Genomic DNA, 288,358 nt, shown 5'->3' with positions numbered 1-288,358 from the left:
TTCAAAGAAATTCAAGTCAGAAAAGTTTGAGAGCACATATTTGCTCACTGAACTTTCAGCAAAAAAAAGCTGGTGCTTTTAGTCTCCCATATGTTTAAAATAAAAGGCTTTTATTAAAGCAGGTCATTCAACTAAGATGCAAATTTTTTAAAAAAGAAGAAAGACCCTCGTAAAAATGACCCAGAGCCATTATCTTGGAAGAAAATGATAACTAGGAACACAGATATAAACAGCTTTTAAAATCTCAAGTTTGGGGTTTTAGTTTGGATATTTTTTACATCTACCTTTAATCAACAAGGATGGTCATTAGCATTTAGAAGCATTTCCTCCAATAAGCATTAATATTTCTAATTACAACCACATTGCTTACATAATTTAGCTCCTAGATTATGAGTGGGTTGTTTTTGTTTTTGAGGACAGTACTGGAGGATTTTTGTGCCTTATAAATAGCCCTCAAAGTGTTAGGGAAAAGCAATGGTATTAATGTGTCAAAAGAAACTACCTATAACACCAAAAAGGCAAAAAGTTCCACCAAGACATTAGCTCCGATTCAACAATAAGTCCACATTTAACATGATTTAGGTTCTACTGTTTCTCATCCAGACTGAACATCTGTAGCACAAGAACAATTTGCCAGGCAAATAGCTAGATGCTAGTTTCTAAAACAAACAAGATCCCATCAAGTAAGAGTTTTGAGACCACGAAAATGAAGGAAAGAAATTAACTGTTAGAAAAATCCAAGTCTTAAACTTTTACCCCAGTTTTTGACCCTGTCATCAAAGATTCACTTTCATTTGATCATTTCCTTTCTTGAGTTTTCTTGAATGGGTTTGGTACAATACAACTACTACCAGAACACAGATTAATGAACTTATTTAAAGCATCTCAAGATACTTGCTGAATTGGAATAGAAAAAAAAAAAAGAGGTCAATACGGTCTGAAATCTCCCTGTGGAATGCCTAATGTGTGAGACATTCATAGAAAAGATTGGGGCATCTGCTTCTCCTTGTCTGTCTCCCAGTATAGATGGCATGATCTTTGTCACCTGTGACCCATGTGATTCAGATAAATGTATGCGACAGCATGGGCTTGCAACTCTGAGTGATACGATGTAACCCTATGGTTCCTAACCCTGGCTCCTTGTTAGAAAGCAGGGTAGGTTTCTTAAAAATACTGATGACCTGGCTCCAGCCCACTCCCATTTCTTCAGAATCTCTGGGTGTGGAACAGGGGCAGAGGTAGGGATATTATCACTCCCAGAGGATAGGACTGAAGCACCCAGTGAGAACCCACACAGGATTCTCTTGGGCCAGCTAGCGCTGGCTGGACATAGAGATGGAATCTGCCCCTCATTAACTGCAAACTTGAATCTTGCTTTCTTGTCTGGAAAAGGGGATGATAGGACCTACTTTAAAAAGCCACTGTAACTATTAGATGAGAAGCTATGTGGGAAATGCTTGGTAAATAGCAGATACTCATTAATGCCAGGTTTCCTCCCAATTTATCTTCATATTTTGTCCTCCTCTGAAACAAATCCAATTTTGCTCAATTATTTCAAGAAAGCAGTTCACGTAGCCAATGTCTTTTCATTCTGTCTCAAGGAACTGACTTTTTGAAGCTGTGGAGTCTTCTCTCGCTCAGAAGCTTGTCTGGTTCTTGATTGTTCAAGAACAAGCCAAGTGTGAATGCCATATCCATAGCCAATAAATCTGTCCCATGCCACACCATAAGAGGAACAGAAAGGGCTGCTATTGTCTGTATCTGAGCGGATATAATGTGCAGATTCTTCCCCCACTTAGGAACTGACTCCTCAAAGCAGCCTGGAGGCTCCCTGTTGGATGACTTGTTGAATTGTAAGGGTTCGTGTGTCCATTTCTGAAGATACCCTATAAACATGCAGAGCAAAGGGAATCTGACCCAAGGCATTTCCTTTAACCCAAAATACATAGGGACTTATCTTGTGCTCCAGTGGTTAAGAATCCGTCTTCCAATGCAGCCGACATGGGGTTTGATCCTTGATCAGGGAGCCAAGATCTCACATGCTGAAGGGCAACTAAGGCAGCATGCCACAACGAGAGAAGCCCGTCCACTTCAACTTAGATCCACATGATGCAACAAAGATGTTGCATGCTGCAGCTAATACCCAATGCAGCCAAAGAATTAAACAAATAAAGTAAGATACATAATGTGGTCTTCAGACTACAACAGACCCCATCTTAAGGACCTTGAAATGCCCCCTTGAGCTCTGTAAAGAGGCACAGAGGGAGTGAAGGTTTGCAAGACAGTGCTACTGGATAAGTCTGTGGCTGTCTTTACAGGCTGTGGGCCTGAGCAGCAGCCTCATTCTCTTGGCAGTCTGACCCAGGGCTGTGTGAGGAGGAAAAAAAGTGATGAGCCCTTCTCCTTAGAACTGCTCTTTTTCCATCTTCAAGTCTTCAACTGATTTTGGCCCACTCAACTCTCCAGAAAGGACCAGGAATTATGCTGACTTCTGTGTTCACCTCAGAGAGAGAGGAAGAATTATTTCCATTTTTATTATCATATTTCATTGGTCTAAATTAAATACTCTTCCTTGAAAGTGAAAGTGTTAATCACTCAGTCATGTCCAGCTCTTTGTGACCCCATGGACTGTAGCCCGCCAGGCTCCTCTGTCCATGGAATTCTCCAGGCAAGAGTACTGGAGTGGGTTGCTGTTTCCTCCTCCAGGGCATCTTCCCAACCCAGGGACTGAACCTGCATCTTCTGCATTGCACCAGATTCTTTACCACTGAGCCACCAGGGAAGTCCATTTCTTCCTTAGTGTTCATTATTTTGCCATGAAACAGTATACGTTTCGGGGTTAAAGTCTGGATTTTCACCAGTTAGAAAAAGCTCAGAATGTATCCTTGAGGCAAAGACAGGAAACTTCAGCACAGTCATGGCAACTGCATCAAAAGAAGACCATTGGATTCTATTTCAAATAAGTCCGCGTTTCTCATTACATCTGTGGTGCATTGCGGGACTGAAATCTGTAGCTTTTCAACATAATATGTGTCTAGATCAAACAGTATCAAATAATCATTAAAATCTGCTTTGTCCTTCTTGAAGAGCTGCTCATAGCCTCACATCGTGCTGTGTGTATTAATGGAACTTTGGATATAATATAAAATGTGAATTGCAACTGTCTTGGGTGGTAGACAGTTTACTAAAGTATTATCCAGAACACATGCTATCTGATTTACTAACTTATTATCCATTAAAAAAATCCCTGGGTAAATAAATGTGTAACTAAAAGAATTGTTACTCTGTATAATCAGATGAATAGATACAAACAGGGAAGATTGCTGTCATTATGTTGTATATTGTGCTAAACAGATGCACATGGTTTTTCAAACAGTGTGCTCTATCAAACCACTTCCTTCCGTCTAGGCTTTGCTTTTATCAATAAGAGGTTTCATATTTCAAATCAATCGCTGTTTTCTGAGGAGGCCATTCCTCCCTGCTCCTCCTTCTCTCACCCTCCTGCCGTTCCACCCTGCCCCAACCAACAGGCTTGACACAGAGAGGAAATGACTGGCAACAGCGGATCTATAATGTGCTGTTAGTGTTGGGTCTGCCCTCACCCAGTAGGAGCGAATCATGCCCCAGAAGATGTCAGAAACTCAACACAAATCAGAGTGAGGGGAAACCGAGTCCCTGCAAGTTTGCCAGTTGCCCCAGATAACTGCTCTGACAGTAATGAGCTATGCTGCATCAGCACTGTCCGTGTTTTGGATTCTTCGGTAGATGACAGTGGTGGAGAGCACACCCTACCCATCCCGCTGCCACTCTCCCAAGGCACACGTATCTTAGGTGATTGCTAGGATTGGTAAGGCAGTGATCCGGGGCAGAGACAGTAACTGGCACTTGCCCTCATTCCATCCCATCCATCTATCTCATCCACACAAGAAACCTTCTTAGGTACCTAGTGCATCAGGCAGTACGCTAGGAATGGAGGTGAAAGACCCTCAGAGACTTGCTTGCAAGTCTACTTGTACCAAGTAGAATATGGAATAATAAAGGAGATGCCCAATTATGAGATGCCTCTGGAACACCGAGAAGGAGCACTTGACCCAAACTGAGGCCCAACTCCTGTTCTAAGAATTGGGATCAGAGAAGGAGGGAACCCCTGAACTGAAAGAGATGGAGATGTCAGGATAAATTCCAGAGCTTGATTTGGCAAAATGGGTAAAGAGTGCTGGGGCTTCCCTGGTGGTTCCGCGGTAAAGAATCTGCCTGTGATGCAGAAGACGCAGGAAACCCAAGTTCAATCCCTGGGTGGAGAAGATCCCCTGGAGGAGGGCATGGCAACCCTCTCCAGTATTCTTGCCTGGAGGATCCCATGGACAGAGGAGTTTGGCAGGCCACGGGCCATAGGGTCGCAAAGAGTCAGACAAGACGGAAGTAACTGAGCACACACCCACCCATGCATGCATGTAAAGAGTGGTGGCGTTTCTTAAGACAAACAATTAAAGAGGATATGGTGTCTGTTGTGTTTTCAGCTCTTCCTACAGAAAACTGTCCTACCAAACACTCTATTTCAAACCACCTTTATTCAGATATAATTCGCTCACCATGCAGTCTACCCATTTAAAGTGTGCAGGTCCAACGGTGGCTATCACGGCAATCATTTTGAAATGCACAGAAATATTGAATCAGTATTTTGTGAACCAGGAACACTACAACATAGTGTTATAGGTAAATTACAATTAAAATACAAACTCTGAGAAAAAGAGACCAGGTTTGGCTACCAGAGGAAGAGGACAGGGAGAAGGGTGAATTGGATGAAGGCAGTCAAAATGTACAAACTTCCAGTTATAAGATAAACAAGTAATAAGTATGAGGGATACAATATACTGAGTATAATTAACACTGCTGCATGCTAAATATAAAAGTCATTAAGAGTATATCATGAGTTCTCATTATAAGGAAAAATTTTTTTCTATTTATTTTATATCTATACAAGAATGTTCACTTAGAAAAAAAAAGACACATGGACTTCCTTGGTGGTCCACTGGTTAAGAATCCGCCTGCCAATGCAGGGGACACAGGTTCGATCCCTGGTCCAGGAAGATTCCACAGGCTTTGGGGCAACTAAGCCCATGTGCCACAGCTACTGAAGCTGGGGCTAACTAGAGCCCGCACTCTGTAATAAGAGAAGCCTCACATACCACAGCTAGAGAGTAGCCTCCATGTAGCAACCCAGCACAGCCAAAAATAAGTAAACAAAAAATGTTTCAAAAGGACTCATAAACAACTACCATAAAGGTACTAAATGAAATCTCTGAGCTAAAAAGAAGTAAGATATATACAAATAAATGTACACGTCAATGGCTTTTAGTCCATTCACAGAATTTTGTAATCATCACCACAATCGCTTTTAAAACATTTTCATCACCCCAGAAGAAACACCACACCCCTTGGCTGTCATCTTCCCATTTCCTAACCACCCTCAGTGCTAGGCAAGCACTCATCTGCTTTCTGTCTCTACAGATTTGTCTGGTTTTGAACATTTCATATAAGTGCAATCATACAACAGGTGATCCTTTACAACTGCCCTTTTCACTTAGTATAAGAGATCTGGGTTGTAAAAACAGACTTGAAGAAAGGCAGCCCAGGAGTCCTACCCTTGACCACAGCTGATGGATCAGATCTGACCCAAGCGTCTCCTGCATTGCAGGTGGACTCTTTACCAGCTGAGCCACAAGGGAAGCCCAAGAATACTGGAGCGGGTAGCCTACCCCTTCTCCAGTGGACCATCCCGACCCAGGAATCGAACCGGGGTCTCCTGCATTGCAGGCAGATTCTTAACCAGCTGAGCAATCAAAGAAGCCCCATCCATATATGCTGGGAGTCTTTATGTGCTTGGCAATCAGATTCTCTCCATCCTGAACTGCAAAAATACTGAGACAATGATTCAATGGTGGCAACACTCAGGAGGAGGAACTTCCCCAGTGGTCCGGTGGTTAAGAATCTGTCTAGCAATGCAGGAGATGCAGGTTTGATTCCTGGTTGGGAAGACACCATGTACTGCAAAGAAGACTCCATGCAGCTAAATTTTTTTTTTTTTTAAATCAAGGGGAGCTAAAGATGCCAGAATGCCCAGTGATTCCATGAGCTAGAACTGGGCCATGAGGGATCAAGGCAAGGAGAGAAAAATGAAAGTGAACATTGTTAATCGCTCAGTTGTATCAGACTCTTTGGGACCCCATGGACTGCCAGGCTCCTCTGTCCATGAGATTTTCCAGGCAAGAATACTGGAGTGGGTAACTATTCCCTTCTTCAGGCGATCTTCTTGACCCAGAGATCAAACCTGGGTCTCCTGCATTGCAGGTAGATTCTTTACCCTCTGAACCACCAAGGAAACCACAAGATGAGAAACTGGAAAGTAAACTGAAGCGATGAAATACAAAGAAAAAGATGCACAGCCTGGAGGGTGGACCAGCCACTCAGTAACAAGTCCCAAGTCCAGCAGATCCTGAAGGAAAGCTGAGTAAGGTTAGCAATGGGGCCCAGACTAAAAGCATCCCAGCTCCCGCTATTCACCTCCCAGAGCTGCTCTGGGAGTCTGCTTTTCCTGATCCACTGTGCTTTCTCTTCCCACAAAGCCTGGTTTTGGCTTTGATTTTTTCAGCTTTAACAGGTTCTCTCACATATGTATTTTTTTTTTCCAGTAAAATCTTCATTACCTGAAATGATACCAATAAGATTAAAACGAAAAGCAGTTAAGTGGGATGAGGGAACAATTAACTCAGTAGAAGATGTATGAGGTGTGGGGCTCCAAGCTGAGTAGGTGCTGGGGATGTAACTGCCTGCAGGAAGGGAGTCAGAATTATAAAAGGAAATTGAAAGTTAACAATGTAGAGGGGACTCTGAGATACAGAATCCTGAAGGTGAACAGAGAAAGAGAAGCCTGAAAAGCAAATAAGAAGGGGCAGCTGGAGAGATGGATGAAGGACCAGAGATGGTGTTTAGGGACCAAAGTCACAACTCTGGTGTCATTATGTTCCAACACAGATGCCAGCAACCTTTGCAACATGGTTACTTGGGTCTGCATATATTTCCTCCACCCGCTTAGAAAAGCAAAGTGACTTCCTCATTCTTAGCTTTGATTTCCATTTAACTCAATAAACCTTTACTGAGAATCACCTTATACAAAGGACCAGGCATGTGACAGACGTGGGGGGGCGGATTAGGCCCCTAGACTCAAGGGAAAGGAGAGAAACACCTAGTGTTTATTGTGAGTTTTCTGTGGGTCAGGCTGGCACCATGCAACTTATCAGATTTACACCTCTCAGCAACCAATGCAGAAACTGATCATGGGCTAAAAACACACAAAACATCGCTTTCAATCCGAGCAGAATCAGTTAGTGACTGAACCCTTGCTCTAAGCTCCACGTAGAGCAAGGATAAGAATATATGCCTTGGGAACTCCCTGGTGGTCCAATAGTTGGGACTCTGTGCTTTCACTGCCAAGGGTCCAGGTTCAAAGTCAGGATCCCACAGGCCCAGGCATGCCCCAAAAACGAACAAAAAAAGAATATATGCTTCTCAAGCTGTCATAAGTATTAAATGAATGCTCTAGAATGAATGTTTACCCACTCCAGTGTTCTTGCCTGGAGAATCCCAGGGACGGGGGAGCCTGGTGGGCTGCCATCTATCGGGTCGCAACAGAGTCGGACATGACTGAAGCGACTTAGCAGCAGCAGCAGCAGCAGACTGAATGTTTAGTGAAAGTATTAATCGCTCAGTCATGGCTGACTCTTTGTGCACCACGCACTGCAAAGAAGACTCCGTGCAGCTAAAATTTAAAAAAAAAAAAAATCAAGGGGAGCTAAAGATGGCAGCATGCACAGTGATTCCATGAGCTAGAACTGGCCCATAAGGGATCAAGGCAAGGTGAGAAAAATGAAAGTGAACATTGTTAACTGCTCAGTCATATCCGACTCTTTGCAACCCCATGGATTGATGCTGCCAGGCTTCTTTGTCCATTGAATTCTCCAGGCAAGAATACTGAAGTGGGTTGCCATTCCCTTCTCCTGGGCATTTCCCAACCCAGTGAAGAAATCAGGTCTCCAGCTTGGCAGGAAGATTCTTTACCATCTGAGTCACCAGGGAAGCCCAGACTGAAAGTTTGTTTCCTCTCTAAATTTACATGTTAAATCGTAACTTTCAATATGATGGTATTTGGAAGTGGGGCCTTTGATGTTATTAGGTCATGAGGGTGGAGCCTCATGAATGGGCTTATTGTTGTTGTCAGTAAGATGCTAAGTCGTGTCCAACTCTTTTGCGAACCCATGGACTGTAGCCACCAGGCTTCTCTGACCATGGGATTTCCCATGGACAAGAATACTGGAGTGGGTTGCCATTTCCTTCTCTAGGGGATCTTACCAACCCAGGGATTGAGCCTAAGTTTCCTGCATTGGCAGGTGGACTCTTTACAACTGGGCCACATGGGAAGCCCCATAAACCAGATTCAGTTCAGTTCAGTTCAGTCGCTCAGTCGTGTCCGACTCTTTGCGACCCCATGAATCAGCACGCCAGGCCTCCCTGTCCATCACCAACTCCCGAAGTTCACTCAAACTTATGTCCGTCGAGTCAGTGATGCCATCCAGCCATCTCATTCTCTGTTGTCCCCATCTCCTCCCGCCCCCAATCCCTCCCAGCATCAGAGTCTTTTGCAGTGAGTCAACTCTTCGCATGAGGTGGCCAAAGTATTGGAGTTTCAGCTTTAGCAACAGTCCTTCCAATGAACACCCAGGATTGATCTCCTTTAGAATGGACTGGTTGGATCTCCTTGCAGTCCAAGGGACTCTCGCACCGCCGGGGCCCATAAATCAGATTAGTGCCCTTGAAAAGGGACCCCAGACAGCTCTCCTCCCCCTGGTGCCATGTGAGCACACAGAGAGAAGGTAGCCTTTACAAACCAGGGAGCATTCTCTCACTAGACACTGAATCTGCTAGTGCCTTGATCTTGGACTTGCCAGCCTCAAGAACCATGAGGAATGAATGTTTGTTGTTGATGCACCAACTTGGTATTAGCAGAGTATTAGCAAGTCTCTGGCATTAGCAGCCCAAGCGGACTAAGACAAGGGAAACTGTGTACAGTTCCTCGTACACCGTGAGCACTGGATCCCAGGAGCTGCTATCACCATCATCACTTCTGTCCACTTGTATGTGATGGGCAGACTGACTTTCAGTCCCAGGTTTTCAGACTGAATACTTGCCCTCTACATCTCACTACAGGCTCTGGCGATAAGGGACATACCTGCCAATAACCACAATACAAGGCAAAACACAGGGCAAGGGCAGGTGAGAGAGACACGGGTCCAGGCCTGCCACCCCTTCCTCCCTCTTGGGGCCAGTCACCTGCCCTCAGCCTCTCTACCATGCCCTTCACTTCACCTGGATGTTCCACAGCTCAGCCGACACTGTGCATGGAAGCATTCTGTGGACACTAAAACTGTGCCTGGTGCATGGACTCTCCTGGCAATCCAGCAGCTAAGACTCTGTGTTCTCAGTGCAGGGAGCCCAGGTTCGATTCCTGGTCTGCGAACTAGATCCCACATGCTGCAACTAAGAGTTCTCATCACACAACTGGAAGATCCTGCATGCCACAATGAAGACCTGGAGCAGCCAAATAAAGAAAATAAAATGAAATAAAAATACACAAATAAAACTTTTGTGCAAAGGTTACAAATTGGGATATATGGGAAAGACCAGACATGTTAGGCTTTGCGAAGGACTGCTGGATATTCCAGATCTATTTTTCATGCAAGGACACACTTGGAAGGGACCCCTCTGTAAAGGCTCATCAGCCCCCACCCTAAATTAAGCAATAACTTTGCAGAAGGGAACACCTAAGATGGGTTCCAGAATAGTGGGGGGTAGCGGCTCCAGAAGGTGGGCAACGATGCCAGGAGGAGAGCCATGAGAAAGGCAGAGACCATGTGACTAATTTCCTCGAGGGTCTCTCTGAAGAGGCCCAGACCCCACAGCTCCACAAATCCTCTTCTGGGCCACCTGGGGTGGTGGTGCCATCTGTGGCTTCATCAAACTGACCGAAACCCTCCTAATTAGCCACAAACTAGTAAACCAGAAAGCCAGGGAAAAGACCACATCAGTGGAAGTTGCCTTAGGAGAGTGAATTCAGACCACCCAGAAAGGCACTTAATTCTTTGGAGTTCAACAAGCCTTAGTGCACAACATTATCAACAACCAATGGTGAGAATAAACCCCAAATCAGACTCTCTAATTCTCAAACTAACGAAAACCCACTGAAACAAAGACACATAACAGATAGTTATGAGCACTGAACACACAAAACAACATACACCCCTGGCTCTAAAACATGGCTTAATACTCTGAGGAGCAGAGACCTGTTGTCTGAAGGAGTCCCCAGATTCTGCTGTGATGTGCTGTGATTGGCTAAGTTGCATTTACAGGCAAGAAGAGTGTGAGGGCGTAGCCCCTGCTCTCAGGAGGCTTACATCCTACCTAGGAATTCACAGAAAACCACAGCAACAAGGCAGGATATAATAAGCGCCAAGTTGTGTGATCCAACTGTAACAGTTTAGCAACTGGCAGCTATCAGTGAAGGCTGCACGAATCAGCAGAGTCTCCAGGGAGCAGCCTGAACTCGAGCCAGAGCTTAGAAGAAAAGACTTTTCACTTGGTAAGAATCAGCGCCTGGCACAGAGTAGGTGCTTAATCAATACCTGCTGGATTTGTTCAACATTGCTGATCAAGGATTTGCAGATGGGCATGCTCAAGATGGATGTCCAATAACACACCACAAAACCCATGTTTCCCTACCTTCCTTCTGATACACCTCAGCTACATTCCCAGGGAAAGGAATCCAAGCTAATGCCATTTCTACTTCTAAGTGAAGGGGGGGCAGGGACTAGCGGAAAGAGCAGAAACGCACTTTTAGCCCAGAGACCCTGACACTCCAACCACTGTTCCTTCCAGCTCTTTTAGCAAAACCTTCGGCTTATGTTTTCCAACTTACACTTTTTCATTAACACCAGTCCCTAACCACCATCAGCAGGCATTCTAGTTCTTGCTGTTGCTCGGAGGAGCCTGTATGTCCTTGCAATCTGTGGAATCCCTGCTAAGATTCTGGATAAATGTCCTAAACAAATAAAATTCATTCATTATGTGAATTAAATCAAAATATAATCCTTGCGGTTTTGCACACGGAAAGTAAAGAGAACAATGCATGCAAGCTATTCCACAGGTTAAGCAAAGCAGATAAACACACAGAAGTAGCCACAGGACTAGTGTGGTTTATAAACCAAACACAAAGAGAAAGGAATACTGCCTCTTAGTGTCGTATGACTTTTGTCAATTTTGTCTGTTCACAGACAAAAGTTCATAACTCTTTCCACATAAACATGTGATCAGTTTCCACAGGTTTTAGGAGCTCTGAGTGTATCTGGATGTCTACGAGTTACATTGCCACCGGGACCATGTGCTTGTGTAGAAATGAAGAAATCATCACTTTACCGAAGAGGAAACTGAGACCCAGAGAGGCTAAGATGACTCATTGAAAATCACAAGTTAGGTTCAAAGCCAACCTGCAGAACACACGTTTCTTCACCCCAGCACGTGGCTCTTTTATCCATACTCAGCATTTCTCAAAGTATGCTCCACAGAAGACAAGGGCCTGGGTTATAGGTACTCTCTGGAGCAGGGAAAAAATATTTCATGGTCAGATCAATTAAGCGGGGCTAAAGAAAATTAAGTGGATTTTTTCACTTCTTCATCTGAACTTGTAACAAATTGTCTTGTCAGGAGAGGTCGTGGAGAGGGGAATGCATGGATGGTGGTACTCATACATAGGCAGAAGATTTTTGTCCCCCTAATACCCAGAAACTCCCTAGGGACAGCAATGTTCCACATGACACAGCTTGGAACAAGGTGCTGGAGTCGGGCTGCTTCTCAGATATTTCCTGGGCTGGAATGGTTTTTATATTATGTGTCTGCATTTAGTGGGGCTGCCTTCCTCTCTCTGCAGAACCTTCTACAAGCACAGAAGACATGCTACCTGGAGACTTGTACAGCTGAAGGCTTTTCTGTACCTTCTGCCTAAAAAAAGTGAGAGCAGCAGGGTCCCGGCGGTGACCCAGAGCTGACGGATGGCCTCCAGAAATCCAGTCCACCCCAACCCCTGGCAGCTTGCCCAACCCGGAAGACTACACCTTTGAAATGTGTCCTGGCAGACCGCGGTCCTGGCCCCGAGAAACAGAGCTGTGCCCAGGGGCAGAGGGAGAGAAAGAAGGACGGAGAGGCTTTTTCTCTGCTGTCTTTGGGAGGCTTTGGTCACTTGCGCTTTAAATGCCTGTTTTAGCTCTGTTGCTGGAAAGGCATTAACTGCTCTCCTCATCCAGGGGCCGTGCGAGGCGAGACCCCCGTTTCTGGTTAAGGGACGTCACCAGTGGGTCTCGTTACCGACCTCTGCGGTCACAGTGCTCAACTCCTAGGAAGGAGCTAGCTGGACTCGGCGAGAAGTCCGGGAACACGGGCGGGTTTCCGGAGCCAGAGCTCCCCCTGCTGGCAGGCAGGGCGTCTCGTAACGCCGCTCGGAATTCTCTCATTCCTGGGAGCGCGAAAGCCCCGATGGAGCAGGGAGCTTTCCGTCAACCACTTCTCTTCTCCTGTAGTGGCTTTTCCCAAGGACTTGAGCTGACGTCGGTGTTCAGCCGTTCGTGATTCTTCCTTTCCCTCGGCTATCTCCCTTTTACTGAAAATGTTCCAGTTTGCCCAGCCCGGATCGAATTGGTCTTTTCCGAACTGGGAATTTAGGTTTGGAGAATCTCTCGAATTGAAGCAAGGTCCTTGTAGGACACATTTCGCACTAATAAGATTACATTTTCAAATATCAGATGCTCATTGACCAACTAGATGGAAGAAGGAAAGAGAAAGGAAGGGAGGGAGGGAGGCAAGACGAGAAAGAAAAAACAGGCTTGCTTTACTATCATGGGGAAAAGACATGTCACAAAAAGATGTTCCCCTTAATTGGGATCCAGGGGATGAAGGGTGAAAAAATACTTCAAGAAAGTTGCCCTTAGGTGTGAAGTCTACTGTACAAACGCTGGGAATCTGGTTTCACTCTGCTCTGATTGCTAAGCCTTTGCTTGCTATAGGACCCCGCGGTTTCTGTCGAGTAGAAGAATGAACAGTAAACCTTCCTTCATTTCTAACTTCGTCTTCAGACATCAGGCTCTCCAGGATCCCTGGTTGCTGAGAAACTTGATGTCCCTATTTGGGGAATGCATCCTAGATAAAGCTTTCATAGATGCCATCCTATTTTAAATTGAGAACTATTTTTATTTTTCAGATAGAAAGATGAAGGGAAGGAATAGAACTGAGACAGTCTGAAATGGATCTCTGGTTTTGTGATGCAGGATAGGGGTAAGGGTTTCTGCTGGCTCTTTTTTTCACTCAGACAATGGCTCATTACGATCCACTGGCACAGACTTTGGAGGCTCCTTACAACCTAAGAATTAGAGAGGATATGTGCTGTTTCCTTCCTCTAAAAGTAGAATGGTGCCCATTTGCGAGCTCACTGAAAATAAGAAATGGAAGGACACCAAATGCAAAAATCTAAATAAAGGCATACCTCCTTCAACCCACTGAATAATTATTCAGATTTATCAAAAATGAATAATAAGGGAGCAAATCTTCATTTTACAGAAGGATGCACCATGGGATTTCTTTACATTTCAAGTTCCCCTGATGCATAAAACATATGATTAGATTTACAAAACTTGATTTACACAGTTTTTTAGGAAAACATCTTTGCGGAAAGATTAGGTGTGATTAGATGCAAGAGCTCTTCTCTCAGGAGGGAAAACAAATGAGCTTAGCTAACAGGAGATGGGAGAGTTAACGACCAAAAACTCTTCATGCCATTTGGGAGGGCTGATTTCAATTCTGTGGCGTTCTTAGAGATTTCTTAGGCAACTCCGAATGACTGCTTACAGAGATGAGAATAGAGCTCCTCTACTGGCCTGCTCCACACACTGGGTGGGGCTCAGTCTTTTCCGAACTCATGTGTTCTAGAAAAGTCTGAACGTGGCAGGTGGGAAATCGTGGTGTGGGGACCCCTGTGAGGCAAAACACTTAGCAAAGAGAGACACGGAGAAACAGACCGAAGACCCATGTGTTCCTGAGAGCATTTGGCTCAAACGAGAAGAAGAAATGTGTTATTCTAAATGAATCGGTTTGTTCCAGGGAGGTCCTAGAAGACTCTCAGAGCCTGCAGAATACAGCTGGATTTTCCAGTTTCAACTTCCATTATTTCCAAAGACCTGTCTTCCCACGAAGTTCGGCCATGTACTGGGCACCCAGTATGGCCAGATAATGACGTGCAGGCTAAGCTCTCATCTAGTTTCCTGGATGGTCAGAACCTACTTCATTTTTAGATTTAGGAAAACTGGCCCTTCTAACCTTAAAGGAAAACCAAGATTCAATTCACATACTCTCTTTTCTGATAAAGAAATACTACCGTGATCCATTGTGAAGTATCGAGGAATTTCTGTCACATTGTGGTCTAATCCCTGATCTGCCTTTAGCCTTCTGATCTGAGGAGCCATGAGAATCAATATCCGAGTTCCTCTCAACAGCTGCACTTTAGGATGGTTAGGAAAGGGAATGTTCTTTCTCTCTTTCTCTCGGACTCAAAACCACAATAACACTGAAAACCGGGGCAGACCTCCACTTGGTTAGCTTCCATCATGCTACAGTATTTGTTTATGATTTTACCCCTGCTCTGGTGATGCAGCACATTTACTGCTCATGAATATTTGATACTGAATTAAACCGTTTGTCACTCGGTTATATAAAGAACACCATTCAGTTCACAGCAAACCATTTGAAAGAGAACTCATGATATCATAATTTTATTTTATTGGAGTGTTTTGATTGTTAAATAGACAATACATGTCTTTCTCTCTCTTAATTTTTCTTGTCTAAAAGATGAAACCCTGCCTTTTACTTTGCAAACTACATTACTTGATTTCCTTTAAATAGAGAAAAGTCATCTTCTATAACATTAAATGGTTTAATTTGGGACAAATGGAATAATAATGTTTTGCTACAAGACAGTTTCAAAAGAGAGGGAACGTTTGCCTCTCCCCACTTAAAAAAAAAAAAAGGCCATGTTAGTATTTCATAACAATTCAGCTAAAAGAACCAGCAACAGCCTGGTTAGAATGAAGAATTTGTAACTGTGTTCTGTGCACATTGTTTTAATGATACAGAGTCATTTAGGCGTGCACAGACACATTATAAATCTTGGGTCATTATCAATATGACTGCCACGAGAATCACTGGCTTGTGCATCTGATCAGGGCACCTACTGGGAGTGATGATGACAACAACTGGGGTTTTGCTAGGCGAGCCGGACAGGCAGCAAATTCTTGCCTGCCCCGCCCTGTTTGGTAGCAGCGTCTCACCAGAGTTCCAGAGCTGACCCAGATGCACGGATGAAAGAATGCCTCAGGGGGCACTGACCCTGCATGCCCTGTTCCCTCAGATAGAAGTTGCTCCTGAGAGTGCCTAGGCAGCCCATTCGACAGTCTGAGAGCCCATCATTGTGAGGGGACACCATCAGCAATTAGTAAATATACAGAGCGGCTCAGAGGAAGAGGTCCATAAACACACAGAGATGGGAAATTGTTCATGAAAGTGGCAAAGTGTTTGTGTTCTACGTGGTCATCGATTCCACTTAACATGGCTATTTTCTTGTTTGATTTTTTTTCTTCTCCCTTTAATTTGACCAAAGCAAAGCAGGAAATGGCTCTACAGCTTAAAAAAAATAGCCAATAAAACAGATTAAACTCCATAAGCCACTCTTTGAAATCATAAAGATCTTCTATTTTTAATAATTGATAAGATCTAGCCATGTAAGAAATTTGTTTTAGAGAAACAGGTTTCAATATACCACATCAGTTGCCACCATCTGCAAATATTTTCCTTTTTATATTTTCCTCCCTTTAAGAATATTTTTTCAGCTTTTATTCCCAAAAAACAAATTGCTTTTTAATGGTCCAGGGTAATTCTACATGCCCAATATTTGCTGACTCATGTTCTAATATCAAACTTTTCTTTTCATCCAAATGCTTCATTGGGTGTATAATTTAGATAAAACCATAGCCAGATACAACTAGGACAAATCTACCGTTGCATGCTCACTGACTGTTAGCATGACCGTCAGACATGACACCAAAAATATTCAGAATTCCTCGTTTTTTTATTACATTTGATGAGTCTACTGTATGACAGTCTTTAAAAACTTCCAAAAACTCACAAGCTACATCTGATATTACTTCTAGAATAGCAAGTTGCTCTCTGTAACTTTCTGAAGATAGTCAGCCCTCTGTATCCTTGGTCCCACATCCAGGGATCCAACCAACAGAAGACTGACAATATTTTGGGGAAAAAAATTCCAGAAAGTTCCCCAAAGCAAAATTCGAGTTTGCTACATACCAGCAACTATTGACATGGCATTTACACTGTATTTACAATATTTACATAGCATTTACATTGTATTAGCTATTACAAGTAATCTAGAGATGATTTAAAATATATGGGAGGATGTGCATGGGTTATATGCAAATACTACAGCATTTTATATGAGACTTGTGCATCCAAGGATTTTGCTCTCCATAGAGGTTCTGGAAACGATCCCCTGCGGGTACAGAGCATTGACTATAAAGGAAAGACAATACTAGTCAAATTATGCTCCCCCTTCAATAATCTGTTTTACGTCAAATGTTACTGCACATGTGTTTGTGATGATTTTTCCTCTTGATTAACTTTCTTCAGCAATCTCCTTTGTGCATCTGCATTGATCAAATATAATGCCCAGACCATCACAATTTATATTTTCATATTAGCTTCCCATTGTTGACCGAAAGGCAATGAAATCTAAGGTAGATTTTATTTTGTGAAAGACGAACAACAACAAAAGCTAAAGTCATATAGCTGGTCAAATGAAGCGCAGTGCTGGCACAATGTATTGCGTTTTTTGTTTGGTTCGTTGGTCCTCCTTGATCATCTGAGGACCCAGTGTCTTTGACTGTAAACTGAGGACACTGGATTACATGGTATCTAGGTTTCTTAAAATTCTGTTTCAACTTAGGGGCTGGTTTAGAGAACAAAGCTTGGCTTTTTAGGGTAAAATCATTTAGGCTAATTCATGTGCAGCCTCGTCAGCCACCTGGTGTCATGGTCAAATTACCTGGTGTGTATTGCTGACCTTAGAAAACTTGGGGGCAGGACTCCATCCTCTGGGTTTTGATGTCATTATTGTTGTTTGGTTTTGGCTATGCCCTTTTTCTGGTGGCGGGGGAGGGGTTCGCTCCAGTAACCTGATATCTTTCCTCGGCCTTCGGGCTTGTTGTCTGTCTCTAACACACAGTCCCCGCTCCTTCCCTTCCAGGTCCTGATCCCCCTTTCCAGTTTGCTTGCCGCCCTTCTGCTCCCCAGTCCTCACAAGGGTTTCCTTTCCTGACTTTCTGCTTACTCACCATGTCTCCCAGCTATTGTTTCTAAATCACTGTAGATCCAGGGCCTCCTGAAAGTTTCCAAGTTTGCCTTGGTATTCCTCGGGGTGAAAGGGTCCCACAACCCGTCGTGGGAACAGGAGGCTGCCTAGGGTAGAAAAAAGAAAGATTTTATTTTTAAAATGTGATCATGAAGAGGAAGAAGATCAAGAATAGACAACAAGATTTAATGGTGATGTGGGTTCTCTAGGGGCTCAGACAGGGCCAAGGGGGCCTTCACAAGATAAAGATCAGCCCAAGGAGAAGGAGTCATTCTATCTCCCACTTGAGTTCAGTTGCTCAGTCGTGTCTGACAGTTTGCAACCCCAAGGACTGCAGCACACCAGGCTTCCCTGTCCACCACTAACTCCCAGAGCTTGCTCAAACTCATGTCCATTGAGTTGATGATGCCATCCAACCATCTCATCCTCTGTCATCCCCTTCTCCTCCTGCCTTCAATCTTTCCCAGCATCAGGGTCTTTTCCAATGAGTCAGTTCTTCCCATCAGGTGGCCAAAGTATTGGAGCTTCAGTTTCAGCATCAGTCCTTTCAGTGAACATTTAGGACTGATATCCTTTAGGATTGACTGGTTTGATCTCCTTGCAGTCCAAGGGACTCTCAAGATTCTTCTCCGCAGCCCCCAACACCACAGTTCAAAAGCATCAATTCTTTAGAACTCAGTTCTTTAGGCCAGAATACTGGAGTGGGTAGCCTTTCCCTTCTCCAGGGGATCTTCCCAACCCAGGGATCAAACCCAGGTCCCCCACATTGCAGGCGGATTCTTTACCAGCTGAGCCACAAGGGAAGCCCAAGAATACTGGAGTGGGTAGCCTATCCCTTCTCCAGTGGATCTTCCCAACCCAGGAATCGAACCAGGGTCTGCTGCATTGCAGGCGGATTCTTTACCAATTGAGATATCAGGGAAGCCCCTCTCTCCCAGAGGTCTCCTAAATGTGGCGAGACCCAGACTTGTATCTGGCCTCCTCTGTGGGCAGGGATTTTCCCAATGCTCTCACCAAATTAGTGATAAGAAGTCACCAAATTAGTGACTGGCATAACCTGAGCATGTCATTCCCATTAACCAAGAAAGATGCATCTTATCATTCATTGTAGCCCCTCCATTGCTGTAAGAAAACACACCACCACAGCCACTCACCCAGTCATTCTTGAAAAGAACAATTTTCAGTGAAATGTAAACCACTCAGGAACCAAATGCTAATCACACCAAGATTCGAGTTGCTTTAAGTCTCAGGATAAAGTATGGCATTTAAAAAATATAGTGAAGTTGGTCATCAAAGTGAAGTGAGAGTTGCTCAGAGTACTGGAGTGGGTAGCCTATCCCTTCTCCAGTGGGACTTTCCCACTCAGGAATTGAACCCGGAATCTCCTGCAATGCAGGAGACCCACTCCAGTACTCTTGGCCTTCCCTTGTGGCTCAGCTGGTAAAGAATCTGGCTGCAGTATGGGATATCTGGGTTCGATCCCTGGGTTGGGAAGATGCCCTGGAGAAGGGAGTGGGTAGCCTTTCCCTTGGTCATCAAAGGAAAGATATAATAGCAGAGAGCAGAACCCACAGAGCAGAAAGAAGCGTTTTCTAAAAAATCAGAAAGCTCTCCGCTCCCATTATTACTGGTATTCGATATTGACCATGTTTTCTCAGTTCAGTTCAGTTCAGTCGCTCAGTCGTATCCGACTCTCCGTGACCCCATGAATCACAGCACACCAGGCCTCCCTGTCCACCACCAACTCCCGGAGTTCACTCATACTCATGTCCACAGAGTCGGTGATGCCATCCAGCCATCTCGTTCTCGGTCGTCCCCTTCTCCTCCCGCCCCCAACCTTTCCCAGCATCAGAGTCTTTTCCAGTGAGTCAACTCGTCGCATGAGGTGGCCAAAGTATTGCAGTTTCAGCTTCAGCATCAGTCCTTCCAATGAACACCCAGGATCGATCTCCCTTAGAATGGACTGGTTGGATCTCTTTGCGGTACAAGGGACTCTCTACTCACACCCAAATGTGGACAGAAAGTGCCATTTTCTACCCTGTCAGTGCTTACATGGCTGACAGTGTGCAGAGCCCAGCCTTTCCTCTCCCCTCTGGTGGCACCTGGCCTTTCAGAGCCTGTCTTGATTCACTGGGTAGCCTCTATCATGAATTCCAAAAGACAGAGCGTATGTATATAGGAAGCTTGAGTGGGAAGAATCGGTGGCAGAGATCCTTGTATTAGCTGGGGTATATAGAGACCCAGGCTCACCACGAACCCTCTTCTTGAGATTCATGCTAAATGAAAACTTCCCAGAGCTCTCAGCAACTCTTGATCAAGCACATGCAGAAAGTATTATTTAAGGACCCACTCCAGTCTCAGACCCTGAGGATACGCAGAGGGACAAGCCTGGCCGAAGGCTGAGCTCCTACAGCAAGACCATGTGATCCAGAACCACCTCTGCTCCCACCTGCCTGGTTTGCCATAGAAGGGGAGACTCCCCCAGGAGAACCCGGGGGCCTGGGAATATTGTAAGAATTCTGGGTCAGTGAGGAGAAAAGTAAACCCTTCCTGCAGGTGCCTGTGGACTGCAACTGCCTGTCAAGGCAATTTCATCTCCAAGTGCAACTTGTTCACTGAGTAGCAACTTCCGCATATTAGCATGGGAAGCAGGTCTGCCAAGATGACCTGGAAACACTTGAAATCGGTGCCATCCCTGCAATTAATGAGGGGTGGGACATCTCTAGGGGTCAATTTCCTATTTGGATACACTCAAGTTCATCCAGTTTGTTTCAGAATCATAAAGGCCCTCAGTGAATCCAATATACAAACCCCTGTTCCTGGGGCTATGCCTGATGTAGATCCCACTCTGGATTTCATGGAGGGAGATCTACCTAATTCCTTTTTGCTTCATGGGACACTGTGTCTTCTCATGCAGGCTATCAGTGGTCCAGGGCTTCCCTGGTGGCTCAGCTGGTAAAGAATCCGCCTGCAATGAGGGAGACCTGGGTTCGATTCCTGGGTTGGGAAGATCCCGTGGAGAAGGGAACGGCTACCCACTCCAGCATTCTGGCCTGGAGAATTCCAGGGACTGTATGGTCCATGGGGTAGCAAAGAGTCAGACACGATTTTCACTTTCACTTTCATCAATGGTCCTCGTGAAGCAACTAGAGAAAACGCACGAAAGGAAAGGCACGTAATATTTAAGATTTCTCTCTTAAAGCTGTTGGCAACACTGGTTAGAGAACTTATGCTAAAATTTTTGCAGACACTTCTGGAGTTCAGACGAACTCACCTTAAAATAAACAAGCCTCATCAACTGTGCGAGTTGAGGTTTTCTTTGCAATTTAGCTACCTTGTGTGTTTTTATGGCAACCTCCCTCCCACCCCCACCCCGCCATTTATCACGTCATCTTATCACAGTCTCTTTCTCAGACACGCAAATAGCACACTAATGTTTCCCTTTGTGAGGGTGAGTTGTCAATCTCTTCAGAAAGGGAACAACTACAGACAGCTCTTTCTTTTGATAATCTTCCTGACACTTGCCTGAGCTCGACTGATCCATCACGGAGAGACTGGCTCCGTGGAGAGGCGCATGCTGACAGTCAATCAGTATGGATGTCACTTTGTGTCCATCAAGAAAATATGTAAAGTGAACCATTGTGTACTTTGAGCTAGTAAATAGCCTTTCTTTTCTCCTAAATCTTGTCTGTTTTTCATTGGCTGACAGTATAAATACAACACAGAGAACTCTGCCCTTTTAACACGCAAGTCTGAAAGCCATCCTCTTCGTGCAGTTTTCAGCTTATTGGTGTACTGTTATTTTCTGTGACGAAGGAGCAGGAGCATGAACTCAAAATGCCTTACGTTGGGATCAAGAGCGCCTTGTTAGAGACTCAGGAATGCGGGACTTGGTGTGAAATTGCTATTGCATTGCATCACCAACCATAAACCTTCCCGTCACCAGAAACCCTCTCAGAGACCATACTTGTCAGTTTGTAAATGTAGAGCAATTTAGAGAACTTGTAGGAGGAGGCTAGGAATATGGAACTATAAAAATATAATGCAGTCATTTCTCCGAAGGAGTCTGATACATCAGCCTAGGTGAAGCCCAAAACTTTCTGTTGGAAACTTTTTTCCCCATCTGATGTGGGGTTGAGGGATGAAAGAGAAGGTATGGTGGGAGGAAGGAGTTGGGGAAAGGCTGGGATGGAAAAAGGAAAAATAGATTTTATATTTACATTGGTATACTGCGTAGGCAGGTCACTCACTGGCTGTAGGTGGCCCTATTCCTTCCTTTCTGGGAATAAAAATGGATAAAAACCACCACCAACCGACCGCCAACTGGGACTGGCTAAGATCTGTAGCTAGAATTATAACTGGACCTGTGAGACATTTAGATTCATTATATACAGTCTTTTAAAAAGAAAAATCTGTAGAAACCTAAATGTCCATTGATCAAAAATGATTAAAAAATTATAGGGATTCATACTATGGAATCTTCTACTGCCATTCTAATGAGGTAGAGCTTTTTGTTCTGCTATAGTGATGTGTCCAGTATGTATGGAGTGAAAATAGCATTTTGCATCATGATATGAATAGTGCAAGTCCATATTTTACTGCTAAACCTTGATACAAATGCCAACAATTAACAATGGTTAATCCTGAGGTAGTGGGATTGTAAGAGACCATATTTTACTTTTTACATTTCAGATGTTTGCTTGAATTTTTTTCAAACAAGTGTATATTTGCTTGGCTATTTCTCTTAAGCCTATAAGAAAATTTTACTTTCATTCATACATAATCTCCAAGGCACCAAGGAGTTTAGGAGAGAAACTTCATGTGCCCTTATTACCTTGGAGAAAAGGATATGTGTACTTTATACATATGTATTATGTATAAATGTGTATATTATATATAAACTAATATTTATATAGTAAATATTTATATATTTATATTTCACCCTGGGGTAAAAATTAGGATGAAAAATACATGTTTAGAAAACTCCCAGGCAGACTTTCCTCTCGTTGGCTGAGAAAAATAAGATTTTGGTGTGCTCTGCCAATGCAACTGAATTGAATTGAATTTGTTTAAAGGAAGAGAAACTGGTTCTTCTAGGCCTCCCGCAAAGATCTAGGGATTCCATGACAAAGAAATAATAATCCCTGTGGCTTCTAGACTAAAAAGAATTCTGTAGCGTTGACATAAACAAACATCCTTATAAAACCCCCTTTTACTTTAAACACATATCTCTGCGAATTATTTTTCCTTGTCCTTTTGACTGAAAATAAAAGATGTCTTCAAAAATAAATTAAATAACTGACCAGGAAAATGAACACCTGATTTGAAAATTCAGGGAGCGTGCCAACCCACAGCACTGGAATTTTGTACAAGACTGTAACTCTTAATAAAAAACATGAAGTATTACACAAAAACCCTGAGGTGAAAGCTGAGAGACCAGGGCAGTGATACTCATGGATTGGAGCAGAAAGAAACGCACCGTGCGTATTCATGAAGGTGCTTTCTAGTCGAGGGGAAAGGGTGATGTTTCATTAAGGATGCAATCAGAGGACTTGAGTCAGATACCTTTTTTTTTTTCTGCCCCTGTCAATAGAATAATCTGTAAAGAAATGAACTGAAATTCGATGAGAATTTTTAAATGACTTTTAAAACCTCATGACATGATGTGTGGTTCCAAACACACTTTTTGTCTCCGGCTCCAAGAGTGGGCTAGACCAGGACTACTGCATGAACAATAATAGAACACACACGCACACAGACTCCTTCAGCATGTCCACGCGCACGAGAGAACAAGAGATGATAATATAAAAATGGAGACGCATTTAAGAAATACTCACCCTTCACGGTAAAATAGTATTACAAAACCTTTGGAATAAGTTTGCTCATAAATGTTAACCTAATAGCAATTCTTAAACGTAATCAAAAGGGAACAATGCTATATGTCCATCAGTGGGAACGTTAGTTTACAAATTATGCTACATCTCATAATGGGATGCAGCCATGACAAATGATGGTTTAATTTTAGATTTAATGACAAAGATAGGAAAGTGATAATTTTGTAAATTATATATTTGTATATTACATAATGTGAGATTTTATTGGTATTATATAAAGTGATGCTATATATCTTATTATATACAGAATTTTAAATTTTTTATTCTATAAAATGGGAAGAGCTGATTGCAATACCCTATGAAGTGGTGGGTTCCTTTTTGTAAAAACACCTGCTATATATAAGCAAGGCTTAAAATGTGTAATACAGAGAAAACAAAGTCTAAAAATGGGATATATATATATATGTATGTCCCCAGGAAGGGAGTTCTGGAGGGATGTGGACTACGAGGGGACACAATAGTTTGCTATGGTACAAGGAATGTTTTGATGTAGGTGGTCATGCTATGGATGTATACTATTTAAAAACAATTTTTTTTTTTAGTATTGAGTCACGCATTTATGATTTGTGTACGTCTCTATGTGTATTTTACATCTCAGTGAGAAAAGAACATAGGACAAAGGTATTAATGATACGATCTTTGGAAAATATGTTTGATGCTGATTTTTCTTAGTCTGTCTTTGTATTACTTAACTTTTTTTTACAACAATCACATACTTCTTTCATAATCTGAAAATAATAATAAAGCACATATCTCAAAAAACAAAGCCACAGAGAACAGGGACGGTAGGGATTTTTCAGAATTGAGGCAGAGCGTGCCTCTGTCAGGCTCATTTCTTTATTTGTGGAAGATACATATTATCCATATCATGTTTTTCATACATTGTACACATTTCCCCCCATCCCAACTAAATCGAGTTTTCACTTCATGGTTAAAAGGTGCAAGTAACATGGAGACCTCATCCTCCTGCCTCATTAGGAAAATATCCAACCAAAAGAGGTCAGCAAGCAGAGCAGTGTCCAGCCCGGGAGGGAAGTGAGTGAGAAAGGAGATGAAGGAAGGCCCGTCTCAGATTCCCGCAGCTCTGGCCTACAAGTTGAAGGGCTCCGTTGAGGTGTGTTGCTGTGTACGTGCCAGGTTATGTTTATTTCATGTTCTGAATGATTCCTTTTTAACCTACCAAGTATTTATAGCCCATAGAAACTCAGAGATGAAAGTTCTTCCAATGTGCAAAAGCCACAAATGACAAAATCTTGTTAGAGTGGCCGAAGCCAGGAGGGCTCTCAAGCCCGCGTGTGTGTCTGTCCGTCTGAAGCCCCGTTCATTACGACTGAGCTTTTCTGGGCTGGTCCTCCGTGGAGAATGGGTGACCCTAGGGGACCATTGCGACCACTGTGTTGTGAGCTGAAGGAGAGCCATTGAACACAACAAAAAGGATGCTTCAAGGACACACGGCAACACAATCAGAACCATGCCACAGGCTCTGATGGCTAGGAGGTGACAGCAGGAGTGACACAATTAGGGACAGGAGTGGTTCAATTTAGGGGGAAAAAAAGCCCACAGAAGTATGCTGTTTTCGGGACAAAGAGGCTGAGTTCTAAAGTACCCCCAATAAGCAGCTTCCACAAAGGGCTGACCATGTGCCTGTAGCAGATGGCCCTTTAAGCCACACTCAGACCTGGCGCTCTAAAAAGAGTTCGGGGCAGCAGGCTTGCAGGCGAGGGAGAGCTGAGCTGCGTGAGGATGTGCGGGTGCCCCGGGTACCAGAGACAGGCCGGGCCAAACAAAGCCGCCCCTGGCAGGACTGGTGAGTCTCCAGCCTGTGTCTGTTCTCCTCCTGCCTCTTTCCTGTCCCCCCCTCCCCACAGCCCCCCGCTTTATGCATTTTGAAGGGATAAGCCAGTTGAGGATGCCCACGACTCATTTGTTCAGCCATTTGGGTTATAAAGCTCAGTCAACCCAGCAGTGAACACTTTTCCTCTAGACAAAAATTCTCAGAAAATAAGAGCTTTATCACCTTCTGGATGTCCAGGTTGGAAAAAGCTATGTCTTCCCTAGCAGGACTGCTAGGATGCATATAATCCCATCAATGGCAATGACTCGTTATCAAGAAGTAAGGGAAGACATAGATGAAGAAGACAAAATGGAATAAAATAGTTTAACCTTATCGTTTTCCAGGACTGTCGGGCCCAGGTTAATCCTTTATAAATATGTTCATAACCCAGTCATGAAAAATGAATCTCAGCCAACCTTTGATGGGCTCTTGGAATAGGAGCAATGGGGAAACCCCAGCGCTTTATCTTTCCCAGGCTACTCTTGAGTCTGGGGACATGGAGTTCAGAAGTGCAAAGATCCAATTAAACACTGACATCCTTAACTTCTGGGAGGGCTCTGGGTACACATTTTTCATTCTCTTGCAGTTCTTGTGGGTAAGTTTCCTTCTTCAACTATGACTGTTGTGTGTGCAGTAACATTAGTGTGGGGAGGAATCTGTGCATATTTTAGAAAAGATAAACCCTGAAAATCCTATCAGTTTTAGGAAACAGACTTTCTCTACTAGTAGGCACAAGAGCAGTCTGCTTTAGAAAAAGACACATGCTTGAAATTGACTACTCTATAGGCACTCAGAGAACGGCACGTGGGACTCAGGGTTTCTGAGTACACTTGTGCAGTTTGTGCACTGAACAAATAATCTCAAACTATGATGTGCAAGCTCATTTACCTTATGTGGAGGCGTTGCTTGATGCTAACAGGTAGATGAACATCTTCTTTGGGATACTGTTGTCCTGTATCAACATAAATTCTGCTCTTGTGTTCCCTTCTATGCCCTGACTCAGGAATGATGGCAGTGCCGTGCCTACATATGCCTTACGTTTGTCTGCCCAACGCCCTGACTGTCCAACGACCATGGAACAAGCACCTGGGTTATCTGCACACCATGTGGTGATAAGATCACCAACCTGCTCCTCAGTAATGCTAATGATTATTTCCACGTACTGAATTTCTACTACATGCCAGGACCCATGCTGGCTTGAGGGCTTTCCAAATGATGTTATTTAGGATCTTTCAAATAACACAGAGAGGTTGACGGGCCCAAATTCAACCTCAGGTCTGTCTGACCCCAGAGGTCATGTTCTTCAAATGGTGACTGTGGGGTCACCTCTTCCCTCCATCCCTCTGACCCTCCGTCAGCTCGCACAGGATCAACGTGATCTCCTGCACAGGAATGCTACTCCCTGCCCCACCATTCCCCTCCTAATTCCTCATCTTTTGAGTTCTCAGCTTCAGAACTGCTTTCTCTAAACAAATTAGGCCTTTCCCTCCCCGGTACTTATAGCCCACAGACAATGCATGTTAGTTTGTACTTATACTTGTTCACTGTCTGCACTGCAGACCTCGCCAGGCAGGCCTGTGCCCGGTACCTATACCGCTGGGTGCCTGATGCCCAGGGCTGGGCACGCAGGACGGCTTATGAACATCTCATGAAGGAATGAATGGCAAAGAAGGCTGTAAGCAAGGCAGAGAACACTCCTCTTTAAATTGCTTCTAGTTTAGCCACAGGATTCTAATTGTGAGAAAAACAGATGACACTGACTCCTTCCTTCAACAATCATTTTCTATTGGTGGCTTCCCTCAGCCTTCCTGAGGAGCCCCCAGCTCCCTTCTGCTCGGGTCTCCCCATATATTCCTCGGCTTGACCCCACTTACTCCTCCCTCTCCAAGGAGGGCTCTTGACCTTCCCTGGATGATGAAATTCTGGCCTCACGTCCTGCAGGATAATATCTTTCCTAGATTCTCTGGTAAGACGCAAGGCTGCTCACCATTTTTAGTGTTAACGTGACTCAGTCCCACCACTAAATACAATATTACTCATTAGTTTCGTGTACCATGATCATATTATGGTGATATAATACACTGTGACAATCTTGATATTGTCGTCTGACGAGCCAACAAACCTGACAATCTCATTTTAAGGCATCTGCAATTTAAAGAAAAAAATGTACACTCTAATGTCACCGCATCCTCCCCGTGAGAGGAGGGGCATGGACCCACTCGGAGGATGACATTCTGAGATGCTGTCAGAATCCTGAAAGTTAAACAAAAATCCTCGTGGCGTTATAAGTGAGAAGACAAAAGCAGCCGCCACCTGAATAGATAGCTGTCACTCCAGACGACAGCCTGCCTGCTATTCAGTCATTGCTTTGGAGGGGGATGCTGTGCTGAGGCTTTGGTGGGCGTTTCCACCAGGTACCTAACTCCAGCAGTTGGTGGTAGGAGGTCCTCACCCGGTATGGCTTGTCCCTCATGGGAAGACCATGGTTCTGTGTCTGGGGAACAAAGGCTATCGTAGGGCCCCAACATAGTAGCCCTGTTGTGAGGTAGAGCAATATCCACCATTTATATTAATCCAGAGAACAGAAGTACAAAGCTGTGTCGAACCATACCTCATTCAGGTTTAATGTGCCCATTTAACTCTGTTGCTGTATTTTTTTTTAATTGTATCTGACCTCGGATCAATATGTTTTCTGACTTTTCCATGTATAGATCTCCTATTAAAATTAATGACTTGCATCTTTAAAGAAAAAAAAATTGACTCCAAATAGAACAAAAATTCTAGGCAGTTCTGAGCCTTCCGAGGAGGAAAGAAACCCCTAGGAGCTTGTAAGAAACTATCAACTGTGTTTGCTTAGAGCAGAGGCTCAGCGGCTGGTTTTGAAAGCACCAGGCAGAACCTTTACCTCCGCGGTCAGAGTCGAGCCCCCAGACTTAAAGGGGGCGGCATGTGTCTGGAATCATTTCCCAGCCTTAATAAGAAAGTCTGTCCTTCCCAGGCATCAGATTAGTGCTCCTCTGTGACCCCAGCACGCCAGTAACTCCAAGCTGCTGAGATGATGCTCACCTTTGGGAAAAGAATGCTCTAATCTTGATCGTGTTCCGACGGCTGCAAGAAATCCTTTCCCCCCGCCGCCCCAGTTGCATGTCCTCGGCCTTTTTTCTTGTTTGCTTTTGTGGTCTGGGTACACTGCTCCTCTTCTGCCTGGGTGAGGGAGCAGCGCAGAGCCTGTGGGGCTCCCCCCACACATCCTCCTGGATAGCAGGCTTTTTCAACCCCCAGTCCTTCACAGGTAGGAAGCACATCACAACTCATTAGTAATTTACTGCTACAGTAATTTTTATAATTACTGCCAGGAGGCCTCATTAAATTTGATCTAATGAATAAATATTGTATTTTTCAACGTGATTACCAGAACAGCTTAAGCTGAGTGCCATAAACAATTATTTTCCTCACTACTCAGGATGTCGGTGACTATTGATTTTTATTTCATAAAGAATTTACTGTAGTAATACTAATATAAATTTATGACTTCGAGAATAGGCAACATCCCTTGTGTCAATTCACAAGCAACAAACAGTCCCAGAGACAGCCAAAGCGGGAGGCTGGGAGTCAGAAGGAAAGAATGGAATAGAGGTCTGCTGAGTGTGGCTGGCCGGGGAAGGACAAGGTAGAAACGGTTTGATGCTGCTGACTTCCGATTGTGAACCGAGATCAAGGAACCCACATGTCATCAATTCCTGACATGTGAGTCTGGAGCTCCCAGGCTGAACAATATTGCCGGCAGCTGATTTTCACATTTTATAAGATGGAGTCAATAAATTCTGCTCAGTTACATATTTCCAGAGTCAGACATGAAAACCAAGCTCTAACAAGGAAAGATGCACACCAAACCCCACTGAATATCTCGTGCTCCCCTACTTTTATTCTGGTTTCTAATGGCATGTAATGGAATTTCCCATCTCAACTAGTGGGATGGATATTCCCCTCCATCTTCTGCTTTCTATCCCACTGGATACCCCAGCCTCTTCGTGCCTAAGCTGCTGTAAAGCACTGGGATTCTCTGTCAGTTTTATTTCCCTTCCAGTAACCAAAGCACCAGCTGGCTGCCCCAGGGGACCCTCCCTTGTCCTGGCTGACTCAGTGCTTCCACCAGACCTCTCTTCCACCCCAGAGCAGTCATCCTCAGCCCTGGCTGCACATTAGAATCAGGGGGAGGAACTTTAAAAACACACCGGTACCCAGGTCTTGCCCCAGAGATTCTGACGGAATTGGTCTGGGGTAGGGCGTGGCTGTAACTCTTCTTGTTTGAACTCAGCAGATGATTCTAACGAGTGGCCAGGTTCTAAAACCACTGCCCTGGAAGGAAAGTAGATGAAGGCAGGGGACAGAGTGAGCTTGGAGCCAGAGCCCCTCACCCTGTGGCTAGATGTCATAGGTGGAGCCATGTCTTCCCTGAACTCACATGTTGACATTCTAACCCCCAGCACCTCAGAATATGACTATAATTGAATAGAGGACTTTTCAAGAGGTAATTAAGGTAAAATGAGGTCATATGTGTGGGTTCTGCCCTTATAAGAAGGGGAGATTGGGACACAAGTGAGTAAAGGGGAAGATCATGTGAAGATTCAGGGGGAAGACGGCACCTGCAAGCCAAGGAAAGAGTCTTCAGAAGGAACCCATGCTGCCAACACCGTGATCTTGCACTCCTAGCCTCCCACATTGTGAAAAGATACATTTCTACTGTTTAAACCACCCAGTCTGTGGTGCTTTGTTATGGCAGCCCTAGCCAACTAACACAGCAGCTTTCACAGATCATGGAGCCTTTAGTGGCTACAAGCAAAGACTCTGGAGGAGAAACGAGTCTCAAACCCAAGGTCCATGACTTACCAGACGTACAGTGTCTTGATGTTCTAGTTATCTATTGCTGTGTATCAAATGACCTCAAAGCTTAGTGGCATAAAACAACTCTTTTTTGTCACATTCACCGACTCTGTGGGTCAGGAATTTAGACAGGGCATTAAGGGGCAACTTGTCTCTCTTCTACACAGTCCAGGGCCCCAGCTGGAAGGCTGGAAGGATGAGAGAGACTCAGGGGCTGGATTCGAGCATCATCTGAAGGCTTGTTTTCCCACATGTCTGGATATAATGCCAGCTCTTGTACTGGCTGGGCCCTCCAGTTGACGCTGTTAACCGGAAAACCTACATATGGCTTCTTCATGAAGCATGGGCTTCCTTACAACATCGTGGTAAGAATCCACAGGATCTGTAGATTGAATTTACAGATCATTTACAAAATGATTTGTAGTATAGTCATTTTGGACACGGTGGGGAGGGGAGGAGAGAGCCGGTGAGATGTATGGAGAGAGTAACAGGGAAACTTACAGTACCATATGTAAAATAGATAGCCAATGGGAATTTGCTGTATGACTCAGGGAAGTCAAACAGGAGCTCTGGATGGGATGGGGAGGTAGATAGGAGGCAAGTTTGGGAGGGAGGGGACAAGGGTGTACCTATGGCTAATTCTTGTCGACATATGACAGAAAACCACAAAATACTGTAAAGCAATTATCCTTCAATTAAAAAAATGAAAGAAAAAAAAAAAAGAATCCATGGGGAGAAAGACAGTAAGAAGCATTCTACCCTGATAAAGCCAGGCTTGTGAGTCATGCAGCAGCAGTGTTTCCACAGCATTCTACTCATTAAGTCAGCCACAAAGGCTAACCCTGGCTTAAGGAGTGAGGAAATACTCCAAGGCAACGGAGTTCTGGGAAAGCAGGGTTCTGGAAAAGCAGGTGGGACCAGAAGCCCTACTGTGACCCTGTTCTGGAAAATACAATCTGCCACACTTGGACAAGTTTCTTACCTCTGTGAATATCTGTTTCCCTACCTTTAAACTAGCATGATGTAAACTAACTCATTTGGCTGTGGTACGGATTAAAATGGCAACATTACAGCAGAGTGCCTGGCATATGTAAGTGCTTACAAAATTCGAGTTGCTTCTAACATCTGGGGCCAATATGCTTATTCTGGTCAGGCCTTGAGGGATGATGAGGCTGTGGGGAAAATGAGGTCAAGAGATCAACAGACAGTGTCACAGGGCACAGAGAAAAGGGCCGGTGAGGACACAGGGAGAAGGCAGCCGTCTGCCACCCAAGTAGAGAAGCCTCAGATCTTGCTAGCACACTAGCCTTGGACTTCCAGCTTCCAGAACTTCAAGAAATAAGTCTATTGTTTAAGCAAAAAAAAGAAAAAAGAGGGAAAATACTACTCGAAATATGGAGGTTACCCCTCAAAAGTTGTAAAAATTGGAGTGAAAGTAGGACTGGGGTTCTGGAGAAGTGGAGAAAGACATTATTGCTTTTCATTAGGAATCCTTCAGAAATATTTGATTTTTTAAGAAAATGCATGTGTAATGGTTTAATTAAAAAAAACAACCGTGTGTGTGTGTGTGTACTTTCCTGGCAGTCCAGTGCTTAAGACTCTGTGCTGCTATTGGGTTACAGGTTCTATCCCCGGTCAGGGAACTAAGATCCTGCATGCCTTCTGGCATGGCCAAAAAAAACCCATGAAGACATGCCAAAAGTGGTTGTCCCTATAATAAATAAATGTAAAGAAATTATTCTTTTTTATAGTGATTAAATTGATGTTTCCTAACAGTGAGTTGCTATTACAGAATTTAGATAAATTATATGCAGTGTATGATCTTAGCAACATTAACAATACTTAAGTTCAACACCCATGTAACCCAATTCTTACCTGTGGCTACCTGTGAGTGGCAGGATGTGAATGATTTAAATTATGAAATTTCAGTTTTATATAAAAGTAATTAAAAATAAGAATAATTTTAAAATATGATGAATGTAAGCTTACTGCCTGTTATCTCCCTTTTTTCTCCACCTCAACATATCAGTCAGCATTTTAAAGTGTAGTGTTAGCTATGGTTAACATTTTTACAATATTTATTTATTTGGCTACTCGGAGATGCAGCATGGAGGATCTAGTTCCCTGACCAATGATCCATGTGAGCCCTCTAATGGGGAGCATGAGTCTTAGCCACCAGACCATAAGGGAAGTCCCTCCATGGTTAAATAAAGAACAGAACTTCTTGGTAACAAGACAGTATTGAAATTCTTATATCAAGATGGATGAGACTAAGGAGGTATTAATATCCTTCAGCAGGTATTAACATCCTTAGAGGTATTAATATCCTCTAAGTCTTTCTATTCTTAGAAAGGCTGCAGGTCTGTTCAACCCAAGAACAAGCATAAGTTCCAAGGATGCATGGGTGAGAAAAGTTCCCTTAAAAACAACAGTAAGCTTCAATATACAAAAATGAATTGTATTTCTATATGTAAGTGATAATCTGAAAATGAAATTAAGAAAATGATTTAAATTTCAATAGCATCAAAAAGAGTAAATTACTTGGGAATAAATTTAACCAGGGAGATGCAAGACTCAGAAACTATACAAGAAACCACAAAACATTGTTGAAAGAAATTAAAGTACACCTAAATAAATGGAAAGACATCCCATGTTCATGGATTGGAAGACTTAATTTTGTTAACATGGCAATACTCCCTAAATCAGCTTACAGACTCAATGTAATTCTTATAAAAATTCCAACTTCCAATTTTGCAGAAATGGATAAACTGATACTAAAACTCACATGAAATTGCAAAGGGCCCAAAATAATAAAAACAATCTTGAAAAAGAAAGTTGGTGGAAAATGTTCCAATTCCACACACAAAACTGTTTACACTTACAGCAAAACTGTAGTAATCGAACAGTGTTGTCATGGCATAAGGACAGACATAAAGATCATGGGAATAGAACTGAGAGTCCAGAAATAAACCCATTCATATCTGGTTAACTGATTTTCAACGAGGGTGCTGAAATCATCCAATGGGGAAAAAATGTCTTTTCGACAAATGGTGCTTGGACAACTGGCTATCCGTATGCAACAGAATGAAACTGGACACTTACCAATCACACACACACAAAAATTAACTCAAAATGGATCACAGATGTAACATTGTAAAAATTAAAAAATGTCAGACTCCTAGAAGAAAAACATAGGTATGGATGTTCATGATGCTGAATATAGCAATGGATTCCTTTTTTTAATTTTAGTTTCGGCAGTGGTGGCTATGAGGGCTTTTCTCTAGTTGAAGACAGGGGGCTACTCTCCAGATGCAGTGCACAGGCCTCTCATTGCAGAGGTTTCTCTTGTTGCAGAGCGCAGGCTTCAGTACTTGTGGCTCACAGGCTCTAGGGCACAAGCTCAATAGTTGTGGCACAGGGGCTTCACTGCTCCCATGGCACAGTGATCTTCCCATGATCCAGGGATCTTCCTGGATCAGGGACACAACCCGTGTCTCCTGCATTGACAGGCAGATTCTTTACCACTGAGCCATCAGGAAAGCCCAGCAATGGATTCTTAGATATAACATCAAAAACAGAAGCAACGAAAGGAAAAAATCAATACAATGGACCCCTTGAAAAGGAGAACTCCAGTGCACCAAAGAGTACAATCAAGTAAGTGAAAAAGATAGTCTGGCAGTTACTCAGTCGAAGAATTATTATTCTTACAGCCTAGCAATTCCACTCCTAGGTTGAAATTGAATGTTGAAATCTTGCAAATGAATGTTCACAGCAGCACTATTCACAAGAGACAAAAGTGAATACAATCAAAATACTCATCCACTGATTGAGAAAATTGTGGCATAACCATAAAATGGAATATAATTAGGCCACAAAAAGAAATAAAGTCCTGATAACTACTATGAGGATGAGCCTTGAAAACATGCTAAGTGAAAAAAATCTAGACACAAAAAGTCACATACTGTCTCTTCCCAAATATCCAAAGCAGGCAAATCCAGGAGACAGGAAGCAGAGTTCCTACGGACTGAGGACAGAAAAAAAGGCGGGTGACTGTTTTAGTGATTGGTTTCTTTCGGGGGTGGTCGATGAAAATCTTCTGGTAATGGTTGTACGACACCACGAATGTGCTGGAAGCCACAGAATTGTACATTTTTTGAAAATGAATTAATTTTATTTTGGGCTATGCAGTGTCTTCCCTGCTGCTCGTGGACTTTTTCTAGTTTCCGCCAAGTGGGGGCTACTCTCTGGTTGCTACGCGTGGACTTCTCATTGCGGCGGCTTCTCTCGTGGAGCGCAGGCTCCAGCGCACACAGGCCTCGGTGGTTACCACACACAGGCTCACAGCTGTGCTGCAAAGGCTGATCTGTCCTATGGCATCTTTGCAAACCAAGGAGGGAACCCGTGTCCCCTGCACTAGCAGGTGGATTCTTGACCACTGGACCACCAGGGAAATCCAGAACTGTACATTTTTCAATCTTTTTAAATTAAGAAAGAAAGTAACAAAAGGCAAACATTAAGCCTTGAGGGCATGCAGCCCAGACCGTCCTCCAGCTTCTAATCCATTTGTCCTGTTTCATTAGTTTTCTAAAATGTCAGTTGACTTCCCTTCCCTGCTCTCGAAGAATTACTTGGAGGGAGGTTTGAGGCATGGGGGCTCGGGCGCCAGCTCTGCAGTTCCCCCAAGTCCTGGAGGTTGTCACAGTTTGTGGTGGCTGGTGGGAGGCCGTTGCCCCTCACCACCCCCATCTGCCCATCCACGGACTGGCCTTTCCAAAGACTCTGGGCATAGGGAGGCCACCCACCCCCACCACCATTTCTCTATTAGTGATTCCACATTTTATAACTGGAGATTCTGCCTTTTCGTAAAAAAGAAACAAATGGACTCCCACCCGCTGCAGGGCGCCATGGCCATTTTCAGGGAAAGCTGAGTTATGAGTTGTTTTTCTTTTTTCCACAGGTGGGACAGTACTTCCTCCCCCATGTCAGAGGGTGCAGCTGTGTCAAGAGGGTGCAGCCAGGAAGGAATGGTAAGAACTATTACTATGAATGAGCAGCCTTGCTTCCAGGCTGTTCCCGCGCTAGGGAAAGGGGTCACAGGATAGTTTCAGTGATGTGTAAAAAAGACAAAAAGAAAAAACTCAAAATTTTTTTGAATTAGGAAGAAAACATCCAAGCCTTTTAATTCCACTATATTAGGCAAACTGATGCAGCTCAGAAATTTTCCTTTATACCAACTGTCTACACCAGAATTTTGTATTCTGTTTTGTAAGCATTTTATAACCAAGTCATAAAAACTAAAAAAATAAAAGTGCTAAACACTAAGCAAGCTTGATATTAGGTTGTTTCTAAAACCTAGTTTCCTGGTAAAGCAAACTAAGTTGAAATCAAACCTCTCTCTTACCAGGGCCTGTCTGTCAGCTCTCTCCAATACTTTAGAAATCCCCCATGTCACTTTGCTGAAATTAATAGTTCTTGGTGTCTGCCCTGATCATCCTTTCCTCCCCCTCCCCAACACTGAAAAAGAAGATAAATAGAATTTATCTCCATAATTTTCCTTAGTCATTTAGTTCAGTAGCATCTGTTTATCATGATTTACAAAAATCTGACTGGCAATCAGAATTGCAAGAATCATTTGCATAAAGGAATTTTATTTACATATTTTTCCTCCTAAAACACTAGGTTACTCAAAATGGTCATGTCTTAAAATTTAGGCAAGCTCCTGTGGTAATTATTACTTTTTAAAAAGCCATACTGGATAGTCTTCAACAAGTGACAAACATTTTTTGTTGTTTAGTTGCTAAGTTGGGTCCGACTCTTGCAATCACCTTGCTCGTCTGTCCGTGGGATTTCCCAGGCAAGAATACTGGAGTCAGTTGCCATTTCCTTCTCCAGGGTATATCTTCTCCACCCAGGGATTGAATCCACGTCTCCTGCATTGACAGGCGGATTCTTTACCATCTGAGCCACCAGGGAAACCCCTGAGAAACATTTACAGCTATTCATTTTAGAAGACACACTTGAGGACTAGTCTATTAAAGAATGTATAATCAAATAAAAATGAAATATTGGTTCCTGCTGATATGACTTGCCTACTAAGCTCAGTGTGAGAAGAGAGAATTTGAGTATCTTAGCACGAGATCACAGAACAGCATGTCCTTCAATGTTGGAGTAGTAGAGGAAACCACTTTCTGCAACATCTTTTTCTGTGAAACTTCATGGCTTATGTTCCATGTTCATGTATGTGAGCATATATCAGAATTCTCTGTATAATAAAATTAAATTATGACTCTCTCCCATACGTATTAAGTAAAAAAAGATTTTTAAAAGTATATAGTGAGTCAGATACTATAATTTATCTGAAAAGGCAAAAAGAGTACAGATATATATACATATTTGTTTATAGTTCTAAAAATCTGAGCGTAAGTCATAAAAAAGTGTAAGATGTTAATTTGGAGAGGGAGAGAAGGATCAGGGTGGAAGGACAGAAATAAAATCTAGACTTCACTAAAAACATCTTATTTTGTAAGCTTGACTTTGGAAATATGTAACTGTTTTACATCATTAGGAGACAAAATTAAATCTTAATTTTTTAAAAAGCTGTCTCTAAAAACAAAAGCAAAGTAACACAAGTAAACTTAATAACCATATAAAGAGTTTAAAATGACTTTAAAAACAGTACCAAAGGACTTACAATAAGGATGAAAAGAGAAAAATCTTTAACAGTTTTCAGTAATAATATCTAAGTAGTAATATTGGTACTATTGTTCTGAAACCATGCTTATGTATAGTGATGCTAATATATTTACATATAATTGCTATAATTTATCTATGAGCTCATTTACGTAAGTTGTGTGCGTATGTAATATACAGATAGATACAAAAGAAACGTGTTATGAAAACAAAATACAATGGAGGAATGAATGGCTGACTGTAGGTTTGAGGTAGAAAATGTACAGGGTGAGCCTGGAACATTCTGTCTTACTAGAAAACAAAGGGAATTATAAAGACCCCTGGGGTCACATCAGGATTCAGGGGCCTACGCGACAGCTCTCTCAATGGGCCCAAATTGGGCATCAACAAGAATAATAACTGCTATGAATTGAAACATATCAAATATTTGAAAACTCCAAGAGTTCAAATGATACTTAAACAAGTAAACAAGAAAACCCTTGTTAGGCACCATTAGAAGATACCTGAGAGTTAATTTTTGGTTCTGAAAACTGGTTAAAAAAAAAATCAAATCCTTAATACATCTGTTATATAAAAACTGTACCTAGTATAACAAAATAGTTGAGGGGAAATTCCCAGTTGATTAATGAAGAGAGAATTTACAGAAAATGTTCGTCAGTGGCTATTAACAGTACAAAAAAGGGAGAGAAGAGGATAGTAAAAGTCTTCTGATGTCAGTTCACAAAATAAAGTACTGTTGCTGCATCCAAACCTGATCAAGCTTCTAGATATAAGAGAAGACAGAGGAACACGCTAAATGACACCATGGGGTTGCAGTTAGTAAAATGCAGAAACTTTTCAGGAAAAAATGACTTTTATCAACAAATAAACAGCAAGGGGAATAAAGGGAGGTAAAACCTAATAATTAAGAGACTTTAAATAAGCATTAGGAGTCCTGAATTCAAATAGGTCAATTGTATAAATGGAAGGTGAGGTGTGGGATAGTGAAAATTTGAAAACTGATTGGATATTTGACATTAAGGAACTCTAACTTTATTTAGGTGTAATATTTTATTATGGTTCTATTATGGTTCTACAAGTCTTTTAGAAATACTGAAGTATGTATGAGTGTCATATGTCCGGGTTTTTCTTCACAATAATTCAGTGGACTGGGGGGAGCAAGAGTATAGATGAAACAGGATGGACCACTGCTGAAGTGAGTGATGGGCACACACAGTAGGGTAGGGTATCTTCTCTCTCACAGTAAGTTTTTAACTTCCATGAACTCAATTTTTGCCACCCCAAATTTTCCCCAAACAAATGGATACCATTTAGAACTGCTGCTGCTGCTGCTGAGTCACTTCATTCGTGTCCGATGTAAAATTATCTTTTTGTAGCTCATTAACCTGAGAAGGCAATGGCAAGCCACTCCAGTTCTCTTGCCTAGAAAATCCCATGGATGGAGGAGCCTGGTAGGCTGCAGTCCATGGGGTCGCTAAGGGTCGGACACGACTGAGCGACTTCACTTTCACTTTTCACTTTCACACACTGGAGAAGGAAATGGCAACCCACTCCAGTGTTCTTGCCTGGAGAATCCCAGGGACGGGGGAGCCTGGTGGGCTTCCGTCTATGGGGTCACACAGAGTCAGACATGACTGAAGTGACTTAGCAGCAGCAGCTCATTAACAGCTCAATACAAATTCTTTAGTTGAATAGCGGTATTCTTTCAAGTTAGTACAACGAACTAAATTCTATTTTCCCATAGAAAAACACATTATTAGAAATACATGATTTTTCATGAATTGACCATTGCAGCTTGGTAGAAAGCTAAGCATTGTATCACAAAGAAAGGTTATACCTCATAGGGGTTAATGCTCAGATTAACAAACGTTAGGTTTGTGGGTTGCCATTTCCTTCTCCAAACAAAACGTTAGGACCTATCCATTATTTCTCCTCCACCATGACTTTAGTTCTTTCTGCTCCAATCTCAGGAACTTTCCTGTCCAGGAGCCTCAGATAAAAGTAAGCTTTTCTTTTTCTTGGCTGTGTGGCTTGTGGCATCTCAGTTCCCCGACCAAGAATTATACCCAGGCCATGGCAGTAAAAACCCAGAATCTTAACCACCAGGAACTCCCTTAATAGCCACTTGCTGAATCCAGAGTACATGAGTATTTGGATCAAAGTGGTCTTGCTCCCAATGACTTCATTCTTATGAGAGAAAGTGAAATAAACATGTTAACTATGGGTGGCTGGTGTTACCTGTTACGATCAATGTATGTAGCCTTATCTATCACATATGTAACCCAGTCTATCAGAAGCCCTCAGAACAGTGTTTGGCTCTATTATCTACCTTCTCAGGCTACAAGAGCAGCCACGGCTCTTGAGTTTTCGTAAGTTACAGTATTTAACCTCACTGAGTCTCATCTCCAAAATGCCTAACATACACCCTATGCTGAGCACTGTGTCTGATACTTAGGAGGTGCTGAACTAACTCTACTGTCCCTTCTTTGGCAAATATTTATAATGTTGGATTGAGAACTGCTGCAATCATGGGTTACCAGCAGGTACTTTCATCTGATAAGCACTTCCAACCAATTTTCAAGGCACAGAATTGTTTTAAAAAGTTTCCTATGTGGCTAGCTATGCCCATTTTCAATCCTACAGGCCACCTCCCCATTTTGGTATCTAACAAAGTAGCTTGCCTCTTCTCTCCTCACCCTTGAGCTACACACCCAAGTTCACCCAGAACTGTGTGCTACAGTTTAGGTCTACAGACTAGCCCCACACTCTTCAAAATTCTCAGTTTCCCATCTTTCTTTGTAACTAAGAGGCTGTAGTGTGCCAACACTAATGGGAAGAATGGGGTATTAGGATTTCCCTGGCAGTCCAGTGGTTAAGACTTCTTTCACACTTCCAATGCAGGGGACCGGGGTTTGCCCCCTGGTTGGGGAACTAAGATCCAACATGCTGCTTGGCATGGCCCAAAAAAATTTTTTTAATTTAAAAAATAAAAGAATGCGATATGAGAACTTTTGAACCATGCCTTTTCTGTCTTTTGATTCTCTCAGTCCTAGAACAGGCCTCAAGGTATAGGGAGTCTAAAATAATATCCAAGAATTGTGAAATTGCTGTTGGTTCTTGTGTTGGCAAATGGCCAAGGGAAAGAAAACAACACTATAAAACTTCATGGGTCCCTACTTTCTAACTGTCGATGTAGCCATCTTAGCTGATTTTGATTCACAGCTATTAATCATATCTGATTCACAGCTATTAATCACATCACCAAATCAGGCCCTGTTCAAAAGAGCTAGCCGTTTGGTCATCAGGAACTTAAGTCAAAAAGGGGGAAGCAGGTCTTGAAAAGGCAGAAATGGTCTTTCGTTTAAATAGGAAAGAAACATCAGGACTCGGTGCAGTAAGATTGAGTATCAAAGATTTTAAAAAAGCAGACAAGCTAAAACAAAATGTTTTATTATTAAAATAAAAAAACTTTGTATAAAAGCATAACAGATCAAAAGCTCTATTTACATTTATTAATTAAAGGTCCAATTATGCACCAAACACTGAACTAAACCGGCATAGCTACAGGCTGCAGATGCAAAGCAAAATGAACACACACACACTGAGTCTACCTCTACCGAAAGATTTGATTCATGCCGAAACAGGGCGAGGGAGAGACAGCACACGACTCTGCCCAGAAACTAAACTGGCAGTGATGGCAAGTTCGCAAACTGTTGAAAGTCACCCTTCTCCAAAAAAGGCACTTCTCAGTTATAAAAGTGCTTCAAACCTGGACATGAATCCTCTATGCCTGGCTTGTAATTTCTTCAAGAAAGCAAAAACTGCAAAGGATTGTAGCTGAGTTTAAGTAGCAATTTTCCATGCAAAATAACCAAGAGTTTATTTGAAACACCTTATGTTATGAACTGAAATAAACTTAGCAAACTCAATTATCCTGAGGTTTTATTCCATGAATTCAAAGACTGGCCTACTCCTGAAGCCTCCCAATCTCAATTTCCTAGGATGGCTTTTCCACAATGACTTCAAGCTTAGTACTGTCCTCGAACCTTCATATTGTGACCGTGTGGGCCAGATGCATATGGCAGAGGAAATCAGCAGCAACTAAGTCTCAACTGTGACAATGCAAATCACACGAAATATTCTCCTCAGAAGCCTCCAAAGTCATATACTCCACTTGCCAACAATCACCTCATTTTTCCACACAGTCTTACGACTTTTGTGCCGTGATTCTGGCTAAAAAGGTTGACAAACACTGTATCATACCCTGCGTTTACATGTGAGCAAGTTACAGGGCCAGTCTCTGAAATTGGATAGAGGTAGTTAATACTACTACTGTGTTTCTAAGTGCTTGGTTTTATGCGTGGATTCCAGGGCTATTTCAACGCCAATTTAATCCAACATGCTTTCATAAGACTTTCGTTCCAAAAGGGTCCGAAACTAAATGATGGAGGAGAAATCACTGGAAACAAGAGAGCGGCATGGGGCGAGGGGTGGGCAGCAAAGCCAAGGAGAAACTGCAGGAGCGCAGAGTGCAGCTGGCACTACACTTCTGTGATGCCCAGACACACGAGCGCATTTAAGGACAACAACTGGATTTGCCTATAACACAGACTGAGCCTCGGAACTCTTAACCCGAGCTTCAGTCACATGACAAAACTGAAGACTAACAAGGAAGATTGGCGAAGTGGAAGGCAGGCAGCGGATCTTCCAATTATTATCCTTGCATTTCAAACTCCTGTTTTAGACTGAAAGAAAAGAGAGAACATGTCAGGATATGGTTTTTGGCCTAAGAATTCTCTTATGAAAACTAATTCCAAAAGACACATGCACCCCAATGTTCACAGAAGCACTATTTACAACAACCAAGACACAGAAACAACCCAAGTGTCCACTGACAGATGAATGGGTAAAGATGTGGTACACATATACAGTGAAATACTACTCAGTCATAAAAAAAGAATTAAATAATGCAATTTGGATGGACCAGTTGGACAGACCTAGAGAGTATCATACTAAATTAGACAAGTATTGTATGGTATCACTTACATGTGGAATCAAAAATGACACAAAAACTTATTTACAAAAAAGAAACAGACTCACAGATCTAGAAAACAAACACGGTTACCAGAGGGGAAGGGAGTTTGGGGGAGGATAAATCAGAAGTTTGGGATTAGCACTTACAAGCTACTATATATAAAACAAATAACCAACAAGGCCCACTGTATAGCACAGGAAACTATAGTCAACAGTTTGTAACAAACTGTAATGGAAAAGATACAAAAAAGAATATACTAACATGCAACTGAGTCACTTTGCTGTATACCTGAAACTAAAACAGCACTGTAAATTAACAATACTTCTATTTTTAAAAAGTTAAAGTAATAATAGTCTTCTGAGGGTCTGATTCACTCCTTCAAAAACGTTTCTATTGAGTTATAACATTCATCTTAAGTGCACAGCTTAAATTTTACACCTGAGGGCCCACAGGGGTCACGACCATCCTGAGGAAGGTCTGCAGTGCTCCCTGAAGCCCCACGTGCCTCTCCTGCTTTCCATGTGACTGCTGTCCTGACTTCCACCTTCTCTTTATGAAGAAAATGAATAGGGGCAGGGTGTTTGGGAGAGAATGGACACACGCACATGTACGGCTCAGTCCCTTCACTGTTCACTGAACACAACCACAACGTTGTTAATCAGCTATACCCCAATACAAAACAGAGTTTAAAGTTTGAGGGGAAAAAATACAAAAGTGCTTAAAGAAAAAGTTTCTCAGATACCTTGAAAAAGAAATGTAAGGAAAAGAAAATTAAGACTGCGGTGCAGAAGAGAGAAAAACCAGCCCTACCTTTTCAAGTAAGCATGCACGTTCCCAAAGCCATGGTACTTGGCTAAGTATACGAGCACCCCAGTCGCACACCGCCCATCTCGCTGCCGACAGAAGCTGCAGTTGCAGATCCCTCGACACGGTGGGCAGTGCCAGTTCTGAAGGAGAAGCGTGAAAAGGCACCATTAAGTCAAACCTCACCACCCCTTAACTTATCTACCCCTGTTTAACCTCCAAGGTGGGTGTCATCAATTGCATTCAGATCTTTTTTATTACTATTAAAAAAAACACAAACATAATGTGGTTAATGCATCACATTCCCTTGGGAAATCCCGCAGAGAAAGTCACATAACCACTACTAGTACAGGGACTAGAGAACAGACTTCCCCTGAATGGCCAGGTCCCGAGCACTCTGCAAGCGCTCACAGCTGTCCAGTACCGACACTACGAATTCATCTGCCTTTCAACACCAAGAGCTCAATCTCTTTCTGCCCCTATCAGCTCACAGCTGAACTTTGGAGCCTACAGGACCACCTCTTCAAGGCACTTACTGGGTCAAGCAGAGCATCCCTGACTTCTTCACCATAACGGTTTCGAAGGCAGGGACCACAGAATTGGCCTCGAACGCCCCAGCACTCTGGGTTTCTGCAGTTTGTCTTGGTATCGAGAGTTTTCTGGCGGCACTGATGACAAGTTGACCCCTGCAAATAAGAAGAAAACAAGAAACACTACTCTTTGTAGAGAAAATCTTAAAAGAATGTCATTCTCTGGGAATCCCCTGGCAGCCGGGTGGTTAGGACTACTCTGGGCTTTTACTGCCGAGGACAAGCCTCACAACCAAGAAAAAAAAGAAAGATAAATTTGACTATAAAAAAATTATTAAAAGAAAAAAAAAAGAACGTCCTTTTTTGTGGGTAGTCTGATCTTTTCTCTTCGAATCCTACATGACATCTATATACACACGTATGCGCCAGGCCATGAAAAGTATTGAGCGTGGCAATTCCCTTCAACTGGCAGATGCGACAGTTCATGCTGTCAAAACTACCTCAAGAAAAGACCTTACGCAAAAAAAGCCTTGCCCAAATCTTGTCTTTAGCACACCACCGTATCCTCAGCACCGATCTATGTAGGCACACGTTAACAGCTACTTATGTTGAATGAAATGAATTTCTAAATTGAGAAAAGACTTAAGATTCACCTAAGCAACTACAACTACTGCAAACTTACTAACCAGGCTAAATTCCCAAGGATGCTACAAAATTCTCTTTTCTTACATGAAAAAAATACCCAGGCACACATCCCATGCGCTGAGACCATTAGAACATGAGCAAAACGTCTCTCACAGACGGGGACATCTACAGACATTATTTAGAGGCTCTGACCAGTGAACGGTTATAGATCTTCTCTCGGGAGTTGTTACAGATGTTCTCCAACTCTTCCTCCGTGATTTCATCCACCGGGCGAACAACATGAGGAAGGGTCATGGATCCAGGGCGACGACTTCGGGGCATGTCATCTTCCTGCAGAACGAGAATCAAGGAACGAGATTCAAGCGTCCTTCCTGGCTCGCTTTCCCCAGCTCTGACTCTCAGATCCTTGTCACTCCTTCAGAGAACTCAACCTGGAAATCGTTTTTGGAACTTACAGAGAAAGGGGCTTTATTAAGGATCCCAGAACAACATCACTGAAACAATTCCTATAATTAAGAAAAGCCCAAGAAAATTTTTTAATTCTCCTGCCTGCTACCCAGAGCCATCAAAACAAGCTGATGTGACCTTAACCATTGCGGACGGTTTGAGAAGGCCATTTAATACAGATCCTTGGGGACCTCCCTGGTGGTCCATTGGCTGAAACTCCACGATCCCAATGCAATGGGCCCAGGTTCCGTCCCTGGTCAGGGAACTAGATCCCACATGCTGCAATTCGGAGTTTGCATGCGGCAGCCAAATTAATTTCTTTTTTAAGTTAAAAATATATATGGATCAGTGGTGTTGAGGTTGTGTGTGCTCCCATCCTGTGTCCATGATCCCTGGACCCACAGAAGATGACAAACAGAAGAGCAGGCACAAAAGCAGAGAACTCACATTCATGTAGCCAACCATGGGCTTCCTCTTCCTCACCAACACATACTTGTCCTCCTCCTCCTCCTCCTCCTCCTCCGTGGGCAGGGCCCTGAGTGACTGAAGACACTGGGATCTAGACCTCGTGAGCGGCCGAGCTCTCCGCTCGGGGTTTCTCCTGCAGGCGACACCTGGAAACGTGCGCCTCCTGGGTGTCTTTGGACGCTGAAGAAAACACAGAGGATGGACCCACTTATTCCAAAATGACAAGTAGCAGCTTCTCCTGAGGCAGGTTTTCCCATAAGTAAAAGGAATGCTCCACTTGCCATTTTCCTTCGTCCTTTCTGTAATGCATGGGAAATGAGCCCAGAAATAATACAGCCACTGAAATTCAGCTTCTGTAACACCAAGCCCAGTTTCTCTCAAACTCAGGGATGACCTATTTATTCTTGACTTGATAAAGATGTAAGAAAAAAATCTTGTTTTCTTAAAAAAAAAAAAAACTTTTCTACAATATCTCTTAAGCCCTGAAACATACTCACTGCCCAAGAGAGAAATGTATGTATGATTTTCCGTGTTGTGTTCTTGCTTAGGGAGAGGTGGGAAAGGAAATCTTTTTTTTTTTTTGGTCCCAGAGCAGATGGGCCAGATCCCGAGAGGCACAAGCTTAGCTCCTCAGGATACAATCATGTATGTTAGGCCATGACTTGGTTAAGAAACTCTTTTTTCTTTTTTTCTCATTCTCAGATTTTAAAAAGATAGATTACCATGCCAGGTAGAAATGTTTCACAGGCTGGAGTTACAAAAAAACAACTTTCAATTTTTCTTCCCTAGCCCTAAGGGGCTTAGTTTATTTGGGTGGGAGGGAGAGAAATAACCAATCAAAAGGCATTTAAGGAACTACTCTGACAGTTCAGTGCTTAAAACTCCATGTTTCTACTACAGGAGTGTGGGTTTGATCCCTCTGGGAGAACTAGGATCTCACATGATATGCAGTGCAGCCCCTCCCCCCAAAAAAGGGGGTAATTTGAGCCCTGTAGGTGCTTGGCATGGGGTAGAGGGACCACACCTGGCCTGGGGTGCAAGGAAGAGGTCCCAGAGATCTTTTAGAAGACTTCCTCTATCACCTCTGTCTACAAGATCACACAAAATAACAAAATCGGACTTTAAACTATCACAGCTCATACCTACCCCAAACACCATTCCACAAACAAATATTTGTACTTACTGAACTGGGGCCCGGCAGGGAACGTCTTCCAGGGAAGGAGCCAGGGAAGCTTTCTAATTCTGACATTAGTTTTGCAAGCTAGAAAGGGAGGAAATTAAACAGAAATTATTGGTTTACAGTAACTGCTGTAAACAAGCAAATTCTAGAAATCACAGCAGCACGACTCAGAGTTTGTTTCCCCTGTACATGTCCCAAAACTTTCACAGACTGAAAAAAACAAAAGTTAGAAAAGGGAAAGAAATACATGTTAAAGCATATGTGATGATGTTTTCAGAGCTATGTGGAAAATAGTTCTTAGGACAGGGATATAAGCAACAAGTGGCTTAGAGAAACACTGGGAAGGTCATCAGTTCTGACACCTTCAAAGCCAGATACCTACCATTGCTTTGTTTTGCTTTATATTTAAAGCCCTTTTCTCCAAGAAATTCATGCCACTTTCATTTTCCGAGTCAGAATTGGAATCGGTCACAGAATTCTCTGGGGGTTCAGGGGGCACTGTTCTTTTGTTGGCTGCTCCCCTGGTGCTTCGAGTGGGAAACTTCATGGCCACGCGGAGAGTTCCAGACCGTGTGTGCTGACTGCGGGTCCGACAGCCCTCACGGACTGCCTGCAGCTTCTGGTCAATCAGAAGAAGTGAGGCGTCAATGACTTGCTTGCTGACTGTCGCACAGTCTGCAAGAGTGTGACTACATAATGCCTTTGGAACAAAAGATACTTGCAAATACATTGGCACTGATCACTTTAATTGTCAAGTTTAACTGATGGCTCTGAGTAACAAAATCAGGAATTACTAATAAACACAACAACCTGAGGGCAAATTAACTAGGACCCTTCCTGGGACACACTGTACTAAGCCACAGTCACAGCTCTAGGACAGTGGTTCTGAGTCATTTTTTAAACTGTGAAAAATCCCAGCTTCTTTTTTCACTTCTTTAAAAATAGAATCTTTATGTATTTTAAAAGAATTCCCCTAGGGACAAATATATGTTCTCTCATAAACATGATTTCCATACTTATGGTAGTATGAAACTATATTAAAGATGTCTCAATGCTCTAATCTACTTTTTAAAAAAACTGTAGCAAAATATACATAACAGAAAATTTACCCCTTTAACCATTTATTTTTTATTGGAGTATACTTAATTTACAATGTTGTTACTCTTCAGCCATTCTTAAATGTACAGCTGAATGACGTTAAATACACTCAGTGTTTTGCAACTATCACTACCATCCATCTCCAGAAATTTTTCATCTTCATAAACTAAAACTCTATACTCATTAAACAATTACTCCCCATTCACCTCCCCCAGAACCCCTGGCAAGCATCTTTCTACTTTCTGTCTCTATGAATCTGACTACCTCTCTTGAAATCTCAAGGACAGAAGAGCCTGGCAGGCTACAGGCCACGGGGTCACAAGAGTCAGACATGACTTAGCAACTAAACAACATTAACAACTCTCTAATCCATTTTGTGTAAGCATAAAAATTTTTAAATTTCAGATTCCAAAAGTAATGTTTCCATCATTTAAAATGTATTAAAGTTGGCCACTGGGGAAAATCAGAATCACGAGATATCACTTCCCACCTACTAACAGAGCCAAATAAACAAGCATGGCAAGGATGTGGAAAAAACAGAACCTGCAAACACTGGGAGGAGCGTAAAATGGGGCAGCCACTTTGGAACAGTCTGGCAGTTCCTCAAAAGGTTAAACAGAGACTGTATGACTCAACAATTCTACTCTCAGGTATATACTCAGGTGTGCATATCCACACAAATACTGGCACATGAATGTTCAGAACAGCATCATTCATAATAGCTAAAAGGTGCCAACAACACAAACATCCATCACCTGATGAATGGATAAATAAAACGTGATATAGTCTGAATATTTATAGCTGAGTATACAAAGTAATGGCACATGAAAGAACCTCAAGAACATCATAAGTGAAAGAAGCCAGTCACAAAAGACCACATATTGTTTGGTTCCATTTATATGAAATGCCCAGAATAGGCAAACCTAGGAAAGAAAATAGATTGGTGGTTGCCAGGAGCTGAGGGTGCTGGGAAAGGATGCAAAGTGACTTGTTGATGGAAACAGGGTTTCTTTTTGGGGAGATAAAAACATTCTGAAAATGATTGTGGTGATTGTTGAAAACAAAAAAGAGAGAAGTAAAAAATACCACCTATAAAGTCCCAAAATGGAAGACCCATTTTTTAACATTTCAACAACCTCAAGGCTTTTTATAACCTTTATGTTATTTTTAGTGTGTGGACTGAGAGAACGTAAAATGACAAAAAAACTTTTACAAATCCTTAAGCTTTTTAATCGATTGGCATTTTCTCAGTCGCAACAAATAGCATCCACAAAGAACTGAAACACTGCCCAGAAATGATTCAGGCTATAGACAATGTTTGAGTCAGACCCAGATCCGCAAAGCAGTGCTGCCAATAACTCCAATACGCACTGATTCAGATCAACATTACCTCTTAAGAGAAAATATTATACTACCATGAAGTTAGGTCATGATAAAACACTCCCTGGCCAGATGTTCTCACTTATGTCAGCGCCACACAACTGTGGTCTCAGGCAGTGGACCCGTGTTAGACCACAATGAGCTGAAGAGCATGCACCTGAAACACATTTCCTTTGTCGAGAAAGTGTTGCTAAGAGGAAAACACATGCAGAAGTAAACAGCATGCTCAGATAAGAGTGGGACTGAGGCGCATCCTCGGCAGCAGTGTCCTGAGCAGGACAATAGAGGTTAAAGGTAAGACAGCAGGCATAAGAAAAGCCAACAAAGCAGCAACAGCGGATGCAGGCAGGGCCCTATACCTGCACTCAAGCTCCTACATGTGAGTCATCACAGGCTTTCCAGATGCAGGTATAAATCCACTATGGGAATCAACATTTACTGAAGGTCTACTCTATGTCAGGCCCTGGGCTGGGCACTTAAATGTGACTGGAGCTCATCACGAGGACATACCTGCTTCTTCTGATTGGGCTTGATTTCTTACAAGTTTCTAAGATTTTCAGAGACTACAAAAATCCTCAAGTCTTACTATTAGAACTATATTAGCAAAAAACTGCTTTAAGACATGAAGAAAATACTCTTAAATTAACTTTCTTAAAAGATCAACAAAACCTTCTGGCATGACTAAAATGAAAATCATAAGGAAAAAAGATTTTTAAGCAAGTATGTCATGCCTCTAAATGTACCTTATTGCTTGATATTGGTGAAATTCTCAAACTCACCATTCCATCCTGTATCTCACTCTCTGAGAAACCGCAAAACGATTCATCATCAGAGTCGGCATGAAAAATACTGGCCAGTTCGTTAGTGACATCTGGCCTTGGTTTCTGTAAAAATCCACAATGGTCTAACACATCTTGCACCTCACTCTCTGAAAAGCCGCAGAAAGATTCATTATCAGAGTCCTCATAAAAAACATTTGCCAGTTCTTCACTGATATCTGACCTGAATTTAGGTTTCTGTAAAATAAATAAATAAATGTGGTTGTGCATTTTTTTTCCTTTTTTCAAGAACCAATTTTCCATAAACCGTGCAGAGAACAAATCACATTTACAAGTGCACTACAAGAGAATAGCTTTTGTTACAAAGAAAAATGGTTCAGAGGTTTACAAATGATTTCTGAGTTGTTATGGCAAATCATCAGGCATGTTAGGTTAGGCGACATTTCAAAAGGATAGAATAAGTAGCTAATCTACCTCCAACAATTACTACCTAGAACCACAGCAAAAAGTGAAATGAAATTACAGTGCATACTGTATTTTTGTAACAGCTGTATAGAAATGTAGGCAAAAAGCAAGCAGTTTTAATCACGCACAAAGCATTTGGGGCATTTTGAGCACTGCAGACTCCATTCTGTTTATTCTCAGGCAGCACTTACTGTGTTTGCAAAATTATCAGAAGCAAAGCTGTCACAACTGTCATCAGAGGATGACGGGGTTTCCATGGAAATCAACTTCACATATTTGAATTTCTTGAAGTTCTTCTTTGCTCTGCAATTCTTTTGCTGCAAACGGAAATGGCCATACTATTAAATGGGATGCTTGCTGCAGAATCTAAAGAAAGGTATCATTTTTGAGTTGAGTAGGTTCAAACAGCGCAGAGGAGGTATGTCCATTTCTTATACCCTACAAAGAAAAAGGAGGGTTTGCAATTGCTACAAAATTTTCCAAAATAAGGTAAAAATCCTAAAAAGAGATCCCTTTGAGGGAACATTAGTATCAATTTATTCAAATACCTGTGGAACTAGCCTTTAACCCACCTTAAAAACTCCCAAACTCTTAACATTATACTGAGCTCCCAAGGTGTTAAAGGCTAAACTGCTAAAATCTGCCCTTTAAAAAAAAAAAATTAGACTGTACTTCAAAAGTGCAAAATGGTAGAGTGACTTCTATTCCTCAGCCAAAATCAAGCTAATGAGGTCTTTCTAAGGAAGCTCTGGGCTCTGTACTGTGATGCTAATTTCTCAAACCACGAAACCTGGGCAGCACCTCTACTTCAAGATGGCAGGCTTTCAAACAGGCCTTGTGCCAATCAGGAGGGGAACAGTGATTTCTGCACAAGTCTTTACAAATCAAATATATCAAACCAGTGAACAAATGTACAAGAACCAAGTTAAAGGTCAAACAGTCCTCCAAACCCAGGTAGAATGCCTGATTCCACTTCAGGGTTCTATTAGGCTGGCCATTCAGCTCTTTCTGTAGTTCCATTGCTGCACAAGTCTTAGATTTTACAAGCCCTTTTATTAGACACATATGACCTATGGATATGAAAAGGCTTCTTTCCATCATAAACAATGAATAGCCTGGCACCAATCATCAGAATATGCAACTGACATCTACTTCATGTAACAAAAATAGTGGTTTCTACCATTTCTTTATATTTAATAATAAGAGATTTCTTAAATGTTGTACAGTTGCTAAGTCGTGTCCAACTCTTTGCAACCCCATCAAATGCAGCATGCCAGGCTTCCCTGTCCTTCACTACCTCCCAGTTTGCTCAAACTCATGTCCATTGAATCAGTGACGTTATCTGTCTCATCCTCTACCGCGCCCTTCTCCTCCTCTTGCCCTGAATTTTTCCCATCATCAGAATCTTTTCCAGTGAGTTGGCTCTTTGCACCAGGTGGCCAAAGTACTGGAGCTTCAGTATCAGTCTTTCCAATAAATATTCATTACTGTTGTATTACTTCCTGTATTTTCCATATCTGACATATGGCCACGGAATAACAGAAGTGACTCCATACACTGAAAACTTTAAGAAGGCAAGTTCTGCTACGAGTCCCACAAAATAATGCCAAGATACGAGGTGTAGGGGGAATATAACTTTCTGACGTTCTTTCTACACCTAACGTTACACATTTCTCTTGCAAATAAAATTATTTTCATGATGGTGGAACCCAACCACCCAGTCAGTGCTTTTCAACAGACTCCATTCAATCATCTTAGGAAGTTTTAGTCTTGTCCTTTTAAAAATCATGAACATGTGATAATAGGCAGAGGTACTACCTATTAACGGAGGTCTCAGGAACTCCCTATTTTCAAGATGAACTAATTAAGAGTACCAGGAAGGTGAAATAAGATTGCCAAGGATCACAGGGCTGGAAGGAGTCTGCAGTCTCCTAAAATAGCTGTGCTTCTCACACTGCTGCAGGAATTATCACCATTTCCAGTGGCTCAATGGAAAAGTATCCTCCTGCAATGCAGGAGCTATGGGTGGAGGTTCAATCCCTGGAGCGGAAAGAGACCCTAGAGGAGGGCATGGCAACCCACTCCAGTATTCTTGCCTGGAGAAACCATGGACAGAGGAGCCTGGTGGGCTACAGTCCACAGGTCGCTAGGAGTCAGACAGGACTGAAGCAACTTAGCACCCCCGCCCGCAATCATCAATCTACCTGCCTGCAGTCAGAGGCACAAAACTGCCTCAAGGGAGGTATTCTATTGGAAGCTCTCAGGGAAATAAATACTTGCTGGGCGTTAACAAGTCAGCACATGCGAAGTTAGTTAACAGGCAAATGTATGCTTGGAGAATAAGACAGAAAGAAGCAACACAAATGGTCACGGACTTTTCCTGGCAGGTAGGTAATAACAAATACCACTCAACAGTTTTGATTTTGTGCCAGGCACTAAGCATGCTTTCACACTAATTCCTTGCAACAAAGATGGAAACTGAGGCTTAGCGTGGTGAAACAGATTATTCAAGTCCCATGATGGCTCAAATTTGAACCCAGGAATGTCAGATTCCAGGTCCTGCTACATGTGGTTTTCTTCATCCTGAAAGCCAATGCCAAAGTCCATTCGGGAAGACGTATCTCTGAAACTACACCCCCAACACGCCCTCTCCAACCCACTCCCGGAGTACCCTAGCCCCCTCACGTGGGCCCCTTACCTCTGCTGTTTATTTTAAGCTTGTCATTTTCTTCCTCTTCACCCAACCCCCCCACCCTCTAACCTCTCCTGGGGCAGACCCTCCGTTCCGGTTTCCGTTAGAGTAAACAGTAACGTTCCATGTTCCATTCAGGGTTGCGTCCTGTTGCTGCAAGAAAGGCTGGGGGGTGGGGAAGGGAATGGGAAACGAGCAAATGGTCGGCGAACCGATCAGACCACCATTGCACTAATCACCTCCTGTGACTGTAAGTGCCCCCTCAAGTGTGCGCAACCCAAGTTCTAAAGAAAGCGGTTTTCAAGACCTTTTACACTCCCAACCCATCAACTCTCATCAGTTACATGCGCCTGCCAGCACGGCCAAGGCAAAAATAAGCAGGAAGCTAGCGCAAGGGTCCCCAGTGCGCCCGGGAGGATGCGTGAGTAGACACTCATCCTCCCCGGGCTGCGAGCGGGAAAGGTCCGGGAGGCTGCAGGGCAGCACCCTCCTCCACGTCCCGCTCCCCTCCGCGCCCCGCGGGCAGGGCTCGTTCCAGCAGACACAATGGGGGACCGGTCCGCCCCTGCTGCCCGCAGCACACGTGTGCCTCGGACGCACGTGGCCTTGAGCTCCCCCAGGCTGCCAAGCATCCTGCAAACCTCACAACTCTCTGAGCGCCCGCGCGCCGGGTGTCACGCCCGCTGGACACAGTCCCTAGTCTCCAAAACACCCCCAAGTGCACAAAATCTGGGGCTTGCCTAAACGGGTGCTGCCCAGAACTGCCACCCGTCGATAAGGGCACTCCGCCGGCGAAGTTGCAGGGGATCGGCCCGCCCCCAGCACCCACCGCGCCCGTCCCGCGTTAGCCCGTCCAGCCTCACCCGCGCGCGGCGAGCGTCCATGCTGGCGGCCGGCGCTGGAGCGGGAGAGCCGAGCAGCCGCGCGCGCCGCCGTCCCACCGCGCAGGAGCCGGAGCCTCAGCCGCGCGGCCCGGCGGGCGGGGTGTGCAGAGCCGGGGCCGAGGGGCGGGGCGCGGCCGACTTTCCCGCGTTGCGGCGCAGGTCCTGCTCGCTTTGGTAACGGCCCACCCGCGCGAGACCCCCTCGGCCCCAAGAAAAAAAGTAGCCCTTCCAGATGCGCTAAAGGCCAGTAATAGCCTTGCAGTCCTCTAAGATCCGCCTTGGAAAAGTAGTGCCTTGGAAGCCCCAGGACCTCTCTCTCTACAGAGCTGCACGGTCCCGAGAGAATGGCGCGAAAATGGGTCGTATTGCCCCGGGGAGAGCAGCCTAATTTGCATGAATTCTGGGGCTGGGAGGGGAAAGCGGGAGATGGGGGGTAATGGAGAGCAGAGCCGGCCTCCGCACTTAGCACTTTCCCTGAGGCGTGCGGTTTACGTTGCTTAAAATAAAAATCAAAGACTGGAGCACGAACTCCCAACAGCCCAGGCACTGTCCCGCGAAAGAGCTAGAACCTCTTATCTGGTAACCACACCACTATCTAAAGTAATAAAATGAGCTAAATCCCTTATCTTTCTTTCCAGAAAGCACGGGAAGTTCTTTTACATGAGACTTGTGATTTTTAAATAAGAAAGGTCTGATGGTAGTTAAGACTTAACTATGGGATAATAAAGTCTAGAGATTTATAAAAGAATAGAAGCTAAAGACTGTAGTAATGTGATTTGGGGCTCCTGTCAAAAATTGTAATCACTTAAATCAGAAAAAACGTTAAGATTTTTTCATTGCCCTTTGAATCGAACCTGACATTACGACGAGATCAAGTGTGACGCTTTAAAACAAATGTTTGTAGAGAGTAGGAAAAAGAGTTGCTTTTAGAAGAAAAGTTAACTAAATTGGATTCCTTTAAAAGACGCTAATTATAATCTTACATTTGAAAACAAATGCTTGAAATGAACATCAGTTTTCTCCTTCACAACTTCTCTTGGGAATACTTCTTTGCAAGAAGAGAATGCGTGAACATCCTGCTTCCTCTCTGGGTGTACTAAAGACAAAAAGTTGTGAACAAGTGACGCAGGAGAATGTGGATTGGAAAAATTGGAGGGGACTTGGTCGGAGTCTTCGAGCCTTTCTAATACACGCCGGCTCCATGGTCACTCTGCCACAGTGCCAAGGACAAAGAACTCCCAGTCTGCAAGGTAGGCGCCAGGGGAGGTTGTTGGTCTGTCCTTCGAAATTCCTTGGCAGTAGTGGGCCCTCAATAAATATTTGTTGAGTAAATAAATGACTGCATGAATGGTGAATGAACTAAAATTGTCTTTAGTGCTGTGTCCTTGGAAAGGCAATCTTGTGCCACTAAAATTAAACATATGAGATTTTGGAATTGCTCAACTACTAAGGAAGGGAAAGATTAAGTCACGTTGCCTACTGGTTCTGATAAGAAGGGCTTTCCTTGTGGTTCAGTGGTAAAGAATCCACTTAGTCCTCTGGGGCACCATAATATAGTTTACATTATTTTTTAAGGTTAAGATTACTGGACTATTCTTTTTAGTAATCAGGAAAATGCAAATTAAAACAGTTTCACTCAGACTGGCAAAAAAATGTAAAGCCTGTTAAGACCATGTGTTGGTAAAGATATGAGGAAATCCCTGCAACAGTGTTATTAGTGCGAATGTTTCACTTTGGAGAGCTATTCAGGAATTTTCAGCAAAACCATTTACAGGTATATACTCTAAAACAAAGTTTTTCACACTGTAAGTTAGAACCCATTGGCTAATTGTGAAATCAATTTAGTGGGTTGCAACTGGCATATTTTCCTCTTTCTTTTTGAAATAGAATTTTAAAAATAAGAGTAGTGTATTGTTTCCTGAAGCTCTTGTGCCTGTCTGTGTGTATGCTGTATAAAATGTGTACTTCTTATTGCGCTTCACCATCAACAAGTTTCCAAGACACTGTCCCAGAGAAGGTGCACTGAGGCTTGTACCCGTGCTCTCTTGTTTGTTTGTTCAGCTGAGGCTTGCCAAGACTTGTAACACCAGGCACTATTCTGAGAACTCGGACATAAAGCCCAGGGAGTTTACATTCTAGTGGAGGAGCAGAAGTAAACAATAAGATAATTTCAGATGTGATCACTTCTGAGAAGAATCTGTTAGTTGCTTAGTGGTGTCCGACTCTTTGTGACCTCATGGACTGTAGCCCACCAGGTTGCTCTGTCCATGGAATTCTCCAGGCAAACATACTGGAGTGGGTTGCCATTTCCTCCTCCAGCGGATCTTCCCAACCCAGGGATCGAACCCAAGTCTTCGCATTGCTGGCAGATTCATTACCGCCTGAGCTATCAGGGAAGCAAAAAGCAGAATAAAGGGATATGAAATGAAAGAGGTACCAATTCAGATAATAGAAACAGGAAATGAGGTGTTATCTGATCAAAAACCCAAATAAAGACAAGGGAGGGGAACTTCCAGTGGCTGAGACCCCGCGCTTGCAAAGCAGAAGGCCCGGGTCTGATCCCTGGTCAGGGAACTAGATCACTCATACCGCAACTAAAGATCCCATATGCCACAACTTAGACTTGGAGCAGCCAAATAAATAAATACATTAAAAAAAAATAGGGAGGAATCCATAGGAAGATGAAGGAAGTGCTGGCATGTGGCAGAGTAAACAGCTAGTTCAAAGGCTCTAAGGCAGTGAATAGAAGCTCAGTAGCAGACCATACTGGACCACAGAAAGCTAGAGAGAGGGCATGGGAGAGATCACATGGGGGCTCCCTGGCCATGGAAGAAGCTTGGACTTTATATCAGGCATGAGGGGAAGGATTCTGATGAAGAAAAGACCCAATCAGACTCCATGAGCTGTGTGAACTATAAACAGGGATGGGGGAGCAAGAGGGAGACGCTTAGGAGCCCCTAAAGGAGAAAATGATGTTTTGGACTAGGCTGATTGTGGGATGAGGGGGAAGTGGTCAGATTTTAAGGTACATCATTTTTTTTGAAGGTAGAGCTAACTGGACCAGAGGAATGGATTTTTCATTCACAGTAGTGTGTATCGTAGTAAGATATTACAAACAATCTAAATGGCCCTCAGAAAGGAAATGGAGACAGGAACAGTGGTATATTCATACACCAGAATTTGAACAGCGTTCAAAAGAATGGCATAGCTTACGTGCATCAATGTAGGTAAATCTTAATGTTGAATGGAAAAGCAAATTGCAAACATTTTGGTAAAGGATACCCCCTATGCAAAATTTGAAAACACAAAACATACATAAACTGTGAAAGTATATAAAGACATGAGCGATAAGGATAGAGGTTAACTCTAAGGAGGGAAAGATGGAGGACACAGGGGAGGATGAGGTTTTCCACTCTTATCACCAATGCTTTCTTTAAAAATAAACGGTATGGGGACTTCCCAGGTGATCCAGTGGCTAAGACTGCGTGCTCAGTGCAGGAGGTCTGGGGTTCGATTCTCGGTCAGGGAGCTATTCCATGTGCCATAACTAAGACCGGTAAAGCCAAATAAATTAATAAATATTAAAAAAAAATAATAAACGGTACGAAGGAAAAATGGCAAAGTGTTCAGTGTGAGTAGTAGATACATGAGTATCTTTATTACTTCACTTTTTGTGGGCTTTTTTGTGTCTGAAACATTTTATGATAAAAAAATGTTTTTTAAAATTTTAAAACAGTTGTCCTGTCAATCAAGACATATTGTAGTGTTGAATATGCAGTCCTGGGATTTCCTTGATGGTCCAGTGGTTAAGAATCCACCTTCCAAGGCAGGGGACCTGGGGGAGGGGTGGTTTTGACCCCTTGTGGGGTAGGGGGAACAAAGATCCCACATGCTGCAGGGCAACTAAGCCCATGCACCACAACTAGAGACGCCAACACAGCAAAGACTCAACACAGCCCCCCCCCCGAAAAAAAAAATATATATACACACATGCAGTTCCATACAGGGTCCTATAAAAGGGAATGCCAGTTAGTCTTGTAATTTTAGCTACTTCATAAAGGTTTTAAGTCACTATGTTAATCATACACTGGTAAAATGTTCATTTTGAATGAAAGACACAAATGAGTAAGAATGGAAATTCATTGAGCAGAGATGACGAGGCCACTGGCCAGAGCAACAGGTAGTAGGCACATACCTGACATTGCATAAGCACATAGCTGACATATACTGACAATATCTGATACAAGGGCTGTAAATACAGCAGGTCCTCAGTAACTACTTATTTATTAGCAACTAGAATGATTGTGGGAGGAATTTTAAATCTGTGTAACATTCTAAAATATCAATCTCCTGTAACAGAGCTTTGAACTCCTCAGGCTATTATGAACTTTCAGGATGGCTGTATGCTGTCTCATCACTTTTATTCACTTTGCACAAAGATTAAGTTTGGTACTTGACCCTGAGGATCTGAGCACTCAGCACCTGTAGAATAACAAGGTGAATTAAGTCAATCTCAACCTTGAGGTGCTTGGTTTTAGGACAAAGTGCAAAAATTAATTGTAAGAGGCATCCCCTTTAGATGGATTTCAAAACAAAGCGAATGCCCCGGTAGGTGTGCTGCTATAGTCCCAACCAGCTTTCCTTCTTTCAAGCAAGGTAACTTGAACCCAAGCTGCTCTGTAAGTGAAAAACCCTCAATAGCCACCATACACGTGGGGACAAAGGGCTGGGAGAGTTGTCACTGTGTTTGTGGATATAGACAGGTTGCAGTCTGTCAGGTGACAAATCTCTATTTTAAATAACCCCCTAATTATTGATTTACTTGCCCAGTGCCTGCTTTCAGGATGCACAAAGGCAAGAAACCAAAAAGCTCTAAAGTTACCCTTCTGTTGCCAGAAGTCACTCTGCATGGGGGCCCAGCCCATGACCACCCTGGCTCACTTAAATTCATAACTCCTATGCCTCCAAACCATATTGGTGTGTTTGCTTTTAATCACGTGTTGACACCATTTTAAGTAGGTCAGTTTACTGACATCTGATGCCTGATGCAAGAATGGAAGATGGAAACGTGAATGCAAAGCCCGCCATTTTTCACAGGAGGAAATGTTTGGTTTTTCATGGATAAGCATTATCTATTGTGAAATACTTGATTGCTAGTGTTAAGGCACCATTAAACGCTGAACGAGATAAAGTCAAGTTTTAATTACTGGATCAGTCAGTTTCAACATTACAGAAGCTGAAGTGCAGCTATGACGCTGCCTACATTTCTATGATCCAAACTCCCTTCTAACTTGCTCTCCTTCCAGAACTGTTAAAAAAAATTTGTACGTAGCAAGGTTTCTGTTTGTTTTTACTCAAGAGTTTTTGGTGTGTTTTTAATTTGATCATCCCACCACCACCACTGGGGGGCTTCCCTGGTGGCTCAGATGGTAAGGAACATGCATGCAGTGTGATACCAGGGTTGGGTTGGGAAGATCCCCTGGAGAAAGGAGTGGCTACCTACTCCAATGTTCTTGCCTGGAGAATTCAATGGACAAAGAAGCCTCGTGGGCTACAGTCCATTGGGTTGCAAAAAGTCAGACACAACTGAACAACTAACACTTTAGCACTTTCTCACCACTGGAAACAACTACAGTACCCCCAAAAAAGGCGTGAAAAGTTTCTTTTCTCTGTTCACTGCATAGACAGCTTATTGTAAACTGTCCCACTTGTGAATTTTCCAGGGCATTGATTTCTTCTTCAGATGGCTTCCTCTGAAGCAACTCTGTGGAAGGAGAATTGTAGAGAGAGGACGTTTGACTGTTAGCTAAAAGGAGACTTGAGGATTAACTATAGATTGGTTAAAAGCTCAAGATACTGGTCAGGACCCCAGGGAAGAGCCTAATCTGCACATTAATCTATACAACTCAAAACCAGTCCACCAACAGACCTCAAAAAGTTAAACAGAATTACCACATGATCCAACAATTCCATTCCTAGGTATATACCCAAAGAACTGAAGCAGGAACTCAAAGATAAACTTGTATACCCATGCTTGCAGCAGTATTATTAACAATAGCCAGAAGGTGTTAAGCACACAAATGTCCATCAACAGATGAATGGATAGAAAAAAAATGTGGTATATACAATGGAATGTTAATTAGCCTTAAAATGAATGAAATTCTAATACATAGATGAACCTAAAAAGCACTGTGTTAATTGAAATAAGCCAGACACACAAAAGGACAAATATTATATAAAGTATGTAGAATAGAAAAATTCAGAAAGTAGAATAGAGTTTACCAGGGACTGAAGGGGAGGAGGGAAATGACTCCTTAACACATACAGAGTCTCTGTTTGGGACAATGAAAAAGTTCTGGAAATGGATACAGCTAATGGTTGCACAACATTTTGAGTGCACTTAATGCCACTGAACTGTACACTTTCAAATGGTGAAGATGATGAATTTCATGTACATTTGACCACATTTTAAAAAAATAACAACAAACAGCTCACCAAAAATCTGGACTCCTAAGGACTCATGGGGTCAGGTTAAAGGTGCTGGAAGTGAGAAGGAAAACCACGTTTCCACCCCATCCTCTCCCAGATTTCTAGAGAAGAAATTACTGTGGAAAATGTGATGGAACTATTAATAGTCCAAAAAGTCTGTGCTTTTTTGCTGTAATAGATGCGTTTGGGGAAATTCCCAGGTGGTTCAGTTGTTAGGACTCAGAGCTAACACTGCAGGGGGCACAGGTTCCATTCTTGGTTGGGGAATTAAGATTCTATAGGGTGTGTGACAGGAAAAAAAAAGTTGCAATTTTTTAAAATAATTTTCATGATCTTGACTCATAATATTCATAACTCACAAACATGTCCTCCCTTCATGGGCCACCAGGAAGAAACAAGGAAAAAGCAGTCAGCATTGTCAGTCTGGCTCAGGTGTACAGAGATCCAGCCTTGGGAGAACCAGCATGCCTTTGATGAGTGTTACTTAGTGCGAAAGAAAATGACTGACAGATACTCAAGCTAGGCTGGGAATCTCCTGGACCACTTAGATTTTTGGTTCAAAGAGACGTTTTGGAGTGGGACACAGTAATTCCACTTAATGGTCTTTAAACAGGCTGATGAAACTTGTGCCTCCTGAGGGTGTTACTCAGAATGGACTGCTCCCTTTGACGTTTAATGAAAGAATTTTCTAAAGGGAGGAAGGGGTGTCTTTTCCTGTTTCCGCAGGACCAGCATCTGCAACTACAAGTGCCATCAAACATCCACATTAATGACTAAGGGGATGATAAGAAGGTGGTGTTAGTAGGACTCGGAAGGAGCTTTGCTACATAGGACTACCAGGCAATGCAGCAACAGGTACCAACAAGTGCAATACAGATGATTAAACAGCAACCACAGGAACCCACTGGGCTAGAATTTGGAAAGGCCTAAGGAGCTGGATGGCATCACCAACTCGATGGACGTGAGTTTGAGTGAACTCCGGGAGTTGGTGATGGACAGGGAGGCCCAGCGTGCTGTGATTCATGGGATCTCAAAGAGTCAGACACGACTGAGCGACTGAACTGAACTGAACTGAAGGAGTTTAGGTTGTATCCTGAAAGCAATAGAGTTTTGAGCAAAAGAACAAACAATACAGTAAAATTTGCACTATAGAAAAATCACTCTGGTCCCAGGATAAAGAATGCACAAGAGGGACTTCCTGGTGGTCCAGTGGCTAAGACTCCACACTCCCAATGCAGGGGATCCTGGTTTGATCCCTGGTTAGGGAACTATATCCCACAGGCCACAACTAAGACCCAGCACAGTCAAATAAATTAATTAATTTTAAAATATATATAAAAAAGTAATGCACAGGAAGGGGCCAAGGAAGCTGTATGCTGGGGAAACAGGAAACTGTTCCAGCTATCCAGGACACAGAATGAGGGCTAAATTAATATTGTTCTGGTGATACAGAGGGAGAGATGAGTATAAAACAGAATGTAGGAGAAGGAAATGGCAACCCACTCCAGTGTTCTTGCCTGGAGAATCCCAGGGACAGGGGAGCCTGGTGGGCTGCTGTCTATGGGGTCGCACAGGGTCAGACATGACTGAAGCGACTTAGCAGCAGCAGCAGCAAGAGATATTTAGAAGGTCAGAGAGAAAGAGAATGTAACCACTGGGATAGAAGCATAAAATGGTAGGATTAAAAAAGAGATTTAGAGTGCAGACATCAAAAGACAGTAATCCCATTGGTGTCCTCAAAAAAACAAGTCAATGAGCTACACCCATAATGCTCTGTAAATTTGGAGATATATTCTGAAAGCTATGTAAAAAGTTAAAAACCATCATTATGACACCAATAATGAAATAGATGCTGCTGCTGCTGCTAAGTCACTTCAGTCGTGTCCGACCCTGTGCGACCTCACAGACAGCAGCCCACCAGGCTCCCCCGTTCCTGGGATTCTCCAGGCAAGAACATTGGAGTGGGTTGCCATTTCCTTCTCCAATGCATGAAAGGGAAAAGGGAAAGTGAAGTCGCTCAGTCGTGTCCGACTCTTCGCAACCCCATGGACTGCAGCCTACCAGGCTCCTCCGTCCACGGGATTTTCCAGGCAAGAGTACTGGAGTGGGGTGCCATTGCCTTTTCCACATGAAATAGCAGTTTAGATGTAAAAGTGCAGGGACTTCTGTGGTGGTCCAGTGGCTAAGACTCTGTGTCCCAATGCAGGGGGCCCAGGTTTGATCCCTGGTCAGAGCACTAGATCCCACATGCCTAACCTTAAGAGTGTGCATGCTGAAACTAAGACCCAGTACAACCAAATAAATGATTTTTTAAAAAAGTAAAAGTGAAGCATTGTTCTCCAGTTGGAATTATATGGTTCCTAGGCTTATAAAAAAAATATAAGAAAGAGCCCTCATTAGTGTCCTCCCCTGTCTATAGGTATCCAGTATGTACCCAGCACTATGCTCATCAGTATTAACTTTAAGGCAGGAAACAGGGGATCTGGTTTTCTTGGAGCAATGGTCATGGTTAATTGAGCTTGTCTCTATAGTTACTTTATTTCTCAGAAATCTATTTTTTTTCATTTCCTCATTAATTAATAGATATGTATATACTTAACATAATTGCATTAATACTTTCATATATTTTAATATGTATGATCAAATTGCCAACATCCATTGGATCATAGAAAAAGCAAGAGAATTACAGAAAAACATCTGCTTCCTTGACTACACTAAAGCCTTTGACTGTGTGGATCACAACAAACTGTGGAAAATTCTTAAAGAGATGGGAATACCAGACCACCTTACCTACCTCCTGAGAAATCTGTATGCAGGTCAAGAAGCAACAGTTAGAAATGGACATGGAACAGAGACTGGTTCCAAATTGGGAAAGGAGTACGTCAAGGCTGTATACTGTTACCCTGCTTACTTAACTTATATGCAGAGTACATCATGAGAAATGCTGGGCTGAATGAAGCACAAGCTGGAATCAAGATTGCCGGGAGAAATATCAATAACCTCAGATATGCAGATGATACCACCCTTTTGGCAGAAAGCAAGGAAGAACTAAAGACCTTCTTGATGAAGGTGAAAGAGGAGAGTGAAAAAACTGGCTTAAAACTTAAGATCATGATATCCAGTCCCATCTGCTGCTGCTGCAAAGTCGCTTCAGGAGTGTCCAACTCTGTGCAACCCCATAGATGGCAGCCCACCAGGCTCCTCTATCCCTGGGGTTCTCCAGGCAAGAATACTGGAGTGAGTTGCCATTTCCTTCTCCAATGCATGCATGCATGCTAAGTCGCTTCAGTCATGTCTGACTTTGTGCGACCCCATGGAAACAGCCCACTAGGCTCCTCCGTCCACAGGATTCTCTCAGAAAGAACACTGGAGTGGGTTGCCATTTCCTTCTCTAATCCAGTCCCATCACTTCATGGTAAATAGATGGGGAAACAATGGAAACAGTGAAACATTTTATTTTCTTGGGCTCCAAAATCAGTGCAGATGGTGACTGCAGCCATGAAATGAAAAGATGCTTGTTCCTTGGAAGAAAAGGTATGACCAACGTAGACAGCATATTGAAAAGCAGAGACATAACTTTGCTGACAAAGGTCCATGTAGTCAAAACTTTGGTTTTTCCAGTAGTCATGTATGGATGTGAGAGTTGAACTGTAAAGAATGAGCGCTGAAGAATTGATGCTTTTGAACTGTGGTGTTGGAGAAGACTCTTGAGAGTCCCTTGAACTGCAAGGAGATCAAACCAGTCAATCGTAAAGGAAATCAGTCCTGAATATTCATTGGAAGGACTGATGCTGAAGCTGGATCTCCGATACTTTGGTCACCTGATGTGAAGAAGTGACTCATAGGAAAATACCCTGATGCTGGGAAAGATTGAAGACAGGAGGAGAAGGGGATGACAGAGAATGAGATGGTTGGATGACATCACCGACTCAATGGACATGAGTTTGAGTAGGCTCTGGGAGCTGGTGATGGACAGGGAAGCCTGGCATGCTTCAGTCCATGGGGTCACAAAGAATCAGACACGATCGAGCAATTGAACTGAACTGATACTTTAATAAGTAGTTAAATAATATCTAAATAGTATCAGCGACACTGATGGTGGTAAAAGGTACCATTCATTCCATGTGCTAACGTGCTACATGCTTAGTCACTTAGTGATCCTTTGTGATCCTGTGGATTGTAGCCCATCAGGCTCCTCTGTCCATGGGATTTTTTTAAGTCAAGACTACTGGAGTGGATTGCCATGCCCTCCCCTCCAGGGGATCTTCCTAACCCAGGGTTGAACCTGTGTCTCTTGCACCTCATGCATTGCAGGTGGATTCTTTACCTTTGAGACACGGGGGGCTGTATTTAATAAAATGGCAGGAAGGGATTGCAGCAGAACTAGAGATGGGATGCTTAGTGCCAGGAGGTTGTGAACTCTTAAGACTGAGAAGCAGCTTTGATACTGCCCCTGATATTGTCTCTAGACACAATAGTTATGATTTTAGGAGCTTTATTTTAGCAATGGGAATATGTGTTTTTGACTAGAAAAGTATTATCTGAATCATGTTGGTCTGGGCATCTTTGGAACTACAGAATGGGAAAAGTTATGCACTTGGCAGGCTCAGTAATAATAAATAAAATGTATTATGCACTGACTATATGCCAGACGTGGACTCATTTAATCCTCACACCAATCGTGGAAGGCAGGCTTGGTTCATTTTCTCTATTTTATAGACAAAAATACAAAAACTGAGAGAGATTAACTTGCCCAAGGTCATAGAACATGTGGCGAGTGGCAGAGCTATTTCAGCTTAGACTCAGTTCCCACTCTGCTGCTGTATTGTATCAGACAACATCTGAATAACCAGCCCCTCGTGGTTAAGCGCCACATTTGATACCAGGTGATAATGTTCCCCTGCTCCCAATCGGATTAGACACTTGAGATAGGGGCCATTGATCCATTAATATCTTAGTGGTCCGATGGTCACTTTCTTTCTCTTAACTTACTTAATCCTTGTTAATACCAGAAGATAACACTGGCTAGTGAGTGGTGAGATAGAAAGCAAATAAATGATGCTCTGAGTCCAAGGCAGACTAAGGTCTACTGTGAGCTAATGTCACAAGGAAGCAGAAGAGACCAAATGGCCAGTAAGAAAACAGGGTTGCAGACTTCCCTCACGGTCCAGTGGTTAAGAATCCACCTGCCATTGCAAGGGGCATGGGTTCGATCCCTGGTCTGGGAGGATTTCACATGCTGTGGGGCAACTGAGCCTGTGTGCTGCAACTGCTTCGCTTGTGCTCTGTGGCACGAGAAGCCAGCACAATGAGAAGCCCGAGTACCTCAGCTGCAGAGCAGGCCCCACTTGCCACAACTAGAGAAAGCCCGTGCAGCAAGGAAGACCCACTGTACCCAGAAAAATAAATACAATTTAAAGAAAAGAAAATAAGATTGCTTAGGGAAAAAATTCCAAATCTTGGAAACTATAAAAACTGGCTGCTATTAGTTCAGTCTGCTACAACAAAGATACCATAGGCTGGATGACTTTAACAACAAACATTTACTTCTCAAAGTTCTGGAGACTGGGAAATGCATAATCAAGGTGCCTGGCAAGAGTGTGCTTCCTGATTTGAGATAGCCTTCTTCTTGCTATCCTAACAGGGGAGAGCCGAGATAGAGAAGCAATTTCTCTCATATCTCTTCTTCTAAGGGCACTAATCCTATTCATGAGGGCTCTACTCCCATGACCTCATTCCTTCCAGAAGGCCCCACCTCCACATACTGTTTCACTGGAGATTGAACATCAAGACATGGAATTTCCCAACATATGAATGTCCCAACATATGGGACACAAACGTTGGCTTTATAAGTTCCTAAGTGGAAACTGGTAAAGACTGGTTATTCTAGTTACTGTCTTTGAGTCCGAAAGATCTAGTCCAGTTTGTTACCAGAGTTGTGACGGTGGTCTAATCTCTAGGGTGAGAGCTTGGTCAAGCTGTGTCTCTTTGGACTCCTGTTTTTCAGATTAGAGCCTGGAAGGCTAGGTATGCTGCTGTATGGGTATCCTGTAGCTGCTGTAAAAAATGATCACAAACTCTGTGGCTTAAAACAATAGAAATGTATTCTTTCAGCTTTGGAGGCCAGAAGTCTGAAATCAAGGTATCAAGAGGACTGTGCTCCCTCCAGAAGCTCTAGGAGAGTCTCTGTTCCCTGCCTCTTGCAGTTTTGGGTTGCTGTGCTCCTTTGGTTTGCGGTTGCTCACACCAGTCTCTGCCTCCATTTTTCCATGACCTTCTCCTCTGTGTCCGTGACTCCTCCTCTCGTGTCTCTTATAAGGACACTTGTCACTGGGATCAGGGCCTATTTGGGTAATCCAGGATGGCCTCATCTCAAGATCCTTAAATTACATCTGTAATTTCCAAATAAGGTAACATTTACAGGGCTTGGGTATCAGGAAAAGGACAGAATTATAGTTGGGAGGTTTCAGCGCTCCTCACTCAGTGAGTGATAGAATTAACCAGAAAATCAGCAAGGGTGTAGAAGAACTCAACGCCACCGACCAACAGAACATAGTCAACATTCATATAACACTTCATCCAACCACAGCATGATACACATTCTTTTAAAGTGTCCAGAGAAACCAAATCATATCCTGGGTCATAAAACAAACTTTGAAATTAAAAAGAATGTGAAATATAGAAAATGTATTATATTAACTATGATGGAGTCAAACTAGAAATAAATAACAGAAGTCTGGGCTTCCCTGGTGGCTCAGTGGTAAAGAATCTGCCTGCCAATGCAGGAGACGTGGGTTCCATCCCTGATCCGGGAAGATCCCAAATGGCCAGCAGCTAAGCCCGTGTACCACAACTGTTGAGCTTCGGATTCTAGCTGCATCTACTGAGCCCAAGTGCTGCAACTGCTGAAACGCACACACCCTAGAGCCCACGCAGTGCAAGAGAAGCTACTGCAATGAGAAGCCAGCGCACCACAACTAGACAGTAGCCGCTAGAGAAAAGCCCGTGCAGCAACAAAGACCCGGCACAGCCAAAAATAAATAAATAAAGTTATTTTTTAAAAAAAGAGTCATAAAGGGGTAGCCTCAAATTCTGCGTGTAAGTTCTGCCCAAATCTTTGGCTAATTCCTAAACTACGTGCGCGTGAGAGATCCAAGAAGTTCACCTATGGCTTTGAAAACTAAATAGAGATTTCAGCTGCTATCAACTGCAGGGGAGTCCGAGTGTGGAGTTTGAGGTAGGCCCAGTTAACCTCCTGTCAAAACAAATAATCAAGACTCTTTGGAAAAACAGAACAGAATCCAGAGTTTCTACAGTGATTATGTTTTGAATAAAACCCCATATCACTAGACAAAGGGGGAAACTCTCATGACTCATACATAATCAATGCAGACTAACTTCAAGATTCTGCAGATACTGAAGTTAGCAAAGAAAGATTATAAAACAGTTATTAGGACTAAGCTTACATTCCTTTATGTCCCTAAACAAATAAGAGCTATCAGTAAAGAAAGCAAAAGTATAAAAATAGAACCAAATGGAAATTCTAGATTTGAAATATAAATAAAATATCTAATGGATAGACTTAAAAGAATATTGGTTATGATGTCATAATAAGTGAACATAAAGAGAGATAATTAGAAATTATCCAGTCTAAAGAACAGAGGATAAAAGATTGGGGGTAAAAAAAAGAACAGAACAGAAGAGACTTTGTGACTTATGGGAACAATATAAAAAGTTCTAATATATGAGTAATTGGAGTCCTAGAAGGAAAGCACAGAGAGAATGAGGCAGGAAAAAAATTAGTTGAAGGAATAATAGCTGAAAATTCCCCGAATTTATAGATTCAAGAAGCTTGGCAAACCCTAAGCAGAACAAATACAAAGAAAACCACACCTGTGATATCCTTTGTAAATTTTCTGAAAACCAAAGATGAAGAGAAAAACAGTTTAAAAATATATATTATATACAAGAAAATACAAATGACCACTGACTTCTAAAGTATTTGTGTTTCCAAACACAGCATAATTGTGTTAGCAGAATTCAATTTTAGCACAGTACCAGCTAGAAAAGACAGGGTAAAGATGTCCATGACACAAGGCCCTTAACAGAATTATCAGGAATTTTTTCTTCAGTCCATCCTTCAAAGTAGATCAAAGAACCAGTTACTCCACAGTGAAATGACTAAAAACCTAGTTAAAAAAATAAAAATTTGCCTTCATTGTATAAATACAAATAAGCACTAGGTAGTCATAACAATCCTTAAAAACCCAGGGTAGAAAACTGGTAGCAGAGAGTTTAGAAAAAGGAGAGCTGATTAAATTGGATTATCATCCTGACAGCCCCCTTTTCTAATCTCTAGTCAATGCTGCCTCCCTGGGGGTTTATTTTCTTTTATTCTTTGGATAACAAAGGTGTTACTTTTCAGATGCTATGGACCTGATCTAGGACTAGAGTTAGACGACTTAAAAGAAAATTTTTTAACTCTCATCAGGATCAAGATCAACATAGGGAAAAAAAAGGAAATAATAGACATTTCTGAAATTGAAGTTTCATCAGAGACATTCAAACAAATCAACTTATAGATGTATTTTAAAACTGCCTTCAAAATGGTTGGAAATAGAAAGCAAAAATCAAATAAAAAACATTTATCAGAAGTGGAATTGAAGAGGTTATACTGATTCATACAAAATTTAATAATGTATCAGGATAAAAACATCTAGAGAACCAAAGATGGAACGTCTTAGAATGGCTGTATTCTCAACAACCTTTTACATTAAAGTTATAAAAACTGGTTCTAGCAATGGCACTGGACTGAAGGTCTTAAGCCTTTGAATTCTCTAATCTCTATTCCCTGTCCTGACTTCTCTTCCTTACTCTAGATTTCCATTCACCACTGTCTCAGGGTCAGAGGAAGTATGTTACTGAAAAGCATCTTCCTAACTTCAGTATTCCCAGCACTATTATTTCATGTTTTGCCATAACTGTATAACCCTTCTACTATTAGTGCTAATTAGTTTTCTTTATATGGACTCACACTTATTTTACTTGGCTACAATTGGAAAAGCGGTATAATTGGCTGTCAATAAAATGATAGATGGATAAAGTATGAAACATGATTATTAAGTTCTAATTAGATTTTATTGTCTTCTAAAGTCTGAGACATGATCTCTCGGACAGAGTAAAAAGTGACGTTAAATAACAATATCAAACTGAGGTGTTCTCATTGATAATAAGAAAGACTTCTAAAGGATTAAGAGAACTGAGAGTTACAGAGTTGATAATGGACCGGAATAACTCACACTGCTAACAGTTATAAACTGTGGACAAACTGTAATCAACTAGTCAAAGATACTGGAGAGAGGCCACAGCAGGCGAAAACTGGAGGGGCCTTCAAGCCTCAAAAAGGGGAACCGCACTCACTAGATGAAATCCGCTCACACAGGATGTTCCCATGTCTAGGCTGCATGGGGCAGCTGGACCTGACGCAGACAGCCAGTTTTATTGGCTTGTGGTGTCAGGGCTAAAAAGCTAATAGAGGAACTAAAATTGAATAGTAAATAATATGATCTCCCAAACAGAAGGATAGAAAGGAGAAATAAAGGAATAAAAAATAGCCAAGACAGAGAGAAAATAGCAAAAACAGTAGAACTGAATTGAACACACCAGGAATTACATCAAATGTAAATGAATCTAACAAACCAACTGATAGACTGGAATTGTCTGACTAAATAAAAAAGGAAGCCCTAACTAGGTGCTATCAACAAGAGACACAAACTGCCCTGGTGGCACAGTGGATGCAAGTCCGCCTGTCAATGTGGGGGACATGGGTCCGATCCCTGGTCTGGGAGGATTCCATGTGCAGTGGAGCAGCTAAGCCCAGGAGCCACAAATGCCAAGCCTGAGTGCTGCAGCCACTGAAGCCCATGCGCCGAGAGCCTGTGCTGCACGAGAGAGGCCCCCACAGGCCATGTACCCCAATGAAAAGTGGACTGCACACGCCACGACTGGAGAAAGCCCGAGTGTAGTCGTGAAGACCCAGCACAACCAAACCAAAAATAAATAAGTAAATATTTAAAAAGACCCACCTTAATACAGAACAAATTAGATTTCAAAACAACATGTATTACCAGAGATAAAGGGGAATATTTTATAATGATAAAGGGATTGTTTCACCAGGAAGACATACAATTCTGAAATATATGAACCTAATAAGCAGAACTTCAAAACATTAAAGAAAAATCTGACAGCTAAAGACAGAAACACAGAAACTCACAATCATAGTTGGAGATTCTAATATCCCATCTCAGAAATGGATACAATTAGACCAACACACAACCACACTCAAAAAACTAGGATATGAAAAATATGAAAAAAACATCATTAAATAACTTCACCTAATTACATAATTAACATTTATAATCGGAGAAGGCAATGGCAAGCCACTCCAGTACTCTTGCCTGGAAAATTCCATGGATGGAGGAGCCTGGTAGGCTGCAGTCCATGGGGTCGCTAAGGGTCGGACACGACTGAGCGTCTTCGCTTTCACTTTTCACTTTCACACATTGGAGAAGGAAATGGCAACCCACTCCAGTGTTCTTGCCTGGAGAATCCCAGGGAAGGGGGAGCCCGGTGGGCTTCCGTCTATGGGGTCACACAGAGTCGGACACGACTGAAGTGGCTTAGCAGCAGCAGCAGCAGCAACTGTGGGATAGCGGAAAACATGTTCTTTCAAGTGAAAATGGAATGTTTATCATGATACACATTATGTGAGGTCATGAATTCATAATTCTCAATGAACTTCAACAGAAATTGCCATTCTAGCTAATCTATTCCCTGACCACAAATAACTCAATTAGAAATCAATGACATTAAGATAACTAGAGAAGTCTCAGATATTTGGAAATTGAACTGTGCACATATAAATAATCCATGAGTCAAAGAAATCACAAAGGAAAAAATGCTTTGGACAATGATGAAGAAAGTACAATGCTTATTGTATTGTTATCCCCTGCTTTTCAAAAGTTTGCTTTATAACCACTTCGCTTTTACCTGTTTTTCACACTGGAAAGAAAGCCAAAAAGGACTTTCACTTTTACCAAAAAAAGATGATAAATGACAATAACATTCAGCACTTATTTTGTAGCCAGCCACCAACCACCATTATAAAGGTGGCGAGCAACTGGAAGCAGCTAAAGTGGCCCCACCAACCTTCTTCCCCAGGAACAACAGTCTGCATCTCAGCAACAAACCTCCAGATTTGAACTGTCTGTGCTGTATCTCAGTTTATTTTGTGCATCAGTTAGCAAGATGTGTCCTAAGGTAATTGCTTCCTCACACCATTTCAGGTTGTGAAACATTTCATGGGAATGCTCTACTTTCAGATAGTGAAGGGAAAACCAGTATTAGAACAGGTGAAATGAAACAATGGCAATAGAAATTAGAATGAATGGTGATCGCCTGTGAAACATGGGGATTACCTGAAACATGGCACTCAGGCATGACTCGTCCTTAAGTTAGGAAAGGTTTGACTTTATTTGTTTTTCGGGAACAGATCATCTGAGCCTATGGACAGTACTGCCATCATCTCCTATGACTCCCAGTATTATATCTTCAGCCAAAACTTTTCCTCTGAACTCGAAACTCATATGTTAAACCATCTACTTATGTCATTTTGAATATAACATATCATAATAGATCTCCGATTCCCTCCTCAAAAGCCACTTATCTCCACATCTTTCCATCTCGGTAAACAGCAGCAGCATCTACTCCATTGCCCAAGCTAAAAATCAAGTGTTATTCCTGATTTCTCTGCTCATTTCTAATGTGTCACCAAATACTGTTGCTTCTACTTCCACACATACGTCACAAGCCCATCCACTTCTGTGCATTGCCACTACCACTCTTCTTGACTAAACTCTTGTCTAAAATCCCTCTGGATACTCCAGTGACTTCCTCAATTATATATCTACACAGAACCAGAGCAGTTTTTTAGAAAATAACTTGGATCATTCTCCAGTTTAAAAATCCTTCCAGAGACTTGCCTGGTGGTTCAGTGGCTAAGACGCTGAGATCCCAAAACAGGGAGTCTGGGCTTGATCCCTGGTCAGGGAAAGTGTTAGTCACTCAGTCTGACTCTTTGAGACCACAGCTGAGCAACTAACATTTTCCCTGACCAAGGATCAAACGAGGACCCCTTGCACTGGGAGCTCAGAGTCTTGGGGAACTAGATCCCAAATGCCGAAACTAAGAGCCGGTGTTAGCCAAAAAAAAAAAAAAAAATCCTTCATTAGCTCTCCCTTCCTCCAGTCCCGCCTACCTCCTCCATCTCATCCTAAACCAGTGACTGCCGTGCTCAAATGTGATCCAGCTACAGGAACCTCAGACTCACAACTATCTCAAAGTCTGTGCACAGGCTATTTCGTCTGCTTGATAGGACCTTTGTACTCTAATTCCTTTTCTGCCTTAAAGTCTAAATTCAAATGTCACCTCCCTTGAGCCTGTATTACATTCAGAGGACTGTCCTCCACCCTATTATATTCTATCTCAGGGCCCTTTTGTCTTCACAGCCCCTCTCAGAATCTCAAGTTTTCATGGTTACTTGTTTACAGTCTGTCTCACTCACTGCTCCCAACATACACACGCACACACTCATGTACACACCCACATCCAAAACCTACCTGGAATGTAAAGTCTAGGAAGATAAAGATCCCATCTGTCTTATTCATGGTCCTCATCTTAGTACCATGGCTGGTACAGCGGTTCAGAACATATCTCCCACTTTGGCATTTATTTTGAATTAAAGGCACTGGAGAAACAGCCAGTACAAGAAGGGCACTCTCACCTTCCTTTGTCCCCCTATTAAGCAGGAGATAAATCTCCCATGTGATAAAAAACAGGAATGAAATAATGCCATTGGCAGCAACATAGATATACTTAGAGATCATCATACTAAGCAAAGTGAGAAAGACAAATACCAAATATCATTTATATGTGGAATCTAAAATAAGACACAAATGAATATATCTATAAAACAGACTCAGACATGGAGAATAGACTTGTGGTTGCCCAAGGGGTGGGGGAGAGAAGGATTGGGAGCTTGAAATTTGCAGATGCAAACTAGTATAGCGAATGGACAAACAAGACCCTACAGTATAGAACAGGGACCTTATATTCAATATCCTGTGATAAACCAGAATGTGAGAGAATAGGAAAAAGAATGTAAATGTAACTGAGTCACTTTGCTGTACAGTTCAGTTAAGTTCAGTCGCTCAGTCGTGTCCTACTCTGCGACCCCATGAACTGTAGCACTCCAGGCCTCCCTGTCCATCACCAACTCCCGGAGTACACTCAAACTCACCTCCATCAAGTTGGTGATGCCATCCAGCCATCTCATTCTCTGTCATCCCCTTCTCCTCCTGCCTCCAATCCCTCCCAGCATCAGAGTCTTTTCCAGTGAGTCAAGTCGTCGCATGAAGTGGCCAAAGTATTGGAGTATCGTTTTAGCATCAGTCCTTCCAGTGAACACCCAGGACTGATCTCCTTTAGAATGGACTGGTTGCATCTCCTTGCAGTACAAGGGACTCTCAAGAGTCTTCTCCAACACCACAGTTCAAAAGCATCAGTTCTTCAGTGCTCAGCTTTCTTCACAGTCCAACTCTCACATCCATACATGACCACTGGAAAAACCATAGCCTTGACTAGACGGACCTTGGTTGGCAAAGTAATGTCTCTGCTTTTTAATATGCTATCTAGGTTGGTCATAACTTTCCTTCCAAGGAGTAAGCATCTTTTAATTTCGTGGCTGCAGTCACCATCTGCAGTGATTTTGGAACCCAGAAAAATAATCTGCCACTGTTGCCACTGTTTGCCCATCTATTTCCCATGAAGTGATGGGACCAGATGCCATCATCTTTGTTTTCTGAATGTTGAGCTTCAAGCCAACCTTTTCACTCTCCTCTTTCACTTTCATCAAGAGGCTTTTTCAAGTTCCTCTTCACTTTCTGCCATAAGGGTGGTGTCATCTGCATATCTGAGGTTATTGATATTTCTCCTGGCAATCTTGATTACAGCTTGTGCTTCTTCCAGCCCAGCATTCCTCATGATGTACTTTGCATAGAAGTTAAATAAGCAGGGTGACAATATACAGCCTTGACGTACCCCTTTTCCTATTTGGAACCAGTCTGTTGTTCCATGTCCAGTTCTAACTGTTGCTTCCTGACCTGCATACAGGTTTCTCAAAAGGCAATTCAGGTGGTCTGGTATTCCCATCTCTTTCAGAATTTTCCAGTTTGTTGTGATCCACACAGTCAAAGGCTTTGGCATAGTCAATAAAGCAGAAATGGATGTTTTCTGGAACTCTATTGCTTTTTCCATGATCCAGCGGATGTTGGCAATTTGATCTCTGGTTCCTCTGCCTTTTCTAAAACCAGCTTGAACATCTGGAAGTTCACGGTTCATGTATTACTGAAGCCTGGCTTGGAGAATTTTGAGCATGACTTTACTAGTGTGTGAGATGAGTGCTATTGTGCAGTAGTTTGAGCATTCTTTGGCATTTCCTTTCTTTTGGAATTGGAATGAAAATGGACCTTTTCCAGTCCTGTGGCTGAATCCTCTCCCTGCCTCTTATCCACTGCCACCAACCCCCCACCCACCCACACAGCTTCTTCCTGGTCAGCGGGCAACTTGAACATACACACACAGCCATGTCGTTCCCCTACTTGCAATTCCTCAATGGCTTTCAATCTACCATTGAATAAATATTCAAGAATTTCACCCCAGCTCAGTTACTGATTGGTTTTTATTTGCTTGTCCTTTCATGTGACAGCCTGTTTTTCACTTCTGAAAACTCCAGCATCCACCATGTACTCTTATCTCTTGGTGTCTTTAATCCCTTTCCCAAGACTGGCTACGGAATGGGGCGTACGTCCCAGGGAACCTACACAGCCCCCTTTACAGGCAGTCTTTCTCACTTCCTCTGCCCAGGCTAAAGATGCCAGTGTCCCTGGGGCTTGTTCGAGGTGCCCCACGTGCTCTCTGTGATCACATCCAACAGGCTTGTCTCTTTTCTCTCCTTTCCTCCTCTACTCACCCCTCTTTGGGCCAAGTCTTCAGAGTAAGGATCTGTCTCTCTTTTTATAAGAAAGCCTTCCTCGGTGGTCCAGTGGTTAGGACTCTGCAGTCTCAATGCAGGGGGCCCAGGTTCAATCCCTAGTCAGGGAACTAGATCCCACATGCCGCAAAGAACACTTCACCTGCTGCAACTAAAGATGCCATATGCTGCGACTAAGACACAGCACAAAGAAATAAATGGGTTGTTTTTTTTTAAGGCAAATAACTTCAGAGGCAGAGTAAAGGTAAATGTCACTTGAGAGCAATGTATTTGTTTATCCCCTTTCTCCCTACAAGCTGGGACACCCTAGAATTGGCCGAGGGTTCTGTCATTGCAGGGCAGCCCAGCTACAAACAACTCCCTCTGCCCCTAGTTTTCTCACTTGGCCCCAGGCTAATTCCTGTTCTCAGAAAGTGTGCCAGAAATAGCAGACAGTGGGAAACAATAGGTACTCTTTGGTCTTAAGTGGTTTATTTGCATTCTGAAAATGCTTCCTTCCTAGGAAATACCAGTCTCAAAGAGCTTTTGTCTTACAAAGAAATATCCTCAGAACGGTCATTTTCTATCTAGCTTTCTAGATTTAGGTGTTACTTTTTCTGAGCCCCCATCAAGACTCGTTTCATTTCCCACTCCCCTCCCTCCAGTCCTTAAGATCCTTGAGAATGGGGCTTTAGTGTTGCCAACGCCTAGCGTGAGAATGGCACGGAGTTTCATTTTTTTGTGCAAATTCTAAAGGGATTGGTAGTGGTTGCCTGGAGCTCAGAGAAGGACTTAATGGTCCTCAGGATAATTCCTGGGGAGATGGAGAACGGCAGCACCCTAGCTTCAGAGCCTCCTAGGAATTATCGGGGCTCAGGGTAGGCTGCCCTCAAATGTGCCTCAAAGGCATATTGATGATTTTAGATTAAAGTTGCTTAAGAAATGGCCAACACAAGAGGGACACTCTGACCCGTCTCTTTCTCCCTGAAAGCGAAAAATAAATCTTTCCATTGAAAGGTAGATTTCCTGCATCTGGAGGTAAAACACCCTTACTGCCAAAGAGTGAATTCAGGCCGAGATACCTGTTTACACAAACCTTGTTACCTCGTTAAGTCCCTACCCCAAGCCCCAATTCTGTGTTGATTCGTCACTAATTGGGCGCCTAAGTTTCTTTGTCCTGCCAGGTCCTCACAAGTTTATTGTTTCTTTCTCTAAAAGGTGTAAAAGCTGCCGGCTTTGGCCGCTCCTTAGGTTCCAGGAGAACTTCATGCACCTGGATTAAAGTGTGCTCCTTTTTCTCCTAACCTGTTTTGTATTAATTTGATCATTAGCCCAGTTATAAAGAACCAAGAGGAGTAGAGGGGGAAATTTCCCCCTCCCCACAGAATGAAATGAATTAATGGTCACAGTGGGGCCACTAACATCCTTCGTCCTGGAGGGGAGATGTCTTGGTTTCTTGGGGACCAACAATCACTCTGTAGACCTCAGACTTTTCTGGGGGACCTCTCACTTCCCTCCAGCCTCTACAGAAATGACTTAGTGAAGCTTTCAACTCTCGGGCCCGGCCCCTCACCACGACCACCTGGCCAACTCCAGTGTTGGCAGATGACACCCACCCGCTTCCCACACCCACCCACCATAAGTGAGGAGAGTTCTGTGAATTTTCCTACCTCTTGGTGGCTTATTTCAGCTCGTTTGTCTCCAACTTTGATCCAAAAGCCTTTGAGACTCCCCCCACCTCAGCCTTCAATTTTACTGTCCCTTTGGGCTACTTATTTCAACCTCCAGGTGACTCAGGGTTTGTCATTATTCCCAGGAATTTTAACACCCCTGCAAATAACAGATTTCCTCAATCAAATATTCCCGATCTCCAAACTCTTCTCACACCTCAGAATAGCTCCATGTGCACAATGGTCTGATAATTTGACTCACCACTTTCCTGTCCTGTCCCTATCTTTCCAGATTTCTCACTCATTTATTTCCACAAGGCCTGCCATATATTTATCAAACCTGCCCTCTGGCAAATTGGTCACACAGAGATCTCATCTCTAGCCTATATCTCATGTTCATTGCTTCACTCTTTCACCACTAATCTCAGCGCTTCACCCACTGGGGCAGCTGCCCTGTACTCTTTAGGCCTCCTCTGGCAGCTGAACAACCCTGTGGAAGATTATAGGATGATGAAGACTGTAATTTTAAATGTATGATGTCTAGCTTAAGCTGGGTTTTCAACGCCCTTGTTGTTCAGTCGCTAAGTCGTGTCTGACTCTTTGCGACCCCATAAACTGCAGCACACCAGGCTTCCCTGTCCTCTACTATCAATGCTCTTGCTGCTGCTGCTGCTGCTAAGTCACTTCAGTCGTGTCTGACTCTGTGCGACCCCATAGACGGCAGCCCACCAGGCTCCCCCGTCCCTGGGATTCTCCAGGCAAGAACACTGGAGTGGGTTGCCCTTTCCTTCTCTAATGCATGCAAGTGAAAAATGAAAGTGAAGTTGCTCAGTCACGTCCGACTCCTAGCGACCCCACGGACTGCAGCCTACCAGGCTCCTCCGTCCATGGGATTTTCCAGGCAAGAGTACTGGAGTGGGGTGCCATTGCCTTCTCCGATCAATGAGCTTAGTTAATGCTTTTTTAGGATTCCAAGTCTGTGCATTCATTAAATCCCACCATGGCTTAAACCTGAATCACTCACTCACTCATACCTTTTGCTCTACACTTACCTTTTATGGCTGAGGATTCCGCCTCCTACTTCAGTCAAAAAAAAGAAGCCGTTTCTTGCCTAGGTCCCACCAACAAACACCTCTGCAGTTTCATCTGTTCTCAATTTACCTCCTTTTCTTGTTCAAGACTATTTTTCCCTGTCTCTGGTTTTGATCAGTGTTCTCAGAGTGTGGTTCCCAGCACTTAGCTTTAGCCAAGGTCTCGGAACAAGTTAAAAATGCAAATGATTGTTGGCCCCACCCCAGACTTGCCGAATCTTTCACTCTAGGGATGGGCCCAGAAGGCTGTTTTAACCAGCCCTCCAGGCTAGTCTGAGGCAACTGAAGGATTGGCTCTTTCTTTTGTCTGCATTCTCTTGTTTGCATTAATATCTCCTCTGGGAATTTATTCTGTTAAAAAAGACGCTACAGGCCCCAAATGGAGTCGTTTGAGCAAACCAGGACTCAGCACCTAACATGATAGCAGTTTTAGCCCTCCCAGGAATGTAATCTTTAACCAGCCTAGAACTACCTGGTCAGCGCTAATGCTGTAACCCACCCAGTGGACCCCTCCATCCCCTCTAAGAAAGTAACCTTGCCTGAAACAATGCACTCTTGAGCAAACCAAGACTCAGCATCTAACCTGATAGCCAGTTTTAGCCCTCCCACGAATGTTATCTTTAACCAGTCTAGAACTACCTGGTCAGCACTAATGCTGTAATCCACCCAGTGGACCCCTTCCGTCCCCTCTAAGAAGGTAACCTTGCCTGAAACAATGCACTCTTGAGCAAACCACAACTCAGCATCTAACCTGATAGCCAGTTTTAGCCCTCCCAGGAATGTTATCTTTAACCAGTCTAGAACTACCTGGTCAGCACTAATGCTGTAACCCACGCAGTGGACCCCTCCGTCCCCTCTAAGAAGGTAACCTTGCCTGAAACAATACACTCTCTCTTTATCTCTCTCCCTTTTCTAGCCTTTTGCACAGCCTTCCATTCTGTACAGCTTCTCAGAGCTCCTCAGTACTTAGCAGTATGCTGCCCGATTCATGACCTGTGAAATAAAGCCAGTTAGATCTTTACATTTGCTCAGTTGAATTTTGTTTCTTAACAGATTATTTCTAAGGAAATAATCTAAAATCAGCTCATGATTTTATACTCAGAGATGTTCATTACAGTAGTATTTTATAATTGGGAAACATTAGAAACATGCCCAAAGTCCATGATGGGATTCCATTCCGTTCTGCCACTCAGTCGTGTCCGACTCTTTGCGACCCCTTTGCGACCCCGTGTCCGACTCTTTGCGACCCCAGGCTTCTCCAGGCAAGAATACTGGAGTGGGTTACCATTTCCTTCTCCAGGGGATCTTCCCGACCCAGGGATCAAACCCGGGTCTCCCACATTGGAGGCAGACGCTTTAACCTCTGAGCCACCAGGGAAGCCCCCATGATGGGATAGTTATTAAGAAAAGACAATGTCATATAATCGACAACTAAATGATATTTATCAAGTCATTTTTTATTACACAGGGAAATGATTATGTTCTAATATGAAATTTTAAAATTGTAAAGGAAATATGAAGTTGTTTAAAGGCTGGTTTACATCCTGACTTCAATACCAGCAATTAGCCACTTCCCCTTCCCCCCACTCCACTAAACCCACAGTAACAAGGGTTTAAATTGTTTGGTTTTTTTTTTTTTTTGATTGAAGGATAATTGCTTTACAATGTGGTGCTGGTTTCAGCCACACAACAATCAGCCATAAGTATATATACATTCCCTCCCTCTTGTGCCTCCCTCCCACCCCACTAGGTCATCACAGAGTGCTGGCTGGGCCCTCTGTGTTAGATGGCAGCTTCCCACTCACTCTATATTTTACACATAGTGGTATATATGTCAATGCTATTTTCTCAGTTTATCCCAACTTCTTCCCCTGCTGTGTCCACAAGTCTGTTCTCTATATCTGCATCTATATTCCTGCCCTGCAAATAGGTTCATCAATACAATTTTTTCTTGATTCCATATATATACATTAATATATGATACTCGTTTTTCTCTAACTTACCCATTCTTTATAGCAGGTTCTAGGTTCATCCACCTCAGTTCAACTGATTCACATTCATTCCCTTTTATGACTGAGTAGGAAATGGCTGGAGAAGGCAATGGCAAGCCTTCTTGCCTAGAAAATCCCATGGATGGAGGAGCCTGGTGGGCTGCAGTCCGTGGGGTCGCTAAGGGTCGGACACGACTGAGCGACTTCACTTTCACTTTTCACTTTCACACATTGGAGAAGGAAATGGCAACCCACTCCAGTGTTCTTGCCTGGAGAATCCCAGGGACGGGGGAGCCTGGTGGGCTTCCGTCTATGGGGTCACACAGAGTCGGACACGACTGAAGTGACTTAGCAGCAGCAGCAGCGGCAGTAAATGGCAAGCCACTCCAGTACTCTTGCCTAGAAAATCCCATGGACGGAGGAGCCTGGTAGGCTGCAGTCCCTGGGGTCGCTATAAGTCGGACACGATTGAGCGACTTCACTTTCACGTTTCACTTTCACACATTGGAGAAGGAAATGGCAACCCACTCCAGAGTTCTTGCCTGGAGAATCCCAGGGACGGGGGAGCCTGGTGGGCTTCCGTCTATGGGGTCACACAGAGTTGGACACGACTGAAGTGACTTAGCAGCAGCAGTAGCAGCAGTATTCCATTGTATATATGTACCACAACTTCTTTATCCATTCATTGGTCAATGGACATCTAAGTTGCTTCCATGTCCTGGCTATTGTACATAGTGCTGCAATGAACACTGGGATACGTATGTCTTTTTTAATTAAAACAGAAAACCACAAGATCAAAGAAATTAGGAGAGGAAAGAAAAGGAACATTTATTTTTTTTATTTTATTATTATTTTTTTAATTTATTTTTTTTTATTTTACAATATTATATTGGTTGGTTTTGCCATACATTGACATGAATTCGCCCCAGGTGTACATGAGTTCCCCCTCCTGAACCCCCCTCTCACCTCCCTCCTCCCTTAATCCTCCCTCTGGGTCATCCCCGCACACCAGCCCCGAGTATCCTGTAACATGCATTGACTCTAAACTGCTGAAAAGGAACATTTTAGAAGCTGGTAAATTATGACCAACCTAGATAGCATATTAAAAAGCAGAGACATTACTTTGCCAACCAAGGTCCGTCTAGTCAAGGCTATGGTTTTTCCCGTGGTCATGTATGGATGTGAGAGTTGGACTGTGAAGAAAGCTGATCGCCGAAGACTTGATGCTTTTGAACTGTGGTGTTGGAGAAGACTCTTGAGAGTCCCTTGAACTGCAAGGAGATCCAACCAGTCCATTCCAAAGGAGATCAACCGTGGGTGTTCATTGGAAGGACTGATGCTAAAGCTGAAACTGCAATACTTTGGCCACCTCATGCGACGAGTTGACTCACTGGAAAAGTCTCTGATGCTGGGAGGGATTGGGGGTGGGAGGAGATGGGGACGACAAAGAATGAGATGGCTGGATGGCATCACCGACTCAATGGACATGAGTTTGAGTGAACTCCGGAAGTTGTTGATGGACAGGGAGGCCTGGTGTGCTGTGATTCATGGGGTCGCAAAGAGTCGGACACGACTGAGTGATTGAACTGAACTGAACTGAACTGAAAAAAGGGTAGGATGATGACCACCTGGAGTAACAGGCAAATTTGGCCTTGGAGCACAGAATGAAGCAGGGCAAAGGCTAATAGAGTTTTGTCAAGAGAACGCACTGGTCATAGCAAACACCCTCTTCCAACAACACAAGAGAAGACTCTACACATGGACATCACCAGATGGTCAACACCGAAATCAAGATTGATTATATTCTTTGCAGCCAAAGATGGAGAAGCTCTATACAGTTAGCAAAAACAAGATCAGAAGCTGACTGTGGCTCAGATCATGAACTCCTTATTGCCAAATTTAGACTTAAATTGAAGAAAGTAGGGAAAACCACTAGACCATTCAGATATGACCTAAATCAAATCCCTTATGATTATACAGTGGAAGTGAGAAATAGATTTAAGGGACTAGATCTGATAGATAGAGTGCCTGATGAACTCTGGACAGAGGTTCGTGACATTGTACAGGAGACAGGGACCAAGACCATCCCCATGGAAAAGAAATGCAAAAAAGCAAAATGGCTGTCTGAGGAGGCCTTACAAATAGCTGTGAAAAGAAGAGAAGCGAAAAGCAAAGGAGAAAAGGAAAGTTATAAGCATCTGAATGCAGAGTTCCAAAGAATAGCAAGGAGAGATAAGAAAGCCTTCCTCAGTGATCAATGCAAAGAAATAGAGGGAAACAACAGAATAGGAAAAACAAGAGATCTCTTCAAGAAAATTAGAGATTCCAAGGGAACATTTCATGCAAAGATGGGCTCAATAAAGGACAGAAATGGTATGGACCTAACAGAAGCAGAAGATATTAAGAAGAGGTGCCAAGAATACACAGAAGAACTGTACAAAAAAGATCTTCACGACCAAGATAGTCACGATAACGTGATTACTGACCCAGAGCCAGACATCTTGGAATGTGAAGTCAAGTGGGCCTTAGAAAGCATCACTACGAACAAAGCTAGTGGAGGTGATGGAATTCCAATTGAGCTATTTCAAATCTTGAAAGATGATGCTGTGAAAGTGCTGCACTCAATATGCCAGCAAATTTGGAAAACTCAGCAGTGGCCACAGGACTGGAAAAGGTCAGTCTTCATTCCAATCGCAAAGAAAGGCAATGCCAAAGAATGCTTAAACTACCGCACAATTGCACTCATCTCACACGCTAGTAAAGTCATGCTCAAAATTCTCCAAGCCAGGCTTCAGCAATATGTGAACCGTGAACTACCAGATGGTCAAGCAAGTTTTAGGAAAGGCAGAGGCACCAGAGATCAAATTGCCAACATCTGCTGGATGATGGAGAAAGCAAGAGAGTTCCAGAAAAACATCTATTTCTGCTTCATTGACTATGCCAAAGCCTTTGACTGTGTGGATCACAATAATCTGTGGAACATTCTGAAAGAGATGGGAATACCAGACCACCTGACCTCCCTCTTGAGAAACCTGTATGCAGGTCAGGAAGCAGCAGTGAGAACTGGATATGGAACAACAGACTGGTTCCAAATAGGAAAGGGAGTACGTCAAGGCTGGATATTGTCACCTTGCTTATTTAACTTATATGCAGAGTACATCATGAGGAACGCTGGGCTGGAAGAAGCACAAGCTGTAATCAAGATTGCCGGGAGAAATATCAATAACCTCAGATATGCAGATGACACCACCCTATGGCAGAAATTGAAGAGGAACTTAAAAGCCTCTTGATGAAAGTGAAAGAGGAGAGTGAAAAGGTTGGCTTGAAGCTCAACATTCAGAAAACAAAGATCATGGCATCTGGTCCCATCACTTCATGGGAAATAGATGGGGAAACAGCGGAAACAGTGTCAGACTTTATTTTTTTGGGCTCCAAAATCACTGCAGATGCTGATTGCAGCCATGAAATTAAAAGATGCTTACTCCTTGGAAGGAAAGTTATGACCAACCTTGATAGTATATTAAAAAGCAGAGACATTACTTTGCCAGCAAAGGTCCGTCTAGTCAAGGCTATGGTTTTTCCAGTGGTCATGTATGGATGTGAGAGTTGAACTGTGAAGAAAGCTGATTGCCGAAGAATTGATGCTTTTGAACTGTGGTGTTGGAGAAGACTCTTGAGAGTCCCTTGGACTGCAAGGAGATCCAACCAGTCCATTCCAAAGGAGATCAACCCTGGGTGTCCCACCTCATGCGACGAGTTGACTCACTGGAAAAGAGTCAGATGCTGGGAGGGATTGGGGATGAGAGGAGAAGGGGACGACAGAGAATGAGATGGCTGGATGGCATCACCGACTCTGTGGACATGAGTTTGAGTGAACTCCGGGAGTTGGTGATGGACAGGGAGGCCTGGCGTGCTGTGATTCATGGGGTCGCGGAGAGTCGGACACGACTGAGCGACTGAACTGAACTGAACTGATAACCATCTTAAGAAAATGGGTTCCTCTTACAGGGAAGGATTCCTGAAAGACTCAGAAACTGGGAACATCGTAATAGCTTTCTGAAAAGGGGTACAAGTGAGCTACAAACAGAAGGAAAGGTTGAAATTCAGTGTAAGAAGCAGTTGGAGCCCCAGGCTTCTCCCCCACTGGTACCCCCAAATGGCTACCTCTCCCCTGAGACAGAGGTTTATCATTTGCAGAGATTAATGTAAAGGGCCATTGAAGTAAGGGACTCTACCCTGAAAACTGGTGATTAATAACCATTCACATGTTGAAGATCAAAGCCCCCTACTTCTATCCTATTTGGCTTCCAGACCAGATAGTCAGAAAATCAAAAGATTACTGTTAATTAAGGAAAACTACATAGCTCAAGTTAAGGAATTTACTGCTTTTCTGTATATGGGAAAATGCAAAGTCTGGATTCTTTGGAATTCTTCCTTTGATATGCACCTCAGCTCTCTGGGGCAGCATGCTGTATTTTCTCACCCTGAGACTCCTCCTGGTGCACTGGGAAGGGTGGTTGCAGCCGCTGACTGTTAGACAGAGGGGCATCCTGCCTCCATTCTGAGTTCCCTCAGCGCTTACCTTCCCAGCAGCTGTACTGTCATGGCTCGATGGCTGCAACACCCTCTGTTTACTGATATGGCAGGCAGTGTTTTTCATTCACAGTCACTTAAAACAGACTCATGCATGTAGGCAGTTGCCATTCTGATGGACTGATGGAGTTGCAAATGTCCGTGGAGTGTATTTCACTTCTACAATATTGATCACATATTAATAGCTACTTACTCCATGCCAGGCTCTCACTGTTTAACTTACGGGATAGGATAGGTATTATTATTCTCTTGTTAAACTGTTGAGGAGGCTGAAACACAGTGAGGTTAAGTAGCTCGTCACACGGCTTGAAAACAGTGAGTTGGAATTTGAGTTGAAGCAGTCTAATTTGAGGGGCCTCTGGCTTTAGCCTGAAAAATTTTAGAGATACAGATTTAGCTGTTAGATTATTTATTTATTTTTAACCCATATCTTCATTTTTAAAAAGGATTTTATTATTCATTTCTGTTTATTTTTGGCTGTGCTGGGTCTTCGCCGCTGCATGTGGGCTTTCTCTAGTTGTGGGAAGTGAGGGCTACTGTCTAGTTGCGGTGCCCAGGCCTCTCATTGAGATGGCTTTTCTTGTTGCAGAGCACAGGCCCTAGGTGCTCAGGCTCAGTAGCTGTGGTGCACGGGCTTAGTTGCTCCATAGCCTGGGGATCTTCCTAGACCAGGGGTTGAACTCATGTCTCCTGCACTAGCTGGCAGATTCTTAACCACTAGATCACCAGGGAAACCCCTATCTTCCCTTTTTTGGTCATTTTTTTTTTAATTGAAGTATAGTTGATTTACAACGTTGTGTTAGTTTCAGGTGTATGGCAAAGTGATTCAGTTAAAATGGCAACCCACTCCAGTACAATTGCCTAGAAAATCCCGTCGACAGAGGAGCCTGGTAGGCTACAGTCCATAGGGTCACAAAGAGTCGGACACGACTGAGTGACTTCACTTTCACTATACTTCCCAAGTGGTATGTATAGTGGTAAAGAACCTGCCTGCTGATGGAGGAAGCATAAGAGACATGGGTTTGATCCCTGGGTAGGGAAAATCCCCTGGAGGAGGGCATGGCAACCCTCTCCAGCATTCCTGCCTGGAGAATCCCATGGACAGAGGAACCTGGCAGGCTACAGCTCATAGAGTCCAACAGAGTTGGACATGACTCAAGTGACGTAGCACATACATATGTATGTGCATGTGTGTGTGCGTGTGTGTGTGTGTTCTTCTTCAAGTTCTTTTTCTGTATGGGTCACTACAAAATATTAAGTACAGTTCCCTGTGCTATACAGTAAGTAGTCCTTATTTGTGTTTTATATTTAGTAATGTGATAAAGCAAGAGAGTTCCAGAAAAACATCTATTTCTGCTTCATTGACTATGCCAAAGCCTTTGACTGTGTGGATCACAACAAACTGTGGAAAATTCTGAAAGAGATGGAAATAGCAGACCACCTGACCTGCCTCTTGAGAAACCTGTATGCAGGTCAGGAAGCAACAGTGAGAACTGGACATGAAACAACAGACTGGTTCCAAATAGGAAAAGGAGTATGTTAAGGTTGTATATTGTCACCCTGCTTATTTAACTTATATGCAGAGTACATCATGAGGAACGCTGGGCTGGAAGAAGCACAAGCGGGAATCAAGATTGCCGGGAGAAATATCAATAACCTCAGGTATGCAGATGACACCACCCTTATGGCAGAAAGTGAAAAGGAACTCAAAGGCCTCTTGATGAAAGTGAAAGAGGAGAGTGAAAAGTTTGGCTTGAAGCTCAACATTCAGAAAACAAAGATCATGGCATCTGGTTCCATCACTTCATGGGAAATAGATGGGGAAACAGTGGAAACAGTGTCAGACTTTTATTTTTTTGGGCTCCAAAATCACTGCAGATGCTGATTGCAGCCAGGAAATTAAAAGGCACTTACTCCTTGGAAGGAAAGTTATGACCAACCTAGATAGCATATTAAAAAGCAGAGACATTACTTTGCCAACAAAGGTCCGTCTAGTCAAGGCTATGGTTTTTCCCGTGGTCATGTATGGATGTGAGAGTTGGACTATGAAGAAGGCTGATCGCCGAAGAATTGATGCTTTTGAACTGTGGTGTTGGAGAAGACTCTTGAGAGTCCCTTGGACTGCAAGGAGATCCACCCAGTCCATTCTAAAGGAGATCAATCCTGGGTGTTCATTGGAAGGACTGATGCTGAAGCTGAAACTCCAATACTTGGGCCACCTCATGTGAAAAGTTGACTCACTGGAAAAGACTCTGATGCTGGGAGGGATTGGGGGCAGGAGGAGAAGGGGACGACAGAGAATGAGATGGCTGGATGCCATCACCGACTCGATGGACATGAGTTTGAGTGAACTCCGGGAGTTGGTGATGGACAGGGAGGCCTGGTGTACTGTGATTCATGGGGTCGCAAAGAGTCGGACACGACTGAGCGACTGAACTGAACTGAATGTGTATATGCTAAAGATACTAGATTATAATAAGTACATTTTCAACTAAAAAAGTACAAGTCATTTTTGAGGTATTGCACACATAAGCAAAACAAAGATAAAATATAAAGCATCTGTTATTGGGGAGAGAGGTAGAAGAGGGGTCAGGATGAGGAACACATGTACACCCATGGCTGATTCCTGTCAATGTATGGCAAAAACCACAATATTGTAATTAGCCTCCAATTAAAATAAATAATTTAAAATAAAAAAGCACCTGCTATCTAATCACCCAGTGACAAAGTTAGTATTTTATTATATATCAGTCCAGACATCTTTTCTCTTTCTCTTTTCTCTCTCTCTCTCACACACACATTTGTTTGTTTGCACCAGGTCTTAGCTGCTGCATGTAGGAACTAGCTCCCTGATCAGGGATCAAATCAGGGTCCCCTGCATTGGAAGAGCAGAGTCTTAGCCACTGCACCACCAAGGAAGTTCCATGTGTTTTTTTTTAGTTGACTTTTTTTACATAATAATATCAATTTGGGATATTGGGGATCTATTACAAATTTACACAGTTTTGTTCAATGTACTGTAGACTAAAAAAAATTCATAAGTTAAAAGTTGTGTTTTATTTAGCAGGAGTTTTTAGGACTTTAAGCCTGGGAGGCAGCATCTCAAATAACCCTGAGATAATTGCTCCAAGGCGGCTGTGAGGGAGGAGCCAGGATATATATAAGTTCTGCTACAAAGGGCAGTAGTCTGAACAACAAAAGATTATTGTTAATTAAAAAAACTCAGATATGTGAAGTTAAGTAATTTAGTGCTTTATATGTATGGAAAGGTGCAAATCTGGGCTCAGTGAAGTCATTCCTTTGATATGCACCTTAGTTATCTGAGGCCAGTAGGCTATGTATTCATATCCTGAGTTTCCTTAGGCTCACCATGGGGAGTGGCTGCAGTCTGATAGCTGTTCAGTTCAGTTCAGTCACTCAGTTGTGTCCGATTCTTTGCGACTCCATGGACTGCAGCACACCAGGCCTCCCTGTCTATCCTGGAGTTTACTCAAACTCATGTCCATTGAGTCAGTGATGCCATCCAACCATCTCATCCTCTGTCATCCCCTTCTCCTCCCACCTTCAATCTTTCCCAACATCAGGGTCTTTCCCAATGAGTCAGCTCTTCGCATCAGGTGGCCAAAGTATTGGAGTTTCAGCTTCAACATCAGTCCTTCCAATGAATATTCAGGACTGATTTCCTTCAGGATTGACTGGTTTGATCTCCTCGCAGTCCAAGGGACTCTCAAGAGTCTTCTCCAACATCAGAATTCAAAAGCATCAATTCTTCGGCACTCAGCTTTCTTTTAGAGAAGGAAATGGCAACCCACTGCAGTATTCTTGCCTACAGAATCCTGTGGACAGAGGAGTCTGGTGGGTTGGTGTCCATAGAGTCGCACAGATTTGTAGCACAACTGTAGCGACTTAGCATGCATGCATGCATTGGAGAAGGAAATGGCAACCCACTCCAGTATTCTTGCCTGGAGAATCCCAGGGACAGAGGAGCCTGATGGGCTGCTGTCTGTGGTGTTACGCAGACTCAGACATGATTCAAGTGACTTAGCAGCAGCAGCAGCTTTCTTTATAGTCCAACTCTCACATCCATACATGACTACTGGAAAAACCATAGCCTCGACTAGACATACCTTTGTTGGCAAAATAAGGTCTCTGCTTTTTAATATGCTGTCTAGGTTGGTCGCAGCTTTTCTTCCAAGGAGCAAGCGTCATTTAATTTCATGGCTGCGGTCACCATCTGCAGTGACTTTGGAACCCAAGAAAGTAAAGTCTGTCACTGTTTCCATTGTTTCTCCATCTATTTGCCATGAAGTGATGGGACTGGATGATAGCTGTTAGCTGGCAGGTATTCTTTCCTTCCTGAATCCCTTCAGGACTCACCAGTTCACCATTGACTGTAGCTGCAACCTCTGAAAAATGCAGACATCCTCTGTTTACTGATATGGCAGGCAATATTCCCTTTATCAGTACTAAGACATTGTGGTATGCAGTATCTATGAACATGAAAACTTGTGCAACCCAATCACAGCTATATAGCCCTTTTAAAATAACCAAGGCCTGGAAGCAGTAAGTACATTTATTTTGAGGGGGAAACTGACTAGATTATAAAATTTTAAGGAATTGAAAAAGTGATCCATTATTAACCCGTCTCCTTAAAGCAATATAAAAATAAAGCACAGAAAAAGGCTAGGGAGAGTGGTTTAAACAAAGACAATTAACAAAAAGAATAAACCAAGGATGTAAGCACTTACCTGGGAAGTAGCTGGAATATATTAATACTTGTAGTGCTTCTTTCTCAGACCTGGCCATTTTAATTTGACTATTAGGCTATAATACAATACTAATAACAACAATGGTAATAGTTATAATCTATTGAGCCCATGGCAGGAGCCATCTATGAACTGAGCACTTTACATACAGGCTTTTTTATCTTTTAAAATCCTACTCTTATTGTGCAGTAATCTTACTGAAATAAGGGCTAAGCAGAACTGGACATGGAACAACAGACTGGTTCCAAATAGAAAAAGGAGTACGTCAAGGTTGTATATTGTCACCCTGCTTATTTAACTTCTATGCAGAGTACATCATGAGGAACGCTGGGCTAGAAGAAGCACAAGCTGGAATCAAGATTGCCAGGAGAAATATCAATAACCTCAGATATGCAAATGACACCACCCTTATGGCAGAAAGTGAAGAGGAACTCAAAAGCCTCTTGATGAAAGTGAAAGAGGAGAGTGAAAATGTTGGCTTGAAGCTCAACATTCAGAAAACAAAGATCATGGCATCTGGTCCCATCACTTCATGGGAAATAGATGGGGAAACAGTGGAAACAGTGTCAGACTTTATTTTTGGGGGCTCCAAAATCACTGTGGATGCTGATTGCAGCCAGGAAATTAAAAGACGCTTGCTCCTTGGAAGGAAAGTTATGACCAACCTAGATAGCATATTAAAAAGCAGAGACATTACTTTGCCAACAAAGGTCCGTCTAGTCAAGGCTATGGTTTTTCCTGTGGTCACGTATGGATGTGAGAGTTGGACTGTGAAGAAGGCTGATCGCCGAAGAATTGATGCTTTTGAACTGTGGTGCTAGAGAAGACTCTCGAGAGTCCCTTGGACTGCAAGGAGATCCAACCAGTCCATCCTAAAGGAGATCAGTCTTGGGTGTTCATTGGAAGGACCGATGCTAAAGCTGAAACTCCAATACTTTGGCCACCTCATGCGACGAGTTGACTCACTGGAAAAGACTCTGATGCTGGGAAGGATTGGGGGCGGGAGGAGAAGGCCACGACAGAGAATGAGATGACTGGATGGCATCACCGACTCAATGGACATGAATTTGGGTGAACTCCGGGAGATGGTGATGGACAGGGAGCCCTGGCGTGCTGTGATTCATGGGGTCGCAGAGAGTTGGACACGACTGAGTGACTGAAATGAACTGAACTGAACTGATTCTGCTTTCTGAAGTAATGTAGGGGTGGTAAAATAATTTCCCCTCTATTCTTCCAAGTTCTTGGCTAAGACCCCTCACCCTCATAATAAAGACAGGTTAACAGGAGAAAAATAAAACAATTTTAATTACATACATTCATACTGGAGCCTGGACTTTCCCAGGTGGCACTAGTGGTAAAGAACCTAACAGGAAGCCAATGCAGGAGACATTGGGATGCGGATTCAGTTCCTGAGTCAGGAAGATCCCCTGGAGGAGGGGGCAATCCACTCCAGTATTCTTGTCTGGAGAATCACATGAAGAACCTGGTGGGCTACAGTCCATAGGCTTGCAAAGAGTTGGACATGACTGAAGCAGCTAAACAGCTGCAGCAGCATACTGGAGCCTAAGATTTGATACTCAAAAGGGAGCCAACATGGACTTCCTTGGCGGTTCCCTGGTAGCTTAGATGATAAAGAATTTGTTGGCTATGTGGGAGAGCAGAGTTCGATCCCTGGGTTGGGAAGGTCCCCTGGAGAAGTGCATGGCAACCCACTCCAGTATTCTTGTCTGGAGAATTCCATGGACAGAGAAGCTTGGTGGGCTACAGTCCATGGGGTTACAAAGAGTTGGACGTGGCTGAATGACTACCTTTTAACTTTTGTGCACTTCCAGTGCAGTGGGCGCGGGTTCAATCCCTGGTGGGAGAACTAAGATCCCACATTTCTTGCTGTGTGATTTTTAAAAAAAGGCAGCCAGACAGTTGAGACTTAAGTACCACCCCAATCTAAGGACAGAGATGGGGGCTGGGACTTCAGAGGGGGAAGCCATTTAGAGGTAGGCGAGAAGAGGAATGTTTGGTAAACTAAGGTTTCCAGCCACTGCAGGTGAGTCCGTCCAGTGAAAAAGTTATGTCTTTCCAGTACAGGCCCCTTTCTAATGTAAATTTCTTTATAAATGTAGATTTCCTTTACCAAAGGGTAACTGCTGTTGTTTTCAGAGCCTCTTTTGCACTTGCAATTTCTTAAAAATAATCCCCTCAAAATAATTCTTATACCAAAGAGACATATTTTAGGGTGGCACATTGACCAACCCTTCAGGAAGGAGAAGAAAAAATATTCCAGAGTGACCTCTTAAACGAAATCAGGGATCTTCATTTTGTTTGATTTCAGTCTGCAGTTCAATTTACTTTCCTAAATGAGCCAGTACTTTCAGTGGTGGATCCAACAACCAGCTGAGCTAAGGTGAATAAATGTGAATGTCTCTCAGTTGCGTTATAATAGGAAGGAATGGGGCAGTGCATAACTTTTGAAAGAATGACATAGCCCAAGGACACAACATAAACGGATTAGAATCAAATGGGACCAAGTTGGCAGACAAGACTAGACCTTGATCCTCAATCAGCAAGTGAAATGACACACCCAGAAGCGCCATGACAGTTCCAAGTGAAGTGAAGTGAAAATTGCTCAGTCGTGTCCGACTCTTTGCGACCCCATGGACTCTGATTAGTCCATGGAATTCTCCAGACCAGAATACTGGAGTGGGTAGCCTTGCCCTTCTCCAGGGGATCTTCCCGACCCAGGGATCGAACCCAGGTCTCCCGCACTGCAGGTGGATTCTTTACCAGCTGAGCCAATAGACCAAGGAGTGGGCGGTGGCCCAATTCCTGGAAATCTCCACCCGCTTCTCCAAAATAGATGGAATAATCCTCCCACTCATTAGCATGTGAAACTACCCAGCCTATAAACACTAACCACACCACATTTCACCCTCTGCACTCACCCTCTGCAGTGGCCCATACTCTGTGTGGAGTGTGCCTCTCTCTGAATCTGAATAAATCCCCAAGTTACCTATCACTTCGTCTCTCACTGAATTCTTTCTGTGATGAGACATCAAGAACCTGAGCTTCGTTAGGTCCTGAAACCAGGTACGGTAGGTTTTGGCTGGATTCTAGTCCTAGCCATGTGGGTTTGAGTCCCAAGCAGGGTTTTGGCTGGGTTCGAGTCCCAAGCAGAGTTTTGACTGGGTTTGAGTCCCAGATACATGGGTTCAAGTCCCAAGCAGGGTTTAGGCTGGGGTCAAGTCCCAATCTGAGGTAAAGGGTTTCAGTGTCTGACTCTGTGACCCCATGGACTGGAGCTTGCCAGGCTCCTCTATTCATGGAACTCTCCAGGCAAGAATTCTGGAGTGGGTAGCTGTTCCCTTCTCCAGGGGATCTTCCCAACCCAGGGATTGAACCCAGGCAAACCCCTAGCTAAATAGGGCTCCTCCTTAACCTCAATCCAGCTTGACTGTGGCAAATTCACCAGTTTGCCCAAATGTTAAACGTCAAATCCTGGAAGTGCAGAAAGTGATGGACTCTATTCTCCTGTTCATGGTAATGGTTTTGGTTACCAGTTTTGGTTTTCAGATGTTGCAGTTAGCAAACTCAGGAATGATGATTTGGAAAAGAGAGTGTATTGATAATCATTGCTTTTTTTTTTATGATTTTGTGTTCTTAATCAGTTATTTTTTCACTAGAATCAGTGTAAAGTCACTCTTCAGTCTTGATATAACATCAGTGCTAAGGAGCTACAGAACAAATATATTTTTTGGGTATGCTTAGATTTTTTTTTTTAGTAAAATAACTTGTTAACAGATTTTGAGATCGCCACCCCCTTGTTGTTATATGTGTGATCAATAGGTGGATGTGGGAGAAACAGCTCTCTTCTGAGAAATTCTCTCAAGATATGCATAAAATTAAAGCGGGGATTTTCCATTATTATGAACTGCTTTTCTTCTGTTAATTTGTATTTATTGGTTTAATTTTCAGACCCAGCCAGGGACCCTATGAGGGTCAAGGGAAGCTTTTTCCTCTCCTGCAGCGTTCATTCTTTTTGTTCTGTAGTTATGATGGCAATCAGTCCTGCAATGACAGTGTTGTGAATGGGAGGAACCACAGTGATCTGAAGTAAAGACTAAACTTAAGCTCTTCTGCATTCTAATTTGGACAGCACTCTAGATTTTTCTGGATTTCTAGGGAAATCTTTTCATCTTTGTATGACAGAGATAAGGGTGTTTAGCACAGTGGTTTCAGCAGCTCTGTGGCGGGTATTTGTGGCTTGGCTGTGAAGCATTGCATAAAGTCAAGTCATTGTTACATTAGATACTTTTCCTGCCTGTGTTTGAGAAACTTGTCTATGTAAAAATGATGCGTTGAGAAGGGGAAGAGAAAGGGTGTTTTCTTTCAAGAAATCTAAAGAAGGCAGTTCATGGCAGAATACTCTAATATACAAAGGTTTCCACCAGCATGGAAGCTGTCTTTTATCGAGAACCATATCACCAAAATCATATCTCAAGCCAGATGAACTGTTCCTCTTTAAGGACAACAAAAAGCTCTCAAGAAAATTACTGGATGAGTGTCATTAATTCATGATTCCCTTACTAGGCACAGTAGCCTGATTGAGGTTGAAAGCAGTCACCCTTCAGGAACACTCAGCAGACTTTCATCCTGAAAAGCTGCCCAGCTAAAGAAACTTATACAGGAAAAAGACATGGAAAAACAAAATGGTAAATGAAACAAAACTAAAGACAATTCAAGATTTGAGGAGTCTAATCAAACATGGAACAACATAATGTTTATTAAGCACTGTGCACATAGCAAGCGATAGTTAAATTGTGGTTATAATTATTGCTACTACTGAGAATGTGAGAGAGAAAAAGACAGGAAAAGGAAGTTGGAAAACTATGGAAAACAATATGGAGGTTTCTCAAAACATTAGTAATAGCCCCACCATGTAATCCAGCATATAACCCATATAATCTATTGAGTATATACCCAAAAGAAATGGAAACAGGCTATTGAAGAGATCTACGCATTCCCGTGTTTATCACAGCACTATTCTCATAACATGGTTGATAGGGACGGAGTAAAGGGACAAAGCAGGTGATTAAACAGTTAATCCCACTAGGGGATTGTAAGTAGAAAAAATACGGGAGACCCCTGTAAGTTAATGATCACTTAAGAGAGCAGGTTTACCTCATCACAAAACCAAGCAGGATCGCTTAGCAACAGAAGCATGAGACATGTCCCAAAACAATGAAACGGTGGTGGAATGAGACCCACGTCCTGCACAGTGAGGTCAGCAAGTTAATGATCCCTAGGACATGCTCTCTGCACACATGAAAAACAGTAATCTGTGGACATAACTTGACCATGTAGGGAAAAGAAAACTCCCCTGCTCTATCTGGAGGAGAAACTGATGATGGAAGCATGGCATCTCGTCAAGAAAGCTAAAGACATTCTCCCTCTCCTCACTTTTCCTTTGATGATAAGTCTGTAGCCCAGTAAGTTCTCAGGGCACAACACGCCCCTCGCCCATTGACTTGTAAGCCTCACAAGCATCCTATCCTAATAAATCATTTCTTATGTATCACTTTGCCTCTTGCTGAATTCTTTTCTGCGCTGAGACATGGAGGACTAGAAATGACACCCAGTTTCACAGCTATGGAAACAACCCAAGTGTCCATCAACAAACGAAAGGATAAGAAGATGTGTATATATATGTGTATATACACACACACACACAGACAATGGAAGATTATTCAGATGAGGAAGGAGGAAATGCTGCCATTTGCAATGACCTTGGATGGACCTTAAGGACATCATGCTCAGTGAGGTTAAGTCAGACAGAGAAAAACAAATGTTGTATATCCCTTATATGTGGATTCTAAAGAGCCAAATTTGTAAAAACAAAAAATAAAATAGTAGTTATCATGGGCTGAGGGGTGGGGAGACAGGAGAGATGTTGCTTAAGAGTACAAACTTATAACAAGTAGTAAAAAAGTCTTACAGATCGAATGCACAAACAGTGAATATAGACAATATTCTACTGTGTTCTAGCTGACTAAGAGACTAGATCTCAACTACTCAACTACTAAAGAGAAATGGTAATTATGTAGCATGATAAAGGTACTAATTATTATCACAATGGAAATCACATAATATGTAAATGTATCAAATCAACATGTTAGACATCTTATATTTACAGTGTTATGTATCAAATATATTTCAGTTAAAAAAGAAAGTCACAGTTAGGTGATCCATGTAAGCAAGGGACTAAAAAGCCTCCGAGGGTGGGGAGTGGGGAAGAAGACAAGTTAAAAAGCTTGTCCTGGCTCCGTCACCATCTTTCTGTGGTCTTTTTTTCCTTTTTTTTAAAAAATTCAGTTACAAGTAATTAGGGATCTAAGTTCTGTGCACTTGGGATGAATAAGTCACTTCCTGTCTTAAGTAGCTCTTAGGTTTCTTTATATTTCAGGACCTTATACCTACCATCTGAAAATTAGGTTGATCTAAATCAGTTTTCCTCAAGCATTAGTAATGTATGGTATCCTTTTAAACAAAAAGAATTATTAAATTCTGCCAGTATCAGTAAATTATTTAGGTTTTAATGTTACTTAAAAATAAACATTACCAAAAACAAACTCCTTACCTCATAGTTGTCATTAAACTAACTGTACAGCCCAAACAGATTTACAAACTAAATATAAATAAAATCAAGATCCACAAACTTAGGAAACAATCTGAGGGTTACCAAAAGGGAAAGGTCAGTGGAAGGGATAAATTAGGAGGTTTCAATTAACATATATACACTACTATATATGAAATAGATAACTACTAAGGACCTACTGTGGAGCACAGGGAACTCTACTCAATAATCTGTAATGACCTATATGGGAAAAGAACCTAAAAGAGAGCAGATGTACAGATGTGTTTAACTGAGTCACTTTGCTGTACACCTGAAACTGATACAACATTGTAAATCAACTCTCAGTTCAGTTCAGTCGCTCAGTCGCGTCCGACTCTCCGCGACCCCATGAATCACAGCACGCCAGGCCTCCCTGTCCATCACCTCTACTCCAATATAAAATAAAAACTTAGAAAAGAGACATTGTGGTGAATTCCCTGGTAGTCCAGTAGTTGGGATGCTGTACGTTCAATGCCAAGGACACAGGTTTGATTCCTCCTTGGGGAACTAAGATCCTGCAAGCCACACAGAGCAGCCAAAGTAAACAAAAAACCCCGATATCCTATACAAATAAATAAAATCAAACTTGGGAACATTTAGTTAGATATGAAGAATAATGGTTTTTGTTTTTGGCCACATGGCTTATGGGATGTTAGTTCCCCAACCGGGCATCAAACCTGTGCCCTTGGCAGTGAAGCATGAAGTCCTAACCACTGGACCACCAGTGAAGTCCCAAGAATGATGTTTTATTAAAGTGAAGCTTCTGTCTCCCTCACAAGTGCAGTGCCCTCAGCTACCCTAATTCCGTCATTCTCCTCCTCTGCTCTAACCACTGGAAAACCAGACAGATAGGGGAACCACTGACTGAAACTGCCTGCCTTAGCCAGGAAAGATATTAATCGTAGCCAACTGCATGAGTTATCTTACAACAGGAGGACACTTGCTCCTTGGAAGAAAGGCTACGACAGGCCTACACAGCCTATTAGGAAGCAAAGACATTACTTTGTGGACAAAGGTCCATCTAGTCAAAGCTGTGGTTTTTCCAGTAGTCATGTACAGATGTGAAGAGTTGGACCATAAAGAAAGATGAGCACTGAAGAATTGATGCTTTTGAACTGTGGTGTTGGAGAAGACTCTTAAGAGTCCCTTGGACTGCAAGGAGATCCAACCATTCCATCCTAAAGGAAATCAGTCCTGAATATTCATTAGAAGGACTGATGATAAAGCTGAAGCTCCAATACTTTGGCCTCCTGATGCAAAGAACTAACTCATTGGAAAAGACCCTGATGCTGGGAAAGATTGAAGGCAGAAGAAGGGGACAACAGAGGGTGAGATGGTTGGATGGCATCACTGACTCGATGGACATGAGTTTGAGCAAGCTCTGGGAGTTGGTGATGGACAGGGAGGCCTGGTATGCTGCAGTCCATGGGGTTGCAAAGAGTCGGACATGACTGAACTGAAGTGAACTGAACTGAACCTGGAAACTAGCCCCATTACTATAAAATCCAAGACTGTGAGCCAAATGGCAGAGTAGAAAGACAAAGTCAAGATTGGAAGGTTTGGTATTTTCAGCCCCACCACAGGTTCTCCAGAGGGGAGAGAGGCTGGAAAAGAAGTTAATATAATAATTGATCATGTCTGTGTGTTGAAGTCTCCATAAAAATCCTGGTAGTATGGAATTTGGAGAACTTCTGGGTTGGTGAAAACATGGAGGTGCTGGGAGAGTGGCACTCCTGGAAAAGGCATGGAAACTCAGAGCCCCTTCCCACATACCACATACATCTCTCCCACCTGGGTGTTCATCTGTGTCACTTATCATATCTTTTTGTAATTAACTGGTAAACAATGAGTAGACTGTTTTCCTGAGCTCTGTGAGCCACTCTAGCAAATGAATCAAGGCCTGAGAGAGGGTCATGGGAACCTCTGATATACAGCCCATTGGTCAGAAGCACAAGTGAGAACCTGGACTTGAAATTGCCATTCAAAGTTGAGGGGTGTGTAGCAGTCCGGCAAGACTGAACCCTTTACCTGGGGTCTGATACTATCTCCAGGTAGATAGTGTCAGAATTGCGTTAAATTGTAGGGCACCCCAGCTGGTATGGCAGGATTGCTTGGTGTGGGGGGAAAAGCCCACCCATGTCATGTCAAAAGTGTTATGAATGTGATAGTAATGTGAAAACAAAGGAGAAACACTGGAGTCGTGTAGGTTTCCTACTCACTAGCCAATCTTTTTAAAAAAGCAGACGTTTTTATTTGTATAGTTTTCTTGGGACAGTTCTTATAAATGACACATTAAAAAATGTATTAAATGCAGCCAATTTGTTTCACTATGCCCTTCTAGCAAATAGTGTAGGTTGGACATTAGAGGATAAAAATGAGCTGGAAGAGTGTGCCTATCCCTGTTCTGAGGGATGCGATGGCGACTACATGGCCTTGCAGCCTAGATGGCTGTGCTTTCTCTTACTTGTCATCCTCATATTTCTCTCTTCCCAGGTGGTGGGAGGGTGCCTGTTCAACCTCGGGTCATCTGAGCCACCTGGGCCTTCTCAAGTCTGTCTCAAAAATATGAGCTGGGCCAAGTCAATTTGCTATCTTTTGGGACTTTGAGACAAGGAATAGAGAAGGATTTAGGGTTGGGAAGATCCTTTGGAGTAGGAAATGGCAACCTGCTCCAGTCCTCTTTCCTGGAAAATTCCATGGACAGAGGAGCCTTGTGGGCTACAGTCCATGGGGTCACAAGAGTTGGACATGACTGAGCACACACACTTACTTAACAGTTACAGGTAGGGGGACTTCCCTGGTGGTCCAGTGGTTAAGACCAGCATCCAATGCAGGGGATGTGGGTTCTATCCCTGGTCTGGGAACTAAATCCCACCTGCCGAGGGACAGCTAAACCCATGTCCTACAATTAGAGAAGCTCTTCACATGCCACAAATTGAGAAAGCTTGTGCACCTCAAAGAAGACCCAGGACAGACCCCCCTCCAAAATAAAGATAAATAAATAAACAACAGTTCCAGGTAGGATTTGCAGCTAAAGTTCATGAAGCAGCATGGCGGCTGGGAGTCCAGTCTGAAATGTGGAAGAACCTCAGACATCACATGCCGGTGACTAGGACAGCAGCAACTGTATGGGGGCAGCCGATGGTGGAGTGAGGCCAGGAACCAGCGACCCCCACCCCCACCCAGGCCCTTAGAACCACTCCCCCTTCAGCACCAGTCTTTGTGGGGTCCTACCCTGTCACAGTGCCACTTCTGCAAGTACCTTGATCAAATAACTAACTTCTATGTCCCAGTTTTCTCAACTGTAAAATGGACATAATAATAGAATCAACCTCATAGGAAGTGGGAAGGGCTTACAACTGGGCTTGGTACATCATGATCTGTCCATAATTAACTCTAATCAAAATGACTTCTTCCGTGACATATTTTATATTGCATGACAACAAATTTGTGTTTGAATCGGCTAGCATGGGACTGTTTCCTTATAGTTAAAACTCAGCAAAACAAGCAGGTGGTGTTGTTATCCTTTGAGTCTCCTTGGAACTTCATCTGTGTGGGTAAGAAGTAGGGGATTTCTGAAAATTGACCATCTATCATTGGCTTTCTCATTTTCAGTAAGCTCATTTGGATTCTTTGATAAAATAAGACAGTGATTTACGATAATGGCTCGAATTTAAGGCATGGTCATTGTTGAGTGTGTTACATCAAATGGAGGAACTAATCATTTTTAGACTCTTGTTAGACAAAGATAAATAATTGGGTAGGCTGAGTCCTGAGAAATTCAAGTTCAGAGTCATAGGTTCCCCAGGCAAGGATGAAATGCATACAGTCAGAGGAAAGTGTGGTATGCAGTAGGAGCCAAAAGAACTGACAAAGGAGAGGGGAAAGAATTATTCCTGTCTCACAAAATAATTTTTTCTCTTTTTCTACTTTATGTTTCTAGCTCTTCTTTCCAAGTTTTAAATTTAGTCAATAGGGAAATAATGCCCCCTGCCTTTGAGACTTATTTCTGAATTGCAGTGAAAATGAGAGAAAACGCAGGGCCAGTGCCTGACACAGAAGGACCCCAGCAAACATTTGCCTCACTGAACCAAGCATTCAGATGTACTCTGCAACTTGATTAGACATACTTATTCCATAAAACAAATACTCTCTCTAAACTACCACAAAATCGAGAGGAAATCAACAGAGGACTGATGAAAGAAAGAGAAAATGTAATTGCCTGAATGTTTTGTTTTTAGAAGCATTTAGTCACACCTACTAAACCACAATGACTCTTCCTGTCTCTACGGAGACCAAAGAGGTTCAAGTACACCAAAATAAAATAAGTGTTAACTTTACAGCCACCGGACCTCACAAACACCAATTTCACACGTGATGAACCATTTCACAAAGCATGGCTTCCATGAGAACAGGGTAGGGAAGAGCTTCGGCTGGGGGCTCTGTGTGCTGCCCTGACATTAACTGGCTAAGTGACAGAGCAGGCACTTCAATTCCAAGCTTTGGGTTTTTCATCTATGAAGTGAGGACACTGAACTTCGGGAGATGGTCTTCAGGATGCCTTCCGGCTGTAACACTCCATTGAAGTCTGCTCAGGTTCAAATTTTAGATTGTGAGACAATATAAAGCAGGCAGAAAAGGCAAAGTTCAGAAGAGGAGACATCCATTTACAAGAGGGGGGCACAGAGGTTTTAGCGATGTCTGAGGCAGCCAGCCTACAAGGCAGCCCTGTGATCTCACCTTCTGGTATTCCCACCCTTGTGTCATCCCTCCAGTATGGTATAGGGCTGACCTGTGTAAACAACAGGATGTATGGAATGTGCCAGACTTCTTTTTCATTTTTATTTTACTTATTTGGCTGTGCTGGGTCTTAGTTTTGGCATGCAGGATCTTTAGTTGTGGCATATAGGATCTAGCTCCCTGACTAGGGATTGAATGTGGACCCGCTGCATTGGGAGTGTGGAGTCTTAGCCACTGGGCCACCAGGGAAGTCTTGGATGTGACTTCAGGAAAGACACTATGGCTTTCACCATACTCTCTTGGATCTCTCTCAGCGGGTGAATCCAAGCATCATGTCATAAAGATACCTAAGCATATAGAGGGGTCCACATGAGGAGCAACTGAGGTCCCATGCCAACAACCAGCTCCATATGGGAGAACTGTCTTGCAAGCAGAGCCTCCAGCCACAGTCAAGCTTTCAGATAAATGCAGCTCCTGTGAACATCCTGAGGGACACTTCATCAGAAACCCATGCCAGAACCAGTCAGCTAAGCTATTCCTAAATTCCTGAACTACAGGAATTACGTGAGATAGCAAATGTTTATTCTTATTTTTAGCTACTAAGTTTTGGGGTGATTTATTTTGTGTGCTGTGCTGTGCTTAGTCACATCTGACTCTTTGCGACCCCATGGACTTCAGCATGCCAGGCTCCTCTGTCCTTGGAATTCTCCAGGCAAGGGTACTGGAGGGGGTTGCCCATGCCCTCCTCCAGGGGATCCTCTTGACCCAGGGATCAAACCCAGGTGTCCCACATTGCAGGTGGATTCTTTAACCAGTTGAGCTACCAGGGAAGTCCAATTTGTTAAATAGCAACACACAACTATTAGAACATCTGTAAGAAAATTACAGTTGTTCTTATAGAGTATTTGTATAACATGCACTGGTTATATACATCGCATCTTTATTCCTTAACTTATTCACTTATCAGAAAATTTATCGAGAGCTTACTCTCTGCCAGATGCTGTGCCAGGTGGTAGAAATTCAGGAAAAAATGAAGTTTCCTATCTTCAAGAAGCTCATAATCTGAAAAGCTGGGGTGGCTGGGGATAGTGGCAAATCATAAATGCGAATAACAGATGCCACTTTGATTTCTCTGCTTTTCTGTTTCTGCCAGCGTTTCGAGTACATAAACTTTGGCTGTGACTTCAGCGGTCGAAGAGAATGCTCATCAGTTACTGCTGCGTGATTGTTTTTGGTTTTAATAAGAGTGATCAATACCATCAGCTCCCCCTTTAAATGCTAATGAATCCTTTAACACAGCAGATGTAGACATACAGTACACTGCAGATTAAAATTAGGCACAAAATTAAATTGCTTACACATAGCAAAGGAGCCGGTTTGGACATCTTGATAATCAGCCACAACCAGCTGACAAATCTTGAATTGTCCCTGCACCAAGGCTAAGCCATCCCCTGTCTCAGCCAGAACAGGCACCATCAGACGTCAGGAGTGCACCTGGTGCCCATGGCTACGAGAAAGGAAAACTGCCAGGTCAGACTTTCAGGAAAACTTTACGTACTTTTAGAAGGAGGGACAACAGGATCATAGAGAGCACCGGGATCAGGAATAACTAATAGTCATTAAAAAAAAAAAGGAAGAACTTTGGGAGGAGTTCCCTGGTGGTCTAGCGGTTAGGGTTTGGCGCTTTCATTGCCCTGGCCTGGGGTTCAGTCCCTGGTTGGGGAACTGAGATCCTCCAAGGCTCAAAGCACAGGCAAAACAAGACAAAATTACAGCAACACACTTTGGGTCTCTGGAAAGAAAAGCTGTATAATGAGATTCTATCGGCGTCTAAAAGGACAATGTCTCCATGTGAATTTCTTGAACATACATAATATTTTTATTCTTTTTCTATTCCTGTGACAAGCATTTCTTGAGATCTTGTATTTATTGTGCTATACTAGGTACAAAAACTCAAAATGGAAAATGAGCATAGTTCACTATGATACAAGGGGTTACTTCTTGGGGAAAACAGGCTGGCCTTTCCTTGGGGGCCTTGGCACACCCAGAATCTGCTCTCACTGATAAGCCCCCCATCCCCCATTTTGTTTTTTGGCAGCACCACATGCTTGCAGGATCTTAGTTCCCCAATCTGGGACTGAACCTGGGCCACAGCAGTGAAACTGCTGAGTCCTAACCACCAGATCACCAAGGAATTCTCAGTAAGTCCCCAAATCTAATCAGTGTCTCAGAGTTGTTCTCAGGGACAAATTCACATTGGCAAAACTCATGAGAGACTGATGTATAAAATCAGAACAGCAATTTTTTTTTTTAGTACTAGAAATGTAACTGTAAAGAGAATTGGCGAATCCTGTTAAGGTCACTTGATGAGCATGAGATTAGAACAAGAATTTAGATGATTTGATGGTTTATTAGTCTGATCAATATATTTGCCAATTAATGTATGCATTCAGTAAACAGACTGAGTACCAATTGTGTGTTGGAAATAACACTGATGATCTATGAAGGAGAACAGAGGAGCAGATTTTGGGATGATTTTAACAAAGGGAGATACATCTGATTAACCACAAGGTCCTGTGTGAACACATGAGGATGAGCCTGATAGGCCTGGGGATCAGGGAGGGCTTCCTGGAGGAAGCAAGGTCTTAGCAGAGAGCTAAAGGCTGACTCAGCCAGACAGTGCAGAGGAAGCAGAATGGAGGGAGTTTTAAGGACAAGGGAGAATATAGCATCGTTCCAGTTTGATTGCTGTGGGGAGAGGCAGACAGTGATGCAGAAAAGGTAAGGAGGAGCCTGATCGAATGACCAGCTCCACAAAAGGTTTACATTTCCCTAACCAAGTAGACTCTCACATCAGTCTGGGAAAGGCTCTGCTGGACAATGCTGTGATGCTTACTGGTCTCTAGGAGTGATTGGGCCCATTATGCCCTGCGTGAAGGCTTGGTGTGGATAGTAGGGCTAACCTTTTCCTTTGTGGACTGCCTTATTCTGGGCTTCTAAGGCTGACCACCTCTGTCTGTCCCCAAACCCACCTCCTGACCCTTCCACCACCTCTACAAGACTCATCGTTTCACGTCTCTGGTCTGATATATATGCATGCTTCTCAGGCCTGGGAGGTATTGTGGTGTTTGTGGCCATTCCATTGATGAATTCTTGGTGGTTAGTTGTATTTCCCCACTGACAGGTTCTTGGGCATCACTGTACTGTCCTCCCAGAGCACCTTCAGGGGAGTGGGAACACAAGGCTTAAGCAATGGTACAAGGGATAAGATGTCCCCAAGAGGAGTTCGGAATGAGCAAAGTGACGGGAACTGTGGACAGAGGGCTTCCAGGATGACAGCTGGAACTTGAGGGCTGAGTGAGACTCACCTAGGTGGTAGGGAAGGAATTTCTTTGGGACAGTTGAGTAAATCGAACATTGATTATGGAGGGTACAGTTTTTAGTTTTGAATGAGCGACAAGGTCACAAGTCCACTTCATTCTCTCACTCTCTTAATTTGCTCTTGCATTGCTTGATCAGCCAGAAAGTCAAAGGGAAAGGGCAATAGAGTGAAGAGTCGCTGGTGCCTGCTACCCTAAAGCCTTGACAAGGTTGACCACTGATCTTGTGCTTTTTTCCGCCTCTACAATTTCATATACCAGTTCCAGGAGTAGCAAATAGAGCTGGGTCCAGGTCTTATGCTCTGACTTCCCCAGGCCATCCTGGCTTAACTGCAGCTTCTCAAACCCGAGTGATGGCAATAGATTTTATAAGCCTCCTCACTACAGTGTCTCTAATTTAGAGTTTCCATGATAAGTTGGCACAACCGAATCACAGCATCTTGTAGCTGAGCCAGTGTTTCAGAAGCATGCCGTGTCTGTACCAATGTGTTGAGGTGAAATGATAAATTATAAAGAGACTTGGGAGACATAAAATATTTGGTATTTCTCAACTTGGAACAGTTGCAATTGAGTCAGAATGCTCTGATCTCTGTGCAGGCTGTTTTGATCCTGCCATTTTGAACCACTGGACATTCTGATCTTGATGTGTTGACCCTTGGACTTTTAAACATTTATGGATAAAATGTGGTCAGAACTATATATAACTACTGAGAAATATTTGTGTTAAGGGAGAATGTCATTCAGTTCAGTTCAGTTCAGTCACTCAGTCGTGTCTGACTCTTTGCAATCCCATGAACCACAGCACGCCAGGCCTCCCTGTCCATCACCAACTCCTGGAGTCCACCCAAGCCCATGTCCATTGAGTCGGTGATGCCATCCAACCATCTCATCCTCTGTTGCCCCTTCTCCTCCTGCCCTCAATCTTTCCCAGCAGCAGGGTCTTTTCAAATGAGTCAGCTCTTCGCATGAGGTGGCCAAAGTATTGGAGTTTCAGCTTCAACATCAGTCCTTCCAATGAACACTCAGGACTGATCTCCTTTAGAATGGACTGGTTGGATCTCCTTGCAGGACAAGGGACTCTCAAGAGTCTTCTCCAACACCACAGTTCAAAAGCATCAATTCTTCGGTGATCAGCTTTCTTCACAGTCCAACTCTCACATCAATACATGACTACTGGAAAAACCATAGCCTTGACTAGACGGACCTTTGTTGACAAAGTAATGTCTCTGCTTTTTAATATGCTGTCTAGGTCGGTCATAACTTTCCTTCCAAGGAGTAAGCATCTTTTAATTTCATGGTTGCAATCACCATCTGCAGTGATTTTGGAGACCAGAAAAATAAAGTCTGACACTGTTTCCACTGTTTTCCCATCTATTTGCCATGAAATGATGGGACCGGATGCCTTGATCTTAGTTTTCTGAATGTTGAGCTTTAAGCCAACTTTTTTACTCTCCTTTTTCACTTTCATCAAGAGGCTCTTTAGTTCTTCTTCACTTTCTGCCATAAGGGTGGTGTAATCTGCATATCTGAGGTTATTGATATTTCTCCCGGCAATCTTGATTCCAGCTTGTGCTTCTTCCAGCCCAGCGTTCCTCATGATGTACTCTGCATGTCATTATGCCATTTCAGTTCCCTGATATTCCATCTAACGGGTTTTCCTGGTGAAGAATCCACCTACCAATGCAGGTGACTCAGGTTTGATTCCTGATTTGGGAAAACCCCCTCGAGAAGGAAATGGCAAACTGCTCCAGTATTCTTGCTTGGAAAATCCCATGGACAGAGGAGCCAGGTGGGCTCCAGTCCATGGGGTCGCAAAGAGTTGGACACGATTGAGCAACTGAGCACACACACATGCATTCTATCCAACATAATAAAATTATTTCCCATTTTTATATTAATTTTTATTGTACTGATTTCCCCCCATGGGATTAGTTCTTTTCAATCTAAGTTTTACAATGAAGATTTTATGTACCATTTTTTCTGTTGTTCATACCAAGTTTTACCCATTATCACTTTCCTATACTGTGAGTCTTCTTTTGTGTTTTCATCCAATTATCCCAGATTTTACTGTTTTAAATTTTACTGTGAATATTTTTAAACATTGCAGTTTAATTTTTATAATTTTTATGAACAATATTCAGAAATTGGTTGAAATCAGTGACCAGGTTATATTTATTTCTAAAGTATCTTTGGTAAGTAATCTCCAATTCTCCTTTACATATGTGGGATTATTCAATTATTCAGGTCAGTGCTGTAGAATTGCTATCTAGTGACTATGCAGAGAGCAAAACATCATGCTTTGCCTGGGCAATGCCTGGAGTAATGCCTGCCTCTTTGGTAGCAACCAGTACAGTTTCAGGAGTTTCAGACTTGATCTGAAGCTTACTGAGGGTCTGCCACACCTCCATGCTTATACGAACCTAACTCAAAATATAGTTTCTTAATTTGTTCCTACTATGATTTTTTCCTCTTAAAATATCCCTGGTGGTTTTTCATTGTTGTTGTTTTTTGTTTTGTTTTGTTTTTGCTGTTGATTGTTGTTGCTATTAATGTCAGCCTCTTGCAACTGATTTAACTTGATGGGGGGAAAAAAATTCTCTTAATCCTTGTTCTGTTCTTCACTTACATTCATCTTGCAACATGGCAAGCAATTTTTGATGAATAAGCATCATTAGGAAAAAAATAATATCCACCCTTATTATATCTTTAATAATAAGAATAATTTCTTTCAACCAAGAAGCAGACCAGAGATGTTTGTATTTTGGTTTTGATTAGGGGCATTGAGGTGACAGGTATTTTTTCATGAGATCTTTTGAGGTGGTCAGTTTTGTACAGTGTTGGAATAACCTCTTTGTGATTAGCTACTGCACTAACTAGGAATGAGGTCATTGAGTCATTTTACTACCAGGTTGGATTCTCCAATGAATAGCCCAAGAAAGCAAGAAGGGAAAAAGCATGAAACAAGCAATTATTGGCATAACACCTTTTAAACTAGAGTCTTAAATAATTCCCCAGAATGAACTGTTTGTTTAATAATTAAATCCATACTCCATGTTCCATCAGAGTGACCTAGTTAAGACTGCATTTAGCTACTTATCCAAAAATCCTAATCAAAGAAAGTATTTTATTGCTTATTTGGAAGCAGCATGCTATGAAGATAGCATACTTTGTATTAGCCCTCTTAAAAAAATTAAACGTGAACAAAGGGCAAAGGGAAAAATAATTGAAAACAGATGTGGTTGATATAAGCTTCATGAGAAATGATCACAGTGGAACTTAAATCCTTGGAGAAATTGGTCATCCACAGTGGAAAAGAGGACCTCAGTGCCTAATGTCTCTATTTGCCATCACTTTTGCTTATAAATGCAGGTGTTAAACAATAAGAGTTATACAGTTGAGTTGTTGGATTGATGGTTAGGTCACAACTTTCCCCACAAGTAAAGTTGTTTCCTATAACCTAGATTTTGTGGTGGTGGTGGTGAAGTTGCTAAGTTGTGTCCAACTCTTGCGACCCCATGGACTGTAACCTGCCAGGCTCCTCTATCCGTGGGATTCTTTAATGCTCCCCAAACCAAACCCAGGCCCAAGGACCATATTAGAGCAAGGCAGTTACTCTGGGAATATATGCATGTACTTGATGACTGGTTTCTATTAAAAGAGAACCACCCCCAACACTGGCAATTCCCTAGAATCAGATTTCTACAGAGCACTGAGAATTCTATGCAGGGCAAAGAACAGTTGATATTCAGAGCTAGTGAATGTTGAATAGAAACTCAGAATATACTGAAAGTAACATTTATTCATTTGACATATAGTATGTTTGTTGCCACCATGCTTTTTTGATTTGTAAAAATATGTAGGATTTCCCAAGCCAGATCCCACAATGCCTGTCCTAAACTGTAGTCAGCTTCCTCCCACCCATACCATTCACCTCTTTACCCCCAGCTGCTTACAGCTTTCTTGCTACAAGGATGGTATTTACTCTCTTGCTCTAACAAGGATGATAGTAATTTTAAATTTCTCTGACTTTTAGCTTGTGATGTTATCATCCTGTTCTGTGTCTGTTTTCTTTTAGATTTTAGAGTTCTGACATCCCAAGAGGACTTTACAGACCTTTGTTTTCTCCTCTTGGCTCCTCCTTTGGCAAAATGTAGAAAATAATATTTGATTACAGTCCCTGGGGGCTGTGGGAAAGAAATAACCACAAATCTCCTAAGCAGTTTAGATTTTTGGTTTCTGATGAGTCTCATGGAATGATATGTGGCATTATGATCAACATTAAGTCCAATAACTTTTTTTATTGCCAAAAAATGACAAGCCAAGTCAATTTAGCTCTGACTAAGATAAAAACCCAAATGTCTTACTAAAATAAATACTAACCAGCTGTGTGGAGATTGGGTAAGGGAAGTGAGGCACTTGCCTTGGGTACAAAATTTAAGGAAGCATTAAAAAAGCCCCACCTGAGTAATCAAAATAAATGATATTTTAATACAATATTTTATAAAGAGAAAATTAATGCAAAGAATACATGATGAACAAGATATTAATATAAGATTTTAAAATAAAGACAGGATCAGTAACAGTGTCTTGCCAAGCCATACTGGAGCCTTAGACAAAAGGAAAAACCAGTAATACTGATCCTGTCTTTCTCCAGAATCTTGATTTTTTGGTTTATCACAATTTTTTGCATTAATTTTCATTTATTTAAATATTTCACTAGAATATGATTTAAATATTGCACTAGAATATTATTAATCTTGATTATTGAGCTTTTCGATTCCCCCTTAAATTTTGCACCCAAGATGAGTGCCCTATTTAAGCTAAGTTTCTGCATTTAAGTTCACCCTAGTCCAGGCCCTGCTAATCAGAAAAGCAGCGGCTAGGGTAATATAATGGTATATTCCCTTCTCTAAAGATGTTAATTCAGGGGAATAAAATACATATAGTTATGTTTTAAGTCCAGTTATTTACAATGGACAACCAACATCCACAATTTTGGCCTTGTTTTGGCTATAGGCTCTCTTAGAAGGTATTTTCTAAACCCCCGGAAGGGAAACATTGTCTTTTGTTAATTCTATCTGAAGGCAGCACATTGTCAAAACCCATTGCATTGAAAAAAATATACTAAGGAAAGCTCAACTAGTTCAGTTCATCAAAAGTTTCTCCTTCCTCGGAAGTTCCCTCTGGGCCTCTCTCTGCTGGTCTTGGCAGGGGCGGGCCTGTGGGGTTTCCTGCGGTACTCCACCTTTGTCCATCCCCCTTCACTGACTTTGCTGTCCTCCTCACTGGCTCGTGAGTCCACGTCAGTGCACAAAGGCATCCCTGGGATGGTCCTGGGTTGACGGGAGGTATCTGGGCTTCTCTTGAAGTCAGGTGACTGGTGAGCATTGAGTGCTGACTGAGAAACCCTGTAGAATTTTCCAGAATATCTTTCTCTTGAAGGAGTGGAGTGCTGACTTTTCCCACTGTGTCTTCCTCTCGGAGAAGAATTGAGTGAGTGACTAGCTCGATCATATTTGTTCCTGCTTCTACCAGAGTATCGCCCCCTCTCTAAAGAGCTGTCAGTATTAACACTGGAAAAACCACTATCCCTGGAGTTAAGATGCAGAGAAGAGAAGTTTTTGGTCAGTCCATACTGAGTAGGAGAGGAGCTTCTGGACTGGTTTACAGGTGTAATCTGTTGATACTTAATGGGCACCTGGGTCCGCCTCACCGCAGCTGCATAGGAGTCCTGGTCATTGAAATAGGGGAAGAATTGGGACCCCAGGATGGGGTTGCTCTGGGAGCGCTGTAGGGAAGTGTTGGATGCAATCTGCCGCATCCTCAGAGTATCCAGCCACTGGCAATCAGCGTCTGTGGAAGAAATGGAAATGGGCATCTTTGAAGCCACAGTAAAGCTGCATGCCTAATTCATAAGCCTGTCTCACAAAATTTCAAACATCTTTGGGAAGCTCTAAGCATTACCATTCATAATTCTAGGCTAGGTATCAGAACATTTCCTTTATTATAAATATTTATTTAAAAAAAATAAGGGCATTTATACTTACCAAATGTATGCTATATTCTGGCACTGTTCCAAAGGCTTTTCTTACAGTGTATCACTTAACATCCCTGACAGCTTCTTAGAAACGGTGCTCAGTCACTCAATCGTGTCTGATTCTTTGTGACCTGCCAAACTCCCCAGTCCCTGGGATTCTCCAGGCAAGAATATTGGAAGCGGGTTGCCATTTCCTCCTCCAAGGGATCTTCCCCACCCAGGGATTGAACTCGTGTCTCCTGTGGCTCCTGCATTGGCAGGCAGATTCTTTACCACTGAGACATCTTCTCAGGTCAATACTAATAATATCATTCTATAATGGAGGAGACTGACGCTTGAGAGGTGAAGTCACCAGACCCATGGTCACTCAGCTAATACTCCTGAGTCTAAATTCTATCTTCTTCCCAACTTAGCCATGTTGTCACTTCTAGAAATTACTGTTTAAGTGTCTTTGGATGGCAGGGGCATGTTTAGTCAACAAAAGGCTTTTTGCTAACCAGTACTTTTAAATCCTCAAAAACCCTAAATGCAGATAAAAGAGATTAGGTTCTAATGGTTGAGACAGCTAGAGATTGGAAGAAAGACAGTTTATATCTCCAGAGGAGAGATTCCCGAGGTTCAGGAATAAGAAATGTTTTCTGCCTGAAAAATGAAGCTTTGTGGCAAACAGGAAGAAGCTACAGTAAAAGAAAATGCTTAATTAACTGCCACTTAGTAAACTATATTTCAGTGAATAAGCAAGTTCCTTCCACTTTGGATCTTCTCTGTCTTCCCTAGGGCCTGCATTGCCCACATTCCCAAGTTCCCTGGTATCCTCCTTGAGCTACTCTGGCCCTGCTTGTGTCAGTGGGGCTCCTGGAGAGGAACAGAGCATGCCCACTCCCTCTGCTAGCACCGATGCCTCACGCCTTTCAGGTGAGAGATGCATCCAGACACAGGTAACCTCCTGTGTTCAGGCTCACAGGCTTCAGCCAACCGTCACGTGATTCTTTCCCTTCACTCGCTGCTGCTGCTGCTAAGTCACTTCAGTCGTGTCCAACTTTGTGCGACCCCATAGACGGCAGCCCACCAGGCTCTGCTGTCCCTGGGATTCTCCAGGCAAGAATACTGGAGTGGGTTGCCATTTCTTTACCTCCCCAAAATCTTAGCTTCCAACAGAACGCTAATTTTGTTCAGTGTCCAACCCCCTGCATGGAGACATGTGCACTGGGGAAGCCGATCACATCCAGCCCCAAGGCAGACTTTGATTAGTCCAAGCCAGACATATGATGCCATGGTTAAGAATGAACAAGGTGCTCAGCTCTGGCCAAAGTGACCTGAAAGGTAGTCTGCAAAGGGGTCTCTGAGCAAGCCTTTCTCCCTCCCAAGCATGAGAACAGGGAAGGGACTGACCTCTTATTTCTTGCGGGCGTTACCATATCTTTATGTGATGACTGCGAATGTGAGAGGAGCTAGGCCGAGGACCAAGGCAACCCGTTAAGGACGGCAGAGTAGAAACCAGGCAAGGCTCATTTCTCATCCTTAACATGGTGGAGCGCCTTAGCTTACTGTACCTGGAGCCCGGCCTACCTCTGGACTTCTTGTGATGGAAGATGGTAAATTTTAGTATAGTTAAAACCCATGGTTTAAGAACTTTAGAATGAGAAAGAAAAATAACCCAATCAACCATGCTGACAAAGCAAGGCAGGTCTAGGATGCTGTCAAAGAATTTGTTGCTGGGTTTAGAATACTGCCCAGGATCCTGGGGCCCCTGGCCAGTGGGCATTTAAAACACCTGGTGTGCTTGGTAAGCCAGTCCTTACCGTGGAGGACACAGAAGTTGGGCTCCCATAACTCAGTGACACTAGCCATCAGGGCAGTTTGTTTCCATGCCACCAAAGAACCTTCTGCTATGACTTCTCAGGGATATTTTCTTTTCTGTTTTTTTAAAGAGTTTGTTTCTATTACAATGCAGCAAGTGAGGGGTTTAAACTGCTGTGTTGGTTGGATCATGGAAGGACACACATTTGAACCCTGATTAATTGTTGTTGTTTAATTGCTAAGTCGAGTCTGACTCTTTTGCAACCCCATGGTCCATAGCCCACCAGGCTCCTCTGTTCATGGGATTTCCTAGGCAAGAACACTGGAGTGGGTTGCCATCTCCTTCTCCATCAAAGGTATTTTCTTATTGGGAAAAAGAGGCATTGGTCAGAAAACATGTGTTTTTGGTTTGTTGGGAAGGTATGTTTCTCATGGCAAAAGGTGATTTGCACAGGGGTTTATGCATCCATCTCCCAAGTGTTTGTAAGCCTGAGTCTGGATTGCATTAGAGTTTCTAGGTCTGCAAAGGTGAAGGTCAGAACTTTTCCCCTTAAGCTAGCAAATAATGACCAGTTCATCAACAAGGCAGCCTGTCTTACTCTAAGTCGTGTCTAAATGGCTTCTTTATAGCATCTGTAATTATTATCACCGCTGCCCAGCATATACATTTCATGTTTCTCTTTCTCTATCCTCCTTTCCTTCCTTCCTCCCTTACTTTTATCACAGCCCCCCCACCCCCAGCCCTTTCTCTTGCTTGCCCTGTCATTCTTTTGCTTTGATGGATCTGTGGTGTTAAGGACTCAAGAGGGTGCCCCAGTGACAGCAGTGACTTCACAGGAATGTGTGCTGGACATGGAAGACGATTCTTATCTTTATCCACAGTCTTGGAAACTAAGTATATGTGTGTATAAATATACATACATATTTTTCAATAGGACATAATCATTAATTCTTATCTTCTATGATAGTTACTTGAATATGGAACTTTATTATAATGTGTTCTTATTTCCAAGCCCATAATTTCTACTTTCCATATAATCTGTGTATAAAGCCAATATTCTAAAAATAGGTGGAAATATGATATTAGAGGGCTTCCCCAGTGGCTCAGCAGTAAAGAATCTGCCTGTAATGCAGGACCTTCAGGAGACACAGGTTCAATCCCTGGGTCAAGAAGATCCCTTGAAGGTTTGATGGCAACCCATCAACCAGTACTCTTGCCTGGAGAATCGCATGGACAGAGCAGCCTGGCGGGCTGTATATAGTCCATAAGGTCACAAAGAATCGGACACAACTGAATCGACTTAGCACGCATGCATGCATGATATTAGAAGTCTCTATGGGGGGAACTTCCCTGGTGGTTCAGTGGCTAAGACTCTGCTCCCAATGCAGGGTGCTCAGGTTTGCTCCCTGGTCAGGAAACTAGATCTCACATGCTGCAACTAGAAGTTCATATGCCTGAACTAAAAGATCCCGCATGCTGCAACTAAGACCCAACGCAGCTAAATAGGTAAATAAGGATTCCCTAACCCAGTGGTTAGGATTCTACTCTTCCACTATAGGGGACCTAGGTTCGATCCCTAGTTGGGGAATAAATATCCTGCAAGCTGCACACACAGAAAAAAAAATAAAAAAGAAATCTATATAAACTTACAGACTGGTCCTTATTCCTGATGTGAGACTTTTGACATTTCCACTTTGGAACCTGTCTAGAGCACAGCTAACTTACTTGAGTCAGATCTGCTTCCAGGGGTGCCCTCTGAGTTGGGGAATAACGTCTGAATGGCAAGCTGGACGGCCTTCACTTCGTCCTGAGGTTTCGTTCTACTCCATTGAATCGAATGGATGTGTTTAGTGCTTTTTGGAGCTCTAACATCGCTCTGTGGAAAAAAAAAATAGGGAGAGAAACCCACAACCAGATATATGCATGATTATAAAACAGGAAAGAAAACCAGGTTATCATTATCTGTTCAAGGTAACTCTTCAGAACACTGTCATAATGCACCAGGTAAAATATTTGCACTGTTTGCCTCAATATGGTAATATAGGTAAATTAAAAAATTAGCCACTTTATTCCTTAGTGGACTACAGTGGTTTAAAAAGGTGGTTGTCTTCTCCAAGAATTTGTTGGTAAATCTCAACTTACCTCTTTGTTTAATGACTAATGAAAAACAATGTCTTTCGTTTATAGTAGTTGAAAACAGATATTTTGCTGAATAAATAAAATCTGACCACTGTTTTGCTCAGGACTGCCTGTGGTCATCTGGGTAACTGGGTAAGTATGGGTAGGTTGGTGGGACCAGTTACGCCTTCATCACCAGGTGCCACAAATCAGACCAGATTGAAGAACTTCTCAGGATTTGATAAGGTTATGAAAATACGTATTTTTAAAAAAGCCCTGAAGTGACTGTTACCGACACAATTATCACATCATCCCGGAGTCTGAGAAGGAGAGGAGGAGGAGGCAGGGGACAGAGAAAGAGAAGAGAATAATTTGGTGAGGCATGTCTCCAGAGCTAAGGCAGGCAGAGATGAAAACTGGCTGTTATTACTGTCCAGTTACTAAAAAGGGGGCTTTTCCTTGGTACTGGGGACTGGGCAACAGGCTGTAGATTCCCAGTTTCCCAGGTTCCCACTTCCCCAAGACCCGTCGACTTCTTCTATTCAGGTCTGTGCCCTGCAAGCCACACTTTGACAATTAAGGCTATTCCTCAGGTGCCTCATTCCTGCAGGCAGTGTACCCTGGCTGGGGAGCATAAATCACTGCTGTCATCCTAACTGGCTTCCAATATCAGGTCACCCTGAATAAGTGGACTGGCCAGGCTTTGGACTTCTCATGTTAAAATGCTAATCCGTGGCAGCTCAGAAGACCATCCCTATGCAGCAGCATATGAAGTCCATTTGAGGCTGCATTCCTTCATCTTACTGTCGGGAAGGGAATGGCTAGAACAGCCAAGGAAGGCTGGAAACTGTATTAACACTCAGAGGAACTTGGTGACCCCACAGATTCTCATTGACCACCCCAAACCTTGGGACAACCCTTCATCTCTCTAAGCCGATTTTCCCTAGCTGCCACGTGAAGATAGTGCTCCTTACCTTTGAGTATTTGCACAAGGTTACTGAAATAACACAGGTGTAAGTTCCTCTTACAGCGTCTGCTGCTGCTGCTAAGTCACTTCAGTTGTGTCCGACTCTGTGTGACCCCACAGACGGAAGCCCACCAGGCTCCCCCGTCCCTGGGATTCTCCAGGCAAGAACACTGGAGTGGGTTGCCATTTCCTTCTCCAATGTGTGAAAGTGAAAAGTGAAAGTGAAGTTGCTCAGTCGTGTCCGACTCTTAGCAACCCCACAGACTGCAGCCCACCAGGCTCCTCCGTCCATGGGATTTTCTAGGCAAGAGTACTGGAGTGGCCTGCCATTGCCTTCTCCACTTACAGTGTCTAGGTCATGGTAAATCCTTGCTAAATGTTTCTTAGATGAATAAGGGCGTGAATGAATAAAGGCATGTCCTGTTGCAGGTCGCTGCATACTAACTACATTCATACTAACCATAGCTCCATATGTGCCAAGACTCTGCTATAACTATTTCCCTCCATCCCATTCCCAGGTAGGGAAAACCAGGGTTTCTCTACCTTGTGAAGCAGATTGTTCCACCTCCATGAAGATCTTGCTCTTTTCAAAAACATAATTAGATCATTTAAAGCAGCAGCATACTTAAAACACCCACAATGGTGTTTATAGCGAATCCAAAGGCCTCACCTCAGCCCCAGGAGGCTCTATGCTCGGCCCCGCCCACCTCTCTAGTCTTGTCATTCCTCTGTGCTTCAAACTTGTACTTGCCCTTCCTCTGCTGTTCCTTGCCGCCTCACACTGAGAAGAGGGGTCTTCCCTGACCGCTGAATCTAATGCCCCGAGTCTCACTGTTTTCTGGTTCTCACTTATCACTCTGATATTACTAATTTCTTTATCTGTTTATTATCTATCCCCCTCCACTGGAGTATATATAAACCTTGAGAGAGTACAGATTGAGATTTAGTCTACCCTAATCACAGAATGATAGCATCACCTATTCAATGGACGTGCATTTGAGCAAACTCTGTGAGACCGTAGAGGACAGAGGAGCCTGGTGTGCTGCAGTCCATGGGGTCACAAAGAGTCAGACATGACTTAGCGACTAAACAAATAAATCACAGAATACAGGTATCAAATCACAGAATACAGAATCACAGGTACAGCAAGTAAAGCTAAATATATGAATTTTAGTTTTAACAGCACCTATTTCTAAAATATTTGTTTTTCTGAAACAAATACATTGTTTTTCTAAAACAAATATTTCTAAAATATTTGTTTGTCATTTTTCAATTTTTTTCATATGCTAAATATATGGAATCTGGTTTTGATGGTAGTAATAGAAGTTGTATCCTGTCCTTGTGAAGAATCACTCACTGATCTACCCTCACCCTTAAACTTGAAGCACCAATAAGGCAGAGATTTGTTTAGGTCACTGTTCCATATCCCTATCATGTCACACATGCATACATTTGTATTCAGAAGGTTCTCAATCATTAACTGATGAATAAATTACTACTTCAATCTCTAGGTAAGTACCCTGTTCTCATTCCTTTTGTTACTTTGTTAGAATAATTATATTGATCCTCCTATATTCATGTTGGTTAAATAGCTTCTCTTCCAATAAACACTAAACACCCCGAGGCAGCAAATAAAACCCCTTTGGAGAAACTGATGGTGAAGCCAACGGCCTTGGCCCCTCTCCCCGACCCCTTACCCAGGCTTACCTCATATGTGACAGTGCATTCTACAGTCTGATTTTCCATTATTCCTACAATCCACTTCTCCATTACAAATGGGGGCTGAAAAATAGAAGTTAGAAAGGTGTAGTGCTATATAGTATGGGCTTCCCTGATGACACATCAGTAAAGAAGCAGCCTGCAATGCAGGAGACACAGGTTCAGTCCCTGGGTCAGGAAGATCCCCTGGAGAAGGAAATGGCTACTCACTCCAGTCTTCTTGCCTAGGAAATCCCATGTTCAGAGGAACCTGGCAGGCTACAATCCATGGGGTCACGGAGGTCAGACATGACTTAGAGACTAAACAGCAACAATTGCCTCAATACAGCCTGCCCTGCTACAGTGCAGGTTTCTTGGAGGCCAGTCATGCTGTACAGAATTGGCAAATAGGGTGTGATGTCAGGCTATCATGAATGCCATGATGTCAGATTATTAGAAAAGCCCTGTTGGTTCCCATGTGATTACTCACAACATGCTAATGTCTGATCTTTGGGGGGTCTGGTTTTCATGAGACATCCTCTTATATGTTTTTAAACTGCTAATCTTGTCTCCCACAATCTTCTCTTTTCTCATGCATCTCTCAGTTGTATTATTAGATCATTAACTCATGCTAATATCTGGAAGACTTCTCAGCTTTTTCACAATTAAGAGAAATCCTTAACAATTCTAAGAAGACCCTAAAGTGCTTTTTCTGAGTGCAGGCAGTGGCTGGTTTAGAGGTTTCATAACCACTCTACTTTCTGGTTATATCAGGATACCTAGCAACATTGTGGGCGCAAATGAAACTGGGGGTGGGTGGGTCATTTCCCACATTAAGATAAATGAGTAACGAAGAAGCCTATGCTTTGGGTCCTATTTTAAGTGAGATGAAAGTGGTCTTTATTAGAGGTGAATCTCCACTCTCTTCCCACCCCCTAGCCTGTCATTCCAGATTTAAGGTTGCAAATGACTGGCTGACCATGAGATGGGTACAAAGCAAATTTGCTAGAAATTTAACTGAGCTTTTTTTTTTAAACATGAGAAAACAAAGAGAAGTTTATTAGCATTTATACCTCATGTATACACGGGAGATACCCAGGGAAAAATGAGTAATTCAAAGAATTCAGGATTAAATGCCATGTTTGTAGATGAAAGGGAAGAGGGAGACATAGGTCTCTTGGAGGAGAGAAATTGATTTTTAGGAAAGACTGTGGGCCCTTAGAGGAACAGATGGGAGGCAGGAGAGTTAGTGACAAAGTTTGTCTAGGTGTGGAGCCAACTTCTAGTCTCTCCTGGGACAAGAATCAATCTTGGTATTTTTTCTTTCCGTAATTAGGATTTTTTATTGTTTCCATTGATGTTGAAAAGTCCTACAGATTTTGAATGGTCCAGCCCAGTCCTATTTTTTCCCATAAGCCTTGTTAATGTTGGTGCACGATTTTGTAGAAGATACAGTTCCTCTGGAATGCATATATAGCCTTAGAGCAGAAACACCTATGTTTTATAACTCCACCCTGTTATTTTTGCTCTGAGTGACTTCCTTCCGTTAGCAGGCAGTGACTTGCTTCTCAGTGACACTGAAGCCACAAACAACTGGTGGCAACCAGAGACAGCACAGGTGGGGAAGAAAGAGAAAGTATGTGTGTGTCCGGACTCCCAGACACCAAAACACAGTCTGTCCCAACAGAATAAGGGAAAGGTGAAAGCAGATCATTACCTTAACAGGTAACATGACTTCCAGTACACAGGGGCAATCCAACAAGGAATATCAAGTCAATCTACTTGATGCATATGCTTGTAAATTAAAAGTGAAAGTGTTAGTTGCTCAGTCATGTTTGACTCTTTTGCTACTCCATGGACTATAGCCCGCCAGGCTTCTCTGTTCATGGGATTCTCCAGGCAAGAATACTGGAGTGGGTTGCCATTTCCTTCTCCAGGGGATCTTCCCGACCTGGGGATTGAACCCTGGTCTCCTTCATTGCAGCCGGATTCTTTACACTTGGGTGGTTAGCAATCTCATGCCTGGGAAGGGAACACATTTGCAAGTCTAATGCTGGGGATTTGAAGGCTCTTTTCACTTCCCCGCTTGTGTCTGCACCCTGGTTTGTTGCTGCCAGCCTCATTTTCTTCACTGAAACCAAATACGCAGTCGATCGTGTAGTAGAGTTCATGCCCTTTGTGACGTTTAGGGTAACTGTCCTGTTGACATCGTGGTTATTTACCTGAGTGGTTGACCTTCTACAATTGAAATCTTATATGTATGTTTTCAGTATGATTATTCTGAAGAGAAGCCAAGCATTTCTTTAAGTCTGTCTTCAGCGTTTTAATGGGTATGCTTCTACTATTGACCCCAGAGTAGGAAGATACTATCTGGTCATTCCAGGAATTCACAGGGGTGAATTCCAGGAAACCATGAAGACTGCAGTATGTGCCTTATGGATAATCTCATCCCAGTCCTTCCAGAAATTCAAGAAATCTTTCTCCTGACAAGTTTTTGAAAGTTTAAAATGACCCAAAATTCAAGGTAAATATTTTCATCATTAGCATATTCTTTTCTCTAATAAATGACAGAATATGCCTAAAGAAATGTAGAAGAAAGTTAAAAAAAATTAAACGACAGTTTTCTGTAGTACTTTTTAGTTCACACAGCATAAGTGGAATTTTAACAAAAAACTATTATGATCTCAATCTGCTAAATAAAATGTGCCTTTCAACAGCCAGCTTGAAGCTGAGCTGGTATGAACATCTTGAGCACAAAAGCACACCACTGGGGTATTTTAATGTCTTTGTTTGATATCTGTGAATTCAAAAAAGCTTTTAAGCCGTAAATAGAACCCTACCTTTGTCATCTTTAAAATCTCTGCATCAGGTAGGTTAGTGTTGAATGTCACATCTTTGATGTAGGTTATTGCAATTTCATCCCCATCCATCTCCATATACATTTTCCACTTACAGTCCTGGAATTAAAAGAAAAATTATAGAATTTGAGAAAGTAATTTTTTTTTTAGTCTCAATGTTTTATAACACATGAAGTATTCTCAATGAAGTATTACTGGAATGTTATTTTTATTTTTCCTTTATCAATAAAAGGACATGAAATTAGATCTGTTTCTATATCTAAATAACCCCCAGGCAGGGCAGTCTTGAGACACCATTTATCAATCTAAGTGCTCTATAATAGGAGTTGCAAATTCCACACCTTAAAGGGGCCAGGCAGATAAAAATGTAAAAGCAGGCAGTTAAGAGCCTTAAATTGTAACCTTTCAAAATAGACCCATTTAATTTACATGTTAAACATTGTAGGGCTATTTACCCATTGACACAAAAAAATGTGGTCTTCCCACTATTTTGAAATATAAGACTCTCTTGATCTACCTTTCACTTTCCCAGTATTAATAATCACACAGATTCAAGAAATAACTTCATTTCTTCTTAACAGGAAATGTGAGGCTATATGAATGGATAATTAGCCCAACCATTGGGGGAGGCATCAGGGGAAGGGTTAGACTCTCTGGGGATCTAAAGGGCAACTGCCCTAAAGGGGCAGCCACCACTCATCTTCTGTTGATTGTTCCCATGTGGGAATCTGAACCTAGTCTTGATAGGTCCTTAAACATTTCATAAAAAGTTGGATATCTGATTCTTATAAGAAACCTCTTGGTTTTTTATAGTACATTAATTAAATTTTCAGTAAAATGATAATGTAATGAAAAAGTGCTCTGCAACATTAATCACCAGGGGAATGTAAATCAAAATCACAATGAAATCCCATTATACACCTACCAGGTGGCTAAGACTGAGAACATCAAATGTTGGTTGTGAGTTGGAGCTATTGGATTGTTGGTGGGAGTGTAAATAGTAAAATCACTGTTGGAAAAGTTTCGGCAATTTATTACAAAACTAACCATATATGTACTCTGTGACCCACAAATTCTACTCGTAAGTATTTATCCAAGTGAAATGAAAAAAGACTTGTATGGTATTGTTCTGAGCAGCTTTATCATAATAGCTAAGGAAAACTGGAAACAGGCCAAGTGTTGATCAACAGGAGAATGGTTGGACTGTGATATTTTCATGGCGTGGGATATTACTTAGCAATACAAAGGAATGAATTATTGATACATGCAGCAACACGGATAAATCGCAAAAGCATTACAGTGAGTGAAACCTTGCACAAGAAAAAGAACAAACTAAGGCTTCAGTTTACATGCATTTCTAGAATAGATAAAACCAACCTACAGTGGAAAATATTCAGAAAAGTGGTTGCTTCTGCAGACGGCAATTGACTTGGAAGACACATGAGGGGAATTTCCGAGGATGCTAATGCTCTACTGATAGAAGTTTGGGTTATATTGTCGCTGTTGTTTAGTCGCTAAATTGTGTCCTACTCTTTGTGACCCCACGGTCTGTAGCCCACCAGGCTCCTCTGTCCATGGGATTTCCCAGACAAGAATACTAGAGTTGGTTGCCATTTCCTTCTCCAGGGGATCTTCATGACCCAGGCTTAGAACCGGCATCTCCTGCATTGGCAGGTGAATTCTTTACCACTGAGCCACCAGGGAAGCTGAGCTGGGTTATAAAGGTGTATGCATTTGTTAAAACTTAAGTGTGTATACTTAACATGTGTGCATTTCTTATCAAACTCTAGCATACAGAAGTATTTAGGAGAAAGTATACTGATATCTACATATTACTTTAAAATGCGTCAAAAAATAAGGATTGATAGATGGCTAAAAGGATAGAGAGATGTAACAAAACACATAGAATAAAATACTTCTGTTTGAATCTAAGAGGTGAGTATGCAAGAATTTCTATAACATTTTTTCAACTTTGCTGTTAGAAAAACGCAGCAATAAAAATGTTGGGGGATAAACACTGTGTATGCAATTAAAAGGAAAAAGAAACCCATGTCTGTGCACCAGATTTGACCCCTGGATCATAAATTCATCTTCTCTCTTATGTTATTAGATAATAAAGGATTCTGAGAGATTAAGGATAATGCACTAAGTACCTTACACCCCGAAACCAAAACATGCTTTCATACCAGCAGACTTGGAATGTTCCCTGAGCAAGCTCAGACACAATTATTAATGGAAGAACAGGAACAAAGAGACTGTAAAAAACCTGTTGGCTTCAGCAGGAAGCTGGAGGGGCCCCACGTTTTAGGAAAGCTTCTAGGGGATTGGCAGAATCAAGAAGGGCCCAGGCCTGAGGCAACGGTCCCTCTTTGCCCGGCCGGCCACGCTCACAAGGTGGAAAGCCAATTAGTGAGGGAAAAGTTCTATTCAATAACATGAAAACCTTGCTCTTGGCTAACACAAGTCAAATTAGTCGCTCAGAATTGACAAATCTCTCAGTATTTCTTTGTTTTGGAGCCACTGCTACCCTGGCAACGTGAGCCCTGAGATAACTGGGCAGGATAATGACTCTTTGGAGTCATGATTGCTCTTCTCTGAAATAGCAAGAGCCTCCTCAAGGCAGTGGCTAGAATAAAAAGCCTTAGAAAAGACGAGTTTACTTAGTTCTGTTTTTTCTGCCTTCCAAGTTTTGGAATGAAGTTAGTCAAAAGCACAGTTAAAAGACCTTGAACTGTGGTGCAAATGCTTGACACCCTCTGTTTCCCCTCTGTGACCACAGGCCCCTGAGGGGAGCTCTGCATGGAGAAGGGGCTTCAAAGGGAGCCCAGGCTGGGGGTGCTTACCATGCTCTCGGCGTCTTGCTGGGTGCTGTTTTATTTGATACCCATAATGACCCTGCAAGTTAGCTTTATTTTCCCGTCAGGCAAGTGAGAAAAATGAAGCTTAGACAGATTAAGGAATTTTTCTAGGCTTCCCTGGCCAAGAATTGATACAGGTGGGATTGGAAAAGCACAGAGCTGCCTGGCTCCAAAGCTGGAGGAGAAAGCAATCGGGAAGGGCAACTGGGAGGTACCGGACGGACTCACTGGCTGGTTGTCAGAGCTCCAGAGTGCGACCAGCTATTGACCACAGGCCAGAAGGAGCAGGGCCAATGAAGACTTTGCCAATACAACCAAAATAACAAGTGGTCACAGGTCCTCCCCTGCAGCCCCAGCTTCTTGTTCCCCAAAAATCCAGTGTGGAGAAACAGGATCTACACGTAGGGTTGCTGCTGCTGCTGCTGCTAAGTCACTTCAGTCGTGTCCAACTCTGTGTGACCCCATAGACAGAAGCCCACCAGGCTCCCCCATCCCTGGGATTCTCCAGGCAAGAACACTGGAGTGGGTTGCTATTTCCTTCTCCAATGTTACAGACCTTTAATTTTTTAATTTCTTTTTCTCTTATCTTAAAGCAAGCCAAGAAGATAGTGAGAGAAGTAATAAAACTATAATCAGAGAAGTTGTAAGACAAGAGGGGCATTATCCATTCATTAAAAAGTAGGTACTGGTGGTTACAAAGCTGGGAGAGAAAGAAAGGAAATATGAAGTGTTCACCCAAATGATTAACTTAATGTGTCAAGGTAGTGGAGGTTTAGTTGCTAAGTCGTGTCCAGTCTTGTGACTCCATGGACTGTAGCTCACAAGGCTCCTCTGCCCATGGGATTTCCCAGGCAAGAATACTGGAGTGGCTTGTCATTTCCTTCTCCAGGGGATCTTTGCAACCCAGGGATCGAACCTGCATCTTCTGCACTGGTAGAAGGATTCTTTACCACTGAGCCACATGATATAACTCCTAAGTATCTTCAGGGTGTCTATGATTCCATTGTTCCTTAGTTAAGAAAAGTAACCTACAAATGAAGTAATGAAATTCTTTAATTTTACTGTTTTAAATTACCCATTTTAATTTTTAAAAATTAAAATCTACTCATTTTAAATTTTAAAAATGAAGGTATTCCTGGCATTTTTGTCATTTGGTGAGCCAGAGGTGTCCAAGAGCATTCTCCACGACTCCCAGGATTTAAACAAGTTATTGAATTCCACAGGACCCAACCATGGATGGGATGCTGGGGAAGAAGTTCTTAACCAATAGATCACTGGAAAGGACCTCATATGAATGAGGTGAATTAAATCATCAACAGTATCGCTAAAAATAAAAATTCTACATATTTATGAGCCTATGAATTTTTAAGGCACAGTTGCTAGCTTTTCAGTTTCTTGCTAGTGATAGGAACCAGATAGTGGGAATATTGGCTCTGATTTAAAAACTACTCAATTTGCTAGGGAGAGCTATTGATTTTGGTTTGATGTGAATGACAGAAATGTGGGTATTGATACTTGAATCGGAAACATTCAAGAGTCATTTTGGATGTCCGTGAACAACTCTCCATCGCGACAGGCAGAAATCCAAAGCAGACAACTCTATTCTCTGAGAGCCCATGGGGGCCTTGAAGGACTCCTTTTTGAAACTCATTTCACCCCTGGCAGTCTGCAATGGTTCTGTTATTCACTCACTTGGTTTAAGGTGTTGAGGATTCCTATTAAAATGCAAACAATATAGAAAAGGGTCATACACTGAGCCATCACTAGGGGAGGTGAAAGATCACAAGTTTAAAGTCCAACTACCTGACCTGGAATCCCAGTTCTGCCACTTTCCCCCCAACCTCAGCCAAATCATGTAACCTGTCTGGATCTTAGTGTTCTTTACGAGTGGGTTGTTGTATTTTGACTAAATGAGATAATGTAAACAAAGTACTCAGCACTGTGCCAGACCCAAATTAGGAGCTCCCAAAGACGTAATTATTTGGGGGAAGGGATGGATTGGGAATTTTGGATTAGCAGATGTAAAGTACTATGTATCGATTGAATAAACAGGGTCGGCTGTATAACACAGAGAACTATATTCAATATCCTATAACAAACCATAATGGAAAAATATGAAAAAGAATATGCATACATATAGGACTTTACAGGCGGCGCTAGTGGAACCCACTTGCCAATGCAGGAGACGTAAGAGATGTGGATTGCGGGTTCGATCCCTGGGTTGGGAAGACTTCCTGAAGGAGGGCATGGCAACCCACTCCAGTATTCTTGCCTGGAGAATCCCAGGGACAGAGGAGCCTGGCAGGCTACAGTCCATAGGGTTGCACAGACACGGACACTACTGAAGTGTCTGAACACACAAACATATGTATATTTCCTGTATGGTAGAAATTAATACAACATTATAAATCAACTATACTTCAATAAAATAAAAAAATTTTAACATAAAAAAATAAATAATTACTATTGTTCCCAATATTGGTCACCAACAGAGCTCCAATTTGTTATTACATTAGCCAACCTGTCATCTAGCAGCCGTCTAAGGGAGCAGGCCAGAAGGTGAGTATGGCAGGAAGGTCCAAAGAGTGTCTAGAATAGAGACCTGGCCAGAGTGGACAGGCTGTGTCAAAGCAGCTTCCTTGGGCAGGAGTTTGACCCAGAGGACACTGACTAACTCTGGTGCCAGGGACTTTGTTGGAAAAAAGAAGGTGCAGCCAAGTGACAACATAACCACAACGGCTTTTATGAAGTAAATAGAAGTAAAAAAAAAACTCACTTCTTACATAGATGGATTAGATAGCACCAATTCTGCCCTTCCTGGTTTCAACAGATCTGATGTGGCCCTCCAAACAGAAACCAGCAGATTACTGGAGGTACAAAGGCTATGAAATGTGATGGACAGCCAGAGAGCCTTATCTTGGATGAGGAGCTGAAGTACAGAAGGATAAGTTAACTTGACCAAGATCACACAGACAGCAAATAGTGAAGTTCAGAACTAAACCAAGGAGACCTATTGTGCTATGAAGAGTAGCTTTCCCCTCAGACTTTTCTGAATCCTGAACTTTCCTTGTTATGGGTTAACAAAAGTAAGAATTACAGTCCAGAGGAGTTCCACATTCCAAAGTCAACAAGTAGTCCAAATTATCTTGCGAGTTCTTTTGTAGGACTCCCTGGCAGAGACGGAAATACTGAGTCTCCAATAAGTCCAACAGAGCTAGTTTCCCTCTCCTTTGTTGAAAAAGACCATTGTTAAACGTGAATATGGTGCCATTTCACTGTCTGTAAGCTCCTTTTCTTGACTGATTGGGCCAGAATCTGGCATCACAAACACTTTCCTCCAGCCCTAGCTTAGGCTTCGTGACTAGGGAGGACTGCCACTTTCCAAAGCAGAAACAACCTTCTCCCTTCTGTTTGCATAAGCAAAATCACGGGGCAGGTCCTGACTACCACCGAGTTTCATTTCATAACTAGATTCCCACCCAAGAGGATCCCCCACTGTTCAAATTTGTACCCTGGACATCTCTCCGTTCCGTTCCGTTCCGTCGCTCAGTCGTGTCCGACTCTTTGCGACCCCGTGGACTGTAGGGAGTGCTAATTACTAATCCATAGGAGAAAGGCAGTGGAGCAGGAGCAGAAGCCCTGGGAAACAGCAAAACCTTTCTACTAGCTAGCTAATCTGCCCCTTGGTGCAAACCTACAAGACTTGGGTGAGATTCTGTTGGGGAGAGGGAAGTTTTTGCATTGGAAACTAATGAAAAAAATAATTCTGTTGAGCGCCCAGGATATGTACCATTTATCTCGGCAGCTGCTGAAATACCTGGATAATTTTAGGAGCAAGTGTGTGGTTAATGGAGGATGAGAAAGCATTCTATTTGAACTGCTTCTGCATTGCCAATTATATGAAAAATTTTTCTGAATTAAGATTACTGGCCAAGGAAAACAGAAATTCTTACACTGTGAAGACAACATTCTAAACAACACTCAGTTAATGCTAAATTAAGTATCTCTTTGTGAGAAATCACTATTACATTCTCTGCAAGCTGTTTAAAATTCTTTGGAGTCCTAGGCTAATACACGTGATTCTAAACATAGACATCCCTTCTCTCTCTCACAAAAAAAAAAAAAAAGGAAAGAAAGAAGGAAGGAAAGAAAAAGAACTCATCAGGCTAGAGGTAAATTTCTAAATAGAAAAAAGTGATTGAAGTTAGCACAAAAGTTAAATATTATATTAAGTTCTGGGCAATTCAGAAACGACAATCTATTTTTTTTCCCCTACCAAAATCTTATTGCAAACATGAACATTATAGGTGAATCTTTAAAAATCTAGGAGCAAGATTATTCAGGACATTTGAGGAAGAAATAGACCTCCACACTGAGCTTTCAGGCTCTTATAGATGATCTTTATCTGCAGGTTACAGACATAAGAAAAAATTTTTAATGTAGTTTTTATTAAAGTATCAAAGGATGAGATGGCTGGATGGCATCACCGATGCAATGGACATGAACTTGGGCAAACTTCGGGAGATGGTAAGGGACAGGGAGGCCTGGTGTGTGCAGCCCATGGGGTCACCAAGAGTCAGACACAACTGGGTGACTGAACAACATAATTTGCATACAGTAAAATGTACAGGTTTTTAAGTGTACAGTTCAATGAATTTTAACAACTGTATACACCCATGTAATTACACAAATGGGCTTCCCAAGTGACTCAGTGGTAAAGAATCTGCCTGCCAATCCAGGAGACTTGGATTCCATTCCTGGGTTGGGACAATCCCCTGGAGAAGGAAATGACAACCCACTCCAGTATTCTTGCCTCAGAAATCCCATGGACAGAGGAGCCTGGCCGGCTGCAGTCCATGGCGTTGCAAGAACCGGACATGACTTAGAGACTAAACGACAACAAATTACCTAAACAGGTAAGATATTCCATTACCATAGAAAATTCTCTCATGCCCTTTCCCAGTTAACATCTCCTCCACAACCAGAGGCACCCAGTGTCCCGATTTCTACCACCATAGATTAATTTTGGCTGCTATGGAATTTCACAAAATTGGGATTTTACAGTGTGTAGATTTGTAGCAAGTTCACTTAGCTACACTTGGCATGCCCCGTCAAATGGAGGAGATACAGGTTTTTAAAATCCCCATGTCCACCCTACCCGCTTCCCCATGACCAGAGAAAAAGTAAAATCCCACTGGAGAATGCCCAAGAGTCTAGCAAAGAGGCCCTTCCATCTTTAAAAAAAAAAAAAAAAGGCCTCTACTGAGGGCATATTTTAAAATCTAAAATACAGAGGTCGAAATAAACTTTTTAAGATTCAAGAGGGGGGAAAAAGGGAAAGAGTCTCATAGCAGGCGACTGACTATTTTGAAATGTAAGAAATCATACAAGATGAAATAAAAACACGACAGAAATGTTGGTCATGCTGGTATTAAAAGTAGTAAGATGTTGATGATTTAGGCCTCCGAAGGCTCCTTTACATGCATTGCTATTATCTCGCTCAGCTGCTGGAACCTGCTGTTTTAAAGGCAGGAGAGAAGAACATCCCATGATAGCACCTGGGTTATTTATCATTATGTAGAACCCTGCTACACTCTATTTTATTATGCTGCCTTTAAAAGGAAGATAATGCAAGTATGGTTAATTTGCCTCTCTTCTTTATCTATACAGTGTCGTGACCCATCACAGCTTTGTCCCACGAGATTTGTTTTTCAACCCCAAAGAAATCCACAAGAAACTCTCCCTAAAAATTCCATTAATAACCTCTTTCAGCGCATATAGGTTGCAGGGTCTGGAACTAAGAATGTTTTAATCTCTCCAGCAAAACAATGTCTCATAATGATGTACAGGACTATTGCTGTACTGATGAAGAATCATACATAATTCAGCACCTTTCACTTGGCACCACTGTGATGTCCTCATTAGCCGTGGCTCACAGTGTCTGTCAGATGGTGTCCATGCGAACGCAGGCATTATATTGTCTTTGAGATGTGCAGCTGCTTCCATGACACTGCCAGTATATAAAAACATGACGCCAGTTTGTTTTATTTAGTGCTAAACCTTCCAGTTTGTAAAAACAAGGCTGACACAGAGCCTGACATGAGGCAGTGAAAATAATTAGCTCTCATTTTCTCAGCCTCCTATTTCCTTCTCCCTGCTGTGTTCTCTTTCCACTAAACCACCACATGTCAGTCGAAATGGGAGGCAATTAGTGGGCTCATTTCAGTCCCCACAACTGTGCTGAAAAGAAAGTATTTATGATGGCACAATGAACAGCTGAAAGATTAAATAACATTTGCCTTTTGAAAAGAAAATGACTTCTAGCTAAATGGGCAATTTTTGATTATTCTCAAACAAGCTTAGAGTAGTTGGTTTTTAAAATACAAGAAAGGAAAATGAGTCATTTTTAGGTGAAAGAATCAAATAAAACTTGACACAGTAATGCAAATAACTGATGTTTTATTGCAAAATATGTAAATGCGTTATACCCTTAACAATGGCTTGTGTCTAAGGTCAGGGCAGACCGGTGCCAGCTAGACACCACTGGAGATAAGGTTGTTCTGTTGCCTTTTGGGGGTTTTTTATTTGAGTTGTGGATGGAAAAAAGACTTTAGGGATGGTGCTAAAATAAAGTGAGGAGTCAAGTGAGGTATACTTTCATGATGCGTTACGTACTTGACTGCCTAAAATGGCTCAGATGTTAGTTGACATATTTGGAAAAGACTTTTTTATTTACTTATTTTTAAACTGTATTTGAAATTGGAAGGTACTAAGTATTCATCTCGGAAAAAAAAGAATGGTAAATCTTCTTACTGATTTTTTAATAATTAAGAATCTATTCTGTCTCCAACTGGGTTTCTTAACCAATACAGAAAGTGGTCTGGCTTACCCAATTACTGCTTAAACTGTTAATGCTACAGAATGGGCTGCAAATAAACTTTTACCCAGGACTTTTACTCAAAATACAAGAAAACTTTTACTTAAAATACAAAAACAGCTCTTTCACCTACTTACTTCTCCTGCCTCCTCCCATGTCTCCAGAGATGACTCTAAGAAATACATTTTTTTTTCTTTTTTCTTTTAGAAATACAGTTTTTTGAAAAAAGAAATAACAAGATTGTCCCAGTTAGTAGGCATTACTTATTCTCAGTTCACATCTTAATGTTGATGTGGTTGTCTTATATCTTTAATTTTCCAACATAGTGCTTTTAATTTGACTTCAAATAATCTGTCCTTTTACAGTTGATTATTTCCAAGATCTAAATTTTGGTTCAGGATACACAAGTCACTGTGAGTTATGGAGGCCTTCTCTTTGCAGATCCACAGAGACTTTTCCAAACCTGCTTCTAAAAGCAAAGATCTCTGTTATTATCAACAACTGTGCCTGTCATCATGGAGTTGCCAACGGTGGCTGTTAGAGCCATTTATTTTATTTTTGTTAGAGCCATTTTAAAAGGCAGTCACAAATTTAAGTTTTGTTTCTCTGTTTCTATAATTATATTCTTACTTTTTACAAACTCAAATCCTAAGATATGATTCATACACTATGGTCAGTGTAGCTGTATGAGCCAACAGCCACCCAAGGGGATCTAAGCCAACAGTGGGTTCATGGGGAGCTTGGAGCTCTCTGAGCTGACTACACATTTTAATATAGCTGGAAAGCAGCAATAATATGTTTGTGATTTATTTAAGCCTATGTTTCATCATGCGTGATTCCTTGCTACTCATGATTTTGAAAGGACCACATAATCTTGATCAAGAAGACTAAGAGTGATCCAGTCTGTGCTGGGGCCAGCCCTCATGAGCTGATGACTTTCATCTCTTTCCAACTTCGAGTTTGGTGATGTCAGATTGGCAATTTGAAGTTGGCCATGGTAGGAGTATTGACACCATGAAAAACTGCAAACACTACAAGTCAGGGCTGTTTTCTCCATTTACTAGACATATTCTGGCACACCATTTCTACACATGACTGTCAATCCATCAGCAATGATGTACTGGACAGCTCTCCAGTTTTGTTTTAGTTCTATAGGAGGCTGCCTGGCCTGTTTGACAAAGCGTATAACCAGTGCTAATTAGAAATCAGCAGCAAGTCCTGTGGTCAAATTCTGAACTGTACTGTTCCTTTGCTGTCAATTAAAAATTGTATTTCTTACAGAACCCTACCACTGCAAGCTTATACACCGAGGAGTACAAATACGTACTTGTGTACATGTATCTTATCCTCAAAAATAGTTGGTCTTGAAAAATCAACTTTCCTATGCTGAATTTTTCATAAATGCTAGACATACCAAAGTAAGGCAAAGCACTGCCTTTCAGTTCTTCTGAAATTACAAAACGTGTTGGCTTTTTACTTCCTTACAAAATCCTTTTCTTTGTGCTCTATTTTATTCATGTTTATCTATCCATTTATAAAAACTCTATAATAGGGGGAAAAAAGCCCTATTTGACAGTTTTTGATATGTATAGTGCTCTGAGAAAGGGCCTGGAGGTTCAATTAAGTTTATTAAATGCCACATTTTATAAGCAATCTAATAAAGATGTAAAAGCACAAAAGTGAGTGGGAAGTATTTGTAAAAAGCAGCATTTTTTAACCTATAGATGAAACAACCAGAGAAGCAAAACTATTTACTGAATTTCCTGGGTTGGGGAGTGGGAGAAAGGGGCCAGGTGCTTACAGGGATAGGTGGAAGGAGGGAGGGGGAGGGACACGAATGTCTTCTACTCTGAAGCGGGCAGTTAATGCCGCTTCCACCTTTTCCAAATGTCCCTCTTGTTTTCTCTTTCTGGTTTGCTTGCCTCTTCAAATGTTGCTGGAAGCCTGTCTAATTAAGGGTCCGCTGGAGCCAAGGTGTCCTCCTTCCCCAGGCTTCTCCCCTAAGCCCATCTCTTCTCTACCGCAGGGATCCACTTAGACTCATGGAATCCCAGCTTCAATCAGGTTTCCTTGCCCCATGGGGGAGAAAACGGACTAAGGACTCAGGAGCAAAGTCTATGACTGTCCAGCACTCACAGGGAATGGATGGCTCCTCGGAGAGTCCCCTCCTAACTCTGCTTTTGAATTTTTATGACACAGAGTCTCAAAAGGAGCTCGGTGAGAAAACTGCTGGGTAATTTGATAGTTTATTCCTCAGCAATTTGAGAATCAATGCTCCTGACTGGCGAGTTGATAAGAGATATAATAAGAAACTCTATGCACCTGAATATTCCAATAAAAAGGGTGGTTGCCACCCTGGGGAGTGCATGAAGCTGCCTGAGATTCTGTAAGCCACTTTCCTTTTGTAGCAAGTCAGAGGTCTTAGGTTACAAAACACAAGGCACCTTCCACATGAAACAAAAATAGTGGTGGTTTAGTATTAAATGACCAAAAAAATGTTTGCCTTTTTACTGCCAATGCACCTATTTTGGGGACTGAATCTGATGCTTTTCAAGGGCTTTCCTGGTGGCTCAGTGGTAAAGAATCTGCCCGCAATGCAGGAGCTGCAGGAGACCTGGGTTCAATCCCTTAGTCAGGAAGATCCCTTGGAGGAGGGCATGGCACCCCACTCCAGTATTCTTGCCTGGAGAATTCCATGAACAAAGGAGCCTGGTGGGTTACAGTCCATGGGGTCGCAAAGAGTCGGACATTACTAAAGTGACTTAGCACGCATGCACGCATGATACTTTTCAAAAAGAAGCAGTATGACACAGTGGCTGAGGCCTTGGGCTGGACCTGCCCCTAACTAGATAGGGGCTCTGGGGGAGGAGCTCTTCCTCTCCCCTCCTTCGTTTCCTCCTGGTCTAATACAGGGATACTGCTCCCTGTGAGGGTGAGTTATAATGATCACACCAGAAAAATGCTTGCAGAGTACTTGCCACAGTGTCTGGGAGAGGGATGAAATAATAATAATTATCATAAGCATTTTAAGCACCTCACCCAGGAAACCTGAGCTGAGAAAGACCCAATTTCTGCCAATACCACTGTCAACTTCGAGGCTGCCTCAATGCACAATATTATTTAAATTGATAATTAATTTTACTCTGTAGAAATGGGTAAATGGGTGAAACTCATTCTCAACTTCTTATTAATTTAAATTGTCAGGAAAGCCTTTGGTCCAATTATTTCCCCTGCCAGGTTGTCTCAGAAAAGGAAAGGAAAAAGGATGTTGGTTTCATTGGTGGACAAATTCTTGAATCACTCAAGGTGCTGGAGTCTGGTGAGGGCCTGGTCATCTCGAGAGGTGGAGTCAGAGTCAGGGTCTCTGACTAGCAAAGACTGAGGTCACAGTCAGGGGCTCTGACCACTGGAGCTGGCACAGGCTCCCAGACGTGAAAGGCTTTCCTTGGTTTGGTCTCACTTATGTGCCATAATCCATCTGGTTGTAAAATGAAGCTTAAAAAAAAGAATTTAGTCTGAGTTCTTTGACCATAAAAGTTGACAGGTCTTACAAGGAAAGCCTTTGTTTTCTACATATATTTGTGGATAAGGCCATATTTCCATTGTTTTCTCTCAGCAGGCCAGTTACTGCACAACAAACCAATTTTAAATGGTAGCTAGCTGGTGGTCCTTTTCAGAGGCAGTGGGAAAACACAGCTACTATTTTCATGATAAAGTCATAGTCATACATTATTCCCAATAGCTGCCTTTAGAATACATCTTTCATTTTAATTGTTTGGAGAGAACTTCCAAAGCCTCAATGTTCTCATTTAACTTATTCCAGTCATGGAGATGGGGGTAAAGGCTGCACCTTTTCCATAAAGATGGGCTTATGGGAACTCAGTTAATTGGAATTTTGAGGATGTCTTTTTCTCTTGGGTTCCACCTTGAAGGGTCAATGTAACAAGGTTTTCATGTGGGGAATTGAAATAGCAATTTAAAGCACATTTGTGAGAAGATATTTCATAATGTTAGGATATAGCCTAGCATATAATTGGGTAATTTAGATCTGGACACTAATTTACTTGAGGATTATTTTGTGAATGTCTCCAGATGGCTTAAATATCTCAGGCCAGGAATGAGAGCAAGTACATGTTTAATATAAAGGTTATGATGAAGATATAATTTCTGGTTTCAGCTCTATCCTCTCCTCACCCTAGGCTGGTAACACACTTTCTCTAATCAAAAATGACAATACCATGTGCCTTATGCATCTCACAGAAATGCCAAGAGGGTAAATGAGGTGACAAGGATGAAATAACTTGAGTTCTTCGGAAAGAAGGACTCTCTAAGCCTAAGTTTTAAATATTATATTCAGAAAATTATTTGCAGAGGACCATGAGCCTCTTCGAGCTCATATTCAAAACATCCCTTCCAAAAAAGCTTTTCCTGGAAATTCCCTGGAGGTCAGGACTCCACGCTTTCACTGCTGATTGAACCCCTGGTTGGGGAACTAAGATCCTGCAAGCTACAGGTACAGTCAAAAAATTGGGGGGGGGGATGCTTTTCTTTTCTTAATCAACCTCACCCATTCCATTTACTTCTTTACACTTTTAGCGCCTTGGTGTTACATTTGCACTGTATATTTCACTTTTCATCTATTGCATTATAATGTCATCTAGCCAGTTGATCACCCTAGAAACCTGGGCACCATCCTGGCTCCTCCCTCAGACCCCAACTCCTGCTAGAGATATGGTCTGATCAGTTCTTTGGATGCATGCACTTCCATGGCACTGTCATAGCCTCAGCTCCTGTCCCTTTTCATCTGGTTGTCTCTCTGCCACACACAGGCCTTTCTCACTCTATCCTCAGTGCTTTCCAATTCACCCAGCTCATCTGTGCTTTTGAGAGATCATTTAAAAACATAAATAGAATCCTCTCTCGTTGTTCAGTCACTAAGTCATATTCGCCTTTTTTGTGACCCCATGGATGATTTCCCAGGCAAGAATTACTAGAGTGGGTTGCCATTTCCTTCTCCAGGGGATTTTCCTGATCCAGGGATTGAACCTGCATCTCCTACATTGCAGGAGGATTCTTTACCACTGAGCCACCAGGGAAGCTTCTCTACGTCATGCTTGCTGCTGCTGCTGCTAAGTCGCATCAGTCGTGTCCGACTCTGTGCGACCCCACAGACGGCAGCCCACCAGGCTCCGCCATCCCTGGGATTCTCCAGGCAAGAACACTGGAGTGGGTTGCCATTTCCTTCTCCAATGCTTGAAAGTGAAAAGTGAAAGTGAAGTCGCTCAGTCGTGTCCGACTCTTCGCAACCTCATGGACTGCAGCCTATGAGGCCCCTCCATCCATGGGATTTCCCAGGCAAGAGTACTGGAGTCGGGTGCCATTGCTTTCTCCCTACGCCATGCTTAGAACTCTTCAAACTCCTTAGCTTAGCACACGAGACAGTTCTTTTTCTGGTCTCCAGTCACCCTTGTGGCCTAAACTCTCACCATTCTATTCCACCCACCCTGTGCTAAGTTGCCTCAGAGGGAGCGAGGTTTGAGTTGAGAGGTCTCATAGAAATTAGCCCAAAGAAGAGCTGCCTGTGTTTTCCTAGCTTCTGAACTTTTATACATGCTGTCCCTTTTGCCTTCAATGTCTTCTCCCTAACCTAACAGTTCTTGATGGTTTTCAAATTTTAGTTCAAGCATAACGTCTACCGTGAAGACGTCAAGATCCTCCTTTGACTCCTTTCAGTACCCATCCAGCGTGCTTTCAGTGAATGATGTGCATGATATTGTAAAAATGCATCATTCTGTATCAAAACCACTCATTGATCTTATCTTAGACTATGGGTTTCTTGCAAGGCAGTGCTATACTTTTAAACTTTGCATTGTGAACATCTAGCAGAGAGCAAGGCACACAGTAGGTCCTTGGTAAATGTCTGCTGAGTGGATGGATGAAATTCTTATTCTGCATGGGTGACCAAGGATCAGCAAATAATCAAAAGTTCCAGTGGCTTGAGGCCTCGTGGATAAGCAGTAACTTAAGAAGTCTATATACTATCATGGTCAAAACCAGACTACTGTATTTGATCTCCAATATTGTTTATAGCTTCTGATTTTTACTATGTGTGTATTAACAAGTCATTTCTTTGTGAACTGAAAATAATTTTCTTGGCTGAAACTACTCTTGGCAAGTCTTTTTCAAGAAAATTCTTGCCCCTTCTTTTACCTCCTACAAGCCATAAAAATGTTTAAACACAGAATACTCATAAATTAAGTCCCATAGAGCTGCAGATGCCAAAGAAGGCAAATTACAATGTGCAACTTATTTATCACCAGATGGACCTGGGGTATCCACAGGCACAGACTCTCAGGATTGGAAAGGCCCTTGGTTATTGTTGGAGAGGAGCTTACTCTCCTATTCCCCTTTCTATAGCTGCTTCTATCCACAGGAATGAATAGACAGTGATCCGATCACAGAGGAAGAAGAAAAGCGTTCCTACACCAGACACCTGGAGTCAGAGCAGCTTTCACTCATCCAAGTTCTGTGGCCCAAACAAGGAGCCTAAGATTTCCATTCAGCGAGAGCATCAGTATACCTGCAGTGGTGCAGGTAAAACACTCTGTCAGGTGTCTAGAAAGAGTATCTTTTGAAGCCCCAGGGGAAACTAACCCCTTGCAACAAGTTCCTATCATTCCCAAGTGCTGGTTCCAGGAATGGCCTGGGGTAAGCAAGGTTTAATTAGTGAGGGCCAGTGGGCCAGCTGAGCCCCACCAGCTCTCCCAAAGCAAAGGGCTCAGGTAGTGAGGAATTGTATTTACAAGGTCTCTTTGTGGCATCAAAGGAAAGGTACCAATAGTGCAGTAGTTACGAGCTTGGTTCTGGGGTCAGAGAGGCTTGTGTTCAGATCCTTCTTCTGCTACTTGCTAGCCATGTAACCCTTGGACAAATTATTTAGCTTTTCAGATCCTTAGTCTCCTTATTTGTAAAATGAGGAGAAATAGCACCACACCTGAGTCCTGCATGCCTGGAACACAATGAGTGGTCCCTATTAGTAGACGCGATCACTATTACTAGCTATCCACAGTAATCCAAAGTAACACCAACCTATTATGATTCCAATTCACATGCCATCTAGCCCAAACCACTTGCCCAGATTCTAAAAACAACATCGAGTAGCACTCCAACTGAACGAGGATCTGCCACCCCACCCAGAGCTGGTAATTTGGGTTTCCATTTTGCCTACAGTTCCATTCTCGGTGCTGTTCTACTCTCAGTAAAAGTGATCTCCCTTGAAAAACAAAGAAACTGGCAGGACTTTCCTGGCAGTCCAGAGGTGAAGACTCCATGATTGAAAGGCAGGGGCCCCGGGTTTGACCCCGGTCAGGGACTAAGACCTCACATGTCATGGGGCACGGCCACAACATAAAATTAAACAACAACAAAACCCAGAGAAACTGGAATCAGGAAGCACAAGCGATTACTCTACTGTCTGCACCCCCGACCTTAACCCCCTCCCCTCCCCCTCCCCGGTCTGCAGTGAGTTTCCTTGAGGGTTTGGGTGGCCTCACTCAGGACTCTTCAGCTAGATGAGAAAGATTCCTAGACTGGCTTACAGAGGCAGTTGGCAGCCTTTCAACTAAATTCTATTTTATAAAGTCTATAAATTTACTCAGAATCATGTTACCAGCTGGTAGGGGGTATATAAAACCACTGAGTTCCAGGAGAGAAAAAGAGTAAATTAGACTGAAATTTATCCAAAGGACTTAAAATGTGATTTACCTGTAGGCCAGTCCCAGGTTTCAAGTGAAAACCAAAAACAAGTTCAAGATTCACTATTTTTTCCTCATTTTCTTCTGGTTCACCTATTGATCCCTGAAACAGAAAACCAAGCACTGTTTATTTCATATAGTGTTTTTACTTTTACTTTTCACGTAAAGGAAATGATTTCCCAGCACTTCTTTTTCCATTCTAATCTACTGTTTAATTTCTTTCTTTTTTTTTTTTATTATGTCACACATTCCAATTGCTTAAAGCAAGAGAAACGACATATTAAGCCTTGGAGAACTTTGTCAAATGATTTGTCTCGTGTACTACAAACTGAACGCCACCGTCTTACATTTTTCACAATGCATCTTGTGTTGTGCATTGTTTCCCTAGAAATGTACTCTGTCCCTTCACTTTGAAAATTTCACAACACTTGAGATATTTACACCCTATTCCCAAAGAAGAATGCAGTTCCTAGAGTATCTGCAGATGGAGGGCCAAGCAGAGGAACAAAATGAACATTTGAGGGCTCAGAGATGGAAAACTAGAGTGGTTGGTGAATGAGAAGAGTTCTGTGTACTTCCTGCAAGTATCTACTAATTTTATAACAAATTATGCCAACACCTTTAGACTATAGTTAAAATATAATATGTTAAATATGCGGCTTCCCAGGTGATGCTAATAGTAAAGAACCCGCCTACTAATGCAGGAGACATAAGAGACGCAGGTTTGATCCCTGGGTTGAGAAGATCCCCTGGAGGAGGGCATGGCAACCTACTCCAGTATTCTGGTCTGGAGAATTCCAAGGACAGAGGAGCCTGGTGGGATACAGTCCATGGGGTTGCAAAGAGTCGGACACAACTGAAGTGACTTAGCACGCATGCATGTTAAATATATTAATACTAATACGTTATTCAAACAATAAAACTTCTACCCCTCAATTCAAGTAATCATCCAGAGCTTAGCGTGTGAATTCCTTCAGCAGCTTCCACGTTGGACAAAGTTCTGCAGAGCCAGGTGGGAGGCCAGAAGTCCTCACCTGCAGTGTTAGCCCTTATGTCCCCCAGCTATTAAGGTGACATGTGTTGTTCTTATCATGATTGTATTGTTAATATTTCAACTTGCAGGGAACAAGTGTATTCAATATGTGCACATCCTAAGCTTTGCTCAAAGGGCCTTTTGTTGGACAGATATGATTAAATTTCACTTCAAACAACAGTTCCCGACATTGGCAAATTTAGGTGTGGATGTGGCAGGTGCATATGTCAATAAAAGTTGCATATTCTCAGTAAGAAAAAACCTTACTTACCTTAATCAGTGGTGGGAAGTGAAACAAGTTTAGGTAATCATGGGTTAATTTCTCAATGGCTGACTGTAAAAAAAAAAAAATATTAATGACCCGATAATGCCAAGAAAGGATTAAAGTTATTGTGCACATATAAAGGCATTCTTTATTTATGTACTCCACAAAATGCCTTGGGGATGTTAATATCCAACATCTACTGAGAACAAACCTGATTGTTCAAAGTAGTGTAGGTAGTTTTATAATTATTGAATGGAACAGGAAGATACTTTAAAGATGTCAAATCTCAGAGTAAAAAAATTAGTAAAAGCTTTCTTCAAACCCTGGTAGAGTACAGTAGTAACAAGTCAATATTCTCGCTTACAGAATGCAGTCGTCACCCCGAGTAACTGTGGGGAAAACAACAAAGAACACTAATATATCACCAGGGGCCCCCTTTAGGGCTGAAACCTCACTGAAGGGCTTACTGCATTGTGCGGGCTTTTCTATGGATTTCTGTCCAAAGCTCTGTCCCCCAATGCAGCACAAAGAACTCTTAAAGGAAAGGAGGACAATTTAAATTATGATTCTTTTTCATACTCATCAGGCATAATCCAGCTTTTCTGTGAACCAAACATATCACATAGAGAATAAAAAAAGTACCAATGTGAGAAAAATGAGATGCATTTTTCTAAAGTGAAATGAAAGCCGTTGACACCTGACAATGTAATCAGCACTTATTGGATGTTTGGCTTTATTCTTTCTACATGGGCTTCCAGGCTCAACAAGGCGGGAGCCAAGACAGGCTGAACAGGGCAATAAAGTAGCAAAAGGGGAGGTGGGCAGACCATCCACTTTCCAATTTTACGATCCACCATCTGTGGGCTGAGAGGCTCACTCACCTAGAAGGTTTACAAAAATGCCCTGCCTGCCTCAGTGGGAGAGCAGAGCGTGGAGGGCACTTTCTCACCCTCAGGATCGGAGGGGTGGGGTGGGGTGTGTGTGTGTGGTGTGTGTGTGTAGCACTCTGACAAGGACCAGGTGGGCTCCTCCAGGCTGGAGGTCCTAAATGGCCCAGCTCGAAGGATCCTTTCTTTATCTTCATTGCCTCAAGAGTATATGCAATATATCCCTTTCTGCATTGGCTTGGCCAAAAAGTTTATTCAGTTTTAAGTAAAAATAAAAGACATTTTTCATTTTCACCAAGACTTCATTGCACAATGTATTCGCTAGCCAAATGAACTTTTTGGCCAACCCAATATATGTGGAATCTAAAATATGACACCAACGAACCTCTCTATGAAAACAGAAACAGAATCACGGACATAGGGAACAGGCTGGTGGTTGGCAAGGGGGTGGAGGTAGGGTGGGAGGCTGGAGTTAGCGGGTGTAAGCTACTGTACATAGAATGGATAAACAACAAGGTCTGACTGTACAGCGCAGAGAACTGTATTCAGTATCCCATGAGAAACTGTAACGGAAAAGAATCTTTTTTTTTTTGAAGAATATATGCAGGATGCTCCCAGACCTCCCAGGGAAAGGTCTGTTTCCATGATCCTTTCCCCTTATTCTTTCCCGCTCATATAAGCTTATTTGTCAGAAGTGCCTGGGACCCCAGCTGAGATTAAGAGAGTGTCACCTGTGGGCTAAGCACCCCAACCCTTCCCCACCCCTGGGACAGCCACTGTTAACATGGCCCTGGCTTTGGCAGAAGTGGAGGGTCTGCAAACCTGACTTTTGAGACCCCCACCTCTGGGGACTGACTGTCTTTCTGTGCACAGGCAGACTCTTCCAGGAGTTTGAGGGGTGTCTCCAGTCCCCGCAGATGCTGGTCACACCCTTCCTTTGAAACGCAGGACAGACACTGTACTCCCAACTGCCAAGACTCTGAATTAGAGAAGCTGTATGTACATGTTTTATCTCTTTTCTGGGATGTAAATTCCTTAAGGGCAGGATTCTTTGTTTATTCACAGGCCCAGGACTCTGATTAGCAGGTATCCACTGTATTTGTTGAACAATAATTAGTAAGTCTGGATATTGCTTGCTTTAATGATATCAACCAGCATGGAGAGAAGCTTAGACTGTCCTAGGCTGGGTCTGGGAATATTGAAATCACTGCGGCTGCAGTGAAGAGAGGCGAAGGGAGTTGGGAGCTTCTTTTTGGCATCTGCTAAATAGGACAAGATTTACCAGATCTCTCTCTTTGAACCCTGAAACTCGTCTCTCTGTAACAGAGAAAAGAATATTTCCTACTGTGGGACATCTAAGCCAGCACTGCTTTTCAGGATGAATTTGCCCACAGTCATAGGTTGAGATTAAATTATTTACTGGCATTTGAGGTGTATGTGTATGCATGAGATTTCCTGTCCATCTTCTGAGAGGAAGCAGATGATAGGTTAAGGCTAAGCCATCATCCAAAGAGTGCCGAGGGGCTGTAAGAATGTCTTTATATGGATCCAGGGCCCACAGGATAGGAGTGGATGTGTTCTCTTTGGACCTCAGGGAAGATTTCCCTGGAAAGCCTGGTATCAGTAGCCCCAACTGAGGAAAAGAGAACAGTTGTTGGCATGTTGGTAGAGCCTCTGTCACGATGTGGATTTGGATAAGAAGTTGCTTTTTCTACACTTCCTTCTTTATTCTATCTCTCTTCTTTCTAACGTGTGCCTACCCCTCCATCCACTGACACTGGAGTTGAGGTGGTTAGGAGAGCAAATTTGATTTTCTCATAAGATCTCTCTTGAAACACACCTCTGATTAATAACAAGGTGAACACAGATGCAAGCAAGTGTGGTTTGGTTTGAGTAACTAAAAAGCAAAACATAACAAAGAAACAAAAAACCAGATCTGGTTGTTAAACTACCAAAAAAAAAAAAAAAAGGCAACAACAAAAACAGAGGTTTAGCCTTGAAAGGGTTCAAGACTGAAGTTTTGGGGGGAAATGTTAGGATTTCCCGAGAAGATGAGGGATAAGAATATACATAGGGTGGTGTCTATTCAGGTCAAAATTTGGAAGATTGCAGACTGAACACACAATTCCCATGACTTTAGATGCTGTGGTGGTTCAAGCTTCCCTCAGTCTACAGACATGCTCTGGCATTGCTGGGGTCCCTAATGGATATCCAGTCTGGCCTCAAAGAAGTCGCCTCCTACTATTGCCTGGGGGCTGGCAGCTCTGCCTGCGCACGCCGCCTTAGTGTACGTGACGCTTCCTCCCGCACTGAGGCCTCTCCACAGGTGAGGCCTTGTTCCCAGAACACCTCCTGCCCGTGTCCTTCACCTGCTCAACACCTCCTGGTTCTTCCACTCTCAAGTCCTTCATAACTCCTTCACAGAAGCCATTCCTCAGCCCAACCTCATCTCTCCTTTGTGGCCTTTCTTAAAGCCGTCATGCTAATCATTTTTGCACGATCAATACCTGTCTTCTTCACTAGACCAGAGACATCCTGAGGACACGGGGTGCTATGCAGGTGTATCCAGGTGACTTCTGCTGGACCCAAAGTCCAACTCTTTTGTTTGGGGATTATGTGGAGGAAGTAGGGGTCCCATGGGGGCAGCAGCTAATGCTCAACTGGTATGAAGTATGGCGCCATGACCATCAGCTCAGCCTCTAACACGACACATGACCCACTCCATAGTAAGCGCTCAATAGACATTTGCTGACAGAATGGTCTCCCTTTCTGAGGTACCTTTAAATGGATGATGTGCCCCTTGGAGACGATGCCCATGTCTTTCAAGTCTTCTTCCTCGAGAAGAAGCAGTCGCTTTCCTGTAATGTTGTTTTCCTTAAACAAGCTTGCATACACACTCATCTCTGCTGAAGAGTCACCTGAAGGGAGTGATTAGAAGGCAGAATAAAATTAGACTCAGTTACATCCCAAGCAAAGTTAACTTCATGAATTAAAAAGGTAAGTTATTCCACTTGCCTTTTCTGACGAGCTGCTGAACCCAAAAATACTGTGGAAGAGAGGACACACATCGTTTTGAAGATTCATTCATGGTCTGTGGCCAGACTTAACAGTAAGACACATAGTTGTTCAGTGGATAAAATATGTTTAATTCTTGCTCAACCACAAAGGGAAAACTGAAGATTTTCTCTTCATTGTTTCCAAGTTTTCAAATTGGAGATATCCCTCCCTTTGGGGATCTTGGGCCCTTGGAGGACTACTGGTTTTACTTCTTATTTCAAACACATTTAAAAATTCTTTTGAGAAGATTCTTACTTATAATTCTTACTTATTCCATTCACGTGCCAGTAGTCCACCGGGGTGTTCGAGGGCACTGGTTTACCCAGGAATTATATGAAAAACAGGGACCATATGGCAATGGACAGAAAAATGGATAATATGCATCCTCTGTTCTAGGCCTGCTCATGAAGTAGCTTTGTGGCCCAAGACAAGTTAAAGCATGGAGCTTTCTACACAGAATGAGGTTGGACCCAGCGACCTCAGTCCTGACTGTCACTTGGCACATGTTTACCACAGCCCCTCACACTACCCAGGCAAAGGGACATAGAATGGTGGGGCCAGACCCAGTTCTCTAGGGAGCCCTTGACCCTGGAGTTTTATTTAAATGGTTTGAAAACCACTCAACCTCAGAGCAAAGACTAAAAATAGCTGTTGGAGTTCAGTGCCTTTGAAAACATTTCTTCTCAAATGAGACGGGTCAACTTTGCAGCAGGGGATGAAGGCATTATATCCAGTCTGTGAACAGAGGAGATCCTAAGTCCTCGCTCGTTAAGCAGTGCTGGCAGGAAATTTAGACTCCCTGGGGTTTAAGGGAATGGGAAGTAGAGGCAGCGGGTGCCAGCATCCTCCCCGCACGGAAGCCACAGAGATGAGCTCGTCTGAAAGCAGCATCACTTCAGCAGAAGACCAAGGGCAGGATGGGATGTGCCCCGGCCCAAAAACCGGACCAAGTCTGGTAAACCTACCAGAGACCTTCCCAAGGGCTTCTAGTAACAAGTTGGATCTTGGGGTACCAAGTCTGTTTCCTGGGGTGTGGGCCTGCTAAGGTTGGCATACAAGCTTTTCCCCTACTTTTCATTTAACGAAACCCTGAACTTATAAGTTGAACCCAGACAGACATAAACCCCTGAGGTCTCTGATCAAGAACTCTTAGCCCTGTTTTTCACCAACGAAACAAGCTGCAGAGATACAACAGGCTAAGGAGGCTTGTTCCTCAGGGTGTTTACCCAGAGTGTAGGGTGTGGGATTTCCTTTGGATTTAAACAGTCTTTTCACATCCTCTGCCAAACACGGGGCTTGTCTGGCTCCAGCTGGGGAGAAGTGTCTGGGCACTCAGGTCTGTTCTTTCTTGGGAAGGTCAGAGTAAAGATGGCAAAATGAACAGGGCTAAGGCACTGCCTTTACCAAATCTTTCCCCACCATGGTTCAAGTCCAACCCTGATCTTCTGGGAAAACTTAAGATCACTTTTTTTCCCTGGTATGTTCCTTTGGTATCCTGGGAAGCCCCTTTAACTGGGATTCATTACTGCATTCTGGAATACCTTTCAGAGCAAATAGGGAGGTGGAATCCTCTTGTAAGATTTGATGAGATACTTGCTTTGCTCGAGGCCTTACTTTAAATTATTACTGCCTTAAAAATAGAAAAACATGGAATCTGTCAACTTCTCCTACTTAGACTTTCCTAAGGCCCAGACCCCTCTACCTGCATTTTTAACTTGCGGACCTAGTTATGAACTCCCTGCCCAGGTTGAAGGAGGCATTAACAGAAGCAGCTTACCACGTCATCTTCTGTCCAAGCACCAATCTCAAAGGAAGGCAGCAGCTGCATGGGAAATATGAATGAAATGGAAAAAAAAAAAGGAATATTATCATTGTCTTTTTGGCTTATCCCCTCTTTTCAATATTTTAGCTTGGGGCCGATGCTCTGGCTTGGTTCTTTCTGCAGGTTATGTTGAATGGAAACCAATTTTCCTGCCTGTTAAGAGGAATTTCTCGGGGTTCTAAGGATGGTGCCCACAGAAGCCAATCGAGTGTATCAACCTCTCAGTGACAATTCACTGCGCCTGGTGAACTGTCACAGTGGGACTGCACATCATGGGGTTTTCCTCTCTTCATAGTTGGCACCCTGAGAGTAGTTTGACCTCCCACAAGAAAGCCTTGGAAGTCGAGGAATTTCTGACGTTTGTCAGACACCAGGGCCTTCTTCGGGATTCTCAGTCAACATGGAGATCATTTGATTTTATTAATGAAAATTCCAAAGCAACCACTTGGTAACTAGATGTCGTAGATGCTTATTTTTAGAGGGGAATTTCTAAGTTTTAACTAAATGTCTTACTTGCACTATATTTTAAAACCAAATATTAGAAGGACATGTGAAATCGGAGCTGTCCGAAGGAACTCAGGTTGCGGAGTTGCTCTAACTAAAATTAAAGTAACCACCCTCGCTGGCAAGTGTACAAACAACTCTTTGGGAGGACTCCCCCTGGCCATTTTCAAACCAAAGGGCTACTTGCTTCAATATATGTTCCATGGCCACAGACTAAGTAATAAATATTGAGGTGGCCAAAAAGTTTGTTGGGGTTTTTCCATAACTTCTTATGAACATTTTGACTAACCCAATACCTACATAATGGGGAAATAAAATCTGTGTCTCATGACCTGAATTAATTTGCTTTAGCCATTATCATCCTTGTGGCTCAGTGGTCAAGAATCTGCCTGCCAGTGGAGGAGATGTGGATTCAATTTCTGGGTTGGGAAGATCCCTGGAGAAGGAAATGGCAACCCACTCCAGTATTCTTGCCTGGTAAATCCCATGGACAGAGAAGCCTGGCAGGCCACAGTCTATGGGGTTACAAAAGAATCGGACACAACTTAGCAACTGAACAAGAGCCATTACTTGCCACTAACTCTAACTTGCCAGAATGGTTGGACTGCTCATGAGATAATGTGGCAAAGTATATTTCAACCCCTGTTACAAATAATATATTTTTTGTGTGGGTGAGTTGAAAAAAAAGTTGGATTTGGATACTTTTATGATTATGTAAAAATCAGAGGGTGGGTGACTAACGCTTCTAATCTGCACGTTATTTTTAATTCACATGCTCAAAACCTTGCTAGAGAAGTCATACCCCTGCTTTCAGGGAGCTTTTAATTTAAGGGGGTGAAGTAGGTATGGATTTTACTTTTGGAGGAATTCACCTTCATCTCAGTTTCCTCAGTGCCCAGCAGAATGCCAGGCACATAATACCTGGTAAATCTTTGTTGAACAACTTGTAGAATGAGTAAAATTGAAGGCTGCATCTACTACAAAGCTCAATTCTCTGGTATAGACTTCAATGTCTATGGCTATACCATGGAAAAAGGATGTTTTATAGACTAACATGGGGATGGAAGTGGCTTGAGCTGGCACAGCAGGGTAAGGAGAAGAGAGGTGACTCCTGGACAGGAGGAGCAACAAGGCGGGACACTGACAGTGGGGCTGGAAGAAGAAGGAAGGATAGGTGTGTCACATTTGCTCCAGGCACAGTGTGTGCATGTCTCAAGATAAAGGGGAAATGCAGCCAACTCCAGGGGGCTACGCAGAATTATTTGAAAAGCCCACTAGTTACAGTGAACCTGAATGCATAGAGCTGGAGATGGAGAGAGAAGTTGCAAGGGCACAAATCGCTGCCGCTCCACATGCATGCCGCTACCCCACGTGCTTCAGTTCCCACAGGGCTGCCCCTTCCTCCTCTGAAATACTTAGTGTTTGTAGTCACATGCGCTCGTCTGCTTGAATCATGCAGGAAGGAGTGACTTGAGAAATAGGATCAAAAACAGAACTCGATCAAAGAAAACACATGACAAGTTTCATTTCTTCACGGGGCAGCTGTATATAGCTGCAGAAACATGTCATTCCGTTTTCCCATCATGGGATCAAATGTGAAACAAGGAAATTATTGGATTGGTTCAAGAAAAAGCAGACTGCACCTCAGAGATGGCCCCTGCGTCAAGGCTGGCTTTACAGGGAGTGGGTGTGTATGTTTTGATTTTTTTATACAAGCCCCAAATGTTGCGCTAAACAAAACTGATAAATATTTCTTGAATAAAGGTTGTAAGTGAAACGACAAATCAAAACCAACATCTCTGGTTTTCATGTCAGAAGGAGAGGGGAAGAGTTCTCTTGAGCTCTGAGAAAGGCTTATCAAGATGATGCCAAGGGAAACGCACTGGATGCAGGGTGAGACCTTGCTCTGGTAGGATTCTTGCACGCTGCTTGCAAAGATCAGTGAGAGGAAGGCTGTGGAGCCAGGCACAGCTTCAAGATGGTTTGAATTTGGCAGGATGGGGAAGAAGAGCTAATGACCTCCAGCCACAGAGTGGCTTCCCAGTTCCTCTATGTCTGCTGCACCTTGTCAACATATCAGTGTTTCTGCTGTAGGGTGCGTTCTAAGTCTTTCTGTCTCTCTTTGGGGATTAAAAAAAAAAAGACCATTTACCTCCTGACTGCCCCATCACTTTACAGTTTCATTATTAACACTCCAATTGATTTCAGGAGATAAGAGCTCACACTCATGGGCACGTGTGTGACAATGATTCATTCAAAGGACGTTGCGAATCCAATCTAACAAACCTCTGATATACACAGCCACACATAACAAAGGGATTTACTGTCAAAACGTTTATTGCAAAATGGAGTCTTGAAACAAAGGAAAGCAAAGAGAAGTTCACATCAAAATGAAATGTATGACACCAACTTGGATTTCTGAATACATAGTGGGTTTTGTGTTGGAATATCAAATTCCAACAATGAACTCAATAACTGAGTAGTCTTACCACACAAGAGTAAAATTTAATCTTCCATACAAACATGATACAAGATTTTGGCATACGACTTGCTCAGAATAACATTGCGATAGAATATTTGAGAAAAACGTTTTGTTAAAAAAAAAAAACAATAAAGTGATAATACCATCTATTCAAAGCTCACACTCAAAGAATATAAATATTTTCTATCATTTAGTACAAAAATTTTAAAACAGTGCAAAAGCAATATGTGCAGTGTATTGTATCTGACATTACAAGATCTATTATTCTGCACACGATATAAAATAGTCAATGTAGGTGCCTGAAACTCTAATTCTGAAGTAAATAATCACATGCCAGAAAGCTCGTCATAGGCAATGGAGCGCCAACTAAGCTGGAGTCCGAGGAAACATAGCTAGTTGCCCAGATGTCCTGGTAGGTACTCATTCCTTCCTCATCAGAGAGGCTGCAGCTAGAGCTATCAGGCTGTGCTACAATCAAAAGAACAGAACAGATTCTTCTCTCTGGCAATGCTTAAAATCTAAACAGGAAAACAGTCTTATCCCAAAGCAGCAAAAGGTACCTGATTATAGAAAACGTGTGCTCTATTATATATACGGAATAGTAGATTCTGCTAGTCTCAAGAGGCAGTGTGTCAAAGTCTAGTATATCAAAAAAAAAAAAAAAGGATCAAGGTTTAACTCAAAATAAGTTTTAAAATGATCTTTCATGAAATTCTTACCACTTCAATGAAACCTCTGAAAAACAAAGTTGTGTACATCATAGTGCCATGAGAAATCATTTTAGATCTCTCCCAAACCTTCCCCTCACCCCCAATTCCTTGATTTTCATGGGGATCAAGTTTGAATTCCCCAGTTGGTGTTAAAGTCTAACAAATCTACTGCATATTAAAAATCACTGGCTATAAAATAGCCCTCAACATTTCCAGAGCATCAGAAACAAGTGCGTCTTCAACCTCTTCCCATTGGTTATTTACGTAAAATATTAAAATGTGATTTTTCTTAAAAAAAAAAAAAAAAAGACCATTAAAGAAACATGTCCTTTTAAGTTAACCTGGCTACTTCGCAGAACTGTAGCTACCTCAGTGATATTTTCTTTTTTATTTATTGTGAAATCAGCGTAACAGGAGACTAACACCTTGCCCCTGTCTCTTAGTAAATTTAGCTGTTTCATAAACTTTCTACCAGCATTCTTAAGGGGAAAGAAACAATTTCCATAAGTAAGGATTTAAGATAAGTGACATGAATTGACAAAATTCAGATTGCATAAGTAGTTGTAATTCTGAAAATGCATCTTTTGACTTGGGTAATTATGTTTATGGGGAAAAAATGAGATGTGGAACTCTACAACCGCCAGGTTTAGCTAAGTTTCTCGGTGAAGGAAGGGACAATGCCATGGGCTTTTTGTATTTGTTTTATTGGATGGGACTGGCACACAGGATTTGGGGCATTGGGCAGTAAATATACTCCCAGACAACCAAAACTATGCCCCAGCATCACCAAACACCATTTGGTGACAGTGCTATCGTGGCTGAGAACCACTGAGAAGGTGTCATCAATTCTACATGATCAGCTTTATGAGTAAAGAAAAAAAAGAAGAGTAGTTACAGTTTTCAGTTGTATGGCTCTGATAATTATTATCACAATCTGGAATTTCAACTCTAACTGTGAATCTTCACATTTCTTCCTTTTTCCAGTTGATTTTTATTGGAGTACAGTTGATTTACAATGTTGTGTTAGTTTCTGCTGTAAAGTGAATCAGTTATACATGTATCCTTTCTTTTTCTAGAGTCTTTCCTTATATATAGGTCATTATAGAGTGTTGAGCAGAGTTCCCTGTGCCATACAGTAGGTTTTTATTAGTTACCTATTTTATATTCTGTTTCTTTAACTCAGATTCTCTTTATAAATGTACACTTTTATAAGTCAAGTATTTGGAAATAATTCTAACACCAATAATTTACCATTTAAAAAACTGATCTGAAAGGTAAATTAAAAGTTGTATAATTAACATCTTCATTCGAAATGAAGATGACTAATGACTAATAAACATTTCTTTTAAAAATTAATAGGGCCAATAATAGAGTCTAAAGTCTTCTAAATCATCTTCATAGATTGAATGAGACCACTCTAAGATTCTGTTTATATGATACATATTGAAGGAACGTTCAAAACCCTAGAAAGGACACTGATTTGGAACAAAAAGTAAAATGGCCAGTGCCATACAGTAATTATCTATAGCTCAGTGTTAGGTTGGAAGATTTTAAGCTTATCACTGAGGTTATCAATTCTGCTATATCTGGAATCTTTGTAGTTTCTTGATGGTAGATTATTGAGCTATGACCATCTCTGGAATATTGGTCAGGAAAATGGCACATTTGAGAGATTAGAGAGATATTACCTGATTGATGGTAAACCTATGGCTGGGTGATTACCATTCTCTTTTGGCCCTATTTGGCTGCTTTTATTAGTGCAAGAAAATCTTACGTATAATCACAATAGATCTAATTGCTATAAATTTTTTAAAATGTAAATTTAAAAAGTCCATCCCATTCATTTCATACATTCTAAATTTGTTGCTGGTTAGTCTCAAATGAGAGGCAAGGTCTACATTCCTACAGAGGTACAGAGATTCCATAATCAGTGAGACCCTTCCTGACCACACTTGCAAGTCCGCAAAACTCTCCTATGAGCCACCTCCTCCTTCTCTGTTGCGCGTCCCAGTGTCCACTTACATGTTTACTATAAGATGCATTTGTTCTGTTTGTTGTCAGTCCCCACTTACTAGCATGTAAGCCGTATGAGGGCAAAGATTTTCATCAAGCCATTCCCTAGAATGGTACGGGGCACAGAGGAGGGCCTCAAGAATATTGGTGGGATGGATGACTTTACCTTGGCATGGGAAGCTGTGCAACAAGAGGCTTTGAACTACCTGCTCTCTGGCTCTCCTTCAGATTACATGGTCACAGAGCCCCAGGGCATGCTGGGAAGGCAAGAGCTGAAAACCATCCCCTCTGCTCCACTCCAAGATCTCCTGCTTGAGTGGCTTGGCTTGAATCAGGGAGGGCTCCTCTATGTCTGTGTGCAGACAGGACGCCTGTTTCTGTTTGCACCTGTCTGTCACCAGCACTGTATTGTGCTGTATGAGTATATGGGTCTAAGTTTGCATAGACACAGGAAGTGTATCAGATTGGCTCTGTGGGGATCCCATCTTCCAGGGAAAACATTTATGGCTTCTCTCTCTGTTTGCCTGGTCAATGGGTGGTAGCAGGGCCTGCAAACACCTCAGACTAGGCAAACCTTGCCACGTGCATGTCTTCAAAGGGCGTCAGAGTGCATCGCTCACACAGCTTACATTCTAAAGATGTTTGCTTTATCTTTCCTGAAAGGTGTTCACTTTAACTTTCATCTTATCCTACTTAACAAACATTACTTGAAATTGGTAGTTTCATTTTCCAGGTTACAGAGACCACTTATTTTTCAGTGTCTTTTCACTGACACAGTTAATAGTAGCTAACATTAACTGACCACTTACCATGGGCGTGGTATTGTGTTAAATGCTTTATGTCTATCATGTCATTTAACCCTCACAACAATCCTTTGAAGTAGGTACTATTATCATTCTCATGTTAGAGATGAGCAAATGGACACACAAGTTAAATAATTTGCCCAAGATTGCACAGCAATTTTTGAATCACAAGCTGATTCCAGATCCTTCTCTTTATTACTATTCTGTATGGAGTGGTCTATATTTCATATCCAGAACATTTTATTAGTAATTCTTCTCCAAAGGAAGCAAGCGTAGCATATTGATCATTTTATGATATGCTCCTACCCTTAATGGGGATTAGAAACATGTCATGCTTCAAATTCCAGGAGGGTTTTTATGATCAAATATACTTAGAAATAGTGTTAATATCTATGATAATATCCTTTCTTAAATCTCCTATAAAAAGAACCACGCAAAGTTCCTTGGTTTGGTAGTCAAATGAATGGCACTACTTTCAAATTTAGACTGAAGAAAAGTCTTTGTTCTTTTGCCTTTCTGTATATATATATATATATATATATATATATATAAAACTATAATTTTTTTTAGTTTTTTTTTAAAGTGTTTCATAGTTTAAACAAGCTTTGACAAATCTGTGATAACATTTTGAAAATATCTCTCTGGCTAGCTAGGTTTTCAGAGCAGCATCAACATTTACTTCTTTTTAACACCAGCATAGCTGAGTCAGGGTTTTGTTTTGTTTTGTTTTAAAGACAAATCTGGAAGGTTATATCTGCTATAAAAGGATCCTTCATTCTGCACTTTTGCCTAAGTAAGGACAGCTTTTTATAATATTTAGTTCCCTCTTTAAAATATCTCTACATGCATTTAGAATCCAAGATTCTCATACCCCTCTGGAAAACAGACACACATATACACCCCTATGGCACCATATTAACACTCACACTGTCTGGAAGTATCCCTTATCCTCTCTTTCTCTTTGTATAAAGTATATACTTTGTATAAAGTGTAAGCTAAGCCTTAGATGACAGTGTGCTGTTAAGAAGCTTCTAGGGCAAGTACTGGTATGAAAGTACCACATCTGATGCTGGTTTCAAATTAGAGTATTTCTCCTGCAAACATACTACTGAGAACATCTCTTGGGTCTCTCAGTATTCGTAGCACTTAGGTATTTCTGTAGAAGTATTTGTTACAACTTCCTTTCATCTCAATTTTTTTACTGTTGGATTTTGCAGTCACTATCAATTATTTCTGACAGTACTGTGTATTTCCATAAGGGAAAAAAATGTAGTATGCTACAAGAAAATCAAGTGTCAGAGAAGAATTAGGAGTTAAGAGTGATTGTCCAAAATGTAATTTTTTTGAAGCATTTGAATAAATCAAATGAAATTATAAAGTATTCATTAAAAAAAAAGCCAGAATGTTGTTAGTTAAAAAAATGCTATATTGCATATAAAATCACAAGTTTCTATAATCAGGCACCACATATGCTGATTCATTGAACAGACCTTTTTGGCTTAATTCCCCACCCCCTTTTCCTGTAAGCAAAGACAAATCAAAAGTAAAATTGTAAAGAAATGACAGTTATCTAAATGTGATTGGCCTAAAAATGCAGTGCTCGGTTTTCTACCTCCTTACTTACTGGTTTTTGTACAGACTGAGATAACAAGTTTCGTTTTCCCGGACATTTTCCATTTTGTTACTTTGCTTTCTGCTTTCATTCACTATTATTATCCATGTCATTATCCTCCTCATCACCGTCATCATCATCATCATCGTCACCTTCAGACAAGTCAAAATCACTGAACCCCAGGGCCATGTTGACCTTCTTCCCCCTTCTCTTAGATGTGGTTTTGGAAGAATTCTGCTTGGCTTGCATGTTTATCTGCATCCCAGAATGCAGCACAGCTCCTGCTTTGTTCATTGAGAAGATATCCCCAAAGCCCATCAGCATCATGGCCTGCAGACTTTGGTTCATGCCATGGCCCTCCCCGTTACTTGTTGCTGTGATCTGACATGACATCTCTGCACTGTTTGACTCCTCTGTCTTAGATTCAAAGTAAGACTCCTCAGACATTCTTGCAGCAAGAGGCAAGAGAAGCTATCACGAGGGAAGAAAGGACAGAAGTAAAAAGAGAAATTAGGACCAATTTATATCAAGGGAACAGATACCACAAAATTAATGGGTGCTGCACGGAAAGTAAATGATTAGTGAAATGAATGTAGGGGATTATTTGAGAATTTATTAATGGCAGGTTTGGCTCCAGCATGTTTATCATGATTTATAAATGACAGAGTAGATCACATCAAAGTTTGCAAAGCACTACAGCAAGCCAAATTTTCAAATAGGAAGGAACTTGTAAATTTTAAACCCTCATTTTGTAAAAACAAAGTAGTTTTTAGAATTTCTCTTAATTTTTCCCAAATTCATACAGAAAAAGTTAACTATTAATAAAGAAATTAAGTAGAGATTAATCTTGAGTAATAAAAAATGAAACAAACAAGAAACCCTGTACCAAAGAAGAAAAGCTTAGAGGAAGCATAAAAACAGTTCAGTAGTCAATGCTGTTCTAGGGAGATTTGGGTCATTAGCTATCTTTTTAGCTAGATTAAGTGTCTGACTATGCACTAAAGAGCAGTCTAGAATTCACTTGTCTCTATTATTTAATACAGGCAAATATATAATACTAGTTATCCAATTTATGAAATAATTCACTTATAAACAAATTTTAGATTATCTCTGACATCTAAGTATAAACAAGTATGTAAATATCTGAAAATTGGGAGGACAGGAAACTAGTATTAATTTACACTGTCACCTTGGTCTCTATCTCTACAAGTTTCCTTCTTTTAGCAGATTTTTTTTTTTAGGAATTCTTCTTATAATGGATACAGACATTTCCAATCGTACATAATTATTTTAAACAGCCAACATATTTCCATAAATGTCGTTCATACACATTTCAGGGGTAGAACTGTTAGGCTCGGAAAGAGCAACTGCCTCTTCTTTTGAGAAAGAAGCAAATTAAGACATATTTTTGATTCTGTGTAAATAAGGGTAAATTTATGATAAAGTACAAATAATTTAACTCTGGGATGATCTTAACATTCTGTAAGTAAAGGTACATTTTAGGGCCAATTTCCTAGTTTTTAAATTAAAGTTGGAATTGAATTTTATTTAAAAACTATCTTAACTTCATTAGGAAAAGATCTCTATAGTTATTAGTTCAATGAGAACTTCACATGATTCAGCTAAAAATCAGCAGCTACATAGAAGAAATTGTTTTAAATCCTTTAAGACCAGAAACAGGCTATTCCTTTCCTTGCAGTCAAATTTCCCAGCGTCTCAAATTTTTTTTCAATTGTTACATGCTCTCAGGATCTCTTTGTTGCTTATCTACTTTATTATTTCATAGGTCCTTCCTCACATTATGTTAAGATCTCAAAAAATGCCTCTCAAATAAGTTTTATTTTTAAAAGAAGTAAACTTTCTATCAAGCTACAAGAATTGTTAAAAATAAACATTGTTCATACTTGTGTATGGAGAATCCATCTTCCCAAATATCTTTAACTAATGTTTTAATTTCAGGAAAGAAAAGACTGTTCTTCCTTGAAATAAATACAATAATATATTTTTTATGATATTACTTAAATATCAAGTTATAAAATGAGGCTACACAGTCTTAGCTACTGAGTCTGCAGCCACTTCCTTTTAAAAAGGTTTATTTTATCCATCTCTCAGAAACCTCATTTAAAGTCAACTAGAAACTGATATGAGGAAAAAAGAAAAAACCTACTTATAAAATACCTGAGCTCAAACCTTCTTTCCTTCAGAAATACCAGCTCTAAGCAAGAGACGTTAAAAGCAAGTACTGTACAGAAAGAAAACTTAAGCCTCATAGGTAAAAAAAAAGGAAGAAAATCTCATTGAGACTGTGCTGCATGCTGTCCATTGTTAGATGGTAGCTCTCAGAGCAGCTCCTTTACAGAAAGTTTTCTGCAGTTAAAACACAAGCATGCAACCTACTGTGCACTCAATTTTTCATGATTTATTACACAGCTGCGTTACTAATAGCAATAATGTGTGCAAGACAGCCCATAATTTCTTAGCAAAACTAATGCCCGAAAACCAAAGAGAGGTTCTAAAGCATACTTTAAGGGGTCCTTTAAAGTTTTTTTTTCCTTACAACGCTACATTTAGAAAGAGTCAAGCCATGCAGTGCTTTATAGCTTAAGATTTCAATGTACTTAAAAGCCCCCACAACTCTCTTCAGAAGATGGCCATATTTTTGCTTCTCATCAGTTCTGGGAGAAGCAATATTCCCTTGCAGATCCTCAGCGTAATGCTTTCTGAGTCTGCCAGTTCAACCATAACAAGAAGCTTTTCTTAATTTCCTTCTTGAAAGCCAAGATAAAATTCACCGAATTTACAAAATGTGGTACTGTTTTAATACCACAAGACAGTCTTATGCATGACAAGTAAGTTTACTTGTTACTCAGTTCCTTACTTTGGGATTCCTTGGATAACCAAAGTCATTTTTTAAAAAAGTTAAATATGATAATAAACATTTAATTTCACTGTAGTTTCCTTTTTTGGATATCAGGTTCTTTCTCCACATAAATCGGAAAAAGAGGCAAACTATTTTATTCTTTCAGTTCAGTTTAGTCGCTCAGTCGTGTCCGACTCTCCGCGACCCCATGAATCACAGCACGCCAGGCCTCCCTGTCCATCACCAACTCCCGGAGTTCACTCAAACTCATGTCCACAGAGTCCGTGATGCCATCCAGCCATCTCATTCTCCGTCGTCCCCTTCTCCTCCCGCCCCCAACCTTTCCCAGCATCAGAGTCTTTTCCAGTGAGTCAACTCGTCGCATGAGGTGGCCAAAGTATTGCAGTTTCAGCTTTAGCATCAGTCCCTCCAATGAACATCCAGGATTGATCTCCTCCAGAATGGACTGGTTGGATCTCCTTGCAGTATAAGGGACTCTCAAGAGTCTTCTCCAACACCACAGTTCAAAAGCATCGATTCTTCGGCAGTCAGCCTTCTTCACAGTCCAACTCTCACATCCATACATGACCACGGGAAAAACCATTGCCTTGACTAGACGGACCTTGGCTGGCAAAGTAATGTCTCTGCTTTTTAATATACTATCAAGGTTGGTCATAACTTTCCTTCCAAGGAGCAAGCGTCTTTTAATTTCATGGCTGCAATCAGCATCTGCAGTGATTTTGGAGCCCAAAAAAATAAAGCCTGACACTGTTTCCACTGTTTTTCCATCTATTTCCCATGAAGTGATGGGACCAGATGCCATGATCTTTGTTTTCTGAATGTTGAGCTTCAAGCCAACCTTTTCACTCTCCTCTTTCACTTTCATCAAGAGGCTTTTGAGTTCCTCTTCACTTTCTGCCATAAGGGTAGTGTCATCTGCATATCTGAGGTTATTGATATTTCTCCCGGCAATCTTGATTCCAGCTTGTGCTTCTTCCAGCCCAGCGTTCCTCATGATGTACTCTGCATATAAGTTAAATAAGCAAGGTGACAATATACAACCTTGACGTACACCTTTTCCTATTTGGAACCAGTCTGTTGTTCCATGTCCAGTTCTAACAGTTGGTTCCTGACCTGCATACAGGTTTCTCAAGAGGCAGGTCAGGTGGTCTGGGATTCCCATCTCTTTCAGAATGTTCCACAGTTTCTTGTGATCCACACAGTCAAAGGCTTTGGCATAGTCAATAAAGCAGAAATAGATGTTTTTCTGAAACTCTCTTGCTTTCTCCATGATCCAGCGGATGTTGGCAATTTGATCTCTGGTGCCTCTGCCTTTTCTAAAACCTGCTTGAACATCTGGGAGTTCACGGTTTATATACTGCTGAAGCCTGGCTTGGAGAATTTTGAGCATGACTTTACTAGCGTGTGAGATGAGTGCAATTGTGCGGTAGTTTGAGCATTCTTTGGCATTGCCTTTCTTTGGGATTGGAATGAAGACTGACCTCTTCCAGTCCTGTGGCCACTGCTGAGTTTTCCAAATCTGCTGGCATATTGAGTGCAGCACTTTCACAGCATCATCTTTCAAGACTTGAAATAGCTCAACTGGAATTCCATCACCTCCACTAGCTTTGTTCGTAGTGATGCTTTCTAAGGCCCACTTGACTTCACATTCCAAGATGTCTGGCTCTAGGTCAGTGATCACGTTATCGTGACTATCTTGGTCGTGAAGATCTTTTTTGTACTTTAGACATTGTTAAATACTTTGCAGTTGGGCACTGGCTGCTTAAAGGAGATTAAGACTTTTAAAAATAGGAAAGTTTTTTGAAGATCACAAATTGAAGGACATTTAAGTATTTGGGGGGTATAATCACCAAAGTAACTATCAAACAAGGAGATCCAACCAGTCCATCCTAAAGGAGATCAATCCTGGGTGTTCATTGGAAGGACTCCTTTGGCCACCTCATGCGAAGACTTGACTCACTGGAAAAGACTCTGATGCTGGGAAGGACTGGGGGCAGGAGGAGAAGGGGACGACAGAGAATGAGATGGCTGGATGGCATCACCAACTTGATGCATATGAGTTTGAGTGAACTCCGGGAGTTGGTGATGGACAGGGAGGCCTGGCGTGCTGTGATTCATGGGGTCGCAAAGAGTTGGATATGATTGAGTGACTGAGCTGAACTGAACTATCAAACATGAATTTAAAATATATAACAAGTGTACTTTTAATCATTATTTCTTGCGATCTTAAGGTGGACATATATCGCCCATTTAAAACCCTGGAAAAGCCAATGATAAATTTATACTTAATTCTTTAAATAATAAATTATTTAAAATAGGGAAGAATGTTCTCCTTGTTTTCCAGAGTAACTTTTCTTATGTTTATGAGCTATTTGTACCTCTTCTTTTGTCAATTATGTACCTATAGTCTTTCCCCATGCTTTTGTTGGTGTCCTAGTTTTTTTTTTTTTAAGTTATTTCTGTGAGCTCTCTATATTTGTCTTAAACATTTAATTTTACGAATTTGTAGTTTGTTTTTATTTGAATGTCATATTTTTGCAACACAGAATTTTTAGTTTTTAGTAGTGAAAAAAAATAAAACAGGAAAGAATGGTGAAATTTGACTAGACTTTAATATATCATGTCAACATATAAGCTCAAGTTAAGTGTATAAATAACAAAGTTCTTAAGAAGAATTTTTATCTTAATCCAAATTCAAGATTTGGAAAAAACCAAGATAATTCTTGGCAGAGTAAATACTTGAAGCTTGTCCTGAGAGAACTATTTTCCCACTTTTTTGCTGCCCATGATCATGACCCTACATTGAGTAAGGAATATTAATACTCGTCATTTATAGATCATTAAGTTAGCTTTTTGAAGGAAAACTGGTTAAGTTCTGACACATCAATGACTTTCTCAGACAGCTAACTGCCTTGGTGTAGTGTTTATGAATTACTGATAGTCTCCCTCTAAAGGGTTAATCTGCCTCAAGGCACAGGCTCTGGGAACCTGATGGTGCAAAATACACTGCAGATGGTGCAAAAATACAGACTTTTATTTTTGTAATTCTGACATACGAACACCCTGACAGAGTAACGGTTCTCAGGGAAAGAGCCAGAAACAAGATAAGCTTTTCTTCTAAATTTCTGGAATTTTGTTAATTGAAAAGAGATAAGAAGCACTGCTCAAGTGTAAATGCAGGTCCTTTGATTACAGGCGAGAGGCAGCAAGTGAGGCGGCGGCAGGGGAGGTGGTGCCATGCTGCCATGCTCAGCCGGACTCTGAGTGGGGGCCAGCGAGCCCTGCGGGGAGCACTCACCGGGGTGTTGGACTGCTCTGTCAGCTTTTGCTCCCACATCTTCAGTCGTCTTTCTCGTTCTTTGAGCTCCTGCTCTTTAAAGCTGAGGTCACGTTCTAGTTTCTTCAGTCTCTCAAGAGTTGCTTCAATTTCACACCTGCAGGAGGACGTAACTGGTTTAAATCTCCATTTTGCTCAAGAGGTGTTCTGTGCTGAGGGGTCCATCACAAAGCTTAATCAAAGGAAAAGGCTAAAACCTGTGCTTTGAAACCAAACAGTAAACAGCGAGGAGAGCAAACCAGTCAGTCCTAAAGGAAATCAACCCTGAATATTCATGGGAAGGACTGGTGCTAAAGCTGAAACTCCAATACTTGGGCCGCCTGATGTAAAAAGCAGACTCACTGGAAAAGACCCTGATGCTGGGAAAGACTGAGGGCAAGAGGAGAAGGGGACGACAGAGAAAGAGACGGTTGGATGGCGTGACTGATTAAATGGACATGAATTTGAGCAAACTCTGGGGGATAGTGAAGGACTGGGAAGCCTGAAGTGCTGCAGTTCATGGGGTCACAAAGAGTAGAACACGACTTAGGGACTAAACAACAACAACAAACTAGCAAAGCATAGGACACCTTTCATATCCTTCACAATCAACATCTAAACTAGCCTGGAAACATACTTTCTCAAAGCAGTGAAGACCACTGTCTGGGGCCTGAGCCATGGAACTGGTGTCCTGGTGTAGCCCTCTAATAAATGCTCATGGCCATCTGGCTCATGGCCATCTGGCTCTACTGTATATCGGTTCATCTTATATTCATTACAGCCCCAAGAAACAGGTATTAATCTTGCAGAGAGAGAGGTGGGAAAAGGACACTCTGGTTAGATGATTACCGTCACCCCACTAGTAAATCCACCTTAGCCTATTCACTGGCTGAGTGACTCCAGCAATCTATGGATTAACCTGACTCAGTTTCATCAGCTGTATGGGGTGGTGGTTACCTTTTATCGGGACTCTGCAACCTGCCTGATCCTAATAATTGTCTGGGCAAAACATACCACACAACATAGATTCCTAAGACCCTTCCTCAGAGCTCATGATTGAGTAGGGCTGGGGAGGGCCTAGGAATTTCCATTATTTGATATGAGTTTGTTTTCACAATCAGGCAAGTGTTAGAAATCCTGGATCAGATGAGCTCTAAGGTTCATTTTAACTCTAATAATTTTAAAAGCCAGGTAGTTCCCTCCCAGACACTATGGGCTGACCCGCCTCACCACCTGGAACAATATGTCCTTGACAGAAATTAAGGCTGGGAAGATGGCTCAGTGTAAGTTTTTTTCTCCTTCAGGGCTACTGTCGTGCTTAGGTCTAAACTTATGCTCCGGGAGTTGGAAGTTCCTTCCCGTGTGAGAAAAGCAAGAGTAATGAGACACTGAGAGCAGGGAGGGACAGGGAGGGAGAGGGAAGCGGGAGAGGACGCAGAATGAGGGAGAGCCCGGGAAGCGGGGAGCTGCTGCGCCAAAAGCTGCTTCCAGGTGCCCTGAGACACACCTGCACATCAGGCTGCGGGTTCGGTGTGCGGTCTTGACTAGAGAAGTTTGAAGCCCCCAGATCTAAGTTAATAGATGTATGCAGCCCAAGTCTGCCTCTTTATGTCCAGGGAAAATCAGAATAGATGAGAAGTAAATACATGAAAACTAAAAGGTGTGGCTATCAATTGACCAAATCCAACTCAGGGAACAGCTGCTGAGGTGGTCTGGACTTGGTCACGCATTTCACTTCCCAGGCTGTCTGTAAAAGCATCTGTTGTCAACCCTCTGTCCCTTTTAGCGGTGCCATTTGAAAGTTATAAAACCACGGAAGTCGCACTAGAGTCCCTAAAGAAAGGCAGCAAATCGACAGTCTTTCAGAATTATGACTGTATCATAAAATCCAAATTTTATTTTGTATTTCAGACATATTATGCCCATTCATAAATGTTTTTATTTTTCAAATGGAGGACTGAGGGGAAAAAAAAAAAACCTCAGTGTAGAAGATCTTAGGTTAAACTTAAGCAACGAAAAAGGAAAGAAAGAATGAGCCATCTTCAGTGAACGAGAGGGTGAGAAAGGAGGCGCAGAGCTGGGCACACGGGGCTCTGGGAGATGGCAGGGGCCTGGCTGCCGCCCAGCCCGGTCCCAACTCTCCTGCCAGGTGGGCTGAGCTCACCCATGTCCTTTCTGATCAGGGTAAAATGGCCAGCACATTTGATTTCACTCGTAAGTTAAGCCTAGGAGTCATCTCAAGTTGCAGCTCTGGGAGCCCACTCTGATTTTGAGCCCTTCTGGAAAACAGATCAACAGTTAAGTAAGCTAGGTAAGCTGAGAGCTGCTGCAGAAAAACACCAAATAAGTAGGCTTCCTCAGTCTGTGTCTTCAGGGTCAGCTCCATACACGGCTTTCCCAGAAGCCCTAGGATCCCGACAGCAGCGATCTCATGCCGTAAGAGATGTAACCCCGATCTGGAGGGCAACACAAAACAGCTGCTCCTCTGGCTATCCCCTCTGTTTTCTCTTGATGCATTGCTTTGCATCAAATGCATTGGTTGATGCACTTATGTAACCTTCCTGTTCTGAAAATAAAGCTTATATGTTTTAAGTTGATGGAAATTATGGTTTTTCTCTTAAACGGAATCCAACTAAGGTTGACTTCAACCAGTATCAGTTTTCCCTCTGTCAGAAACAGGCAATGAACTATAATTATCTTCTTTTAATAGAAACTTACTTTGAAATCAAAGATCAATTCATAAAAGCCAGATCTTAGCTGGGGCATGTGGGATCTAGTTCCCTTACCAGGGATGGAACCCAGGCCCCCTGCATTGGGAGCTCGGAGTCTTAGCAATTGGACCACCAAGGAAATCCCTGCATTTTGTTTCTAAGAAGGTGTGCGAGAGTGAGTATTTTGATCACTGAGGAAGAGTGCAACCAGCAGAGATTTTCCCAAGAGGCAGGGGCCAGAACACTCTACCGCAGCGCCACGGAGCTCATCCAGTGCAGGTGACCACAGGCCTGCAGTCACATGGGGCAATGAGAACTGCAAACGTGACCCAGAGGACCACACCTTCTGTTCTTAATGCCGGTGGCCTCTACTGCTCATCACCGGAGGAGAAACAAGATGAACATGCGATGATCAGGAAAGGTTCACTAGACTCTAGATTTCTTTCCTACCATTTATGAGGTTAAAGGAAAGGGCATAGTGGACGTGGTTTTTAATAACCTAGTCTTTAAAAGAATTTTCAGAATAATCATTCAATTTTCTAAGACTATATGTTTCATCTGGTTTAGGCGTAGAGGAAGTTCCATCAGCAAACAAGCATTTGCCAGAAACACCAGAGCACGACAAGAGTCCAACTTCACTGAGACTCGTAACTTCCAAAGCATACTTTGGACCCTAGACGCATGGTTTCAGGCACCACATACAAGTCAGAGGAAGGAGAGGAGCAGTCTGTTGAAATGTCCAGATGACCTGAAAAAACGTTTTCTTCTTTTCAACCCTTGGCACACTGAGTGGGGTCGTTGTTTTCCCTCAGTCATCACCTAAACCCATCATGCCCTGTGATGCTTCTCGTCCTTAAATGGGAATCAGTCGAGTCGAGTGAACACTGAACGCTAATGAGCAGGTGGCCTGACCGTGGCCGCAAGTGCAGGGCAGCACCACGCAGCGTGTACCATGGCAGGTCCTTGGGGTCAGGCCCCTGGTTTTCAGCACTGGTTCTGTCTCACATGTGATCTCAGGCGGGTTGTCCCACCTGTCCCTGTCTTGGTTCTTGCACCTGTGATGTAAGTTAGGGTTGCTGTGTGGATTTAAAAAGATAATCCAAATAAAGCACAAGCATCGGGTTAAGAGTGTAATAACAATAGCTGTGTTCATTATTGTTACTCATTAGTATTATTCCCCACGGTTTTAATCAACTGCCAAATTCAATGAAAACAGCTCTGCTGCCTCTTAAAGTGTAGTTTAGTGTTTCTGGTAAAGATATATATCCTTTCTCCAGCTCTCAGGATTAACTAGCTCCTGAAAGAGAGTCAATGAGGAAGCCCTCTGGGCATCTGTTTGCCTTTTATTAAATTACATCAATGTATTACCAATTTTATTTCTCTCATCTTTTTAGCTTGAAACATTAAAAAATATTTGTTATTCAACTAATCCAGGGTTATTGTAGAGAAAAAGATCATATTGAACTTTTTCTACGTTTTTCTAGGTGCACATATATGTACATGTAAATATGTTTTTTATTTTAGAACAAATGAAATCATTCTGAACATACTGGACTGTAGCATTGATTTTAAAATCATTTATCAGATCTGCATATAAGACTCAACACTGTTTTGTGTATGGAGCTATCATAATTTTTTAAGTCATAAAAACCACACATACAAAAAACCAAGTCAATCTTGTTTCACTTGAAGCTCACTTCCAGTTTTACAGTTCTAAAGGCTGTGATAAACAAATGTCCATACATTCTCACACAACATTCTCATTTATTTTCTTAGGGATGAAATGGCAGTGGGAGAGCTGTCTGATCTACACAGTCAAACTCCTCGAGAAAGGTATTTCTCCCCCAGCAAAGTGTGAGGAAGTTTACAACACCAGATATTTTCCTGATATGAATTTTTGCCAATCTGATGAATAAATTGTGTTCCCTTTTATTTGGCTGCTATATGAGGTTGAATACTTTTCACATGTTTATTGACCCTTTGACTTCTTTTTTTGTGAAATGCCATTTCAGGTCCTTTAGTATGATATTTTAATTAAAATGTTATTTTAAAGACAGAAGTGGTAGTTTTCCCAGTGTAATCTGGGGACTTATGAGAGCTTTTCAAACGTTAGGCTGGTTTTCAGAATAACATTAAGGCATGATTTACCTTTCTACTCTCATTCTTGCAAGGGTACTGACTTTTCCACATGCTTCCTGACATGGGACAGCACCACAAGCTGAATGCAGAAGCAGGATTAATTATTGTTTTTCAAATGAATCAATAAGTACCTATTTAAACTTTTTTCTCAGTTCTGATTTTGAATGTGGTAAATACTGACAGATGTAACTCATTTAAACAAAAGCCCTTTGGAGTCCTCACTGATTTTTGTCAGAGTGTAATGGAGTCCTGAGACTAGAAACTTTTAGAACAACTGATATATCAACTAGGAAAAAAAGCTATAACAGTATGGCATTTGTCTAGGAAATTTATTGATTGTGGGTATTGCTTTTGGTCTTATGGAGGTTTTACATTTTAATACAGAAAACTTACCAACTTCTCCCCTATTTTCTGGTTGTGTTGACATACTTTAAAGGCTCCCTAGCTCATGGATATTAATAGTAGTATTAAAATCCTACTAATCCTTTGGCTAACAGATCAAATAGCAGTTCCTCAGGGAATCCCTTTATTAAACCCTCAGACTAGATTAGATTTCACGGTTTTATAGTCTCAGACATCCAGCTCTGTCCTGTCATAATACTTATCAAAATAGTAATGAAAAAGTTATTTGTATATTTGCATTTAGTAGTCTAATATTAAACTCCAAGTGCACTGTTACTGTTCTGTTCATCACCAGAGCCCACACCTAAAGAACATCTTTTTCCAGGAAAGGTTTAATGAATATCTAAATGAATGAATATAAGAAGCACATCTTTCTAAGCAAACAAATCAACTTACGTGTTTCTATCCTCTTGTGTAATATGGCGATGTCTTTTAATATTATTACTACTATGGTGTTTCCTTCTCCAAGTGTTTGTTGAGCAACCGCAGTGTTCAAGACATGTTCTACATACTGCAGTTACAGTGATGAACAGATGATCTGACCCTCTTACATGTTAGCCAGCAAGACACGCCATTATTAAACAATAGACTGCAGAACTCCTTATTAATTTCAGTAGAGGGTATGAAGGAGAAGCTCTCAGGGAGCGTAAAGTGGAACCTCAGTGGGTCTGGGGTCAGGACACACTTGCTTGAAGGAGAGCTGTTTTCAGCCACTATCTGAAGCAATATTTGGGTTTGGGCATCAGGGCTGGTATGCTGCTGAAATGGGATGAATTTTATACAGAAGAAACTGCATTTGAAAGGATTCTGTATGAGGGAGAAACAGACACGTGTTGAAGGACCAAAGCCAAAAATTACGGTGTAGAATGATACTCAAGATAAAGCAAGAGCACAGAGGGTGTCGTGAATCTTGTTTTATGGCCTTTGTCCTCGAGTTATGGGAGCTCCTTATACGGATTTAAGGGAAGTGATCTGATTAGATGTGTGCTGATCTCTTACTGTAGGAAACAAACATTACTAACATGTTTTGTTAATTTTTTGAGCCCAGAAAAAAGTCCCTCATACTTAGACACTAGCAAACAGTATTACTTTTGTATTACTAAGTAAAAATTCATTTTAACTCACCGGTCCTAGAGATTCCCCAAGAATACAAAATAAAGAAGGTTATTGTAAAACACCAAACACAAAGCCCAAACAAATGTGCAATCTCAGGACTAAACAACTCCGTTGTTTAAGTGCCTGTAGTATTCATTTGCTACCGGCAGGTGGCGTGAGGCGTCACGTTACTACCCATAGTGGAGCAGGGGTGAGTTACTTAAATCTCTGCTGAGTCAGGGAGAAATAATGTCAGAGCCCAAACATGCTATTTATATTCGTACATCATGTGACCTGGCTCAAATGTCTCATCTCTGGCTTAGTTCTTCCCCTCACACAATACAATTTTCTCATTACTAAGTTTGTTTACATTTGACAAAATGTAATAGGATTTATAACATTGAAAGTTTTATTTTTAAAAATGTTTTTACAGTCTCCCTATCTCTCCCATCAAAAGAAAAAGTACTCTATTTCCAAGCAGATAGTATTTTTATTTCTCACTGGACAGAGGCCAAAGTTTCCTAACAGGGAGTGTATACAGAAGGAATGTCTGGTAACTGTCTTTTGTCTCAGAAGATACTGTTTCAATATTCTTCCTAAATACTTAGATATATGATAAAGCAATAATACACTTAGAGGAACACTGTTTGCTTACATATGAGATGGAGAGCTTATTCAATCTCCAAAATTTTTTAATAGAAAAAAGCCCCAATTTCTAAGAAATCGGGACAGTCATCAAGTTCCCAGGTTCTCCTCCTGTCCGAAGCTAGTCACCCACAATCCCCTGAAGCCAGATGATGTAAGCTGGGGTGTGAGGCGCCTACCTCCATTCTGCTTTGTTGTGCAGGAATGAATTACACTGGTCAGAGAGCTTCGAATCAAGTGACATGGACTCCAGGATTGAAATGATTTGCTTGAAAGAAGGCCGTTTCTGAAGAAGAAAAAAATTATCACTTGTTGAGGCTTAGGAAAGTAGATCTTTAAGAGAAAATCCACAAGCAGAGTAATAAGGTCAAATCACCATAACAAAATAAGATATGATATAATATCCTGATTTTGTTCTTTCACAACATAGGAAGCATACTTATTTTCAATCAATTATTCATAATAGGCTCAGATGTCATTTTTCTACTGTGTTGTCTAAGGTTGGAATGATTACAGTATTTTTCCAGGTAAGGAAAGTACTAATTAGTTCTCTTTGGGGTATGATTAAAGACACCTGAAAGGAAACAGTTAAGTCTTTTTAAAAAATCTGTCTATGTGATAAAGCAAGCACAGTAAAAGTTAACAGTAGGGTCTGGGTGATAGGGGTCTTCCTAGGCGGCGCTAGTGGTAAAGAACATGTCTGCCAATGTAGAAGACACAGAGACATGGGTTTGATCCCTGGGGCAGGAAGATCCCCTGGAGGAGGACATGGCAGCCCACTCCAGTATTCTTGCCTGGAGAATATCATGGACAGAGGAGCCAGGTGGTCTGCAGTCCATAGGAATGCAAAGAGTCGGACATGAATGAAACGACTTAGCATGCATGCATGCACACTGGGTGATAGGTATACCAGTGCTCACTGCAAAATTCTTTCAACTTTTCCATATGCTTGAAAATTTTTATAATAAACTGTTGGAGGAAAATTACTTATCAATCTAGCAGAACTTATACAATTTCCTACACCAGCTGCTCAGAGAAAAAATTCCCCAATTTTAAAGCCATCATAACTTCACTGTTCTCAATGTTTATTCCACAATATAACTAGGTTTGGTGCTGGGAAACTCTCAGGTACTGTTTACCAGAAATTGAAAAAGCAGGGGTTAGGTGTATTTCTTTAGCTAGCAAAAACTACCCTAGTCTATCTCTTTAGACTCTAGCCAAGGTGGAGACAAAAGGTTAAAACAAAAACGGAGAAAGATAATAAAAGGGTGATGCACATTCTCTCTTCATCACGCCTCATAATTATACCATTTCTGAACAAATTACAGTTGCAGCAATTAAAACATGCATTTTAATTTAGGAGCACAAAAACAAGAAGAAAGAAGGTTGAGGTGGCTTGCTCTCAGGACTTGAGTGTTTCCTACATTAAGAAAGGTAATTTTTTCTTAGGAATATAAAACTGGAATATTTATTCTGAGTTCTGCCATTATTGTCCTCTTTCAAGGGTGTGTGTATGTGTGTGTTTAAAAAAAGGGCGTAGGTAGTTAAATGTCACTGATGGTACATTAAGCCTGGTAATAAGCAAAAAGTGCTTAAGTTGGAAATTTGAGAAAATTATATTTGTCTTCTTTAAATGTGTTCCCATTTTAATTTCTCCATCCATGTGTCAGGTAGCAACAGGAAAAATGTTTTGTTTGTACAGGAGCTAATTATATAATACATATAGGATTTTCATTTTTCATGGAAAAGAAGCAGGAGGAGCTGACAAATTTTCAAAGAATAATATTTTTCCCTCCACTTAATAATTCTTGAGATAAGGTAAAACTTTTTTTGTAATTGGATGGCAAGTATCCCTGGAAAAATCTTTATTTCATATTTAGAATATGCTCCCAGATGGAAATTATCAAAGTGAACATTCAGAACATAGCAGCAATGTAGAATCATATGTTAATATTTCATGAGTATTTTGATCACAGAATACAACATGTGGTCTAGGATCTTCCTCCAAAGGGGCTTAGCTTCCTTTTATGTATTATGTAGGCTCTGCCTACTTAAAAAGGCACAACCAGAACCATTTATTAAGCATCTGTATACATTATTTGTTATCTTCATATTATAGATAAGGAAGATCAGTCTCAGAAAAATATGAATTGCCCAGTATCACACAGGTAGCAAGCTACAGAATCAGGGTCTATTCTCTTAAATCCTTCAAAATATTTTATCACATGAGAGTAAGGTATTACTTCCTATCAAACTTGGAGCTTTAACTATTGCTTTGTCCTTTTTTAGAAATGTCATTTTAGAACTTGAACTAATACACACCTTTACTTCCTTCTTTTCTTAAAAAAAAAAAAAAAAAAAAGTTTTTTTTTTTGAGCACCTGATCAAAGCCATTGGAATGACCCAACATCCCAACATTTATCTAATAGCAGTTTTTTCTCTTGTACACATTTCTACCTCCTTGTTGCAAAAGAACCTATTTCTATAGGTGAGCTGAACATTTTAATCTATGTATTAATACTATGGAATCTAAGAACTGAAAATAAAAATAGTTAAAATATAACCAACTACTGCTGTATCTATGTGCACAGGACTGGCACCAACTTCTGTTTGAATTGCTATATACTTCTAGCCAGAGAAGAGCTCCCCTGGTGGCTCAGATGGTAGAGTTTGCCTGCAGTCCTGGAGACCTGAGTTCAATCCCTGGGTTGGGAAGATCTCCTGGAAAAGGAAATGGCAACCCACTCCAGTATTCTTGCCTGGAGAATCCCATGGATGGAAGAGCCTGGCAAGCCCTAGTCCATGGGGTCGCAAAGAGTCAGACACGATTGAACGACTAATCCTTCCTTCCTTGTAGCCAGAAAACTAAAATATGCTTCTCAGGAAATAAACCTTGGTCTGGCCACGTTAGTCAACAACAAATTGTACATCTACTTGCTAAGTTTACAGAAGATGCTATAGGGAAACAAAGAAAAAAACTAACTCTATTCCCTCATGGAGCCTGTAATCCATTTAGGTAGAAAAGATATTTTTAAAAAATGCAACAGCACAAAATGAGGCAGTAGCCCAGATTGTGGTTCAGGAAAAGGAATACTTAGTATGGGCAGGGGAAAGAGAATAACTGGGGAAGGCTTGATGATGAAGTAGTCAGGAGGGGAAGGAAAAGAAGGAAAAGAAGGAAAAGAACATGCTTCGGAAATAAAGAAGGTGTGTAAGGTATGTCTAGAGGAGAGAGCAATGACTTAGAAATGTGAGCTGGAGGCATAATCACATCGAATATAGAGACCATATATTAGTTGTATTAGAATAAAATGCCATGAATTTAGGAAACAAAAAAAAACTGATCTAAACTTTCTTCATACTTCACAGTGCTAGAAGACAAGACCCCTCTGATATTAAAGAAGCTTCAGCTTACTACCTGTTAAAAAGACATGCCAGCTTCATGGCATCAACTCTGGACCTAATGTCCTTATTGTGTGGATGTTTACACGATTATTTAATTAATATACCATAAACGTATATTCTTAGAATTTTAATTAATATAGTACAGAGTTACAGATTAAGAAATTAAAAACCTGCTTTGCATACTGAAATATAATTACAATTACAGTGATCTATTTGCCTTCATCTAATTCAGCACTAGTAATTTTGGGTGAAATTTCTATTTAAGTATCAGAGAGAAAGGGCTTCCCTGATAGCTCAGTTGCTACAGAATCCACCTGCAATGCAGGAGACCCCAGTTTTATTCCTGGGTCAGGAAGATCCCCTGGGTCAGGAAGATCCCCTGGAGAAGAGATAAGCTATCCATTCCAGTGTTCTTGGGCTTTCCTGGTGGCTCAGCTGGTAAAGAATCCATCTGCAATGCAGGAGACCTGTGTTTGATCCCTGGGTTGGGAAGATTGCCTGGAGAAGGAAAAGTACCCACTCCACTTTTCTGGCCTGGAGAATTCCATGGACTGTATAGTACAGTCCATGCAGTTGCAAAGAGTCAGATAGAACTGGGCAACTTCCACTTTCACATCAGAGACAAAAATACTACCAAAATGACCAAATATGCCACAATGGATATATAAGTGGTAGCATATGAAAAGATTGCATTTTAATCGTATAAAATAAATATTCTACAGAAAGCTTGCATATAGCCACTTATAATTTCCACCAGATTAGTTGCAAAGTGCAGGCATTTCTCGTCATGCTTAAAAAGCCCCATATTCTGCAAAATGACACACTAAAGTAGGTCCCACAGAGGGGCAAGACAGACCATTCAAAACCTATCAACTTTGTCAAAAAAATTCATAAAACAATAGTAATCGTAAACAAAAGTACTAAACAGTTTAAAAATTGTTAAATTCTTAAAAAAAAAAAAGATACTAAGTAAATACAGGCAATCCTGGGTGTTCATTGGAAGGACTGATGCTAAAACTGAAACTCCAATACTTTGGCCACCTCATGCGACGAGTTGACTCACTGGAAAAGACTCTGATGCTGGGAGTGATTGGGGGCGGGAGGAGATGGGGACGACAGAGAATGAGATGGCTGGATGGCATCACCAGCTCGATGGACATGAGTTTGAGTGAACTCCGGGAGTTGGTGAAGAACAGGGAGGCCTGGCGTGCTGTGATTCATGGGGTCGCAGAGAGTCGGACACGACTGAGCAACTGAACTGAACTGAACTGAACTGAAAAAGGGTGAAGGTCGTTTGATGAACAGGCGTGAAAGCCGACTGAGCCTGCTGGTTTATCAGGGCAAAGGTGAAATGCACAAGGCTGGGGAGAAGGGGTGTCTTGGTTCTGTGTCCATTGCTGCGCTACTGGCCACACTGATGTGCTTGGAGGTCAGTTGTTCTCATTTGTGGAATGGAACAGTGTGCTTTACTTATGATTCACCCTGAATTGTGTGATACTAACACGATTCCCATACTCACCAAGTGTTTCTGAGTTACTTCACCTAGACAAACCACAGCTTTCCGTATCCATGGATTCAACCAACCAGAGTCCAAGGTGGGTGCTGAATGCGAGGAAGTGAAACCCCAGTTGGGGTGAAGGGAAGGGTCGTGACTGAATCACCCCATTATATATAAGGGACTTGAGCATCCATGGATTCTACTGGGGTCCTGAAACCTCCCCTGAGGAGATGAAGGGAATGACTGTGTACATTATTACCATTCATTCTTCTTGATGGTCATAGAGGGACTGGGTTTAAATTAAGGAAGAAATTCCATTCTCAAGTCTTTTTTTTTTTCTTTCTAGATTTATCTTTAAAAGGTCAGTTTGTGATATACTTATTTCCATGAAAGACTGCAGAAATTTGAACTTTAAAATTTTAGTTCTTTTCTTGAGTCCATCTCTCTTATTCTAATATTTCATCTGTGAGGATCTTTTTTCTTTTTAAACTTTTTATTACAGCAGATTCCAAATACACACCAAAGTAGAGAGATATACTTATCACTCCAAAAATCATCATGGCCCATCCTATTTAATCTATACCGTCATTCATTTCCCTTCACTGTATTTTGAAGCAAATCCAACTCGCCTATCATTTTATCTATAAACACTTCCGTATGTATGTGACAGTCTTTTAAACCAATCTTTGCAGGGAAGGGAAATGGGCCATTTGTGCTTGAATGTGATAACCACATGAAAGCCTCAATTTTGGAATTTCTCCAACTCTATTGTGATAGCTTAAAAAACATCACTGAAACTCCACAGGGAGTGCGTATCGAGCTTCTCTGGAAGTGCTGCTTTTGCCTGGTCTTTGGTTAGAAAGGCAATGTGGTGGTCAGGCTCTGTAGCGCAATGGAGAGCGCATTGGACTTCTAGTGTAGAGAGGCAATGTGCTGTGGAGGGTTAAGTGCAGGGACTCACGTCAGTCAGCTTGGGTTCAGCTCAGCTCCACCACTTAGAAGCTGTGTGGCCTTGACCTCACTGCTTAACCATGCCTTGGTTCTTCATGTATAAAATGAGGATAATAACAATACCCAGTTCATAGAGATATTCTAAGAAATAAAGGAGTTGATATACTTAAAGTGTTCAGAACAATGCCTGGCTTATAATAAGCACAGTGTGCTAGTATTTATATAACGTGAAGGTGCAAGACTTATTACTGAAGATTAAAAACAAGGAACAAAATTCTTTTTTACTGACTCAAGAATGCTGGAGTGCTGTAAGAAAGAGCCAGTAATGAGACTGTAGGTTTTGTGCCAAGCAAATGTCAGCAGAAAACTCTCACAGTCAATCTGGGGCTCAAAGGAGCAGCAACCCAATTTTGCTCTGTAATGAATTTGATTAACCCACGTTTTAAAAACTCAAAGCCAGACAAACAAGTGAGATTTCAGAACAACAACAACAAATATATATATACCTTGGCATCAGCTTCCCAACACTGATGTAACAGTTCAGCAAAACTCCTGGGGCAACTGCTTGGAATGGTTAATCTCTATAAGAGAGAAAGAAAAAATAAGCCAAAACAAAACAAAATACAGGCATTTTCTCATTAAAGGAAGGAAATACTAATTGGAAGATATGAAAGAATTAATTTAGTAGCATAAACAAGACATGAAATTTAAAACATCCTTTGATTAATATGTGACTGGAGAAAATTTATGTTTAGATTCATAGCATCTAATCTCTAATGACATTTTACCTTTTCCTCCAAAGAGGAATCATAGTGGATGAAGAAATCAGGTTCAGAACAACAAATGCAACAAAATATAGAATCTGGTCAAAAGAAACTATGGCAGGAGAGGGGCAAGTTGGAACTTACATAAACCTAAACCATGAACATATCACTGTATTTTTATTTTTATAGGTAACTATGAAAATTGCAAATAGGCCAGTTAACTAGGAAACCAGTTCAGCTCTGGCAATAGGTGTACAACTTCTGAAAACATCGTGAGTACACAGATAATTTTATAGAAGTATTTTCGCAGTGGCAAATGAGACATTCTGAATGGATGACTCATCATGGCTTAGTTTTGGTCAAACCCATAAAATATCAGGATGTGATAGAACAAAGAATATAATGTGAAGACTAGTCTTCTTCTAACATTCTAGAGCAGTGGTTCTCATAGAACATGTAATTCTCCCAGAGGCAGTTTACAAATCTACAGAGACATTTTTGTTTTAAAGCCTGGAGGGTTGTACCTAAAGCAGGTCAAGAATGCTGACCATCTTTCAATACATCATAAAGGCTGATTAAAAATTCTCCGGCATTCTACCAAACTTCAAATGCCCCATGTGCATTCATGTAAGACAACAATACAATGAGCTTTATACTTTTCTGAGCTTAGACTCTAACTTTGATTTATGAGTATTTTTTGAATATTTAAAAATACTCTGAACTTTCTATGAATGCAACTACTAAATGAAATAAATCAAGGGTAGATTGAGTTTTGCATTATTCATAACCTTACCATAATACTGGGAAAATCTTGCCTACAATATAGTGTTGCTCATGGTATTGGAATCATTAATACTCACAATAACCCATCTTTATTCCGCATTTGTAGCTGTTGAATTCTATTTATTTATAGGTGTAAGGATCTAAAACCGTTCCATTATCGCCTCTACTGTCATCATGCCTGAGCATTTATACACTGTAAAGCTGAAACTCCAATACTTTGGGCACCTCATGCGACGAGTTGACTCACTGGAAAAGAGCTGGGAGGGTTTGGGGGTGGGAGGGGACGGGGACGACAGAGAATGAGATGGCTGGATGGCATCACCGACTCGATGGACATGAGTTTGGGTGAACTCCAGGAGTTGGTGATGGACAGGGAGGCCTGGTGTGCTGCGATTCATGGGGTCGCAGAGAGTCGGACACGACTGAGTGACTGAACTGAACTGAATACATATTTATTTCTTCCTTATATTACATTTAAAGCATTATGTTGACTTAAAATACAATGTGTGTAGTAGGCTGTATTACCACTGAATTTCCTTTCAGGGATAAAGACGGAGCATTACATAGTTGTTATAAACAGAGTATTGAATATGAAGGGGACTTCTCAGATCACTCAGTGGTAAAGAATCTGCCTGCCAATGCAGGAGACACGAGAGATTGGGGTTCGATCCCTGGGTCGGGAAGAACCCCTGGAGGAGGAAATGGCAACCCACTCCAGTATTCTTGCTTGGAGAATCCCATGGATGGAGGAGCCTGGTGGGCTACAGTCATGGGCTCACAAAGAGTTGAACACGACTGAGCGACTGAGCATGCACTCACAGGTGTGACAGAGCTGAGAACCTCTGCAGTAGGAAGATTTTTTCTACAATGTTTGCCAAGAAGTTTTGCAGATAAAAACCTTAAAACAATTTCATTGGATTTGGAGGAGGCTACATATAAAACTAGAAAAATAGTTGTCTTGGCAAGAAAACAGACAATCTGTATTTGGAATTAAAATCAGAAAACCAAAATAAATAAAACTTTAAAGCAGAGCTAAAAAAAAAAAAAAGCAACCCTGCAAGTTAGAGACTACACTAAGCATTTTTAAACCTCTGGTTTTGTAATTTCATAGAGTAGAGTAAGATGTAATAAACAGCACTATTATCTTACTGTAATGAGAACTGGAAACCTTTTCATGAAAGTAAAGAAAATCAAGAGTTTACTTTAAAAAGAAGTAAGATCGTTTGGGGTGGCAACTAACATAAACAGACAGTGACTGCAATGATGTGACTGAACACACACCATGTGTAATGAAAAACAAGTTTTCCTAACAGGTAACATTTTCAATGTAACTTCAGCACATTTTCCAAGAACTGAAATGTGAACTGGCTGAATATAGGTGTTCATCTTTTCATACTGACAAACTTTTTAGATACCACGTGTGAGACATAATTATTTTAAATTATCTGACATGTTCAAATATCAGTTAAATCGAGACTCAGACACTATGTACGGGATTATTTTGGTGCACTAAAAAGTACTTTAAAAGAGAATCTAAAGTATTTACGTGTGATTATCTAACTGTGGGTATCTATTAAAACAGACTGAAACAATCAGATATTAGCACCAGGCTTGCAACACTGCTTAAAACTTAAATATTTAAAAATAAAAGTTTCAAAATGAAAATAATTCCCAATCACTAAATTAGGCATGACATTTTTTAAAAGATTATATTATTTTCTTTTGCACTATTTTCTACATAAGATGCAATAATTATTTTTTCAGTCAAGTTTATTATCTTTTTCTAAAGTGTAGTCAAGGAAAATGGACTAAGTTCTTGAGGATTTCCATGTTAATAAAGAACAGGTGTTTTGCTACTCAGAATAAAACACATTTATGTACTTGAAAAGATGGAGTTATAATGCCAGGACATTCTGGATGACTACTAACTGAGTTTTGTGGACAGTCCAATGGCATACAGACATACCTGAAAGATTTAAAAATTAGTAATCGTCTCTTAACTTCAGGTCTTCCTTGGTTCTTTGTTTGCTTTGTAAAGTTTAATAGCGTTTTGTGGATTATAGCTTCAATAGAGTTTAATAATAGAAAAAGTTATTGTTTGAAGACCTTATTTCATTATTAGGGGTTTGGAATCAAAGGCCTTCAGATATAATTTTTAGAAAGTACTGATCTTCCTATAGATGCAAAAAGCAATGCTAAATGGTGAAAACAAATAAGCTCTAGAGTCTAGTTAACAGTAAAGTATCAGTGTCCAGTTTCTGGTTCTGATATTATATATACTGATATATATACTGCTATTATATATATATATATATATGTCTCACGAGTGGGGGAAGCAGAGTGAAGGGTACACAGAATTCTTTGTAATATTTTTGCAACTTCCAATGAGTCTAGGATGACTAGCTCACATTTAAAATATCTCCCTGAAAGTTTAAACATGTCATTCTTTAAATGAGGCCTTTGAAAAAGAGTTACAGCTTTATCTTTTCAACTCAATAACCCAAGCTATTCCAGAGCAAAAATAAACAGAATAAAATAATTAGAAGTTGAAGGGATTTTTATAAATTATATTTAAGTAAAAGTCTCAATTTAATTATAAAACAAACCCTTGGGAATTATTTTAATGCTATCTCACCAGAATTTGTTTTGATAATAAGGGCCACTATTTATGAGGTGAAATGAAGACATCTTCTTGAATGATGACAATGGAAACTGCATTTGAACTTAATTTCCGTATTTCTGATAAATGAAATAAATGTGCAGAATGAGAATGGATAAATACCCTTGTAACACCCAATCTGCATTTGGTTCACTAGAAAGTTGAGAAAATATATTTCACCATGTGGGTTTCTTTCAACTGACTATTATATTTAATAAATACAATAGGGGAGGCATTTGAATAGTCTCCATCTGTTATTAGCTGATCATCAGATCACCCCATGGATAAAACAGTACACTCTAGGGGATTCCCTAGAGACAAACAGGGAGATGGCCTCCTCATGTACCCATTGAGGAGGTCCTGAAGGCTATTTATGGGGGATTCTCAAGCCTCAAGTCAACTACTCAAGGCAGCTTCTAAATTCATTTTTTTCTTCAGCTTTAAAAATCCTTGACGGATACTCCAATATTTTCAAAGTGCTTTAGATTCACAGCTATTCTGCCCTCCTTTAAATGAAATATTATTTAAAAATATTAATTACTGTCTTATACATATTTGGAGAGTTCAGTCAGCTTTAAAATAAAATTTCCTCCTACTTTATTTTGAAATGATAACAGAGAAAAAAAATGTCATTGAGTGTTCTGCTCCAAAGTCAACAGAAGGTCAATAACCTTCTTTACTCTATTTGTCAACCCAGAACTAAATGTTTAATCATCTCACTGGCGAAAGAAACTGAACAGAAACAAGTGGGTTCTCGTACCATGAAGATAATCAGTTATACTGTGTGTGAGGTCTGATTGAATAGCACACCAGGAAGAACCACCACATTTAATTAAAACAGAACAGCCTCTGTGAAACAATGAGTAAGACACATTCTTAAATATTACACCTTTTCATTTTTCTTTAAATTGGCAGCTCTCTCCCATTAACTTCAGCTATCATGAACATTTCATCCAATCTCAATGGCTTAGGAGGACAAATTAATAAGGTAACTGTGGATTATGTGATCTAAATATGAAAACTTGGCTTCTCTCAGTCAATAGCAGCTTTTTGATTGATCTAGTTTGTTCCTGCACTCACCATGGAGAGCAGATCAATCTAATTCTTTTAAGAAATTAAAAAGGGAATATTACTACATATTCACCTTTTTGCAAATTATTTTATCCTAAGGCTGCACCCTTCCCTTTTGTGGAGGGCACAGATAAGATGTGGAAATGAAGAAGTTTTGTGAAATAAAGTTGTTTTGCAGTGTTGCAAAGACAACTGCGTGCTTCCACCACTTGATCTAAGTTCTCATAATACCTTGATATTGGATGCTTCATCTTTATGCTGAGAATTTCCATGGCTGTGCGTTTCAGTCACAATTTTAAACCTTTCAAAATGTAGTTGCTCTCTTTGATATGAATGTACCATGTTCTCTGATGTAGGCTCATAGGTCCAACTAACTGAAAGCCTCAATTTGTGGGAAGAAGAAAAGCGAGGCTGGGGACACAGCACAAACGCTGTTTACGCCACTGAAGTTCTTTTGAAATGGAAAGGCTCTGCATGAAGAAGGGAACAGTTATGCCACTGCCTCGCCAATTCCAGTGAGGAGCTCATCTTCAATGTAGTGTTCAACGTAGGTGGCAAAACTGTAATTTTTCCCTTTTTTGAAACTATTTTTTCTTCTTTTATTTTTGAAATTCTCATCTAAGCGACAGTTTCTTGTACTATAGTGACTCCTGCTGGGAGAGGTAAGTTGAAGTAGCTGAAGGTCTCTTACAGATATATCAACTCCCGGACAGTAAAAAAGATGTCCTAAACGCAGGAGATGGAGTTAAACTGTTCCCCTACCTTGGACGCAATGGCTTCTTTCATCACTAAGAACAAACCCCTAGGTTTTACAATTGAGACTGAGAAACTAGTACAGTACTTGTACAATTTTTGATCTACAGCATCACGACGTGAAGCTGCAACAATTAGATGTAAAGGGCCCATTCATGAGGAATAACATCACTTTGACCCTTTGTGTTAGCTCCTACTGCTAATCTTTCCATAAGCGTGAACTTACTTTCAATTTGAAGAAGATGAAAAAGTCTTTTGCAAAACCCCAATACTGTTTTCTGATCTATGTACCTGAATGGAGAATCGTAGTCTTACCTCGTTTTTTTCCACTACAAGCCAAGCTACTTGTAATCCTTCCAACCCTTTAAAGGGGACCTCCCTTGTTAGCATCTCCCAGAGAACCTGGAACAAAAAGGAAATGGAATTTTTATTCCTGTACTTTATATTTTCGGTATATTACTGAAACTTTAACGTGTAACTGTATCCAATTACCAGACACAACCAACTCCATCTGTAGAAACTTGGGCAAAAACAGATATATTCACGCACAGGGCTTCTTCCACATATTTTATACATATACATATATTTTCTTGTTGCTGCTATTCTTTTTTATTAAAAAAAATCTACTTTAGGAAGTAGAATATCTAGATCTGGGCTTAAAATTTTATGAAACCAATGCGCCTAAGTGATTTAACTGTATTTTGTAAATTAACAGAATTCCCATGGATCACCATAAACTATATTTTACACTATTAGTCAAAACTCTTTGCACCTTCAATCTCTGATAAATTTCTCTATAAGAAAATAACTGGGAATTCAAACATATTTTCAAAGCTTCAATAACAGTCTCATAAAAAAACAAAATTGAGCCCCAAATCCAAATCACTGGCTCAACCACTTACTCCACAATGGTAGATAGTTGCAAAACTAACATTTAGATTTTGTGTTTTGGAGAAATCTTTCTCCAGATAAGTCAGTCTAAGGGATTTATTTTCATCTGCCTATGATGTAATTTATTATATTATATTCTAAAACATAATAAACACCTATGTACATATACAGGCTGTACACATGTGCATGTGTGTGCAAATGTATGTATATGTTATCTCTGCAATCCTTGAGATTAGCATGAATAATAAATCTGCACTACAATGCTGACACAAAGCAAACTGATGTGGGAAATGCTGAAAACAGCCAATGATTTTGTATTCTCTTTAAACTCTGAGTCACGGAGATTTTTGCTGCCAAGGTAGGTCGATGGTAAAGAATCTGCCTGTCAGTGTAGGAGACGTGGGTTCAATCCCTGGGTTGGGAAGATCCCCTGCAGCAGAAAATGGCAACCCATTCCAGTATTCTTTCCTTGAAAAACCCATGGACAGAGAAGCCTGGCCAGCTACAGTCCATGGGGTCAAAGAGTCAGACACAAGTTAACAAGTAAACAACCACCACAATGGAGATTTTTACATTCAGTCACTTTATTTATACAAATGAGGATCCAGATGTGAGTCTACCAAAAACTTTTGTGAAGTGCAAAATCAATTACAGTTTTATCAATAATAGCATAATAATAACAGCCACTATCATTTATTGAGTGATTATGTTCCGGGTACTCTGTTCAGCCTTTAGGTATGCTATCATGATTAATCTCAGTCCCACCAGATAGATGTCGTTCTCATTGCATAGATGAGGAAACTAAAGCTTAAGGAAGTTAAATAAACTTGCCCAAAGACATTCAATTATCAGGTGACAGGGCCAGAATGTGAACTTGCTGTCTCATCCTGAAAGTCAAGGCCTCAACAACAGATAACTACAGAGATGGAAGAAAGAGTGCAACAGGCCCTGGTTTAGGTAGGTTTGGAGCCAAGGCAGAAGCAAAGACACGCAGCACCTCTGCTTGACATTTCTGTTGTTCTAAAAACAAAATCTCATTTCTAAATAGGAATGCAGACTGAGCATATACACTCTATTCAAGCAAATCCAATACCCACTATTTCCTCAGCCAGCGCTCAGTCTTACTCGAGCCATAACATGTTAAATGAGTTCTGGCTAATATACTAAGATAATTAGCAGGAAAATCAGGGAAACTGGCAGATGCTGCTCAAGCAGGAGAAAAATAATTCCCTGAAGCTTCTTTGGGCTTTTAATCAAGTGTGTAAGGTACTTCTTTAGAAGAGCTACTGAATAATTCTGTTCGAGTCACAGAAGTGATTAGGAAAAGGTAAGGGGCACCCCAGAAGGGGCTGATTCGAGCAAATGCTGGAAGTACAGGAAAGGTGGGAACCAGAACAGGTACGTGGTCACCTGACACTGGGCAGTGGGCGGGGATGGTGGTGGTGGTAGTGGAGGGATGGAGAAATGGCAGGAGCAAGAGAGCTGAGCAGGAAATGAAGCCCCTCAATTTACTGCAATCACTACTTCCTGGGGTTGGGGTTGGGAGGGGAAGGGGTAAAAAGAGCAAGAAAATGAAGGGGTTTGGCATTTTTTGGAAAAGAATGACTCTGCCTCAAATGCCCAGGACACCAGAATGTTTGGATGAGCAGCCTTGTGCCCCTCCTTTCAGAGTCTAGCCTTCTGACCTGTCTGCACAATACACACCACACACACATCCATAAGCTCCTTCGGTTTTTTGTGGGGTAAGGTACAGAACTAAGAGCCTGGGGAATGACACCAGAAAAAGATTTATGCCATTCTTTATCCCAAAATATTCCACTGGAAAGTGTCCAAAAATCTAATAGGATCAGAGTTATATTTCCCTAAGGACTGGAAAAGACTCTGATGCTGGGAGGGATTGGGGGCAGGAGGAGAAGAGGACGACAGAGAATGAGATGGCTGGATGGCATCTCCGACTCGATGGACATGAGTTTGAGTGAACTCCGGGAGTTGGTGATGGACAGGGAGGCCTTGCGTGCTGTGATTCATGGGGTCGCGGAGAGTCGGACACGACTGAGCAACTGAACTGAACTGAACTGAACTGAAGGGTTCCAACCCTGGAAAAAATAAGATAGTTTCATTCTATTCCCTCCTGTGTCTCTAAAGACCTACCACAGGGAGTAGCCACCTAATGGATGTGAAACTGGCAAGAGTGGCATCCTGAACTGCTGGATCCTGAAGCCCAAATGAGATCTTGAGTTTAATTCCAGGGTCAGCACATCTTGTGTTTCCCTATTATTTATTTGCCAGCTTCAGAAATGTATCAAAAAGTAGGTGATGTGAAATAGGACAACAGCTTTTTCTACTGAGCAAAATCACATTTGGCACAAAAAAAGTAACTTAGTTGAGGAAGTCACTTGGAGGTCTAAAAATATATTAAACTATGCCTGAAAATATCAGTTATGGGGATGCAGGCCAAACATTATTGTGATCTTTCACCTTAAAAATATTTTCCAACTCATGTTATATTGAGACATCCCTACATTTAAACTGTGCTTGCAAGGAAAATTTCTATTTTCAGCTTACAGAAGAGAAACTTGGACAAGGCTGTGTACTTTTCCTGCCTTTTCTTTTACAAACAATGGAAAACCATTACCTGAGCTGGGTGGTTCTGGAACAGGGCTCACAGACAAGTGAAGCAGTGATGCTCACTCTGAAGCTGTTCTATTTTCAAAACTGGTTTTGGCTGAGAAGCTTTGGAGCAGGTAATCCTTTCTGCATTGCCATTAGGAGAGCTTTGTTTTTAAAGAGTGGTTAGGCCTTGGGTTCTCAGAACGCTTATTCTTCAATGATTCTGGCTTTCCTAACTCTTTTCTTTTTTGTGGATAATATCCTAAACACTCCTTCAAGAGAAGTCATCAGAAGAGGACAGAAAAAAATCTACTTCCTTATAAAATACAAACAATGGCCTGCCTAGTGAAGTTTACCAGCGTAGAAGCAAGGATCACAAGATCCATTTCTGGCATTTCACCAGCATGTTTATTTTAAGGTTGTATAAGGCTGGCTAGTCTCACAATGTGTTAAGAAGAGACAAAGGTTAATTAAGCTGCAGAGGGTCAGGGACTATGAAGGGCTAAATTCTTACAGCAAGTCTGAGAAAGAAAAATAAAAAGCAAAAATACATTGGGGTTTTATGGGTGGGTTTCAAAAATGACAACTGTTTTTTATGGTCTTATTCATTTCATGTGACTGCTATGTGAGTAGGGGAGTTCAATGAATGGAACAGACTTCTAATGAACTATGGGATGTCTTATGCAAGCAAATATATCTATTGACAAAGAAGTCCTGCTTACTCACCTGTTTTGAAAGGACATGAAAAACTCAATATCTGCATTGCTTCCTTAGATAAATATCATTTTCAAAGTTTATGGAGTATAAACTTCTAAAACTTACATGGTCCCTACCTTAACAACTATCCTCTCCTGGCCTACTACCTTGGGCATGTGATGCTTTCTCGACTTTAAAAAAAATTTGTGATTGTTTAAACAAATAGGATCTGTAAAGCACGCTCTGTACTTTTCCTTTCACTAACGTTATTGAGAGTAAAACGGGAAGGAGTCATGATTAAATAAAATCCTGATTTGTTGTTTATAACTACATTAGCATATGTGTACTTTTCTGAATGGAATTTGGCTGATGCAGCCACGGGGTAAGCATAACCAGCACTCTGAGTAAACCTCTCTCTTTCAGATAGTAAAAGAGCAGCCGCTATTTTAAAACTAACAGATTTACTGAAAAGGCTTACCCTCCCCCGCCCCACCCAGTTAAAAGAAGACTCTAACAGGAATATAGAAATGATGTTCAAAAGCATGTGACTGAAGCAAACAAGTTCTGAAGAGCAACACCAGCTCTGAAAATACAGAGCAACCCTGGAAAGGTTCAGTGACTGGCTCTAAGGTTTGCTGGAAGATTGATTACTTGATAGAAAGAGTTGTTAAGCATTTGATAATCTCTCAAGGCTTCCCTGGTAGCTCAGACAGTAACAAATCAGCCTGCAATGCAAGAGACCCGGGTTTGATCCCTGGATCAGGAAGATCCCCTGGACAAGGAAATGGCAACCCACTCCAGTATTCTGGCCTGGAGAATCCCATGGACTGAGGAGCCTGACAGGCTGCAGTCCATGGGGTCGCAAAGAGTCGGACACGAACGAGCAACTAACACTTTCACTTCTCAATCTCTCATAACAAAAGCAGAATCAGTAAATAAGTAGATTGAAAACCTAATTCATAAAAAGATAAGTTCAAGGCCCATCTACTGAGTAGTGGTGAGCAGTTCCTTGAAGGGAAAGCTTTTTAATAAAATAAGTCGAACATTTGCAGGTTCAGAAGTCTTGATTTAAACTACATTTAATATGGTGGTGGGGGGCGTTTAATGTGGAATGAGTGAAATGGATTATAAAAAGATACAGCGAAGACCCTAAGCTACACAAAGTCATCTCTTCGCATCTTTTATAATTTCTATGTGGAAAGGAATTTGTTCCTGGTCACTGGAACCAAAACTCCATTTCAGTTAAGGAAAACCAGGTGGGTACATTTAAACAAAGTCCTGGGCAATTGTAAAGCTTTAGGAAAAGGCAGTGTGAACTGTGTTTTCACAAATGAGATAATACTGAAACCCAAAGTTCACTCTATACAGAACTCACAGTTGTGTCTTTCCAGTCAAAGATTTCAGAGGGAGGGAAATTCCAAGACGTGGGAAGACTTTTAAAAGTAAAAGCACTGCATGAGAACTTGTAGAGTGTTAAAATGAGCCTTAAAAGTCTTCTAATTCATATAAATGTGCAATGTAACTTAAAAACTCTAACCATCTAAATATATTTATACATGTTTACATCCATAGGCAAGGGGAAAGAGTGAGAACTATGGTCCCTACAGATAGCAGAGTGCTTTTAACAGGTTTAAATGGTTGTATAGTATTTATGTCAATGTATGGCAAAACCAATACAATATTGTAAAGTAAAAAAATAATAATAATAATACAAATTAATAAATAAATGGTTGTATAAAACAAAAGAACATACAACAGAGACACTGTAAGTGGCCCTTACTATCTGGTCCTTTATAGACAAAGTTTGCTGGCTCCTGATTCCACAGCATAAAATGAAACGCTGGACCCAAGAAGCAGGCAAAGTAAAATTTAAATTGCCCTAAGCTGGGTGTTCATTGGAAGGACTGATGCTAAAGCTGAAACTCCAATACTTTGGCCACCTCATGCAAAGAGCTGACTCACTGGAAAAGACTCTGATGCTGGGAGGGATTGGGGGCAGGAGGAGAAGGGGACGACAGAGGATGAGATGGCTTGATGGCATCACCGACTCGATGGACGTGAGTTTGAGTGAACTCCGGGAGTTGGTGATGGACAGGGAGGCCTGGCGTGCTGTGATTCATGGGGTCGCGGAGAGTCGGACACGACTGAGCAACTGAACTGAACTGAAGTTGGTGTCTAGCACAGTGCCTGACACATTAAATAGGTTTTTACTTTAAACTGAAGGAATATAACTTCACTCAGTTCAGTTCAGTTCAGTCGCTCAGTTGTGTCCGACTCTCCGCGACCCCATGAATCACAGCACGCCAGGCCTCCCTGTAACTTCATTAGGAGGAAATAATCTCACAAAAAAGTCTTAAATTGCAACAAATTTCTCCATTTTCATACTCCCCAGCAGTTGGTTTGCAGGATGGTTAGAATGTAGCAATTTAAAACATATATTTATTTACTTGTTTTGGCTGAGCTGGGTCTTTTTTGCTGAGCACAGGCTTCCCTTGTTGTAGAGCCTGGACTCTGGGTGCTCAGGCTTCAGTAGTTGCTGTGTGTGGGCTGAGTAGTTGTGATGTATGAGCTTAGGTCCCCATAGAATTAGTTGTATGTGGAATCTTCCCAGAGCAAGGACTGAACCTGTGTCCCCTGCTTTGGCTAGCAGATTTTTAACCAATGAATGAACCACCAGGGAAGCCGAGAATGTAGTAACTTTTGACATACGGGACCAGCTTTAGAATATATTTCTTCAGGAACTTCTGGGTTTTTCCCCTTCTTTTGATAAGAACTATTTGATCACTGTCTAAAATAGGTTATAACTATACCTCAATATGAAACGATAATACTTTAAAAGTAAAAGGATATTAATTTTTTAAAGAAGTTATAGCCTTCATAAAGAAATATATTCTAAAGCTGGTCCCGTATGTCAAAAGTTACTACATTCTCGGCTTCCCTGGTGGTTCATTCATTGGTTAAAAATCTGCTAGCCAAAGCAGGGGACATAGCCTTCATTCTTAGAGACACACAGAATTAAGGAAAATTAGATATTTAGCCTAATGCTACTACTGTCTTTCAAACTGTACGATTCCAGCCTTTCACCAAAAACATGGATTTCATTTATGACATGATTTTTTTCAATAGCCAATAAAATTGATATTATATACATTTGGTATACATAAGATGTAGTATGACAGAAAAATCTAGTGAACTGAAACCAGCCCAGAACTTACTGAGGCCAGCAAGAAGTACCGAGAGCCTGACTGACTCTAAAGAGACAGGGATGGGTTTCACAGAGTTGGTGTCCTCCTGTGCCAATCAGCTGAAAACACAGAAAGTCAGGAGGAAGAGGCATGTTGATCTGGTCTACAGTTAGACAGCTTTCTCCCCCATTACTATGAAAATGTCCTTCAAAGAAATAACAATATAGAGAGGCATAATGATCGAGAGATGAGAGTTGAAGACTGGGGTTCCAAATACTATTTTTCTTTTTTTTTTTAAGCCTTGCTGGCTGCGACAGGCATGTGGGATCTTAGTTCCATGACCAGGGATGGAAGTTGTGCCCCTTGCACTGCGAGTGCAGAATCTTAACCACTGAACTGCCTGGGAATTCCTTCCAAATGCTATTTTGTTTGGGCTTTTTGTAAAGGATGTATATACACAGTGTTTTTAGGGATAAAAAACTTATTCTCAAAAAAAAAAGCTCCAGTGAATTCCTTCCTCCACAAAGAGCTGCCCTGCACACTCTCCCCTCCCACCCCTCTATTCCCCTGCTGTCCCACTTCTTCCTCTCGGCTAATTCAGTTCAGTTCAGTTCAGTCACTCAGTCATGTCCGACTCTCAGCGACCCCATGAATCACAGCACGCTAGGCCTCCCTGTCCATCACCAACTTCCGGAGCACACTCAAACTCACCTCCATCGAGTCGGTGATGCCATCCAGCCATCTCATTCTCCATCGTCCCCTTCTCCTCCCGCCCCCAACCTTTCCCAGCATCAGTCTTTTCCAGTGAGTCAACTCATCGCATGAGGTGGCCAAAGTATTGGAGTTTCAGCTTTAGCATCAGTCCTTCCAATGAAAACCCAGGATTGATCTCCTTTAGAATGGACTGGTTGGATCTCCTTGCAGTACAAGGGACTCTCAAGAGTCTTCTCCAGCACCACAGTTCAAAAGCATCAATTCTTCGGCGATCAGCTTTCTTCACAGTCCAACTCTCACATCCATACGTGACCACAGGAAAAACCATAGCCTTGACTATATGGACCTTGGTTGGCAAAGTAATGTCTCTGCTTTTTAATATACTATCAAGGTTGGTCATAACTTTCCTTCCAAGGAGTAAGAGTCTTTTAATTTCCTGGCTGCAATCAGCATCTGCAGTGATTTTGGAGCCCAAAAAAATAAAGTCTGACACTGTTTCCACTGTTTTTCCATCTATTTCCCATGAAGTGATGGGACCAGATGCCATCATCTTAGTGTTCTGAATGTTGAGCTTCAAGCCAACCTTTTCACTCTCCTCTTTCACTTTCATCAAGAGGCTTTTGAGTTCCTCTTCACTTTCTGCCATAAGGGTAGTGTCATCTGCATATCTGAGGTTATTGATATTTCTCCCAGCAATCTTGATTCCAGCTTGTGCTTCTTCCAGCCCAGCGTTCCTCATGATGTACTCTGCATATAAGTTAAATAAGCAAGGTGACAATATACAGCCTTGACGTACTCCTTTTCCTATTTGGAACCAGTCTGTTGTTCCGTGTACAGTTCTGACTGTTGCTTCCTGACCTGCATACAGGTTTCTCAAGAGGCAGGTCTGGTGGTCTGGTATTCCCATCTCTTTCAGAATGCTCCACAGTTTATTGTGATCCACACAGTCAAAGGCTTTGGCATAGTCAATGAAGCAGAAATAGATGTTTTTCTGGAACTCTCTTGCTTTCTCCATGATCCATCAGATGTTGGCAATTTGATCTCTGGTGCCTCTGCCTTTTCTAAAACCTGCTTGAACATCTAGGAGTTCACGGTTCACGTATTGCTCAAGCCTGGCTTGGAGAATTTTGAGTATGACTTTACTAGCGTGTGAAATGAGTGCAATTGTGTGGTAGTTTGAGCATTCTTTGGCATTGCCTTTCTTTGGGATTGGAATGAAGACTGACCTTTTCCAGTCCTGTGGCCACTGCTGAGTTTTCCAAATTTGCTGGCATATTGAGTGCAGCACTTTCACAGCATCATCTTTCAAGATTTGAAATAGCTCAACTGGAATTCTATCACCTCCACTAGCTTTGTTCATAGTGATGCTTTCTAAGGCCCACTTGACTTCAGATACAACTTATTTCTCAAGAATGATCTCCTCCTCTAGCAACTACTCCTCCTGCTTCTTCACTGATTGGTTCCTGTGGCCTCTATTCCTTGAGCCTCCCACCCCCAACCCCCACAGTATTCTATTCTTATAACTCAGTGGCTCGGCCAGTCTTCTCCTGTGGCACCTTAGATTCAGGTTTCAGACAGCCACTCTATGAGACCTGCAGCAGACATGGGCAAGGCCATGTACCAAATAAGTGCATTTTCTTCTGCATTCTCCGGAAACTCACTCATCACTTTAATGGCTGACACTCAAAATTTTCCTGTTAATTAACTCATTTAGCATATCTATGGGTGGTTTTAGAATGGGACACACTACAGTGAAGTCCCATTCTAAAGGATCTACATTTCCACTGACTTATAGAGATATGCTACAGTCATATGTCCACCCAGGAAAGCAGAAGGGCATCAGATCTAATACTATTTGAGGAGCCATCTAATTTGCTTCTTGCAAATGGTACTGGTTTCTTCTCAACATAGGACGAAATAACTCAGAAATGATCAGAGTAAACCTTGTAATAGAAAATATTCTCTGTTGCCACTGCTCTGGATGTTCTACCAGGAACAGTACCATTGCTTTAAAGCTATGTTAAACTGTTACATCCTGCTTCTGTACATTGTTTGCTTTTTAATGCCCTTTAGCAACAAAAAATGAGAAATGAACTCACCACACCATAGGAATATGTGTCACAAGTTTCAGACACAGGGAGACTTTGGATAACTTCAGGAGCCATCCACGGGAAGGTTCCAACCAAGGACATATGTGTTGTGTGGTTGTGGAACCGCGAAGCGCCAAAATCACATATCTGAGAAAAGAGAAAGGAGTATCAATTTTCTTTTTACTGACTAATAAAACAATCATCAGTCATAAAACCTACATCTGAAACTAACCAAATTTCTTAAAATTAAAAAATTAATAGTCCTACCTTCAACACCCCATCAGCAGCTATAACAACTAAAAGGGAAAAAAAGATAAATTATGAAAATCATCCAGTCTGAGTTATACTGAAAAAAATCATAAACTTCTATTTTTATCTTCCATGTGGCATTCTGAACGGTAAAATCAAAGTATTTACCACACTGAAGATTTTACAAAAAGGAGCTGACATTAAAATAAAAATACAAAACTAATTTTATGAGGTACTGATTAAAAGGGCTTAAGACCCTGTCTTAAATTAAATGTAGCACTGTCTAGTTAAAAAGGCATAGATCAGTTGCAGTCGAGGGAACCAAAATTTCACTTGGATTCTGACACTAGGCTGTCAACATTCTACTGAGCAAGTCATTAGCATTATTGCTTCATGGTAAATACGATTTTTCCCTCTGGCTGAAGAGTAATTTTCTTGAAGGCGGAGATAATGCTCATCTATTTACATTATACATTCATTCATTTAACAAATATTTGTTGAACATATGCTGTGGGCAAAGTCATTTACTATGTTCTAGCAGAGGAAGGTGAGCAAGACTGGCATTGTCTCTGCTCTGGTGGAGCTTACAGTCTAGTGGTAAACAGAGTTAAGCAAACAACTATAATAAAGTGGGATAAGTTCTGTGATGAGAGGTATGGAGATTGCCATAGGACCAAACAGCAGTCTAAGAAGTCAAATTGTAAGGAGGTAGAAGTTCCCTGGAAGAAATGATGCTATGCTGAGACCTGAAGAACAAGTTAGAGCTAACCAGAAAGAGGAGAAATGGGGGAGGAAAGCAGATTTCCAAGCAGAAGAGTGAGCTTGTGAAAAAGGTCAGGAGCAGAGGAAGAGGTATGCGGTTTTGGAAAGTACGGGCCAGGTCCGGAAGAGCCTTTGTGAGAAATGGAAAGCCAGTGAACAATTTTAAGCAGAGGAATGAAATGGTCAAATGTGCCCAGAGGGACAGAACACGAGGAAGGAGATCACTGTGCAGGCAGGGTTGAAGTCCAAGAGAGATGATGATGCCTGCACAAAATCTGTGAAAAGGACAGGAGAGAAGCGAACCAAGTCAAGAAACAGGTTGGAAGCAGAATCAACTGGGCTTGGATAATTGGCTATGGGGGAGGAAGAGGACTCAAAGAGGAAATAAAATAGAGGCAATATGGCATAATGGTTATAACAGGAACTCGGCAATCAAACTGTAACTCCTTTTTTAAAATTTGATTATGGATTAGGCAATTGGTATTGTCATTCACTGACAAAGGGAATGCAGGGATAATTTGTTAGGGGATAGGGAGAAGATGAAAAGATCAACTTGGACACAACACATTTTAGGGTCATACAAAATACCTATGTGAATATGTTCAATAAGCAGATACATAGGATCTTTTATGGGAGTGGGTGAGTAAAATGTAAGAGGGAGAAGGTCAAGGACAGAATCCTAAAGGAATGTTTCTAGCATTTCCTTTGTAAGCCACACAATGCCTTGAACACGGTATATTATCAGTACTTCTTAGGTGTTATTAAGGAGGAGAAGGGGACGACAGAGAATGAGATGGCTGGATGGCATCACCGACTTGATGGACATGAGTTTGAGTGAACTCCGGGAGTTGGTGATGGACAGGGAGGCCTGGTGTGCTGTGATTCATGGGGTCGCAAAGAGTCAGACACGACTGAGCGACTGACCTGAACTGAATGACCTTGACAAGTGGGGAAAATAAAATTTTCATGATCCAATACATAGAAATAGCCTGTTTAAATCAAATACTATATATAATAAGCTATACATTTTTCAAATATTGTTAACATTATATTCAGTTATTTTAAAAATACTTCTATCTTTTCATAAGATCACTGTTTATTTAAAAATCTAACATCATAAAACTATATAACTTAGAAAATGAAAGTCCTACTGTTCTCTCTTGCCTCCCCAAGTTGTTAAAAGTTAGCTCTATATTGTTTCAATGTGTATGTGTTTTACCATCAAGTAACTACACAACTATAATTTCCAAAAATGCAAACGTTCTCCACTGTTAGTTTCATGAAGACAGTTTGAATAATTCAACCGTTATCTCATGGGATATTTAAGATATACTGATAAACTATATTAAAAGGAGAGACATTAAACACTTATTTAGATTGAAATTCTGAGCAAGAATTGAAAATATACAAAGTCATAAACTCTGATACTTCCTACTAGATTCTAGATGATTCCCCAATGACTTCCTGTTGTGCATGCATGCTCAGTGACTCAGTTGTGTCTGACTCTTTGCAACCCCATGGACTGTAGCCTGTCAGGCTCCTCTGTCCATGGGATTATCCAGGCAAGAATACTAGAGTGGGTTGCCATTTCAACCCAGGGATCAAACCCATGTCTCTTGTGTCTCCTGTAACGGTAGTCAGATTGCTTTTTTTTTTTTTTATCACTGAGCCACCTGGGAAGCCCAACGACTTCCTGTTAACCCATGTATATTAAAAGTTTTTAGCTCTAAGAAACTTACGTCTAAGGAAAGCTAAAGGATAAGTGATGAAACCTAGAAAAGGGCAAGAACAATGAGCCAGAGTCAACTTCAGGGTTGGGGTGGTGGTCCAGCCTGAACTGCTGAGGAGTGGCAGCTACCAACAACTTCCCCGTCTCCACCCCCACAAGCATCATGGTCCTGGGCGGCTGGTCAGACTCCTGAGCTCTCTTTCTCTACTGACCATGACTATCCATTCCAAGGATCACACTATTAGTATTTACCCATTTTAACTGCGATGATTTATAGATTTTTCTAAAAATAAATTGTTTTTGGAAGAAACACTTAGAAAACACGAAGAATCACTTAGAAAACAAGTAAATAATTAAAGCATGTAAATGAATAGATATCAAGTTTTTTGTTTCTTTTTTTAAGTAGCAAACTCTGATGCAAGCTGTCAGTGCTGGCTAGTTAAATAACACCACTGCCTTTCTCCATTAATTTTCAAGTGACGTAATGGAAGAAGCATTCAATTACCATTCCTACTTGAAGGTAACATCTAATCCTGCAAGTTATTTAAAAGTGCTCACTCTACAAATTATAAAATACAGGATCATAAATAAACTTTAAGAAGCAGAGAAGAAGAGAAAGAAGAAAAAGCTTTCCAAACCTGATCATCTTTGGGCACTCCTCCAGGTAATATGAGTGACATAAAAAATTTATACCAAATAATTCAGGAGTAACAAGAACAAAACTCAAAACTGCTAGTACAGAGAGTCATTTAAAAATAGAAGCTAGAAATACGCTACCACTATGTGCTTGGATCCAGCGATACCTCTTTTAGAAAATAAATAATTAGGGATGTGTTGAAAATTTTTGCTGAAAACTGTTAAGCTTAACATTTTTTTTTATCAGAGGAAAAAAATGTAAACCTAAATGTCCACATTCTGTGCTATTTATATAGTGGAATACTATGCAGCCCCTTGAAATAATGGGAAGGATTTTGAATTTATTAATAATGGGAAGATTTTTATGGTATTAGCTGTGAGTCAAACCGTGGGTTACAAAAGATATGGAAAGCATGATGCTTATTTCTTTACAAAGGTGCATGTATTTTATAATAAAATAGGTGAGATAAAAACATATGACTACTTTACCATTTCTTGACTTGAGATCTCTGTGAATCACCTTGACAGGAGCCTCCATATGTAAATAGTGCATTCCTTTTCATACAAAAAGAAATATAATTAATATAATTATATTATAATAGAAATATAGTTAATATAATTTTCAACATTACATCAGTATTACCTCTATTTTAAACATCAGTATTACTTTCCATATTTTTACAAAGGATTTAATAGCAAAAACTAAATCCATGTGCTCTATTCTTCCATGATAGATAAAATAGGGATGGGACATGCCTACACTAGGAAAATTTAAATACTGTGGAAAGTGTATGTGCTTTAATGTCATATAAGTCGGGATTTGATTGTGAATAAAGCTAGCTTCTCATAGTATCCAATAGGACACCTTGATTTTCTGGAGTCTGCACAAAAATAAAACAGATTTTTAAGTGACTAAGGTATTCCACTACTCACTGCCTTCTAAATCAGCCGCAGTTCTGACCAGAAATTTCAGTTTTCATTTGCATGTCTGAAGTTACCAGGGCAGCTTCATTTATTTTCCCAGTATTCACTCTGGTAAGGCCCTGGGAGTGGAGGTGGGGTAGGGATGGGGAGACTGGTTGAATTCGTTAGTTATGGTTGGTAAAGAATTTTGTGATCTTCAGATAGAAAAATACACAGTAGTTATAAAGTATTTTATTCTTCTTACAAAGACAAAACTTTGAGATAATCTATATTTCAATGTACTCTAAAACTCTACAATATATTGAAAATCAAGTTACTTCAGTAAGTTGTACGTACATAAATCAAGTAGTTTTCTTATTTTGAGTAAAAACTTATAGTTTAAAGGATACATATTTCAGAGTTACCCCCTTAGTAGTATTTGGTTCCCTCCCTGTATTTATATATAGTCCATCTAGAATAAAGAACAAAAACATTTTCTACGGAAACATTTCCTCTCTATTTCTTGTCTTTTCTAAACAATCGAAGAAATAGCCCTCTCACCTCAATCAAAACCATTCCTTTGGCTAATGAACTACCTGCTGAACACAATTTAATAATGAGACCTTGGCTCTTTTTTCAGTATATAGAAAATTTCAGTTTTATAAGGGCTAATTTTAAAAAATCTATTATTTTCTACTTTCTAGTTATTATATATTGAAGAATCATGAAAGAACAAAGAAAAATTTAAAAAAACTTAAACTCTTGCCATTTAGTTATTGCTGAAGAGTCAACAAAAGTATTAGCAATTCAAATATCTTAAATAAGATGTAACTGGAATAAAGGAAATCTTTCTTCTAATATTAAGTTCTACATATTCCAAGCTGTGAAAATTCAATAGCTACAACTTGGGTAACTTTAAAAAATTTTTATGACAGAATTTCATAGTTATTTCTCTTTTGCTTTAAGAATCCAATTCCTGAATAATTTTTCAGGTAGAAACTGTTTAATTACTATTAGAGGTAGGGCTACATCATTTCTACATTGCTGACAATAAAGAATTTAAAAAAACACTCAAGCACAAAAGCTTTGAATATAGGGACTTTTCTTCCTCACTGCAGATATTATGAGAAGAAGTACCATATTGTATTGAGCAAGCTGGTATCTGTGTATAACACATAGTATACATTTATAGAATATTTACTGTACGTAAACAGTTGTAATCACAGTCATATAAAATTCTATTTAGTGTGTTTCGATAGTGCTATCTCTAATTCTGCCATATTTTTACTGCAAGAAAACAGGAGGCCTGAAAAATATCTCCATCAATTTTAAAATTCAGGGTTTCCTAAAAAAGATTTCACAGATGTCACTTTGGGAAGATTTGGAATCAATGATGACCATTCGGAGACTGGATCCAGGTTTGTTAGCTTTAATTGTTCCTTTTACCCATTGCTGGCTGACTTGCGGCAGTTTCAGATATACTGGTCTGCCCTCCTTCCCTCTTCCCACCCAGAAAGAAGAGAGTCTGTTTTGCCTTTGAGAAGGTTTTCTCTTTCCAGTGATGTTAAGCAATGCCTATTTCAAAACTGCATGAATCAACTCTTATTTGAAATGAATTATTCATCCTCTGATTTCTCAACATCTTGTTGCTTCAGTGGCTTCAATCATGGTCAAACTGAAGGGCACAGCTGAATTCAAAACTGAATCAACAAAAATCAAGGCTTCCTATGTCATCTCCAAGTTTCACACATAGCTTTATCAGAGAGGGTTGAAGTCATTGTGAAAGCACTGATTTCTTCTTCTTTTTGTAGGCCATTTTAAATATTAAGAACTACCTGTATAGTTGTAAACAACTCTTCACACTTCTCACCTGAGGCTGAACACATTAGAACTTGTCTTGCAAACTAATTCGTCAGCCACCAAAAAGTAATTTCTATTACTGTGTAGTTCTGGACACTCCCATCTTCTTCATCCCAGTTTTTCACCTCTAGTTCCAGTTTGCTGTTTAGTCCTATTCCTTCTCTTCCTTTTCTTTCTGATACAGCCAGGACTCTTGAGAAACCCCAGGAATGACTGAGCTGATCTGGAGCCAAAGGACTTGCCCCACAGACAGGGACTGTTGCAGGGGAAGGGATCAGGAGGGATGAGGTTTACAGGCTAGGGGCCAGGGAAGATAAACAGTGTGCATAGCAAGAAACCAAGTGACTGGTGTCAGTTGATTTGTTTGCTATCCATCTTAAGTGCCATTAAGTAATAAGATGGGTGTAATTGGCTGAGCACCCTAAATGCAAATGTCTGTAAGGTGAAGTGCTGTAAGTCAAGGACTGCTTGTATATGTATTTACATTTCTCTAAGAGTATTTCCACAATGCTTCAGGCAGTTTCCAATAACAGCACATTACCCAGCTTACAAACAGGTGGCCCCTGATATGCAGAGAAGTGGCTATGATGTTCCATGAAAATGTCTTGAAGAATGAGAAATTTTAAGACTGATTTGAGATGTCTCATGCATGAATATACAATTAAGTTAATTAACACAGCCAAAGTCTTAAGTACACCATCCTAAACATAGAGCTTATTATTCTTATAAGGTAATGAAGTATCACTCAAGCTGCAGCATTTTGCATGAAACTTTTTTTTTTTTAATTTCCACTCTCTCTATTTGAAGAATTTGGCAGGTGTTGATGAAACTTAAAACAGATAGGATAATTCCCCAAAGGAAAGACTATTACTTTTGGAAGTCTCTGTGTGACTTTCCAGTGAAAGCGAAGTATGAGTTGCTTTCCTTATTGAGTACTAAATATCCTTTTATTTGCTTTGTAAAGAGATACTTGTAGAGATTGGAGCAGCAAAATGCAAAGGAGCTAATTACCCCAGTAAAATTTGGATACACTTGCTTTCCAGGGGTTGCTAGAATACAAATATAACCATCAGCATTCATTATTTACATTAAGTTGTTTCCAAAGCAACTTTGACAGTTATAAATAAAACTCAGAAACATTCAGTTAGGAAAATGGAAAAAAGATAAAAATAAATGGAGTTTAAATTGCTTTAGAGAGCATTTGTCTATGAAGGAATTTATGAGGGAAAAAGAACTAGGCACCTTGTTTAGGGATTTTTGTGTATTAAAAAATATTCCATTTCCAAGGCTGATTTTCAAGTTTACATTAAATATAAAATAAAATCTGAAGTGCTTTTGCATTGAAGGCCAAATAAAACTTTTTTGCAAGTGGTTACTATTTTTAGCATATTGTCATGTATACAAAAGAAGTAGAACTAATCCTACAATAAGTCATGTTTTCTGGATACTGCGGTCTGAGACTTACAGAACAATAACAGAAATATGATCATTCCTTTTAATGTATTGAGCAAGCTGGTCAATTACAGTGTCACAAAATGGGACAAAAATATCTGCCTTGGAGCCACTGATTTTGTTGAAACTTGGTTTTTGGTAAAGAAGTAAAGAAAGAGAAAAAAGGAATGCAGCAGTGGAAAGGCAATGGCCTAAGATATTATGTGCACAGCATGCTGCAGAATTCTTGCTACTTTTGTCTGGAAAAAAAACACCTTAAGACAGAATAAGCAATCTTCCGACTTAAGCCACCATGTCAGGATCTCTCCAACTATGCTGTAAGAATACACGAAACGTTACCTTTGGCTACATCAGTGGCCCAGGTCATAATATGATCCATGTCCATCTCTTCACTTCTATTACTGTTAATGTAATCGTAGAGTGATCCCAGAGAAGCGTATTCTGTTTTCAAAGGAAAGATAAGCATAGAATTAAAACCAAGGCACAATTCACAAATAAGACCGCATGTTTTCACTGAGGAAATGTTTTAAAGAATTTAACAAAATACATTAAAACTTATATATATATATAAAAAACTGTTCTATGCTGTGGTTTCTCAAAATTAATATCATCCTGGAAAGAAATCTGTCAAAGACCACACCACTAACAGAAGGGATAATATCTTCAGCTGGTGATGAAATCAAAAGCAATTTGGACGGAATTCAGAAACACAAAGGTATTGCGAGAATGTATTTGAAACAGAGGCAGGCATGAATAAAGGTATTTCAAAAAATTGTTATTCTTAGGAGATAAATAAGGTTAAACACATAAGTCAGAGGGTTTATGTGACAATGTAAACAAATCAATATTTGTTGCATCAGGATTTAGATGAGTCCTCAAATTTTAAGCTTTACAAAAGGCCAAGAAAGTGAGAAAATTCCTTTAAAAATGGTTTTGAGATATAAATTACATATTATAAAATTCACCCACCACATGTGTACAATTTGATTTTTAGGAAACTTACAGATTTGTGCAATAACCATTACAACCCAATTTTAACCTTTCCACGATTGCAAACAAGTCCCTTCTGTCCACTTACAGTTAATCACCACTGTCAGCCCAGCCCTGTGATTTATCCTCTCTCGCTCTCAAATGTGCCTTTTCTAGACATTCACATAATGGAATGAAACAATACATGGCCTTTATGTCTGACTTCTTTTTCTTCATATAATGTTTGCAAGACTCTTTTGTGTGGTAGCATGTGCCAGTACTTCATTCCTTTTTATTCCTGAATAGTATTTCATTGTATTGATCTATCACATTCACTTTTTTCATTCACTGAGCTGATAGATATTTGCATGGCTCCTTTTCTAGATGTTATTTATCAGGTGGAGAAAATTCCCTTCTATTTTTAGCCTGCTGAGATTTCTTATTATAAATGGGTGTTGTAGAACATCAAATTTGTTTTTGTCTTTTATTCTATTACAATGTTTTACATTAATTGATTTCAGATGTTAAATCAACCTTGCATTTCTGGGATAGATCCCATTTGGTTGTAGTGTATAATCCTTTTTATTGGTGGATTCAGTTTGCTAATATGTAGTGAAGGATTTTTTTTTTTCTGTCAAGGATTTTTGCATCTATATTCAGGAGGGATGTGGTCTGCAGTTTTCTTATTATGGTTCTGTCTGGTTTTGCCATTAGGATAATGCTAGCTGTATAGAATGAACTGGTAAGTGTTCCTTCTATTTTCAGAAATAGTGTGGAAAGGACTGGTGTTATATTTCCTATAGAATTCATCAGTGAAATCACCTGGTTTTGTAAATTCATTATGGAAATATTTTAAATTATGAATTCAAATTTCTTTACTTATAGTAAAGAATTTCTTTACTTATTGTTTTGGTCAGATTTTTTGTTCCTTCTTGAGTCAGTTTTGAAAATTTTTATATTTTTAGGGATTTTTTTAATTGCATCTAAATCATCTAATTTGTTGCCATAAAGTTGGTCATAATATTCCCTTATAATCCTTTCAAATTTCTGTAGGGACCATAATGCTATCTTCTCCTTCATTTCTGATTTTGCTAATTTGTATTTTCTTTTTTGTTGGTCAGTCCAGCTAAAGGTTTGTCAGTTTTACTGAGTTTTACAAAGACCAAAATTCTAGTTTCATGGATTGTCTCTATTATTTTTCTGCTTTCTATGTTATTCTATTCTGCTCTAATCCTTATTATTTCCTTTCATTGCCTTGCTTTGGGCTTATTTTGTTCTTTTTGTAGTTTGTTAAGGTTAAAGCTTAATGATCAATTTCAGACCTTCTTTTTAAATAAAACATAGATGTGTTATTGTTCAGTCGCTCAGTTGTGTCCAACTCTTTGCAACTCCATGGACTACAGCACGCCAGGCTTCCCTGGCCTTCATCATTTCCCAGAGTTTGCTCAAACTCATGTCCTTTGAGTCAATGATGCCATCCAACCATCTCATCCTCTGTCATCCCCTTTGCCTCCTGCTCTCAATCTTCCTTAGCATCAGGGTCTTTTCTAATGAGTCGGCTCTTCGCATCAGGTGGCCAAAGTATTGGAGGCTCAGTTTCAGCATCAGTCCTTCCAATGAATATTTAGGGTTGATTTCCTTCAGGGTACTGGTTTGATCTCCTTGTTGTCCGAGGGACTCTCAAGAGTCTTCTCCAACACCACAGTTCAAAAGCATCAATTCTTCAGTGCTCAGCCTTCTTTATGGTCTAACTCTCACATCCGTATGTGACTACTGGAAAAACCATAGCTTTGACTAGATGGACCTTTATTGGTAAAGTAATGTCTCTGCTTTTTAATATGCTTATAAATTCCCTCCTAAGTATTATTTTGTCTTCCACCTGTAATATTGATATGCTTCATTTTCATTTCCTCTCTGTCGAAAATATTTAAAAATCCATTGTGGTTTCTTGACTCATTGACTTTTTAGAAATGTGTCATGTAATTTCCAAACATTTGGGAATTTTCCAGGTTTCTTTCTTGCATTGATTTTTTAATTCTTTTGTGATTAAAGAACTCTTCAGTCCTTTATTTTAATTGGAGGATAATTATTTTACAATACTGTGATGGCTTTTGCCATACATTAACATGAATCGGCCATAGGTATACAGGTGTCTTCCCCATTATGAACCTGCCTCCCACCTCCCTCTCCACCCCATCCCCCCCAGATTGTCACAGAGTACTGGCATTGGGTGCCTTGCTTCATGCATTGAACTTGAACTGGTCTTCCATTTTATTCAATTTTTTTTGATGTATTAAGATTTATTTCATGATTTAACTAAAGAATATGCCCTTGAGAAGAATATGCATTCTTTGTTGGGTGGTGTGGAGAGCTGGCTGAGAGTGTTTGTCAAGTCTTCTATATCCTTGCTGATTTTCTGTCTAGTTGTTCTATCAATTACTGAGAATGGGGATACTGAAACCCCTTTGTTGAACTGACTGGTTCTCTTTTACAGTCAGTTTTTGCTTCATGTACTTTGAGGGCCTATTGTTAACTGTGTATACATTTACAATTGCTATATCTTCCTGATGTATTGATCCTTTTTATCATTATGAATTACCCAATTTATTTCTAGTAATATTTCTTAAGTTTGTTTGAAATTACTATAGTTACTCCAGTTCATGCTTATTGCTCGATCAGTAGTACAGAATTAAGATGTTTCCAAAAATCAAAGAAAAGATGATCCTCTATTGCACCTTTTCTTTTGACTTTGGAGATTCTAGTTATCCCATTATTTTGTACATCTGGGAAAAAGTGTCCACTTCCCTTCCAAGGGAAATAAAATGACAGCTATCTCTTGGACTCTGTTCTAAGTCTTATAAGCAGGTTTTAGAAAATTGTTTCTGTGATGAGAAGTTTCAGCAAACACACATGCACAGGTGCACATATACATACTCTCACCCAGAAATAATCAATTCTAGTCCCTTTATTCACGAAGAGAAAACTGAGACATAGATTATGAGGGACTCATCTATGGAGCTTTGGCAGAATCAAGACAAGATTTCATCTCTCAATTCCTATTCCAGTGTCCATTCCATTCCATCACCCTGATAAATTATTCTTTCAAGTCCTCAGTATGAGTGACAACAGCTACCTGATGCAACAATCTTTTTTATTAACAAGTACACTCAAGATGGAATATTTTCAAGCTATTCAAGGTTTCCCCGTCAGGACTCCAACATCTGAGAAAGACAATGAGGTTCTAAAGAGAGGAAGCTAGCTGGGTTGGGTGATCAAGGTTTTCATGCCTGCCTTACTTACTTACCAGTCTGCCGTACTAGTGTTCTTTCAAGAGGCAAGGCGAGTGCTGTCACTCCCAACCCATTTGACCTTCCACACTTGACTCAGTTGCATAGGTACTATCATCCCTCAGTTATCTGCAGGGGTTGGTTGAGGATACTCAAGTCTCTTACATAAAACGGAGCAGTACATTCAATCTTCCACATCTATTAGATCTAAAGTGTGCTCATAGCCTTCCAGAACCTAGCTTACGTATAAGAAGAGGAGATTTTGTATAAAATCGATTGAGAAATTTACACCACTGTGGTTCTACCATTAGTTGGGTAATCTTGGAAAAGTACTTAAGTTAGAGTTTCAGTTTCTTACGTGAAATAGGTTATTCTAAGTATTAGATAACATAATTTATAAGGAAGCACCTAATCCAGTCCTTTTTATTGAGGGTATTTTGTTGTTATTTTAAGACAATATATAAAGACAACCCAAGATCTTGCCACTACAGCAGAAGAAAAGAAGGCTGGTTGATCTTTTAAGGTTTTCTTGTTTGTTTTATTTTGGTCAAAGAACTGCCATGATAAAGAACTTGGGTCAAAGTTATGTACTATAAAATTGAACACTATACTTATCATAGACCTGCAGCTGTTTATTGGACTATACAACGATGAGTACAAAGTAATATAAATAGGTGCCTTTCCGTATTTTTATATCGCAAAATTTTCTGTGTCCTCCATTTTGGAAAGGGTATTTCCATCAGTTATAAATTGCTCTTCCATATTATGCGATAATTTAGATCAAGGTCATTACCAACCCAGATGACCAAAGCTGAAAAATATTATTCTCACGTCAGAGACCTTGAAGAAAGAATGCTCTAATGGGATTAAAATGCCTTGCGAAGAATTACAACATGAGTAGCTCAAGAAATCTTAATTTGTAAAAGGTCACAGAGTTACAAAAAACATCGCTCATTTCAACTAATTAAATGAAATTTTAGTTAAACGGCACCTTTAAATATTGGTATTGCAGCTGCAAGTGCATTTAAATAGCATTTACACAGATATAATTAGCACAATTAAACGTGGGTAGAAGTGGAAACACCATTCTTAATTATATTGATATAATCAGTTTTATTAATGCTTTATAGCAACAAAAGTGACATCTGACAGTAGCACACAACTCATGACAGAACCTAATATTAAGCATTTGAGCACATTAGAGAATCTAAAGCTAGGCAAATGGGGAAAGCAAAAAGTCAGATAGAGGTCCTACCTGTGACAATACCATAGTTGGGAGGTTCGAGAATTACTCCATAAAACTGGATGATGTTTCTGTGACTGAGGACGCTGAGTATTTCTGCCTATACAAAAGTCAAAAACAAAATTGCATAAAATTTCACATTTATAAAAGTCTCATAAAATAGGTTTTATCATAAAGATGTGCATGTGTTCAACAAGCATAGGATACTAATAAAACAGTGTCTTTGGCAGTTTTCTTGATAGATTAAGAATTTATATTGAAGGTTTCTGAAAAATTTTTTAAAGAAATGGTGTTGAACTGGCAGCAGAAGTGCTTACTAGCAAGCCAACATGACTGACAGTAGAGGGGGATGATTAAAGAGGGGACATGCCATATTTATTTAAGTAAAAGCTTTCTTCCTTAAAGTCAAACAGATTTCTTTTTTCTGCATAACATCCCCTCTGGCAGACTGCAACACGACTAAATTTCAATCGGTTGGATGAACAGTTATGATAAAATAGGCTCAGACAGTAAAGAGTCTGCCTGCAATTCAGGAGACCTGGGTTTGAGCCCTAGGCCAGGAAGATCCCCTGGAAAAGGGAATGGCTACCCACTCCAGTATTCTTACCCCTCTTTCCATGGGATTCTTCAGGCAAGAATACTGGACTTGGTTGCCACACCCTCCTCCAGGGGATCTTCCCAACCCAGGAATTGAACCCATGCCTCTTATGGCTCCCGCACTGGCAGGCAGGTTCTTTACTACTAGCACCACCGGGGACACCCCAGTAGGAGATGATTTTTCATTAAAAACATGTGAAACTTGCTTTGAAGGTAGTTTGACTAGACAGAAAACAGAGGTTATGGGTTGACACAGGGTCAATGGGAACAAGAGAAAGAAGCTTGTTAGTGACTGGATGAGACTTTCATTTTATCAAGGTTGATTTGACAATTTGTCTTCATAAGTGTTGAAGGGGGCTATAGAAATAATTCCTTACCAATCACTGAGTGTTCACTGTGTGTAGAGGTTCTGTATTCATCAAACAACCTTCTCATAATTTAGTTTTCCAAGTAGAAAGAAAATACACTAACTGGACAATAAATACAATTATTCATCCATATGGCAACTCTATTTCTAAATCAGCATAAATGACCTTTTTTATAAAAATAGAGTTCATGTGAAGTTTGGAAATCATAAGCCCTCTATTTTTCAGTGGCAGATCAACTCTATGAGTAAAGCATGAGAGTTCAATGTGAGGACGCATTAATGTTGGAACCAGTATTGGTCAAAATCAGGGAGTGTTATCCTTTGGCACATTTTGGTATATTCTTCAGGATATCTAAATCTCAAAGCCATTAAAAATGTTTTCATCAATAAAGAATAAATACAAGAATATTCTGAATCCTTGGACAATGATTTTATAATTCAGCATGACATGGAATTTTCAGTGTTTCAGCTAGCTTTCATGTTTACATTAAAGATACCAACAAATTATATCTTGGAGAGAGAATTTATCTTTTCAGGTATTGGTAAGGATGTCTCAATGGTCTTGAGTAGGTATATGCTAATAATAGAACAACTATTATCTTGTGTTCCTTTGTTGTGCTCATGTTTTAATTTTTTACAGTTATGAAAAACTCTTGCAGTATGATTTGCAAGCAAAAGATATTTTTATGGAATAAGGCTTTAGGTTACAATTTAATAAACTAAGAATTTGATTTAACATCTCAAAAACAACATGCTACTTTAGAATGTTGTACGAGTTTCATGGAAATGGGCTAATAATAAGTATAGATAGATTAAATAAATAAGTGATATTTGCAATAAAGGAAAATCATGATACCTGTTAGCAATTCAAACAAGCTCCAACAGAAATACCTGGGATGAACTGAATTATTAAAACCTGTACTTATAGTAGCTGGTATCTGAATGCAAGTGGATGTATTATAGAGATTTGCCTCTATAGGCATCTTCCTGTCAACAGTTCATCAATGGAATTGCTGAAGTCAGTATGCAGCAAATAACTTTTCCTTCAGTTGTTGTTTTCCCATTGTTTTCCAGTTTTAAATTCTGGGATACTCTAGCAAATTGCTTACACATTGAAATAATGGATTCGTGGCTTGAAAAAGTTCAGTTTTATGTTAAAAAGGAAACATAATGACACTGAAGGCTAAAATAATGCTCTATTGTGCCAAAAAATTTAAATATTTTTTATACTGTTAAAACTAATAAGATTTGGTACATATCTACAATAGAATATCACTCAGCCATAAAAGAACAAAATATTGTCATTTGCAGAAACATGGATGTACTTAGAGAATACTGAAAGTGAAAGTATTAGTCACTCAGTCATGTCTGACTCTTTGCGACCCCATAGACTATGTAGCTGGCCAGGCTCCTCTGTCCATGGGATTCTCCAGGCAAGAATACTGGAGTGGTAGCCATTCCCCAATAGTTTAAAGGGGAATAGCCATTCCTCTAAATTTAAGAAGATAAGAGCCCACATTTTTTTAAAAAAATTAAAATTACACATAAAAGAAAGGAGATGGGGAGGAAATAAAATATATTATTTGTGTTTATCTCTAGGTAGCAAAGGGCTTCCCAAGTGGCTCAGTGGGTAAAGAATCTGCCTGCAACGCAGGAGACATGGGTTCAGTCCCTGGGTGGGGAAGATCCCCTGCAGGAGGGCATGGCAACCCACTTCAGTATTCTTGCCTAGAGAATTCTATGGACAGAGGAGCCTGGTGGGCTACAGTCCATAGGGTTGCAAAGAATCAGACACGACTGAAGAAACTGAGCAAGCACTAGCTATTAAAAAGAATCATAACTGATTTAAAATTTCCACATATTTCCCAAATTCTTTACAATAGCCTCTATAATTTTTAATCAGAAAAAAACAGTATATGCAGGTTATCCATAATATGTATGACTAGAGGAAATGGCAGCCCACTCCAGTGTTCTTGCCTGGAGACTCCCAGAGACGGCAGAGCCGTACCATCTATGGGGTCGCGCAGAGTCGGACACGACTGAAGTGACTTAGCAGCAGCAGCAGCAGCAGAGCATATAAATATAACATTTAAAACATTGATTTGCATGGAAATTTTGATTTTCCCTAGGATTGGATCAGAAAGAGGTAAAATTCTTTCCTTGCCGTCCCAGAACTACCTTAGGTATATAAGGACTAGTTTAGTTAATCTCTGAGCTATGAGTTTCTCCTGACTTGCATCCAGAACAAATATCTCCTAGGTTATTCCTGAAGAAGTCCATAAACTCTGAGACGCCGTGAGACAAAAGTCTGGACACTGAGTACACCTACTCAGACTCTGGTTCAGTGTTTTATTAAATGGTCTTCCTTGCCCTTCTTCTGACATTTGTTCTCGTAGCCCACTGCTCTTCAGAGAAGCCTTGCTTGTCTTGCACCTTGTCTAGTATAAAAACCACATGAGGGAGAAAGGTTACATGCTTTATACAGCAGAAGCTCAATAGTATTTGAAGGGTGGATGAACAAATGGTATGTGACAATAATGATATGTAGTGTGTTTAAATAACTGCCATGGTTAAGAGTTCATGTAAGGTAAATGTTTATTCTGAATAGGGCAGTGAGAAGAGTAAAATGCCTGTGGGTGTGGATTTGTTTCAATATTCATTCTGTTCTTTTACATGCATAAGGGTTACTTCAGGCTATTATTTCGTAAGAATGCCAGTCAATCAATTATACAACTACAGTAGAAGGCACATTGAAATTTGTGTTCACGAGTCCTTTGTTGATTGGAACTTTCAGGATAAAGCCCTGAACAGCTACAAGTTGCCTCTTGCAGTCCACGACAATCAAATAGGCAAAATTTCTTGAGAGCCCTTCCTTGCTTGGCTATTCTCCAAGCATGCCCTCATTGAACTTTTTCAGATATAGAATGGAGAAGCTTGCTTAATCTTAAACCTTCTGCTTCCAGTTTTCTACCCAATGCATTGTACCATTTATATTTCCAAAATCACCTCTGCAAGTAAGCCCCTTCTTACCGAGCCCACACCTTCCCCACACCGTACCCACTGTAGCAGACACTCCTCTACCACACACTGAGAAATGGGGCCCTGATTCTCAGTAGCGGGGCTACACATCACACACGCTTTCTGCATAGGCTGAATGTGTTCCCCTAAAATCCATATGTTGAAACCTGACCCCCGAAGTGATGGTATAAGGAGGTGGGACCTGTAAAAGGTGATGAGGGTAGAGCCTCATGAATGGAATCAGCGCCCTTATAAAGGAGCTCCCTCGCCCCTTCCTTCTGCCACATGAGGACACCGCACAAAGATGGCCAACTGTGAACCAGGAAGTAGGTTCTCACCAGAAATTGACTCTGCTATCAACTCGATCTCGGCCTTCCCAACCTCCAGAACTTATGAGTGTGTTTGTTGTTTTTAAGGCATCCCATCTTCAGTATTCTGTTACAGCATTTTGAATGGACTAAGACAGCCCTCTTCGTAGGCTTGGGCCAACATCACAAAACTCTACAACTGAACCAGGCTTCTAAAGAACAGGATGGGTTCGAAAAGACAATGCCCTTGGTCTTCTCAGGACAGCATACCTCTTATCATTATCCCCACAGAGCCCAGAGCTATTGTACTTAGCAGCAGAATGTAAGGCACAAGGGGAAATATTTGATTTAAAAGCTCCAAAAACAGGGACTTTTTCTTACTGGTGGACCAGTAAGAAATCTCCAGCCAATGCAGGGGACCCGGGTTCTATCCCTGGTCTGGGAAGATCCCACAAGCCGTGGAGCAACTAAGTCTGTGAGCCACAGCCATTGAACCGAGCTCTAGAGCCTGTGCTCTGCAACAAGAAAAACCACCACAATGAGAAGCCCTCACGCCACAACTGGAGAAAGCCCATGGCACACGAAGACTCTCGGTGCAGCCAAAACAAAGAACCCTAAAACAGTAGTGGATAAGGTCAAAACGTCCTGCTTTTTCAGGCAAGAAGTAGGTAGACATTCTCTTCTGTTTCAGGCCCTGATTATAAAGATAATTGAGGCAGCATGCACTCTCTAAGTAATCAGAAGATTTACACGTGTCAGATCACAAGAACCAGTGTCAAAAACAAAACAAAAAAAGTTGTTTACTTCATTGCATTTTTACTCCAAGAATACTATTTTAGGGGCATTTTCCTAAAATAAAAACTTGATTCTCACAAGATGAAAAACCAGCTCCCACTTCTAAAAACTCAGTGCTATCGAACAACATTAAACATAGGCTAGGATGATTTTCAATTCTGTATTTAATCACCAGAGTCATACCCAAGTCATGCTTTCTGAGTCACTTTTAGGCTTAATGAGACCCATTCAATAACACAGGCACCCGACAAGCAGTGAATCTCTCAGTTCTGTAGGTTCTCTTTCAAATGCTGCCCTTCAGGCATTCAGGGAAATAAAGAAGGATGTACGAACTGAATTCTGGTTCCATAATATAATACAGCCTATATTCCTCATGACATATGATGTCATGAAGACGTTTCTTTGGAAGAAAAATGGCTAGAAATACTAAGAAGGAAAAATAAACTAGTCATTCTGCTCACTCTTCGTGAACAGCCGAGATGGAGTCATGTGGAATGCATTACAAACATCACTGGTGCTGGGAAGTCTTTATTGCTCAATGGTTTTCCCGGTGGGTTGCAGGAGACTTACCACGTGCAGCTACCGGGACAGCTGCCTGGGCTCCGTTCCAGGGATCAGGCTGCTCTCCAGTTAAGTATATACCCAACTAAGGACAGACTAACCTGGTAGGATGGAAGGCTGGCTAAAACTGAATGAAATAAATACTGAAGATTTAAGGACAGGGATGTAAGAGATATCCCAAGGTATAAAAGACGGAAAGACTTTAGATTCTTCATGCTCAACAACAGAAGATCACTGTGATGACATGAAAAAGCCAGATATATTGTAAACCTGTATTCAGTTTGGATAACAAAAGCACATTCAAGCACTCAACTTTCCACGAAACAACTTATGTAACTTGGTCAAAGAGATCACCTCGGGCTAAAATTACACAGAAAACCTCCCCAAAGAAAGCCCTTGAATAAGACTTGAAGTATGAATTAATGAAGAATTAGGCTTTTAAAAAAATAATAAAACACAATATAATGTAATCAAAACTGCTGCTGCTGCTTCTAAGTCACTTCAGTCGTGTCCGATTCTGTGTGACCCCATAGATGGCAGTCTACCAGGCTCCCCGTCCCTGGGATTCTCCAGGCAAGAACAACTAGGTCAGTGGAAATTTAAATTCTAATTCCAAAATGGATGGCCCTGGAGCCACCTGGTTACTCTGAACCTTGTTTCTTCCTAGAAAATTATTTTTTGCTGGACAAAATTACCTTCCAAATTCCTTCATGCTTTAAATTTCTACCCATTTCTATAAAAAACAAACAAAAAACACCTAACGTGATGTATTTCTAACAGTTGCTTTACTCAGAGTGGGTCCTCAATAGACATGTGATAAACTGAACTGAGGTCTTTAACTGTGGTGCATTAGGATCCCCTCTGGAGTCAAACAGGCTGGAGGCAGGAGTCTTGGCTATGCCTCCTATAAGCTGGGTGACTTACGGGAAGTGACTTAACCTCTCTGGGTTCCAATCTCCTTAAGGGAGAACAGAAATCCTATCCTAGTGTCTAGAAATTCTAGGTATTTAACCAATGATAATTCTTTTCTCTGAAAGTCTTTCCTTTCCTTTTTAACCAGTTTATCATTCAGAGTCAAGTCAAGCAAAGATCAGATTTCTTCCACATTGGATTCCACTTTCATAATTGGCGTGTATTAGTTAGCTTCATGTATTTATCATATTTGACTTTCCATGTTTATGTGTGCTGTGTCATGCTCAGTTGCTCAGTTGTGTCTAACTTTTTGTCCGACCCTACGGACTGTACGCCCCCAGGCTCTTCTCTCCATGGGATTCTCCTGGCAAGAATGCTGGAGTGGGTTCCCATGCCCTCTTCCAGGTGATCTTCCCTACCCAGGTATGGAACCCGCATCTCCTGCATTTCCTGTATTGCAGGTGGCTTCTTTACCCACCCCCTTTAAAAAAATACAATAAAAATATGAGTCCTTTATCTAAATATTTTTTATCAAAAGCTGCCTCTGCTCAAAGAGATTCCGGTTTGCAGACTTCTGTACAAAAACAGCTAGTATGCACTGAGTGTCTACTGTGCCAAGCAATTCACATAGACACCTTTAAAAAAATAATATTTTATATTAGTCTTATTATATTTTATATTATTTTATAAAAATGTTTTATGTATTTAGCTGCTCCCGGTCTTAGCTGCGGCATGTGGGGACCTTGTTCCCTGACCAGGGATCAAAACTGGGCCCTCTGCATTGGGAATCTTAGCCACTCAGCCACTACAGAAGCTCCTGTTTGTTTTTTCGGCTGTCCTGGCTCTTCACTGCTGTGTGTGGGCTTCTCTATTGCGGTGAACAACGGCTCCTCTTCAGTTGTGCTGCATGGACTTTCCATTGAAGTGGCTTCTTTTGTTGCAGAGCACAGGCTCTACTTCGTGGGGTCAGTAGTTGTGGCTCACGGGCTTACTTGCTCCGCGGCATGTGGGATTCTTCCTGGACCAGGGATCGAACCCATGTCCCCTGCACTGGCAGGAGAATTCCTCATCTCTGGACCAACAGGGAAGTCACCATCCATTTGTTTTTATTACAGTTTGTGATCTTGCTCTTTTATTCTGAAGTGTTTTATATTTGCTGTCAATACATTTGCTAATGTTATTTAATGGTTTAGATTAATCAAAGCCCACCAGGCTCTTCTGTCCATGGAATTCTCCAGGCCAGAATACTGGGGTGGGTGCCATGCCCTCTTCCAGAGGATCTTCCCAATCCAGGGATAAAACCCAGGTCTCCCGCATTGTAGGCACATTCTTTACTGTCTGAGCTACCAGGGAAGCCCAGATTACTCTAGAGAACCAAAACATTATATAAATATAATTCTAAAACACTTGCATGGTTTTTTTGAGCAGAGGTATTTATTTATCTGTATTTTAAATATATGTAGTATGAAGAAATTAAAGCAAGAAATGGAAGGGGTAAAGAACCTGATGAAAATAATCAAATTTCAGAAAGGTGAGTAATGCAAACATCATTCTGTCTGGTGATGATATATGCAATTGATAGACTGACCTTTTAAAGCCTCAAAGCAAATCACAAGTGAGGGCCTTCTACTATCACAGAGAAATTTTAAAACTTGCCCTTAGGCAAGTTTTTAAAAATGGCAAAGCCATGTTTTTAACACAGACTGTCTTAGGTCAAAGCTATGTTTATAATCATTAAACCCTCCCACTTTACTTTACAAACCTAATTTGAATACAGAATGGGATATTAGTTTATAGAACATCTGAAAATTATAATAGACCTAAAAAAATACCAAAACTCTCTAGTTAGTTACAGAAACATGAGAAACAACTCTTCATAACTCCCCTTAGGGCCTCAGCCACTACCTCCATTGTAAGATTTCCAAGCCTTCCTGACACTCAACTGGGCAAGATCAAGTCAAGAACCAAGATCTAATTCTCACTAGGCCATCAGGCCAGCAAGCAACGACCAAATTTATAGTTAATAAAACCAGTTAATTGCACAGCATGAAGCACCCTCTCTCTATGCAAAAATTACATGGTTAGGAATTTTGAGCAACTCTCACAATCTGATTAGTTAAGTGCTTTATAATATTACTCTACAGTGCAACAGAGTTTGATTATTTATATCCCATAGGAGAAATGTTTGCTAAATTTATTATGGAAATCGGCAAAATCATTTAGAAGAATTCAGGCAAATTTAATTTTTCAATAGTCTGAAAAGTCCTTTCACATCTTGTAGACTCCAATTAGACAGCATCTTGAATACCTGGATTCTTCCATTTAATGATTTCACTATTTCTGGGTTCTGTCAGCATATTCAGACAATAGCTAATGACAAAAGCATGTATGTGAGATCTGCCAGACTACTGAGTGACAAAAAAGCACTAAACCCCAAGAAATATATGGTAAAAAATAACCTGGGATCACAGACTCTTAAGATGATTTCTCCCCTAAAGGTTAACAGAAGAGATAGCCTCCATTTAAGCAAAATCTCCTATATTAATAACCATCACCACCACCACCACCACAATCTTTCTTTTCACTAACCTTCATGCTGAAATCTAAGTCCTTCTCTGTGTTCGGTAGAGATGGTAAAAGACAACATCTGAAGGCTAATTTTCACATTATACTACATTACAGGTTTTCCTAAGTCTAGACTCTGACAGTTGGTGATGGACAGGGAGGCCTGGTGTGCTGCGGTTCATGGGGTCACAGAGTCAGACACAACTGAGCGACTGAACTGAACTGAAGCCTAGAGCTGGATGAATCACAAGCTGGAATCAAGACTGCCAGGAGAAATAACATCCTCAGACATGCAGATGATACCATTCTAATGGCAAAAAGTGAAGAAGAACTAAAGAGCCTCTTGATGGTGAAAGAGGAGAATGGAAAAGCTGGCTTAAAACTCAACATTCAGAACTAAGATCATGGCACCTGGTGTCATCACTTCATTGTAAACAGAAGGGGAAAAAGTGGAAGAAGTGACAGATTTTATTTTCTTGGGCTCCAAAATCACCATGGATGTGACTGCAGCCATGAAATTAAAACACCCTTGCTCCTTGGAAGGAAAGCAATGACAAACCTAGACTGCATATTAAAAAGCAGAGACATCACTTTGCCAACAAGGATCCCTATAGTCAAAGCTATGGTTTTGCCAGTAGTCATGTACGGATGCAAGAGTTGGACCATCAAAAAGGCTGAGTGCTGAAGAACTGATGCCTTTGAACTGTGTTGGTGGAGAAGACTCTGGACAGCTGGAGAGTTCCTTGGACAGAAAGGAGATCAAACCAGTCAACAATCCTAAAGGAAATCAATCCTGAATATTCATTCAAAGGACTCATGCTGAAGCTGAAGCTGCAATACTGTGGCCCTGATGCAAAGAGCTGACTCATTGGAAATGACCCTGATACTGGGGAAAGATTGAAGGCAAAAGGAGAAGTGGGTGGCAGAGGATGAGATGGTTAGATAGCATCACCAACTCAATGGACGTGAATTAGAGAAAACTCTGGGAGATAGTGCAGGACAGAGGAAACTGGCATGCTGTAGTCCATGGGGTTGCAAAGAGCTGGAGATGACTTAGTGACTAAACAATTCTAAAAACTCTAATGCTTATCAATTTTCTTGACATGTCTTATTTTTCAATTTTTAGGGGTTATTTTACCTAAATTTATGCAAAAATATCAATCATTCTAAAAACATACTCAAGTAACTAGTAGAGCCACCTGACTGAATGTATTCACTTTTAAGCCCAATATTGGGGTATGGTTTAAACTTGGTTATTATGGCTCTCCTCAAAACCATCTTTATATTCCTCCAATCCAAATGAAAATTTTTTTATGTTTTCAGGTTCAATCATATAAAATTATAATTTAAGTATAATCATCTTTAGTTCAGTTAAGTTACTCAGTTGTGTCTCTTTCCGACTCCATGGACTGCAGCATACCAGGCTTCCCTGTCTATCTCCAACTCCCAGAGCCTGCTCAAACTCATGTCAATCAGGTCGGTGATGCCATCCAACCATCTCACCCTCTGTCGTCCCCTTCTCCCACCTTCAATCTTTCCCAGCATAAGGGTCTTTTCCAATGAGTCAGTCCTTAGCATCATGTGGCCAAAGTAAGCTTCAGCTTCAGCATCAGTCCTTCCAATCAATCCAATTCAGGATTGATTTCCTTTAGGATTGACTGGCTTGATCTCCTTGCAGTCCAAGAGACTCTCAAGAGTCTTCTCCAACACCACAGTTCAAAAGCATCAATTCTTCAGCACTCAGTTTTCTTTATGGTCCAACTTTCACATCCATACATGACTACTGGAAAAACCTTTGACTATAGGACCTTTGTTGGCAAAGTAACATCTCTGCTTTTTAATATGCTGTCTAGGTTGGTCATAGCTTCCCTTCCAAGGAGCAAGCGTCTTTTAATTTCATGGCTGCTGTCACCATCTGCAGTGATTTTGGAGCTCAAGAAAATAAAGTCTCTCACTGTTTCCATTGTCTCCCCATCTATTAGCCATGAAGTGATGGGACCGGATGCCATGATCTTTGTTTTTTGAACGCTAAGTTTTAAGCCAGATTTTTCACTGTCCTCTTTCACTTTCATCAGGAGGCTCTTTAGTTCCTCTTTGTTTTCTGCCATAAGGGTGGTGTCATCTCTGTACCTGAGGTTATTGATATTTCTCCCAGCAATCTTGATTCCAGCTTGTGCTTCATCCAGTCCAGCATTTTGCATGATGTATTCTGCATATAAGTTAAATAAGCAGGGTGACGATATACAGCCTTGGCATACTCCTTTCCCAATCTGGAACCAGTCTGTTGAAGCCTCGCTTAGAGAATTTTGAGCATTATTTTGCTAGCGTCTGAGATGAGTGCAATTGTGCAGTAGTTTGAACATTCTTTGGCACTGCCTTCCTTTGGGATTGGAATGAAAACTGACCTTTTCCAGTCCTGTGGCCACTGCTGAGTTTTCCAAATTTGCTGGCATATTGAGTGCAGCCTTTCACAGCAACATCTTTGAGGATTTGAAATAGTTCAGCTGGGATTCCATCACTTCCACTAGCTTTGTTCATAGTGATGCTTCCTAAGGCCCACTTGACTTTGCATTTAAGGATGTCTGTCTCTAGGTGAGTGATCACACCACTGTGGTTATCTGGGTCATGAAGATCTTTTTTGTATAGTTCTTCTGTGTATTCTTGCTACCACTTCTTAAAATCTGCTTCTGTTAGGTCCCTACTATTTCTGTCCTTTATTGGGCCCATCTTAGAATGAAATGTTCCTTGGTATCTCTAATTTTCTTGAAGAGATCTCTAGTCTTTCTCATTCTATTGTTTTCCTCTATTTCTTTGCACTGATCACTGAGGAAGGCTTTCTTCTCTCTCCTTGCTACTCTTTGGAACTCTGCATTCAGATGGATATATCTTTCCTTTTCTCCTTTGCCTTTCACTTCTCTTCTTTTCTCAGCTATTTGTAAGCCCTCCTCAAACAACCATTTTGCCTTTTTGCATTTCTTTTTCTTGGGGATGATTCTGATTACCACCTCCTGTACAATGTTACGAACCTCCATCCATAATTCTTCAGGCACTCTATCAGATATAATCCCTTGAATCTACCTGGTCTTAGTAAAAGGAATATTTGTGATTTTCCTGAACTGGTTGGTTTTTAATCCCCATTGCTCAACAACCTATCATGTTACATTTTTCAAGTTGATTGCTAGAAAGCTTAGGCACAAATTTGTTGCCCAGATCTAGAAAGAATAAAGAACCTCTTGAGTGTGTTTTTATCATACTATTTTCATTTGTTTCCATTTTGTTTTTTTACCATATTTCCCCTTTGCCGCATTTTCCTATTTTAATTTTTTAAATCTCACAATTTGTATTTTTATTAGCTACCTTAAATCATTTTGACAATGAAGCCATACAATAAAATAGTATTTTGTATTGTATCTCAAACTGGACTCTTCAAGATAAGACTCCAGGGTCCACAGGTAGACCCCTGATGGCCCATCAGAAAACTCAAAGAAACACTGGTCTAATCGAAGGGTTACCTCTTGGTTACCTCTTCTCCGTGCACAAAGATACTCTCTCCTTCACTTTTTCTCCTCCAGCAGCCTTCACTAGCATTCTGCTTTAGCAATTTATGACCATCCTTTAGATTTCTCTATTATCCACCCATCTCAAACTTAGAAGGCCCTTTTGTGAACCTTAACCTTTTAGCCTTATTCCCCTTAAACCTGCTCTTCAGTTGATCTTATTGAGGTCTCTAGTCCCTTAATTCCTTTCAGTTTTCCCTCTCTAATCAAGTGGTTCTATTGAAAGAAAGTAAAAGTCGCTCAGTCGTGTCCGACTCTTTGTGACCCCATGGACTATACAGTCCATGGAATTCTCCAGGCCAGAATACTGGAATGGGTAGCCTTTCCCTTCTCCACGGGATCTTCCCAACCCAGGGATCAAACCCAGGTCTCCTACATTGTAGGTGGATTCTTTACCAGCTGAGCCACAAGAGAAGCCCCATTGTGGCTTCTTTCTATTGAAAGAAACAGAGATCCAAAATAACAGTAGTTAAACAAGTAGTTCATATTGTCTCAAAATATGAAGGCAGCAGGAAGCCCAATATGGCAGCTCCACAATTATTAATACCGTCTGCCTCACCATCCTTCGCACTAGTTTACATCCTCAAGGTTACCAGATGGTCACAATACAACCCCTAAGGTTCTAAGCCATTATATTCACACTTGAGGCAGAAGGAAAGAGGAAAGTGTATAAGGGCATTCTCTTAGGTCAGCTTTCTTTTAAAGAGCGCTCTCAGCAATCTTATCCAATGTGTTCTGTTTACATCTCCATTTACTGAACACTAGAAGGTTGCAGCCGGAGAAGGCAATGGCACCCCACTCCAGTACTCTTGCCTGGAAAATCCCACGGACAGGGGAGCCTGGTAGGCTGCAATCCATGGGGTCACTAAGAGTTGGACACGACTGAAGTGACAGCAGCAGCAGAAGGCTGCAGCAGTAATTTCGAGCATCTCCAGTTTCCTCCCTTCTTCATTCTCTGTTCACTCAACAAATATTTACTGAGTATTTATGTGCCAGTCTCTATTTTTGGGGGGACTGAGGATAGTGATGGACAAGACAGCAAAGCCATTGCCTTTACAGAGCTTACAATTTAGAGAAGAAGACAGACAATGATGATATCAAGTAATAACAAGATAATCTTTATGAGTTACCTACAATAAACCTTGACTCTACTCATGGCCTTTAGCTCCTCTTGCCTTTCTCAGTCTCAGATCACTATGGATGCTCTACACCGGAGAAACAGGCATAACTGCCCTCAGTATTCCTTCCTTACACTTCCTGCCTTTCTGTCTCGGAGAAAAAGGTATCCTTCCTTCCCAGATCTTACACTGACGCCTGTGCTCTTTTTTTTTTTTTTCCACCTGTGCTTTTTATATCTCCCCTTTTCACTCAGGACATATAATCCATCAATTATATCCTTTCTGGAACAATCTCTTTCTAGCTCTATCCTCTAGGCCTAAAAAATGCTTGAGTTTCACTTCTTCAAGAAACAAACAACTTTTCTTGACCCTATTCTCAAACTACTTTTCTAAACATCAAAAAGTCTTGAAATAATACTTTTCACTAAGTTCTGTTTCTTTGCTTTTTATTCATTTCTTAATCCCATTATATTTGGCTGGATTTTTATTCTATTAAAGTTTCCCTAACTAATTCTGATCTTTTCTATTAAATACCCTTTATAGGTTCTATTCTGAGTTTTTCAGTTAAATATAACCTCCCCTGAACATTCTGATAAAGTCCCTTAGATCTATACCTGTGCTATTTGCTGGTATGAATGAAAACAAGAAAGAGACACAGGCATTCTGTGTTATGTAAAAATAAAATAAACCCCTACTATCAAGGCTCACACAATAGCAGGGGAAAAATAAAAGTGCATAATAACAATATGCAACACCATGATTATAAGAAGCAGAAAGTGTTGTGGAGGACCCATATAGAGATTCTATATATAGAGTACACAGATGTACATGCACACACATTTCTGTATATTACAAAAGGATAATCAAACTCACCTGTGACTATACATATACATAACAGAGTAAATTCTTTAACATATTTATTTTATCTGAGTATGGAAAGAACTCTAGAATCAGAATCAAGAAACCTTATTTAGCCTTGCTTCTCACACTCAAAGGCTATGGGATTCGAGGCCTCAGTTCACCTACTGATAAAATGTCAAAATTTGGAGGTAAAAAGGGCCAAATGAATGATCTGCTGCTGCTGCTAAGTCACTTCAGTCGTGTCCAACTCTGTGCAACCCCATCGACGGCAGCCCACCAGGCTCCGCCGTCCCTGGGATTCTCCAGGCAAGAACACTGGAGTGGGTTGCCAGTTCCTTCTCCAATGCATGAAAGTGAAAAATGAAAGTGAACTCGCTCAGTCATGTCTGACTCTTAGCGACCCCATGGACTGCAGCCTACCAGGCTCCTTCATCCAAGGGATTTTCCTGAAGTGGGTTGCCATTGCCTTCTCCAAAATGAATGATCTAAAGTCCCTTAAATTCTAACTTCCTGACTTAAATTGGACTAAACTGATATGGGGGTGGGACCCAGGCACAGGTGTGCCTTAGAAGCTTCCCAGGTGAGTCTAATGTGCACTGGCCTACACAGCGGTTCTGTGGCAGCTAAACTGCGGCCTCATTACTTAGGAGCTGGAAATGCTGGGGCTGAATTTCAACTTTATCATGTCTAAACTGTGTGGCCTTGCAAGTCCCTCAATATCACTGAGCTTGCTGTCATCTCTAAAATAAGAAAATCAGTGTCTACTTAAGCAGCTGTGAGGGCCAAATATACCTGGAAAGTACATGCTGGGCACCGGGAGTACCTCAATAAATCACTCCTAGAGTGAACAAAGATAAATTGTTTAGAAGATGCACAGAACTGATCTCAGACACACAGAACAGCAGCTAGAACCATGAACTTCTGGAAAACAGATCCAAAGATTGACAGCAACAGCACAGTAAAACTCATAAAGGAGACAAGAGGCCAAAACACAGACCTGGGCAGAACAGTGACAAAAGACCAAGAGAGTCTAGTGAATACAGCACTGGAAGACAGTGAAGGTGTCTGTCATCCTACAAACTCAGGTAACACCACAGCTGCCGGAAGACTCTAAATCCAAAGACCAAAATATACCACAGATGACCACAAGTTGTTAAGCCTGGTTCTTGTAATCTCTAAACAAATCTTACAGGTCCCTACTATTTTAAAAATAAAGTGCCAAGCTGAAAGAAAGTGAACATTACTTCTCTTTTCCACACTCAGGGTGAGGAATCCGGCTTAACCATCATTAGCCTTACAATTACCACGTTTGCAGAAAGAATGAGAATTTGGTGGGGCTGTTCTTGTGTTTCTATTTCCTGCCCATTCTCAGATCTCCGTGTCAGAGGTCACAGAGGAGCACACCACACCATTATTCTTTTTCAGAACAGCTGCCTCTGGCCCTGGCTGTCATTCATCATAATGAGCTTTCTGTTGTGTTAGTGTAATCAAATGATCCCAATACGTGGAAGATACCCTCCATTGAAATATGGAAGGACTACTGGCTCAAAGTCGATTAGAAAAATATTTCTGAGTTATTTTTCCAGGAGTGAACATCAATCACAATGATCTATCATCTGTAAAGTAAGGATATTACCTCCCAGCTCTAAAGACTGTTGGGAGGATGGTAGCATTGAGCCAAATACAGGCATGGACGGAACCAGAAAGGAAAACTAGGGTTTTAGGTTCTGGTTTTTCACTAAGTCCCCTATGTGCCACTCAGCAAGTTACTCGGCCTTTCAAACACTAGGAATCTGTGGAATTGGGGATAAAAAAAACTTTCAAAATTTTTATTTTGGAATAATTTTTAGATTCAGAGAAAAGCTGTTTAGAATATTTAGAGTTAGAAAACAACAGAGGCCCTGTATAGCCCTAATCCAGTTAATATCTTATACTACTCTAGTACATCACTATTGAATGGATGGATTTGGATTTCACCTGTTGCTCCGTGAATGTCCTTTCTGCGGTCTAGGACCCTCTCCAGAGGGTTCACATCACATTTAGTTGTTATACCTCCCTAATCTTCTCTAGTCTCATATCACAGGGTTTTAATACAAATAAAATAAATGTGAAAATACTTTGTAAAATGAAAAGGAATATTAGAATATGATTTACTACTGTTAGGCATTAAATGAGTCCAGCCATATAAAGCACCAAGAAAACTGGACTGTATTAAGTCCCAAATATGGGTTATTAGCATTATTATTATAAATTTTTATACCCATCCTACAAAATGATGAGTTCTACACATCTTCAACAGTTGCTCAGGGTTCACAAATCCTCTACAACTACAGATTTTCCTCTGTAAGAAGACAGCTTTATAGACATAGCCCTTGACCAGACCTTCAGAAACATCTTGCTCTAACCAACTGAGTGAGCAAAGGCAGCTCAGTCTGGCAGAGGAGAAAGGACAGGAGACGGGGTGAAGGCAGAGGCACCAACGGAACCTCAGAAGCCACAGAGGTTTCACTTTGTCGTCACGCATCAATCTTAGTCCTAGAGCTGTGCAAAGAAGCCATGAAACTCAAGAGGGACCATTCCATAAAAATCAGCAAAGGAACCAACATTTACATATTTCCTGTTAAACAATCTGTGCACAGTTTTCAAGCATCATTAGGAAGTTAGAAAAGATGACCTGTGGTGAGGGGGAGACAGGACAGTGAAGCTTTCTTTATCCCTCAGTGCTCTGAGCTTGCTAGCGTGCCTGGGAGAAAGCTCAATCAGAATCCATGTTACTCATACAACTCATCCCTACAATATCAGGAAATAGTGAATACATTCCAAGTTGATTTAGGAGAACAAAACAAAGGAGAAGCTCTGGAGCGGAATGTGTATTCAAAGCCACGAAACATCCTGCCTCTCACAGCCTAACATTTTACTAAGAAGTGTTCAGAAGTTTTTCATGTTTCTTCACATGCTTAGTAAATGTTTATTGGCTTCAGCAATATGTGAACCGTGAACTCCCAGATGTTCAAGCAGGTTTTAGAAAAGGCAGAGGCACCAGAGATCAAATTGCCAACATCCGCTGGATCATGGAGAAAGCAAGAGAGTTCCAGAAAAACATCTATTTCTGCTTCATTGACTATGCCAAAGCCTTTGACTGTATGGATCACAATAAACTGTGGAACATTCTGAAAGAGATGGGAATCCCAGACCACCTGACCTGCCCCTTGAGAAACCTGTATGCAGGTCAGGAAGCAACAGTCAGAACTGTACACGGAACAACAGACTGGTTCCAAATAGGAAAAGGAGTACGTCAAGGCTGTATATTGTCACCTTGCTTATTTAACTTATATGCAGAGGACATCATGAGGAACGCTGGGCTGGAGGAAGCACAAGCTGGAATCAAGATTGCTGGGAGAAATATCAATAACCTCAGATATACAGATGACACCACCTTTATGGCAGAAAGTGAAGAGGAACTCAAAAGCCTCTTGATGAAAGTGAAAGAGGAGAGTGAAAAGGTTGGCTTGAAGCTCAATATTCAGAAAACTAAGATCATGGCATCTGGTCCCATCACTTCATGGGAAATAGATGGAAAAACAGTGGACACAGTGTCAGACTTTATTTTTTTGGGCTCCAAAATCACTGCAGATGCTGATTGCAGCCAGGAAATTAAAAGACGCTTCCTCCTTGGAAGGAAAGTTATAACCAACCTTGATAGTATATTAAAAAGCAGAGACATTACTTTGCCAACAAAGGTCCGTCTAGTCAAGGCTATGGTTTTTCCCGTGGTCATGTATGGATGTGAGAGTTGGACTGTGAAGACGGCTGATCGCCGAAGAATTGATGCTTTTGAACTGTGGTGGTGGAGAAGACTCTTGAGAGTCCCTTGGACTGCAAGGAGATCCAACCAGTCCATTCTAGAGGAGATCAATCCTGGGTGTTCACTGGAAGGACTGATGCTAAAGCTGAAACTGCAATACTTTGGCCACCTCATGCGACGAGTTGACTCACTGGAAAAGACTCTGATGCTGGGAAAGGTTGGGGGCGGGAGGAGAAGGGGATGACAGAGAATGAGATGGCTGGATGGCATCACCGACTCTGTGGACATGAGTTTGAGTGAACTCCGGGAGTTGGTGATGGACAGGGAGGCCTGGCGTGCTGTGATTCATGGGGTCGTGGAGAGTCGGACACGACTGAGCGACTGAACTGAACTGAACTGAACACTGGTCAAGAATATAATTTAGTCTAACAAAGGAAAGGTAAACAAATAAATACTATTTAAACACAAAGTAGAAAGGTTATTAAAAAGAATGAGGAAGCTTTATACATACTCACATGGCAATTTTATATAAAGTTAAAAATTCAAGTTGCAAGATAATATATATATAACAGCATGATCTACTTTTTAAACTTCTTTTTTTTTTTTTTAAATTGTGGATTCACAGGCAGCTATAAAAAATAATATAGAGAGATCCCATACACTCTTTACACAGTGTACCCTAATGGTAACATCTTACATAACTACAGTACAATAACATAACCAGAAAGCTGAGGTTGGGACAATCCACAAACTTTATTCAGATTTCACCAGTTTTATAGACACTTGTATGTGTGCGTGTGTTTAGTTCTACACAATTTTATAATACATGTGTTCAAGTGATCATCACAACAGTCAAGACACAGGCAGATACGAATTTCCCTCATGCTACTCTTCTTTGGGTGATCCATTTTTTCATGGAGCGAAGACAGTATTGCTGTTAGTCACTAAGTCATGTCCAGCTCTTTGCGAGCCCATGGACTGTAGCTTGCCAGGCTCCCCTTTCCATGGGATTTCCGAGGCAAGAATACTGGAGTGGGTTGCCATTTCCTTCTCCAGGGGATCTTCCTGACCCAGGGACAGAATCCGTGTCTCCTGCATTGGCAGGCAGATTCTTTACCACGGAGCCACCTGGGAAGTGGAAAGAGTATTAGTACTGTTATAAATGCAGAGAGAAAAAAAACAATCTGTTAAGTTATTCATAAGCTGAGGATTTTTATAAAATAGGATTGTAGGGAGGAGAAATTTTTTGCTTTTTTACTTTTTACGCTGCTATAATGTTTGATTTTTAAAAAATAAACATTTATCACCTTTTTAATATAAAAAGTAAAATATAGAAAATAAATATAACATGGAAATGTCTGGTTTTAAGTATAGCAGGGTCACAGTGAGCAAGTGGACAAAAGTATAAACGTTAAAAAGAGGTATGATACTGAAGTGTATAAAATATAATATCTAAGGCTCTATTTTTCTATTATTAGTATACTATATCCAATTGGGTTCTTCACTTAAGTAAGAACTGCTGCTGCTGCTGCTGCTAAGTCACTTCAGTCATGTCCGACTCTGTGCGATCCCACAGACGGCAGCCCACCAGGCTCCTCCGTCCCTGAGATTCTCCAGGCAAGAACACTGGAGTGGGTTGCCATTTCCTTCTCCAATGCATGCATGCGTGCTAAGTCGCTTCAGTCATCTCTGACTCTGTGCAGCCCCATGGACAGCAGCCCACCAGGCTCCTCTGTCCATGGAATTCTCCAGGCAAGAACACTGGAGTGGGTTGCCATTTCCTTCTCCTAAGTAAGAACTAGTCACTTTAAATGGAGAAGGAAATGGCAACCCACTCCAGTGTTCTTGCCTGGAGAATCCCAGGGATGGGGGAGCCTGGTAGGCTGCCGTCTATGAGGTCGCACAGAGTCGGACACGACTGAAGCGATTTAGCAGCAGCAGTAGCAGTCACTTTAAAACTAGGAAGAGATTCCAAAAAACAAGCAAAGACTTAAAAAAACTGACAGAAAACTAAAAAACTACAATAAATGACACTATATTACTTATCATTACAAGTTAGGGGACAATTAAATGCTTAATAAATGCCATTTGATAAGAGTTTTCTGAGGAATATAATTTTAATGATGTTTTTAAAAAAATCACATTCTTACACAGTATTACTTTATTCCTTTTATGACTGACCAAAGATGTACTGTTAGTGTGTGGTACAGACTCAGAAAAACTCAGAGAAGAACTCTGTGATGATCACAGTTTTCCAAAGGTGATGGTTCCAGGAGTATTGAGAATGTTCTGGTGAGTTCTCTAGCTGTAGTAATCAGAATATAAACAGACGTTCAATGCCCATCTCTGGCAGGAATTTTGCAGAGGAGATCCAGGCAACTAAAATATTGTCAATTAAGGTCTTTTCCAAAGCTGAGATTCTATCTTGGGTAAAGAGTACTGGATCCAGAGCCAAAAACCCTGAGATTCAGCTCTGGTTTGTAAGGTATAATTTTGGGAATCATACTGAACCTGTTTCATCATTTTGTATATGGAATGACATAATTAACAGTGCTGTGTAAATTGTAAAAGCGCTGTCTGAATAATATTATTTATAATCATTTGAAGATAATGCAAGGGATCTAAGTTAAAATCTTAACAGAAGTTATTTAAGCCAGCCATGAAGCTGACTTCTGAATGGTAAGGATTACAGAACCCATTTTCCAGAAAGGTTGTGGAATTTTACATGATGTATACAATTCTCAGTCTCTGGGACAGCATTGATAGTCTTGATCATGAAGAAGAAGTTGAATTGTGATTTATGTGGTACTATTTCTTAGTTGATAGAAATACTATGAAGAAGAAAACCAAAATGACCTTTTACCGCTAATGTTAAAGTGCCTATCATTTAAGCATGTTTAACCTTCTCTCTTATAACAAGCATAGGGTAGGAAATTTAAAGTCATTCAAAAAAATAATAGAAGCAGTAGGAACTTGACAGTGTGCTCCTGACAAGAGCTCCAAACTGGCAAACCAAAGGCCTGGGCCCTACAACTGAATTTACTGCTACCTAAAGTAACAGTTTTGAACTTCAAATTACTGATTTTTAAAATGGGGGTTTAGGACTGTTGGAATAACATAGCTATTAAAGTTTCAGTTTGAGTATTATAGTAGATTTCTCAGATAACAGACCTTTTCACAATTATGTGCAAACCTACCTATTAAGCAAAATACCTCCCACAGTATCAATCCTTCATCACCTTTCAAATCTCCTTTCTCTTATTATATTGATGAGACTATGTACAAAATAGCCAAATCTTTATCCACCCATAATTAGGAGTTCACAACACACCACAGTTCATAGTCATGCACACTTTTGGATTTTAAATATCCTAAAATGACAAATCCTTATCAACCTATGTATCTTTTCAAATAAGCTATTTCTCTGAAATAAATGAGGATTGTTAAAGTACAAAGAAACTGCTATGTAATTGTTTAAATAGATTTTTATAGGTTGGTTCGTTGAAGGGCACTCTTATTTTCTTTTACTTAAATCTCACTGCCCAAGAGCCAACAGTCCTAGTGTTAGGATATTTTATGTGGATTACAATTTAGTCAGTACTTTAAACACTAGACAAAATAAAATTCCCTGCTGTTTCTGTTCCTGGATTCCCATTTCTTTCTTTGGACCCACAAATTTTCAACAGAATATAAGATACAATAGTAACACACTTATTCATTGAAAGAAATAAAAGAAAGGCAAAAGGAAACACACATATGCCTTTTTTACTGTTACTTAAGCTTACTAGACAATTTCCCTTATATATAAAATTACTCCTCCAGGGGAAAAAAAAATCTTCTGAAGTTGACATTTTAATTAAGATGGATGCTTCTGTCTTCTGGTGGCTTCAAACTGATACCTACCTCCTCAAACAAGAGACTCAGGGTATCTGTAATTCTCTTCTCTACACACCTGCACCATCCTATATGCCTTTATAACAAAGTGACTGCAAAATACAAAAGATTCAGTACCGCCATAATTGCTATTATTCTTTAGGCCAAGTGTTTTGGCAGATTCCTAGTCTAGATTCTGAGAGTACATGGGGGAAGTCTGCATGTAAATTTTATGGTAGATGATTATATTTAAAATATTAAAATCTAATGAAGAGCTTAATAAAATCTAACACTTGAACACAACCCAGCAACCAACCCAGGAAATCATGTTTTCCCATGCAAAGTTCACAAACATAGCTATGGATCCATTTGAGGTTGAGAGAGAAAATGGGAAGCAGAATCTTCTGAATATTTTCATAGCTACTGCTCCTGAAGAGTGGTGCTCCTTGCAAGGAAAGGATAGAACAAAGCTCTTAATGTTGCAGGTCTGAGAGACAGCTACATCAAAACCAGGTATAGTGGTCCCCACCCGAGCAGCTGGCAAACTGCAGGATGGATGTGGGCACTCTTCTGCCTAATAAAATCTGAATCAAACACTTTGCATCTCATTCTCCATGTGAGCTTTTTATGCAAACTTCTAAAGTGCAAGGAATCCTGGGGTGGAAGAGCTATTCTGAGAGATTTCACATAGTTCATGTAATTAGGGAAACCACTTCCTTTGATTGTAAGTGTTCAAAACAGCTGAATTTCTCCTATCAAAGGCACTCTGTGATTTGGGTCACCTCTTTTACTTTCTCTTTCATGTTTCTCAGGATGAGAGGTGAAGCTGGAGAGCACATTATTTAGCGGAAAAAAAGATTGTGCTTTTTGTTTTAGGGATTGAACTCACACTATTCAAAAGACTGTCGTTTAGACTCTCCCTCTCTGTCTCACCCCCTGGCTCTTTCCTTCCCTGTCCAGGCTCTTCAGTAGCTACAGAGAACACAAGAAAAATGTCAGTGTAGGGCTGACGGGAAACTGTCATATCATATGTAAAAGGATTCTAATGCTCATGTTTGGGCTTAAAAGATAATTAGAAAGAACTGTAATCTGCAGGCTCTTGATCTTCACATTATGAATTTTTGTTGTTATAACAGTTGAGAGACACAGAAAGAGGATGCAGAAAAGGAGTCTCTTACCGCCTCCCAAAAAAGCACAGGCCACCAGCAGCAAAGAGTGTAAAAGAAACTACCAATCTGTTCTTTCCCTATATTCCTGGAGCATAGGAATAATACTTTTCCACTAAAAGTAGAACACAAGCTATTCAACGAGGTAGTTCATACTGCTTTTGCTATAGCTAACCTTAGCCCTAGATGCTCTCGAGGTTTTTACTTACTCTAAAATACCTCCGTCAGTTTAATGCACAGTTAGGTTTGCCAGTGAATATACAAACTAAAAGAGGTAAAAAATAATTCACCATTCACCAAGTACTTTAATGTCCATATTTCTACTGAATGTAAAGCAAGATGAACAATACTGTCTATGCCACAATCTCTAAGATTTCAGTTAAATTTCAGTTAATTAAAATTCCAAATGGTTAATAAAACTAGTAATATTATCAGTCATATCAAGGAAAAAGGGTTTTGAATCATATGAATAGAATGTGACAAAATTCTCTATAGTGACAACAATCTCACTTGTATTCATCATATTTGATCTTTATAGTTCAAAGTAAATATGACTAGGCAGGAATTATCCCTGTTTTATAGGTGAAGAAACTTTGTTCCAGTGATGTTAGCTGACTTGCTCAACCTCCCAATTAGTAAGAGAAAAAGTAAGAACAGATCTAGAACTTTAAAGAGAGCAGGGCACAATCTTTAATCATTCAGAATCCTAAATTTTTCTTATTATGGCTTGAAAAATATCACATTAACTTTTCTGGCAGATACATCACATATTAACTCATAATAAACCAAATCTAAAACATCCTTCCCTTAAGCTGTATTTTCCTCATCTTCTACCAACACTGAGCTTTCCAGAGTCTATGTATAAAATGTTTCATTTCCATCTACTGGTTCAACGTGCTCATTGATTGAAATCTTTTCAGGTTCTTATTCTTACTGAGTCTTTTAACACATCAACTACTTTTCCTATTATTATATTAACTGAATTAGATGCCACCTAAATTATTAAAGTAAGTGTTAAGAAGGATATGAGTAAATGTATTTAATTCCACAAGGATTAAATGGGTTTTATGTACTTGTAAAAGCATGTACAAATTCACCCTATTTGTACATGGAAACTTTATTTCAATATTTTTATTTCAGGGACTTCCCAGGTAGTCCAGAGGCTAAGATTCCATGCTCCCAATGTTGGATTCGATGCCTGGTCAGGGAACTAGATCCCACATGCTGAAACTAAGCCTGGCACAACCAAATAAATACCTAAATAAATAAAATATTTAGAAATATATATTTCAGTACCAGATAAACTTTGCCTTCCAAGTTGTAATACATCTTCTTTGTTCCTATCACTATTATAGTTCTTAGTTTATTTTTTTAGCCAAAATGTAGTGAACATTTACCATATGCCAAGCATTGTACTAAAAACCTCTAATTCCCTCAAAGGTACTCTGTGGTAGGTCATATTAGTATTCTCATCCTATTAACAGAAATGAGGAATCGGGGTACAAAGAGCTTGCAGAAATCAGAAGCTAGTCAAGTGGCTGAGCTAGGGATCCCACACAGGTCTGACTACAGAGCCCACACTTTACACCACTGCTTCTGTACCGAAGGCATTTATTTACAGGTTCATCTCATCACAGTTCACCGTAAGATCGCCAAGGGTTCTGCAACTTGCAGCACAGTTCTGGCATCTACTAAGCCCTTTATATATGGTGACATGGCTTCTGAATTAAGTTGCCACACTAAGGATAGATGGAGTTCTACATCCTAAATAAAAGGTTTTAAAAGGGCATCATGCTGCTGCTGCTGCTAAGTTGCATCAGTCACGTCCGACTCTGTGTGACCCCATAGATGGCAGCCCACCAGGCTCCTCTGTCCCTGGGATTCTCCAGGCAAGAACACTGGAGTGGGTTGCCATTTCCTTCTCCAATGCATGAAAGTGAAAAGTGAAGTGAAGTCGCTCAGTCATGTCCGACTCTTAGCGATCCCATGGATTGTAGCCTACCAGGCCCCTCCGTCCATGGGATTTCCCATGCAAGAGTACTGGAGTGGGGTGCCATTGCCTTCTCCGAAAGGGCATCATAACTGTCTCCAAATATCTGAAGGCTGCAGTGGAGGCAATGCTAAACAATTTATATGGCTCCAGCAGACAATACTAGAACCAATGGGCAGAGTTAAAAGGTAGCAAATTCTAACTAAAACCAATGAAATGGCCTATAAAAGAGAGCAATGCAAAAGAAGAAAGGGTGTCTTTTATAAATTCCAATCACCATAGGCATTTAAAACGTCCAGATAACCAGAGGATGAAGAAAATCATCTCGTAATGAGCTCCCTAAATGCCAGTGTCAGTCTACTGATGTGTTACATCAGGGGATAAATATTTGAACACACACACACACATGTGCACGTGCGCCTAGATTCTAATCTGGAACTACTAAATCAGAATCCTCGGAAGTAGGGTCAAGCTATATATATATATATATATATATATATAAATATTAACTGGAGATGTATTACTACATCTTCTGTTACCTGAATGTTATTGACTGCAGATGTTTTAATATTCACTTACAGAACAAACTGCTGGCCATAGGCATTAGTTTTCACAAAAATCCCCCAGTCAATAATGCCTACCAGGTCCTTCGGATGTGCAGCCAAAATTAGGAAAATTGGGCTTGTGAGATCTTTGTCAACTTTTAAATTTCTGTAATTTTATGAAAGTATGCTCTCAACTGTCTCTTAATTTTATGACATGACTAAGCATAGCACAGCGCAAGGGCTCCATAGAGCTGTAAAGTCTTCTATGAAAACAGAGGGACATTTAACCCCCTTGGGAGGAGTGGAGGAAGGGAAGAAGAGCTTTTATGAAGGGGTATTTTAAGGACAACAGGCTTCTGACAGGCTGGGAGCAGGTAGAAATGCATTTCAGCTGGAGGCAGGAAAGCACATTGCCTATCTGGAGAACATCCTGTCCTCTCAGGAAGCTGATACACAGCTTGTGTGAATGGAAAGTAGAAGAGGTTAAAGAGCTTTATTGAGGGTGAACTTTCTTTGAGGGGGCTAATGTTGTATTTTTTTTTTTTAATGTGCACTAAAAAACCCCTTTATTTTTTGTATTATTTTACTTCTTGTAAACTTATTTATTTAGACTGACGGGCTTGTGAGGGCTTAGTTTCCCACCAGGGATGGAACCTGGGGCCCCCTGCAGTGGGAGTGCAGAGTTCTTATCACTAGACCACCCATCAGGGAATTCTCTGATGTCATAGTAAGGAGTTAGAATTTACTCTATAAAAAAAAAGAATTTACTCTATAAGTAAGAGGAACCATCAAAGTGTCTGAAGCAGAAAGGACATGATCTGATCTGGTGGGGTTTTTGTTTGTCTGCTTTGGTATCCACATGGCCAATATATCAGAAAGGGAAAACAGATACTGGAAGGCGAGAGACGAATGACTTGTATTAAGGGAAGCAGAGATGGAATAAGGAAACACCAATTCCAAAAAAACTTCCTGTTTTCAACAAAATGTACATGGTTGAGAACACACCTAGCTCAACACCGGAGCCCTATCTTTCCATTCCAGGGAACTTGTTTGGAAATCTATTTGATTAGAGATGAGAATTCCACAGGGTAGTATTGGGATGAAGTCAAGGATACCTCCGGGAAATCCAAGAACTGGAATTAGTCCTGGTTGCAAACTGCTCTTAGATACAGGGGAGGACATGAAATCATATCACACTAGTTAGCTGCCATCCTTAATACTGCTTCTGTTGTATCTTATTAATTCTTAAAACTTGTTCCTTTTCCAAATCTTTGCTTTGTAATCAATCCAAAGGTTACCTGAAGGTTCACAGTACTGAGTGCATCTGAGCAAACCCTTGGAGAACTTACCTCCTACTAGCCTCCTGCCATTTCTGTAATTCTACTCTTGATTTTTTTTGTTTATTCATCTTTGATTAAAATATTTTCTCTTATCTATATGCTACACAGTTTCCTAGCTGAAATGAATTCTGCCCAGCCTTTTGGCTTACAAAACAACAGACAATATAAATTAACAGTCATTAATTGATACTCATTTTGAAAGACTAATGATTTTGAAAACACCTATTTGTATATAACAACAACTACTTTAATGGTTCCTATCTCTAAACAGTTTATTTTTTCACTTCACCTCAAAATGAAATCACTGAATTCCTAAGCAACTCTTTCCCCACCTCCATCACACTGGGTATCCATGGCAACATGTCCAGAAGAACTGGTACACTGTGACATTTCATTGTTTAATGGAGCACCTAATGTCAATTACCATACATGCAACTTTATATGTGTATGCATTATTCAATCTCCTTTAGACTATGTAAGACATATAAGATCGTCTCTGAATTCCTTGGAGAAAACGCATTATCCCCTCTAGTGGGTAAAAGCCAAGCTAGAAAAACAAAATGAGTGTATGCACAAAGAATATTTAAGACCTCTGGGCTGCCGCTGGTTCTGCTGTTTCCACCAAGTTGGGATACACAGCCAATGGTTTGATTGAGGCAGACAAAAACTCCGCACATATGCCACTACATGTAAAATAACTATCATCACTAAGAAATTGCTTTTTGTTTTTGAAGGTGCTCACAGACAAGTCAAATTCTGTCTCTGACAGTATCCTAGTTATTTTAGTCACAGCCACATGTTTTAGCAGAGTTTTGATAGGTTCTAAAATTAGAGATTCCAAGGGAACATTTCATGCAAAGATGGACAGAAATAAAGGAAAGAAATGGTATGGACCTAACAGAAGCAGAAGATATTAAGAAGAGGTGGCAAGAATACACAGAAGAACTGTACAAAAAAGATCTTCACGACGAAGATAATCACGATAACGTGATCACTGCCCTAGAACCAGACATCTTGAAATGTGAAGTCAAGTGGGCCTTAGAAACCATCACTACGAACAAAGCTAGTGGAGGTGATGGAATTCCAGTTGAGCTACTTCAAATCTTGAAAGATGATGCTGTGAAAGTGCTGCACTCAATATGCCAGCAAATCTGGAAAACTCAGCAGTGGCCACAGGACTGGAAAAGGTCAGTCTTCATTCCAATCCCAAAGAAAGGCAATGCCAAAGAATGCTCAAACTACCGCACAATTGCACTCATCTCACACGCTAGTAAAGTCATGCTCAAAATTCTCCAAGCCAGGCTTCAGCAATATGTGAACCGAGAACTCCCAGATGTTCAAGCAGGTTTTAGAAAAGGCAGAGGCACCAGAGATCAAATTGCCAACATCCGCTGGATCATGGAGAAAGCAAGAGAGTTCCAGAAAAACATCTATTTCTGCTTTATTGACTATGCCAAAGCCTTTGACTGTGTGGATCACAATAAATTGTGGAAAATTCTGAAAGAGATAGGAATAGCAGACCACCAGACCTGCCTCTTGAGAAACCTGTATGCAGGTCAGGAAGCAACAGTCAGAACTGGACATGGAACAACAGACTGGTTCCAAATAGGAAAAGGAGTACGTCAAGGCTGTATATTGTCACCTTGCTTATTTAACTTATATGCAGAGTACATCATGAGGAACACTGGGCTGGAGGAAGCACGAGCTGGAATCAAGATTGCTGGGAGAAATATCAATAACCTCAAATATGCAGATGACACTACCCTTATGGCAGAAAGTGAAGAGGAACTCAAAAGCCTCTTGATGAAAGTGAAAGAGGAGAGTGAAAAGGTTGGCTTGAAGCTCAACATTCAGAAAACAAAGATGATGGCATCTGGTCCCATCACTTCATGGGAAATAGATGGAAAAACAGTGGAAACAGTGTCAGACTTTGTTTTTTTGGGCTCCAAAATCACTGCAGATGCTGATTGCAGCCAGGAAATTAAAAGACGCTTACTCCTTGGAAGGAAAGTTACAACCTAGGTAGTATATTAAAAAGCAGAGACATTACTTTGCCAACCAAGGTCCGTCTAGTCAAGGCAATGGTTTTTCCCGTGGTCATGTATGGATGTGAGAGTTGGACTGTGAAGAAAGCTGATCGCCGAAGAATTAATGCTTTTGAATTGTGGTGTTGGAGAAGACTCTTGAGACTCCCTTGGACTGCAAGGAGATCTAGCCAGTCCATTCTAAAGGAGATCAGTCCTGGGTGTTCATTGGAAGGACTGATGCTAAAGCTGAAATTCTAATACCTTGGCCACCTCATGCGACGAGTTGACTCACTGGAAAAGACTCTGATGCTAGGAAAGGTTGGGGGCGGGAGGAGAAGGGGACGACAGAGAATGAGATGGCTGGATGGCATCACCGACTCTGTGGACATGAGTTTGAGTGAACTCCGGGAGTTGGTGATGGACATGGAGACCTGACGTGCTGTGATTCATGGGGTCGCGGAGAGTCGGACACGACTGAGCAACTGAACTGAACTGAACATCTTGTCAAACTCTGAATCCTAGGGCACTTAAGTTTCTGTTTAACTCTGATGTGATGATCCTCCAGTAGCAGTAACAATTACCAGCCTGACTTTCCCTCTCTCTTATTGATGATTTCATTATATCTCCTCGATAGCGGCAGTGAAAACAAATGCAAAGCCCATTCCACAAGGGCACTTGCCTAGCAAGGCACTTGGTATCTTGCTGAACCACTGAACTTGGTAACTCAGTTAACTAGCATGCTCTGGATGAAGTCCAACACATGCTTGTGTCATATTTAAATCTGCTCTTTAGTGAACGTGCATTTAAGTTTCAGAACTAGAAAGATTCTAGTTCTAGAGGGACTCATTTCAGAGTCAAGGATAAAAATGTGAATTCCACACTCTCCTTGACAGCATAAAAATACTGATATATATCATAACCACCTCCCCCCCTTTTTGGTAATAGTGATGGAAATTCAGTGGATATCAATCTCCTTAAGCAAATATATATTGTCTCTAAGCTGTTTTATTTTTCCATGTCAGTAATTATGGATCAAGATTATTGTTTTCCAAAGCAGTTTAATTCTCATTGAACAGGAATACCAGAATTCTTTCACCCAGTTCTCTATTGTTGAACATTCAAGTTGTTTCTAATTTTTCATGATTATAAAAAAAACACTGTATACTCATCAGATGCACTTCTTTTATTTTCTTTTTAAATTATTTTATATATTTATTTGGCAGCACCACGTCACAGTTGCAGTACTTGGTATATTGAATCTTCACAGCAGCATGAGAACTCTTAGTTGCAGCATGTGGGATCTAGTTCCCTGACCAGGGATCGAACCAGGACCTCCTGCATTGGGCACAAGGAGTCTTAGCCACTGGACCACAGGGAAGTCCTCAGATACACTTCTTTGCCCATGAACTCAGCTTATATTCTTAGTTGGGAAGTGCCTGGGTCAAAAAGTATGCCTGGGTCAAAAGTATACAGAATACACAGATGCACTTTAGAAGTATGTCAGCTTAATCTCCCTCCAATAATTTAAAAGAGTATCCATTTTGCCAGCCTTCACAGTAGTGAAAATTTGCATATATTTTTATCAGTATCCACAATAGCCTAATTTTGGTGAAATGTCCCTTTTTATGTCAGTGTGTTTGGTCCTGCTTTAGTTCTTTACCATGTTAGGTTAGTGGGTTCCAATTCTAATATCTCAATATGTAAAATTTTGAAAAGGCAGTTTCAGCTTAATTTTAATAAGTCAAATATAGAGAAATCATGCAGTTAAGTTTCTGTTCTAAATACTCCCAGATCCAGAGCATCTGAGAGCATAAGTGTTAACAGTTTGAACACAAAACGTAGTCAGAGCCCTGGGCTGATCTCAGCAGACTATCTAGTCTTAACAAGTTATTTGATTCTCTTAGTTTCCTCATATGCAAAACTGATAACATTGTATTTCATGGTTTCTTCATGTATGGATGTGAGAGTTGGACTGTGAAGAAGGCTGATCGCCGAAGAATCGATGCTTTTGAACTGTGGTGTTGGAGAAGACTCTTGAGAGTCCCTTGGACTGCAAGGAGATCCAACCAGTCCATTCTGAAGGAGATCAATCCTGGGTGTTCATTGAGGGACTGATGCTAAAGCTGAAACTGCAATACTTTGGCCACCTCATGCGAAGAGTTGACTCACTGGAAAAGACTCTGATGCTGGGAAAGGTTGGGGGCAGGAGGAGAAGGGGACGACGGAGAATGAGATGGCTGGATGGCATCACCGACTCTGTGGACATGAATCTGAGTGTACTCCGGGAGTTGGTGATGGACAGGGAGGCCTGGCGTGCTATGATTCATGGGGTCACGGAGAGTCGGACACGACTGAGCGACTGAACTGAACTGAACTGAAGACGTAAGTTTATTTTTTCAGGTATCACTGCAATCAAGGTTATATTACAACTGGTGTCATCTTAGGATTTTCATCAGTAGCATTTTTTTCTTTCATTGTTGTGGTTTAGTCTGATTCTTTTGCGATCCCGTGGACTGTAGCCTGCTAGTCTCCTCCATCAATGGGATTTTCCAGGCAAGAATACTGGAGTGGGTTGCCATTTCCTTCTCCAGGGGGATCTTCCCTCCCAACCCAGGGATCGAGTGGTGCATTAAACAATGACTTATTTTAAACTGAAGGCATCTTAGATTTGATGAGACATAGTACCTACCTTACAGAGTTGTGGTGACAATGAAATGAGCTTACCCTCCCTAGCAAACACTGTAGGAATGTTACTAATTATTGATACACTGTTACATATTTCTATAACCTTGTTTTCAATGTTTAAGACTTATAAAATTGAGCTGAAGAATGTTTATAGTTCCCTGAAGCATATTTTATTACAAAACAGTTGAAAATCTTTCATTTTAAAATTATCACAGATAAAACAGGCTCTTGTTTAATGGAATTTAAAGGAAATTCTATTTGAGCAGGAAATGATCTATCATTTTGCACTTTCAGGAAAGAATCAGCTCACTAACATCTGAAAATCATGATCTCAAAGTCTCCAAATAGCTGTAGGAGAAATAACGCAAAGAACAGCACAGAAACTTTTAATTAAAGTCAATGTAGCCATAATGTTTTCCATCTGCTACTCTGTCAAAAGATCGTTCGCAGATGCATAAACCCACACCAAGCTGCTTCTTGGGAGCTGCAATTAGAAAACTACCATGAGAAACACTGGAGAGGCCGTCAAAGAGGCATGTGAGACAAACCCAGCATTAGAGAAAAAAATAAAACTTCTCTTTCTCTTGTTATTTCAATAGTTTTCATAAATTTTTTGCCTCTAAATTAATTCATTGTATTTCTCTTGCTAGAGTCAAAAAGAAATTTACAACTAGGTGTGAGAGGTCTTCAACTAGGTATAGTATTAGTAAAAAGTATTAGTCGCTCAGTCGTGTCCGACTTTTTGCGGCCCCATGGACTGTAGCCTGCCAGGCTCCTCTGTCCATGGGATTCTCTAGGCAAAAATACTAGAGTGGGTTGCCATTTCCTCCTCCATCAACTAGGTATGCTTTAGTTAAAAGAGGTACAGTCGAAAGAATGTGTATGGTGGGAGCCAGGAAGGTCTGGATTCAAATTCTAGTTCTACCACTTACTATCTGTCTCTGGGCATATAAATCCACTTCTCTCTGTTGCTTCGCCTGTGTATTGGTAGTAACTCCTAGTTCATGGGGGTGTTACTTATGCACAGAGTGCAGATATTCGGGAAGAGTTCAATAAGGGATTGCACATGTTAGTTTCAGTTGATCTGTATCAATTATGGGGCTTCTGAATTCACCTCTTAGTGCCTTTGCCCTAATCTAAGATAAAGTTTACTAACATTATATTCCAAACTAACATATACATTTCTGTATCTGTCTCCATACTCATCTCATTTAGAAATTAGGCAATTGTTTCTTAAAGCTTCCCCAAGAAAGAAGGTTTGGTTTGTTTACTAAAGATGAAGTACATTTTAGCTTTTTCTCGTATTTATACCAGTTCCCATCATCTTTCTTCCTTCAGTTCAGTTCAGTTGCTCAGTCGTGACCGACTCTTTGCGACCCCATGAATCACAGCACGCCTTACCAGTCTCTAAAATGTAAACATGCTATTTTTTTTTTTTGCAGAGGTTCTTGATTTGAAAGATGCTGCTAATTCTTTTTTACAGGTGATCTTTTTAACAGAATCCCCAGAAAAGCAAAATTTGTTTCTAAATAAATCTGTTATCAAAGTATCTTTCCACCATTGTGAAGAGCAGAGCAAGTCTAAAGAAAAGGAGTGAGAGTAGTACGTCATTATTAGACTTATTTAAATAGGAACAAATTGTTTAAATGAGGTGGAAACTGAAATGAGGGAAAGGGACTCTCTTGCAGAGAGTTTACCGTCAGTGTAGACCCGTCCATCCGTCTTTTCCCTTTCTTAGGCTTGCCAAGGTAATTAGAGGGAAATGACCACTGGGTGGACCTCTGCAGTGGAAATCTGCGCTCTTATTTCTTCTTTCATTCATTTTGTGACCAAAATACTGCTGTTAACTGAGCGGTCTGACTCCTAATCCCTACTTCCTTGTTGCATGACCGAAGAAAACCACAAAACCAGACCAAGTAGGATTGCGGTTTGATGAGAAAACAAACGTCCATTCCGAAACCACAGGGGTGTCAGATAAGCAAACGATACTTGCAGGCTCTATTTCATTTTCTAAAATCCAGAAAACACAAACCTCCTGCTTGTTGCAGTGGCCACCACAAGAACTGAACATGTGGATGCTGCCTATCTGCATATTTACCGTATCTTTCTAAGCAAACCTTACCGCCCAAAATAGTCTGTGAGTGTCTGCAGTCTGAGCATTTCTCACTCTCCTTCCTTCTGGACTGACAATGAGAACAGGAAATGAATACTCTCTTTGTAAAGAAGCTTGCTTTGTCACTGTGGACACAACCCTCCCCTCCGTGTCACTACTAGTATGTTACAAAATCATCTCTTTTTTGCCCATGATGGTCATTCTTTTCCTTGCCCCAACTAGAAAGTATGAAACCCTGAATTTGATACCCTAATTTATATAACCCTATATAAGTGCCATAGGCAAGGGCTTCACACAAAACACTTTGGAACAATATATATTTAGAGACAATGCCTCATTCTTTGGATTAAACCTATTTAAGTTCCATAAGGAAATGTAATTATATTGTTTCCCAAGCACTTATTTTAATTATTCTTCAACATATAATTTTCTGTTCATTTATAATGTACAGATGACGGCAAAACAGAAATGGCAAGCATACATCCCTCAATCTAGAAAATCAAAAGGAAATAAAAGAAAGCTTTCTGAGAAAACTCCTCTCTGGAATGAAATGCATCTTCTTTGCCACTCCCCAGTGGACTGACATTTTTAGTGTTAGGCAAGAAATACTAGTATGTAAGATAAAGCTCTGTCTCCAAAGACCATATCTGAAATTTAACTTTGTTCTCTGTTTTCAAACAATAAGGTAAAGGCTTCTCAGCAGAAAAACACAAGTAAGTGAGGCTGCATGTGTAAGTCACTTCAGTTGTGCCCGACTCTATGACCCTATGGGCTGTAGCCCGCCAGGCTCCTCTGTCCATGGGGATTTTCCAGGCAAGAATACTGGAGTGGGTTGCCATGCCCTCCTCTAGGGGATCTTCCTGACCCAGGGATCGAACCCGTGTCTCTTGTCTCCTGCATTGGCAGGCAGGTTCTTTACCACTAGCGCCACCTGGGAAGCCATGTAAGTGAGGTTGCTATAAAGATAACCTGAGATTCTTGTATTGCTGTGATGAGCGCTCTCATCAAGCTAAAAAGCCATAAAACAATATATACTCTTTAGTTGTGGTCTCAGGACTATGGATGGAAAGTTGACATACACAGGCAATAAATTATTGCACTGAGAACATTCTTTCTGTTGTTGTTTAGTCACTAAGTTGTGTGAGACTCTTTGCGACCCCATGAACGGCAGCATGCCAGGCTTCCCTGTCCTTCACTATCTGAGTTTGCTCAAAATCATGTCCTTTGAATCAGTAATGCCATCTAACCATCTCATCCTCTGTCACTCCCTTCTCCTCCTGCCCTCAATCTTTCACAGCATCAGGGTCTTTTCCAAAGAGTCAGTTAGGAGGTAATATATGAGAGATTCTGGGGCTTCCCAGGTGGTGCTAGTGGTAAAGAACCCGCCTGCAGGAGATGCAAGTTCAATCCCTGGGTGGGGAAGATCTCCTGGAGGAAGGTATGGCAACCCACTCCAATATTCTTGCCTAGAGAATCCCATGGACAGAGAAGCCTGGAGGGCTACAGTTCATAGGGTCGCAGAGTTGGACACAACTGAAGTGACTCAGCACACATGCATACGATTTTGCAGGGGATATAATTAAATGTGGATTAAAATGCACATCTTCCACAAAACATGTCAACTAATGACTAGGCAGTTGATTTTCAATAGAGGAAGAAAAAAAATGGTATATACATTTCTTCTCATTATCACCTAGTACTTCACTTATTTCTAAAAATATTTAACATGCGAGCTCTTAGTTGTGGCATGTGGGATCTAGTTCCCTAACCAGGGATCAAACCTGGACCCCCTGCACTGGGAGCAGGTCTTAGCCACTGGAGCACCAAGGAAGCCCCGTCCCAGTACTTTAAAAATAGGTGCCAGTTACCAGTTAATTGCCTCTCAAGTTCTGCACCCGCACTTTGCTCTCCTTTGCAATATTAATACTTGAGCTGGCTCCCATAACCACTTCTCCTTAGTTAGTGGGTGTGGTTTCAGGCTTTGTGAGTGGAGATTCTGGAGGGTCACCACAGGCATAGCAGAGGAAGAGGTGTCTCTCCCTTGCTCCTTGGTGTCTCCTTCATACAGCATGACTCCAGGGCGCTTACCCTTCCACAGGTCTCTCCGGCGCCCCAGGAGCTGGCTTGTAACAAGCTCTGGATGCTGCACCCTAATGGGCAGCTTTCTGCCTGCCAGTTCTGGCCCACTGGTACCCAAGTAGGTGGTGTTATGTTCCCCAGCTCTTGCCCACACGTAACCCACAGCAGGGATGTGTGTGGAACCACTCCAACCTAGGGCACTACATTCAAAATTACCAGCACCCTCAAAAGGGGCTTCTTGTGAACCAACCCTGGGCCATGAAATGGCACCGAACTCCGCTATTAGCCATTCACAGCCACAGCCTCTACACGGGTCTCAACCACAGCGTGGGCACTGGGCCCTCTTCCAAGCTTGCTCCTTCCTTGAATATGCTCCCTCAGCTCCAGGGCTGGTGGCTACTCCCTGGACCTGTTATTTCTGTACTCCTGAGTCTCTTTTACTCAGTTTGGAGGTTAACCACCTTTTACTAGTTAATAATTCTCTACATTAATTTTTCTGTCTGATACAGAGCTGGTACTGGGTGTGGTCCTAGGTTACAAACCCTGAAAAATAAGATTTAAGGTTTAGTTTGGTCTTGAACTGCAGTACAGTGGTAAATTCCCCCGTAAGGGGAAAGAGGATGTTATAACCCATGGCAATAAAGAGGCAGCAACATGAATCATTTTGTCATCTGTGGTTAATTGAGGTGAAGCCCCAACTGAAACAAGGCCTGGAAGCCAAAGCGGCTGGTGTCCTTGACCATCATGGCAGAGATGATGAATATAAGGACAGAGGGCAGGATGGGTTCTTCTCACTGCAGTGAGGTAGTTACCAAGAGAAAATGATGAGTCAGGTCCTTTAAACCCCAGCCCAAGCTCTAAGAACAAAAGAGCTTCAACAGTAGCTCTAAAAGGACTTTTTTTCTTTTCCCCGCAGTAGCCACAGGACTACTTCTTCCAGAAATTAAAACCTAAGTTTAGTGTGTGTATTGTTGAATTACAACATCACTTGATTTCATAACCTCACCAAGTTCCCCCTGTGCAGTTAGTGCACTGATTGGGAAAGAATGGGACCCGAAGCACGGAAAGGGGTATTGGATTTGATTCAAGATGGCTCAAACACCAAAGTCTCTCGGAGGCTCCCTTGCCTATGGAAGTCTCTTGCCCTCCTACGTCTTGAGACAAGCCTTCTTTTGCTGAAAAACTTCTCCTGGAGAGCCTCATCGACGTACATGCCTTGCAAGGGGATGCTCATTGCTCTCAAGATTGGCCATAACCACTCACTGTCCCCAAATTCAAAAAGCTTCAGGGGGTCAGGTACACGGTATAATCCTGAAGTAAATATATGTTGTAGGTCAAAAAGAATTTAAAAAAATGCAAGATTTTGTTTATATTGGAAAAAACTCAGGCAATATGTGTAGGAATAAAGATCAAAGGTGTCAGACCAAGGAGGGTGGCAATATATATAGATCAGGCTGATTACAAAGATATGTATGGATGCACTTTCCAGGGATTCCAGATTTAATATGTTAGCCCATGAAGCCGGAAGTGTCTCTAATAGTTTATTTGATTGGCTGACTAAAACGTGAAGTGGCAGCCTACATGTAATGAATGAGGCTGAGATGCTAGAAGTTCCCTAGTATGATGTGGAGGAAGGAATGAAAGGCTCAGGAAGAAAAGAATATTGGAGTGGAGTTATGATGGGCAAAGTGTAAATACAGCCACTCAACTACATCTCCTGAGAAGGACCAGAGACACTCCCTTCACTAATACATTGCCAAAGGCATCAGAGAGAATAGCTCTGAAAAACTCTGTGGCTCTTCTCCTTTATAGACCAGGTATCACCAAAGAGGACAGGCTTTCTGATTTCCCTGGGGATGAAGAAATACAGGAGTAGCAGAGGCCAAGCAGCAGCACTTTTTTTTTTTTTAAGATGAGAATTATTCTGACTAGGGAGGGCATTGTCCACTTGGGAATTATTTATGTATTTATTTAAAAAAACATTCCATTTCTTTATTTGTGTCACATCAGTTGCAGCATGTGGGATCTTCGATGTAGTGTGCAGGCTTCCCTAGGTTGCTGCGTGCAGGCTTCTCTCTAGTTGTGGTATGCGGGCTCTAGAGAGAACAGGCTCAGTAGCCCTGTGGCAGGTGTACTCTTAGTTCCCTGACTAGGGAGGTCAAACCCATATCCCCAGTATTGGAAGGCAGATTCTTAACCACTGGACCACCAGGAGAGTCCCTAAGCAGCAGCACTTAATGCCAAAGACAAGACTGGTGCATTTACCATAAGAGACAGCAGGGATGTATTGATAACCAAAATGCTAAGGGATATTGGGTGTCCTTAGGAATGAAATCAGTGTGGAATCTACTATATAACATCATCTATTAAACAGAAAAATCTCTAGTTCTGGCAGCCACTAAATCACCACCAGGGAGTCAAACATCATACCCATTTTCTAGATCCAGGCCAGTTTACAGACCAGAGTCCTTTGATCAGAGGGAAGGCCAGGTATCTTTGAGGAAGGGCCCGGTTATATTGTCACAGGCATAGAAAATCCTCCACTGAGCATTCGCCAAAGGACCTGCTATTAATTACTGGATGGATACGGTACTGGGAAGAAGGAAATGCCAAGTAGTTTCAGGAGTTATGAAACACTAGCTTTCAATCAATACTACTGCTGCTGCTGCTAAGTCACTTTAGTCGTGTCCGACTCTGTGTGACCCCATAGACGGAAGCCCACCAGGCTCCCCCGTCCCTGGGATTCTCCAGGCAAGAACACTGGAGTGGGTTGCCATTTCCTTCTCCCATGTGTAAAAGTGAAAAGTGAAACTGAAGTCGCTCAGTCGTGTCTGACCCTTAGTGACCCCACAGACTGCAGCCTACCAGGCTCCTCCATCCATGGGATTTTCCAGGCAAGAGTACTGGAGTGGCTTGCCATTGCCTTCTCCCAATCAATACTAAGTTCCCTGTAATAGGCTCACTGAGAAAGAAAATGTGTGTGCATGCGTGTGTGTGTGCACACATGCGTGCATGCTCACTCAGTTGTGTCCAACTCTTTGCAACCCCATGGACCATTAGCCCGCCAGGCTCCTCTGTCCACGAAATTTTCCAAGAGAAAGAAAATACATGAACTCAATTTATAAATGGTTCTGTGTGATATGTTAGTACCAACTAAAAGTAGACATCTGCAGCCCCAAGCAGGGGTCACACCCAAGGAACAGCCTTTTAGGAAAAAAATTTATTCATTGGTTGCTCTGGGTCTTCGATACAGCATGAAGGGTTCTCTCGTTGCAGAGCACAGGCTCTAGAGAGAGTGGACTCAGCGGCTGTGGCACACGGGCTTGGCTGCCCTGTGGTATATAGGATCTTACTTCCCTGACCAAGGATAGAACCCACGTCCCTGGCATTGGAAGGTAGATTCTCAACCACTGCACTGCCAAGGAAGCCCCAGAAACAGCTTTTACGGAAAATCCTCCCAGTGGGCAGAACCTGGGTAGGACATCTAATGACGCACTTTGTCTGGAATGAGAGATGCCCTGAGGTAGTATGCATTTACACTAACTCATGGGTTATTACTTACAATTTGTCTGAATGATCAAGGACTTGAAAGTAACAGGATTAGAAGAATCTAGGGGAAGAGGTATGTGGATATACATCTAAGATCGGGCACAGGCTGTGTCCCATACGAATGCTCACCAAAGAGCATCCACCACAGATGAGGTGCTCGATAATCAGATGAACAGATTATACATCCTGCAGACATCATTCAGCCTCTTTCCCAGCCACTGCAATGCTAGCTCGATGGGTCCGTGAACCAAGTGACGATGGTGGTGGGTTTCTGCTTATCAAGGCAGAGCAGTCTGTTGCTCCTGCAAGGAACGGCAATGACTGTACTGTTTCTGCCAGCATCTCCGTCGGCTGCCTCACAGCATGCCCTATTCACCACTATTTCACTCCTGTTACTACACCTCTCTGCTTCTGAAGAAGGAAACCACTTTACAGCAAAGAAGTGCAGCAATGGGCTCATCCCCATGGAATTAACTAGTCTCACCACACACCCCTTCTCTCAGAAGCAGAGATTCCAACCAGAAGGTGGAGTGACGTACTGAAGTCTCAGCAACGTCACCAGTTGAGAGACAGTATCCTAAGGAGCGACTCCTGTCACTATTATACCTAATAATCCCCTCAGAGGATTGTTTTTACATGTTTTTATTTACTTATTTTTCTCCATGCCCAGCAGCGTGTGGCATCTTAGTTCCCTGACCAGGGAGCAAACGGGCACCTCCTACATTGTAAGTGCAGAGTCTTAACCACTGGACTACCGGGGAGGTCCCCACTCGGAGTTTGTGCTCCCCATCCCAAATTTGAGCTCCCCTGGTTTGGAAGTCTTAGTCCCAGAGGATGAAATTCTCCCACGAGGGGACACATAATACAGATTCTACTGAATTGGCTACTTGCCACTTGGCTATTTTAGGTTTTTTAAATGCCACTGAATCAACAAGTATAGAAAGAGGTTCCTCTGCGGATGGGAGTAATTGATCCCAATTACCAAAAAAAGATTTAGGTTGTTGCTGAACAGCAGGAGCAAAGAACTCTGTCTGAAACTCAGGGGTTTCTATGAGATGACTCCTAACACTTCCATACTCAATAATAAAAGTTAATGAAATACCATGACAGCCAATAACAGGCAGGACTGCTTGAGGACTCAGAACCTTCAGAAATGAAAGCTCAGGTCACCCCACCAAGCAAAGACCTCTGACCAGCTAAGGTTTTGGCTGAGGGAAAAAGGAAATATGGAATGAACGGTGGAAGATGGAAGACAGAAATCATGACTAGTTCAGAAATGAGGATTGTAAATGAGGATAGGAGCTTTGTGTATTTTTCCCTTTGTTTGATATCTATATATTTATATCTGTATAATATACATACACTTACTTGTGTATATTAACCATTTCTTTTTATCTCTTTTTCTTCTCTTTATTTTTTCCTTGCTTTACAGAGGTGTGATTGACAAATAAAAATTACATATATTTAAGGTGTACAACATGTTTTGATTTATGTATACATTATAAAATGATTACCACAATCATGCTAATTAATACATTTAATAACTCATGTAGTTACCTTTTTGTGTTGTTTGATGAGAACACTTGAGATCTACTCTCTTAGCAAATTTTACACTATTATTAATGTCACCATGCTTTAAGTCTCCAGGACTTAATTCATCTTATGACTAAGTATGTACCTTACACACAACGTCTTTATCCACTCATCCATCAATGGACACTTGGGTTGCTTCTACATCTTAGCTACTATAAATAACGCTGCAATGAACATGTGAGTGCATTTTGGATAATTATCCAGAAGTGGGACTGCTGGATCATATGGTAGTTCTATTTTTAATCTTTTGAGGATCCCTCCCCCATAGAGGCTGCACCCATTTACATTCTCACCAACGGTGGATGAGGGTTCCCTTTTCTCCACATCCTGGTCAGCACTTGTTATCTTTTGACTTTTTTATTTCAGCCATCCTAACAGGTGTGAGATGATATCTCATTGTGATTTTCACTTGCATTTCCCTGAGGATTAGTGATGGTGAGCATCCTTTCATATACCTGCTGGGTACTTTTATGTCTTCTTGGAAATAATGTCTACTTCTCCCATGTTTTATATACAAGTTGTTAGGGGTTAAGCTTATGATTTTGTCTTTTGGTAAACGAGTATTCAGAGAGATTACAATGGAATGTGAGGAGAAATTAAGTCAGCAATGGATGCCTTTTGGGACGATATGTCTCCTTATTTTGGGGAAAGGGTGAAGATGTCTTCATTTGTAAAAAGGACACATATTCTTGAATGGTAAAAGCATAGCTGTTTCGTTATTATGAAAAAAGTGAAAGTGAAAGTCGCTCAGTCGTGTCCAACTCTTTGCAACCCCATGGACTATACAGTCCAAGGAATTCTCCAGGCCAGAATACTGGAGTGGGTAGCTATTCCCTTCTCCAGGGGATCTTCCCAACCCAGGGATCGAACCCAGGTCTCCCACATTGCAGGTGGATTCTTTACCAACTGAATTATATTGAAGTTCAAATGGGCATAGAGGTTGTATATAAAAGCTGAGTAGCCAAAGGGGCAAACTGTGCCAGTTACTGATCAGGCGCCTCTCAGAACCATATCTGTTGCTCTGTCCTGCCTTAGGATGCTGGAGATAGACCCTATAAACATATTTATTTTGCCAGCTGGCAGAGGGCTAGGCGGTCAGTAAAGGGCACCAGACGGACACTGTAAGACGTGGTAGAGGAAAGGACTCCCCTTCCTCTTTACTGTGTGACTTTTCCCCCCGCCCAGTGGCCACAGTTGCCAGTAGTATATGTGACACTCAATGCTACTCACCCTCAAGTGCATTATTCACACCTCAGTGGACCGGCTTCAACCTGCCAGCTCCCCAGCTGGGGGCTTCTTACATGCTAGCCATGGTACTCCCGAGAACCTCACTGGAACCCCAGCAAATGGCTTCCTGTGAACCAGCTCCAGACTGTGACACCATAGCAAACCCCTCCACCAGCAAGGTGCAGCTATATCCTCTTCACTGAGGTCTAAATTTCTCTCCCAAATCTGTTCCTTCCTTTGGTATTCTCCTTAGGTTCAGAGGGGATAGTTGCTCCCTACCTTTGCCACTCCCATATTCTTTAGAGACTTTTACTAGTTAATAGTGTTGACCATGCTAGTTAGTAATTTTAATGTTGAGTCTTCACTGTTCAAATTACTGGTGTGGTTTTTGTTTCCTGATTGGACCCTGACTGATAATCTACTCTTTTGTACTGAGAAATCTCTTATATCATGGTATTACTCATTGGGCAGGACTTACTAACCTTACAAATGGCATGCTTTTCAAACTTAATTACCATTATTTTGATAATATTTTAAGTAAATAACAGGAAGCAATTGCAATTTCTTGAATTAAAGAAAAAGAGTTTGAAACCAAGCCCTATATACACGACTATGCAGATGCAAAAAGTGATGGTGAATGGACACAACTCCTCCCAACTTCTAAGTCAAGCCTTGCCATTAAGGACTTCCTCCCCTTTAAAGAGGCTGGTCTCTGTCAAACACAACCTTCATTCCTTGCTTTATACTGTAAAATCACTGATTTCACAAAAACAAGGTCTTGTGAAAACTAAGGGGGAAAGCGTGTGGGTGTATTTGTGTGTATGTGTATATGTTTATGCGTATTCACAGAGATCAAAATAATACAGTCAAGCCAAGGAACCAACACATACAATATTTATAGGTTACTTTTTTGCTTGCTGCTTTTTCTAATGTGCTTCCCTGCCACAAACTCATAACATGGAGCCAAGAATCTGGAAATAATTTCAAAAAAGTTAACAAGTCCATAAAACTCTGTGGTTTCCCCCAACCAGATTTGTTAATGTTACTGACTAATATCAGATCTCACTCTTTTGGGCACATGTATTTAAAGAAAGATTTTTATCTCCTTAAACATAATACTAAGAAATATTCTGACTTGATTAGAAGAAAGTGAAGTTATAAGAAAAAAGAGATGAAATATAATTAATCTTAAGGTCAAATATACGGCTAGATTTCTCCATTTGTAAAACAACGGGAACAAAAATAGTTAGCTTCAGATAATATGCTTTCAGGTCCCAAAATTTCCGAGTCTAACTGTAGAAAGCAGAGAAAACCCCTTGGGTGGGTCTCCTGCCGTACCAGAGATTTAGACAGCATACTCTGGGCACATCTGTCCATTGACCACTCTCCCAAGCACGCGCCACCCCCTTCTTACCCTCTTAACCTTGACAAACAGCAGGTATTTTGCTCTAACTGAACAGAGAAGGCCTTTATATATAACTTAGATGTTTTTCTAATATACCTCAGGGGAGAGGGTCTCTGGTATTAGACGATAAAAAAGATTAACAAAAATTTCCATAGCCAAAAGTGATTTAAGTCTGTTTGCTTCACTCAGAGGCATTTTCTAGATGAGCACTCCTTTACGTTATCCTAACATTTGTTCTATCCTGTATTGTGTAACCTTGGAAATTATTAACCAGTTCTTGTGCAATTAAGGATAGTGAAGCTACACTACCATGTGTAAAATAGCTCGCCAGTGGGAAGCTGCTGCGTAACACAGGGAGCTCAGCTAAGTGCTCGGAGATGGCCTGGGGGGTGGGATAGGGTTGAGGTGGGATGGCAGGGAGGCTCAAGAGGGAGGGGATATGAGTATGCATACACAGCTGATTCACTCTGCTGTACAGCAGAAATCAACACAACACTGTAAAGCAATTATACTCCAATAAATAAACGTATATTGAAGTTATAATTTTATTGTGCTTGGGGCTGGTGTGCGGGGATGACCCAGAGGGAGGATAAGGGGAGGAGGGAGGTGGGAGGGGGGGTTCAGGAGGGGGAACTCATGTACACCCGGGGCGGATTCATGTCAATGTATGGCAAAACCAACCAATATAATATTGTAAAATAATTAGCCTCCAATAAAAAATAAATTAATTTAAAAAAAAAGAAAAAAAAAGAAAATTAAATAGCAAAATAGTTGAAGCATGTAAGAACCCTGGTATTATTTTCATTTATGGGTAAATCATCAAGGAGCCAATTCATATAAAATTTTATCTTTTTATTGTTACAAACCATCCTTCCTTATCAACCAAACAACAAATTAAATATATCAATGCATTCAACACTCCTTATATTTTGGGGGAAACTTCCAAAAGAAGTAGGAGTGGGAGAAGCCGTTAAATGGAAAGGAAATGTCTGCAGATATGCACAGCCTGATTGTTCCAGAATCTCCAAAGGAAAAAAAAAATTTTCTTTCAGAGTAGTCTTCAAGACACAGAGACAACTGAGGACAAGAGAGAGAACTTCATGTGGAAAAAGAAAATGGAAAAGAGTCGGTGAGTGATCTTTTCATTATCACTGTTCTTGGGTTTTGTCTCATTCTTCTATTGCCACGTAGGACAGAAACAAAAGACCCATTCCATTAACACTTCGTCACATTAAAATAATCATCCATGTCTATAATTCAGGGAAATGAATGGAGATAAGGAAGATACTGCTATCAAATCTGAAATAATTCAGGAAATATGGTATTTGTACTTTGCAAAACTGCTGCTGCTGCTAAGTCGCTTCAGTCGTGTCTGACTCTGTGTGCCCCATAGACGGCAGCCCACTAGGCTCCCCCATCCCTGGGATTCTCCAGGCAAGAACACTGGAGTGGGTTGTCATTTCCTTCTCCAATGCATAAAAGTGAAAGTGAAGTCGCTTAGTTGTGTCCGATTCTTTGTGACCCCATGGACTGCAGCCTACCAGGCTCCTCCACCCATGGGATTTTCCAGGCAAGAGTACTGGAGTGGGGTGCCATTGCCTTCTCCACTTTGAAAAGCTACTTCTTGCTTAAACATACATTTTAGCTCATGTCTTTTACATTTTGTGGTTCTTAAAAAAGTATTTATTTTTACTTATTTATTTGGCTACACCTGGTCTCAGCTGCAGGATGTGGAAACTTCAGACACTTCGTTGGGGTATGTGGGATCTTTAGTTGCAGGATGTGGAATCTAGATCCCTGACCAGGGATTGAATCTGAGCCCCCTTCACTGGGAGCGCGGAGTCTTAGTTGCTGGACCACCAGGGAAGTTCCTACATTTTGCATTTCTGTATTGGTGCTTTCCATTTCTGTGTTAAAAGTCCATTCCAAGAACAGAGTTCAGTATGTTTTATTAGGAAAAAAATAAATGAGGAAGTTTAAAAATTTATGGGAACATATCCCTTCTCATAAGAGGAACTCTTTGCATTCTTAAGAGATTCAGCTTAACATTCCTTAGTCCTTCAAGATACACTTCACAGATAAATTTTTTAAAAGACCAATTCTTTTCTTTATTTTATTGATTGCATTGTTAAATACTGTTGAAAATTGCACCTTACTGAATGAGACATAATTATAAAATTATCATACTGATCTTTACTAAATCTTCTAGAATTAGTACTCCCATATGAACCTTGCCATCATCAAGGAAGTCATCAATGTCACGACTCAACAACAGGGACCCAGCTTGCTTCTTTTTCAGAGAAGCTAGAAATCTGGATTTTCATATAAAATCATCTAAGTTTTAAATGTTGACAATAAACTTTTTAAAATTAAAGTACAGTGTGGATCAAACACAGAATATCTGCAGCACAGAAACAGCCATGAACTACCAGTTGGTAACACGTTTAATAATGATAACCTTGATGGACTAGCACACAGCTGTACACAGTGTAGCCACCCTCTCCACCTCCCCAGCTCCCTCCACTTCCTACTGTGTGATGCCTGGCTCACTTCACTCCTTTAAATTATATTACCATCTGCAGACTCTGCAGTTTGCAGCCCTGATTTAAAACCACAGGCCTTCCTTGCAATTCTCATTAGTTGGGTTCCTCAGTGTTGTAAACATTTGTCCTCTGATGGAAGGTTTAGTTTTTGACACAGTCAAATTATTAAAACTAAACCTGCGAATACACATGTTAATATCATTTGCCCATTAAGGAAATAGCACAGAGCAAGGTGATGGACAGATGCACAAAGCCATTGTCTTCAAGGAACAGGTCAAGGAGATAAGAACAAAGGGATTTAACAGGATTAAAGAGGTGAACACTGAAATAAATGCAGTGGGAAACCTGCAGGCCAGGAGGCAAATGAATCCAAAATGGAGTGCTGAGTTTGGAGAATAAAGGCTAGATGCCGTGATAAGGACGAAGAAAAGCAGAGCAGCTGAAAGACTGGGTTAAATAAATTATGGGCAGAGAAGGGAAACTCAGGCTTGCTGTTGTGAAGGTAGAAAAGTTCTAAGCTATGAGGTTTTACCCATAAGTGGCTGAAGGGAAGTGGAGCTAAAAGTCATGTAAGTGGTAGTGCCAGAAGTCTGCAGTTGACTCAGGGGTCCTTAAAGTGGATGCCAAATCCACTCAGGATGGTTGAAGGTCGAGGTCAGGACAGAAAACAGTTAAGTAAGGCAGGCACTGAAATCAAGGAAGACAGGGATGTGTGCGAGATGAAGTGGCTTAAGCTGTACGGAGAGGGAGTCAGTGACGGGGGTGACAGCAAACGCAAAAGCAGGCTGATTTTCTTACACGGCTTAGAGACCGATTGAGTCAGAAGACACCACTTACTTTGATTTATAAGTTGTATAAAAAAAGGACTTTGTTTCTTTCTAAAGCTTAAAGGTTATTAATTTTCCTTCTCATGCCTTACTTATTACTGAATCAAATTAATATCTTGAAGCAGATTACCAAACATTCCTTTAGAGGAGACAAATACATCACATCCCACCCCACCCCACCTGTCTCCACGACAGATTTCCTAATACAAGAGGATAAGAGAGATATTTACCGGATCAAATGACTAAAACTGAAAGGTAGTTTTCATTAAGGAAAAAAATTCTAAGGTGTGCTTCTGAAAATGTATTATAGAAGCATCTTATGAACACAGACTATTCCTAGGTGAGTTGAAAGAACTGTACGGATGGGCCTGGAAAGAGAAATGGAGGAAAGGTTTTTGTCTGTAGACACCAAGGGCGGCACCCTCCCCACACATCTGGCTCTGAGTGCTCTTATCTGAGGCTGACAGGGTCACAGGAGAGTCTGTCTCTTTTCTAAACTCTTCTCTGAATGGAAGAGTTAATGGAGAATCAGCCTCCCTTCCTTGCAGGCCCTGCTAAGATAAACAGGTGTGAAATGTTTTTCTCTGTTTATATACAGTTCTTAAAAAGGAAAATTTCGTCCTCACTCATTCTGACAAATGGCTGTGGGTAAACATTCCAGAACCTTTATGCATTTGCTAAAACAAAAAGATTAAAAGAAAAATCCACCATAATAAAGGAAAAGACACATTTCAAATGCCACCCAAGTACTGGTTCTGTGTTCTTTACATGCTTTCACCTACAGAACTCATACAGATTTCGTCCCCTTAAAATTACCAACTCTGGAGCAAGTAGAAACAAAGGAAAAATTCTAAAGCCCCATTGGTTAGTAACCACGTGTTCTATTTGTCTTCCTAAAGAATACTAAAAGATTAAGATGGCAAGTCCAGATAAATGTACATTTAACTTAAAATGCCTGCAGTGTTTCTTTGTCTATTAACTAAGAACTGGAGAGACTCCTAAGTAGAATTCATGTTTACTTTATACCACATGTATGCAGAACTTCATGACAGCAAAGAAATAAAGGGAAAAAAGTTAATATAAACAGAAAGATTAAAATTGGGGACCATCAGGAATTCCCTGGCAGTCCAGGGATTAAGACTCTGTGGTTTCACGGCCTAGTTTGATCCCTGGTCTGGGAACTAAGGGGGCTTCCCAGGTGGCACAATATTAAAGAATCTGCCTGCCAATGCAGGAGAAGCAAGATACACAGGTTCAATCCCTGGGTCGGGCAGATCCGCTGGAGAAGGGAATGGCAACCTGCTCTAGTATTCTTGACTGACCAATCCTATGGATAGGGAAGCTTGGCAGGCTACAGTTCATGGGGTCACAAAGAGTTGGACACAATTGGACAACTGAGCACAGCACAGGACAACATTGGGAACTAAGATCCCACAAACCATGCAGCATGGGAAAGAAAAACAACCTTCCGTGTGCCATCAGTGACACTCTAGGGAAGCTGAAGTGGAAAACGTCAAAAGCATGTGAGTATTCTTTCAAGGTACTCTGCATGATCTAAAACTAAACAGGGGGTGAATCACCCATGTGCACAAAGCTGACAAATCACAGAGATGTCTTCCCTGTCTCCATGCTATTAGTTAGCTCTGTTTTTTTTTTTTCCTGATTATAAAAGTAGCATATGCTCACTGTTTCCCATTTTTTGTGGCCCATATACAACTCTTAACACATATGGTCATAGTTTAGTTGCCAAGTCATGTCTGACTCTTGCCCTATGGACTGTAGCTCACCAGGCTCCTCTGTCCATGGAATTCTCCAGGCAAGAATACTGGAGTGGTTGCCATTTTCTTCTCCAGGGGATTTTCCGAACCCAGGAGTCAAACTTTGGTCTCCGGCATTGCAGGTGGTCTCTTGCATTGCAGGCCAATTCTTTACCAAAGCCCTTAACATACACATGTGCCCTTTTCCAATCATTTCCTTAGAACAAATTCTTAAAAGTGATGGATCAAATAGCATTTGAAGCCCTTACCACATATGCATGTGCCCTTTTCCAACCATTTCGTTAGAACAAATGCTTAAAAGAGATAGATCAAATGGCATTTCATTTAAAGACTTTTGTCAGTCTCCTAAACTGCCCTCCAGCAGGTGATGTCATCTCAGACTTCCATGGAAAGTCGAAGCTTCCCTAAACTCTCTCACCTTCTGACAGGAGCCGGCTCTCTTCTGCCTCCCTCCCCACGGTAGCTACTATCTCTTTCAGCCCTTGCTCCTTGGGGCCTGGAGGGGAGCAAGGCGTCCTCCCGGCTCCTCACGACTGCTTCCAGACAACTCTCCCTCCCATCCCTAAAAGCTGAATCTGTCATTAGATTGCATCATCCATTATCCTTTATAGTTGTCAGCACACACTAACTCCAGACAGCGCCCCTTCATTGCCTGATGATTTCAGCTCCGAGCTCACTGCCATTTCCTCCAATTACAATTCCTGTCTCATAGTGTAGGAATGCTGACATGCACATAAACGAGCCTCGGACACTTGTCCTCTCAAGTCCTTGAACTCAGCTGCAACAATCTAATCCCTCATCACACCTCAGTGGTGCATTCGTTTGGTCACACCCTAGACCCTGCATGACCAGTAACTTCACCCTCCGTAATTCAATATCCACCCATCCCACTCTTAGATTTCCCTCTCCTTCCTTCCAGTACCTGGACTCTAACAATCTCCTGGCCTATACCTTTTCATGCCACTCCCTTCCCAGAGGGATTTCCCAAGTGGCACAAGTGGTAAAGGACCCACCTCCCAATGCAGGAGACATAAGAGACGTGGGTTCGATCCCTGGGTCGGGAAGATCCCCTGGAAGAGGGCATGGCAACCATGCCGGTATTCTTGCCTGGAAAATCCTGTGGACAGAGGAGCCTGGAGGGCTGCAGTCCATAGGGTCGCAAACAGTCAGATATGACTGAATCGACTTAGCACACACGCCCTTCCCAGAGGTCTTCCTTCCCCTCTTCCCCTCACCTAAATTCCAAGACAATTCACAGAATCCTTCCCTTAGATTCATCCTCAACTCCTCTCTTCTGTTTTTACTTCACTGTACTCAGGAAAACTGCAACCCAGAATAAATTCCATGCTTTATCTACTCCACTCCTGTACCTGTAGAGCTGAATATGGCTGCAGAAAACACACACCCTTATCGCTGCTCAGTAACCAACAATATTTCTCCAGTTCAGTGGTTCTCAAATTTTTGGCTTATAGACACTAACTGTCCCAGCACGATCTGCTGAAAATATGATCCTTTCATCTTCTCATCCTCATCTGAATTGCCTTGGGACCGCTGTCAAAAAGCTATTGATCAAATATGCATGGGTCTACGTCTAGACTCTGCTCTGCCTTGATGATCCATCCATACGTCTTGACACCATATAACGTGGGTAACTGCAGCCTTATAGTGAGGACTGATATAAAGAAGTAGTATAAGTCCTCCAATGTCCCCTTTTCCAAAATTGTTTTGGAGCTTCCAGGCCCTACACATTTCCATATATGTTTTACAATCTGCTTATCAATTTCTACAGAAAGCTGGCTGGTGTTATGACTGGGATTGTACTGAACATACAAATCAATTTCAGGAGAACTGACTTCTTGATAACATATATTCTAACCTATAAACACAGCATATCGCTCCATTTATTACATCTTCTCTCATTCCTCTCAGCAAGGTTTTACAGTTTTCAGCATAAAGACACTGAACAATTCTTTTGTTAAATGTATCCCTTAGCATTTCATTTATTTTTTATAAATAAAACTTTACATTTTAGTTGGGGTACATATATAAAACTTACTATTTTAATCATTTTAAGTGTATGATGCATTAAGTGCATTCACACAGTTGTGCAAACATCACCATTAATCAATCTCCAGAATTTATCATTCTAAATAGAAACTCTATATCAATTAAACAATTCCCCATTCTCCACAGCTGCTATTAACAGTAACCACTATTCTACTTTCTGTATCTGAGTTTGCCCAGTTTAAGTATCTCATCTAAGTAAAAATCACACAATATTTGTCCTTTTGTGTTTGGCTTATTTCACTTAGCACACTGTTTTCAGGATTCACCCATGTTGGAGCATGTATCAGAATCACACTCCTCTTAAAGAAATGAGGAATGTAATTTCAATTAATTATACACCATATTTTGTTTATCCATTCACCTGTCAATGGACATTTGGGTTATTTCCAACTGTTTCATATTTTTGTTGCATTGTAAATGGTATTTTTTAGATGGTTAATTCCTTCCCTAGTTTACTGCCTGTATCAAAAAGGAACTCTTGATCTGCTCTCACAAACCTGCTCCACCCATGATCTTGTCCATCTCCCAAGATGGCAAATACATCTTTCCATTGCCTCGGTGCAAAACCTGTGAGACTTCCTTGACTCTGCTTTCACACAGCACGTCCAGTGAGTGAGCAAATCTGGCTAGAACTACCTTTAAAATACCCCACAAATGCAACTTCTTTCTGCTTCCAATGCAACCTTCCTGGGCCCAGCCACAAACATCTCTTTGTCTGGATTATAACCCCAACTGGTCTTTCTGTCCCTGCCTCTGCCCCACATAGTCTTAACTCAACAAAGTATCCAGAATGGTCATATCAAAACATTAGTCATTTCACTTCTCTAGTCCAAAGCACTGGTTGCTCACCAATTCCTCCTAATCAGAATCAGGAGCTCTTACAATTGCCTGCAGGCCCTATCTTGTTTGGCCTTTCTACCTCTCTGGCCCCATTTCCTGTTTCTTCCGTCTTACTCACTCCACTCCAGGCACCATGGCCTCCCTGCTATTCCCCAACATACCAGGCACGCTCCCACCTGGCATCTGCGTGTTCCCTCTGCCTGGACTGTTTTATGTCCATGTAAGTAAATGGCTCCCTTTCTTACTTCAAGCGTTTACTCAAAGACCACCTTCCCAAGTAGGCCTACCCAGATCAGCTCCTATAAACCGGCAACACTAGCTTCTTCTTTTTTTTTATTTTACAATATTATATTGGTTGGTTTTGCCATACACTGACATGAATCCGCCCCAGGTGTACATGAGTTCCCCTTCCTGAACCCCCCTCCCACCTCCCTCCTCCCCTTATCCTCCCTCTGGGTCATTCCCGCACACCAGCCCCGAGCATCCTGTAACATGCATCGACCCTGAACTGGTGATTCGTTTCACATATGACAACATACATGTTTCAATGCCATTCTCCCAAATCATCCCACCCTCACCCTCTCCCACAGAGTCCCAAAGACTGTTCTATACATCTGTTCTCTTTTGCTGTCTCGTATACAGGGCTATCGTTTGCATCTTTCTAAATTCCATATATATGCGTTAGTAAACACTAGCTTCTTGCTGGCGCTCCTGATTCCCCTTACTCTGCTCTATGTTTTTCTTTACTTTTTTGATATAAATTTTTTACTTTGGAACAATTTTAGATTTATAGGAAAGTTAAGAAGATAATGCAGATCATTCTTCTCACCCTGTCTCCCCTAATTTCAACACGCTGCATCACCAGGAAGCATTAATCAGAACTAAGAAACCATTACTGGTATGTTACTATTAACTCCAGACTTCATCTGGATTCCACCATTTTTTACGCCGATGTCTTTTTTCCTTTCCCGTTCTAGAATCCATTTCAGGATAAAACATTATGTTTGGTCATCATGCCCCAATCTCTTTTGGACTGTGACCGTTTCTCGGTCTTTCTTTGTTTCTCAAGATCTTAATAACGTTGAAGAGTAATGGCCAGGAATTTTATAGAATGTCCATCAATTTGGGTTTATCTGATATTTTCCTCATGACTAGACTGGGGTTATGGGTTTGAAGAGAAGAGGACCAGAGAGATGAAGTGAATTTCTCATCATATCTTTTTGGAGGCAGGTTACCATGTGACTCAACACTAGTGCTATTAACCCTGATCACACGGTTAAGGTGATGTTTGCAAGATTTGTCCATTATAAAGTTACTAATTTTTCTTTTTCTATACTCTATTCTTTGGAAGTGAGTCACTAAGTTCAGCCCATATTTAAGAAGGGTAAAGATCTTTATAGTGTTTTAATATACTCTTTAGTTGGGGCTTCCCAGGTGGTGCTAGTGGTAAAGAAACTGCCTGCCAAGGCAGAAGACAAAAGAGACACAGGTTCGATCCCTGGGTCAGGAAGATCTCCTGGAGGAGGGCATGGCAACCCACTCCAGTATTCTTACCTGTAGAATCCAATGGACAGAAGAGACTGGTGAGCTAGAGTCCACAGGGTCACAAACAGTCGGGCACAAATGAAGCCACTACATCTTAAGACAGACTCTACAACTGTAGTTAGAATAACAAAAGCAATTGTTTTCCCACCAAAGGAAGCACTGTTCTGTACGTTTTTAAAATACAGTGAGTTAAACTGATATTATTCATTAATTGCTTAATATAATCTGTCTTCAAAAGCAGACCGGCTGTGTAGTTCCCTTCTTGAGCAGAGCCTACACAAACACTCACCAGACATTTCCATCCTTATCAGTGTAACTGCTGTAATGTAGCTAATTTTACCAAGCGCTATTCTCCTGAAGAATAGTATCAGGGATAGGAGTCATATTGTCAAGTCATTAAGATTCCGATGGTCTCATTTCATTTAGGACACCTTAATTTTTCTCAGGTCATGAATCATGAACATCTGATATTAACACAGCTAAGAAAAAGCATCTTGGATTCCTTTCTTGGAAACATGTTAAAAACAACAAACCAGATAAGAACCATGGCCAGGAAAATCCTGCTTAACTGCCACAGAGCAGAACCTTTCATTCAAAGACAAACTCATTTATTACGAACTCAAAAAAAATCAGCCAAACATGGAGAAGAAGAGGCGAGGAATGAAGCAGACTAGGGATGCAGACTGTTCTTTTCTGTAGATTCAGGACGAGCAAAACTTTTCCGAAAATCTTGCAAAAGAAGAGAAAGCTGAGATGTGATCACAAGGTTTATTTATTTATTTATTCCCTAAGCATTTCTTAATTATTTATGGTGGGCTGGGTACAATGCAGAGTTTAAAAAAAATAATAATAAATCAGATACAGATCCTGTCCTCAAGAAGCAGACATATGAGAGGAAGAGGGTAAGATCTGTTCTATATGGCCCCAGAAAAAGAGACCACTATGTACGGCTGGAAGTTACATGATAAAGAACTTTCTAAGGATTACACTGTTCCAAAATTGAAAAGCCTGCATCACACATGTCATCAGTGGCAGCAATCCAACAGAAACTGGTTGTCCTAACCAGGAGCAGGAATCAAGCATGAGTGAAAAAAAATTGATACGATGATCTCTGTCTTAGGGACTATCATGTGAGTGACTTCTCGCCTTCCATAGAAAGCAGAGAAGAAAACTCTAGGCATCTTTGTAATACCCAAGTGATACAATTCTATTCTGAAGACTGAGATCCAATCATATCGATTTAAAAACTATCTGAAATATTCACAAGTATTTCAGATAGTTTTGTGAATATTTGTGAATATTCACTTGTGAATATTTCAGATAGTTTTAAAATCTCCTCCAGTTTTTCAGGTTTTAAATTGTTCTCTCTATATTCGGCTTTATGTTTCTCAAAAATTAAATTTGTTCTTCATACTATTTTTCTTCTAGCAGCAAGGGCCAAGGTTTGTATAGCACCAGTTAGTCAGGATGTAACAGCTTTACTGGAACACATTCATTGGTTTGATTTCAGCTCAATACTTAGAACATGGCTGGAGAAAAATTATTAACTGAAATGTCTATTGCCTAGTATACTGAGGCCAATAATAACGCTAATGAAAAGCTGAAATAACTGTTGTGACAATGTTATATATGGCAAATCAAAAATAACCTCCACGTGCAAGTAAATATGTAATCTGACAAAATTCTGAAAGAATTTTAAAAAATTTAAATGACTGAGAAGCAAAAATAAGAACAGGGGCTTTTGATTGCAAAAAGAAAAGACTTTTAGTCAAATCAATGATCTGAAATATCATAGAGTGATGTTTGTCTTAATGTAACTGCATTTCACATAACATAGTAAGAAAGTCATTTGCAATTCAGGTAACTTTCTAAAGTCTTCTTGGTCCCAGGAGAAGTCATTCTTGTAGCTTTTCCTCACTGTAAGTTTACCTCTCCAAAAGGTTTGTGTTAGGTTCTGACACATCAGTAGTACCATGCTTACTCATTTAATTTACATATTTGTTCAACATGTGTCCAATTTTCTGTATCTCTTTAGAGCAGTTCACTTTGGGGTGTCTTATAAGCTCCCACTAACAGAAACATCTCATAGAAAACAGGTGAGGGATGGATAGTTTTATATATACCTCTGGGGTGGTGACTGCATAATGATCAAATGAAGTGATTCTTTATTCCATTATTTAAAATTGCCTATTAAACTCAAAAACGACACAATGATCTTTGTTCGTTTCCAAGGCAAACCATTCAATATTACAGTAATCCAAGTCTATGCCCCAACCAGTAATGCTGAAGAAGCCGAAGTTGAACAGTTCTATGAAGACCTACAAGACCTTTTAGAACTAACACCCAAAAAAGATGTCCTTTGCATTATAGAGGACTGGAATGCAAAAGTAGGAAGTCAAGAAACACCTGGAGTAACAGGCAAATTTGGTCTTGGAGCACAGAATGAAGCAGGGCAAAGGCTAATAGAGTTTTGCCAAGAGAATGCACTGGTCATAGCAAACACCCTCTTCCAACAACACAAGAGAAGAATCTACACATGGACATCACCAGATGGTCAACACCGAAATCAGATTGATTATATTTTTTGCAGCCAAAGATGGTGAAGCTCTCTACAGTTAGCAAAAACAAGACCAGGAGCTGACTGTGGCTCAGATCATGAACTCCTTATTGCCAAATTCAGACTTAAATTGAAGAGAGTAGGGAAAACCACTAGACCATTCAGATATGACCTAAATCAAATCCCTTATGAAGTGAGAAATAGATTTAAGGGACTAGATCTGATAGATAGAGTGCCTGATGAACTTTGGACGGAGGTTCCTGACATTGTACAGGATACAGGGATCAAGACCAGCCCCATGGAAAAGAAATGCAAAAAAGCAAAATGGCTGTCTGAGGAGGCCTTACGAATAACTGTGAAAAGAAAAGTGAAAAGCAAAGGAGAAAAGGAAAGATATAAGCATCTGAATGCAGAGTTCCAAGAATAGCAAGGAGAGATAAGAAAGCCTTCCTCAGCGATCGATGCAAAGAAATAGAGGAAAACAACAGAATAGGAAAAACAAGAGATCTTTTCAAGAAAATTAGAGATATCAAGGGAACATTTCATGCAAAGATGGGCTCGATAAAGGACAGAAATGGTATGGACCTAACAGAAGCAGAAGATATTAAGAAGAGGTGGCAAGAGTACACAGAAGAACTGTACAAAAAAAGATCTTCATGACCCAGATAATCATGATGGTGTGATCACTCACCTGGAGCCAGACATCTTGGAATGTGAAGTCAAGTGGGCCTTAGAGAGCATCACTACGAACAAAGCTAGTGGAGGTAATGGAATTCCAATTGAGCTATTTCAAATCTTGAAAGATGATGCTGTGAAAGTGCTGCACTCAATATGCCAGCAAATTTGGAAAACTCAGCAGTGGCCACAGGACTGGAAAAGGTCAGTCTTCATTCCAATCCCAAAGAAAGGCAATGCCAAAGAATGCTCAAACTACATCACAACTGCAGTCATTTCACACGCTAGTAAAGTCATGCTCAAAATTCTCCAAGCCAGGCTTCAGCAATACGTGAACCGTGAACTTCCAGATGTTCAAGCAGGTTTTAGAAAAGGAAGCGGCACCAGAGATCAAATTGCCAACATCCGCTGGATCATGGAGAAAGCAAGAGAGTTCCAGAAAAACATCTATTTCTGCTTCATTGACTATGCCAAAGCCTTTGACTGCGTGGATCACAATAAACTGTGGAGCATTCTGAAAGAGATGGGAATACCAGACCACCTGACCTGCCCCTTGAGAAACCTGTATGCAGGTCAGGAAGCAACAGTCAGAACTGGACATGGAACAACAGACTGGTTCCAAATAGGAAAAGGAGTACGTCAAGGCTGTATATTGTCACCTTGCTTATTTAACTTATATGCAGAGTACATCATGAGGAACGCTGGGCTGGAAGAAGCACAAGCTGGAATCAAGATTGCTGGGAGAAATATCAATAACCTCAGATATGCAGATGACACTACCCTTATGGCAGAAAGTGAAGAGGAACTCAAAAGCCTCCTGATGAAAGTGAAAGAGGAGAGTGAAAAGGTTGGCTTGAAGCTCAACATTCAGAAAACAAAGATCATGGCATCTGGTCCCATCACTTCATGGGAAATAGATGGGGAAACAGTGGACACAGTGTCAGACTTTATTTTTTTGGGCTCCAAAATCACTGCAGATGCTGACTGCAGCCAGGAAATTAAAAGACGCTTACTTCTTGGAAGGACAGTTATGACCAACCTAGATAGCATATTAAAAAGCAGAGACATTACTTTGCCAACCAAGGTCCGCCTAGTCAAGGCTATGGTTTTTCCCGTGGTCATGTATGGATGTGAGAGTTGGACTGTGAAGAAAGCTGATTGCCGAAGAATTGATGCTTTTGAACTGTGGTGCTGGAGAAGACTCTTGAGAGTCCCTTGGACTGCAAGGAGATCCAATCAGTCCATTCTAAAGGAGATCGATCCTGGGTGTTCATTGGAAGGACTGCTGCTAACGCTGAAACTGCAATACTTTGGCCACCTCATGCGACGAGTTGACTCACTGGAAAAGTCTGATGCTAGTAGGGATTGGGGGTGGGAGGAGATGGGGACAACAGAGAATGAGGTGGCTGGATGGCATCACCAACTCGATGGACATGAGTCTGGGTGAACTCCAGGAGTTGGTGATGGACAGGGAGGCCTGGCGTGCTGTGATTCATGGGGTCACAAAGAGTCGGACACGACTGAGCAACTGAACTGAACTGAACTGAACTGATTCTTTAACTCAAAGTGATGATTTATGTATGTAGTACAAAGTCAAAGCATGGCACAGTGAAATGTTTAAAATTCCCTAAGCAAAAATGGTAGGCATGCCAGTCTAAAAAAGGTACCAAAGCAAAGGCATTTATAAAAACAAATAATAGCTAAGAGTACTGTTACTATGTAGCTAAATGAGAGTGGTACAGTCGATACAGTGAAAACAGATGGGCTCTATCTTCTTCACAGCTCAAGGAGTAAAGGAAGAAAACGCAGACATAGCCATACACGATGAATGAGAGGGATGTCTACAGTGATAGATTTGATCCTGAGTACCAAGGAACAGATACTGACTCTGAGCAAGGCACAGTGCCAGGTGCTGTGAGACAGGCAAGAGGGTACTGTTTATATTAGCCAGGTTACTTACCCTCTCTGAGTCTTGATTTCTGACACATCAAATGGAGGTTATAATCTTGTAACGCAACTGTGAAGGGGAACAGGGAGGGATGGAAAGCCCCTAACCAAGTCACCGCTCACAGTGGTAGCTGTGCTTGGTACAGTGATGATGAGCAGGATGGTGACAGCATCAGTGACAGAGGCGATGGCTTTTCCTGCCCTCAGAGTTCCCACCAGAGATGCGGAATAACAGCATACACACGCTTGCCATTCCACATCCATGCTAAACCTTGGCACGGCTCTTTCCTGCAAACTGTAAATGTGGCCTCTGGCCCTTTCTCAACAGAGGTTCTAGAAACCAAAAAGTTGAAGTTTTTACAAAACATGATACATGTCTGCTATTCTGACTTTACAGCATGGTTGTAAATCTACAACAGACAGTGAAAGTCACCCAAGTCTTCCTTGGAGTCAGGCATTCTTCTAGATATATTAAGTCAACTAATCCTCTCGACAACCCCGGGGTGGAGGTATGGTCTTAGCCCACTTTTCAGATGAGAAGACATGTTCATGTGAAAAGTCAAGTGACAGTCCCTTATGGTAATTCTAGAGTCACAAGGCAGTTTTACTTACATGTTGGATTAGCACATGAGTGTCAATTGGTATAAATTCAAAAGAAAAAGAGAAAAACTATGATTAGAGGACCTGAGAATGTTTCACAGAGAAGGAAGAAGTACAAGCTGAAGAATGAGTAGGATCTGCTCAGGCAGAGAAGACAAAGGTATTAGAGGTGAGGGAAGAATGCGGATGAGGTTACAGAAATGGAAAAGTAGGACAAAAGAACAGTTGGATGGTGGGGTAGAGGTGGTTTCAGGTCAGAAAATTAAAGGCAACGCTGGAAGGTTAGATGAGGATCCAAGTGGAAAAGACTTGGAATCTGAAGGTGTTTGCCTGAGGTTCCCATCTATTTGATGTTCCTAAGACTGCCTTGAGTTCATGATGTCCAATGACATTGCCGACCAGGGCCTGTGCACGGGTGGTTCACCTGAGCATGATGAATTAAGGGTCTCAAAGGCCTCCAACAACAATCTCTCCACCACGAGTTGCACAAGGTGCCTAACATTCCAAACTGGAGTTAACATACTGATGGCCTGCACCTGACATGATTGGCTGCTGCTGCTCCGTCACTTCAGTCGTGTCCGACTCTGTGTGACCCCATAGACGGAAGCCCACCAGGCTCCCCCGTCCCTGGGATTCTCCAGGCAAGAATACTGGAGTGGGTTGCCATTTCCTTCTCCAATATGTGAAAGTGAAAAGTGAAAGTGAAGTCGCTCAGTCGTGTCCGACCCTTAGCGACCCCACGGACTGCAGCCTACCAGGCTCCTCCATCCATGGGATTTTCTAGGCAAGAGTACTGGAGTGGCTTGCCATTGCCTTCTCCGGACATGATTGGCTAGGTACAACCTAAAGTTCCAATGGCATCAGAAACATGTGGGAAGCCTGCTGGAGCACAGATTGCCAGGCCCCAGGTCCCCATGACTCAGTAGGTGTGGAGTGAGGTCCAAGAATTTGCATTTGTAACAAAGTTCCAAGTGATGCTTGATGCTACTGGTCCAGGGGCAACACTTTGAGAACCACTGACCTAAAAGAATAGACCGCAGAATGGGTAAATTTTGATTGGAGACAGAAAAATCCTGGGTGGGATTATCTTAAATAATAGCTCATGAAGGGACTTCTGAGTGAAAAGGAAGAGACTAGTTACGTGAAGATACTGTGACAGATAAGTAAGGCACTAAGAATTTGGGCATTTGAAAACAGCAACTTAAAGTGGTAACTCTGGCATCCTTAAGTCCACCCTCTTGATGTTTAAAACCACCAAGTGGCAATTCTTGAGCCCTGTTTTGGACAAATTATCACAGAAACGATGCCATAACTCAACGGCAGTTTATTGTTTAATTTTTGTTTGTATTGGTCCCACCGATACATTGACATGCTGAGAGGATTTACAAAGAAAGTAAATAGTGTTATTCTTCTTTTTTGTGCTCAGGGATGAGGGAAAATAGTAAAACAGCATTCCTACAATTAAGTGAATGCAAATAATTCATTCATTAAAAAGTCAGCTGAAATGAATGAAATGAAATGAAAGTCACTCAGTTGTGTCCGACTCTTGCAACCCCATGTAGCCCACCAGGCTCCTCTGTCCATGGGATTCTCTAGGCAAGAATACTGGAGTGCGTTGCCATTTCCTTCTCCAAGGGATCTTCCTGACCCAGGAATCGAACCCGAGTCTCCTGCATTGCAGGCAGATTCTTTACTGACTGAACTATGAAGGAAGCCCAAAAAGTCATCTACAGAACTGCAAAGAAGAGGAAAAAGGGTCTCTCAAGAGTTAATAAGATGGCAACATTAGCTAGCCTTCTATGAATCGTTAAATGCTGTCACGTTGATAAAATCTATATAATCAAAGCTCTTATTTTTACTAAAGTTCCTTCTGAGTTCTCTGTCAATTTCCATTGCATTTTCTAACTCACACCAGTATTTCCCCCTTTATATAAAAAGTTAATGAGAGTTCCTGTTCTTATGACCAGTTTTGATATTTTTATCTTTTCTCTCTACCTATAAATATTTACACTGTGGGAAAGTTTTGAATTTATCTGGCTTTCAATATTTCTACAATGGTAAAGGGGCTTCCCAGGTGGCTCAGTGGTAAAGAATCTGCCTGCCAACGCAGGAGAGCAGGTTCAATCTCTGAGTGGGAAGATCCCCTGGAGGAGGAAATAGCAAATTACTCCAGTATTCTTGTGGAGATAATCCCATGGTCAGAAAATACTGGCAATACTCTTGCCTGGAGAATCCCAGAGATGGGGGAGCCTGGTGGGCTGCCGTCTGTGGGGTCGCACAGAGTCGGACACGACTGAAGCGACTTAGCAGCAGCAGCAGTAGCAACTGCCCATGAGGTTGCAAAGAGCTGGACATGACTCAAGTGACTGAGCATGCACGCACACAGAACAGTCAAATTTGGTAGGAAAAAAAATTTTAATAAAGGAAGTGGGGTTTTATAAAAGGCAAGGCAATTGAAGAAAGGGTCTCATATTTCAGCTTTTGAAGATTCTGCTTCCTTTTTATTCTTTAGGGGAAGAATGTTTCCTTCAAATCTTACACTTAAATCTGGTCTCCTACTTTGGTTAAATATCAATAGATTACAAATGCTTGCAGGCTTCCATCTCTCAGACAGGAAAAAAGTGCCAGCTACAGACTTGTCTGGTTCACACTGTGAAGATGATGATCCACTAGTGTAGAGGCTGCTCTCCTCTGGGTCGGGGGTTGGAAAGAGGACACTGGGATCCATGGTGTCTTCCTCTGCCCTCTCTGCTCCTTGCTTCAATTTCTGCCTAAGCAGTGTGGTTTGATCTCAGCTCACTGGGAATTTACCAAAAAGAGACAATAAAGACTTCTTTTCTTACCTTTGGCATATGAGCTTAAGATCATACCATTTTTTTCCTATTAAAAGCTTTTTTAACAAAAATAAATAGCACTCTATAAGCAAATCTGCAACTAATAAAAACAAACTAAATTATCACTGAAAAGTCTATAGCACTGCTATGAGAAAGCAAGGAGAAGTGAACATTAAACATTTATAAAGCACATACGGAGACTGGAAAATCTGTGAGTTGTGACCTACTAAAGTGGCTTATGAAAAACTTAATTCACTTGAACATCCTTAGAAAGTGACAAAGGTTGTCAGAACTATGACTTTTTTTGAGTTTTTCTTCTGTAAATATATGGTTACACTGTGTTTACACTGTCAAAACATAGTGATATGTGTATTTCACTGTATGTAAATTTTATCTCAAAAGAAAACAAGCCTGCAAACACATAATAACTCTGGTAATAATACACACACTAAAATATTTAAAAGCAAACTATTGACACCTGCAACTCATCTTGAAATGCATCAAAATGGACTGATGGATGGAAGAATACTCATACATATGATAAAGCAAGTGTCTATGCTAATTTCACCCTTTCAACTTTTCTTTACGTTTGAAAATCTTCATAATAAAATATTGGGGGAAAAAAGAAATATGAAATCAGCATAGAAAAATATGAAAAACAAAGGAAAGTATAATAAAAATACCACACAGACACCAAGAAGACACCTGGATGATAGTATATACGGTATTTTGTAACTTGTTTTTACCACTTAGCAATATATTATGAGTATTTTCCTAGCTTCTTAAGTAGTCTTCCAAAGGCAATGGATTCCACTATACGATGTAGCATAACTTTCTTCATATTCATTTATGTATACCTGACAAGTAAAACCGTCATATATTTCAAGTATACAACATGATGATTTCAGTACACGTAGGTACTGTACAGTGTGATATGATTCCCATGATCATGTTAATTAACACAATCATCACCTTTCACACTTTTGGGGGAGGAAGGGTAAGAATGTAGCATAATTTAAAAGATAATTTGTTGTAGGACACTTGAATTGTTTCCAATTCTTTATTTTATTTGAGATAAGCAACTTATTAGATCCTTCTTCCTGCATATCTCAAGTTATTTCCTCAGAATAAAGTCCTCAAAGTAAAATTTCTGGCTCAAAGGAAGGAAACATTTTTAAGATTTTTTATATATTTGCTAAACTTTTCCCCAAACCATATATCAGTTTACATTTCTAACAGGAGTGTATTACAGCTCATAACTATCCTGGTATATGATATTTAAATTGTAATTAAATGCTTCCATAAATAAAAGCTATCTATGACCATTTTGTTCTTCCAAAAGGACAAAGGACAAAACGAAAAAGAATCCTTACGTCTACAATGAAACAATAAAAAAATGGACCAATAAACAATAAATAAATAATGAATCAATAAACAAGTGAAGAAAGGAAGGAAGAAAGGCTCTCATTTATGCTAGAACCTTTTGCTTTCTACGTTGTAACTGTCATAATAACATCTGATTCAAACAAGAGTCACCAATGGATGCTAAAGACTCTGGGTAATGTTTGTTGAGGGAAGATATTTACATAACCTCAAAGTATCTACCAATATCTTAATTATTAATTATGAAGAGAAAAGAGGTATTTTTACTGGGGAGAAATTGGGTGAGCCTCTCAATCAGGGATTCATAATTAATGTCACCAATAATGGGACAGACTGACGTAACAGGTCTTCCATTAAGATATGCCAAGGAAACATGTTGTTGTGTAGCATTCCTACCAAAACTACATAACCTTAAACTAGGCGAAAGGGAAAGGAAATCAGATTAACCCCAAATGATGGATATTCTACAAAAACTTCCCAGCACACTTCAAAAATGTCAGAGTTTAAAAAACAAAGAAAGGCAGAGAAATTGTTGCAGATTAAAACAGACTAAATAGATATATCACTAAATGCAGTATGTGATTCTGGATTGAGGGAAAAAAATGCCATAAAAAGCCATTATTGGGACAATAGGAAAAATCTGAAAATAGACTTGTATAATAGGTACTATTGAATCAATGTTAAATTTCCAATAGTTGCATTATAGTTGTGTTCTTCAGAGAAGCTAAAGTATTTAGAGATAAAGGTACATAGCATCTGCAATTTACCCTTATGTTCACTAGAAAGTATGTATGAACATACCTAAATAAATAATATATATAGAGAAAGCAAATGTTGCAAAATGTTAATTAGCTGTGATTCTCGGGGAATGATATGCTACAGTTCATGGTACCTCCTTGTAGTTCTCCACTAGGTGTAAAGATTTTTTTTATCAATGAAGTTTTACAAGATATGGAAGCAACCTAAGTGCCCATCAACAGATGAATGGATAAAGAAGATGTGGTATATATTATACGTACAATGGAACACTACTCAGTCATAGAAAATAATGAAATTTTTCCATTTGCAACAACATGGATGGGCCCAGAGGTAGTATGCTTAGTGAAATGAGTTACAGAGAGTCAAATACTATTGCTATCACTCATAGGTGGGATCTAAAAAACAAAACAAATGGATGAATATTTTTAAAAACTAAGCTGTAAAGAACTACCAAAATTTTAAGTAAATGCCATTTTTCTTTTTTTTCTAAATCAGAAAAGTAATATATACTCACTAAACTAGAGGTCTACAAATAAATGTGAAAATGAACAGCATTCCTCTATATGCCCACATAAGCAGAATTAAAAAGAGTCATATATAATCTTTTTCTACCTTTCACAAACCACATATATATTTAACCAGACAGTAGGTCATTCTTGAAAGAGTTCCATGAGTGAGCTACAAATATATTATTAAATGTTCCATTGTTTCTAAAATTCATTCGCAAAAATGACCAGGTGACACAGGACTGAGTCTATAAATTGGAAAAAATCCAGAGCTTATAACTTTTATCTTATCACTGAGAAAACATCTAGCCACCAAACCAACACATAGTTCATAAAGTATAACAAACGTTTACATAAGAAATGCATACTTCCTTTCCAATAACTGCCAACCCCTAGTCAAAATTATTTACATCTTGAACACACATTAAGTCAGTAAGTGTGGAGACGCTTTGCAGTAACTTAGCGGGCCTCTTTACCACTCACGGTCACTGACTAAACAGAGCCCCAAAGCTGCAACTGAGTTTCTGTTCTTCCTGCTTAGAAGTTTATGAGGCGTGCTCCTGTGGTTTTCTGTAATCAGCTCCAATTCTGAACGATATGCACTCAAGTTAAATATCTACACAAGAGCAGGATCTGGCAGTTTCCAGTTCCTGCTTTCACTCCTGTGCTTCCCTGTGTCATTTTCCTGCTTCTCTCTCAGACAGCAAAAAATGGTACTGGGTATGGATGGCGGCGGAATGAATGGGTTGCAATTACTGTTTTCCTATTAAAATTTGTTTCACGTCTCAAAGTTTTTCTCATACCCAACAATCACGTAAGAACATGTTCACTGTACTGAAGTCATATGATGCTTAAAAATATTAGCATACTTACACACTTCTTTGAATATAAATTTGATGGAACCGGTTTATTATCTGTTCTTACCTGGTCAAACTAGAGGTTTCAGAATTGAAAACTAGAGAATTGGGGGTCTGATCTGGATTTGATCCACCCCAATTGGGGCAGCTGTACGTATTTCTCAAAGCTCTATTTCCCAACCTACAGACTGGGTACAACAATGCCTGCCTATCAAGGGCTAAAGAGTTCACCAGATTAAAACAAAAAGATAGGTTCAACTCCAGAGTAAGAAATAATTTGATTATTTGACTACTATTTAAAAATTTGTTGATCAACACATGACTGGGAGAAAACTTTTTCTACGTAGTGCCTTTTGGTTTGAAGCACACATTAGCTTTTAAAAGCTATCACTTCTCAATGCTTTCTACAACCTACAGATATCCAAGGCAGAGGTGTCTTGGTCCTTCTGGCTTGGGTTCACAAATCATCAACACAACTGCTGGTCACACAGAACAAAGCAGTGCCGGGACGAAACGACACGAAGTGCTTTCTATTTTGGCCATTTCGGTTTCCTTTCTGAATCAGCTGCTGTGGTTCACTGGCAGCAGTTAATGAAAGAAAGGAAATCATTTAGGGAGATTAAAGGATATTTATGGAAAAGTTCACTTTAAAAAACGTACTGAAAAGAACAATAATTAGCCAAAACACGACATAAATAGAACTGACCAAGGCAAACTCCAGAGGGTAGCTATTTAACATTACTGACACCCTGGGCTCCTGCAAGTCATCTCTGCAGCTAGCTTTACTGTGGGGTTTCAGTACCAAACTGAACGTGGCGACGACGCTGTGTCACTTTCGTAAGAAAGATGAAGGGCCAGTGTACAAGTTTTGAGCTCAACTAGGACCAGCACCAATCCCAGACTCTGAAAGTCAAAATGGTTTTTTCAATTTTACAAGTAGAGCAGCTCTCTGTGTGGCACTTTTACTAAACAAAGTCTATCACTCTGCACCTCAAGTAGAGGTGAGATCCAAGAAGCTGGTATTGCTTCTATCTCAGTAGAGAAATAATGCTTTTCGTTTTTCAAAAAGACAAGTCCTGGGGACCATAAATTCACCAGAAAGTGGAAAGGAGATGAAAAGTTTACACACTACTCTTTACTGACCCCATTTGGCTGACCCGGGCAAAGCCTAGTGTCTGGGAAGACCTGAGTGCTCACCTTCCCAGAACAAGAGCTCAGAGAACATTCGGTCTTGCACGCCATGGAAAGAAATCCTCTCAGTTCAGATGACCCCTAGTAAAACTCAACCCTACAGCACACGTGGCACCGATTGCTATTTATGGGGCTCCCAGAATGGAAATTTGGGAAACAGCCTCATGGATCAGCCCCGAAGGCTCTGCTAGGTCCCTGGCAGCCTGTGACCTCTGACTCTAGGTTGAAAAGCTTACATAAGTGCTATCATGACCACTTCTGATAGCAGGAAAAGACCTTACCTCTTTCTCTATCTTGAGTAGCTTCTTTACAGCCACCTCCTTGTCCTGTGATATCCATTTGGCTCGATAGACACTCCCAAAACTCCCTCCACCGCAGTTTTCAAAAAACTGCAAGTCATCAAATTTAATTTGCACAAAGGAGGTACCGAGAGACGACATCTCATAATGACAAAGTATTATACTTCCACAAAATCTGCAGAGAGAAAGAAAAAAAAACTGGATTAGAAACACATTAGAATGAAACCTCTGAATTCCACTTTAGCTAATATATACCAAGTCCTGTGGTGCTTCCACAAGGAGCCTTGATGACTTAGGAGGAAGAAAAGCAGAAGTACAAACAAATCAACATGAAAACGCTTACCCTGGTAGCCCGAGCAAAATTCAACAGCAACCTGTCCAGACTCTGAAACACAGCTGTCCCCAGAGAAATGGCTCAGATTTCCTCCCCGGACAAAGCCTGCAACAGCATTTCCTGCACATCCCCTGCAGCTCTGCCTAAAGGCTACCGTGTAACCAGGTCTCTCTCCCACCCCAAGACAAACGGGAAGCGTGCTCTCAGCAGGAGGCTTGCACAGCTCTTCTGGCATCTGAGGCATGCCATCTCTCTGCGTTGTACTCACTTAACATAAAATATACATAACCTAAGCATCTGAGTATGCTGGCACAGGAGGGGCCAAACACTGCAAACAGAACGCACACTTGGGGCTGGGATTCCAAAAGCAAGTAGTCAGCTTTGGGATGAGAGAAGAGCTGGCCAAGTGTTTTCCAGAAGTGGCTCCCTGGACTGTATCCTGTAGCAGAACTTAATTAAAGAGCAGAAAATTTGCCCTTGTTTACAATATATTAAGTCATCCAGTGATCTCTGCCAAAAATGTTTAAAAAAAATATTATGCTTGTTTCCAGAGGAACAGATTACCTCTCACAGAGATTACAGTGATATTTTCTGCAGTCTAAGGAGTTTCACTATTCTCCAGGTAAGGGGTAATTCTTCTCACTCTATGCCTAAACACAAATTAGCAGGAAAAACAAAATAAAAACCTACAACCAAGAACAAGAAGGTCTAAAATTTTGAACCCGCAAAAAAAGCAGATGGATAAAGAAGTTTTTAGACATGTTCTTCCCAAATTGTAAATCAGAATCTTATACTGAGGGAGCAAAAAGATGAACCCATATGTACAGGACACTCTACAAAACAACTCCCCTGGTCTTTTCATAACTGTCAAAGTCATGAAAGATTTTTTAAAAGGCAGAGAAGCTTCTAGTACATGGAGGACTTCAAGAAATATGACTAAATGCAATGCATGATCACTGACTAGATTTTGGATACCCCCAAAACTGCAGAAGTCATTATGAGAATTTTAGGGAAATTTGAATATTAACTATATATTGGATAATACTATTTTCTGCATGGCAAATTATGGTATTTTGGTTTTGTAGAAGGATGTCCTTGTTCTTGGAAGATATACTGGGTGCTGTATCAAAGTATGATATCTATAATTTAATTTAAAATAGTTCAACTCCCCTTCACCCTCCAAAAAAAAGTGAATGGGTATAGAAAGGAAGGAGGCAAATCCAGCACAATATTAAGAACTGGTGAATCTAGGTGACAAGTATGTGGGCATTTTGTGGAATCTGATTATTTTCAAAAGAAAAAGGAGGAGAGGCAATTTATATCTATTACACATGATAGTACAAATTCGTGTCTATCATAGATCTTAATGTGCTGCTGACTAGCCAATCCATTTAGGAGCATCAGGTCACTGAAGGAAGCTGGTTTCTTCACTGAAGTCAAACTTGACTCTACTTCGGGATGAAGGCAAGAGAGAAGACTGTTTATCCTCTGCAGTTTAAAAGACAGCTTTAGAATCTACATAAGTAAACACAGTATCAAAATACAGTCTACATCAGTTCAGTCACTCAGTCGTGTCCGACTCTCTGCGACCCCATGAATCACAGCACGCCAGGCCTCCCTATCCATCACCAACTCCCGGAGTACATTCAAACTCATGTCCACAGAGTCGGTGATGCCATCCAGCCATCTCATTCTCTGTCGCCCCCTTCTCCTCCCGCCCCCAACCTTTCCTAGCATCAGAGTCTTTTCCAGTGAGTCAACTCTTCGCATGGGGTGGCCAAAGTATCAGAGCTTCAGCTTTAGCATCAGTCCTTCCAATGAACACCCAGGACTGATCTCCTTTAGAATGGACTGGTTGGATCTCCTTGCAGTATAAGGGACTCTCAAGAGTCTTCTCCAACACCACAGTTCAAAAGCATCGATTCTTCGGCGATCAGCTTTCTTCACAGTCCAACTCTCACATCCATACATGACCACGGGAAAAACCATTGCCTTGACTAGGCGGACCTTGGTTGGCAAAGTAATGTCTCTGCTTTTTAATATACTATCAAGGTTGGTCATAACTTTCCTTCCAAGGAGCAAGCGTCTTTTAATTTCATGGCTGCAATCAGCATCTGCAGTGATTTTGGAGCCCAAAAAAATAAAGTCTGACACTGTTTCCACTGTTTCCCCATCTATTTCCCATGAAGTGATGGGACCAGATGCCATGATCTTTGTTTTCTGAATGTTGAGCTTCAAGCCAACCTTTTCACTCTCCTCTTTCACTTTCATCAAGAGGCTTTTGAGTTCCTCTTCACTTTCTGCCATAAGGGTAGTGTCATCTGCATATCTGAGGTTATTGATATTTCTCCCGGCAATCTTGATTCCAGCGTGGGCTTCTTCCAGCCCAGCGTTCCTCATGATGTACTCTGCATATAAGTTAAATAAGCAAGGTGACAATATACAACCTTGACGTACACCTTTTCCTATTTGGAACCAGTCTGTTGTTCCATGTACAGTTCTGACGGTTGCTTCCTGACCTGCATACAGGTTTCTCAAGAGGCAGGTCAGGTGGTCTGGGATTCCCATCTCTTTCAGAATGCTCCACAGTTTATTGTGATCCACACAATCAAAGGCTTTGACATAGTCAATGAAGCAGAAATAGATGTTTTTCTGGAACTCTCTTGCTTTCTCCATGATCCAGCGGATGTTGGCAATTTGATCTCTGGTGCCTCTGCCTTTTCTAAAACCAGCTTGAACATCTGGGAGTTCACGGTTCACATATTGCTGAAGCCTGGCTTGGAGAATTTTGAGCATGACTTTACTAGTGTGTGAGATGAGTGCAATTGTGCGGTAGTTTGAGCATTCTTTGGCATTGCCTTTCTTTGGGATTGGAATGAAGACTGACCTTTTCCAGTCCTGTGGCCACTGCTGAGTTTTCCAAATCCGCTGGCATACTGAGTGCAGCACTTTCACAGCATCATCTTTCAAGACTTGAAATAGCTCAACTGGAATTCCATCACCTTCACTAGCTTTGTTCGTAGTGATGGTTTCTAAGGCCCACTTGACTTCACATTCCAAGATGTCTGGCTCTAGGTCAGTGATCACGTTATCGTGACTATCTTGGTCGTGAAGATCTTTTTTGTACAGTTCTTCTGTGTACTCTTGCCACCTCTTCTTAATATCTTCTGCTTCTGTTAGGTCCATACCATTTCTGTCCTTTATCGAGCCCAGTCTACATACTTGAGTCAAAAATTTTACCTAACTTTTGCTTCGATTCATATTTTGTTAATTAGAGGAAAAAAAAAGACCTCCCAAAACACAAAATTTAAGACCATACCAAAGATAGGTACATAGAACATGCAAGTTTGTTCTTATCTGCATAATGTTTGTTCAGCAAAATGCAAAACACTGCTTGTAAGAGTCCCTCAGTGTTATAAATACTATATTTTTATTATTTTTACTTTTATAAAAAAAAATGAAAAATAGAACTCCCCTGTCCTACCCCGTCTCACACCCAATTCTCTCTTCAGGGGAAACTAATTTCAACTCAGGATTTTATTCTGATATTTATATTTCTTATGATATTTTTATATCTATTAATATATCTATAAAAGTGTGTTTATACAGCTAGCTCCTGATTGCTCCATTTTAGTTATTGCCTATTCACTTCTCCCAGTGGAAGAAACAGATTTAGTCCTCATCCCCATCCTTTACCTCCTTAAACCAAACAAGCCACACGTGCCCTGTCCTCCCAGCATCCAGCTTCACTGTAACGTTCGGCTAAGTAAACGTTCACTGTTTAGAGCAGTCTGGCAAGGTAAACATTATTCCCAAGAGTGCTGAGCAGGACTCAATGACTTTTCCTTTCTTGGATAATTGTTCGTTTCTCCCTGAGTTATTAGTTGCTCGGTTTGGTTTTTGCTCTTTGTTTAGCTGCTTGGTGATGGACAGGGAGGCCTGGCGTTCTGTGATTCATGGGGTCGCGGAGAGTCGGACACGACTGAGCGACTGAACTGAACTGAACTGAAAGAATCTGCCTGCAGTGCGGGAGACCTGGATTCAATCCCTGGATTAGGAAGATCCCCTGGAGAAGGGAAAGGCTACCCACTCCAGTATTCTGGCCTGGAGAATTCCATGCACTGTATAGTATATTGGGTCACAAAGAGTCAGACACGACTGAGCGACTTTCACTTGACTTAGCTTTGTATACACCTAAAACGTATTCACCTCATCAAACTCTCTGAACTGCAAAAGTCCTCTCAGTAAAGTAAAAACATCAGGTAACAGGCGAGGAGGGTCTATTTTTCTCCAGGAGACGCTTCTCCTATACCCTTCACCTTGAGCAGTCTGCCTGAAGCGGGGGCTTTCCAGGTCTGATTGCACTGGCTTGTCCATCATCCTCAGCATCCTTCACCTCTTCCTCTGTGGGAACTCCTGGCTTCCCTTTCTTGGTCTAGTCTCTTACTTTGACCAAGCACATCTCCCATTAGCTATCTGAGCAGAGTGCCCAGGACGCAGGGGAGGATCTGTATGTCTCTGAATGTCTTGATTGGTAGTATGCAATTTCAGGTAGGAAATAATCCCCTGATAACTGCAGAAGTATTACCTCATACTCATCTAGTTTCTAACGTGTCTATAGAGCAAGTCTGAAGTTAACTCCAGTTACCAATTCTGCTTACGTTATTCTTGCCTTTCTGGAATCTTTAGGACCTGGTACTCAACCCTAGAATCCTGAAACTAACAGGCTATGCTTAGGAGCGAGTCTGTTTCATTCACTGGTGGCTTTCAGTATACTCTCCATCTGTGACTTGTGTCTTTTAATTCCGGAAGATTTCCTTGTGATCTTTCCTCACCACTTACAGCCATTCTTACTTCTTATTTCCTCCTCCAGACCCCTAGACACACAGGAGGGCAGATTTGCAGTTCCCAGAACATGCTTTCCCATCTTCACACCTCTGCCCAGGCTAGGGTCTCTGTTTTGAATGCCTTTCCCTGACCATCTCCTCTGAGCCTCATGAGCACAGTTAATTCTCTGTTTTCTGTGCCACAGCCCCTTTCTTTATCCTTTCATCTCTCCCACTTACTTCCCACCAGACTATAAATTCTTTAAAAGCGAAACACATTTCTATTTTCATCTGAATCTTTAGTAGCTACTATGGGCTTCCCTGGTGGCTCAGAGGTTAAAGCGTCTGCCTCCAATGCGGAAGACCCGGGTTCGATCCCTGGGTCGGGAAGATCCCCTGGAGAAGGAAATGGTAACCCACTCCAGTATTCTTGCCTGGAGAATCCCATGGACGGAGAAGCCTGGTAGGCTACAGTCCATGGGGTCGCAAAGAGTCGGACACGACTGAGCGACTGCACTGAAATGAACTGAACTGATGCAGCCAGCACTTCACACCTATTCCATTCAAAAATGTATGTTGAATGAATGAATCAAAAAAACAAATAATTTCTGGTTATTCCTGTTATACCATTTGCAGCTGGAAAGATTACAATCAGATTAAGTAAAATCTGAGAACTGCAGTTTTTATAAGTGCCCTCCAAAGGATTCTGAAGCAAATCCTGATCTGGAAACAGCTGCCTAGGCTTTTTGGGAGACTAAGAAGAGTTTGGCCACCTCATGCGACCAGATGACTCACTGGAAAAGACTCTGATGCTGGGAGGGATTGGGTGCGGGAGGAGACGGGGACGACAGAGAATGAGATGGCTGGATGGCATCACTGACTCGATGGACATGAGTTTGAGTGAACTCCGGGAGTTGGTGATGGACAGGGAGGTCTGGCGTGCTGTGTGATTCATGAGGTCGCAAAGAGTCGGACACGACTGAGCGACTGAACTGAACTGAAGAAGAGTATACTTGGGATCTCTAGGGTTAGGTGTCTCTGAGACTGGAGGAAGAGGAGAAGGGTGGGGAGAAGAGGAGGAAGGCCGAGGAGGAGGGAGGAAATCCTTCCAGAACAAACAGAGAGATCTGAACCAGGATGAGATGGATATGAATAAATCCAAACCCTCTGGTACACAGCAAGTCCAGGGTAAACTGAGGCAGGATCAGTCCCATTTGAAACTGACCCAGAGGTACCAGAGAGAGGCAGACCTCTGAGAAGCATAGTTCTCGGGATCTTCACTCTGAGATGAGGCAACCAGTCAGCTCTTCCCAGAATCACTGCTACTCACTTTGTGATACATACTGCCTTTTGGAAACTGGCTGTGTATGAATGGAACTATATAATTACTTGAGTGTTTTATTGGGACCATAAAAAATTAAGTACCATCTGATTACCAAAGAGACTAACAATTCTGGGGTGTATGAATACAGGTTTTCACTCCAGTAAGCTTGGCAAAGCGTCATGGACTTAGCTGAAGAGCCTGACTGAGATTCCCAGTGCCATCTACGTGACTGTCTGACCACATATATTTGCTTTTCCCTTTGAGCTTTCCCTCCTTGAAAATCATTATTCTAAGAGGATCAATTTATGACCAGAAGAAAGGATAATCCGAGTTGCAGATTAATTATACTTAGAGCATCTTGGGGAAGATTGCTACCTGATCAAATTATGTGTTAAAGTTTTAGGTGTATTCTCCAGTGAAGACACTAGAATTTAACAAAAGTCATCCATATAAATGTATTTACATAGTACACCCAATCAAATGATGCTGTCATTCTACAATGTTAAAGCAATTGCTTTTACACAAGAAAGACAACTTTCCTCCATGCAATAATTCCTAGTCCTAGTTCTGTAATATCCTAACTTTGGTTTCATTAAACTCTCAAAGCTGTTTTAAATGTTAATAAAAAGTATCTACCACAGAGCACTGAGGAGTAAGTTAGAACAGGGATATGACAAAAATGAAAGCATAAGAGAGTGTCACAACTCTGAAAATATTGAAAGTCACTAACTCAAGTGGTTGAAGCAAATCACTGGAGTCCTCAAGTAGGAAGACTTTAGTAATTACTTTAGTAGTAGTAACGACTACTTTAGTAGTGGTAACATTTTTTTAATGTTTAAAAATTTCCTTAGGGAATTCCCTGGTCATCCAGTGGTTAGGACTCTGCACTTTCACTGCCTGAAGCCCAGATTCAATCCCTGGTTAGGGAACTAAGATCCTGCAAGCCACAGGGTGCAACCAAAAAAATTTTTTTTCTTAAATTAAAATTTAAATATATTTTTAAACTATTAATTGCTGAAAGCATAAATAGTACCATCAACTTATTATCAAAAGTGGAACTATAGGAAGAAAACCTTAAAGGGAAAGTTATTTTACTTTCCAAAGTTTTTAGCCTTCCAGTCCAAAAAAAAAAAAAAGAAAAATGGACTTATGTCCTGGATTTTTGAAAAAGAGGAAAAAAAGAAACCCATAAAGTTTAGAATTAGATAGATGTGAGTTAAAATTCTGCCTCTAGGGAATCCCCTGGCAGTCCAATGGTTAGGACTCTGCACTTCCGCTGCAGAGGGCACGGATTCAGGGATCTGAGATCCCACAAACTGCCCAGCACAGCCAAAAAAAGAAACCAAACTCTGCCTCTACCTCTCAATAACCTTGAATCAATCACTTTTCTCAAGACCATGGTATTTCCAGACCCAGTAAATGAAATATCCGTTCTGTTACCAAACGTCTAAAAATTGATAGTCTAAAATTTACATGTTTGCACAGTATTATTTCACTTCTTAGGTCTTATTTCCAAGTAACAGATATTTCAACACAACATAGCTTTGATCCAAGAGAAAGACCCAGTTACCTGTAGTAGCAAATCTGCACTGACCAGTTGTTAGGCCTTGGGCAGGACACCGAGCCTCTCTGAGCAGTTTTCTCCCTGGCAGTAATACCCATTCCATGTAGTTGTTGCGAAGTGGGAGATGCGGTGAAAGGCCTTGCACAAGGCCCTGCACACAGTACATAACACTCAATAAATGGAAACTGTGGTTACCTAATTATTTTAAGAAAGCTTGATATCATATTTAACCATCTACTTTTTCAGCCTTTGTAGTTAGCACTGCTTTCTTCAATAGTTTTCCTCTCCTTGTTTTCAGAATTGTTCTATATCTCCATTAGCTTTTCAGAGCAAAAATAGATTACTTATCATTGATTCCCTAAATCCTTATTAGAGTATCTAAGTTTCTTTGTGTTTTATATTTTTTCTCAATCCTCTCTTTGCAATTCCATGGACTGCAGCACGCCAGGCCTCCCTGTCCATCACCAACTCCCAGAGTTTACTCAAACTCATGTCCATTGAGTAGGCGATGCCATCCAACCATCTCATCCTCTGTCGTCCCCTTCTCCTCCCACCTTCAATCTTTCCCAGCATCAGGGTCTTTTCAAATGAGTCAGTTCTTCACATCAGGTGGCCAAAGTATTGGAGTTTCAGCTTCAGCATCAGTCCTTCCAATGAATATTCAGGACTGATTTCCTTTAGGATGAACTGGTTAATTAAAAAAAATTATATCTCCTTATAAAAGGCTTAACTTTATTGGAAACTAGACCCCTGGACTACTTCTGGCTTTTTGACTTTTGGGTTCATACAGGCCACTTCTTTCTCAGTTCAGCTCCATTCTCTATCCTTTACTTATACTACTCTAGTTCCTCTCTTCACAAAAGTAAAGTTAAAAGTTTATTTTCTGATACAATTTAGAAAAAAAATTCATTTGTTTTGTCATGACCTGAATATGACAAAAAACAAACAAACCCCAACCCTCAACAAATTCCTTTGTCAAGCTTGCTGCCCCAGTATTTATTTATGCTAGCATTATTTCAGCCTCCTTAATGAAGATTAGTGAATAAACTAACAAAAATGTGCTTTATCATCATGTGTATAAAAACAATACCACTTGGATTACAGTTCTGCAATTCTTTTTTATTTCCTGAGAATCTTTTTCAAAAAGGAGGAAAGCTCTGGGTTTCAGATATTTGTTTATTAACATCAAGATCAAAGATGCAGAGATTCTGTTCCTCAACAGGACTGCTATTCTGCTATGATAGATAAGTTCTGTAAGACTAGCTAGAGAGTAGGTATGAATAGAACTAACCAGTACTGTGTCTACCCTAGCTGTTGCCTTCCTTCCTCCAACGCTGATACTAGAAAGCAGACTATCTTGTCTAGAATAGGTTGCAGGGCACCATGAAGAGGAGAAGCCAACTTTAAAAGTCTAAAACCTAGAACAGCTATTGTTCCACTTCTTTCCCCCTCTCTCCTTAATCATATAAATAACATAAATCTCATAAATAACACAAACATAATATAAATAAAAGATCATGGCATCCCATCACTTCATGGAAAATAGATGCAGAAACAGTGGAAACAGTGGCAGACTTAATTTTTTTGGGCTCCAAAATCACTGCAGATGGTGACTGCAGCCACAAAATTAAAAGACACTTGCTTCTTGGGAGAAAAGTTATGACCAACCTAGACAGCATATTAAAAAGCAGAGACATTACTTTGCCAACAAAGGTCCGACTACTCAAGGCTATGGATTTTCCAGTAGTCATATATGGATGTGAGAGTTGGACTATAAAGAAAGCTGAGCACCAAAGAATTGATGTTTTTGAACTATGGTGTTGGAGAAGACTCTTGAGAGTCCCTTGGACTGCAAGGAGATCCAAATAGTCCATCCTAAAGGAAATCAGTCCTCAACATTCATTGGAAGGATTGATGTTGAAGCTGAAACTCCAATACTTTGGCCACCTGATGTGAAGAACTGACTCATTGGGAAAAACCCTGATGCTGGGAAAGATTGAAGGTGGGAGGAGAAGGGGACGACAGAGGATGAGATGGTTAGATGGCATCACTGACTCAATGGACATGAGTTTGAGTAAACTCCGGGAATTGGTGATGGACAGGGAGGCCTGGCATGGTGTGGTTCATGGGGTCGCAAACAGTCAGACACTACTGAGCAATGAACTGAACTGAACCAAACATAAATCTCTACTTGAAGCACAAATTAAACAATTCAGTTAATGAAAAGAGACTTCCATGGCATACTTTCTTGCCAGAAATGTTGTTACTAGAAGCAAAATACATGAGGAACAGAAATGTAGGGAGAAGGGGTACTGATGCCCAGAAATGCCCTGTGGAAATATGTCCATGCTCAAACAGAAGCCTAGCTAGGAAACTCCAAGTAGGTACAACCCAGGACACAGGTCAGTGCAGTTGTTTCTTGTGTCAAATGATTACAAGTTTTGAGCTTTGAATGACTGGAGGCCTGAGGAAGAGAAGGAGGTCAGAGTCTGACTATAGCAAAAAAGCATAGAGTAGGCATATTTCTATGGGTTGGCTAGAAGAGGAATTCACAGGTGTTGGGGGTATGGGTTGGGGTGCAGGAAAAAGCAGTTGCTTTTAAGTAAGAAAGATTTACTCAGTCAATAAGCCCATCCATTCAAGATCCTGCTTCTACTCAGCTCTTGTTTCTATTCTTATTTCTACTCTTGTCAAATAGAAAGTATCTCACCTTCCTGGCTGAGTACAATTTTGGACAAACCTAAAACGAAGGTTCCCCGAGAAAGGGAATTATGAGAGTTAAAACTTGGTAACCTTGAAGTAACATGAAAACAAACAAACAAAACCCGGGGCATTAAATTTAGATAAGACCAAAGGAAGACTCTACAGTATGTATCACAGAGCCAGAGGCCACAGTATCCGTAGACAAGTTACAGATGGAATTCAGGGTTATCAGAGCTGCCTAACAAGAAAATATTAGTGTTAGTAGTGAGTTCCTTATCACTGTGAGTGTTCAAGGGGAGCTGGGGAGGAGACTAGGAGAGGAATGAAGAGTTTCGTAAAGATCCACTCCAACCCTGTGAGGACACCATTACTAACTGACCTCTCCCTTCCCTTCTTAGGGATACAGTCATGAACCTGACACAGAGAGCCCCCTCCCTGGTGGAAGAACGCGGTGATCAATGATGGGAATAATAGAGACGATTGGGCTGTCCTAAATTTCCCCTCCTAAACTGCCTGAGGAGATTTCACATTTCTATCCCACAACTATCTCCCCCTCTTCTTGACTTCCAAAGCAAAGAGCTTTTCTGACCTTGAAAGCCCAGTGGGACCACAGAAAAGAAAAACTCTGGATGACGATCTACACTATTCTTTTCTCAGCATAATGGAATTGCATTACCCCATACAGCGGGCTGGGCTGTGAAGCTCAATGGTGCAGTACCATTTACCAGAACCAGGCCCAAGCTCCTCAAATGTGGGTGCTCCCTCAGGGGGAGTACCTGGCTCTGTGAAGAAGGTATATGAACAAACACACATCTTACAGCATTGATTTTCCTTTAAGATTTGGGAGAAGAAACATGCTTGGCATTTGTATTGGTTTGTTCAATAAGTCAAACAGTACAGAAAAGAATGCCAAGGTCAGATAAATTTTTAAGATTAATTGCAGGATCTGAGAGAAAATGCTTGCTTACACCAGAAGTATTTATGGTTATACCTACAGATCCCTGAAGGAATACATTCTTCCCCTAAACAGGATGTTTTGGTAGAAAAGTTCAATCAGCAAAGATTTACTCCATGATCTACAGGCAGCAACCCTTGCCTTCTCTTTTCGTTTTCTTCTTTGGAGGTCCAGAGATGAGTCCATAAGGAACGCTGGTCCCTGAAGGTAATCTGTGCTCAAAATTAGCTGTAAAAATGGTTCCAATATTGGTCTTCTATGTCATGAAAGTGAAAGAAAGAAAGTCGCTCAGTCGTGTCAGACTCTTTGCGACCCCATGGACTGTAGCCCACCAGGATCTTCTGTCCATGGGATTCTCCAGGCAAGAATACTGGAGTAGGTTGCCATTTCCTTATCCAGGAGATCTTCCCAACCCAGGGATTGAACCCTGGGTCTCCCACATTGTAGGCAGACGCTTTACCATCTGAGCCACCAGGGAAATCCTTCTAGGTCATCAGTTCAGTTCAGTTCAGTTCAGTCGCTCAGTCGTGTCCGACTCTCCGCGACCCCATGAATCACAGCACGCCAGGCCTCCCTGTTAATCAACCACTATTCCTATAGCTCCGAAATTCTTCAAATGTAAATGCACTAATTTTCAGATTCTCCTCCCCCTCCCCAAGAATATTACAAAGCTATGTATAAATTGTGTATAAACCCAGAGGTATGCACAAAGCTGCTTTAGAAATCCTTATATGCAAAGCAAGAAAATAGCTATGAAAATCTGCTAGCCTTCCATGTACACATAAGTATAATCTGGAAACGGGGCAGGCTACCAAGGGCAAGCCTTAGCTGGGAACAGGTGAGACAGGCAGTTTTCTCTGAGTATAACTTGGGAATGTGGAAAACCCCTTCTCTACCACTCAGTGACGCTGGCTAAACTTTTGGGCGCTGGTTGAAGCATTTCCATGTGGTGTCTCATATCCTTCTGCTTATGAAGCAGGGATTACTGTCCTCAATTTGCATGTGAGGAAATTGAGTATCATGCATGTAAAAGTTGCCTAACTTAAAAGTGACACAACTGAGATTCAAATTCAGGTCTGACTTCAAAGTCACAGCATTTTTCCCTCCATATTTTCCCCATGCTATCATTCTGTCTTCTCCTTCTAACTTGTCTTTTTTTTCCCTCCCTTTAAACAAACCCTTTTCTTATTCTAGTAACTATTAGATTGCTTACCATTTACCTAAAGTTCAACATGAAGCTTTAATCTCCTAGAAGCCATTATGACGCTGGGATTAGAATGTCAAATGCCTGGCTGCTTTGTTCTCACAGCATCTTCTACTGTGTTCAGATTATTTAACTGCTATTAGGGCAACCCACTCCAGTGTTCTTGCCTGGAGAATCCCAGGGATGGGGGAGCCTGGTGGGCTGCTGTCTATGGGGTCGTACACAGTCGGACACGACTGAAGTGACTTAGCAGCAGTAGCAGCAGCAGGGCATAATCGATGGTTCAGCTGTCCATAGGAGGGTATGACACAGAAGCACCCACGTATCAGTCAAACCAATCTAAGCTCAAGCATTTAAAGCTCTCTTTCCTTACCAGGTACAGTTTTCTGGTCACAGCTGGAACTCTGCTTATTTGTGTGTAGTGGGGCAAGGTTAATAGCCACACAAGAAGTAGCCTAAATGATCCCTGCCGCACACCAAAAGGTGCCTTAGCTGTTTCTATTGCATTCAGATAGACAGGACACCCTCCCTGTCAGTCTGTCCTGGGTCAAATAAAACGGAAAGCAAATGATGCAAATTAATTTTGAGTTCCAACATCTCTGGATACAGATATAAGGCTATCTTATTCCAAGAAGGATTATATCACCACAAACACTCTTCTCTGGTTTTTTTTAAAAGTCACTGATTCTCTTTCTTTTCTCTGAATCTAACAATTTCTAAAATCAACTATCCACTTTTCTCTTTCACTCCACACTAACAGTTTCACTCCATGTCTGACCCCTCTTCATGAAACATCACTGTAATTTCTCCAGTGTTTTCTCTGATGACTATTCACTCCACACCCCTCTTAACTCCTGTTTATAATTTTGAAGCCCTATCAAAGTCAGTTGCACTGCTCTTTCCAGATAGGCACTCAGCCAATATATTGCCAATAACACTCACTCTTGTGCTAACTTAAAACACACAGTGTAGCCTGCCAAGTATCCTTATTTGGCAAGAAGGTCCCTTAGTTCCCAAGATCTTTGACTATCCATTTTTAGATCCAAATCCTCAGTGCTTAATATTTGGATATCTCTCTCTCTCTTTTTAATTTGTCCTTATGTGTTCCCTGAAAGAATAAGGAAAAGAGATCAATCATCTGTTTGCTTTCATAGACAAGAAAAAAATGTCCTTGCCATTATGATCATTTACTCTGGAATTATTACCACTAAAACTTTTGATACAAACAAAAATATTTTCCAGTTTAAAAAAACTCCCAAAATAATCTCCGAAACGTTATAATAAAAATTAAACTGTGAAAGATTAAATACACGTTGCTCTAAAAGACCATGTTTCTTTATCTTAATTCCCTCTTTCCAAACAAACTAAATTCGCATTCATTTACAATCTCCCAAATCTCTCACTATTGTAGAGGAACAGAAAACAAAGGCTCCACAAAAGACTAAAACTATAATTAAAATGAAGCCATTCTATATTTTTTGAAAGTCAAAAAACGACATGATATTTCATTGTGGAGATGGGCCTACTACAAAGAAGACATTAACTGTCTTGGATCTCTTGTTTACATTTTGTCTAAATGTGTCTTTCGGTTTGGTTCCACGGAATCCTAGCTGTTCATTTCAACGGAGGTCAGGAGAGCAAGCTTTAAGGTTAAAATATGAATATACTTTAACAACCACCTTAGCTCAAAAATCATCGAATTAATTCTGTAAGTCGATTCTAATTCACTATCATTCATGAGAAGCTGCTTATTGTAATATCACTGGAATAGGACACTAAATGGTGTTGCTTTCATTATTAAACTAACGAAAATAGTAATTAAGTTTCCCCATAAACAGTGCTTCTGCAAGACCCAGAGGCGCATCAGAAACGAACATTTTTTTTTAATTTTCAGCACTCTAACAACGATTGCCCCATTCAGTAAGCAACTCGATGTCCTCTGGTCAGTTCTGTATTAAAGTTTGTCTGCAAGCTGTCAGGGGCCAACGCGGCTGGGCGGCCGCCTCAGCCTTAACCTCCGGGCCTGGTGCACTTCCCCGAGCCCAGGAATCCGGGACGCCAGCGGGTCGGCAAAGGGGCCACCCTGGCGCCCGCAGAAGGCCCGGGGGCCCCTCGAAGTGCGGGAGGGCGCGGGCTCCAGGGTCACGGCGCAGGGCTGGCGCGGTCGCCCCCGGCGGGAGGCGCGCTCCCGGGCCAGCCGGCAGGAAAGCAAAAGTTAGTGGGCTCTCCTCGCCCGCGAACACCCCCGCCGGGAAGCGGCCTGCACCCTGCGCGGAGCTGGGAGACTCGCGCCCCGCCTGGCCAGAGACGCCCGGGCCACCCCCGGGGCGGCCGGCGCTCCGGCGTCCGGGGAGGGAAAGCCGCGACCCTGAGGCGCCGCACGCCGGGCCCAGACGGCCGGAGCCGCCCCGGCTGCGCCCCACGCTTCCGGGCGCCAACTTCTGCATCGGATCCGCGCGAACGTCCCGAGCCGCTCCCGGCCGCGCAAGGCCGCGGGAGCCCGGGCCGCCGGCTCCGGATCGGGCGGGGGCGCCTGCCGCGGGGGCCCGGATCGCGGCGGGGCCTGGGCCCGCGACGCCGGTGCGAGTCGCGATCGCGATGGGCCTGCCCCCCACCCTCTCCCCTGCGGCCTCCGGCCCGGCCCCTTACCTGGCTCCCAGGCCTGGCGCGAGCAACAGCCGGGGGGCCGAGGCCCCGCGCGCGGCGAGGGCAGGGGACGGCTACCGGGGATCGCGGGGACGGCTGCCGGCGGCGCGGCTCCCACGCTTCCGCCCGAGTCAGGAGTTGAACATTCCGCCTCTCCGCCCCGCGCCAATGAGGAAGACAGTCACGGCAACAGCACCACCTACCTCCGAGCGCGGAACCGCCGGGCCTCCCTGCAGGCGTCCCGCACGCCCGCCCGGCTGGCCGCAGCGCAGACGCGCCAGCCAGCCCGGCGGGGGAGGGCGCTGCGGCTCCCCGGCTGCACCCCCTAGGCCACCTTGCGCCCCAGAATCCTGCCAGGCCGCCGCAGGCTTTACACGGCACCCCATACTGTGGGGGCGCAGGGAGAGGGGGTACGTCTGCGCCCCTTTGTGCCTTCACGTCTTTGCACTGAACTCTTCCTTATCGATAAACATTTACTATGAAAAAAGCGCTGGGATACAAAGACAGGGGAGGTTGCTTCGTGCCGGACAGAAGTTAATTGGGAAGAGGACCGACGTGTACAGATATTTCTAGGGAGATAGGGCTGAAAGCTGCTTCAGTGAAATTATCAGTAGATACCTGCGGAATTTTGAGGAGGGGTCCTGGTCTGTTCCCCTGGTTGCTGACGTTAGCGAAGCCGATTTCAGATGAAGCTAGAATGCATTCCAGGGGTGAGCAAAGGGTAGGAACCAGCAACGGGGAGAGAAGTTACGATCAGTGAGGAGGATGGTTCAATGAAGCAAACGGGAGACGAGGTTCCAAAGATACGGGCAGCACAATCCAGGGCTCACTGAGTTTGAATTTTATCATCTCTGGACACAGGGGAACTGGGGAAAGTTAGACTCAAAGGAATGAAATGGCTTTTTTTTTTTAATGGTGATTTCGAGAGAGAGCAGTCCACAGCAGATGCAGGATGGGTTGCTAGGGCAAAACCGGGAAGCAGCATATGGTGACCACCTGGTTATGCGGTTATCAGGACTTGGCGCATACAAAATAGAATTAGGAAAGAAGAAATGGACTTGAGAGACATGTTTCAGAAAGAAGCCACAGGAACTGGTGATCCACTAGAAGTGAAAAGGAAGAAGAAAAAGTCAGAGATGATGCCAAGATTTCATAGCTGGGTGACTGGAAGAATGATGGTGTCATTGACAAAAATAGAGATAAGCAGACTAGGAGCTGGCTTTCTCTTGAGTTTGAGGTCATGGGAGGAAAACCCCATAGAGATGCCGCAGTTGAAACGTGAAACCGATTCAGAAAAGTGGTCGGAAGGGAAATATAAAATTTCTAAACCATTCATATAGTTAAAAAATATCAAAGTGGAAAATGAGTGAAAAAGAAACCCACTTTCTAGTCTGTAATTCAGATTAATTATTTGAATTTTCCCTTTAATTAAAAACTGGAAGTTTTAGCATTGATAGATTCTATTTGGAGAACTGAAAATTAGGATTAGTGAAAACGATCTTGCTGAAAATGGAAAACAAAACTCTGGTATAGGTAATCAAAGAATTCCATAAACCATCTAACCATTAAAGGGAAAACCAAGGCTCTTTAGCACAGACCTAGGTATAGAGTGACTCCAGTTATTTTACCTCACCTTCAAAGGCACTAGATTGTAATGGAAAGGACACTAGGATGGGAACAAAGAACCTGACTTCTGGTTTTAGGCCTGCCAATTATCAGCTGGAGTATTTTTCTAGACAGGCCTCAGTTTTCTTCCCCGCAAAACAATATCGCCCATCAAATGTTAGCTGAAGTTTCCAGCTTTAAATTTCTGAATAATACTGCTTTAAATTGGGAGCATATGTCACAATATTTTTAGCCACAATCCCCTTCCTTTCCACCTGTTCTTTTCTTCATTTTATTTTTCCTCAGATAATTAGGCTAAGAGAATAACCAGCAGGAACGGTGAATACTAAAGGTAGTCTCATAAATATGCTGAAAGGAAAACCCTGTAGGCATTCTCTTGTCTTCCCAATTAGGTTGCAAGGTCCTTGAAGTCATATATTCTATTGTATCTGTTTATAGCTGAAAGAAATATATAATAATTGTGTAATAAACTGATTTCTTCAAGTCTGATTTTTTTGGGGTCAACTTGCCTGTTTCCTTATGGCTATACTGATCTCTTTAGGTCCCAAATTTAATAAATATACTCTAGTCTTTATTCTTATGGTCAATTTTTATTCCCAAGGTCAACTCTGCTGTTTCAGACTTTCAAATCTTTTTGAAAGCATATTGGTTAATTCTCACCAGGCAGAGTATAAGTTTACAAATGTAAATAGCAATAACAAAAGAGAGCTAGTCAAACCTCTCTTATCAAGTTTTCCTATTCCTTTATTTCACATGTCTCTGTACTAAAAATAGATGTACTTTCAGCAGTGGGGTGAGTTAGACGTCCTTAGCACCCTCTTATATCCAAGAATACCCTCCAAAATAAACATGCAATGTCAGTAAAAAGTCAACATTTGCTATGCAAATATAGATTAAAAGTCTCCTAGCCCCTTATTCAATCAGATTGTCACTAAGTTCCTCTAAAACAGAAATTCTGGAGCTGCTATCAGTGGATCAGAGAAGCACAGGCAGACCTTCCATTAAGAATGGAAGAAAAGGCAACTTGAAAGGAAGAAAGCATTCTGAGTATTCTTTACTCTTCTGATAGCGATAAGAGCCGTCATGCTTGTACATTGGAGCATTTTTTTCTAGCCATCTCAGGTCTCTGTCTTCGATTGTGACTGATTTGTGTTTGAATCATAACTAAGAATTGACCAAATTTTACACGAAAGTTGATGTTTTACCTCCTGCACAGTTTTGGATCCCTAGACAAAAAAGCATACCATCAAACATCTTTTAAGATAAGTAGCCTTTACCTTAAACTCACAGATGAACCCCAGGTCATTTTTAGAGCTTAGATTTCACATCAAATTTGAGAACTAAAGGACTCACAAGAGTATTTCGGGTACCAAATTTGCTTAGGTTTTCCAGGACATGGTAGGTCAAGAATAGAAATTGGAGACTTTTACAAAATTAATTCAACAAGCATTTACTGAATGGCAGGCACTGTGCTGAGCTTTTTGATTGTAGCAGTGACCCAAATATGGTCCCTACTTTCACAGAGTTTTCAGAGTGCCATGGAAAAGTCAGTAAAGATACAAGCAGTTTGCTAAGTGGGCAAATATGCGGACCTATAGCAGGGTACCTGGAAAAGTTTCAGGAAGTCAATAAAGGCGTCCAAGGAAAAGAAGCCCTAAGTCCATATGAGAATGATGTTGAGGATTTGCTGGACAGAAAGGTAGGAAAGCTATTCTAGGTGAAGGAAACGGCAAGTACAAAGGCCCAAGAACATTTAACAAGTTCAAAGACTAAATCCCCTAGTAGCTGAGTAGAAGACATTGCCAAGAGGGAATAATAATCCTCATAGTGGTTGTAATAGTAGTAGCCATAGCAACAATAATAACAGTGATGGCTAATATTTTCTGAGACCTCATGTGCCCTGCACCAAGCTAAGAGTTTTACACAAGCTCACTCCACCTAATCTTCAAAATAACCTGACAAGGCAGTTTAAATCATCATCCTATGCCGTAGGGCTTCCCTGGTGGCTCAGAGGTTAAAGCGTCTGCCTGCAATGCAGGGGACCTGGGTTCAATCCCTGGGTCAGGAAGAAGGAAATGGCAACCCACTCCAGTATTCTTGCCTGGAGACTCCCATGGACGGAGGAGCCTGGTGGGCTACAGTCCACGGGCTCACAAAGAGTCGGACACGACTGAGCGACTTCACTTTCATGCTGTAGGGCAGGAAGAAGTCTTGGAAATCTTAGGCAACGTGTCTTCCCTTATGAAGCAAGACATAAACTTTAGAGCTTGCTCTTTTAGATTAAGGAGTTCTCCAACTTTTTGGTCTCAGGATTTCTTTACATTCTTAAAAATCCTTGAGATAAAATAAATAAGCCAAGGGATGTAATATATAGCATAAGGTATATGGTCAATAATAGTGTTCAGGTAATGTAATAGTAATAGTGTATGGTCAGTAATAGTGTAACTTTGTGTGGGGACAGACTTATTGCAATGATCATTCTATATTGTATGCACATGTCAAATCACTTTATTATGTGAAACTAACATAACATTGCACATCAACTGTATTTCAAAATAAATAAATTTTAAAATACATTTATATAAGTAAATAAGTCCTTGAGGATGTCAAATAACTTTTGTTTATGTGAATTATTCCTGTCAATATTTATCATATAAGAAATTAAAACTGAAATCTGTTAATTCATTTAAAAACAATAAAGCCATAGATTAATGTGAATAACATATTTTAGTAAAAAATAGCTATTATCCAAAATAAAAAAGCTAGCAAGAGAAGTGTCATTGTTCTATATTTTTGCAAATATCTTTAATATCTGGCCTAATAGAACAGCTGGATTCTCATATCTGCTTCTGCATTAAATCTATTCCAGGATCACAGTACATTTACCCTGTGGAAGATTCTGCTGTACACTCTAAAGGAGGACAGTGAAAATAATGTCTTAGTATTCTTATGAGAAGAGCTTTGACCTTACAGACACCCTGAAAGGCTTTCTGGGCTGCATTTTGAGAATTGCTATCTTGGAGTTTAAAGATACTCTTTGGGAGAGTTCATTGCTCTGTGCTTTGCCTTAAGATGCAGTATCATGGGACAGCTGCATCAAACAGGATACTAGACATTGGAAGTTCTGGAATGTGGTGCCAGTCCTGTCCCTAAGCAGCTGTGACTTAGCTGGGACAATGCTGCTTGACAGTTCTGTGTATAGAACAGTCTTTGGGACTCTGTGGGAGAGGGTGAGGGTGGGATGATTTGGGAGAATGGCATTGAAACACGTATGTTGTCATATGTGAAACGAATCACTAGTTCAGGGTCAATGCATGTTATAGGATGCTCGGGGCTGGCATGCTGGGATGACCCAGAGGGAGGATAAAGGGAGGAAGGAGGTGGGAGGGGGGTTCAGGAGGGGGAACTTATGTAAACCCGGGGCGAATTCATGTCAATGTATGGCAAAACCAACCAGTATAATATTGTAAAATAATTTGCCTCCAATAAAAAATAAATTAATTACCAAAAAAAAAAAAATCCTAGATCTAAGGCATTAAGCCTGCCGTTTTTCTTGTTTGCCCTTAGCCCTACTTTATTGCAAGAAACTCAGGTGCTCCTTCCCCCAAAGAAATGACAGTTGGTTTTATTTTCTGGCAAGATTCTAGAGTT

The 288,358-nt window shown here is 41.3% G+C and overlaps 2 protein-coding genes across 4 annotated transcripts; both read right to left on the bottom strand.

The window, feature by feature from the left end:
* Window positions 1-40,308: 40,308 nt before the first annotated feature.
* CDCA7 (cell division cycle associated 7) lies at window positions 40,309-53,413 on the bottom strand. 2 transcript variants are annotated; one of them, XM_055398579.2, is made up of 10 exons: window positions 53,261-53,413; window positions 49,897-50,022; window positions 49,241-49,477; window positions 46,366-46,602; window positions 45,987-46,064; window positions 44,783-44,983; window positions 44,081-44,218; window positions 43,250-43,399; window positions 42,720-42,856; window positions 40,309-41,619 (listed from the first exon to the last, which is right to left on the bottom strand). In XM_055398579.2, exons 1-10 carry the CDS (start codon window positions 53,279-53,281, stop codon window positions 41,589-41,591), a joined length of 1,356 nt encoding a protein of 451 aa, XP_055254554.2. In that variant the 5' UTR covers window positions 53,282-53,413; the 3' UTR covers window positions 40,309-41,588. The 2 variants fall into 2 exon arrangements, with proteins under 2 accessions (XP_055254554.2, XP_055254555.2); XM_055398580.2 differs by lacking the exon at window positions 49,241-49,477.
* A 48,828-nt stretch (window positions 53,414-102,241) lies between these two features.
* Window positions 102,242-283,284, bottom strand: MAP3K20 (mitogen-activated protein kinase kinase kinase 20). Of its 2 annotated transcripts, none has more exons than XM_055398401.2 (20): window positions 283,085-283,284; window positions 267,508-267,700; window positions 200,274-200,361; window positions 195,102-195,203; window positions 191,037-191,102; window positions 187,439-187,467; window positions 187,181-187,318; window positions 177,301-177,387; window positions 171,462-171,536; window positions 165,281-165,387; window positions 158,092-158,227; window positions 143,744-143,788; window positions 141,925-141,955; window positions 141,688-141,827; window positions 138,029-138,091; window positions 136,735-136,827; window positions 119,218-119,334; window positions 116,387-116,461; window positions 113,320-113,470; window positions 102,242-109,609 (listed from the first exon to the last, which is right to left on the bottom strand). In XM_055398401.2, the coding sequence occupies exons 2-20, from the start codon at window positions 267,664-267,666 to the stop codon at window positions 108,909-108,911; spliced, it is 2,403 nt and encodes an 800-aa protein (XP_055254376.1). In that variant the 5' UTR covers window positions 267,667-267,700; window positions 283,085-283,284; the 3' UTR covers window positions 102,242-108,908. The 2 variants fall into 2 exon arrangements, with proteins under 2 accessions (XP_055254376.1, XP_055254375.1); XM_055398400.2 differs by lacking the exon at window positions 283,085-283,284 and adding an exon at window positions 267,869-268,155.
* Window positions 283,285-288,358: the final 5,074 nt, after the last annotated feature.

Source organism: Moschus berezovskii, chromosome 2 (genome assembly GCF_049115385.1).
Source record: "Moschus berezovskii isolate FMDL1 chromosome 2, NW_MosBer_1.0, whole genome shotgun sequence".
Lineage (NCBI taxonomy): Eukaryota > Metazoa > Chordata > Mammalia > Artiodactyla > Moschidae > Moschus > Moschus berezovskii.
Note: the sequence above shows the minus strand (reverse complement) of the source record. Positions and strands in the feature narration are given on the sequence as shown.

Excerpts from the sequence above, each read along its gene's own strand:
- CDCA7 (XM_055398579.2), bottom strand. The coding sequence starts at position 53,281 with ATGGACGCTCGCCGCGCGCGG. Across the intron at positions 49,478-49,896 it reads CTGATAATTTTGCAAACACA|AAACCTAAATTCAGGTCAGA; the intron begins GTAAGTGCTGCC and ends TTTATTTTACAG. Across the intron at positions 46,603-49,240 it reads GTGAGATACAGGATGGAATG|AAGCTGCAGGCAGTCCGTGA; the intron begins GTGAGTTTGAGA and ends CTGATTGACCAG.
- MAP3K20 (XM_055398401.2), bottom strand. The coding sequence starts at position 267,666 with ATGTCGTCTCTCGGTACCTCCTTTGTGCAAATTAAATTTGATGACTTG. Across the intron at positions 141,956-143,743 it reads CTTGGACAGAAGATGACGTG|TATTTTTGGGTTCAGCAGCT; the intron begins GTAAGCTGCTTC and ends TCTCTTCCACAG. Across the intron at positions 109,610-113,319 it reads TGGAAGCAGATCTGACTCAA|ACGCTGATTGCCAGTGGCTG; the intron begins GTAAGTTAGCTG and ends TTTCTTCCACAG.